The sequence below is a fragment of the Lycorma delicatula genome, chromosome 1, assembly GCF_047948215.1.
Source record: "Lycorma delicatula isolate Av1 chromosome 1, ASM4794821v1, whole genome shotgun sequence".
NCBI classification, from domain to species: Eukaryota; Metazoa; Arthropoda; class Insecta; order Hemiptera; family Fulgoridae; genus Lycorma; species Lycorma delicatula.
In genome coordinates, this window is record NC_134455.1 from 254,012,343 (window position 1) to 254,300,700 (window position 288,358).

Below are 288,358 nucleotides of genomic sequence, written 5' to 3' on the forward strand. Positions count from 1 at the left end.
AATAGGAAAATATCTTTGGGGAGATACCTACCCGATACAAGTTTTTACAGAATAATATTAATTAAATAATAAAACTAATGAAGAAAACAATACTTTAGCTTTTTGTGGGTATTTTTATGATGGTTTAATTTTAGTGTGATACTTCACTTAAGTTAAGAGGGGAATTGAAGATTCTATATTTCATGCCATTTTCACCCTCCATTTTGAATCAAATAGTAGTATTAATATTTAGTTATCCAGAGTTCACAGTCATCTCCTTTGAAATGGTTTTAATGACTTCCAAGGAGACCTCAGAAGAACAAAGCCCCTTTTCTAAGAAAAATAATTGTTCAAGTGTTTTAATATTTTAAGGTCAGATATCCATTTGTGTTATTAACAAACTTAAAAAAAGGAGGAGGTTATAAATTTAACTGTTATTATTTTTATTTTTTTTTTTATGTTATGTAATATCTTCAATGTTAGTAAACTGATTTTGATAATCTTTTTTAATGAAAAGAGTATACTTTCGGAATGGTGTCATACAAATTTTAACCAAATCCAATGATAATTTTAGGAAAAATACAAAAAACCGAACAGTTCTACACCCTTAGCCGCTGACTGCTCACACCAGTACCGTGTTGCTCTATTCTCTGTATGACTAGGACATTAATAGCAGTCTATATTATCATTGTTTAGTCTCCGTGGTAATATTCATGGCATTTCTTTCTCTATTTTTCTTCCTTAAGCAATCATTCCTTTTTTTTCTTGGCTACTTTTCCCTGAACACCATGTAAATATTAAACCTGCATTCAATATTTATTTAAAATTGTGAAAAAGTCTATTATCCCTAATTGCAAAATTATAATATAAATATTTTTATTTATATTAAACAATAATAAATTCTAATTTTGCAATATTAAATAAATAATCATACAAGCTCCCAACCGACATCACTCTGTATGAAGCGAGTTATATATTATAATTTTTTAATAAACATTATTCTATACTTATTATAAATATTATTTTTAACCAGGTACTAGCTAATCTTATCCAAATGTCTACTCACAATACTGAAACCTCTAAATTGGATTGTTTACATAACCTCGTCATTTCCTGTTCATAAAAAGTTTGAGGATGTGTCGTCAATCAATTGTGCATGTGCTCCTCAACGTTTTCATTGTTTTTGAATCGTTCCCCTCCAAGCGATTCTTTCAAGGGCACAAACAAAATATAGTCACAGGAGGACAAATCTGGTCGAGGGTTACCCCGTGCATTTTTTCAATTTATCCATTGTCAAAATCGCAGTGTGCAGCCTGGCATTGCCATGGAGAAGGATGATATTTTTGATGGGCATAACCCATCTTTTGTTTTGGTAGGTGAGTTTGGTGACTGTAGCAGCTGGCAATAGTAAGCCACCATCAATGAGTAAAACTCCCCTTAAGTCAAAAATAAAATCATTGTAAGAACTTTTCCAGCTGACAGACAGGTTTTGGCCTTTGCTGGGCAGCTCTCATCCTTTCATCATTTTTGACTCTAGAATGTAATGATGGACCCATGTCTCATCACATTTGACAGTGCATTCACATATGAAAAATCATCCCATTCTTGCCAAAACTGGTTCAGAAGTCATTCACAGATCTCTAACCTGACCTGTTTTTGATTTTTGGTCAACAACCTTGAACTCATCAAGCACTAAATTTTCTAAAGCAAGATTATCAGTGATATTGGATTGAGCATTCCCATAGCTGATACCCACTTCTGACGCGATTTCTTCAACAGTGAACCGCCAATCACTTTTGATAAGCTCTCAAACGACACAGATGTTATCAGTTTTGAAACTTGACCTTGGGCGTCGATCATGACTTTTGTTTTCTAAACTTTCTCACCCGCCCTTAAATTGTCTGACCCGTGTATACACTCGGTTCTGGGACAGTGTAGCATCCCCAAACTGTACCTGTAAACGAGTTAAAATATCTGCAAGTTTAACACCTTCATTAGTCAAAAAACTTTATGATTATACTTTGTGCAACAGATAATGGAACCTCTTGTTCATTCATGGCTGTACTGATGACAGAACAGACTGAAGGAGCTAACCAAGCTGGTTTTCTCTTCCTAACACACCAAACATTAACCCTCCACTCCGCCATCTAGCTCGGAACTGCTTGCTGCGTAGGATAGCAAAATTACCATTTAAACTTGACTCGCCCTCGTATATTATCACCAAGTATATTTCTCCCTCTTATATGTTCTTGAGATTCCATTTTACATTTCGAAATCCTGTTTAGCTGCCTAGCAATCGGCGAGGGTACTAACTTCATGTAACTTTATACTCAGTTTGTGTTGGCTGACACAGACTTCAAAATAGTTATTTGTTGTAAATACTTTTACTTTAGTTAATAAGTAAAAATACAATTATTTGTAACTTTTTAGCATTATAATTTTTTCATGTGTATTTTTATTTTTTATAAATATTTTATTTTTTGTCTGCTGTTAATTTCTAGTCTGGAAACTATAAAAAGTAAATATTGTTTCTGTTTGACATAACATCTGTTTTATTATAATAAACATTGTAAAGCTTTAGTTTACTACAGAAAAAAATGAATTCTAACAATATTTTTGAATTTAGATGAATTTTAATAAATTATGAAATACTACATGAAATTTCATTTCTGAAGTATTGTACGCATTGTTCCTTTACAGGAAAGAGAACATAAATTTGTTGCTTTGTCCCTGTGTACTATGTTAAAGATTAGTTAATACAATAACTGAAGACAAACACTTTTTTTTTACAGAACCACTTTTGCTTTAATAACAACAAATGATGTGAAATTTTAGGGCTGAAGATAAAAGTACTACTTTACCGGTATAAACTGACTAATGTTTTGTGACGTAGAGCTTAAAAATGCACATACCTAAAATGAGCATAAAAAACATATTTATTTGAATTTAAGTAAGTTTTTCTTGCTTTTTAAGGTACTTCTTGATTGAATAATATAGAAAAGATGAGAATTGATTTGATTTATTCTCTCTTCTTTTCCATCATCACTAAAATAAATATTCTGTAGTAACAAAATAGTTACAAAATAGTAACAAATAGTAAATAGTAACAAATTAGTGTAGTAACAAAATGGATAAGGTAAGAAATGGATATATTAGAAATATATACAAAATAATACTTATTTATGAAATGCATAAAGATCAATTGGATAAGATAGATCCATATAGGTTGGGCTTTTCAACAGCCCAACCAAGTGATGTCTATATGACTAAGCAGGTAGTGAAAACAGAGGAAGAAGAAGAGCACCAGTTAAAGCAAAAAAGACAGTGGAAAGTGATAAATGTTTGTTTTATATTTTAGGACTATCAGAAATAGAAAAACTAATTCTTAAAGACTACAAGGATTATCCCCTAAACAAATAAGTAACCTAAAATAAGGGAAAAAATTTCTTTGCAGTATTTTCCAAACGTTGAAGTATTTTGTAACAATTTTTTCAAACATAATACTGTTAGGAAATTGTATAATATTCATTAGTTTAATTAGAATTTGTTTTGCAAATTATTTTACGTGATATCACATTTAAATTAATGTTTCAATGGTACTTAATGAAAATCAATGCTGTCATAATAAAGTTACGGGTCCTTAAATACACTTAATTCTCTCTTTCTACAGTAGAGTGAAGAAATAATTTTATTAAAGAAGTGTGCCACTTATTTCTGTGAAGTAATTTGAAAGAGCTCTTTTCTGAATAATTGATAACCTGTATTCTTTACATCGTGATGGTTATACAACAGAATATTTCAAAGAATAGTGTACTGAAATAATCAAGGGATATAAAGCAAGTACAAAATGCCAATAGCTAGAGCCATTTTAATTATATACCCTCCGTTCATTCCCAAAATGTTAAACAATTTTGTTCGAATTTTACTTTATTCTTTCAACAGTTTATTAGTGGTTAAAGATCATAGCAGTTTATATTACTAAAAAAAACATTCATCCACATTTTCTTCTATTTGTTTCTCCATTTTCAACCGAGATCAAAAGAGGTTACTTATTTTACCCATTTATTTTTTATTTTTTTCTGTTAATCCACTTGCTATAAATTTTTTCGTAATTGACACAGCAACTTTTCACGGTGGTACCATGATGTTGAAAAAAAATGTTTAGAACAAAAACGCAGTCTGAAAATTGACAAAAGAAAATTTTTGCTTTCTGGCGGGTAGGTAAGAGACAGTAGGATCCTAATATTTTATATGTATGTGTTATGTTAGATGATGTTATATGGTCTTCTGCATGGCAGGTAATTTGAGTTTCTGCACAAGATATGGTGGTTTGCTTAATATTTTTCCCGCCACCACCCCATTCGGTCGCCCTAAAGCATAAGACCAAATGTCTGTGCTACAAACATCTACTAAGCCACGAAACAGTTTAGCGACCAGTGTCCTAACCAGCTCCTAGAGCTAACCTAAAAGTGTGAGTGGAATAAGCGTGGTACCATACAGCAATTGCTTGCGTGTCCCACCGCTCACGTGTATATCACTAAAATCGGTAGATGCACCCCATCAACTACTAAAACATATATGGATGATCAATAATTAATTTATCTCGTCAAGGGCAGCAATGTGCTGCCACGCCTAGGTCGCTGAATGCCAGCAAGTACCTGTCCACTATTAAAGCGCTTGAAGTCTTAATTTGGCTGGTAGACAGCCATATCTCTCAGTTAGCTTCCTACAGCAGTGCGGTAGGAGTCTTTTCCCTTAGGTAAACTACTGATGTTGGTAAAACAAAGCAACCACATCAAGGAAGTCCCACACAGTCTGACAATGCGGCTTTTGCCGCTTGTGAGTTGCCAATTCTCCTCTTGACCTCTTAGTTCCAGGGTGGCCTTAGTTCTAAACCCCCCCCCCCCCAAGAGCTGGGCAGTCGAACACCATGTGTTCGTTCGACTGGACCTCCCCGCAGATGCACAGCACATCAGCTGCCAGGTGGAACTGAAACAAATATTGGTTTTTAAATTTAAATGGTTGGAGAGCACTCCAGCTCCTGTTGCCCTGAAAAACTAAGGAGAGACCATACCATACCCCCAGATCCTGTATAAATGTATTCAAGGACCTTCCCTTAGTCGTGGCATGCCATTCTTGCTGCCATGCTTCCATCGCGAGGCTGTAAAGCCTCCTCCGCAGGTGGGAGATGGGCAACTGTTAAAAATTTAGAACTGGTGCATTGAGATCACCATTCCGCTCCGGTACAGGACCGGCTCGAAACTGCATCCCAAATACCTCGGCCTCCCTGCCTTTTCGCAATTTCCATATGGCCACCCGAACTTTCACCACTAAATCAATTGAGAGAGCCTTTCCCTATACAGTGGTAGCCTCTGAGGTTGTTTTAAAAACATCAGTGTGTACAATTAAGGCTCTATGCTGAGCACTCCTTAAATTTTGAATAAGTGCTTGATATCTTTCAACCTATGCGCCCAAATGGACGCCGTGTAAGAGGTCATACTTTCGAAGATACCTTGGTACACCATGTACAAATGACAGTCCGTAATCCTTTGGAGCAATCCTCCTAAGCTTGTGTATCATACAGACGGCGTCGCCGCTACTTGCCCAATGTGGTTGCTAAACAACTTCAGATAAAACAAAACACCTAGGTACTTATGAACTCGAACTCGGCTGATTATACAGCCTTTATACTTAATATAGGGGTTACGACTGTATTATAATTTGTCTGCACCCTTGAGAAGCATAAACTTCGTCTTGGGCACAGAAATCCTTAAATTTTGAATGTCCATCCAGCCCTCTGCGGTTAACAAAGCCGCCTGCGCTTGGTTTTCTAGCTGCGGTCGTGAATTGCCATGAAGTAACTGGAGACAGTCATTGGCGAAAGCCTGAGCCGTAACCACTTCCAGGAATATCAGTCCCATAAATCCGTCGAATACGTTTCCAGAGCAAGGGATCGAGAATGGAGCCCTGTGGGCTTCCCCTGGCGTATAAGATAGATATGTAGCACCATTAATAAATTATAAAAAATCGAGATATCTCATCTTAAACCATGACATCCGCCCTTTTTTCCAGCATGTATAAAATACTGAGAAATTGGCAGTAGATAATAGTATAGTGAAATATAATGAAAATGATACCTTAGATAGAATCGAAATTAGAAAATGCTCAAAATCCGTTTATAAATACATGTAACCAAATTCAGAAACTGGATGGCCAATTGGAAAATTAAACAGTAACCACCAGAATATAAGAAAGGGTAAAAACATGTTATAAACAAAAAATGAAACTTAGCTAAAAAATACGCTGTAATTTTTTTTCTTTTCTGTTTTACCACCACGCATAGTCGCATTCTGCAGAATTCGAATAATCCGTCTGCACAGAATGCTATAGTCCATGTGCACAGGTATGCTTTGAACCACCCGCGACCGGTAAGGAACTGGGTCAGTTAGTATCTCAATTTCCCGAGCTTGCGGTCCAGTCATATCTGGAATCAACCTATGGGCCTATGTGCACTTCGTCGATTGATCCCAAGGTATTGCTACTTTTCCTTATGCATGGTTAAATAAGCTAAAGGTTTATCTCAAAAGATATACAGTGTGCCTTACCGCCAATAATACATGATACATCCAGTATTTTTTCCACCTAATAATAATTGTGGTTGTAATTCTGAGGTTCGCGGCGGAGGCGGAAGACATGACCGAGATTTGGTTTTGCCGACGCTAGGCGGAGTACGGACGGGGAGTGCTCATTCCTCTTTCTGGTTGTGGAGCTGGATTAAGGGTCGGTTGCTGTGAGCGTAGCTCTGCTGAAGTTTTACACTGTTCAGTATGAATCATTCACTTCGGCCGTCGGCAGGGATTGTTCCATGGGTGAGGTATCGGAGCTTTTACTGCTATATGTGAGCCCTGGGATGTCTGTATAGTGGATTAGACAGTACCTTATTTCCCGTCCAGGTTAAATCTGACTGGGGGAACCCAGGCAGGGTCAACGATAGAGATATGCTCAACTGTCTCTCCTCCCGCACGTTGTGAGATATCAACTGACAAAACTGTAGGCTATGGATACTTCAACATCCACAATTTCCGTGGCAGAGGATCGACGTAAAAACCCTCATCATCGAAAACCTTTGTCTTCGGAAGCGAAGACAAGAAAGGTCGTCAAATGTAGTGAGAGGAATAGTCAAACTACTTTTCGACTTTAGAATGTTGGATTAATTCCAAAGTACCTTTTGATAAAGAAAGAAGGGGGTTTTTCTAAAATCAGTCCTTTCGTGATTGCTCGTAAGATCACGGAAACTGCATGAGGACCTGTAAAAGAGACTAGGAAGACTGCTATAAGTTTTTTCTGTCAGACCGTGAATGATCTACAGTCATCACCGGCTACTGAAAACTAAAAAGATAAACTCATCGACATTGAGGTTGTATCACATGGTATGCTAAATACCTTCAAGCGAGTTGTTGTATGCAAGGACTTGCTGGACTGTATAGTAGAAGATATTGTCGAAAAGCTCAAGAAAGAGGAGTTGTTGGATATCGACGCTGTACATCCGATGAAACGGAGAAGTTGTACCCTCCGTATCCCATGTTTTAACAATTAACAAACCCAAGTTTCTTGAGAAAATTAAGGCTGGTTTTTATAGACTGGATGTTCGTCCTTTCATCTGGACTCAACTGCCGTGTTTTGGATGTCAGAGGTTTGGCATACAGCATCGCGATGCACGAGGAAACAAGCCTGTGCTTGCTGAGACATATTACACCCGGATGACCTGTGTAGGGATCTACCAATTTGTACCAAATGTAATGGACATCGCTCGTCAAGATCAAGAAATTGCCCGCAATACAAGGAAGAAGTGGCAACACAGGAACTAAACACGATTCAAAAAGTCAGCTACTTCTAGGTCAGAAAAATCCTGCTCAGCAGTTCTCCAAAGGTCACGTCCTACGTGACTTTTGGAGCAGTTGCCTCTGTGACCTCCCTTAAGCTAAAGGACGTGATAACTGAACTGGCGAATTTAGTGGAACAGATCATCATTAATCAGAAGATCAAGAGTCGACCAATTAGGAATAGCTGCCCAAAGTAAAAAAACAGACATAATTGAATAAAAGAGTTCATTTCCATGGAGGAATGAATCTTAAACCTGTTCCAAGGTGAAGGGCAGTGAACGCAAAATAGGCAAGACCTGAAGCCATAGTAGAAATTGCAAAAATCCCCATGCTGGGAACTAGGAAAATAGAGATAAAAATAAGATTTAGGAAAAAACAAAAAATGGAACCCACAAAAGCACGGAGGCCTTTTAGTGAAAGGTCGAGGATTTCAGTCGCCTCACAAGCATTAGCAGGGAGTGCATCGAGTCTCGACTCTGATGCACTGCTGACCACAGCATCCGAACCGATAGCAAAGCATACCGGAGGACGGAGTATAGCGGACGATCGAATGATTCCATCTCCGAGGCCTCGGATACCTTAGAATTCGACGTCGAGGCCTTTAGGAAGATTGAAAACAGAAACAAAAAAGAATGGCCTAAGGGTAAACTTAGGCGATAGGATTTAAGAAGTGATTGTTTTTATGTTTTTTGAAGAATTTTAATAAAAGGTGGTGTATCTTTTAATTTTTGTATGACATGAAGTGTTTTTGATCGTTCCGAACACTTTTTATTAAAAGTGATTTGTGTGTCTTTAAGTGGCAAGGACCATTTACACCTTTGTCATCTTGTATTAAAGGAGTTTTTTTAATGTGTCTTAAAATTTTTATATCACAGTGAAGTGTTTTTTTGATAGTTTTCGACGATATTTTGTAGGAAATGATTTTAATATTTTTAAATGGCAAGGGTTCTTTATATCCTTGTAATGTTCTGTTTTCGGGGTTTCAGTATCCTTTAAAGAATCTATTTTTTAGATACTCTATTTTGACAAGATTAGTCTCTGCCTACGACGCTAGCGATTTTATCGGAAGAAAAATAATTTTTTTTTACGTGGAAAGGAGCTAATGATGACTTAGTAGTCGATGCTCCTAACATTTAAAAAAAAAATTAATAATAATAATATATATTTAACAACCTAGTAATTTTAATTATGTTATATCGTTGGTATATTCATTTCGTTCTCGAACATTAAACAAAATATAAGGGTGGAATTAGCATTTAATGTTCTCAGAATGGAAAATTTTCACTACAGGTTTAAAATTTTATCAGATTATTACGTAAGTGTCGTGACATCTATTAATGCACTGATGACCAGTGATTATTCAAAAATTTGGTTTCTTCATAATTGTTAATAAATTAAATCTCCCACCAATCAAATTATTTTAGTAGATGTTTTAAAGTTCTAGTTTCTGGTAAACTAATTTTATGATCAATTTTCAAGCAATACTAGTCACGACCGATTTCTTTGGTCCTTTGTATATACCAAATGCTTCTTTATTGTAGTTCCATTCATACTTCTGGTTTTCCTACTAATCCTACATCGTAATTATTTGCCTTAAAATCAGTTTGTTACTCTTTCGATGGGATTTAATCCTTCATTTTAAATCTTCTTTGAAGATTTAGATGTTTAGAGTTTCCGAGGTCAGAGACTAATTGTTCTAACATTCTGTTTAATGTAAGTTAGCCAGTATTTTTTTACGGGGATATTCACATAACTAAGGTTTTCTCCAGTTACACACACACACACATGCTAGCGTGCGTACAAATACGCAAAATTAAATATAAAAACAACATAATAAAACATAATCTCTTCACGAATAATTATTATTTAATGTAATCTACGTATTACCTGTATTGTGAGCGTCCTCTGATTGTAATCCAAATTTTTCCATTATATAACTGATCTTAAATGGTGTAAGGTGCACAGAAGAAATGTTTTTTTTATTTACGATACATATTTTCGAGGATAACATTGTCGCCAGTAACGCAGTTACCATTATTCTCTGATCAGTCTCAGTGGCAACAACAAGCGTGCATTGAATTACTGTACAAATAAGTACTTTGAATGAATGGAAAGAGAGTTAAAATGAGGAAGAACATATAATTAACTATTTTTACAAATTTTTTCCAAGAGTAACAAATTGTAGGCTGTCTTAATTGCCGTTATCAGAGCGTTCAAAAAGTGACGCAACCTTGTTGGGAAAATGAATAAGTTACAGTAGTAGTTGAAAGTGACCTGCATTATGCGATTTACATAATTGAATACGACGTTGTGTGCTTTTAAACACATGTTGTAACGTTTCTTGAGGAATTGCAGGACATCATTCAATTTCGCTCCGCAATTCGGGAATGGCGTGAGAATGTTTTGTAAGCAGCATCCTTAACGTATTTCCACAAGAAAAAGTCAGGAGGGAATAAATCAGGAGACTGAGAGAGCCACAACACTTTCGAAATCACTTATCCATGACAAAACATAGTGTTGCTGGCTGTATGAGTTGGAGTATCATCCTGCTGAAACCACGTGTACTCTAGCCGGTCTGCAGTATAGTTTTTACAAATTATTGGACCCTCTGTATGTAGCGCTCACTGTTCACTATGCAATGAAAGAATGTCATGAAGATTCGCAGAAGTTAAATTGCACACCAAACATCCACTTTTTGCCCGTGCAGAGGAGACTTGTGCAGCTGATGTGGATTTTCCGTACACCAAAAGCGTGAATTTTATGCACTCGCGTATCCATCAAGGGAGAACCATACCTCGTCAGACCAAAACCAATCATCGTGTTCTTCCCCATCTGGCATTACATATGTCATGAACCAATAACGAAAAGCTACATCTTTTCCAGTGTCTGCAGGTAACAACTCGTGAACAACACGAATTCTGCACGGATGCATCTTTAAATACTTTATCGTGTGAGCACTATCAACGGAGAGGCCAGACTGGCTAAATAGGCGTCGCACAGAGCTATTGGGACTAACAGAAAAGGTAGCTTGCATGTTGATCAACTTTTCTGGTGTTGGCACTTTCGGTCGGCCGATTTTGGCTGCATCTACCACATTCCCTGTCTCTTGAAATTTGTCGTACAGCCGCTTGATGGAAGATTTATTTGGTGCATCCACACCGTACGTTTCTGTGAATGCATTCTGGTACTGGGCATAATTGGGAAATCTAGTTTATGGAAGACAGTGAATCTGCTGCATTGTGTAACCCATTTTTCTCAATTAAACCTGCACAAAAGAAGTCTTCCATACGGTTGCGTCACTTTTTGAACACTCAGTATTACTGAGCATTACTCGACAAAGTTCAAAAAGAATAAACACACAGATGCGCAATAGTTCAACCTGGTGGTGTCCGAAGTGATTGTTGGCGCTATCATTAGTAAATGAAGGGGATAGTGTACCGCGACATGACATCATAGATAGAAAAAGACGGTGATTTTATGGTCTGGGAGATGTGAAATGCGAAGATAAGTCGAATCATGCACGGTACCCATTGCAATAAGTAGCTTCCTTATGAAATCTACCTAAAAAAATTAACATATTTTTAGGAGAGATTAAAGATGTTTGGATCAGATCATATCAACGTGAAATAGTTTTTTTTTTTTTTTAATTCGAAATATTACACTTACTTTTAAAATAATTTTATAAATCTGTTTAACCCTTCTGATTTATTCAGTACTTTTTTCTTAACAACTATAGCCTTCAGTCGATGGCAATTAGGCTGCCAGTTTAACGAATGCACAATGGTAATCGAAACAGTGCCGCAATAACAAAGGTTTTATGAATACCAGTTAATTTAATATTTATTATACATTTTTCGTTCACTGCTTACAAACCACCCTCATTTCTAATTAATTGTATATTCCAAATAACCGTATAATTTATGAATTCTGTTATCAACAATCAGTAAACTGCCATTAATAATAGAGTAATATAACACTATACCAAACTTTCTAGATGAATTAAACTATGTACCCTGAAGAAGTAACCGCCGGTTTAACAAGTGACCTACAGAATCTCGAAAATTTTGAATGATTCCGTATTATTCAACAAGTCTTTGGTTGCACACGTTCTCCCTTGGGCATATTCAAACGCAAACTTCTCCTTCACCATACGCATGGAGATAAATGCAATAACCGTGAAAATTATAGCCAATCTGTAATGAAACACAAGATGCTCCTGAAATGGCATAGCCAATATAAGAAAAAAGTATACCACGTCAGGCTTACTAACTAAATTGAGGGTTGTAAATTTATCCTTGCCTTTTTCTCCCCGAACAAACCGTTTTTTTTCTCCTGAAACCAAACCATTTTCCCAGAACCAAACTACTATTTCATATCACATCCGAAGTTTTCTCAATATGCAGGTGATGTTTATCTTTACAAGCCATAATCACTTTACCATAGATATTGGCTGCGAGTGTGAACTTCGTTACACTGAGAGAAAGAAAGTCTTAATTAGCACCACTTGCATATCAAGAATCTTACGTACGTTACAGCCTTGAGAAATACTGAGGCAAATAAATTAATTAATGTAAAAACTTTGAAAGGTCCAAAAAAAATTTTCTGGAGCAGCATCCCCACTAATTTTAGCTACGAGCCGCCACTGCTGAGAAGCGCATGCAATGATTTTTTTTTTTCATATTTAAAGTTAGATGGTTACAATCCATCCAGTGAATAAATGTTTTGGGCCGCTTTCGTAGAATTTTTGGGACTGAAAATTGCTTTTAAATAACTATCTTCACAAGTATACAGCTGAAAGGGTTTACAATGAATGTGAACGGTTCAAGATTTTGAGGTAGATCATTAATAAACGATAAAAAAGCAAAGAACCAAGGACACATCTGAGATAGTATACCTATCTTAGAGCGTTCTACATCTTTATATCGTGAAAGGTTGTAGACAACCTGTCACTCCGAACTGTTCTATGTCCAGACGATTATATATATTTTTTCTTTATTCTTCTAGTGTACATTTAGTGTCTTGATATTAGCGACATTTTTTACGGTCTGTTCCAGAATTGGTTGTGTAGATTACGTTATTCGACTACATAAAAATAGGGTTTCCTAAATTTTTTAAGAGGTACACCATTAACAATACCACCATTAAAGTGCAACATAATGGGCACCAAAAAGGTGGCGTTCTGGATGCACAAATATATCGTTATTTGGAAAGTGAGTAGTTAAATTTTTAATGTACCTTAAAAAATGCATTGGAAAATTCTTATAAAGAAACAGAGATCATAGTTTGAATTAAGAATCTTTTATTTAGTAATTCAATTATATCTACACTTAAAAATTGTTAAAAAATAACACCCTAATTGTAACTGCATGTCTAGTCACTAGGAGCAGCAGTGCTCATTGTTCGTCTGCAACGTATCTCAAATCTAACGGCATTGTGTGGAATAACATAACCTATGTAGTAATAAACAGGAGAGACGTAGAAATGGCTGATTCATCCGAAGAATTAGGTAAATAATTTTTAAGTCGCTGTGGGATTGATATTAATTATAATATACATTATTTCATAGATGCTTTCAATAAATATCATTGTTGTTATAGGAAGTATCTACATTTTATTTTCCACCAGTGATCATAAACACAATTCATTGTCTTCTGTATTATGCAAATGAATTTTAAAGAAATAATTTTGACTAACGTCAATCAATATCTAGTAACACGTGAAATATACCCAAATTCTAATTTAGGAGTTATTTTAAATTCTTATTTCATTATATTTGCAAGAACAAGTTTGGAACAATATAATTTTATTACTAAGTCTTATGAAGGTTTCAGCAAATTAATTGGCCTGTATGTGTTGACAATATTATTATCTTGTTGAACTACATAAAACTTATGTATATGCTTCAAAGCTACTTAATATCATTTAATTTAGTAGTAAAGAATGAATTATTTGTCCCTGTGTACAGTGGAGTTTTCAAAAGGATTTTCTGCAAGAAAGGAAGTGTAGTATGGTTGGATTTAACTGTTAGAGATTGCAAGTTTCTGGTTCATTGATATTCCGAGAAAATGCATACATTGTGATTTGTTAAAAACTGTAGGGTGGTGAATAGTTTATAGCTGTTGAGAACAACTTTTTTATTTTTTCCTGAAGTCTAGCATTTAGGTCTGCATGCTGTTTGCCAGTAGTATGTTTAGAAAATCACTTATTATTTCTTTGTGTAATTTTCCTTTTTCTGGTTGTTACTTATAATAACAGAAGTTTGATATATTCACTTTTATACAAAACTGCTAATTGTGTACTTAAGTACCCAATAAATACCCCAAAAAAGCAAAACCTCCCATAAAAAATCTGTTTGATTAATTTATGATTACTTCCATAAATTATATATTTTATTTAATTGCTTTCTGAGATTTATGACTTCACTCCAACTGGTAATCAAGAGCTATTTAAAATGGAAATTGTAAATCTTCAAACTAATCTCTTCTTACAATTTATTTTCATGTCAAGGCTGCAGATTGTAACACAATTCCATTTTTTTACCAAACGACAGCTCCCTTTTGTACTCATTTTTGCATTTACATGTGAAATATTAATTCTACATTTCTGTAGAAATAGAATGGCTGCTGCTTTAATAGAAAATTAATTTACTACAATGGAAATTAGGTTGTAGCAAATAAATTATGCAAGCAAACTGATTAAATGAAGTTTTGTTTTGTATTTTTTTAACTTGTCTCTGGAATAATTTCAGTATAGATGTTATTTAATATAGAATTAGAAACAATAACATAAAACTTGTTAGTGTTAAGATATAACAAACAAAATCTTGCCCCCATTAATATATAAAAGTGAGATTTTTATTGACAGACAGAACAAAATTTACTTGATTCTATATATCAGATTGCTCTTCTGCCATACTATACATACAGAAGACATTTCTTACATGTTCTCAACATTTAGTTCACTCTTGCACCAGCTGTCTGAACTATCTTTAAATTGTATACTGAAATTGATACTTAGAAGATGTAAAATAGTTCTAAATCTTGTGAACTTTTTATTTATCTAAATTTACCTGTTCATTATTTTAAATATGTAAAATTTTAGTTTTAAGAGTAAATGCCATGTGCATCATTATTAGTTTACACTCTGCTGTCTATTCTGGCCTTTCTTATCATTCTAATAGGTATGTGTAGATAACATTATGAAAACTGCATATTATATTTGAGCAGAATTCTATGGAATTTACATTGTCTAAACCTTCATTTGGCCTCTGAAGTAACATTTTTCTTCATGGTAGCCAATAAGAGTAACATATTTGTTTCAGTATTTTCTTTTAATTTAAAATGAAATGATTTGACTAATTGGAAAAATAAAGAAAAAGATCAGATGTTAAAAAAAAAATAAAAATGTAGTTATAAATAAAAAAAAAACAACAAAAAGGCTCTGTATAGCAAATTTTTTATTTTATTAATTTATATGATGATGTGAAGTCTCCAGATAATTGCTTATAGGCCATGATCTGTTGTTAATTAGAACCCAGTAAAATGTGATTGCTGGAAACATTATTAAAGAGCTGTTTGTGTTAAAAGGTAAAATAGTTCCATTCATGTCTTTCTCTCTACCTCCTGTGCAGAAAGGTGAGCCCTAACTGTATTCACCACATTATTTCAACATGATATAAATGTAAAATGGTTCAGTGTATTTTGACAGTACCATATGCCTCAGAGAATATGAACACATATTAACAAGATAATTTACTGTGAAGTATTTTTATTTCATTATATACTTTTTATTTTGTATTGTGCTTAGTTGCCCCTTGCTTTGTATGCAAATCACTGTAAAGAGAATATTTTGGAATTTGTTTTTACAAAAACCAAAACAGTAGATTGGCCAGTTTGTTTAACCCACCAGAATTAAACATTAATAATCTTTTGTTCCCAGTCTCATTATCCAATATCAGTTATGACTATTTTTTTATTTGTTTCCAATCTTTGTATAATATTAAGTAGTTTCAATTGTCATGTCTCTTGAAAGTAAGCAGCTTGTTTTAAGCAGGGACGTATTAATGAGATAGTAAGGGAACATTTCATGTAAAGATTTCTATTGGATTTTATTTAAAATTGATGTATTTTAGTAAAAATTACTTTCATAATCAACTTTAAGGCATTTTTTATTAATACCACGCCTTTACTTATGAATGAGCTATTAATTACTATAAATTTTGTTGTTGGGACTATTAATTTTGTTTTTTTTTTACATCCCTTCAAAAGGATGTAGGCTACTTCACCTATGAATCCTAAAGTTAAAACATTAAGTTTTTCCAAAAATACTACTATAGTCTCCAAGGATGCCACCTCTCAATTCCTTTAAACTGTCTTGGAAGGAAATGAAAATAGTGTATTGTTTTTGACAAATGAACAACTTAGATTGGATGAGTGAGGTAGATATTCTCAAGTACAATATCTTAGAGAACTGACTCGTGATCATGAATCTTCCAAATAAAAGATCTCAAAAGTATTGACTTGTGATCATGATCCACTGATTCTGTGTTTGCAAGAAACTTGTCTGAGAAGATGAGATAAATTTTTTATAAAACATGAGGGAGTTTGGTATGACTCCTTTAAATATGGGTCAGGTCCATGAAGGTGTGGCTATTTTTATGTTGGCTGTTGTTGCTAGTCAACTTAAAATTCGTACCACATTCCCTCTATTTTATATATGTTTCTCTTCCTTTTTCTTGTTCATTTGCAGTTTTTTTAAATTAACCCACCGGGTTGGTCTAGTGGTTAACGCGTCTTCCCAAATCAGCTGATTTGGAAGTCGAGAGTTACAGCGTTCAAGTCCTAGTAAAGCCAGTTATTTTTACACGGATTTGAATACTAGATCGTGGATACCGGTGTTCTTTGGTGGTTGGGTTTCAATTAACACACATCTCAGGAATGGTTGAACTGAGAATGTACAAGACTACACTTCATTTACACTCATACATATCATCCTCATTCATCCTCTGAAGAATTATCTAAACGGTAGTTACCGGAGGCTAAACAGGAAAAAGAAAGTTTCTTTAAATTACCAGAATTAACTGTTATTAATCTTTCGTACCCAGTCTCATTATCCAATATCAGTTATGATTATGATTCTTATTTCTTCCCAATTTGTATTTAATGTTAAGTATTTTCAACTGTCATGTTGCTTGGATATCAGCAGCTTGTTTTATACAGGGACATAATAATGAGATAGTAAGGGAACATCTAAATGTTCCCCTTTATTTGTGGCTTTTTAATGACAATTCACTAACATTTTTATTGTTTACCAGCACTTTACAGATATTGACATTTGGGTGACTTTTCTATGAATTAGTTACCAATAAGCACTAATTTGTAATTTTTTGGTTTTGTTATTTTGTTTTACACTGGAAGAGGGAAATCTCAATCTGACACCATCCAGTTCTATAGCCCGAGCAGACTCTTGGAGACATCCTTCTCTGGACCTGCTCAAGGGGTCACTCTGTTACAATGTATGTACAGGACTCTTAACCAGGCAGGCCCCCCCAAAATTTGTAATTTAGTGATCTCAACCTTATCTTGATTGCATAAATGCATAGAATTACAAAAACAGTAAGTAGTTGAGTAGTTAAATTGGTTTTACTAACTATTTATAAGCTTCTATATCTAAGATAATTACAAAACAATAGAATGGAGAATACCAAAAAATCTGACAAATGACTTACATGTATAATTTTTGATTGTCATATAAGCTTAGAAATCATATTTCTGTTTATAAATTGCGGGATGGACATGGGCAATCTTAATTGAGACAGTTCATTTATGTATAGATTAAGTCACTACTTTACCCTTCCTCTTTTATTTTCTTCCTTGTTTAATACAAGAATAGCTCTTTTCCCACTTCCATTTGTTTTCATCTTTGAATTGTTGGTAGAGTAATAACTGCTGCTTTATTGAAGCTAGTAGGATTTGACTCAACCCAGTCTGTAGTATTACCTACAGATTTTGTTTCCTGTTTGAAGTTGTAAAAAAGCCTGATGGTTAAAGTTGATGGTTGATGGTTAAAGTGCCTGTTGGATAAAGTGGGACATTGTACTCCTAAAATTATATAACCTAATTTAGCCTAAATGAAAGAGTGAGAGTAAAAAAGTTAACGTTTATAATAAATTTAGCCAAGAGATGTTTTAGAAATAAGAAATTTAAGTAATAATTTTTTATGTTAAGTTTTGTGTTATTTTTTCCCTCCCCTTTAATATTTTTTTTTTTATTAGTATGATTATTTACTATGAGGCATGTCTCCCTATTTTTATGTGTGCTTACAGTCCCTTAAAAGCCTGCTAAATTTTTTTCAGTTTTTATTGGTGGAATGTACCATGAAAAAATGTTTAATGTTACCAGCAATGATTTTTATTCTTTTGTATTATTATTTGAAACTGTTTTATATTAATTTATTTATAGATTTGTTTAATTAAAAAAAGATACATATTTCTTAGTTTTACAGTTTTTAATATGTTTCAAATTATTGATTTTGTTGTATATAGTTCTGCTGGAACGTGTGTTTCTTCGCATTGGTTCGGGAGAAACTGATGAACAGCTGGAAAATTCTGTTTCAAAATTTCTTCCACCAGTTTTATTAAAAATGGCTAGTCCACATGAGGATGTGAGAAATAAGGTAAGTAATGTTATATTGAAGTTATTATCATATGCCATGTAGTATATTCATGTGTGTTAAATTTGAAGTAATTTGTTGTGATTGGTGCTGCGTGTGTTAGCTTTTAGGTCAGTTGATTATGGGTTTGACTTCTAGTCTAAAGGCCTGGTATTTTTTGCTTTATAATTTTATCCTTAGTTCTGATTCGTAACAACATCTTATTTATGCACTTTTATGCCCAAATAAACTAGTTCCTGGTAAAGTATGAGTTATAGTTAGTTGGTAAAAGGAAAAGTATTTAGAAAGATGTTAAGTGAAAGATAAGGAAAGATTTCAAGTAAAAAAAAATTAATTTAACTCTTACCCAGAAATTTAAAGTAACATTTAATTTGATTGAAGAATATTGTTTTTTCATCAATTTTTTTTTAACCAAAACAGCCCATTGCATTGCATTAAAGTAGCCTTGGAAAAGTATGATAACAATTTTGTGTCTTATAAGGTAGTTTATTTTTCATCATAACTAAAATAAAATTCTAACTATACCTAATTATGTTAGCTTAGAGTGTTCAAATAAACAGACTACACATTTGAATGTTCAAGCGGTTGATTCACAAGCATCTCCTGTAAATCCTGATGCATATAAAAGACACTACACGATCTTAATATTCAGTAACCATGTGCTATTATATTTACAAAAATTATACACATATTTTAAATTTAAATATATTAAGACATGTTAAATGATCAATAAATATTTGTTACCTTGCTTGGCACATCTGCTAACCTATGAGTATTGTGTTCATTAAAACTGTTTATTGTTACATAGTTTCCTTCAGTTTTTAAGTGTTATGAAATTGTCAGTTGTCCACTAACAGTAAAAGTTTACTAACATTTCAAATTAAATTTCTATGATAATAAACAAGTAATATTCAGTTTAGTTTTTGTCATCTAATTGTGAAGAATATCCATAGTGCTGTGATATTAAGAGATACAGTGAGAGGCTCAAGTTTGTTTTTTATTATATTATCCAGTTCTTAATAATATGGTTTAACAGTATCCATTAAATGTTTTATACAGTTTTTCTATTCCTACTGGTCCATTTTATCGATGGGTTTTAAGCATAAATTTTTAACATTAGGTATTTTAAAAGTAGTATTTTCTGATGCTGTGTAACTTTTGATTTATCCCCAAATTAATTCAGTTGAGTTGAGTTCACAATGATTGGGAGGTAATTGAAGCACGGTTTTGCCACTGGATCTTGCTGACTCATCAATTTTATACATATTAAAATTACTTTCAATACTTGAAAACCTTTGCAATAATTGGACCTTAAATGCATCCTTTTCAAAAATCACTCCTTTTGAACTAAGCCACATTTTGATATCATTCTTTTTCCAAGACAGGGCTGGAATTTTTTCCTTTTTACATAAATGATAAGGGGCGTTGTCTAAGACAATAACCGAATTACCTTCTGAATTATTTTTGTATTATCTTTTCAAATTATTTTGTTATGTAGTCTCCTTTAGATTTCGATTCAAAGATCCAGAGGTCATCATTGACAAACCCAGTTTGACTGCAGATATGCATAATTATGAGATATGCCTACAATTACCCAATGGAGCCTAATTACTGGTTGATGAGACACACAAAAAGGCTTCTTTTTATGAATTCACAGCTTTATCTTTCCAAATAAAACTTTTCTTGTGGCCTTTGTTGACACAAGTTTCATTCATATAATATATTCTATGGCCTTGTTGCCCTCATTTTCTTTATATCAGTGAGGTAATGTCTTCACCATATAATGATATCATCCCTGTCAATTAAAGCAGTTTTCTGGCCCTGTGTTTCATATTTAAAATTAATACTTTTTAACAATTTATAAAAAGTTGTTCCTTGGAAATCTGGTAGATAGTTATCTTCAGTTACAACTTATAACAGTTTATCTATTGTAGGCTGTTAGTCTCAAAATTGAAATGTGTTCTTTATTATGAATTGCGTTTTTATCAACCTTTTTTGAATCGTCAATGTCTTCAATTGACCTGTGGGGTTTTGTTTTCTTAGGAGACCGTAATTCATTAGATTTATACTCGTGATTTACATTGTACACTGAAGCAGCACAACTTCCACTTAGGTTAGTAGTTTTATTAACAACATCTGAAATCAATGACATTAGATTACTCTGTAATTAGCTTTTGTTTGCATTTAAAATTATGTTTTCTCCGCGACTTAAGGGCCTTTTTCAAAGGGGATATCAAAATTCATGCACTTATCAGCTCATTACCAGTATGTGGTATCAGACAAGGTGTCAATATAATGGTAGAACTCAGGTTGTACAGACACAAATTTAGGAATACACTACACTCACATTCCAATAAACTTAAAGTGCTGCATTATATTAACTTTAAATAACAGAGTAAATAAATAAATAACAGAAACAAAAAAATTGAACACAAGAACAAAAGAGTGATCGTATTAAAAGATCAAGGGTTTTAATAGAACTGAGAAGACATAACATTATGTAAATATTTGATCACATGACTGCTACTATATGACTAAATTATCTGGTGACTATATATGTTTAATGATTACAGTGTTGTTTATAGATATAGCCTCTTTGTGAATCGGCACTGATACATGGAACAAGACTCAGCAAAATCATGACAGACTCACACAAATGCAATGCTTGTTGATTTTTCATTCTGTAAGCTAACTGAATACAGTATAGACTGATCAGAACTATAATTGAAATATAAAAGTGTATCCTTGTTGATGTCATCTTTCCAATGAAAATATCATCCTTTGATTTTTTATTTTAGTTTATTACCAAAATTTACATTATTTTGTTTTAAGAGTAATGTCTTAAAAAATGGAAGTTGTCACTTTGTAGTAAAAATTTTTTTTAGTTGTGATATGAGAACAATAATATGCCTAAGTTAACACTCAACACGCTTTTGTTTAGAGTTTGGCAGAAAGGAATAACAGTTAATCCATCTGCTTTATTTTGGAACAGGCTCATGTTATATGTCTTGAATATGATATTTAACTTTTGTATTTTTATTAATAATTGCCTAGAAAGTTCTGTGATGTGTCATTTCTTATCCTTACCTATTAGAAAGTAAAATATTACATTAAGGTAAGTGAAATACAGTTTTACTTAACCATATTCTTAGGAGTAATAGATTCTTAGGAGATAGTGGGTTTGTTTTGTTTTTTATAGAAACACATTGCCAATTATTTATTGTATTTCAGTAAACAAATAGATAAACAGCACCAAAAAAAATTGTTTTTTCTTGATTTTTTAATACCCACACTGACCAATGTGCCAAATTTGAAAGCTGCATTTAGAAAGCTCAAATGATGATACTTCTTTACCTTTTAGGGGTGTGAGTGTTGAAACTTTCTCATTTTGTCCTTTATATTTTTTAACATTTTGGTAAGCAAAATGTCAAATTAACTTCTATAGAGAAATGCGCAGAGCAATTTTTCACATTGTAAAGGATTAATACCCAAAATTGGACAAGACAGTCTTGTGCAAATTAATATGAACAAGAGTATATTTTCAAAAATAATCACATTTATTACATATAATGTACAATTTTTATATATCACAGTACAATAAACTGCAATATATTTCTTATTATTTAATATGTCATCCTCGCTCTTTAATAACCATTTTCAATTCTATTAGGCGTTGAATCTATGCCTGCGTCATCCCCAAGTTGTTCATGTCAAAGTTTTCTTTCTTTCTTCGCTTGGCCAAAGTGCATTTTTGTCCTCGGGTATCACAAGTTTTGCAGTGATCCCAGCTGGAGTGTTGGAATTTATCCTCTTCTCCAGCCTGTGCCAAACATCGATTGAATTCATCATTTCTACAGCCAAAGCAGCAGCAGTGTCTGTTACTACTTTGTACAGATCTTCTGTGGCAGGCATTCCATGACTCAATGGTGTTGGAATTTGAGTATTGATGACTTTCATCTGTTTTGACTTCTAGTATTTTGATTTTATTTTTAAGATCAACCTTCTCCTGCTTAAGATTTTCAGTCAGCACTGTAAAACATTTTATCTGCTGAGCTTATTTGTCCAAGTTTCTTTTGATCATTTACCACACCTTGCTAGTATTCAAAGAACGTGTTTTCTCAATTTGTCATCTGTCTTCTTTAGCTTCTTCTAGCATGAAGATAACCTGAGAGAGATTGGCTCTCCCTTCCTTGGAATCACTAATAGCTTGCATACTCTTTTGTCTTGATGTAGTGCAAGGCAAACAGTGCCAATTTTGATTTTCAGTAGAAATATATTCCAACTCTTCCTTCGTCTTGTTGAGTGAGGTGGCAACACTGTTTATAATCAAAACCAATTTATTACATACTTGGCAATTCTTTGACATCTTAGTCAATTTACAGAAACAAATTGCACAAAAAGCAATGTAAAATAAACTTGCATTATTACACAGTGTTTCCCACAAAAAGATCCCACAAGACACTGCACTAATATCTCTTTTATTGTGAAGTACAAGATAAGACTGGTTGCTAATAGTGGAGCATCAGGCACTCACGTCTGCTTGCAACGGCATCTGACTCCTAACTTCATAATTAATTCATTCTCAGAAGTCTTGCCTTCACAATTAAAACTGTTTTCAATCTCTGGATGAACGGTCTCCTGTAAAGTTATATCTGCTATACAAAACAGTGTTTTAAGAGGATCTTTGAAATATGTACATTGGTTAATCCATGTAAAAAAACGTTTTTCTAAGAGTACTACAACACATTTAAAAAAAAAGGTTTTGAATCGCACTATTTATTTTAGTAATTTAGCAAGGATCTATTTTTATTGTTTTTGACCTGGAAAGAATAAACATTTCAGGAGCAAGAAGGCATGAACCTATATATATATATATATATATATATATATATATATATATATATATATATTTTTTTTTAAACAGTATCACAAATTTCAGTTTGTGTTGTATGAGTTACTAATGCCCAAGAAACTTTTGTGCATAATTGTTTTAATTTTTTTACAGGGTAGGAGGCATGAGCTCTTTTGAGAAAATTAAAAATTTTTCTATTTATTTGTTATTAATTTATTACCATAAAGGAGTATCAAAGGGGGATAAAATTGGGAGGGAATACATAAAGGGTTGAATAATTACTATTTTGCCCATGACTCTCAGGAAGGAGTAAATTTGACTGTAGTGCAGGAATTCTTCGTGTCAGTTTTGTAGTTCTTGAGTTCTTGATGTTACCTCGAACAAACACAGGCAAATTGTCATATTAGTGTGTAGATAGATTTATTTTATAAATACTTTTTTTGTATTTAACTTTATTATGAAATTCATGTCTTATAGGTTGTGGAATTGTGTATTCATGTATCAAAAAGATTAAAATCAAGGCCTCTACTGCAGTTACCAGTTGATGCATTGTTGTCTCAGTATATGGATTCTTCTCTTCCATTGATTGTGAAGGTGAACATTCATAAATAAATATAATTCTATAACAATAAGATGTTTATTATTAGATGTATGATTTATTAATAGTCTTCTGGTAATCATAACATTCAATCTTCTTGTTTTAAATATAATTTTATATTAGGAATGTAGTATAAGTATTATTATGTTTATCATTACATATTTTATCACAGAATTGGTGACTACTGTGTTAAGGCACCTGAGTTATTTAAAATCCTTCATGGGCAGAATGAAAACGAATGATACTACCTATGTCTTTTTCAAATTATCTTTCCATTAGAGCATTTCATTTTTTTTAAGTTAGAAGATACTGTATACTGTACTGTAAGCGAGATAAGTAGAAAATTAAGCTAATCAAGACAGCAACAAATGGCTCTAGTTTATGCTACCTCTGAAATATTTTATGTACTAGCAGTAACAAAATGTATTTTTTATTTACAAATAATATCTTTTGTTGCTTGTTCTTATAGGCTGTATGCAATTATTAATTTTTCACCATATTTTAGGTACAAATTAAATCAAAACATTGATGGAAATGAAACTGACAAAATATTTTTTTTTTTTTAAATCTGTAAATTGTAATAAATATGTTACTCTTCAGGTGGCTTACCTCATTCTAGTTAAAATCTTCAGCTAGGTCAGATTTAAAAGAAGGTGAATCTTTGTTTAACTTTAAAATCATTAGCTGAATGTGTTCAGTTATACCATCCAATTTTCACATATTCATTTCTTTTGATTGATGACATGCTTTATGTAGTTCTATGTTTCAGAAATAATCTGGGACATCTCTTTGAAAAATAATTTTTTTTACATCATTAATTTGAAGTCATATTATTTGAGGCTCTGAAATCCTTAATATTTACCCATACTAATTCAGTTGGGTTTAACTCACAATGATCAATGGGTTCTAAATTAATTTTTTTTGTGATTTCATAATTGCTGTTGTTTTGCTTGTACAAAGAGACCAACTTTATCAATTCCACTTTCAACATGGTCTTATCTGAAGAAATTCCCTTATTGGTTAACCATTTAATAATGTTTGACTTTGTCAAAGAATTTTAAATTAATTTTCTGTGAATTTCTATAAAATTTTCATCTTTAATCATTAAACATGTTAGGGAGTTAAAGGGACATTTTTATTCACACACAAACATTAAAAAGGGTCTTTAAATAATGAAATTATTTTGTCATTAAATTAATTTTGTTTTTAGGTTTATACTTCTATATAGCTAGTTTTCTTTAGTCTTAACATTGTACTTTGGTGGAGCTAACTTTTGTCTCTTAGTAACATTGTAATAATAAAAATCACCAATGTTTGGAGGTTCACTCTCTTCACATGGACAATGGCTTTTAAAATACACGGATTTTAAATTGTCAATATGTCATCTAGCTTAGTAAAGTGCTACCTCAAAATTTACAGCCTTTTTAAATTTGTCATAATAATAATAATAATAGCATGTTTCTGACACTATAAAATCTTATTTTAATTTTCGTTTTAAGAACCTTTAAATAGACAAATGCCATAACTGGTATGGATGTGCATATGAGAAAATGCACATTTACATAGCAGCAAATTACATCAATTTGAGTGTCTCTAAGAACAAATTTTAGATATTTGACTAAGAGCAAAGAGGCTAAATGATACCCTGCTGAGTATCTTGTCAACATGACTGACCCAACTCAAATTCTCATTAATGATAAACCCTAGAAATTTGATTTTAGATGCTTTTTGTAACCTATGTATTAAGTGGGTGAAAAGATGTAATTTTCTTGTTCAGGAAAAATTAAAATTGTTTTCGTAAAGGTTGACTACCAAATTCAGGTTTTAAAAAAAAACTTATTTTAAAAAGAAAAATCAGTTAATGAGGACCCTTATGCTTTATCACTGTCTTTTCCAGAGATCATAGCACTAATATCATCAGCATACATACAGACTTTAGCATCCTCTCTTTATCATTTTTGGCATATCCCAAAGGTAACAAAAATAAAATAACCCAAATATTGACTATGGAACACTACAATGAAAAAAATTGCATGTAAAGATAATATATTAAATGGATCAATTCCACACATATTTTTCTGTCAATTCAATTAAATTTAAATCTTTCTGATTTAAACCATTCTATGGAAGTATCTTGGATTCATAGTTTTTCCAGTTTTTCAAATAAGTCATAGTACACCTTATCAAAAGACTTATTGAAATTGATAAATATGCATATAAAATTTTTACTTCTATTAATGAATAAACCTTCATCAGTTGCTGAGTAAATGATAGCGTGTTAGCGCTATAAGTCAACTGCAGCAATGATTTCTGGATGTGCCTTTTCTAAATCCATGTTGAGTTTCATAAAACAAAAAATTTATTTGTAAATAACTTTGTGTCTAATATATATGGCTCTCAAACAATTCAGATAATGTTGGAAGTAAGAGGGTAGAGGTCTGCAGTTAGCTGGATTGGCTTCATCATCTCCTTTGTAAGCTTACTTTATTTTTATGTTTTTAACGTATCAGAAAATATGCTTGTCATAAAAATGAATAATAAGATCAACTAAAGGTTTAATAAGACAACTTTTAGCTTGCTTAATGATTGTAATTTGAATTTCATGGTCATATATATTGAATTTTTATTATTAAATGGGATGGTTTTATTCAGTTCTTAACTGGTGATGGGTGTAAATTGAAAACTAAATTTTTATCTCCTGGTGAATCATTATTTGCCTTTTGACTGATTTTTCAGTGGACCCGTTTGTGTAACAAATTTATTAGTATTCAGCAATGCTGAAGAATCAACAAGAAGTTAAACAGAATTGTGCAATGCATTTCATCTTTATCAACTTTTTGGTTCTAGTTTCTAGTTTCAGAATTTTTAAAACTCCCATGTAAATGTGCATGTATTCATTGATTTTTTAATTTTTTGGTTCTGTTTAACTATGTTAATATGTTGCGGCTTTGATCAGGTGATACCCTTTTTTACATGCAGATACATTTTGGCATCATTATTTTGTCTTAGTAACTTGCTTAAGTCAACAATTTGTTGTCTGCAATCTCCTTTTCCTGTTATACTTGTTTGTCATGTTGATCTTGTTCATGTCACCACAGTGTTTCTGGTAGATGTGAAAGAATGATTCTCAATTAGTCTTTTATTGGTTATATGTTCTGTGGAAAATTTGGATAGCAGACCTTTTAATGTCATTGAACTATTGTTACAGTTATTAGACTATGATGATTTTAAAATAATTATACAGGTCAACAAAAAAAATAAAATAAAATAATTGAAACAGATAAAAGTAGGTGAATTAGAATGTATTTTTTATGCTGAACTGTAAAATGAAATCAGTTTTCCTTCATCACCCCTCAGATTTTTAGTTATGACCCTTCAAAATATTGAGAAACTTCTAAAATTATAAAATACAAAAATAATTACAATTAAAATTCTTACCTTTACTTTGCGGACATTTACGTTTATCTTAATTTTCTTCTGTGTTCAGTGAAGTCTCTTTTTATCATCGAGCAGTAGTTACTGATCATAGATTCATCCCATCCGCCTTGATAATGTTGTTCCAGCTGCAGTATATCTTGATGGAACCTTTCTCCTTGTTCATTTCTGATGTCACCCAAGTTTAAAGGGAAAAAGTCCAAATGAGAATCTAAAAAAATGAATTTTCAATGACATTCTGGCAGCCTAAATTTTTGTAGTTCACTCAGAGTTCCTGGTTTTCAGCTTTTTTGTTTTCAAGAAAACCAGTAACGACATCTTTGATTGACTTTCATGCTGTTAGTTCTTTAGGATTCAGTTCGCTGTCAAATATATTGCACAAATTTGTGGCGCAATGAATATTCCCTCTTTTAATTTGGCTTCATGAAAAAACCTTAGCTAAATATTTAATGCCATCTTTATCTTTTTCTAATGCTGTTACAAAATTCTTCATCAGGCCTAGTTTTATGTGAAGAGCTGGTAAAATAATACAATCTGCTTTGACAAGGGGAAAATAAACAACATTTTCCTTTTCTGGTAAACTTGATTTTTTTTTGGCCAGTCTCTAACTGCATAGTGTTTATCTGTAGCTTGACTATCCTACAAACACACGAAACATGTATTTTGTAAAGCCACTCTGGAGACTGAGAAGAAGTCTATCATTTTCAGGTCAGCAATGATTTGGCGTAAGTGTTGTTCATCATAATTAATAGCTATTAAAATTTTTGACATACTTTTTCATATGCTTCTTTCATTCCTATAGCATGTAGTACCAGTATAGAAGAAAACTTATTTGAATTATGCAACAACACTCCCTTTAAGCTTCTGTTTGATGAGTATAAATAAATGCCAGTCATGAATAACATTCTATGTCCAGTTCAGACATTAGCCCCTTAACATCATGGCAGGAACAAATTAAATCATCTCTTCTAAAGTATTTCAGTAAATTCGTGTTTTGATTTCTATATACTAAATTTTAGTATCCTTGTTTAATAAATTTCATTCTTTAAGACGTGAACCTAGGAGTTCTGCATGTTGTTTTGACAAATACAAGTCACAAATTAGGTCATTCAGATCTGCTTGTGTGATGAGCTGAGGTTCAGTATTTGATTCTTCTGATATGTGATTAATATCTATTGAAGTTGAGGATTCATCAGTCGAGCCTTCTGGGGAATCAGAAATTTCTTTCCTAGAAGTTGGAGTAATTGGAATCGGTAAATCAACACCATATAGTACTGGTCTCGTAGCTGAACGAACATTTGGGTATGCAGTATTGCTTTTGTTGTTTGAATTAAAACCAGTAACATTTGTTAAGCCAAACTAGCAGTCATCATATCAGTTTGTAGGCTCTCGCCAAAAAGCAAATGCTCTTTTTTCCTTTTAACCACTGGGTTGGTTTAATGTAGTACTTGATGCACACTACATGTGGAGCCCAGGATTTATCTTGGTCTCCCTAAGGACAGTCAAAATAATGTTTGTAAGCAGTTTTTAGCAGATTCAGTACTGGTTTTCGTTGACTTTTTGTGGTGCATTCTCCACAAACATAACAAAAAATATTTGAAGAATTTTTACAAGCCCGATTTTTATTCATTGTAAAATTCAAAACGTTTTAATGGATGAAAGTAAACTAAAATATTACAGAAATACATAATTATAAAAATAATTAACTTTTAATTTATAAATACTTAATTATTTAAAATAATTCATAAAATTGTTTCATTGTGGAGTGTAATAAAACACAGCGTGAAACATACGCTCACGCACGCGCACAGCTTAAAAAATCTTGATACCAAAATCCTAATACCAAAAGTTGTTCTGTCACAAAAATTTTTTACTAAATTTATGGTATCATTTATGAAACAGTTTTTATAATATGTGTATGGTAAAACCACCACCACAACTAAAGAATACAGCAAGTCATACCAAGAACTGAATTCATACCGAAGAAATTTCATCATGTTGAATCATGCATTTCTTGACTCTCTGACATGCCTATACTTGTATGGCTTGACATGAAATGACATTATTCAACTGTTATGTATCAAATTATGTATACAGCGTGCATCACAGTATAAATCAGATGTGAATAAACAAACATACAGACTTACTAATTTATTTGTTTTGCTTATTCTTTGAATGATGGAACAAATAAATTTAAGTGGTTGTAACCTAAGAATGTTACATGGTGGTTTGTTTTAGAATACATGTTGATATACAGCATATAAAATACTATATAGAACACCTACTTCCTTTTCAGTTCCAAATTTTATTTTGACAGTGCCATTAATGATGATAGGCTTAGAGAAATAAAGTAGTATTTTTACTGTCTTTTAAGTCATATTGTGGTTTTTTATTGCTTGCAGAATTTAACAATTGTTTATATTAAAATGGGATATTCAAGAATGGCACCAAATAAACAAGTTGAACTTATACCTTTAGTAATAAGCACTATGAAGGATAAACCTCAAGAACACGTTGACAGGTTTGTGTAATCCATTTATTTAAGTATGAGTTTTGCAATATACTCACTTCTGTAATGTAGGTTATGTGTATTTCTTCTTTTCATCTTTTAGTCAGTGTAAAAATGATTACAGCTTACCAGTTGTAAGAGAATTTTTTTATTCAAGTTATAATTGAAATTATTCTCTTTGTAATAAATACATAAAAATTAAGACAGCCATTTTTTCCTCCTCATGTTTTAGTTAGGATGTTGTCCATTCATATTCGCATGGAAAAAATATATATAATTATATTTAATAATTCAGAGATTTTGTTCAATAGAAAACATCTGTCATAAGGTTGCTTTATTTATGTGAACAAAAACAGAAGTGTAATGAAAATCTTGTATTCTGTTGTCTTCAAAACAGGAATTAGTTATTTAATTTAATTATCTCTCAAGTTTATTTTGAAGAGTAAATTATCTTTTGGCAATTTTACTTGGAACTTTTTTTTAATTTATCATATAAAAGTCAATTGGTTTATTACGGGATTATATACTGTTAATATCTCTGAGTAAAAATTTGGCTAATATCTTGCAGAAATTCCAAACTGGTAAAGTTTTGTCTTGGGGTGGTATTTTCTGTGTAGATCGATATAAGAAATATTCCATTGCTAAAGTAGGAGCAGTTTTCAAAAAGGTAACTTATTCAGGGCTAACATTGTTATACCTGAAAAAGATCATAAGATATATAAAAAAAAAATTTCTGAACAGAAGAAAAGAGTGGATGATCAAGTAGACCGTGGGAAAATAATTTTTTATTGAATTTTTCAGTAAATATTAAATTCAAAAATTTCCATAAATATGAAAAGATAGTATGAAGGTAGTATTTGCAATTCTTTGCCTGCTGGAAAATTTTCTTTGAATAAAAACAAGAATTTTGCGTCAAACAAAAATGTAAAATTTATATTACGTTTAATAACAATTTGTGTTTTGAAATATCATACAACAGTTTTATTAAATTTAATAGCTTTCATTGCATTTTTATGATGCAAATGTTTATTCACTTTGGTGCTAAGTTACTTCAACACTTCAATGGAATTTGGAGTTTTGTAAATTAGGTTCATCAGTCATAGGTTCAAGTTAAAAATGCTATATTAAAAAAGAAAAAATCAAGATTTGTATTTAAATTAATTCAAGTAACCATTTGATGGTTTCCTATGAATAAATTACACAAATAAAATTTATAGCCTATTATAAATGTGTTTGGATCAATAGCAAACTACTTGAAAAATGTAGAACTGCTAGAAGGTATGAATTATATTTGTAGTTTTAATGCAGTTCTTTCTGAGTTTCTTAGACTTAACACAAAATGTCAAATAAAAGATCTGGAAAAAAATCTCTGTTTAATACTACTCCTGAAACAGTTTAGGTTTGTTGTTATTGATTTTTAAAATCTTAATAAGCATAAACAAATATTAAAATATTCTCTAAAAAAAAAAACCCATTTATTATGTGAATTTTAAGACTACTTTTGTACTAAAGTATGAACATTCTTTAAAATAATTTTGTTTTAGTTTAGTAAAGGCAGATAAGGAAATTATAATTTTGTTTTAGACCAGCAAAGGCAAATGAGGAAATCATTGACAGGTCTACACAAATATGATACTAGCCTTAGTAATACAAGGCATTGTCATACTGTAAGGGTCAGCTTATATTTAAATATTAGTGGGTCTGAACACAGTTTCTGACAAGCAGGGCCATCTATCGGTTATTTATAAAACCATTGCAGTTGTTGTTTTGATTCAGTTATAGTTTGCCTGCTGGTGAATGCAAATCGCAATGGCCGCGACAATCATTTCTTCCGCCAGTTGTGGAGGACACACTGTAATTCAATTTTTGTGTGTAAAAGGATCTTCAGCTGCTTAAATTCATTGGGAGTTTTGCCTAGTCCATGAGTAAAGTGTATGAGTAAAGGAAAGGTTAGACAATGGTGTCGAGACTTTAAAAATGGCCGCACAAATGTGCATGACAAAGAGCGGAGTGGCAGGCCCAGTATTCAGACCAACGAAATCGTTGAACAAGTGAACCGAAAACTGCAATGTGATCGGTGATTGACGATTAGTGGTCTGGCTGATGAATGCAGTGACACCATTCAAGTTTCCCAAAACTGAAAAATTTTAAGCAGTTTCCATACTTGAGTCAAAAAATGTTGGCTACTGTTTTTTTGGGATGAAAAGGACATCATTTTGGTTGATTTCATGGAACGTGGATCAAGAATTACAGCTGATGTGTACTGCGAAACGCTTAGCAAACTGAGATGGGCAATCCAAAATAGAAGACAGGAAACTGTCATCTGGCATAATCCTGTTTCATGACAGCGTGCATCCTCACAGATTTTCATTGGGAACTTTTTGACCAGCGTTCATATATTCCCGACCTTGTACCTAGTGACTACTTCCTCTTCATACATTTGAAAAAGTGGCTTAGTGGGCAACGGTTTGAAAACGACGAGGAATTCACCAAGAAACTGGTGCAGCATTACAAAAAGTGCTTAGAACTGAATAGTGATTAAGTGGAAAAGTGAAGTAGATATGTAGTAAACTAAAACTGTAACCCATGGGGTTGGTCTAGTGGTGAATGCGTCTTTGCAAATCAGCTGATTTCCAAGTCAAGAGTTCCAGTTTCAAGTCCTAGTAAAGGCAGTTACTTTTATATGGATTTTAATACTAGATCTTGGATACTGGTGTTGTTTGGTGGTTGGGTTTCAATTAACCACACATATCAGAAATGGTCAACCTGAGACTATACAAGACTACACTTCACTTACATTCATACATATCATCCTCTGAAGTAATACCTGACAGTGATTCCCAGAGGCTAAACAGGTAAAAACTGTAAGTAAAAACTATTTCTCACAAGTTAATTTTTTTTTATGACCACATGGCCCTTACTTTATGAACATGCCTTGTATATGTCTGAGCTACGTGTGAGGAATGGCAGAGATATATTTGTTCAAACAAATTATCACAAAAATTATTAAAGTTATTATTAGCATTATTTATATAATAATTCATTTCAATTCAAAAATTATTAAAGTTATTATTAGCATTATTTATACAATAATTCATTTCAGTTCAAAAATTATTAAAGTTATTATTAGCATTATTTATACAATAATTCATTTCAGTCAGCTACCTAGTTAACTTAAGTAGCCTAAATACTAACAACTAGCTCTACAAAGGAGTGATAATGATTTAGCTAGCTTATTGAATAGTAATTATAGTAACATTATTTGTAATGTTTACTAATATAAAAGTAACCTTGCCCTATAGTAATTGTTTGTTATATTTCTTTTAACTAAGATCAGAGTTGTCCAGTACTCTTGAATAGAATGAAAGTTATTGTAATTCTCTTTGAAAATTTTTGTATACATTCAATACAAAGATATTTATTAAATACTAGAGCATCTAGATAGAAAGATAGAATTCTTTTAGAATGAAATTGAAAAATGAGATTTTACATTCTGCAGCTTGCATTAGATCTGGGCTAATTAATTTGGTAATTGAGTTTACTATTTCATCAAGAAATTCCCACAGGTGACAGTGTGGTCTGTACCTAAAAGTCTTTTAACCTGTGAGACTTCACAGGGTGATATGATCTGTAGCTTCTCCAAGTACAGAGCAGATTTTGGTCCGATTTATCCATCCCTTGTATACCACACGATTTCTAAACCAGATTTCTTTTTATATGGGGTGCAGTTACGATGGTTAAATAGAGTCTATGTTGCTGTTATTACTTTAAATGTATTCCATTCTCCACTGGTATGAATTTATTTGTAGATCTTTTGTGCGAAGTGTTCCATGCTTTCGCTTGGTTCTGTGCTTCCAGAAGAACCCATTCCCCTTCACTATTTCCTCATAGCAGCCTGGATCATTATTATTAAATTTGTTGAGAAAGCTCTCTCCCAGCAGGTTGGTAACCTGAAAGGAGCGGTATTGGTTACATGTTGCATACAATAACAGATTGCTGCTTTTTTAATTTTGAGTTAGATCTCTATCTAAATTCAACCTGTTACCCCCTAATCATAGCTATCTACACCATCCTAAGGATGTGTACAATCTTTATACACTATCCTGAGGTTACTTGAAGACAAATCTTATTCACAACAGGCTATCCTATTGTTGTAATTAATGGATTATCCTGACAACACCTGCTACTACCTGGCTGAAATGATTACAAGAAAATAATTTATTGTTGAGAATAATGTGTAGGTTCTTATGGCCTTTGATTTTGCAAGTTGTTGCCCTTTGTTATTTAATGGATCAGGATTCTCTTATCTTTTAATTTTTCTGTGTTCTTTGAAGAATATACTTTATATTGTATGTTGATAAATTTAAATTCTGTTGACCCTTCCAGCCCTACATGATGTTCAAAAATCATCTGCGCTTTTTTTTTCTCCTAAGCAGTTGTATGAAAGCTTGGAGCAGAAACTATGTTTATGGCATGAACTCCCATGTTCCAGTAAAAAAAGTCCTGAAATGAATTCTGTGGACTTCCTCTTTTGATAAACTTTGGCCAATTAGGTATGCTGTTTTAAATATAGTCATTCAAGTAATCAGTTCCTGATAATTTGGCTTCAAGACCTATGGTTATCATTTAGGGGGGGGGGGAATTAGATACAGTAAATAAAGAAATTAAAATTCTAAATTATATAATAATAATAATTAATTATAAGTTAATTATATCATAAGAAAATTCTAAAATTATTTATTTCTATATACGGACTTGGGATGTTTATTTTATCATTGTACAATAATAATTATTTTGTAAAATACAATTATAATTATGTCTTTTTTAATAGACATGCCATGCTTTTTTAATATACAAGATTATAGTTGTTTTTGTACGTGTTTAAATTGGCTTAAAAATTATGGTAAATGAAAATAATAAGTTTTTTTTTTACAGCTTGGTAATGCTGGTTGTTGGTGCACTTTATCATATTAAGTGGCCTAGAGATCCATCAAAACATGCTGCTCTTATCACATCTGAAGAAAAACCAAAAATTTTGTCTGAAGTTTTATTGGATGTGTTGCTTATGCCATATGGGTAATTGGTTTTCTTATTTAAAATTTTATTGCAAATTGAAAATAGAATATCGGTTTAGTGGTGATGCATGTGTTTTTGATTTTTATTAATTTTTTCTGGTTTATAACCATTTTTTAATATGTACAAATAGAAAAAAAAGCCGTATTACATACTTAGATATTATTATATTTTGTATAATACTCTTTGATTTTAATGAGATAAGGAACTGTAAAAATAATGTAAAAGTCATATTTAGTCATGTTGCTGTAATTGTAGCGCTTCAATAGAATACTTATTAATATGGTGAAAGATGATAATAAAAGTTCTTTAATTGAGTTAAATCCCTTTTTTTTTTATTGTGAGATTATTGCTTGAGGCTGAATAAGATCAAGCATGATATATAATTTCAGATTGGTTATGTTTCCTTTGAAGTGAGTCAAATGTAGAGGAACTACATTACAAGAAAGTTCATGTTTTGGCATCATTATAGTTGTTTACTGTGGACTATACCTCAATCATTGATACTGGTATCTAGTATTTTATTAATTTTCTGTCATATAAAGTGCTTTTGTGCTGTGAAATTTAATAGGTTAGATGTCTTGTAATAACTACTGGATTACCATCATCTTTCTGAAAAAAAGAAATAGTTGTGCAATTCTAACAGGAGCCTGTTTTATTTGTTTCAAAGCCTTCATCATTATGAACCTTGTTTTAGGTGAAATGTCATCAGATCCCTTGAGTAAAACAAATCTGGTATGAGTGTATCATTTCTTATCTTGTGATTGACAGCATTGTGTTGGTTTACCAACAAAACAACAAATGTTCTTTTTACTTTGTGAAAGAATGGTATCCGTTGAGGCTTTTTATGTAGTCATTGAGCTGGAAGTAGGTCTGTGGAATGGTATGCAGTTACTAGTGTCTTCATATAAGCTATTAAAATAGTAAAGGTTAAAAATTGGGTCCGTTTGTAAGGTAATGGGAGCTACAGGTTCCACTTCCTTAGCACTGTTGCATTGGGGATATGACCAGAATTTACTATATCCTGGTGTTAAGGAAAAGGAATGAAATGTGAGAAAGGGGTAATCTACTAGAAGGACCATGAAATAATGTATATAAGCCCATTCACAGGGATATACACACTAGTCTTTAAGTAATGCTTGTGCTTGTTCATTTTGTCTACAGTTCCTTGGCAAATTGGGGGAATTTTACTTAGGATAGAAAATATTTATGATAAAAATTTTATGTTTATGAGGTCAATTATATGCTGTAAAAAATTTATTTTTCTCCAAGTAGTAAACAGCTACCTAAGAAGAGATTTGGATTTCATTAAGGTAAACCATATCTATAAAATTATCAATCGTACTTGTTTGTGTATAGATCTATAACTTCAAGATCTCAGAAAATGTGAAGAAACTGGAAGTTGGTTCCTCATATCAAAATAAGAAAAAAAAGGTTCCTGTAAAACTACATGTTCTGGAAATGCTTAGTTTTCAAATTGTCTCTCATTTTTTGTTCTTGAAATTTAAATTCATATCTCAAGAACAATTTGAGTTGTTTTAAAAAATTTCTTATGTATGTTAAAACTGACATTCTCAATGAAAAAATAAATGTGAAAGTTTATTGTTAACAAATTTCAAAATGGTGGGCATATTAATTTTCAAAGTAATAATATTTCAGATATATTAATTATTTTTATTAAAAAAAATCAAATACCCACTGATGTTGGATGTGGAGCATTAGTTATGTTACAAACTCAGGATTTTTAGTTCACTGGAGAACCAATGGCAAAACTGAATTTGTACTGGGAAGTCAATAAGTGTAAGATCTTGTACATGCTGAAAATGGAAAAGGTAGATAATTGTTCATGGAATACAATCCAAATTGCCACATGACCAACTTCTAACATTGATAGTACTTATACACACACTAGGATCTTGATTGCATATCTAAAATATTCCCTTCTTCGTAAGCTGTTCAAACCATTCTTTGGTTTCCTTGATTGTTTGTACTGATGGTTTCCTGATTGTTTCCTTGGTTGTTTGTACTAATAAATGGCTTGTGAGCTGTACAGCTTTATAACTATTACAGTTAGCTCGCCTGTACACAAACCAAAATGCTTGCTGATTGGATAATTCATGGTAGGCTATGTTGAAACTAAACATTTGTAAACAATATCACCACTATTAAGAAATAAAATTTAAATCTTATGGTTTTGATTACAATTAATAAATGGTTATTAGCAATCTAATTTATTTTTAATTTTATTATTTTACAGTAAATCACTAATTTTTTTACTTAGTATTCACTGCAAGGTTGTTGTTAAATAATATATAGTTTTTTCTTCTATAACATTTGATATTTGCAACTTTTTTAAATTTATTTCTGAGGAGGAAATACAGGGTTATCATAAAAGAATGGTGTGGTTTTGAACATGGTTTAAATTAAAACAGAATTACTTACAGTTTATGTTTTTTATTTTTCAAATTTGTTGTCTCAAACTTTTATTTACATAATTAATAAATTTCAATTTGTGCGCCCTTAGTCGCTCGACAAATGTCCAAAGGATACTCAACTTCTCTCCAAACATTAGTTAACATTTCTTCATTAGTGGTTGCCATTGCTTCATTAATCCTGTTTTTTAAGTGGTTTAGGTTGCAAATTTTTTGTGTATAAACAATGCTTTTGATGTACCCCCACAAGAAAAAATCGCATGGTGTCAGGTCTGGACTCCTTGGAGGCCAAAGTATGGGTCCTTGCCGGCCTCTCCATTGATCTCCAAATTTTTCATTCAAAGTGTCCGTGACCAATGCATTGAAGTGCGGGGGAGCACCATCTTTGGTTAACATGTCATGATACACAACTCCATTAATTGTTTTTTCAGCAAAGAAGAAAGGCCCTATTACATGATTTTTCATCACACCACACCAAACATTAACTTTAGGCGAATTGCGTTGTTTCTCAATAATTGCGTGTGGGTTTTCAGAGCCCCATATTCGTGAATTGTGTCTGTTAACACATCCATTCACATGGAATGTAGCTTCGTCTGTAAAACTTATATCATCTAAAAATGATTCGTTTTCACTTATTCTGTCCAACATTTCAACAGCGAAATTGTAACATTTTACACCATCATCGGGTTTCAATTCCTGCAGTATCTGGATTTTATAAGGGTGTAATTTCAGTTTTTTATGTAAAACTTTGTGAACTGCTGATTTTGGAATACCTAATTTGACGCTTCGACGGGGGATGAACTTCCCAGGACTTCTAATTGCTGATTGTCTAATTAGTTCAACAGTTTCATCTGGTACACTTGGTCTGCCGGTTGATTTCTGTTTCTTAACTGATCCAGTTTCTTCGAATTGTTTGAACCCACATGTTATGTTATTTTTGTGTGGTGGATCTCTTCTGAATTCACGTCGAAACGCACGCTGAACTAAAATTACAGATTTTAATTCAGCCATCAATAAAACACACTTTGCTTTGTCTTTATCTGAGAACATAGTAACCCATTAAACTCACCGCAACAACAATACTAGAACTGACGTTGTGGTTACAACTGCTGATAAACAAACTTTTGGGTTGGAGGCTTTCAGGGATACCAATATAACATCTAGAAATTTCCCTACAGTATTCCTATTAATTACTGAAACTGCACCATTCTTTTATGATAACCCCTGTATAAAATGATTCATAATTCAAAATAGCTCACTCCAACAACTGCAACCATACTTTGGTGATCTGTCTTGTCAAATGAGTTACGTTCATACTGAAATATTGAAGATTTTTTTCTTTTTTATTAAAACAAAATTCGAAAAAGATGTACACAGATATTTATTAATTATTTAAAAATTAATATTGCTTCCATTTTTAAATTTATATTTATTAATACCTCAGTTATTTTAGATGTTTCTAACATCCTTAACTACATGCTTAAAATTCAACAGAGTGACTCACAAAGAATACACAAACTTTCAGGACATGTTATACTAGTGAAAATAAAGAAGAAAGTTCATATAAATACAGGTCCAGGATGAGTGTCGGCTGTTGAAAGATTTTGCAAAAAATTAACAACTCAATAATTATTCAAGAAAGAGTAAACATAATAAGCTTATTATCTAAAACTTGGACAAAAAATTATATAAGAGTTCAGTGTATCAAATTATTTAGTGACAGATATAATAAAATTCCTTTAAAATGATTTTTCTGCATCATCACCTGCAGTGATACCTGACTTCCAAATTTGATAATTATTCTGAATTTCTAACTGTCATCAATTTATTATGCAGAATTTCATTTTCTTTCTTGACTAATGAGTATTGACTGGTTAACCATAATGATGGAAGCACCCTTTCATAAATCCATCCTGTAAATTTTATTACTTAGGTTTTTTTGGAGCAGTTATCAGTGCATACAAACTCCGATGTGAAGGTTGTGTTTGATTGCAATTAGATGGTAAATTGTCAAGGGAAGCAGAATTTCTCTTGTTCTTTAGTTCACACTAATTATACCTGATGACACATTATTTTTAATACCATGACAAGCTTTCTTGTAGAAATTCTGCCATTGTAAATCTTAATCATTGTAAATGTTATTACAAGAAGCGTAGATATTAAGCAGTGTCATAATATTAAGCAATGTCATGTCTTTGAACTAAAACTCTTTGCTACCACCCAAAGTGGTGGAAATAAAAATTGACAAAGGGGAAACTTCAATGGAATGTTGAAGTTGGATGAAAACATGATGATATATAAAGACTAAACACCATTTTGGAGTGTATACATTTTGGAATGTATTTATTGTATATAAGGTGTAGTATAATTTGTATTACTACTACAAGTATAATTGCTGACATTAGGTTTCCTCTCAAAACATTTCATGTTAAAAGTTATGTGGCATAGTGTGCCTCTGTATAAAATTCAAATTCTTTAGAGGTGTTTTAACATTCTTACTAACTAATACTGGATTTAAAATTTTTATTTTGTAATAGACTGAAAGACCTGAAAATTTTGGGATATATTAAAGATAATCTTTTATAAAACTTAAGACATGGTGACCTATGTTTCCATTGTATTGAATGATACTAGTGATGTATCTTATTTTCACCCATTTTCGCCTTATATTGTTTTTATTAAAAGGTATGGAATTTATATAATTAATGAAGTCACAGTGTATACTTATTTTTATCTGTTTTATCATATTTAATAAATAAGCTGTAAGAATATCAGTTATTTATGTTTGTTCGTTATGAGTTAAAAATTTAACATTGAGTTTGAAAAAATACGATTGTAACCCCTAAGTTTTAACATAAAATACCAGGATATGTAACATCTTTTTTTATAGGTTTTAAGTTTCTTAATTACAAGGTTTTTTGTGAGTAAACTGATATCTCAATCGTTGTAAATGTTATTACAAGAAGCGTAGGTACTTACAACAATAATTTTTACAGGTTAGTGGTGGGTATTTTGTTTTTTCTTGAGTATGCTTGGTCATAAAAATTAATTAAGTACATCTTTGAATTCAATAGACTAAAAAAAAAATTATGATGAGTATTGGAAACTGTTCCAAGTTGGTGTTGCATTCATTTTAATTTCAAATTGTGTGATAAATTATGGAAGTAATGTTATAAAAATATTAATATTTTACTCAAACAAATATCTTCACCAATTTTTTTATGGCTGTAAGGCTTTAAAGCACAGAAATATAAGTTAGGCACCAGGTAGGATTTTTTCTCTGACAGAAATAGTAAAAACTTATTTTAATGCTTTACATTATATAGCAAAAATAACTGTTGTGAACACAGTAACTCTGTCACTGTGTCCATCAAGGGCTGATTATCATTGTTTTGGTGAACTTGATTTGTTGATGTGCAACAATATATTGAACTCTCTAAAGAAGGCAACAGAAAACCTCCTAACTCCTTATTCTACCTCTGAAGCCTGGTTAGGTGTCAGTTCTTGAGAATGGGTACAAATAAACAAACAATGTTACTTTATATCTATTCCATAAAAATCAGCTTCAAAAAATAATTTATAAAACTGTATTATTATTTTTAAACATTTAAGATGTCCTCATCAGGAAGTTATATATATAGTGTTCATTACCTTGTAGGTTATTAATATGGTTAATATCTTGTGTGTGTGTGCACGTGCGCACATGTGTGAGTACAATATAAGGGGTGTGCCCATTTCTACAAATGTTTTGCTAAAATTGATTCTGATATATTTATACTTATATCACAAATTCAAACAGATAAGTTATCACTACAAAAAATACCAAATAATACAAAGTCAAATTCGTAATTTACATCAAAAGATTTTAAATTATAATGAAAGTATTCATAAATTTTAAAATACACAATAACTGTAATAAAAATAAAAATTTTATTTGAAGATGGAAATAATAATTGAAAAAAAAACATTAATTTAAATCAAAGAAGTTACAAATCTCAAATAATCATAACTGAAAATAATGTTTCTAAAAATATCCAATATATCTGAAAAATAAGGTTATTATGAAGATTACAATGCTAATTATACATGCTAAGAAACACTACACGTACGGATTGTAAATTAAGTAATAGGGATTGTGTAGTATTTCATATACATGTTCCACATTCAAACGTAGATGGAAACAACTTGTATTACAATGCTAATTATACATGCTAAGAAACACTACACGTACGGATTATAAATTAAGTAATAGGGATTGTGTAGTATTTCATATACATGTTCCACATTCAAACGTAGATGGAAACAACTTGTACATTCATATGAATCAACTTTTGCAAATGACCTGAGAATTGTGGCAGATATAAAGAAATAATCACAACATTCATATTTACTGGTATTAAGTTGATTTAAATGAAATAGATTGATTGAAAACAACATACTAAATGAAAACATACAGCAAAAATCAAATATTTTATTTAATCACATGTGAAATTGGTTTCCTTACAATATTTGATGACCATGTTAATCCCTTTGAGAAAGATACTGGATTACTGTTTCAAAAAATCTTTGGAAGAAAATTTCCAGTTAATCTAGAAATTTGTGAATTTTATTATTTTATAAACTTGTAAACAGTTTGTCATGCCATTTCATGAATTTTGTGTATTCTATAGCTTTGTTTTTTTTTTGTGATAGTTGGACATTAACATCTCCAGTGCCTTCAGGTCTTAGTAGTTATGCTGCAAAAAGAATAGTAAAGAACTTGGATTTTGAGAAAATTACACTTGAGAAGGTAATTCTTAAAAAAATAAAAATGTTTGAAACTGTTTCTAGAGGTAGGTAGAGTTCATTTCATTCTCTTTCCCCCCCCTTTTTTTTTACTGTTCACCAGTGTCATCTGGAGGATGTTGTTTGTACATTGATATGTTGTTGTACATTGTATGATTATTTTTGTAGGTTAACTAATTAAATTATTAATTATAATTTCATTAAAAAAATATGAAATAAATTGTTATGAATTTGAATTTCTACTCCATTTAGTGCTTATGACATTTAAAAATCATTTTGATTCTTCCACACTTTCTGTTGCAATATATGTTGCTGAGCTTGGTAGAAATATGCATTGATGTGAAAATTGGATTGCATGCATACAAAAAATTATATATAGTTGCCAAATGGCTTCGATGGCACATGATACTTTAGATTCTTATGGTAACCCTAAAAAAGGCCATTTGGAGTTTTTAGAATGGTAACTCTGAAAAGATTCGTGGCAAGGTAGCCTCTAGAAGGGCTGTGGAATCCAATTGCTGGACTCCACAGATGTTGGCCCAGCTATAGTCAGGGGGAGTTACGGCTCCTCCATTGGAATCAGATCGAGCTTCACCTCAGCATCAGTGCCCTGCCAGTATGGTTGAGGTGGTTTTCTTTGAGCAATCCCATGTTGGGCCAGCTGCTACTGGTAGGTTCATCCACTGGGGCAGGAAGGTGGCATCAACACCCAGCGGCTGTCTTGGTGAGTCAGCCAGCCCTGGTTTTCCAGTGGGGATGTGGGCATCTGCTTGGAGGTCCCACATTTGGCTACCTCCTCCTCCTTCTTCTTTTTGGTGTGCTCCTGGTGGTTCATGAGAGAATGGTTCTTGTGGTTCTTGTAGTACTGGTGTCCTGCTTATAAAGATGGCTTGAGGATGGTGAGGGTTGTGCTGCTGAGGTGGGATGATGGCGATTAGCTGTTTCGGTGGGAGAGGTGCTTGTGCAGGCTTGTAGTGTACTGTAACCTCCTCTGACATCTGAATGACTAATGTCATGCTTGCCGAATTTGAAGCACAGCATGTTGCAACATATATATATATATATATATATATATATATATATATATATATATATATGTATGTATGTATGTATGTATGTAGTCTTTCCTGAGCTGTAAATGCATAAAAATAAAAGCAATTGACACCTCAAAATATTGAGTTATTTTGATATGATATATATCTTATTAAGAAGGATTATTACTTTTATATTATTAAGAAGGATGTCTGAAATATGATGCACAGTTGTTCACAAATCACAAATGTAAAGAGAAATCAAATGAAACAAATATGGTATAGAAATTCATTTTATTTGTTATGAAAACTTACATTTATTTTTCCACATAGTCATAGTTTACAGGTACACATTTCTCCTAGCAGGAAGAACCAGTTTTTTTAGGAAGAATAATAGTTGTTTTTCCTTGAGCTACAATTTCAGTGCATTCTTCAGTTCATCATTTTTGGTGAAATGAATGTCTTTAATATCCTTATTAATTGCGAGCACCAAATCTAGTGAGTTTAGAGGATGAGAAATAGGTTGAAATTTCATCTTCAAAAGAGCCTTGGCACTTGCAATACAAGTATGTGTGGCTGAATATTATTGTGTTGCTAAATTATCGGCTCTGTGGATAGTCATCAAGGAACACATACCTTCTAAGCTGTTTTAAAATCTCTATGTATCATACAAAATTTACAGTTGATGCAGCTTCTATGTAAATAGTAACATACATGTGTTTGAAATCCCGGAACATTGTCAAGAGAATTTTTTTACAGAAGTTTTGGAAATTTTTTTTGTTTTGGAAAAACATAGTCTCGATATTCCATGCTTTGCCATTTTTCTTCTGCATCATAATGATGCATATGATGTTTTGTCTCCTATCATAATATTTGAGAAGGTAGTCATCTGCTTGTCACGATAATATCTCAGAAGCTGTTCACAACATTCCTTATTTTATAATAGATCAGTTATGCAATAAGGTGTACTCATTCTTTAAATATGTCTGTCTGGGTGGTGTTGCTTTATTGTGTGATGCAATGGTCATTTAAATCAATTTATCATCACTCACCTTCTTTTGGCACTTACCGGTTACAAAAGTTGACCGACCACTTCAAGGTTCATCCTCAGTAGTCAATTTACCAGCTTCTGATGGCAAATTTTACTGCTCTCCTGCTCACAAATCTAACCAATAGTTTCATCACCATAAATGGCTTTTAAAGAGAAGAATCTCATTGTTGTTCACTTTTTCCACTGTTAAAAATTCAATTACTGATTGTTGTTTAGACACATTGACATAGCGGGCACATTTGACTTATAACAATGGCGACTGAATGAAAATGAGAGGGTGTTGATGTTAGTAATAAGGAATGAAACTGCAAGTTGGCAGCTCCTATTACTTTGAATGACAATTTATTATGGTGTTATGTTATGTTGTGCATTACATTTCAGCTCATCTTGTACATTGTAATAATGTAAAAATAAATGGAATCATTTTTTGGAATAGGATAATATAAATTATTGTTCCTTTCATGTCTATTACGGCAGAAAAAACAAGCAGCTTTTACTTTTTGCTTTTATTTAGACTTTTACTTTTTAAATTAGAAAAAACAAGCAAAGAAATATTTTATTGATCTTTTTTCAATTATTTTTTTCAGGTTATTATTTTGTTTTGTAGTATTAATATGGGAGCTTTGTTTTGCATTTGGAATTGGTTGACTACTTGTAAATACATTAAAACTTCTTTTAATATTACTGAAATGTTTTGATTTACATAGACAACACCATTCAATTTAATATTACTGAAATATTTTAGTTTATATATACAACACCAGTCAGTGTACTGTGAAATCATAAAGTTAGAAATTAGTCATTTAAAGTTTTTTAAATGTAAAAAGTGCAAAAACAACTTAGAATACAATTAGATATATTTATCAATCTCTGGTTTGGAGCTCTCTTTGTGATAACTTCAACGAAAGATGCTGGATGTAAACCTTAAAGATAAATTTCACAATTAAGTTAAATAATTTTTAATAAGGGAATTATTTGATATTTTGTAAGGATTTTCATCACATTTACTAGATAACATTTTTTTTTAAACTTAAGATTTCTAGATATATCACCAGTTGAGAATTATTTATATTATTTTGTAAAATGTAAGCTATGATGAAAATGGTGATCACAGATTGGTGTGGTTTCCTGAAAATAGCTGTTTTATTTCATAAAAGGAGGGCAAATTCCCATCAGACAGATCTGTAGATCACCTAGTTGCACCATTAATAAGCTTTTGTAATAGGCCAACACCTTGTTATTGTATTATTTAATTTGGAGTTGTATGATTTGGCTTGTTAAAAGGGCATATTGAATCCCTTGAAAGAATGGGTAATATGGCTTCAGTAAAAAGATTTCTCAACAATTAGAATTTCCTTGTTTCAGTAGGGGCAGTGATATTTAAACCATTTAGGCTATATGTATCCTGTTTACTGAATGGATGATTTTATTATTTATGTACGCATCATGTATACAGTCATTGTCTTGCACTATCAAACAAGTTTGCTTCCAGACAATTTTTTACACCAGTTTATTCTCATCTTCAGTTATCCGTACTATAAGAAATCCAATATTTATCATTTGGTGTTACAATAGGAGTTATACAAAATTTTTTACCAGGTAAACCTAGATACATATTTTTTATGGAACTAAGTAGGATGGTGGGATTGAGCATTCTTTAATGATTGATAACAGACTTTATTTGATTTCGTCTGTGTTACTAATGAGATTTATTGACCCTTTAATTGTATGTCATAAACATGACTCTTCATTGTCTTACAGATGGCCTCTGCCAAATTTTGTTGTTCAGTTGTTTAATAACTTTTTCCTTTGTAATTTACACTTGAGGGCATGTATTAAATAAATAACACAGGATTCCTTGTATCTCACATCTCCTCTCCAGAAAATAGAAATTGCATTAGTTTTTTTCAAAAACAGAAGACAGCATTATTTTTTAAACTGGCTGTAATTCTTTAAGGTTTAGGTTAGAAAAACATTGTCAAGAAACTTATATTTTCTACTTTGAAATTCTATAAAACTTTCACAGAAACAAAATTTGACAAAGATTGGAAACAGTCCTTGTTCTTAAATGGAAAGTTAATTATTACACACAAACCAACTTTGTTGTTAAAAAATTTAATACAGTCTCATTCTAATAAATATACTTTTTGTAAAAGTGGGAAAAAACAAAGTAATATTTTTACAAGAACCCAAAGGAAACAAAAAATTTTGCTAAAAAGGTAATACAATATAAATTGTGCTACTTGTTTAATAAATCTTTCTTCAATTCAAACATAGTGAAATATCAAATTGGTTGTAGAATTGTGGAATATTATCTTAATATATATGCATATTTAGATATTTGATTAAATGTGATTTTAAACATCTTAAAAGATGTTCTGAATAGATGTCTGTTCTGTTTTGATTCGTTGAGTACTTTTCAAGCACTAACAGATATTACTATACACCCAGTAACTTCAGACTTTGTGTATCATTCTGTATTTTGAGTTATTACAGTACATATGTCAGTTTCTGCTGAGGTTTCTAGCTACGTAGGAATCCTAGATAGTAAAGCTGATCAGAACTAAGAAAGAACTAAGGAAGCTTGAGTTCAACTAATATTTTGGAATGCTATTATTAATTTTGATTATATATGCTGTGAAATGATGGCTGAAAGTGAATTTGTAAAATTAGTAATTGACATTTGTTAACAACAAGCTGCATCATATTAAATGTAGTACATTGCCTTAGAAATCATAATTTTGAGACAAATGTTGTAAAGTTGTCCTTTGTTTTTTATGTTTGGAGCATACTAGGTTGGCATTGGGATACCTCACATTATCTGGTAATGATCCAATATGTCCCTTGGATAATTACTACGTAACTGTGCATCACCATTTATTTGATTGTGTATGTTATGTCCACTAAAGCCCCTCAGGGTTTAGAACGGAGGGTGTGGTGGCGACAGGTAATTGTCACAAGGTGGGGTGCTTCCCCCTATGGGGTTGGGATGTTTATGTTATGTGATATTGTGTGAACATTTTAAACTAACACACGGAGTTGGCATTGCATTTAGTGAAGTTATGACTGAAATTGATATTTCAATCTTTTCAGGTTAGTTAAAATTTAGCTAAGTTTTAATTTATTTTATATTATTTAAAATTTTGCAGAAGCCCATTACAATCTTTCATTATATATTGTTGATTTCTGTATAACAAAGAATGTCTCTAATATTTTGTTTTTGATTTATATTGTACCATTTAGGAAGTATTAGCATTATTGCCTGAGAAGATTACACAATTCATATTATTTTGGTAGAAAATAATAACAGTTTGACAGTGCAGACTGATCTTCCACATTAATGTAAAACCTTCCACGTTAATGTGCTCCACTTTAAGTATGAAAGAAGTTTAGAAGTTTGTTTAAAAAAATTCTTAATTTTGATTAGTCAAGTTGAATAGAGTTACTAAAATCATATAATGATTAATAACTATGGATTTTTTGATGTTATTATCAGAGTATTATTTTTCAGTTACATACAGTTGATGATGTATAAATAAGATCAGTCCAAGAAAATGAAAGTCTATTTGATACTGAATTCAAAGTTTGTAAGTGTAGAAGGGTTCCATAGACATTTTTCATATTATAATTTTGTAAAAAACTTAATAAAAGTTGGTAAAGATTTTTAAAAAATGTAATTTTTTAAGTAAATGTAATTTTAAAAAAATGTAATTAAAGTAAGTTTGATTAAATGTGATTATAGCCCTTTATAAGCTATTTAAATATGATTATAGCTTTTTGTAGTTAATTTTAAATGTATATATCTAGTCTGTACAAATTAAATATTATTAAAAAGGGAAACATTTCCTTTTTATTCCTTTTATGTTGCTGAATATTACTTATTCAGCAACAATCACATTACATATATATATAATATTATATGTGCTTATTTTTTGTATTTTAATGGCAACTAAAAATACATTATTTGTTGCCTTTAGGTGAAACAGAGTGTCCTAACATGTATTAATAATATTTACAAGCCAGAAGAGATATTGTGCCATTTAGTAGCTGGATCTGGTGATCAGTGGTCTAGTGTTTCTAATGTTGCTGATAATGAACTTGAGATATTGTTGAGGTATGGATAAACTGTTAATAGTTGGACTATTAATTTAAAAATCTTCACTTTATGAAATTTTTAAAATAAAAAAGTAAAATTTGGTGTATATTAAATTTAACATTTTTCTATGAATAACATGATAATTCTCAAAAATGTTAAAAAGCACCACAGGATGTATGATTGATAATTTTATTCCTTCTCTGATTTTTTAAAAAGACTCATTTTGCATATTGTATTAGGACAATGAAATTTTGGTCTGTTGTTTGTAAGAGGTAAAATTTTTTATGATAGTGGTAATACCTTCTGAAAGAGTTTAGATTAGAGGAGAGAATGTCCTCCCATAAACATTTCATGTTAAAAGGTAGACTATGTTTTAGTTATGGTAATTATTAATGGAGTTTAGTGAAAATTTGATTAAATTTTATTACTGCTACATAATCAGAAAAAAAATTGATAGAAGTATTATAAAACTAGATTATTCTGGACACATTATGGGGGACAAGTAGACTTAAATGAACCTTTCTTTCTTCAATATATTAAATGTTTTTCTGAAGGTATAGCAGCTTTTAAAAAATAACATTTTGAAAATTACATTTTTATTATTTTAGACAGTTAGAAGTTAGAGGCCTGCTGGGAACAAGCCCAATCCAGAAAATTTTGGACATTATGTATATATAAATTAGCTGGTCTAGCCAGGGAGCTCCATCCCCTGGACCTCCAATGCATTTTTTATTCTCTTGCTTGTGATGATATTACATATTTTACTGATACTCATTAAAGAAAAAAATTAGTCGTTTTACTTCATTATGTTACCATAGAAACAGAAATCAAAGGATTAATAATTTTTCTTTATTGAATATCTTTAATTTTGTCATGTATTCATGGTTTGACAAGAATATTGAGAGACTGACAAGCTAAGATTTTTTATAAATACTATTTATTACTCTAAAAACATAGAAAGTAAAATAAATAATTACAACAACAATAATAATAGTAATGAATATATGACATACAAAATAGTATTTCAAATGACAAAGATTTGTTTAAAGACAGTTAAATTATAAAAACTAAAATACTGTCCAATTTACTAAAATTGTTATAATGTCCGCTGTTATATAACTTAATATTGCATTAACAAGAAGATAACACTAGAAAAGTCTAAATTCCTATAATTCAGTTTGTGCAACAAATTAATTACTTTTACTGTCTACAGTAGAACGACCCTACACTTACCATATGCTTACTGCTATCACCGTCACCACAACTGTGTTGAACTCTGGTTGCGAAACTACCTTTTGTATCATGATACCCTTGAGTATCATGCGCTATATTTTCTTTTTATATTCATTCTATTTTTTTTTTGTAATTATTTTATTTATTTATTTATTATTTACTCTTTTATTATTTATTTGTTCCCCTTGGCCATTGTTAGTTAATGTTTGGCATTGTTGTGCGGTATTCCTCAATATGATGTCTCAGTTAACAAAATTTAAATGTCTGCCTTTACATTGTAGTTCAACTTATCTTTGTGCATGAATAATGTATTTCACCTTGATTTTATTATTCTGATACAGATATGCATCCCAGTGAAATTTCCAAACTTATATAAACTCAAGGTGCGCACAAGGCATCTATAACTCGTTCCCGGAATTTCCCTGAGAAATAAAATCTTACCACACATACCAAGCATGATATTAATGTTCGATTAGGAGCCTTATAAGACTCCTGGAAAAAATATTGTGATTTTCAGTTGCTATTAGAAATTAACGACACAGAATCAAACCATGCGTCTGACATTGAACTAACCGAAGAGCAATTTTTCTCTACCATGGTGGCCATGGAAAAATTCCTCAATGAACGGAGAATGAAAGATGTGTCAACCACTCCTGTGGAAAATAAGGCTAATTCACCAATAACACTCCTGGCGATCACTTTACCCACATTTAGTGGTGATTTCAGCCAGTAGGTTCACTTTAAGGATGTGTTTAAGAGCTTAGTCATAGATAACCATGCATTGTCTGATACCTGCATTATTTAAACTCTTCCTTAACAAATGAGGCCAATGAAATCATTGCTAATCTACCTGTAACTGCTGATAATTTTCCGGTTGCCTGGGATTTGGTTTATAAGCGATATAACTACTCCAAATTAATTATTCAAATCACATAAACAATTTACTGAATGTTCCACCTGCCTCTAAGAAGTCATATAATAATCTTCGGAAACTTATCAACAGTGTTTGAAGTAATGTAAGTGCCATTAAAGCAATGAATACTAAGATACCGTTGCATGAATTGTTGTTATAAACATCATAATAAAAATCTCATAATAAACATCTTTTTAATTGCTAGATCAAGGGCGTGGGAATATAAACATTCAGGGGCTGAGCTTCTCACTCTAGCAGACTTATTGTTGTTTTTAGAAGATAGGTGTCAAGACCTGAACTCAAGCAAGCCAAAAAATCGTATTGGCTGTTCAAGGGTTGTGTATACTTTGCAATCATATTTAAGTGTTCATATTTAAGCAATCATATTTAAGATTTATTTAAGTGTTCTGAATTTCTGAAATTAAATATTACTCAAAGAGAAGCATTTATTTGTAAAAAACCAGCTATGTTTCAATTGCCTACATAGCAAACACGTAGCACCAAAATGTAATTCAAAACAATCTTGCCGTAAGTGTGGCTTACGACATCATATCTTACTTCATAGATTTAAGGATAAAACGACTTAAGAAAATAAGGTGTAGAATTGGATAAACAACAATGTCAAATTTATACCAATAATGAGTAAAAATGTAGTTAGTGTTCTTTTAAAGGTGCTAATTCACCTGTATTATTATCTACTGCCATTGTCCATGTCAGAGACCTTGTTGGCCAAACTCATAAATGCAGGGCATTACTTGATAGCGCTTATCAGTTTAACTTTATTACCAAAGCCCTTGCTAATAGGCTAGGATTAGGAAAACATAGAAACAATTTTCTATTCCATGTAATCAATGACGTTGAGGCTACTGTCATTATGTCACAATAAATATTAACTCTACAGTCACTTCGTAGAATTGTATGATTAGTTGTTCTGTGGTACCAAGAATTTCTGGTAATACGCCACATTCCCTCATTGACACTCATGAGTGAACATACCTTCTGTTATCGAATTAGCGGATCCAACATTTAATACTCCAGACAAAATAGACCTCCTTATAGGAGCTGAGATATATTTTAATTTACTAATTCCCTGTGAACAATTAACCAAGCCTGGCCATCCAAAAATTATAAATACTTATCTAGTGTAGATTCTATTGGGCATGATGCCAAGCTCTAGTGTCAAAACTATTCCAAGAATTCAAAAGAACTTCTGTGTTTGTAGTAATGAAATTTGAGAACAGATAGAACAATTTTGGTAAATTGTTGAAGAAATTAATGAGCCGGTACTCAATGAGGAAAGGCGCTACTGTGAAGCACACCACTAGAGACGATACCTGTAGATATATTGTTTGCCTTCCTTTGAAGAAAAATGTACTTAATCTTGGCAATTCATTTGAGGGAATGATGAAACGATTTCTTTGATTAGAAAAACAACAGAGACACACAATTGAGATTTGACTACAATAATTTTCTCGAAGAATATGAGGCTATGGGACACATACAAGAAGTTTCAGTCTCAGTTATCAATTCAGTCTTAACCAATTACCTACTGCTCATCCTGTATTTAAGGAAAATAGTTCTACAACCAAGATAAGAATTGTTTTCAATGCTTCCTTCAAGACCTCCTCACTATCGCTCAATGATGTCCTACATGTTGGGTCAAATTTACAGCAACATTTGTGTTCAGTTATACTCATCAATTCGCCTTTACGGCCGACATAGCCAAAATGTACCATGAAATCAGAGTCGATGAAGAAGGTTGTAACTTGCAATGCATTCTTTGGCGTTGATCTTCAAATGTTCGTATCAAGAAATTTAATTTAAAAACTGTCACCTACAGGACATCCGCAGCATCTTTTCTGGCTACATGGTGCATTCAGCGGCTGGCTAAGAATGAAGGTAAGGCTTATCCAAAGGAAGCACAAATATTATTGCAGGATATACATGTGGATGACTGCATATCAGGCGCAGCAACTATTGAGGAGGCGGTTCAGTTTCAAACTCAAGTCATAGCCTTAATTGAAAGGGGCGGCTTTCATTTTAGAAAGTGATGTTCAAATCATTCTGATCTATTAATAAAAATTCTGGAAGAAGATCGAGAATCACAACTTCCTCTCGAATTCAATGGCGAAGAAACTATTAGAGCACTAGGTATAGCATGGTTATTCTTTTACCTAATGTTATACTTTTTTATCATGAAAATATTACTGCAGTAAAAAAATCTTATACTCATGTTATTTGGGAGAAACTTTTTATGAGGCCACAAAGAGAAATTCCACCACAAAATAAAATAATCCAAAAATGACACATCTGATTATATGCATTTGAAAATATAAAAAAGTTTACATTTGAACACGTAAAAAAAAATACAGGTTGAATTAAGAATCTCCCTTTTTTCAAAAGTCAATTAGAAGTCTCTGATGGTTAAGGAATATCTTGAAGCAGATAACGGAGTACAAATGATATACTTTACGGCTATTTTTATGTAGTTCTTTGAGTAAAATGAAAACAGGTAGAAAAATCAGGATCCTAAAGCAGCAAGTAAATAAATAAGAGACAAAAGAGGAAGTGATCCATTACAATAGATCCAGGTATAAAACCGAGTCCATGAACATTCAGGACTTTAAAGGATGATGCAAATCTCACTTGATAGAACGAAGAACACATACAATATTATTGATTGATACAATCACTGAAGTATGTATTATAATTTGAATAATGTAGCCCTGAGTTCTAATTTAGCCACAATATTGAAAAATGTTATGTATTAGAACATAACATTTTTATGCTATATATTGTTACAACAGAATGGACTTGTTCTACTTTAAATAGAATATGTAAAACAGAATATGTATTACAGCTGATGTAAAACCAGAACTAGTAAAAGTTGCTTTCTCTCAAAAGTAATGATGTTTAGCATTAAACAACTCTGCCTTTTATTAAGGATCGCTTATTAAGGGGGTGTGATGTTCTTCTACTTGGACTTTCCTTCCCTGTGTTTATGTTTGGTTTTATTGTTATTTTGTTTTATGGTTTGCTAAACTGTTGCTGTTTTCGTTTCTATTTGGCTATACATTTGTTTGTTCTTCAATAGTTATGTTACTGTTACATTATTTTTGTTATGTATTAGTATTTTTGTGTTACGTTTTATGACCCGTTGTGTGTCAAACTCATTTTTACCTTTCAGGTAGGTAGATCTAGATTCCTTCATTCTTAGAAAGTAATTAAGTCTTGTTTGTGACTTGGCTAGATATGCTTTGTTTGGAATTTATGTTAGTAGTACACTGATGGGAATGTTGCTTGTAGCATTTGCATCGGTGACATCCTGGCTGAGGGTTAACTGAAAGATGTCATTGCCGATGTACTGAAGATGACCTCATCTTCAAAATAATTTCAGAAATAAATAGTCTTCAAAAACTTCTAAGTAATAAAAAACAATTTATATAATAAAAAATGTCTACAATAAAAAAACAATTTATTATGTTTATATCTTATAGCTACATCTTTAGTTACTTTTATACATAATTGCATAATATAAATTAAGGCACTTGTCACATCTGTAAACAAGCTTTTGAATGACCTCATCATAAATCTCTGCTGCCTGTTAATTTAGACAGGTTGTAATACCCTTTTCAACTCTTTGTCATTTTCAAAATTTGTGGAAGCCTAACCTATCGGTTACGATTTCAGACAGCATTGTTTGCAATTTCTAAGGAAAAGATTTGGATAATTCTTTTATTGTAATTAAAGATTTTTTTGATTTTTCACATTGGCACTTGACTAGTTCATCTGTGATAATTGAGGGTCGACCAGTTCTTTCATTGTCATGAATATTTGTTTGACTTTGCCAAAACATTGAATCATTGTCTTACCGCGCTGTCACTCATGATATTCCCTCCGTATATTGCACAAAGTTCATGATTAATTTAGCAGCTGACAAGTTTTTTGTATGAAGGAAACAGATGACAGCAAGCAATTCGCAGTCTGTGGGATTTTCTATGACAGCAGCCATTTTGAACAAAAGTTTTACAGGAACAGAAAAGCGAGTGATATTTTCAATAACACTTCTAGAATTGCACTGAACCAGGCTATTCAATTGTGCAAATTACTATCCCCCACTTTTTTGCACGATTCAGAGGACCGAAAGTTAATTTTTGAATAGCTCTTATATACTACATTAAATAGATCTGCTCTTTATTATAATTGACTGAATTTTGTAGATGAAAGTAAAACTTTTCAATTGGAGATGTAGTACTAGACAAACTGTTGCAGGAGACAAATTGTAAGAAATGGAATAATTAAATGAAGAGCAAAATTTAAAAAGCACTGTGTATGTGTGGTTTACCCTCCACACTTACATGGTTTATTCTTAGTTGTCTATAAGCGATAAATATATATATATATATCGTAAATTGATTTTGAGTTAAACCAAAAAAAAGTATATTGCAAGCAATATATGTATGAAATTGAATTGTCGTAGACTCACTTACGTGTGTGTGTGCATGTGTGGTTTAATAACTTTAATTTTTTAAAAAAATTATAAAATGTTTTGTAGTAGCAACTCATACTGTTTAATTTAGTGTGTAACAAATATAGGCATGAATGGGCAGTATTTTGTGTAAGTGCTTGTGTGATTGTTAAAGCATATGAAATAATACCATCTCTATGGCCTATATTTAAGTTTTGCTGTGTTTTTGTTATTAATTATTATTCTCCCTTTTTTAATGTGTACTATTGCTTTGGGCTTGTCCTATTGCTTTCTTTCTTTTTCCTGTTTAGCCTCCGGTAACTACCGTTTAGATAATTCTTCAGAGGATGAATGAGGATGATATGTATGAGTGTAAATGAAGTGTAAGTCTTGTACATTCTCAGTTCGACCATTCCTGATATGTGTGGTTAATTGAAACCCAACCACCAAAGAACACCGGTATCCACGATCTAGTATTCAAATCCGTGTAAAAATAACTGGCTTTACTAGGACTTGAACGCTGGAACTCTCGGCTTCCAAATCAGTTGATTTGGGAAGATGCGTTCACCACTAGACCAACCCGGTGGGTTGTCCTATATTGCTGCATTTTGATAACTTGTCATATATAAAATACCAAAATGTGTGACAAATTTTAATTGTTACGTTTTGTTTTTATAGGAGTGGCATTAACTGGAATAATCCTCTCATGTTAGCTCCCTTATATTCACTTTATATTGGTTCAAACAATGAAGATTTTGAAAAAAAACGAGAACCTGCAAGCTTGAGACTGAAATTAAAAATTTTACCTCAGTTAGCAAAAGCAAAAGGAAAAGCTATAATTTGGCCTCTTTGTATTAAGGTAAGTACATTCCATGTGTTTTATGATATTTTGCATGATGAATGCATTTGTTTCTTCTCTGAATCTGAAAACTATTTTGTGATTTGCTGAAGTTAGGAATGTTATGTTTAGTTTTTTGATGCTAATGGTAGCATCTTGGCCTTTCATTCGGAGGTCCTGGGTTCGAATCTCAGTCAGGCATGGCATTTTCACATGCTACTTGTCAATCATCTAATCCTCTAAAGCAATACCTAACGGTGGTCCTGGAGGTTGAAAAAAAAATTTTTGATGCTGTTGGTAAATTCTCATTTAATTAGTTTAATTATTCTGATAAAAATAATTTTTGTTTCCTAGCATGTGATACAGGATTTTAATCTGTTTTTGATGTTTAAAACAAATATGAACTCAGAATATTTCTATCATCCACCATTTTTGAAAAATTTTTAAATTTTAATTAAAGGATTTTTTTCATTTTTCAACGTTTAGTTAGCATTTTAAGCTCCTATATTTGTTAGCTCATTTTTTATTGTCTAAATTTGTAAGCTGTAAATAAGCAATACTACACAAAGAATCAAATCATATCATAGTCACATATTATAACATCATATCTAATACTGAAGAGTGAGCCTTCATGGACAAAATTAATCATGTCTGTGCAGGTCAAAACATATAGCTGAAAACACAGCTGTGTTGTTTGTATTAAGCACTGGATTTAGGAATGAATTAATTTTGTTCAATCTTATTGCTGTCTTCAGTTTGTTAACAGTCAGTGTCATAATGCCTTGAAATTGTGTAAATGATGTGGATGCCTTTTTTTATGTATGTAAAGAGTACTGTAAAATCAAATAGAAAAAACATTACACCTTAATTAAAAAAGCATATCATTGTACTTTCAGTGTAAAATTGGTGATGAGGATAAAACATGGGTTCCTCATATAGTATGCACTAATTGTTATGTATATTTAGGAGGATGGCCGAAAGGTACACAGAAGGTGGTGCCATTTGGTTTGGCATGAACAAAGAGATCATGTAACTGATTATTAGTGTTGTTTAACAAGTGCATCTAGAATTTCTATAAAATTTTTAAATATACTGCAAAATATCCTTCATTTGCAATCCGCGATCAGGTCTGTACCTCACAGTGAAATTATTCCAGTTCCTGAGCCACCAGTGAATGTGTTTGAAAAGCAGCAATGAAGTATCAGGCAGTACTGAAGAAAGTAACAATGATTTTGATTTTGAATTATCTTCAAATAAGCCACATCATATATTACAAGGTGAATTAAATGACTTGGTTAGGGATTACAATTTATCAAAAATTCAAGCTGAATTGTTAGGATCAAGACTACTTATTTTTTACAACTGTAACAAATATCCTTTGATACCAATTGCTTATGGTATTAATTTGAAAGAGACGTACAATGTGATGAAAGATGTTCTTGACAAAATAAATTATAAAAAAACATAGCTGGAACATATGTGATGATTTGAAAGTTATAGCTATTTTGTTAGGCATGCATTTAGGCTCTACTACGACGCTTTTTTTTCAAGGTCCGATCGGTCGTGAAATAAAAACCCGCGCAAAAATCGGATGAACCTTTGCGCATATGTGTTGCACAGCGTCTCTAGTATGGCCTTCAATCATGCCGGGTCACTTCGTTTAGTTTTGAACATGCAGCTAGCACGTAAACATGTCTACTACAATAGCATCTCCCGCCAAGTGTGAAGTGCGTGCGGTAATTTGATTTCTTCAGTCTGAGGAGTGTAATGCAGCTAAAATTCATTGATGAGGCGGTCAGGGAAGGAAGCAAGTGTCAACCGATGATCTTGTTGAGCGAGTGGATGAGGCAATTCGAGAAAATCGTCGGTTCACAATATCTGTATCGAGTGATTCATTTCCTGAAATTTCAAGATCAGCTCTCTTCACCATTGTGAGTGAGAGACTTCAGTACTGCAAACTGTGTATGAGATGGGTTCCCAAGATGCTGTCCAACCATCAATAAACAATAAGAATAGACGCCTTCCTAACGTTTCTCCAGCGCTACTACAATGAAGGAGAAGATTTTTTTGAACAAAATTGTCACAGTGGATGAGACATGGGTCCATTTCCAAACTGAAGAAACAAAAGAACAATCCAAACAGTGGATGCATTCTCATTCTCCCAGTAACCCAAAGAAGTCCAAGCAACAGAAAGTGTATGGCTACTGTACTCTGGGACCGGAATGGAGTTGTCTTGGTGGAATTCATGGAACGTGGCACGACCATCACTGCAGCCTCATACTGTGTGCCTCATCAACTTCTACGAAGGGCAATTAAGAATAAGCGGAGAGGAATGTTGTCATCAGGCATTGTCTTTCTCCATGACAATGCTCGGCCGCACACTGCAGCTGTAACAAAGATGCTCCTGCAGTGTTTTCGTTGGGAAGTGTTTGATCACCCACCATACAGCCCGAACTTGGCTCCATCCGATTTTCACCTCCTTGCTCACATGAAACTCTGGCTAGGAGGACAACGTTTTGGCACAGATATCGAGCTGCAGACCAGCGTAGAAACATGGCTGAAAACACAGGCGGCTCCGTTCTATGACGAGGGTATTGGAAAGTTGGTACCACGCTGTGACAAATGTCTAAATCGGAGTGGCAACTATGTAGAGAAATAGCGTAACTATGTAAGTACGTGTTACAAATAAAAAAAATTTTATTTTCACTGTGGTTTTAATTTCGTGACTGATCGGACCTTGAAAAAAAATAACCCTGGTAAATACTTGTGTTTTCTTTGCAAATGGGACAGCCGAGCTAGGCATAAACATTATGTTACCAAAGAGTGGAAGAAACGAGACAACTTAACTCCAAATGGGAAAAATATTATTCATGAGGCCTTAGTTGAATCTAAAAAAATATTTTTACGTCCTCTTCATATCAAGCTAGGACTAAAGGTAAGTTTTGTATACGGCAATGAAGAAGGATAGTCCTGGATATTTTTACATCAGGCAGACATTTTTGAATATAAGTAAAGGAAAAATTAAAGAAGGAAATGGTCCTGAAATTTGAGAGTTGGTCAAAGATGATGTATTTGAATCAATGTTAAATAATGTAGAAAGTGCAGCTTGGGCTTCATTTAAAGATGTTTGCAATACTTTTCTTGGCAAACAAAAATCCGACAATTACCACAATTTTGTTTATAAACTTCTTACTTCATACAGAGCTATGGGATGTAATATGTCTTTGAAAATACATTTCCTCCACTCACATCTGGATTTTTTCCTGGACAACCTCGGAGATGTAAGTGACAAACACAGTGATCATTTCCACCAAGACATTTCGATGATGGAATGCCGCTATAAAGGGAAATGGAATACTAACATGCTAGCTGATTACTGTTGGGCATTAATTTTGGATGTGCCTGAGGCTATTTATAAAAGAAAAGCATCAGCGAAATCACTAACACAGGTATGGCCATGCAAAATTATAAATTTTGCAGATTTTAAATATATTTTCCCTTAATTTTTTTTGAAGCGTAATTTTTTTAAAACTACACTATTTTTCATAAGTTTAAGGACACCTTAGAAAAACTGTTTATATCAGTTTGCCTTTAAACTTATGAACTACATACAAATATTATATGTCTGTGAGAAATAGCTTTAAAAAATACATTTTTTGGTGAAAACCGCAAACTTCTAAGTTAGGATGCTTCAAATTATATGGTCATTTACATATTTTAAATGAGCTAAAATTAGCTCGTTTTTTATAAAGAAATTACTTTCTCGTAAAATTTGTAACCTAGGCTAATGAACGTGGTATCATTTTAAAGCTGTGTTTTAGAGTTTTTAAATAGACTAATATGAAAAATTCTAAAAAATTTATTTTTTGAGTTGAAAGGGCTGAGTGATTTTAAAATTTTCATGAAATTTATGTTTTTAAGAGAGTAATGTTCAAAAATGTACAAATCACTTTAAAGTGTCAGGTACACCAACTTAGAGTGTCAGGCATACCAACAGTAAATAAAAATGTCAAGTTAGCACTATTATCAGCTGTTTTCCACCAATATGGTGATGAATTAGTATTTGTTTCTTTGAGGTTAGGTTGGTGGAAAGTTTTTTTATTAACAATGGGTAAGAAAAGTGCTTCAGTAGAAGTAAAATGGCAAGTAATTGGTCTCTGGAAAGCAACTAAAACATACAGAGACATTGCTGAACAATTAAAAATATCAAAAACATGTGTACAGCAAGTTGTTAAAAAAATATCGTGATCAAGAATGTCATTGATCTTCCACGATCTGGTCAACCACGAAAAACATCAATGAGGCAAGACAGAGCAATTATAAAGGTATTAAAACTTAATCGGTTTGCTAGTTTGCCTGATTTAGTGACGGAAGTAGCACAAAATCATGGAATTCTGGTTAGTACTGCCACTCTTTCTAGATGTTTAAAAGAATCTGGAAGGGGATCACATTTTGCATTAGCAAAGCCTCTTTTAAGCGCTGTCCACAAGTCAAAACGTCGTCAGTTTTGGAAGCAAACGAAGAACCGGTTGAAAGAAGCTTGGCAAAGGGTTGTCTTTTCTGATGAAAGCAGATTCCAGTTATATTCAAACAGAGAAATTAGGGTCAGGCAAACAAAAACTGAAAAATTTCTACCAGCCTGCATCATTCTTGCTGTGCAAGGTGGAGACGCTGTCTTGGTGTAGGGTTGCATAACTTCGGAGGGCGCTGGACACCTTAGAATAATGGATGGGACAATGAAGAGCATACAGTGCATAAAAACAATGGAAGAATTCATGCTTCCTAGTGTCTATAACCTATTGGGTTAGGAAAAATGTCTGGAATTGATTGAATCAAAGCCTGATAGAGTAGCAGCATGCCTAAAATCTTATGGAGGTCATACAAAATACTAAACATTTAAAAAATGATGTAGCATTATCTCTGTTATTTTATTTTTAATTTTTACTTGTATAAAATAAAGATTTTGTCATAAAATACTGATTTTTCGGTTATTTTTCACTTGTCCTTAAACTTATGAAAGATACTGTAAGTGTGATAGAAAAATTGTATTTACAGATCTGTAATGTGCACAAAAAAATCTGCATTACGATCCTTTGCTTTAACAAAATTTTTGAATAAACCTAGTGTAGTTAATGTATAGTGACAGAAGATAAACTTTTTCTGGTTTTACTAATGCCTGACCAACAACAGTCAGTACCATAATCTTTGGCCACAGCTGTTTTATGTAATGGTTTTTCCTATCTCTGCTGTCCCACTCGCACAAAAAGCAACAGAACTTAGTGTAGTAAGGTTGCATTCCAAGTAAATGCACTATTACTTTCAGATGTCAACAAATATACCATAAATATTTCTCATACTGAATCCTGCTTCATACAAGTTTTATATTTTCATTAGACTCCTTCATGTGAACAGCGTATGCTAATGTTATTGATGGATATTTATTTCCAATGTGAATTAGAACAGCTTTCAAACTAATCATTGATGAATCAATAAAAAGTTGTCATTCATCTGGATGATGTATATGTCCCAAAGCTTCTAATAAAGAGTCCACATCATTACAGTCTACTAAGTTTTCTTACTGAGAGAAGAAATGTTCAAATTCTGACTGTCTGTCATGGAAAGCACTTATTTTGGTGTTTAGTTGTAATAGATGCCATCCTTTCAGTCTTTATGTCAGTATTTCTTCTTGATTCTTTGATAAATTTAGATCACAAACTAGGTTGTTTAATTCTGACTGATTAATTAATTGGGATACATTTTATCTATCTTCTAAAAAGTTAGTACCTCTTTCTTCATCGCCTGATAAGTCAGCACAAGATTTAACATTTTCATCTTCATCTAAGTTCCATGTTTCTGGTGGTGTTGGAATTGGAAGCTCTTGACTATGTGGCACTAGCCGCATGGCAGAGGGAATATCAGGATATTTAACAGTATGTCTAATTTTAGCTGTTATCCCAGATATCTTGGTTACACAAACATAACAACCTGTGGTGTGATCCTTCGGTTCTCTCCAAATCATTGGAATTGCAAATGGCATGTGACGAGTTCCATTTATCCAACTGGTCAACAATGTTACACAAGAAACACAGCAAATATGAGGAGCCCAAGAATTTTTCCTGATAGCTAATTTACATTCAAAATGCAGTTCATATGACCTTTTTTATCAGTGCAGTTATATTTCTTTTCTGAGGCTTCAACATTACCTCATCACAGATATAGTAGAAATTGTTTGAATAATTAATGCGACTGCGAGGCTTTGGTAATATGTTACAATAACTAATATTGTTTAAAAAGAACACTTTTTAAACACACTAATTTAATAGACATGCACTCACTTTACTGAACAACATATACTCACAATTATGAAAGTCAGCTACATATATTAATGTTACAGACACAAGAATTAGCACTTTAATTGGAATTTAAAGTATTTCTCTAGTCTGCATGACATTTTATAAGTAAATATAATAACAACAGAAATAACTAATGAGTGGATGACATATTATAGTAAGATGAAAATAGGAAGAATGAGTCACATTCTTGTTCATTTTAATTAGTTTGTAAATCATAAACATGATGACTAATGTCTAACAAATCAATGTGACAACAATTAAGGGACTGTAATACATAAACAAAAGCTATTTAGTTGATAAAAATATAAGAAAATACCTTCAAAAAATGCTATACTCTGGAGTTCATGATGTTACCTGAAAATTAAGAATGGTAGTTACAAATCCTAAGCCTGATAGAAAAATTCTGATTTCATATTTGAAATCAGCGTGAAAAATACTATAAGAATCAGTTATTCACTCTCATTTAACAAAATCATTGTTGATCAGTGTTATTTAAAAATTAAAAGTTAATTATTGCTTTGTTTGATTGTTATAGAATAATCACTTATGGCTTAGTGCCATTCTGATAGTCAAAAAATTTTTCCAGGAAATCTCAATAAAACTCATAGGATACTTGAAGTAACAGATACATTTCTAAATTTTAAACAAGTGCCTTAGCTCATGACTACAATATATTTTCTGAATAAAAATAGCCTGAATGTTACTGTTATTATTTATTCTTTTATTATATTTGTTTGTAATGTAATTACTGCTAATTTTATCCCAAATTTTTTATGTTTTTCAGATAATATTTGATGCCTTGCATGGTGAATCAGCAGCTTCTGGAAATGTCACACCCAAGTTGATTTCTCTTGGCCTTAACTATTGTTCTGTTGTTATTGAACAGTAAGTACGATTAGTGATATAAATAAGGTCTTAGTTATATCATTAATTTGTCAAGAAATCATTTATCACTGATGAATAATAAATATATATTTACAGAATAATTTTGCAATGATGCTTCATCCCTTTTTGTGTGTAAACAAACACACCTAGTTAATTAAAGGATGATAAGGATATTCAGTTTTTTTAATGTTTCTTTATAGAAGAAGACTTGGAAGTCTTGCATGTGTTAAGTGTTTGTGGCTTCATGATCAATTTGTCTGTCAGCATTGTACGGGGCTTTTTTTTAGTAAGGGGCATTTTGATATAAAAATTGAAATAAGTGAAATAGAAAAAACATTGTTATAACAAAATAAACTTACTTATATATACTACTTTTTTACATATTTGACATTCACTGCAATACGTTTTTGATATTGGCTTACAGCTTTTTTACATATTTGACATTCACTGCAATACGTTTTTGATATTGGCTTACAGCTTCATTATTTCATTACTGAAAAATTCTCCCACCTATGATTTAAACCAATTAATTACAGTGTTTCGCAATTCCTCATTATCAAACTTCTGCGATGCAAGCCATTGTTTTAAATGAAGGAAAAGGGTAATAATCATTTGTTGCAAGACTCGAACTGTAAGGCGAATGTTTGAAGATTTCCCAGTAAAATCGTCACAATTGTTCAGAGGTTTTGTTTGCTGTGTGAGGTCATGTGTTATTGTGGAGAAACAAAATTCCATCTGTTAGCTTCCCATGCCTTTTGCTTTGAATTGAACGTCTCAGCTTTGTAATCATTTCATAGTACATATTGGCAGTAACAGTTCTTCCACATTTAAAAATTTCAATCAACAATATCCCTTTGACTTTCCTATAACTGTAAAGCTTTTTCATTGAACTTTCTTGCTTAAACTTTTTGAGCTTCGGGAATGATGAATGCTGCCATTTACCATGTGTCAACTTCTATGTGTCACGTGCACTTCTGTGTCATGTGCACTTCTATGTGTCAACATTTGAATAAGATACTTGTATCCATGTTTCATCACCAGTCACAAGATGTTTCTATAAATTAGCATCTTTATTTTTGTAACATCTCAAAAATGTTGGAGCTACAGCAACACATTTTTCTTTGTGTGTTTCTTCAACACTTTTGGTGGTATCCATTTGTTACACAACTTTCTGTAACCCAGTTTTTCATTTCTTTTTGTCTTCAGTCATTTGACTGGATTGATGCAGCTCTCCAAGATTCGCTATCTAGTGCTAGTCGTTTCATTTCGGTATACCCCCTTACTTCCTACATCCCTAACTATTTGCTTTACATATTCCAAACGTGGCCTCCCTACACAATTTTTTTCTTCTACCTGTCCTTCAATATTAAAGCGACTAATCCAGGATGCCTTAATATGTGGCCTATAAGTCTGTCTCTTCGTTTAGCTATATTTTTCCAAATACTTCTTTCTACATCTATTTGCCACAACACCTCTTCATTTGTCACCTTATCCACCCATCTGATTTTTAACATTCTCCTATAGCACCACATTTCAAAAGCTTCTATCTAATCTTTTCTTCTCAGATACTCCGATTGTCCAAGTTTCACTTCCATATAAAGTGACACTCCAAACATATACTTTCAAAAATCTTTTCCTGACATTTAAATTAATTTTTGATGTAAAGAAATTATATTTCTGACTGAAGGCTCGTTTCGCCTGTGCTATTCAGCATTTTATATCGCTCCTACTTCGTCCATCTTTAGTAATTGTACCCCCCAAATAACCCCTCCCAAATAATAAAATTCTTCTACCTCCATAATCTTTTCTCCTCCTATTTTTACATTCAGTGGTCCATCTTTGTTATTTCTACTACATTTCATTACTTTTATTTTGTTCTTGTTTATTTTCATGTGATAGTTCTTGCATAGGACTTCATCCATGCCATTCATTGTTTCTTCTAAATCCTTTTTACTCTCAGCTAGAATTACTATATCATCAGTAAATCGTAGCATCTTTATCTTTTCACCTTGTACTGTTACTTTGAATCTAAATTATTCTTTAACATCATTAACTGCTAGTTCCATGTAAAGATTAAAAAGTAACGGGGATAGGGAATATCCTTGTCGGACTCCTTTTTTTATTACAGCTTCTTTCTTATGTTCTTCAATTATTACTGTTGCTGTTTGGTTCCTGTAAATGTTAGCAATTGTCCTTCTATCTCTGTATTTGAACCCTAATTTTTTTAAAATGCTGAACATTTTATTCCAGTCTACGTTATCGAATGCCTTTTCAAGGTCTATAAATGCCAAGTATGTTGGTTTGTTTTTCTTTAATCTTCCTTCAACTATTAATCTGAGACCTAAAATTGCTTCCCTTGTCCGTATACTTTTCCTGAAACCAAATTGGTCTCCTTCTAACACTTCTTCCACTCTCCTCTCAATTCTTCTGTATAGAATTCTAGTTAAGATTTTTGATACATGACTAGTTAAACTAATTGTTCTGTATTCTTCACATTTATCTACCCCTGCTTTCTATGGTATCATGACTATAACACTTTTTTTGAAGTCTGATGGAATTTCCCCTTTTTCATAAATATTACACACCAGTTTGTATAATCTATCTATCGCTTCCTCACCTGCACTGCGCAAATTCTACAGGTATTCCGTCTATTCCAGGAGCCTTTCTGCCATTCAAATCTTTTAATGCTCTCTTAAATTCAGATCTCAGTATTGTTTCTCCCATTTTATCCTCTTCAACTTCCTCTTCTTCCTCTCTAACACCATTTTCTAATTCATTTCCTCCAAATTACTTCAATATATTCCATCCACCTATCCACTTTACCTTTCGTGTTATAAATCAGTGCACCATCTTTGTTTAACACATTATTAGATTTTAATTTATTTACCACAAAATTTTCCCTAACTTTCCTGTATGCTCCGTCTATTTTACCAATGTTCATTTATCTTTCCACTTCTGAACACTTTTCTTTAATCCACTTTTCCTTTGCTAGTTTGCATTTCTGTTTATAGTATTTCTTGATTGTCGATAGTTCCTTTTACTTTCTTCATCACTAGCATTCTTATATTTTCTACGTTCATCCATCAGCTGCAATATATTGTCTGAAACCCAAGGTTTCCTACCAGTAAATTTTTCATTTAAAATTTCATAAATTACTGATCTCAAAACAAAAAGAAATTCAATTGACAATTGACAAACAGTAAGCCTTCTGTTTTCACGGATTTTTGCATTCACATTTTCAGTCAATTCATCTGTGATGACAGTCGGGCAACCACTACATTCTTCATCATGAACATTCGTTCTTCCTCCACAACACCCCATGAACTTTACCTTCGCACATAACAATTGGTCTGTAAACATCGACAATTTCTCTATGAAAACCAGCAGCCGGTTTGTTTTTCATCAATAGGTAATGAGTTATTGATTACACTTCATAACTCGCAGGATTATTTATTGCAGTACTCATTTCAGCCAAGTTATACACAGCAACAAATGAGAATAATGTTATCCTATTGTTGCAAACAGATGATCGTTGATATAAATTAACATGCTACATTAGTGCCACATCTAATTCTGATACCTCTGTTGATATATTTTGCTATAAATATTACTGTCAAGAGGAAACTGTAAAATACCTTTTGATCAATAATAATATCAGCATATTAAGGATTGTTAAGAGTCAAATCAGGTAGAGCAGCTTTGAGTTTATCTCATCTAATGTGAAAATTTTACTGCTCATTCAAATACTATTTTCTAACAATTATTGTGCCTAATGTCAGTGGTGTCTGAAGCAAAGAAATAACTATCTCACTGTAATCTTTTACAGTATTGATTATATTCCCCTTGTTTGCATATTGCCCTGGAAGTCTCCATGCAATTTTATTCTGTATATTCTTATTACAGGCTGTACTTTAGCTGTTAATAACTGTTCAATATACTTAAGTCCTTAAAGCTGTGTTGGCACTGATCAAGGCAATATGCAAACAAGGGGAATATTATTTGTTATTGTGAAGTTTTGTGAATTCTTTTTACGTTGTTGATATACATCAAAATTCGTATTTTTTAAAAATTAATGTTCTTCCCCAATTGTTACACTCGAAATAGGGCAAGTTTCTTCCTCTTCGAACTGAACCGTAAGTTCCAAAACTGAGAATTATTATTTTTTTTATTTGGTCAATTTAAATGATACATTCCTACTACTTTCAATTTTTTGAGAATGTCATTTGCATTCGAAATATAATTTGACAACTGAGAGTGCTTCTCTGTCCTCAACGTGGCATGGTTATATTTTTAATTGACAAAACACATTGATATGTGCAGGCTTACACTGCCGGAAAAAACAGATCAGCAATATAAATAAAATATTATATGTCACTGCTGATTAACTATAACTTTATGAAGATTACCTTTCACACATGGTGAGCTGATTGAAATATATTGATACACACAAAACTGTACTCGTGGAGAGAATAAGCAACAAATGCAGAGCATGACTTCTGCACCTTCTGCCGGACAAGTCTCAGCATACTTTTGTGCGTGTTATGATACACAATCTCTCTGGTTACACAAACTTAGTTGAGACCAATATGTGAAATGCTTTTCTCTTTTCTGTTAACTCTAAACCTTTCAGAATTACTTCATTCATATTTTATTCATTCTTCATTAAATTCCCTTCATCCATTTTTTATTTATTTTTCAAGATAAGAAAAATATTAATCTTCAGCAAATCAAAACCAGACCCCTTATTTTTTTTCATTTTATATAAGTACTTATGAAATTTTAAATCTGTTGCTTTCATCTTATGTATTTTGTTAATTTTTAAAATATATTTTCATATATAAGTCAAAAGAGAATTAATTTTTTGAGGTTTTTATTTGTTATAAGAATGTAGCCAATTTAAAATCTACTGCTCAATTGAATGAAAACAAATATATCAGAGAAAGACCCTATACTAGCGGCCAATCAGCCGAATACTACTAATTTGTCATACTTTTTGTAAACTGATGTATTGTTTAACTTTGGCTTGACCGATCGCTTCTCTCTCACTTGGATATGTGCGAATACATTTGAAAATTTTTTTAAGATTGGTTGGGTGGTTTCATAGGAATAGGCTGCGAAAAATTTGCAAATTTGTGGATTGAGGGGCTTTACCCCAAAAACTAATCGTTAATAAGGAAATGATGAGAATGATGTCAGGTGAAGGAAATGATGTTAATCAACACTCACATGTTGTACATAAAAATGAAGATGAACGAGAAGAAAAGTTTAAAATACAAAAGATTTTAGGTACACATGAAGATAAGTTAAATAATTTTAAATATGATTTTACTATAAGAATACTTTATGTAGATATTTGAAGTGTTAGGTAAAGTTCTGAAAATCTTGAAATAGTTGTTGTCGAAACGCTATAAATTATAAACCAACATTATTGTTTGAAAAGAATCACAATTAAAAAATGAACATGAAATAAATTTGTATAAAATAGATGGATACATAACTTACTCAAATAATAATAATATAAATAGGACAGATTTAGTTGTAGTTTCTGTTAAAATGTCTTTCATGAAAAAAACTTAAAAAAGTAGGAATGACAAATATCATTACTATCAAACACTAGATGATAAAAGGGAAAATGATATTTATTTCAGTAGTATAAAGATCACATGAATTTAACAAAAAATTATTCATTAATGATATTTATTCTTACCTTAACAAGTGTAAAAAAATGAATACTTGTGATGTTAAAATTATATAGATTTGATCATTTTTAATTATTGATCTGGGTTGCATTAATTCTATTCGAATGATCATGTAATTATTTGAGATTTTAATATTGGTATTGGAAAAAATTAAAGCAACTGTTTTAATAAATAGGTTTTTTTCAGTTGGAAAATATTTCACATTTTAATCAAATAAAACTAACTAGAAAAGGAACAGGGTCAAAAGTCGTGCATTTATAATGCGTTTGTTAAATCTACATTTAATATACAGCCAATTAGACTAGAATATACTAAGTATGGTTTAAAAGTAAGAGCCAATCAGTAACAAATGAGAACAGTTGAAAAAATGAAAAATTTATTGATGGTTTTAAATACTTATATATTTTCTTTATCTTTTTACCCAATCCCCATTTTGTTCCATTAGTATCGTGAAACAAGCTTCTTTAAACCCACTACGTAAAATTCTGCTGTCTAGGATTGTAGCCACTTTTTCACCAAAATTTTCAACTCTTCACTTTCCTTGAAACATTGAGATGCAAGCCAGTTTTTGAGCTGTAGGAAGAGATGGTAGTCACTGGACATGAGATCAGAACTATTAGGGGATGATCAAAAAGTTCCCATCTGAATTTTTTAAATTGTTTCTAATATGTATGCAGCTATGTATAGATAGATGTGCGTGGTTGTGAAGGAAGAACAATTCCTGATCTCAGCATTTCCTATCGTCAGTTTTGAATGGAACTACATACTTTAGAAAATGTTTCAGAATAGAATTGTGATGTAATGGATGTTCCAGGTTTCATATGTACATATGTATGGTATTTATGGTTTTAAATCAAAAGCCCACCCTTTTGGTCCCAGAGTACAGTTGGCATGATTTTTCTTAAAGACTGGGATTGTTTGAATATTTTCGGTTTAAGGTAATCTGGAATGATGCCACTGCATGGATTGTTGTTTTATCTTAGCATTGTCTTATGAAATACACATTTTTTCACCAGTGATGATATGGGAAAAAAATTGTCTCCCTCATGGTTAAAGTTTTTTAGAAAAGTATGTGCAGATGTCATTCTGTGATCTTTGTGAGCACTTGTCAATATTTTTGGCACCCATCATGCACATAGTTCATGATAGCCTAGAGTGTGTTGGTCACGATCTTCAACAATGTTGCTTTTGTAACTTCTGGAAATTCTAAGGAAAGTTTGCTAATTGTAAAGCGATGATTCTCTCTCACTTTTGCATTCACATGTTCAGTGTGATTGTCAGTCCGGTCATTAGGCCTACCACTTCTCTGTTCGTTATGAACATTAGGACAGCCTACCATAAACTCACAACAATGTCTCACTTCATTCATTGAGGTAGGCCCATATGTTTCACACAAATGATAGTTAATTTCAGCAGCATCATGTCCTATTGTGTTGAGAATTCTAATCGCCGATTGAATTTCACAACTGGCAGGATTTGTTATTACGCACCCAGTTTAACACATTTTCTTGCAAAGGCAAATAACAATGAACTGTTCGCAAATTTGCAGTTTCATACTCAATATCTGCAAACTAATCGGTGTTGCCAATGTTTATTTATAACTCATTGGCCCTTACTCTTGAAGTGCTCCTCATAATATAACTGATCATTTCCCACTTTTTACTGATATTGTTAAGAAACCTCAAACACAAACACAGAAAAATACATTACAAAAAATCAATTATAAAAAATTAGCTTGTATTTCTTAACCAATGTTAATGAAGCAACAAACTTATTGATAAGTAATATTCAAACTGTAATTCAACAATTTAGTTATCAAGTAAAGTTAAAAAAAATAATAAATGTAAAAATTTGATTACTCGGGTAATAATTCAATCAATAAATAAAAAGAAAAACTTTCGAGTAGAAAAAAGATCCAAGCAGTAAAAAATAAATAAAAAATATATATAACGACTTTAATCGAATACATAAAAAAAATTGCAAAAAAAGTATGAAAAACATAAAATACAGAATTACAATAATATAAAAAAAAATCTGATGTGAACACCATATGATTCCTTGTACGCTTATTAAATTACATATATTCATTTTTAAAAGTACATAAAACTTTATTTCACTAATAACTACTGATTTTTTTCATGTTTTTTTTTTTTATTGTTATTATTGAATTATTATTTATTGTAAAAAAGATTTACAATCATAGGTTAATAAATCAATATATTTAAATAAAAAAAAAAAGGAAATGAAGTTGAATTCGACCAATGTGCATTCCCTTTGTAAGATCAAAATATTTCATTAATTAAAATTTTATTTTGCTATAACTCTGGAACCAATGAAAATGAGTACCACTTATGATATATCATTGAAAAGCTGTCAATGAGGGCTTATTACTGCAGTTAAGAAAAAGTCCAAAATCCAATTTTTTGAATTTTGGGCTTATTTGGACATATTTGGTGAAGTTGATTGCAATTATAAGGGGGAGGTGCACATTAGGTGTTACAACATTTTTAAATCCAAAATTTCAACATCCTACAGCCAGTTGTTTTTGAGTTATGCGAGATACATATGTACACACACGTATGTATTTACAGAAGTCAAAACTAGTCAAATTAGATGGTCAAAATGTATTCTGTTGAAATCTGAAAACTGAAATTTTTCGCGATTACAATACTTCGTACGAGGAAGTAAAAATATGTACCAACGTCAACAAAAATTAGTAATAAACAAAAAAGCTAGTAAAAATTTCATTGAATGCATAAAGGATGAAAAAATAATAAGATATCTGTTAATAAACAAATAAAAAATTATCTCTTACAAATTTAGGAAAATTGGCTAAAAAAATAAGCATAAACAGGAATGTGTAATATGAATAAAAACAAAAATAAACCTGTCAATACTATGTTTCTAAGACCTACTAATAATAATTAAAAAATAAATCAACAAAATTTGTAGGGTAGATGGCATGCACAATACAATTCTTAGATTTTTGTCTGATCAAGTTACTGAATCGTAGGTATAATATGCAATTTATGTTTTGAAATGAGTAAATGCCCAGAACACTTAAAAATTGCTGAGGTCACCCTCATTTTTAAAGCTGGAGAAAAATATTTAGTAAACAATTACAGATTGTTATCATTAATTTCTAATACTGCTAAAATATTTGAAAAATTATTGCACTTAAGAATATCAGGATTTTTAAAAACTGTAGTATAACATCAGATTTTCAGTATGGATTCCAAAAAGGTAAAAGTACAAATGATGCGATTGTAAAATTTGTAGAATTTATGTATGATAAAGTAGATCATAGCAAAAAGTAGCTGCAATTTTTCTTGACCTTGCCAAGGTTTTTGATACTACGAATCATGAATTGTTAACAGAAAAATTAAAAAAATTATGGTGTAAGAGAGCCTACACTTAAATTTTTTGAAATTTAAAAAATAAAAAGCAGATTGTAAAACAGTAATAGAAGGTTGTGTATTGAACTTAATACTCAAGAACTGCAAGGATCTGTCCTTGGCCTGTTATTGTTTATAATTTATATAAATGAAATATTCAGTTTCATATAAATGATATAGTCAGGATGAAAATAGTATTATAGTATTGTATGCTGATGATACTGTACTGTTGTAATGATTTAATGTCTGATCTTTGTTAGAATAAATTAAATGATGTAGTAAATAAAGTCAAAGACTGATTAGAGTTTAATATATTACCTATAAATTTAGACAAGACATTTAGCATTACATCTAGAAATCATATTGATAGCTTGCTGAAATAATTCAGTATTTTTATTAGAAATTAAAATATTTCAAATTTTAATGAAATTAAATATTTAGGTATAATAATAGATAAACTACTCAAATGGGATGTTTGCAGAGTCTGGTAAACAGAACTAAATATTTAATTTATGTATTGTATCTCCCTCTATGAATTGTGAGACTTGCCGATGGTGAGGGGGTTTGAGTGCTCAGTGATACAAAGTAGCTGGACCAAAGGTGCAACTATATTGGAGAGGTATCTGTTGAGAGCCAGATAAGGAATGCTGTTCTGAAAGAGGACAGCAGCTCTTTCAGGAGTTGTTAAGGGCATTGGTCAGAAGGACTTAAGTGGCCTTATCAACATCACTCAATCTTCTGAGTACTGCACAACTGAAAGTAATGGAAAACTACAGCTGCTTTTTCTTTTCAAAAAAATGTAACTTTCTGCATTTTCATATAACAAAGATGGAGGCGCCTTCCTTGGTAAAATATTCTGGAGTTATAGTAGTACCCTATTTGGATCTCTGGGTGGGAACTACCAAGGAAGGGATCATCAGAAAATTAAAAAATAACATTTTACGAGTTGGAGCGTGGAATGTTAGAAGGCTAGAAAAAGGTTAGTAGGCTAGAATATTTAATGAGGGAAATAGATAGATTAAATGTAGATGATGTAGGAATTTATGAGGTTCGGTGGGAAGAGGAAAACGACTTTTGGTTAGGTGATTTTATAGTAATTAACTCTACATCATATAAAGGACAGGCAGGAATAGGTTTTGTAATGTACAAGAAGATAGGAAAGAAAGTAGAGTATTTCAAAAAGCTTAGCGATAGAATCATTGTAATCGGGATAAAATCAAAGCCAACAACGATTGTTAACGTCTGCCTACAAGTGCTCATATTGATGATGATGAGGTAGAGTGTGTATACGAAGAAATTGAAGAAGCAATTAAATACATAAAAGTGGATGAAACTTTAACAATAGTTTGAAATTGGAATCGAGCAGTGAAAAATGCAAGGAAGAAAATATTATGGGTAAACACGAGCTGGGCAAAAGGAATGAAAGAAGGGACTGACATATTGAGTTTTACACAAACTATAATTTAGTAATTGTCAACACCCAGTTTAAAAATCACAATAGAAAAATATACACATGGAAAAAGCCTGGTGATACTGCAAGGTATCAGACAGATATTATGGTTAAACAAAGATTTCGGAATCAACTCCTTGACTGCAAAGCATATTCTGGAGCAGACATTGATAGCGATCATAATTTAGTGATAATGAAATATAGATTGGGATTTAAAACCAGAAGAAAAAGTATCAGATTAATCGGTGGAATTTAGAGAAGCTTGAGGAAGTGGAGGTAAAGAAAATTTTTGAATACATCGCAAGAGGTCTGAGTAAAAAAGTTAAGTAAAAACTATAGAAAAAGAATGGGAGAATATTAAAAAGGAAATTGTTAAATCAGCAGAAGTGGACTTAGGTGGAACAAAGAGAACTGGTGGGAAACCTTGGATATCAGAGGATATGTTGCAGCTAATGGATGAACATAGAAAGTATAAGAATGCTAGTGATGAAGAAGGTAAAAGGAACTATCGACAATTAAGAAATATTATAATATTAAAATACTAAATAAAGTAAATACTAAGTACTAAACACGAAGTGCCAATTAGTGAGTGAAAGAAGAGTGGATTAAAGAAACGTGTTCAGAACTGGAAAGAGAAATGATCGATCATTGGTAAAATAGATGGAACATACAGGAATGTTAAGGAGAATTTTGTGGTACATAAATTAAAATCTATTATTGTATTAAATTAAGATGGTTCACAGATTTATAATACAGAAGAAAAGGTCGATAGGTGGGTGGATTATATTGAAGAGTTATATGGAGGAAATGAATTAGAAACTGGTGTTTTAGAGGAAGAAGAGGAAGTCGAAGAGGATGAAAAGGGAGATAACGATACTGAGATCTGAATTTAATACAGTATTAAAAATTTTGAATGGCAAGAAAAGCTCCTGGAATAGACAGAATACTTGCAGAATTACTGTGCAGTGCAGATGAGAAAGTGATAGATAAATTATACAAATTGGTGTGTAATATTTACGAAAAAGGGGAAGTTTTGTCAGACTTCAAAAATGGTGTTATTGTCATGATACCAAAGAAAGCAGGAGCAGATAAATGTGAAGAATATAGAATAATTAGCTTAACTACTCGCACATCAAAAATCTTAACTAGAATTCTGTATAGAAGACTTGAGAGAAGAGTGGAAGAATTGTTAGAAGATTAATTTTGTTTCAGGAAAAGTATAAGGACAAGGGAAGCAATGTTAGTGCTCAGATTAATAGTAGAAAGAAGATTAAACAAAAACAAACCAACATACGTAGCATTTTTAGACTTAGAAAAGACATTTGATAACGTAGACTGCAACCAATCTGCAACAATAATACTCGAAGAACATAAGAAAGTAGCCGTAATAAAACAGGGAGTCCGACAGGGATGTTCCCTATCCCTGATACTTTTTAATCTTTATGTAGAACTTGCAGTTACTGGTTAAAGAACAATTTAGATCTAAAGTAACAGTGCAAGGTGAAAAGATAAAGAATCAGCTACGATTTGCTGATGATATAGTAATTCTAGGTCTAAAAAAGATTTAGAAGAAATGGTGAATGACATGGATGAAATCCTGTGCAAAAACTATCTCATGAAAATAAACAAGAGCAAAACAAAAGTAATGAAAGGTAGTAAAAATATTTTAGATTGACCACTGATTATAAAAATGGAAGAGAGAAGATTATGAAGGTAGAAGAATTCTGTTATTTGGGAAGTAGAATTACTAGAGATGGATGAAGCAGCAGCGATATAAAATGCTGAATAGCACAAGTGAAATGAGGTTTCAGTCAGAATTACAATTCGTTTACATCAAAAATTAATTTAAACATCAGGAAAACATTTCTGAAAGTATATGTTTGGAGCGTAGTTTTATATAGAAGTGAAACTTAGACATTCGAAGTACCTGAGAAGAAAAGATTAGAAGCTTTTGAAATGTGGTGCTGTAGGAGAATGTTAAAAATCAGGTTGGTGGATAAAGTGACAAATGAAGAGGTATTGTGGCAAATTGTTGAAGAAAAGCATTTGGAAAAATATAGTTAAAAGAAGTGACAGACTTATAGGCCACATATTAAGGCATCCTAAAATAGTCGCTTAAATATTGGAGAGACAGGTAGATGGGAAAAATTGTGCATGCAGGCAATGTTTGGAATATGTAAAACAAATTATTAGGAATGTAGGATTTAGGGGATATCGAAATAGAACAACTGGCACTAGATAAAGGAATCTTGGAGAGCTGCATCAAACCAGTTAAATGACTGAAGACTGAAAAAAAAATTATATAAATTAAGCAAATTATATTATTACTACAAATTTGTATTCAATAATGAATGGTTTGTATTATGACATAGTAACATGTGGTGTTGTTGTGGCGTGAGACTCTTGTAATAAAAGTGTAATGAATATACTGATTAATGTATGTAGTAAAGTAATAAAAATTTAAAATAATGCAGGTGATGAAATGCTACCCTTAAATTTACAGGAAAAGTATGCATGAGAAGCACATGCTCTCTATTACAAATTTCTTTCGAATAGATTTGGGATGAGTACATCTGTTTCTGGAAATAAAAACTTAACAGTACTTAAAATCATATTGAATAAAGGCAAAATGAATCATCAGTTCTCTGCAGTGTGTTATAAATTACTAAATAAATGCAAAATATTTGAAAATAAGAATCTCAAAAAAACAAGCAGAAAAATAGTATAAGAAATTATTGTGTAGAATGTTGAATTTTCTTGTGGAACTTTATACTTAACAACTAACAAACTTGATTGTAATTAAATTTTAATAGATTAAAATCTTTGTTAGTTACTTCCAGCAAATCAGAATAGCTTTAATCATATATATATATATATCATTTGTTTCTACTATCTGGGCTGTGTACACATGTGACCCATCTCTGTAGCAACAATAATTATATTGTAAAACATTATAATTTTTGTAACTGATTTATTATCTATAAATAAATAAACCTGTATCATGATTTTAATTGGATTGTGTAAAAATATTTTTTAGGTCTGATGTTGGAATTTTGAGGACAGTTTCCCGTATCCTTCTGGATTCAGGTCTTCAACAACTTGTTCCCATGCTTAAAGGATCACCATTACAGGAAAAGGTTTACTCTGTTATTGGACAGCTTGTTCTAAAAATTCCAGATTTAGTGAAAGATGATTTAACTCTTCTTAGTCGTTTGTTTAATATAATTTCTCAGGTAAATAGATAGAAATGAATACAATAGTGCTGCATGATAAAAAGTCAAAATAAAATTTTAAGAATATTTTATAAAAAAAAAAAAACAAATTAAAAAATGATTTGAAAAGTAGGTGACAGATTACAACACTTTAAAAAAAAAATTCGCTTTAAAATTAAGAGATCTACTTCTTGGTAGAGTAATTAAGATGAAACAAAAGTCAGTTATTTAATACGTATTGATATTAAAAAAATATTAAATTTCAGATAAATGAATGTTAATATTGAATAGTAATCAGTTATAGGTTGACAGAGTGTAAAAGGAATTTGGACATTGATAACTGTAACTCAAGAAATAAGTTACAACAAAGTGCCCCACAAAACAGTTAGTCTTGTGGGAAGTTTATAGATTACATTTGATAATAAAACATCTTGTGCAGTACCAAAGTTCATGGAGGAATAATAAACACTTAACTTCTGTACTTATAAAACAAGTTTTTTAAAAAGAGTATAGTGGGTATTTAGTTAAACACTATTTTTGCTCGATTGAACAATCTTTTTTCTTCTCTGTAGCATTTAGTTTGGATAGTTAAGGTTTAGATTTAATTGACTCATTCTCTGTTCAGTTGAGAATAATTGAGCAGTAAAATTTTAAAATAATGCAGTATAATGTTAATGTTAATATTCTTAATGTTGGTGTTATAATGTTAATGTTAGTATTATAATTTTAATATTCTAAATATAGATTAGCACTATATATGTACATATAAATTTGTAAAGGGAACTACTACAGAAACTACTTTTTATTTTTAAAATACTATCTTGAGTACTATAATACTAAATAAATACTATAATACTGTAATTGTATAAATACTATAATTTCTTGAGTACCAATCTGAAACAAACATATTGAATTATGTGCAAAATTCTCCAAAGTGAAGTATCTAGTTTGAAGAAAGCCAATATTATTGTTACCAGAAATACAAAAAAATAGTTCATTAAATTCTTCTGCTATAAGAGCAGAAGTGATTATAGAAGTAGAGCCCATTTGAATTTTTAGGAAGGTTGTTATTGGGGATTCTCCTTAAACTTTTATTACTATATCGCATGGCTTTGTTTTAATATTTTGAACTACGTATGATTATGATGCAGTATTTTTTCTATGAGGATAACATTTAATAATACGTTTCTTTATAGTTTAACAAAATTAAACCTTAACATTTTGTGGCAATACCTTGAAGTAGAGCTAGATTTTATAATTCCTTTAGTAAACTTGCATTTTCTTTATTTTCTTAAAACGTTCACTGAATGTCTATGTTTTTAAAATTTTCAATTTATACAGTTGCTATAAACAGAAATTAGTAATTTTCTATGGATATATAGATTGCATTGCTATTGAAGAGACACACCAGCATCGTCCTCATTGATACTTTTGTGCGTAATCATACTTTTTACAGGGGGAGAATTATCCCATCCCAGACTTGTGAAGTAAGTCAAATACTTATCCATTATAATACCTTTAAGAAAAACTTGTAGCTTTGAATCATAAACATTCAATGTTTATGTAGTTATTTAATTATGTGATTGCATTGTTATAAGCTGATTTCATTATTGCTTTTATTTATAGAATGTATTTAACAAATAAGTTGGTATGCTTGACTGAAAACAATAGAATTGTGTCATTACCTGAAAACAACTTGAATTTTAAAAATTAAATAAAAAAAAAAAATAATTCTATTGTAATTCTTTTCATTGAAAAAATTTACTTGTAAAAATTGTTATAAATAAAATTTCATTTTATTAGATTTATTAATCTTGCAATAATTCTTTTTCACTAGTTCAAGAGGCATACTTAGTGTAGCAGAAAAAAAGGTATCAAGCTAAAATTATAGTAAAACTTACTAATAAATATTTAGCATAACAAACTACAAATACTTTAATAATGTCTAATTACACAATGCAACATCCTTCACTGACATCGCCGAGGTTCACAGGGAAAAAGTCAATGTGTTAATGAAGGAAATGAAGTTTCACATTCATGTAACATTTTAATTTCATGAAACGCTGCAACATTGTTTTAACCATAGTTTTGTACTTTGGATGTTTTTTGTTTCCCAAAAAGTTGTTCACAACATGTTTAAATGAAACCCAAGCCCTTTTTTCCACTGGATTCATTATATTTTCAAAAAATTGTCTTTCATTAAATGTCTGATGTGTGGTCACAAAGCTTCCCTCTTTAAGTTTCTCATAAAATTCTTTTTATGAGAAATATATACTTGGAAACAAAATTTCCAAGTACTGGAAGCAGTCACCATCTTTTGGAAGGGCTTTAGTGAACTATTTCATTGATCCGAGGCAGATGTGCAGAGGAGGTAATAGTATCCTGCTTGGTCGAACAAGTGGTACGTTTGTTATGTTCTGTGAACTGGGTTGGAGGGTTTTTGTTTTGGGCCAGTCTGAAAAAAAGTGACAGTTGGATTCTTACAGCCTGGGAAATTAAAAAATTCCGTCTACTTTTTGATCAAACCTTGTATATAGTAGTAAAAAATTGTATCATGTGATTAAGATTTTATTAAGGTTTTACTACTTATTATCATTGTAATGCTACGAGAATGTGAAAAAATGTTTCATTTCATCAAAATGTTGTAGAAGAGAGAATTTAATTACAGTGGTTAATTTTATTGTGTAGTTTATTAAATATTTGTTTTGTGTTAGAAGAAATATTTTTGGTGCCTTGACCTTTTCTGATAGTGATATGTCTGTGTATGTTAATTTAGGAAGAGGATAAGCAGGTACAGATTGTGGTAAGGGAAACTCTTATGAATATGGTGAGTGCTTATAGCCCTAGTGATTTGTTACTTGCATTTCTGGCCACTCAGATCAGGGCTCCCTCATTTTTCACCCGTCTGGTTGCTTTGCGATATCTGTCAGATGTTTTTCCAGCAAATCATATTGAAGCTCGATTTTGGTTGTTAACGACAACAGGTGACAGGTAAGTAAATTTGCATCTTCTTCTTTATTGTTAATTTTAATTAAATTATTAATATAATTAAAATTTTCTAAAATTGTTTTGTTGTTAAGTTTTGCCTCTCATAAAGATGGCAAAGACTTGATCTATTTATTATTTCCATTTACTGTGTATCATGGTGGGAGGAGGAGAGCAGTTGAATGACTTGTTTGTTACTAACAAAATTGTGACTGATATTCCCATCTTCCACTTAATCAGTTGTTTATTCACATTATCAGATTATATGCAGTTGTTAGCTTACCTTAACAAAAATGCAGATTAATTTACAAAAAAATAATAAAAAAAATTAAACAGTATTTGTACATATAAATCTTTACTTCTAAAGCAGTTTGAAATAGATTTTATCTCTGATTAATTTAATAGTCCTTAAAAACTCAATTAAGATTCTGATTAATTTCATAGTCCTTAAAAACACAAATAACCCTTTAAATAAGGAAATAATAATAAAAAATTACTAGAAATGAAAAGAAATTATATCTATTTATTGAAATAATTAATGTACTCTTTCATAAATAAATAATTTACAGTTTCATAAAAAAATTCCTATCAAAAGTACTGAAAAAATACATTATGCACCATATCTATGTTCTCTATCTTGTATTTTTCAAATAGATACTTAGGTACTTCCTTATGTAGAATTGAAAACAGAGCAGCAATTACATACTACTTACACTGTTTACTTTCAGCCATTTCATAATCTTATAATATGATGTCACATCAGTAGAAATGAATGAAAGGAACACATGAATATTGTGCTCTTTGAACAACTGATAGTACATTCCCTATATCTATGTGTACTCCTACAGCATAATCAATAAATGGAAAAAAAAATATTACTAATTTTATTTTGGTTTAATCATTTAAATTTCAGAAAAATCTTCTTAACTCATTTAGATCTGATGTTTTTTTACACACCTACATAACTTGTTATTCCCAAGAAAAGTATACATCTGTTTCAAAGCCAGAATTTTTTGTTTTGTTATTTTCTATCGAATGAGTACCTTTTAAGGTAGGCTAAATCTTGTAACTCATCTTATTTAATAATGTAATGTATCCTAGTAGTATGTAATTACATTTGCCAGTATATTAAGCTATTCATGAAAAAGAAGGTCCTTGTTAAAGAATATTACTGTCTCATTCAGTTCTTGAACTCATATAAATTTGCAGATAGTCTGTATACATATAATCTGCATTTTCTTGGCTTTGTTTTAATCCTATTTATATTGATGGATGTTGGAAATAGTAAAGCAGAAAATTGTCTAGTCCTTGGATATCTCCTTTCCTACATTCAGTCATGATTGATTATCTTTTACCTGAAGAGCTTTTGACACATTGCTTTCTATCAACCAAGAGGAAGTAAACCATTTTAGAATATTCTCAAAAAATTGACATCCCAATATTTTAATGTAAAACTTATAAAAGTTTAAAATATGATTTTATCTTTTAGAATTTGATCGATTCATTGAAGAAAATTTTTTTCATTTTTGTAGCATGCCAGAAGTTGCCACACAGGGTTTAAAAGCATTATATGGACAAGGCTTTCGACCAGGTACTAAATGGAAACCAGTTGTGTCATCTTCTCTTAGTTTACCTGACTTTTCAAAGATGACTAAAGTGGTTAGTTATAAAGTTAATGACAGGAAGTCAAATCCCAGCTTAAGAACTATTGTTAATAACAAGATATTACCATTTGATGTTACCACTTACACTCATGTAAGTATATTAATTTTCAATTTTGTTATAAAAATATGTGAGAGTTTGTGGTTGTTATAAACTCTTTGTTCAACAAATCTAGAAATTTATTATTGGTTTTAGGATTATGACAGCATAGCTACTTGTGAAATTTTTGTAATGAGTTCTATTTGTGACAATTTGCTGTTACACAATTATTTTAGATTTTATTAGGTTTTTAGTATTTTATACTTTTATTTTTCTGTTAATGACCAGATGAGATGTGCCATTACGGCTCCTAGTGACTTCTCAGTTCAATTAAATTAACTGCATGTGTTTCAATCAGAGATGATTATTTTTAAGTAATGTGTCGTGTATATGGTCTTACCATATTACATATTCTGGAATAACAAATAAGAATTGTGCTGTAGCAAAAGCTAATAACTTTATTTAAATTTCTAATTAAATATCAAACAATAATATGAATATAAAATAAAAATCATAAACAGTAAGATTTTAAAGTATGCCTTATTCTAAAGAAATAAAACAAAACTGTAGGATTCTTGGAAGAAAATGTTATCTAACAATATTTTCATGTTGAAATATGATGCAGTTAAAATTTTGAAAGAAGTTTGAAATGATTCTTAATATTTATAATATATTGTCTATGTAGTGGATGTCATTACATGTTTATTTTGAAAGTGTTGTTAGTTTTGAGGATAGTGAGTTTTAGGAAGTGTTGAATGGTTAGTTGTGTTTCTGTTTTGTAGTGAACCACAAGCTTTGATGTAATTTTTTGGTAAATATGATTATATTTATGATATTGCTTTGCGACATATTTTTATTATTATTATTATGTTTGATTTTCTTTGGAGCTTTGTTCCTACAAAATAAAATATTTTAATGTATTATCTATAATGTTGGCTTCTAAGATTATAAATACAGTAATGTCTTCCTTCTATAATGTGTTCTGCAATTCTGTCATCTTAAAGCAGGACTTTCCACCTGCCTTCACTGTAATACTTAAGAATATCAAATCCTATGCTATTCGATTTAATTTAGCCCCCTTCCAAACAACCAAATGGACTATTTTTACATCCAGATTTATTACCATCAAGATCTGCCATCATGAGCTAATTAAGTAAGTCATTTAGCATTTAGCACCCAGGGTACACCATGAGGAAGCAGTTCTAATTAATGGTGAGAATATAATTCCTGACTATCCTTGAAGGGAATCTGTGACAGTCTTCTGGATGACTACAGATTATGATTGCCTTGCAGAATATCTTTTCAAGATGAAAATCTACGATTCTCCTGTCTGTGAAGGTTTGGTTATGAATTGAAGATATTTAAGAGTATGTAAAGAACTGATTAAGAGAAACATATCTGAAGGAACATTGTATGGAAGACCAAAAATCTAATGACATTGTATGAATAAATTGGGCATTGAATAAATAAATTACGTTTAAATATTCTAACAAGAAAAATGTAATAGATGAATTGTTGGGTAAAACAAGAGCATCATGTCGCTAATGTGTTAGTGCTAGTATAATATTTTATTTTCGTATTTTCTGTTGTTTAATATATGCGTAATTTAAAACTTGGAAAAATTTCAGCCATACGGCTAGAAATGGTTGGTTGCGCCAGACTTGGTTGCATTGGTTGTCCTGGTTGAGTGTAGCGTTTGTTATTCTTATATGTAGAATAGTTTTCTTTTCATTGGATAATATTAAGGTTATAACATGTGTCTATCTTATTTTTGTCATGGCTTATTTGTTGTAATATATTACTGTGTTTAATGTATCTTGCACACCAAATGTTAGTTAAACGTTGATTTTGTCATGGGATTTGGGTGAAATAATATGCAGTCTTTGTAAATAAATCCTTGTTTTTGTTACTGAATTTTTTTGTCTTTGTTTTAGTACTGTTTCCAGAATTTTTGACCTGATGATTCTATGTAGTTAGTATGTTGGACCTAATTTGTAATTAAAGTTGTTTTGAACTGTGCCAATCTATTCTGCAAATTTTGAACTCTTAATGTCAATTGCTGAGAGATATATGTGTTTGAGGTGTTGTCTACATGATTTTTTATGTCTTGTGCTATTTATTTCAGACTAATTTAGGAACATTTTGATTGATTTTATTAGACTATTCTAAAATATTGTTTTATGTCATATAGAGAAATATAAGAAAATCTTTTTTTTATCTGCCTTGACGTTCATGAGGTTTTGTGTAACTGCTCTCTGTTTCAGAGAATTTGGTTATAGAGATAATTTTGACTTATTTTTATTTAATTTTTTGATGTGGAATTTGTATGTTATCTCAGAATTATTATTAAGGGTTGGATTTTTTGTGTAATCATCACTCATAAAAAATGAAAATTGTTAAAATTATTTATTTTCTCGATTAGAACTTGTAAAGATTTGTTGTGGAGGAGAATATTAAAAATCAGATGGGTGGATAAAGTGACAAATGAAGAGGTGTTGCGGCAAATAGATGAAGAAAGAAGGATTTGGAAAAATGTATCTAAAAGAAGAAACAGACTTTATAGGCCACATATTAAGGCATTCTAGAATAATCGCTTTAATATTGGAAGGACTGGTAGAAGGAAAAGATTGTGTAGGCAGGCCACGTTTGGAATATGTAAAACAGATTGTTAGGGATGTAGGATGTAGAGGCTATACTGAAATGAAACGACTAGCACTAGATAGGGAATCTTGGAGAGCTGCATCAAACCAGTCAAATGACTGAACACAAAAAAAAAATAGTGATTTAGAAAATAATGATGAAGAAGAGGATTCGGATTTCCAAGGTGAGAGCACTGGAGCTCACAAAATTACTCAAGCAGAAGGTTGAACATGAATCTGGTTCATGATCTTAAGTTATCTAGAATGGAATCAGAGTTACTAGCTTAAGGTTGAAAGGCTGGAACCTTTTCAAAAACGACATTAATGTTAGTTTTTCCATGTTAGGCAACAGGAACTTCAAATCCTGTTCTCTTTAGATAATAAACAGTATTTCTGAAAAGTTCCTGAACTAAATAAAATAAAATACAGATTTAAAGATAAACGAATTTACTCACATCAGCCCTCTACATAGAACCCTACTATAGTTATACACTTGTTGCAGCACTAGTAGAGCTTGTTAAACGTTCTGGAGAAATAACTTTGTGGGGTCGTCTTCAACTGCTTGGTGCAAGCCCTTTGGATGGCTGGAATGTCATTGAAAAAGTGGCCTTTCATCTTCAACTTGAATTTTGGGAAGAAAATCTGCTGGAACCAAGTCGGGTGAATAAGGCGGTTGGGATAAGACGGGGATTTGATTTACGGTATAATAATGTGTTAAAACTGTTGCCATATGTGCTGGGGCATTGTCGTGCAAGAGAGCCCAACTTCCTAGATCTTGGTACTCTGGCCAGATTTGACGAATGCAACGAATGAGGCGTTTCATTACTTCCAAATAAAAATTACAATTCACAGATTGGGATCAGTTGGGACAAATTCATGATGAATCAGAGGCCCTTTGAGTCTGAGAATGCAATCAACATTATTTTTACTCTTGATTTTTGCTACCTGACTTTCTCTGGTCTTTGTGCTCCTGGACTCAACCAAGCAGCAGATTGAAACTTTCTTTGTAGATCATACATGAAGCAACAGCTATCATCCCAGTTATAATTGTTTGCATAAAATCCAGGTCCTTATCGGCAGTTTCAAAGAAGTCTTGAGTATAAGAAAGATGCACCTGTTTTAGTTCTTTGGTCAAGTAGCTTGGAATGAAACAGGAGGACACCTTTTGGTGGTTCATTTTTTCTGTTATTTGTCATCCTACGTGAATTATAAGTATCTCATCTTTACTGATGTTTAGCTCTTCTGCTATAGTCCAAAGGGTAAGATGAGGTTGTTCGAGCAGGAGCGCATGCACTTTCGCAACATTTTTGTCATGAACAGCTGTTGACGAACCAGCCTCCTGCTTCATTCATTGTCATCCAATGACTCTCTATAAACAGCTTCCATCGTGTGTAGCTTGTATTACAAGATGTGGCTTCATCACTGAATGGTTGCTGTATCATAGAATAAGTTTCAACGAAAGATTTTTGAAGTAGAACACAAAATTTTATCGTGCTTCTCTGTTTCATGTCATGAACTCACACAAGGTCACATGAACACAACGTACATGGCTGAATATAACTCGAGACTGGAATGATAAAACATTATAAAATTTTGTACACACACTCGACAGACATTGTACTACATAGTTCCTTGGTTGTCTGAGAGATGGTGCTACTTGTATCGACTACAGAAATTTAGTGTGGGAACTTTTCAGATCTACTGTGTATAGTGTTGAGCAATGATATAAATTCTTTATTGGATTTACTAGGACAGCATTACAATCCTACTGAATGGAGATAGTTTGTAGATTTCTCTAAAACATGTTTGAGAGCTATCCTCATTCTTTATGAGAATGTGAAACCATCAATTTTTTTGCTTATGCAAGACAAGTGAAGAAGATGACTGTATGAAATTTTTACTGATGATAAAATGTGAAAGGTAATCTTGGCACATATGTGAATACCTAACGGTAATAGAATTGGCAAGTGAACTTCTTAAAAGCTATAAAAAAAATTGGGATACAACATATTTTTTTTAAAATGCTCATGTTGGATTCATATTTGAACTTTTTTCCACCTAATCTTGGTGATGTAAGTGACTGTGATTGTTTTCATTAGTATATATCAGTGATGGAAACATGCTCTATGATGAAATATGATTGTACTGATGATGCAGTGATGATGCTATTTTGATGGAAAATTGAGCTCAGTTTGCTTTCCAATTACTGCTGGAGAAACGGAAATTCTAGAGGCTAAATACAGAAGAAAATTAAAGAGAAGCAGATATTAGGTGAAATAAAATAGTACTATAGGCTATATAATTTCTTTAACACAATCACTGCTTAATTTTGATTGTGGTGTGTTAACCCACTGTGCTGAATTATTTTTTTTTTATTTTAATTCTTAAGTATAATGGTTATCAACGTTTATTTATTGGCTTTGAATCTAAAATATTTGAAAAAAACCGACCATGCACTAGAGAGAAGAAAAAGCACTACTACATTTATACCATCCGTGCTGAACACACTCTTATGCGTGGTTGAGCATATTCATAAATTTCTTATTTCTTCACGCCGACAATTTATGTTATCTAATTTTCTAGTCTTTTAATTAGTTAAAACTATTCCTTCGTTTTATGAAAAAAAACTTAATTTTGTGGTTTTTACGTATAAAATGTTTGTGTTAAATTTACGTGCAATAAATCCTCAATTTATTCTTTATATCAGTAATTGATTTAGAATTTTTTCTTTTACTTTTGTAATTGTAATATTAATTTACAGTTTATTTTCATCTGTTTTCTCTGTCATCTGACTTGTTGACAACCTGAAAACTAGTAATGTAACTATACTATTTATGTTTTAAACACATATTGAAGTAGTACATTGTATATTTTAACATTTTTATTTAAAAGAATAATAATAAAATTAAAAATATTTATATAATGTACATTTTATTAAAAGAATATAAATAATCCCAAAAAAAGTAGTAATGTAAAATGAAAATAGTAGTATCAATATATAACTATAAAATAAAAGTAAAACATAATTTTCTAATCAATTCTAATTGAAATATTATTTAACTAACAATATAATTTATAAATATATTTATTATAAATCTATCCTCCTTGAAAAGTGATGAAAGTTCTTTCAAAATTAAAATTACACCAAAAAAATCTGATTGAATGTAATTATGAACGAACTGCACAGTAACAAAATATAAATGGTTTTGTTATGCTAACATATAATTGTGAGTCAGCAGTAACATCTGACAGTAAAAAAGCCGCTGTACTAACATGTGCATGTGCATGGTCAGTCAGAAGGTTGCATGTATGCATAGACCATGCATCTGCAAGTGCTTAGCACTGAATATGTTAAAGAATCTTTAAAACACCCTGCCCTCCAACCAATTGTAGTTCTTAAAATTTGAAATCAGCGCAAAAAAATACTGTAAGACCACCTACCTACCTTATTGAATTCACACCTTATAGAAAAAAACATTTTTTTTTATAGATTAGTTATATTTATGAAGTAGTAGTGTGTATTTGTGAGATAAGGATAGATTTTGTACTTTGTTATCTATTATGATTGCTGTTGATACTGGTTTTATATATGACTTAAGTTTGATTTGTTTTATGGAGTCCTTGAGCTATGAATCTACATTTTTTTATGGTGGATTGAGGTGGGATATAGGTGGTGAAATTGTAGGAAGAATGATATTCAGCTGTTAAATGGCATTCACTGTTATGGTCATTAGTCCTCAATTGATGTCAACAGCATGCTGTTAAACTGCAATTAAACAATAAAAAAAATTATAAAAAAATAAAAATTTTGTATTTTAACAATTATAATACAAAATTATTTGTGGAGCAGACAATTATTATTAGTATTTATTATTATTATTATTATTAATACAGTCGATCAGCGGTTCTCTGACATTTTTTGATACATTATATTGCAGAAGTATGCTATCATACATTTCCCTTTTTGCTTAATTTGAGAAAATTATTTATGTAGAGCAACAATAAGAATATAGTTATTTTGCTAGGAAGAACAAACACGCAATGCTTACCGGTTCTTACTGAGACAGCAAACATTCAGTGATTTGTCTGTCCCTTGCATGCACCACATTTCATGTGTATTAACCAGTTTCCTAATGCCCACTATAAAAGGGTTGCTGTACTTTCCTCCAGTAGTTAATCGATTTGATCGTGATTATTCTACATACTTTGTAATAGTCTGATTTGAAAATATTGTTGTCTTACTTTTTCATTTGATGAAATTGAAAAGGTAGTGTCAGGACACATCTCAAAAGACGTTTTTCTTATTTATATACTTATTTATTTACTTTACTTGAATTAATTTGGTTTATTTTAATTAGTTTAGTTAACATAAAATAAATGTTATGCACACCTTATGATTTGCATGTGATATCTATTATTTTAAAATTCAATTAAAGAGGATTATTTATTTTGTAATGAGCTATCAACAACAGACAAAACATTGCCAGTTAAAAACCCTGTACCATTGAGCTCTACTTTAGAATCATATTTTGCGGTAAATCCATATCTTTCTCTTACTAAAATATGAAAAGTTGTAAGAAAATATGATCCTGAGTGCATTAATGTTGGATTTACTGTAATGGATTAAACAGTGAACCATGACCTTAATATATAATGTGTTTTCAAATTCTTTCCAACCCTTATTAAAATGGCACCTTAATTCTAAATGTACAACGTTAGAAAGGAAATATTAGGATTATTTTGTTTGAAAATTGTCAGAGATAGAATGCAGAAAGGAAATTATGTCACTTTTACCAGTAGTACTCAAAAAGCAGTTGAGACACCTTTGTTAATAAGCTTAAGAATAGCAAGGTGTGACAAAACTCTACAGTTGATGAAGAGCTGTTTTTACATGCTGTGAAAATATAGTGACTTGTTTGTTGGGTGAATTGTCAACTAAACAGTTATACCACTATCAATTGATACTGTTCACCACAGAATTGAAAGCATGGCATTAAGTGTTAAAATAACTTATTAGTTCAAGTCAAAAATAGTGATTTTTTTTTTTTTTTACCATACTATTCAATCAGAGTAAGATATAAGAAATTATGCATGCACACCTTATGATTTGCATGTCGTATCTATTAATTTAAAGTTCAATTAAAGAGGATTATTTATTTTGTGATGAGCTATCAACACTATCAACTGTTGATGAAATATTCAAAATGTTGGATGACTTTTTGCTGAAAATGGACTGGACAGAAAGCAGTTCTGTTCTGAGATTACTTGAGATGCGACAGGAAAATATGAAGGTTTGCTACCAAAGTAAAATCAGTAATAGAAAAATTGTACCCTCATCCACAGACAGGCTTAAGTAGTAAAATGGATGCCTGAACAATTTAAACGTGTTCTCCAGGTGATCGTCAAGGCTAACTGTGTTCTGAAATGGGTAGTGATCACATTCAGTTACTGCTACACAGAGAGATGCGATTGGATTCTAAAACCAATCTGCTTTTGACCTACATTCAGATGTGCAGGTGTAATGGATGCCAATTTTGAACTTCATGACAAATTGATTTTTAGTAGGTGACAAAATAAAGGTATTTATCAAAAAATTTCAGATGAGGAAGAATAATAATGTTTCAAATGAAAACCTTCAGTCATTTTCAAGTGTGGAATATTTTATGATAGTATACAAAATTGTAACAAAAGATATTTTCATCGATAATATAAAGAGGTATTGCATAATGCTCATTAAAATCTTTGAAGAATATTTTAAAGAAGACTATTTTGAATTCCTATGGATACAAAACCCTTTCATTCTGTCTTTCTAATAATCTTGTGGTGGAGGTATGAAAATGGAATTAAATAAATTGGTTATGGGAATTTTGAAAAAGATTAAAAATGATTATTCATTGCTGTCCAGAAAAGCATTTTATTTTTAATTACATTTTTTACCATATATATGTGTGAAACTGGATTTTCTGCTGTGGTAATAGTAAAAAATAAATTTTGTAATAAACTGAACCTTGACCCAAATATGTGGCTAAAATTAAGTAAAACAGAACCAGATATCTCTTCACTATTTTCAAGCATGCAGCACCATCCTTCTCACTTAATTTCTGATCTTCACGAAATTGTAATCAGTAATGTAAGCAAATATATAATGGAAAATTTCTTTGTAAAATAAATAAATAAACTTTTTGTAAAAAATGATTATAAATATAAACATTTTAAGATGATTTTTTTAAAAAATAAGTAGAAACTTTCAACAAATATTGTAATTTTTTTTGTTTTACCATTCTCAGATACAATTCCATCGCAATCCTAATGAAATGTTACATATTTAATTGTACAGTGGTACGCTACTGATATTTAATTTACATGAATAGTAAGTAAAAAAAAAAGAAAAGAAATACAGTTTGAGAACCACTGGTTTTTAGGCATAGAATTCAAATATTTTGAAATCTTATTTTTATGGTAATATCTGTTAAATTTCTGACTAACTATATTAAAATTTATAATTAAAAACTGGAAATTTTTATTAAAAAATAACTATTATTTGATTGATTTCAGATTGTTACTTATTTAAGATTGTGTTTGATTAATACTGCTGGAGTCAATATTGCCAAAGATCAAGACAGTAATCCAGTTGATATTGCAGTTTTAATAGGTCATTACCTCAGAGATAAAGCAGATGGAGATAAAATTTTAGATACGTACTTGGATTTGAACTATGAACTTTTACAGGCTGAACCAGGTGAATAAGTAATTAAAAATTATAAATGTAGCTATAATTAAATTTATTCTCTGACCAAAGCCTGTACCCTATGGAGAGATCTGAGAATGAGGATAGAGGCGACTCATAAAATTTAGTTTAATCAATTTTTTTTCAAATAAAGGATGGCAATACATTATGTAATTACTAGATATACCTGCAACTTTGGATTTGTACATCCCCTTTTAAAAAGAAGCATTGGAGATTTTGGTGGAAAGGTGCAATCTTACTTCATAAAATATGCATGTGTCTGGTACATTAATGACATGAAGATGTTAAATAGAAAACATGATTAGAAGATTCATATGATGGCAAAGAAATATTATTATTAATAATAATAAACCATCATAATTTTTTTTTTTGTAAAATACTCATAATAAATTTAATAATATTTATTATTCTAACTAGTTGAAAAGTGATTCAAAACCCTTTTTTAATTATAAAGTATTAACTTCCACAGTAGATCAAACCCCATTAAATTTATTTTATACACGTTTAATTTTCATTTTGTTGCCCAGTTTATTCTTTTTTATTACATTTTTTTTTCTTAAGTGAGGTTCTAATTTTTTATAAAATTATTATTACTGTAGGATATCTACTGGTATGTGTTTTAATTTTTCTTGTATTTCTCATTTTTTTGAAAATTTCTGTAGACCTTATTAAAAAACTATTTTTTTCTAATTAACAGCTGTAGTGTTTCAGTTTTGCTAGCAGTTTTATATTTATTTGCTATGTAAACATATTATTAGTAAAAGGTTGGAGACTTTATTTTTATACTTTAGAACTGTAGACTTTTGTATGACTTATTTCAGATTGGCCATTTTTTTAAACTGCGTGAGGTTTAGTTTTTATCATTTTTCCTCTTAGAAGATGGTTGAATACAAACAGGAAAATGGCATAAAAAATTTTTTCATTGTGAGAGATTTTATAAAGCTAAAGAATAAAAAAAGTTTTAGAAGAAACTTGTTGCCAATTGTATGGATTTTAATTTGTTAATGGAGAAAACTATAGGAAACCCTTTTTTATCAGATTGGAGCAGAATACTGGTTGAAGAACCCAGTAAATGTTTCTTTCAAAAGTTGTATGAGTTTTTTTTTGATAAAATTTGATAAAAGTATGTAAGAAAATAACATAAAACCTTACATTATGGACTAAGAGGATGGTGCATGTTCACCTTTGTTGTAGACGAGTCGAAGTGATGTAGCCTGTCATTCTTTCCTGGTAATCAATCTTTCTGAATGTAAAAGTTTCTTCAATATTGGGTTAGTGTTACTTATGTTAAGAGACTAACAAACAGACAGAGTTAAAAAAAAATGCTTAGAAATACGAGGGTTGTTTTTTTCAAGGTCTGATCGGTCATGAAATTAAAACCACAGTGAAAATAAAAATTTTTTATTTGTAACAAGTACTTATATAGTTACGCTATTTCTCTACATAGTCGCCACTCTGATTTAGACATTTGTCGTAGCGTGGTACCAACTTTCCAATAACCTCGTCATAGAACGGAGCCGCCTGTGTTTTCAGCCATGTTTCTACGCTGGTCTGCAGCTCTTGGTGGAATTCATGGAACGTGGCACGACCATCACTGCAGCCTCATACTGCGTGATCCTTCGTAATGTCTACGAAGGGCAATTCAGAATAAGCGGAGAGGAATGTTGTCATCAAGCATTGTCTTTCTCCATGACAATGCTCGGCCGCACACTGCAACTGTAACAAAGAAGCTCCTGCAGTGTTTTCATTGGGAAGTGTTTGATCACCCACCATACAGCCTGGACTTGACTCCATCCAATTTTCACCTCTTTGCTCACATGAAACGCTGGCTAGGAAGACAACATTTTGGCACAGACATCAAGCTGCAGACCAGTGTAGAAACATGGCTGAAAACACAGGCAGCTCTCCATTCTATGACGAGGGTATTGGAAAGTTGGTACCACGCTACGACAAATGTCTAAATCGGAGTGGCGACTATGTAGAGAAATAGCATAACTATGCAAGTACTTATAACAAATAAAAAATTTTTTATTTTCACTGTGGTTTTAATTTTGTGAGTCATCGGACCTTGAAAAAAATAACCCTCGTATATCTGTATGTGATAAAATTGTTAAAAAATATTTAAAACTGTCAAAAAATTTTGTTGTTCAAACAGCTTCAATTTTATTGATGTACATAAATTAATTTGTCTTTGAAGTGGAGAGACCATCTGTTGATCTAATCAACTCTTTGTATCTGTCTGGCTGAGTTGTGTATAGCACTTTATGTTTAATGAAAACACTTTCAAAATTAATAGGCTTTTATCATATTTATTAGGGGTTTCGATCTTCAGTTTTCACATATGAAGAAGAAACTCTTTTATATAATTCATAGAATTATGCATTACGGTTGTGGTTAAATGATTTCCCATTCAGATCTCTGAGAGAAGGCAACATCAAAGTTTTAACATTTAGCTGCTAGAAATTCAAAAGATAGAAAGTTGATTCAAATAGATACGTGGAATGTAGAACAATTCCTGAGAGATGAAAATAAACAGAACTAATATAATTGGATCAGATGATGTGATATGGACATGAAAAGTTAAGATTAAAAATAATGTTACGATATATGTAAAACATGAAGAATGGCGTAGAAACCATTAAAAAAAGGAAACAGTATCGTGAGTTCAGTAGTGAACAAGTTTACTAATAAGATAATTGTTGTCAGAGTATGATGGTAAGAATAATTCTTACCATCATACTGTAATTGTTAAGCTGTACCTAAGAAATTTGTTTTTCATAGAAGTTTACATGTCAGCTAGTTGGTATTGAAGTAATGCATGAAAAGATTAAGAAGATTTTGGAAGAGGAAAGTAAAGATTGCTGTAAGATAATAATGGGTATTGGAATGCTGTGGTAGGAGAAGAAAGGGAGGAAAAATTATAGACTGGACATGTGGAATAAAAGAGAAAAGCTTTCTAAGGAAAATAAATTATTCATAACAAAAATGTTTAAAAAACATAAAAGAAAGGCTATGCATAGATGTAATTAGAGGATTGAAAACAATTATTAAAATTAAACCCATAGTAATTTGAAAGGTCCAGAAGTGCTATAAAAATGGATTGCCAGAAGCCAATGTAAATAGTGATTGTATGCTTCTGGTACAGAATTAAAAGTAGTAATGAACTTAGTTAAAAGAGTGAAAAGAAAAATAACTAAATGGTGTCTGGAAAAAACTATTACTCGGAAAAGTAATTACTATTAGAAAAGAGAATATAAGACAGTAATGAGGATAATTATACTTAAATATAAGAGAGAATAATAGAATGATAGGAGAGAAGTTTGCTCAAGTATTGAAGGGAAGAAATTCTAAAGGCAATATTGTGAATGATTTTAGGTGAATATGAGAATTCCTTAAGAACACCAGCTGAACATATAATTACCGTCTATAAAGGAAAGAAGAATAAAATGTCATGGGTTACCAGAGAGATGATTGGAAAAACAGAAGATTAGAAAATATAAAAGAATGTGGAAGTCTAGAAGGATGAAGAAGGTAAGGCTGTGTAGAAAATTAACTAATGAATTAAGGAAAGTATTGTAAAATTCAAAAGAGAATAGGCTTGCAGAAAGGTGTAGAAAAAAGGCAGTCAGTATGAATGAATGTATAAAAAAGTAAAACAATAACATGAGGTGTACGGAGGTCGAGTACAGGTACTAAAGAAATTGATGGTAAAGATGGAAAATTGTTATATAAAGAAGAGGTAAAAGATGGCAGGAATATAAATATGGATGCACTAGACCACTAGAAAGTCAAGTGGTCTTTCTATAGATGATAAAATTGAAATAGAATAATTTTGAACAGTAAGAGAAATAATTCTAAAATGAAAGGTTTTTTTACATCATATGATACACAGAATCAAAAAGCTGGAAGGATATATAAGCTGCCAATAAAAGTGTTTGTGTCTTAAAGAAGAAGAATTATAGGTGTTGGTGAGATCAGATTATAATGTGATATAAAGTAGTAAGTTGGTGATGTTGAGAGAAAATTTCCTTAAAAGTCATTTTTCTAACCAAGAAAAAGGATAATGCAATAATGTGTCAAAATAACAGAATAATTGGCTATAATTCGGCATTCAGCAAAGCATCTTCTTAAAATTCTGAAAGAAAATAAAAAAAAATAAAGTGTATGTTTACAAAAACAATGTTGATTTAGAAAGAGATGGGGCACAGCGGTTGGGATTAGGCTAAAGTATTTATTCTATAAAAATGGGAAAGGCATTCAGTTATGACAAATAGGATAAACTAATAGAAATATTCAAAAACCAAAGAACATTAAAAAGGTAGAAGATTAATTGAAGAATTACTCTTGAATCTTAAATGTGTTGTAATGGTAGGAGACTTGGGCCTAGATTCACTGATTTGACGTAGAAAGAGAAATGATTGTGAGGCTGCTGCTATCCCCAATCTTGTTTAGTGTGTTTGTTGAAGATATGATCAAAAATCTGTATAAGAGGAAGATGATCTGTATCAGTGTAGAAGGAAGAAGGATAAATTAATTGTTTAAGATATATATAGATGCTACTGTGCTTTTAGGAAATGAAGCACAGGATATTCAGTAGATTTCAAAATTAGAAGAATATAGAATATAAAATGATATTGAATGTTAAGAAACGAGAAGTAAAGTGGATAAGAGACAGTAAGCTGATAAATTTCTACACAGAAAGGAAGAGTTAGATGGAATGTAGCTAGAAATAACAGTACAGATACTTAGTACTATTAACCAAAAATTGCAACAATGAAAAAATTAAATAAAGACCAGATGACTCATATCTGAAGAAGTATTTAATAGAAACATTGATCATGTGATAAGATGGAATTACATTTGAGGAAGTGTCTTTATATTGTACATTGGTTTTGGAAGCGTTTTTGTATCAGATCTATTAAAAGTGAGAGAGCTTTCAAACCCCTATCTTAGGAGGTTAAAAATACAAACTGTGACAGCAAGAATTGACTGTAGAATCGGAAAAAGTACCAGGTGATGTTTGCCTGTAAGAAGTAGTGTTCCAAGATGTGGAAGTGCTTTGATTTTTAAATTCATACTGGTTTGCACAAAGTAATTGCTTTATTTAAAAAATGTGGAAATTATTACTGAAATTTAAATAAAATTAGAATGTATCCATTTTTTTAATGTTTTTTGTATTAGTAATTATTTTTTGACTTCATAGTAACTTTGAAAGATTTTCATAACTGCTGGAAGGTGATTCTCATTTTATGAGTTAATCTCTCTTTATTTTCATGTTCCCATTGTTCAAATTTAAGGAAAGTCTGGAATAGCATGTGTGGGTTATTATATTTTAAGAACACTTACAGGATTTTCTGTCACCATTTACACGATATATTGTTAATTTATTATTTTAAATTAAATAGTTTGTTTTGTAAGGTATTAATTTCTTTGGAAAAAAGGTAAATATAGCTGAGAATGTAATTACATTGATTCACACTATTATTTTTCTATACAATATACAAAAATATCAGTCATGAGACTGATTTCTCAATGTGAAGCTTAAGAATAAACTAAGGTATGCAAAGTCTAACATGGACTATGACAGTAGAATGGTTCACTTTGAATTGAGACTGTATCAGTCTTTTACTATATAAAATGTACCAAAAATATTTTTTTCTACTACTTTATAATAAGTGCAATAAAAATATAATGTAATGAAATAAGTTTATGCAGAAACTCTTCAACAAAACCTTATGTTCAGTAATGTTTAGGCATTTCTTACATAATGGATTTAAAACTGATACAGACAATTTACTAATATCACAAAAACTTTTTGTGCTTTTATTGTTGATGAAATATTTAATTGTAAATGAATATAAATGTGTTTCAGGTGTAGTTCCACTTACATGTATTCTGGAGGTTTGTGGATCAGTACCAAATATATTTGCTACAAATTTTATTCCAAAATATGAGTTTATTAAGGTAATTAAGTTTGTATCTTAAAAATAATTTTGTGAAAACTTTTTAAGTATTTATATTCTGGATTTTGTTCTGTTCCCCTTTGTAAATTGTTATTACTTAAAATCTATAAAGCACGTTTGACAATAGGGTAGGGACGAACTGCTGGATTAACACGTAGGAATGGGGAATATCAATGTAAAACATGTTATGTACACACATAAGTGTGTTGTATGGCAAACATGTCTTATTTTCTTTTATTATTAATGTTAATGATACTTTTTTTGTTTATTAATTTTTATAACCCAATTTTTTAATATTTTTATTTGCTTAACTATTCTGCATTTTATTTGTTATTTTTAAGTCTTAATAATTTTATTTTTCTTGTTTTAACATAAAGGAAAAGTAAGAAGGTTTTTTTTAAAATTAAGCAGCTCTATCCCATCCGTCATTTTTGTCTGTGACCTCTGTATTTTTGCTTTAATGACTAAGATTCATTGGTGCTGTTATCAGTGTTTTTGCTATCATTTTTAGCTACAGTAAACTTTTCGGTTTGCAATTTCAGCAGCTCTGTCTATCTTATATTAACTCTGTTCTATTTTTAAGATATGCATACAGGACTGATTCCAATATTCAGCTGACTGTTCAGAAAATTTTTTCTGTCCCTATTCTTATTATATTTTACTGACATGACTTAGTTTCTTCTGCAATCTGAATTTTTATTATTATGCCACCTTATTATTTTTACTTGAGTCAAATCAGCTCATTCACGGTGCTTAATTTGTTATAACAATAATCCTTCAATATTTTGTTGAAGTAGTACCCTTCATTGTCAAGTTTATTTAATTGCCTTAATTTTTCCAGTTCAATTTTTAACATAGCTCCTAAACATGGAAATACTTTGTAACTAGTCTAACAATTCTTGTACAATTTGAATTCAGTTCCTTGTGTAATTTTACGTAATGATAGTCAGTGTTGTTAAGATCAAGTTACAACGTTTGTTATTAACTTTGTTTCCAGTCATTTTTTTGTAGTTTTTAGCATTCATTCTCTTCTGGTATTCTTGGTTCTAGTCTGATTTAAAAATCAAATGTGCAATTAAAATTTTTTCTACAGCACTACCAGTGTGTACCAATATCGGCTTTGATCTCTAGAATGGAGGTTTTTGTACTCATTAACAGTCGTCATTCAGTCATAGCTTTTACATTGTTTAGTATTCATAATTTTGTAGTGCATGCATGACAAAGTAATTGGTCTTTGTTTATCATTAAACATTTTATTTTTCTAAATAATTCAGTCATTTAAAATGTATATTATACTTTTATAACAAAATTTTCCTTATTTTCAGTCTTCTTCCATCTAAAACCCATACTTTTCAGAATTTTCTGCTAAGTTTTGTTTGCGTAATTTATCTATACATCTGGGTGTTCTGTTTAAAGCTGGTAATAACCTCTTTTATATCGGCAATGTTTTATGACCTATATGAAAATTGTATACAGTATTTCATAATTCACATCTTTGAAAATAGCGAGTAATGACCGCTATTGGGCAGCCTGACTGTCGGCCGGCAGATTTGAGCGGATGACATTAAAGGGCTACTAGACCAATTTCCCATCCAGTATTAGTAGGCAGACTTATTTTAATTTTACTTTTATATGTTTCTTCTACTATCTTGTTGAATTACAACTCTAAGCAAATTATTTTAAAAATTACCTTTTTACAACTTCAGGAAAACACCAGACTAATTTTCCAGTAAAAATTCACATGCAGGATGTAATGAAATTTCTTTTATACAAAAATAATGTGTTTAAAAATTTCAGCACTAAGTTAATGTTTTCAACATCACAGATTTCATAAGCTCAAAAGCGCCACAATGCCCATTCCAGTGCAACATGCTAGCCAAACTTTGCATTTTCATTAATAACAGTATTAAAACTAGAGAAATTACTTGGTTCCAAGAGTAAGCAAATCACTGACACTTTTTTTTGCTACATCCTGGACAATATTAATATACACTGATGAAATTTCAACTCCATTGGCAGATTTTTAAGTTTTCTAGTGTTGTCTAATGACTTAAGTTGTCTAGTAATTTTAATAACACACATTAATTTAACGTAATAATGATTATTTTACAGAAAGAGTGGCATTGTTAGAAATTTTTAATGTAAGTTGAATTTAATTTTGGATACTTAACTCATAAATATAACAAAAATAAGTGGAATGTTGAGTAATTGATGGACCTGGCCGTGGATCATCTTCAATGCTCTTTCTGCCATCACAAAATTTTTCAGACCACTTGAAAATGTTCTTATGGCTCATTGTCTGATTACCATAAACAGTCTAAATCACTTCAAAAAGTTTCTGTAGGACTTTTACCTAACTTATAACAAATTTTAATGTTAGCACGTTGTTCCGTTGTTGTTTTTCTGACCGATACTCAAAATATAATTTCACATTTTTTGTTATGTACAACTAAACAAAAGATGCTAGCGCCTTGACATTTTTTACGGTAAAAAGCTCAGATATCTCATAATATAATGAACGTATTCATTTAGAGATGGCACCTTTACTATTGGACAGACTATGTATTATCAATTTTATCTAAAAGTGTGGCTTATTACAAATGCAATATAAATCTGTCATAGCTACCGCTATGAATATATTTTTTTTAATTTCATATATAAAACCATTGCAACGAGTAAAGTTTGCAAAAATCTTTTTTCCCCGTGTGATAAAATTAACCAGTAAGATTCCACTTTAATAAAAACTTAATAACATGAAGTATAAAGGTTTACATTTCTTTCCTTCTTGCTATTTTTTACTTCCTTGTAAAAAATAAAGAAAGTATTGTAAATGCAAAAAATTTCAGATTTCAACAGAAATATCCATTTTGACTACTTTCGGTGTGATATCTGTACGTACATATGTATGTTTGTATCTTGCATAATTTAAAAACGATTAGCCATAGAATGTTTAAATTTTGTATTTAGGACTATTGTAACAACTACTTGTTCAACTCCCTTTTTGATTGCATTTGACTGGGCCAAAAAAGCCCAAATTCTAAAAAAATTGGATTTTGGACTTTTTCTTAACTGCAATAATAAGCCCTCGTTGAGAGCTTTTCAACGATGTATTTTATAAGTGGTACTTATTTTCATTAGTTCCAGAGTTATAGCCAAATAAAATAATTATTAACTTCTGATTGTAAAAAAAATTAACAATAAATAGTAATTCAATAATAACAATACAAAAAAAAGTTATTTATTGAAATAAAATTTTATGTACTTTTCATTTAAATCAACAATTTTTACAATCGGAGATTAATAATTATTAATAAATTAATATATTTAAATAAAAATAAAAAAAGTAAAAAAAATATACGGTTATGAAGTCAGATTTGAACCAATGTGTGCATGGTTACGAATCTGAAATTTTCTTACTTACATCACATATCTACTTGAGCGATGAAAAACAGAATTAATATATAAACTATAATATAAAATGCTAAGGAAATTTTAGGGCCATTTTTCTTGAGTATAATTGAATATTGCATTAATATTTTGTGATTAAGACATGTAGTGTACTATTCACATACGCAGTATGGTTCAAATCAGTGTCCCAAAGCCTGTGTCTTTACCTTTTACACATTCTCAAAAACAGTTATCTGTAGAATATTGAAATTTTGTACTTGGGCTGTTGTAACATCTACTTGTGCACCTCCCTCTTTGATTTCAATTTACTGGGTAGTCGACATTTAAAGTAATTATATCTGATTATTTAATATAATTGAAAATTATAATTTAGAATCGCATTATTTTTGGATTTTCTTGGCAAAATCTTCTAAAAATATTATATTTATGAAAAAATAATAATTTTATTTAATTATTTGACAGAACAATAAAATACAATGTTATATTGGTACTAACTGTATATTTTTGAATTGTATTCAATTTAAAGTGATTTTGGAAATTATTTTAATAATTACCATTGACATTTGAATTCAAATAATGTATATTTTCATTTATAATAAAAATGATTTATAAATTATTAATTTCAAAGTTCTTACTCTATCCTTCAAATTTCTATTTCTATTTAATAAAAATGTAAGTATCCTTCAAATGACATCTTTTTCTTCTTGTTATGGGGAAGTGATTCTGGTCATGGAAAAAGTTGTGACACATATTATGCACTCATGAAAATATGTAACATTTTAACTTGTGCTTGATATGCTTCTTACAACTCTTGTAATATACTATTCTAGATCAGTATTATTCATATCTTAATGAGTTACTGATTAACAAAAGTTTCAGATTTCTGGTGTCTCATACGAGGTCTGTAAATAAAGTAATGAGACTTGTTTTTTTGGCAGCCAAAGTGGCAACACTGTAAAGTTACTAGTAAACATAAGGTTATATGAACAGCTGATATATATTAGATATTAATATTTTTAGTCTATTGATGCCACATGAGTTGCTCATTATTACATTTCATTTGTATTACAGAAATGCTGTTACTGAAAACCTTATCATTGCAAATGTGGCATTTGTTTGCTATACTTTCTGTATTTATGTTGTAATGTTTTTTTATATTATTTTCATTGTGCAATTGTATATTGATCGTAATTTTGCCGATTTTGTTTCATTAATTTACAGAGTTTTCTTAAGAGCAGACAAAGTGAAATGCGTGAATTAGCCTCTATGTTATGTGCAATAGTCCTTACATTTGGGAGTGAGAAACAAGTTTTAGAAACAGAACTAAATTCATTAGAGCAAGTGCTCCAAGCTGGGGGAAAGGATCTGGAGCATCTGCATGGCTGCTTGTTAACCATGGGATACACAGTTGAGAGGTCTTTTGTGAGTGGTAGAGTTTCATCTGATTGGCCATGTTTGAAAAAAAGCTTGATGAATGCTAGTTAGTTTTTTGAAGTATATTTTCTGTTAATTGTTATTAGATTTTAAATTATATTTGTAATTTTAATATTGTATTAAATATTAGGGATTCTGTATTTTGTAATTTTAATAGAAATTTAATTAAAATTTCTGGATAAGACTAAAAAAATGGTAAGAATATTCATGAATTAAATTAGGCATTGCACAGTTTTAGTTCCCACACGTTTAACTTCTAGTAGTAAAATTGTCTTAAAAAACAAAGATTAAATTAAAATGAAAACTTTTAAAACAATTTCAGTACTGTAAGACATTAATTTACAGCCATTACTTGTTAGGTACATTATTACTTAGCATTTAATGATAATTTACACATGCTGAACTTAGACATTTGTGTGGTTATCAACAAATGTGCCTTTTATGATTGATTGATGAATGTTCTTTTTACTGCTATTTAGATATTTTTATAAAATCTCTGTTTAAATTACTTTAAACATTTAGCGTAGTTATATTTTCAACCAGCAGGTTTGTATGTTTGTATGTGTTTGAACACTTTTTGTCTCATATTGTGGTTTTGATTTGGGTTAAACATCATTAGAGGATTATAGAAATATATAAATGGTCGCAGTTGGCTGTCGGGTTTACCTCAAAATGGCCACCAAAATTAGAATTTTGTAATAATCAACACATGGTGTGTGAGTTATCAAGTTTGTTAAAACCAATAATGTAAAGTTTATTAAAATGCATAAGATATAAAAATATCTGTTTTGCAAATCAAATGTAAGACCTCAAAATTGTGGAAAAGCAAATTTTCAATAATTGAAAAAAAAGAATATATATATATATATATATGCCATAAAACTGCTGAAACAAGAGATAAAATAATTATATTTACTTAGCGTATGTAGCATAAGTAGAAGTTAGAGATAATAACTTTGTTAGAAATCAGTTTATAATTGAGTGAACATTAATAATAATAAGAATGCTCATTCAGGAAAGTCTTACTGGACATTTCATTGATAACTGGTGTATTTTGCTTTTTTTGAATTCACAATGATGATAATAATTATACTTATACTGTAATAACATATATTATATTAGTATAATATACTAATAAGTATATTATACTTATTTGTAATTAAATTTTAACCTTTTTTTAAATAACCTATTTCATAATTTTATTATTATTATAATAATAAAATTATTGTTTTTTAATAATTTAAAAAATAGGTTATTTTTTAAATAACCTAATTTACTGAACTGGTAGAGGTGCTATTTTTTATGTCGATTTATGCTTAATCTGAGTAATGTTTATTATGATAACTAATATGATGTGCCACAGGATTAAATGATTTCACCTTAGAACATACTCTAAGTGACAACATTCTATACATAAGTCATGATCTCTGTCAGTACGTATAGTGCAGAAGTAGTTGAATAACATGAAGGGAAAGGCATCTTAATGTGTCATTTCATTCTCTGTGTATAGATTTACATATTTAATTTATTTGTTTCTACTTCTTCCTGTTTCAGTAGAAGTATACTTATTTTACACTTAGACATCTAAAACATCAAGGATTTATACTGTAAAATAGTATTGCTGAAAGTTATGATAAAAGTCTGTTTTGTATTTGTAAAATATATAAATATGTTATTCAGATCATTTTGTATGTGTGGGATTGCGCAGATAATGAAAAGGATCTCCTCCAGCATTTTCTTGGAAGAATCAAGAGATCTGTAGAAAAACTATGATCAGAACAGCATTACAAAGTATAAAATTAGTAAATATAAAATATTAATTTGTAAAAATCAGAATTAAATGAAATAATTATTGACAGCATGGTGTAATATGATAGAATTTTAAAATTATAAACTACTTGCCTTCAAAACAATAGAAACTTGTTTTTATAAGGTCTTTTAAGCTAATCGTCAGGCCTTCATCAGTGAGTTTTTGTAACAGTGTTGTTAATGTTATGAAATGGTACAATCAACAACAGTACCATTGGAAGTTTCAATGAGGAAGGTGCTTATAATTAGTTTGAAAAGGCTTTGAAAGAAAAAACTTTCATTCATTTGAAAGTGTATTGTTTTTAATTATTAATAATCTGTATAAAACATTTAAAATATTGTTATTCTTTTGTGTAATAATATATTCAGTATATACAAATTATATAATAGTAATATTCAGTATGAAGTTAATTAATGAATAAGAATAAAACAGAATAGAATAACAATTTTGAATGCTTTAATTGATAAATATGTAAAATACAAAATGGATGTTATTTAATTTATTTTTTTCTGTATTCAGTACCATACTTGGAACATTCACATCCAATGTTGAAAATTTCTGCATGTATTTCTATTGGAGAAATGAGTAGAGTTGCTGGTTTGCCATTAGATGATGGAACTGCTGGCCAATCACTGAATACTTCTGTTGACAAAATGAGTGTCCTTAAAACGCTGCAGAAAATTGTTGATACACCTTCATCATCATTTCAGGTATAGCTAATATTAAGGGTTTGTAAAGTATGCTTTACAGTATGATTATCATGTTAGTATTCTGTTATCAGTTTTTACTTAAACTTCATAGTTGTATTAATGATGTAGGCCTGTTTTGCTCTACTGTACAAACACATCTTTATAACATTTCGATCATTTCAGTTTTCATAAAAAAATAGATTTTATATATACAAAAAAATAATAGTTTTGCTTCATTTGTAATTTGATGATTTTCCATTCCTTTCTGGTTGGTATAGGTGCCGCAATGAGTGTTGAAGCTTGGACTACAACAGCTAGTATGGTGCCTGTTATCCAACTGAAAACATTCAGTTTAGTTTTCACACACAGAAGCAAATTGCTTTTTTATAATAACAACTTTTTATTCTATGTTACTGGATTGTATTATGGATTATGTTTAAATATTTCCTAGTTCTGCTGTTTATAAATGATTAAGTATTTTACCATAAAAAAAATGTTATGGTATATAAAAATATAATAATTATAATATTTGTTGAAAATATGCCTACATTTTTATAACATTTAAAAATGTTTAAATAACATAAATTAAATAACATTTGAAAAGCAGGCCTATTCTCAACAAGTATTATAATTACATCTGCAGACAAACATTAAATGATAAATTAACTAACATTATAATTGTTTGACATAAATAAACATAGTTTATAATCTGTTGTGATTTCATTTATTGTAAAAATAAACACTAACAAGCCAACTGTTGACTCAGGAAATGAGTCACCTTTCTTAGAATCATATCAAGAAACAATATAGCTATATCATTTGCTACTTGCTCATAGTTTTCAAATACAGCCAGGCCAGTTTAGAAATAAATAATTCCTCATAAGCTTATATTACTGAATGCTTGAATATAATCCAATTAACTAGCTGTCCTATGTTTGTTGATCCAGTAAGAGCATTTGTGCAAATTCAGTTTATTTTTTATTCGATTTTTGATTGAGTAAAGTAATCACATTTTGTAATAGGTTGTGTATTTTTAGTGTTTTATAATAATGAATGAATGAATGAACTTGTATCTACCATAAAAAACTAAAATGCCAGGCCCAGAAAATAATAAAGAGTAAGTATGAGTTAAACAAGAAGGTGATAGATTTCCATAGTTGGAAAAGAAGGATAAACACCTGATTCACATGAAAAAATGTGAAGAAAGAACAGCTCTGCGTGTAGGGTGTTGAGGTGTTGGGATTCCAATTCCAAAGAGTGAGAAAAGAGGAAAAGGGTTGCTAGAAAAATTAGCTGAAAATTTGGTGGAGGCTTCTTTCTCCAAACCCCTAAATTCAAACCCCTTGAAATGCCTGTAGTGGGACTAGATGACTTTGAAAGTCATCTAGTCCATCTCATCATAGGTGTGTGATGAGATGGACTGTAAATGAATTTTCATGAAATTCATAAACAATTGCCGCTAACAGTGAAAAAGATAATATTAGTGCCTAAAGATGGCCATTGGTTATTTAGGAAAATAGAAGTGTTTGGAATTGGGCTTTAGGTAGAGAAAAATAAAAAAATAACAGGAAGGTTCTCACTGCATGACATGACATAAAGTGTATCTGACTGTCATAAAAAATTGAAAATTGAAAATAATAGTGGCTGATAGTGTACCTTGATAAGTCATATATATTCTTCTCACACTACAAATAAATCATGGTGTAGTGATTCAGGTGACAGGCTGAAAGTTCCTATTTCAAAATGCAGCAGACATAGTGCACTCTGTAAGAGAAATGAGTTTTGTACCAAATGCCTTGCCAACTTAACTAGCAAATTTAAAAAGTGGTGATTGCAGAGGTCAAGCGGAAATTTACTTAAAATAGACAAAAGAGATGTTAATTGCAAAACCTCCTGATATTTGTGCGCTAATTTCTGACAACGAACTCTATCAAAATGCTGTTTTAGAAATTTACCAATTTCCAATTCAAGAAAAGAAGATATGATAAACTAGTTGCAGAAGCAACGTCATTCTTTCTTGGTGCTAAAACCACAGTTGTAAGAATAGATAAAAGCAAACTGGGAAAAGTTTACTGTTTGTGTGTTTGACAAATTTTATAAAAAAAAAAGCATGACATTCTCCGAGTACCTTCATACCACCCAGATTTAAATCTTATCAAGATTGTTCGGCAGAAGTTAGAGGATGCGTAGCAAGTCATAACATAACTTTTGATGTCAATGATGTTCAAAGGCTGTGTGAAAATAAAGTGGCTGACTTGAATGAAAAAAAAATTGGAAGTTGTATTTTGATAAAGCTAAGGAAACAGAAGCTTAATATTAGCAACAAGAACACATTATTGACAATACTATGGAATCATTTATTATTTCTTTATACGAAGATTTCTGTATAAGAAAGTAAAGTGATGATTACGATGATTATTCTGATGACAGTAACCTCGGAAAGTCTAATATTTCTTGTTAAGTGGATGGTGATCACTCTCTTTAATTAAAATAGCTTTATTTTGTTCTAATATCTAAAAATAATTAGTTTCTGGTGTAATCTCCGATTCTATTATTTAGTGTTTTTAATCGTTATCTTGCATTAACTTTTGAATATCTGTTTAAAAATAAAATGGAACACCAGCACTCAATAAAGGTAATACATTTTGATTTGCATTTACCATTTTTTATGTAGGTGTACAATTCCTAGCTTCACATAATCGTTTCTAACTTGTCATGTTAAAAATTTTGAAAAATGCATAACATATTTTTTTTGCAGAAAATGATATTAATTAAAATGTTTTAATGAGCCAATTAAATAAATCAATTTAAATTTTAAAATGTAATATTGTTCAAAATATTAGCAGTACTTAAAATGATTAACATTTTAAATAATTGTGTTCTGTGATCCAATACTAACATCACAATACATCTTACTAAGGCCTATTCACTGTTAGGTAATGAAGCAGATGTTATGCTAAAAGGGTATTAGAATGAATTGAATTGTGGCTGTCACTGCATGCATCAAGATTGGTTGTGCCGCCTGTACTTATTTCTTAATGTAAACACATTACCTGCATCTTACATTCTACTGATTTTGTATATTTCAGCCTTTTTCTTCCTTAAGAGCTTTTATCATGCACATGTTATCACATCAGCCAAACCTGAATTTTTGAGTAGATTGGCCGACCAACGTAGTTTGTTTCTTTACAAGATGCTACCACAAAACTTCTCTCCTATTAATTTTAAGGCTAATTCATTTCAAATTTTAACTATTCCCTTCTATAAAACCACATTTCAAAGGCCTTCATTATTTTTCTTTCTGTTTTTCTGATGTGTGTTTTACTACTATAAAGCGCTACATTCATCAAAAATATTTTCAAACATTTTTTTCTAATTCTTAGATGGATATTTACTATTACTAAACTTCAATGACAGCTTCTTGCTTGTGCCGTTACGCTTTTGATGTCTGCATTACTTTGTCCAACGTCTGCAATTTTATTATTTAAGTAAAGAATTGTAGTACTTCTAGTATGTTACTCATACATTTACTACCAATAAATCCGTGCCAGTCAGATTTCCTATTTAATTTTTGATTTCAAAAAAAATAATGCCATCAGCAAATCTTAATATTTTTATTTTTATTCTTTGTGTAGTTATTCAATTCCTTTTTTTTACTTTTACCATTGTTTTCAACTGAATCTTGTAGCATTTTCAAGGCCTTAATTTGTAATATTTATGATATAATTGTATATCTTTTTAGCCTCTTTCTGACCGATTGCTTTGTTCTCAATTTTTTTTTTTTTAATTCTTTAACTTCAACATAATTCATTAGAAAATTATAGTCAGAATAGATTTTTACTGCCAGTATTTTTTTGCAGTCCTTGATTTTGAATTTCCCATTATAACATGTAATATATTATTGTGTCTCTTTGAGGACTCACCCATGTTACTTCTTGTTTGATTTTTAAGTAAGGTATTTGGAATTGTAAGTTTCTAAGTGGAAATTCTAAAAACCTATTTCTTTCATTTCTTTACCTAGTTCATAATCTTCAACCACTTTCCTTCTTATCCTTCTCTCTTAATGGCTTTCCATTAATTTAAATTATAATCTCCTTCTACATAATTAATTAGATCACCTATTTCTTCATATATTTTTTTCTATCTCTTCATCTTTTATTGAAGATGTTAGTATATAAATTTACTCTGTTGTAGTATGGTTGGACTTTGATCTGACTGCAGTAATTCTTTCACTATGTTGCTTTTATCAAGAATTTTTGCTCTGTTTTCTTATTCATTATTACTCATACTCCTGATTTTCCATTTTTTATTTTTGTTAATTATCTTGTAACTAGCTGACCAAAAATTTTGTTCATCTTTGTATATCACCTTACTAATGTTTCTAATTTTAACTTATCCATTTCTTCTTTTAAATTATTCAGCCTACCAGTTTTATTTAGACTTATAATCTCCTCTGGAGTTCATCAGCAAAAAAATATTTCCTTGAATTATACAGCTATAATTTTCCATTGCTTAATAAAAGATAATTTTCTATTGGTTAATTGCTGTTGTCAACAGTTATTGAATGGACTGGTGATTCCTGCAGTAGTTATTTCTGTCTGACTTGTTTGCATGTACCCACCTGTTTTGGTTGCATCTGCAGTATAGCTTTTGCAATTGTTGTGCTAAACCTAGTTGTTGTATGCTTATTAAATATATGAGTGATATGTTGGCTTACTTACAAGCAGCTGAGAACTTTTAAATCTCTTTGAATTATACAAAATATTCTAACAAAAAAAAACCAAATAAACAAATACTAACAAAAAAATAACCATATATGTTGGCTTACTTACAAGCAGCTGATGCTCACCTGTGGAACAGTATATTTAATGACTCTGTGGTTGATTAAGCACCAACATTCTTTAAGATTATTGAAAAAGTTGTACTTCCTTACCACATTGACAACAGTAACATTAAGTTATTGTTTTCAATTTTTGTTAACAGGAGTAGGTCAGCTGGAACTCCTGTTAACAAGGAGTATGCCAACTGCAACATTCATTATACACCACAGTGAGTAGATAACAGACAAAGTAGAAAACTGCTGTACTGTCTTCAGTATATTTATTGATTTTCGTAAGGTGTTTGATTTCCTGGATCATGCTTTATTGATAAAGAAACAAACTGGAGAACTGTTATAGTAATCTGTTCAGATTTGTTTCAGAGCTTCCTGAATAGCAGAGAACCACTAGTGGAAATTAGATACTACCTCAGTGGGACAGTACTCTTTAATTAATCCCACTATTGATCAATAGAAGGATGCTCTAGAGGTCATTGATTGCAGTTGTGGTATTCCTTCTCTTCACTATCAACTTACCAAGACACATTCATGGTTCTGCCAAACTGTTATTTACATCAATGAGCCATTTTCAATCTGGGTATCAAGTGTACTGAGTGACATTGACAACTTCATAACTCTTGATATTGCTAAGCAGTCTTGTAGTTCACATGATAATACTCAATGGTGAAAAAACCATGAGGTTATATGCAGTTCAAAAAATAAAAACAAAAAGTCTGTCTATTTAAAAAAAAAAAAAACAACTATTTCAGCATTGTAGATGATGTGAATTTAACCTGGAAGTCACACATTAAACAGTTTTGTCTAAAACTTGCTTCTGGAACCTATGTCAAGTCGATAATCAGGGAGAAATTTGGAGTGGACCAGAAAACACCAACTTAGAAAGTCAGGTCCAGTCAAATGAAAGCAGTCAGCTGCCCTAGCAGGTCTTGGCTACCAGGACAGTTGTCAAAATATTTTTCAGGAACTCAAGATAGTTACAATGGTTATACTATGCATAAGTGAAGTATTCTCATTAGTGTCTATAAATAAATTTAACCTTGGAGATACTTCATCAGTATATCACTAGAAATTCCTTAAATTTCCCACTACCCATTCTCCACTTGAGTCTCTTTGTCATGAAATAATTCTGCAAAGGAGGCATTGCAGTAACCTATCTAACCAGTTGAAAAGAGAATTGTTAAAATGTTTAAGAAACCACTGACTATCTGGCTATCTGACTATCTGGAAAACCACGTGTAACATAAAAAAAATTTCTGGAATCAACTAACTGATGTCCACAATGTAACAATACAATCCACAAAAATGATAAGATCATATTAATATGTTATAATATGATCACCTGTTATAGTATATAGTATATTTCAGTAATATTAATATGTCATATTAATTATGTTATAATTATAGTATATAGATGCAATTAAAATTATCTTATTTAATCTTGTTTGTGTCTCCACAATTACATACAACAAGATTGTTATGTAATAATTCCATTCTTTTTTGTATTTTCAAAGAATAATGGCAGTTGCAGTAATACTTTTATTTATAAACAAAATAGATGTAAATATTTTTTTTTCTTTATAAGAAAACTTGGATTTTCTTTATATATTATTGAGATGTAATTACAGTTTTGTAAGGTATAATCTAAAATGAAGGATTAAATATAAAATTTAATTAATAAGATTACCTGAAAAACAGGGAAAATTAATATAGAAATCATCATGATCTTGTACTAAATAAAGTAGAGTACTGCTAGATTGTTTGTTTAGAGCATTACAAACTGAAGTGGTATTGTCAGTCACTAGTCATAGTCATAGTGTGATGATTAATGCAGAATTGGAGGCACTCTTGCCTGGCAACTTTGTCAGTTTTTAATCATAATTATCATACTTAAAGTTTAACAACAAACAAGTTTTGCTGATCAGAGTAAAAGATTACAAATTTAAAAAACCCATAAAATTTTAAAGTACATCAGGATTTAATATTTTAATTATTCTGTTTTGAATTCATTGAATGTTGTATATATTTTTATAAATTAATTTTATTTATTTATTTTTTTTACAGTTAGTGGAGGAAGCTTATAAGGCAATTGGATCATTTTGCTTGCATCAGGAATTTCCTCATCGTCAGTTTATCATTGATTGGATTTTAGAAAATATTAAATCTGTAATTATTTTTTGTTATTATTTTTAAGGATTTTGTTAATTTTTTGAGTTAGTCTATCTTTAATGATAATGTAAAATTATGTTAGATCTTCAACCTGTCAAAATTAAGATACTATTTCATTATTTTTTTTATGAATTTTGCATTTAGTAGAACTGTAACCACATAGAATGTAATTATGAGACATTGCTGGCGTGCCAATAAATTATTTTTTCTGCCTATAGATTATTTAAATCTATACTATTTTTTACTTTGAAACCAAACCTATTCTTGTGAAAGGTATCTGAAAGCCAAAGAGGTTAGTTCACGGTTTGTTTACAGAAAACTATAATTGCTTCAGAGTTATCTTAGGAAACAATGTAATGTATCATTTTGATAAGCATTAAATGAAATGAGAAGTACTCTTATTTTTTATAATCGCCTATTTTTTTTTATTCTATGCTGTTAAGATATTGAAGTTGATGAAGCAATTTCTTTTTACGGGTTTTTGTACATCAAAAAATAAGCGTGAGTTTAGTAATGGGAAGGACTTTAGGGAAGAGTACTGAAGAGTATATTTACTGTTTATTATGTTAGTATTATTTACTATGAAAACTTTATACCATCAGCTATTGTGTGATATTCTATTGTGATAGTTTTTCTTTGTTGGGTGGGTTGGGTGCTAACCAGTAAAAAAAGTCAACCAAAATCTATTATATGGTCATCTTACAGAGTGTTTAATGAAATTTAAAAATTATTAAAAAGTAAAATTCAGTTTATTTCTAGATTTTTTATACCTCCAAATTAGAAGTTAAATTGTTATTTCTTTAGAAATATAAGCAATATTTAGTTAGTTTGTTAAATTTTGTATAGTTTGTTATATATTAAATTCTACATAATATAAACCACCTAGTACAGATTGTTGAGATAAGATATATTTTCCCTTAATTTTATCATGAAAGTACTTTCGTAAGATTACACATCCTCAGTTAGGATTAAATTATAATAATTAAATTGCATATTAAAAGTTAAAAATACTAAAATAAACTATATACATGGTGAAATTTTTGTTACATTACTGTAATATTAAAATGAAAACTGCTTATTAATTTATTTGCAGTATTTAATTGTGTATTTTATTCTGTTGCAGTTTTTATAAGACTATCTCCCTCAAACACTGTCTTATGGAATGAAATTTTATTTGTATTTATGCATGTAATATTTTTCTAATAAATTAAATTTTTTGTCATCTTTATTAATTTCGAATATTTCTAAATTTGTGTTAGTATCAGAAATAGAATGTTTATTGTTTATTAGATGGTCTCTTATATTAGATAAACCTAATTTAATATTTTTATAATTTCTGTAATATTCAAGAAATCTGGTTTTAAAATATCTATTTGATTACATTAATTAAATAATTCAATCATGACTGAGGATGTAGGATCATGCAAAAGTACTTTCATGAAAAAATTAAGGTAAGATACATCTTATCGTAATATTCTGTTATGGGTAGTTTATATTAAAGAACTTAAAATTTCATTTTTCTGTAAGAGGAGTAATATGAATCGTAAAAGATTAATTTCAGTAATATATATATATATATATATATTTAAAAAACATACATATATATATATATATATATATATATATGTATGTATGTTTATATATGTTTATATATATGTATATATATATGTATGTTTAATTTAATCAGTTATAAAATCTAAAACCACCAAAGCACCAAATTCAATATAATAAAAGTATGACACTTAACCAACTGCAGTGCTTTCAAAGTGATTACTTCATCATCAGCAGTTGAAATTAAAAATGACACATAAAATATTCGCTTATAGTACTTTGTCATTTAATTTTAAAATTTCGTTCCCATACCATGGCATGACAGTGAGTGATAATTCCTACTGAAATATTAGATTATGATGACAGTTGTACTAATTTAAATAACGAACCATCATATTTTGTATACTTATTTATTAGTTTGTAATTATTTTTAAATTTACTGATATAATGTATTTCAAGAATATCAATTTTCCTTTGATTTTTATTTATTCTACTATTTTCAAATTTGTGTGTATATCAGTAACTGTATGCTTATTCTTTATCAGATGATCTGTTACATTTGAAAATGTATTATTACCTGTCATAATTACACTCTTAATGAATGATAATGATTTTTCCTATATATATATATATGATCACATTTTTTATATACTCTGTATTACACATAATTCAAATTTATTATTAACTTCTTTATTTTTAAATTAATATATTTTATAGGGTTACCTATTTTTTAACTAACCTATTTCAAAACCATGATGTATATTTATTATATATATATATTTATATATAGGAAAAACCATTATCATTCATTAAGAGTGTAATTATGACATTTATTTAATGAGATTTATATAATAAATTGTTTTTTATCAGCTTGTGTTTTTTTAATAACAAATCGGATGTTAATTTCTGACTAGCCCTCTTATATAATGAAAATATAAAAAAAATGTATATTTTATTAAAAATAAACTAAATTTAAATTACAAAAATTTTTTATTTACACATGAACCAGATTTCAGCTCTTAAAATAAAGAGAAGCCCTACTGTAATTTTTGAGATCCAAATTAAGGAAGTTGGTGGTTTGTTATGTAATTTGAGCTAGGAAATAGGATAAAACAGGTTCAAGAACTTTAACTCTAGTAATTTTTAAGATATCTGAAGTTAACACAAAATTTGGTGTCAAAAAACAAGTTTTTTTTTTTTTTTAGTAACAGAACTTTTAGAGAATTTAATTCTGAGAAATTAATATAAACATGATCAATAAAAAGTAAATAAAAACTTTAAAAAATTGGTTTTTCATTGAAGCAAACAGAGGAAAAATAGACAGAAAATCATATTATTATTTCTCTACCTCAAAAACAATATACTTAATATAAGAAATCCAAAAAAATAAATTACATGAAATGATAAATGGTAGCAGAATAACAAAACTCAATTATAGTAATTGTTTGAAATTCCCTTCTTCACAACGTATCCAGCACTCTGCTCGATGTAAAATATTTCCAGTGGCAATCTATATCATCTCGGGATCATTTTGTATAAATTCAATAGGAATTGGTAATGAGTAACTCTTCTCTAGTATTAACTTTTTGTTGGTATACTATCGTTTTCATATGACCTCATATGAAGTAATCTAGTGGTGTTAAGTCAGGTGATCGTGGTGGCGGCCAATTGATTGGTCCACCATGTCTAATCCAGTTTAAGAAATTAGCATTCAAGTGATTTCTAGCTACTAAAGAAAATGTGGTATGCACCATTGTGCTGAAAAATCATTTGCAATCTGGTTTGTAAAGGTACATCCTCCAAAAGAGTTGGCAGATTATTTTTTAAGAAATGAATGTATGCATCTCCTGTAAGGTTTTCATTGAAAACAAATGGTCCCAAAATTTTGTCATAAATAATGCCATACCAAACATTAATGTGAAATTATTTTGGAAACTAGTTTCCATAGTACCGTGTGGATTGTCTTCACTCCATAATGACTCTTTTTAGAATTGAAAACTGTGTGGTAAGTGGCTTTTCATCAGTGAATAAAATTGAATTTACCTTATCAGCATTAACAAGAAACCAATGACAGAAGTTTTAACTACTGGGCATAATCTGTAGCCTGCAAATTTTGAACCTTCTACAGGCAGAAAGGATATAGATTTTCTTTCCATAGGATGTCACATTTGATTTTTTGACAAACCAGTGTGACATGAAATTCACCTTGTACTAGTGCCTGGGCTATGCTGAATATGCCGAATCGCATGATGTTAATCATGAACATAATGATTTTCTTGGCATTTAACAGAAGATGTTGGAAATGACCATTTTGTTTGTAAATGCTGATACAGTGAATACTGTTTAAAAAAAATGTTTACTAGGTACAGAAAGAATAATGTATGACATTCTCTTATTTTTCATGTTTATCTTCAGTAAAAAACCAGTTCTTAAAAGTTTTTATTTACTTTTTATTGGCTATTTTTACATTAATTTTCTCAGAATTAAATTCTCTATAAGTTTCGTTACTAAATATTCTGCATTCATTAGTCTTAACAAAGCTGCTGCTCTACAAACCTCCAAAAAATTGTTTTTCAACACCGAATTTTGTGTTTAATGTTAGATATCGTAAAAACTACTGGAATTACAGTTCTGGGATCTATTTTATCCTATTTCCTAGTTCATATATGAAGTATCTACAGAATGTGATCGATCATATATATACTTGTAGGAAAAACCATGATCATTCATTAAGAGTGTAATTATAAAATAAGTAATAATACATTTTCAAATTTAACAATCACGTGATAAATAATAAGCATACAATTACCGATATACATACTAATTTGGAAGTAGTAGAAATAAAGAAAAATAACAGAGAATGTGAATAGGAATAATAAGCATGACTCATTGTCATGCTATGGTATGGGAAACAAAGCTTTATATACAGATGAATTTTATGTGTCATTTTTAATTTTAATTGTTGATGCAATCACTTTTCGCTACAGTTGTAAATATGTCTTATTTTTAATGTACTGTATTTTGTAGTTTTGATTTTATAATTTTATAACTGATTAAATTATATTATTCAATCAGTGAAGAAAAAATGTGTGAAAAAAAATTATATATATACACACAAACTTATTTTTAAAAAACTCATTAGCCAGTGTGGCTAATGAGTTTTTTAAAAAGGGACAAAGTGATTTTTTTATGTAGTTCACCATTACAGTCATTTATTGTAATCGACCATTTGTTATATTCTGCATCTGACAAATCATTCTGAACTGTTCTCTTGATACTCTCAAAGTGCTTGGATGGTAGAAACAACTGTAATTAGGCAGTCAGCTTGTATTTTTTTAAATAAATGAATTATGATTCCTCCTCACAAGCTGTAATGATAAATAATTTATTATTTATTTCAGCTTGTGTAGTCATTTCAGATTATGTAATTACATTTAGTATCTTAATTACAACAATTACCAGTGTCGTATACTAACTTTTAGGATAGGTGAGACTAAATATTTCCATCACAATATTTAATAACCAGAGTTCCTTATGCTGTAATTAAATTATGATCATTGCTTCTCATTTTTCAGGAGTCAGCTATGCTGTCAGATATTAAGATAATCTTTGTTTTTCTTATATTTAAAAAAATAATTTTACTCTTGGTCACTAATGTTTTTTTTTGCACAGTAGCAATTTTTTTATAGTATAATAAGTTTATAAATGTGTACTAATGCTAATAATCCTTTTGAATTTGTCTAAAATTGAATTTCAGACAAAAGCTGTTGATGTACATATATGTCTAAGTAAGGTTATTGTGAACTGTGTTCTTGGACCTTATTCTTTATCAGCTAGAGATGCATGGAGGGTAACAGTAGAAGAATTTCAACCTCCAACTGAACTGGAGTATTCACCTGATGAAATATTATCAGATGTATTGCAAAGGCTTTTGGGAACTGTCCTGCCTGTTCCACATCCTAACTCCAGGCAGGTATGTTTTGTTTAAATTAACTATTATTTCACTTTCTTGTTACTTTCACACATAGTAAAATGAATTTTTGTAATTTCTTGAAGATGTAATGTGAAACTTAAATCTATAAAATATTTATTACTCAATCTAATATAATATTTTAATTTTTGTAGTAATATAATATTTTAATTTTTGTAGTGATATCAGCTGTTATGGTGGTTGATCACTATCTGTAACATGCCAATCCCATCCAAAGAAAAACTTCAGCCAATATTGTACAACTTTAGTCTGAGGGAAGCAGTTTATTAGATTTTATTGTTGGTGATCATGTTTACTTCATATCTTACTTGTTTATAATTGATTCATTTGACACTGACATTTTTCCAATGTAATGCAACTTTGTTGATTCAGAGCCTGCAGGTTGTTGCATCCTATTTTCATTTAGTGAGTGTAACAAGTATGTTACATCTCTTGGTCACTAAGTCAAGGTACTGTTAAGTAAAATGGTGGTAGAAAACAATATCAACCCACCTGGTTGGTCTAGTGGTGAATGTGTCTTCCCAAATCAGCTGACTTGAAAGTCGAGAGTTCCAGCGTTCAAGTCCTAGTAAAGTCAGTTATTTTTACACGGATTTGAAATACTATATCGTGGATACTGGTGTTCTTTGGTGGATGGGTTCAATTAACCTCACATCTGAAAATGAAATGGTCGAACTGAGACTACAAGACTACACTTCATTTACACTCATACATATCATACTCATTCATCCTCTGAAGTATTATCTGAATGGTAATTACTAGAGGTTAAACAAGGAAAAGAAAGAAAGAAAACAATGTCAAGATGCTAGCAGTATTAACATAATTGATCTGGTAATGCCCTGCACTGCCAACTTTTGATAATCAAACACTGCAGTGTGTTTGTATATATTTTTATGCCTTTATTCATAAAAACATAACAGCACACTAATTTTATATATGTTGAAAATACATTTTTTTATATTATTTTTTTCTAATACTCTTGATTTTGGCTTATAACAACTTACAAGTAATTTGTCGATTTTGTTTTATTACCTGTAGATGGTAAGTAAAATAAAAATCCTAATTATTCATAAAACATGCAGGAAATAGTGCAAAATGAACCTTTATTTAGAATATTTTTTAAAAATAATTCAAACATACTATCTGTTTTATTTTATTAAGTTTATTAATGAACTGCCTAATAAAGTAATAAACCTAAACTAATTACAGATTTAATTTAATCCTCAAATCATTTTAAATTGATTTTTATTCATAGCTTACATACTTTCACTAAGTGATAAGAAAAGTCATATATATTCTCTATTGGGACTCAAGATTATTTTAGTGCAGTAACAAGTGTATCTGTTCCCCCTGCATCTACCTTTATATACAAAATTATTACTATGGCAAACATGATATATAGATGCCACAGAGAGCTTATAAGATTGTTCAAAATACAGCTTGGCATATTAAAAGCTTTGCCTTAGTAATTTAATCTATCAAGAGCTTTACCGTTGAAGATCAGGTAATACTGTAGTGAAATGTATATTAAAGATTTTTTTTTGAAACTTACATAGTTTTCTTATAGTATTAACAATGAATAATATGTTCTCATTATAAAAGTTAAACTTGTAACTAATGACAATAATTTAAGAGCACCTCCAGGACATAACTGTTTTGCCTTGTATGTATTAAGCATCTCATTGCTGCTATTACTATTTGAAAATTTCTAACATTTGATACTTATTTATGATTATTAATCTATAAATAATCGATAATTATCAGAACCAGTATTATTTAATACGTAACCTAATTACAGAAAATATTAGCAAAGACAACTGGGAACATTTTGAAATAAGATATTAAAACCATTTTATTATAAAATTTGAATTTTTAGATTAAGTTAATTTAATTTTAGTTTACTTTTTAAATTTACTAAGGTTAATTAGAGTTTGTCTTGTCATGTATATTTTTTGTACTGGTTTTTGTATGTTAAGTGACTGCTATAAAATATTTGTATTTTATCTTCATGAAAGTCATGTTTGATAAAGTATGATTCAGATCCAGAGGTGAAGGTATGTAATTAGAAATTTGGATGATAAAATTGGTATCAGATCAATAGGGATACAGGATTTTTTTCCTGCTAGCATGTTATGAGAGGTTGAAAATCTTATCTTTGCTAGTTGAGATTTTATTATTGTAAAATATTTGTTTAAACATATAAGAAAACATGAAAAAGTTATTTACCATTTTTTTGTTTTTTCATACTTTCCATTTTTGCTTTATTTATGTAGGAATGAAGTTAGCAATCACTTACTTTTAAAATATCATTCCAATTGTAGAAACTAACATTAAGTTAGGTATAAATCTAAGTTAACAGAAATTATTCTGATACAGAATAGGTCTGCAAGTCCAAAAAATTTAATTATGATTATTATGAAAACGTAGAAATATGAACTTAAATATTAATTTTTCAGCCTGCCATTTTCTTCTTTTTTTTTCTTTAACAGCAGAGAAATTATCTATTAGCTGGATTAGTTTTTTTACAAGTTTGTGGTATAATAAACAATTTTTAAAAAAATTTTTGAAGATTATTGCTCAATTTTCACAGTTATTTAGGTCTTAAAAATTCAGTGGTTCTGTAATCATGTGCATACTCATCATGAAAAAGGCATAAAGTGATTTTTTTAATGAAACTCATGAAAAAATTAGAACAATTTTCATGAACTTCATGAAAAATCAAAGTCTGTAGAAATTGATTATGAATGAAACTCAGGTTTGTGAATCTGAAAATGTTCTGTTTTGTTTGTTTGTGAGACAAATGATGTGCAGATTTTAAATTTTTACTCAATATATGCACGTTAATTATGATATTTAACTGTAGATATTTATAAGTTTTAAAAGTAAAAAAAGATTTTTAAATTGTGCACTTATTCATTTTTTTATATCACTTTTTACAGGCCTGTTGTATATGCTTGTTAGCATTGTTAAAGCAGTGTGGTGATAATCAGGTTCTGAGAAATCGTCTAATTGATATTCAGTCAGCTTTCTTTGATCTACTTTCAGAAAATAATGGTTTGCATTGCATAATTGTTTTAAGTATTTTATCAAAAGTATATTTTTAATGACCTTATTTATTACACACTATTTATTTTTGTTTTTATTTCAGTCTTTGTAATTGTTTTTAAGTTATTGGTATAAGTTTTCTTGTACAGATGGATGTGGAATTTAGCAGTATTTTTTTCAAATGATTCTCTACTTTATCATTTTTTTCTACACGGTAGAGTAGTTTTTCTTGTTTGCCTTCTTTCATGTTATGAGCTTGTGTCACCAATGTTTTCTTCCGTTTTTTTTTTTTTTTTGTTAACTTTTATTGTTCTATTATTCATTCTTTTGATCTTAGTGTTTATGCCCTTTCTTTCTGCAATTTTCTAGGCCATTTTCCAAAGTAATTTTGTAAATGTTTCTCCTTGTTGTAAGTCCCAGTAACATAATTTACTGCTATTATCTGTTAGGGTTTAATCCTACATCCTTGTACTAGGAGTATCACCATATACCACATTTATTGTGATATTACATTGTAAATCTCAGTATTTATCAACTAGTTATACTGACTAAGCATGAAATTGGAAGAGGAATCTGAGTGTTTGGAAGATCAGTGTTAGATACCTCCAGGTATTGATTTTATTCTTGCACTCAGTGTATGAGATAATGGTGACTAAACAATATAAGGCTGTTTGTGTTTTTAGTGTGAGTTGATAGTGATAAGTATCATTAAATTTTATAATGTGAATTGATCCTGTAGGTGCTTGGAGCATTCATCGGTACTATAGTAATTCAACAAAACAGGATGTTTGAAAAAAGACAAAAGCATAGGATGACTATGCTTATACTTACAACCGTGTGTGATGGGTCAAAAAACTATTCAAAGTATTTTCAAAATATTCAAAGTATTTTCCCATCACCATATTTCAACATAATTTCAGCAACTTGCCATACATGCAATCAAGAACTAGGAGTTACACAGCTAACTGTTTGATGTTTCTTACGGTAATGCTTGTTTGTGAAAGCTGTACAGATTTTATTGTTGCTGACTGTAAAACCAGTGGGTGAATTAAATTAATTGAAATTTTACCTCTCAAATAGGAAGCTGTTGAGAAGACGTGTTTGTTCTGTGTTTGGTATTCATTGATGAAGCCAAATTTTCATTTCCTTCAAAAGGTGAATAATCTTAATTTTGACTTTTTATGAGTACGAAAACCTAATTTCAAGAATTGAACACAAGTGCAATTTACCTTAATTGGTGATCTTCCATGCCAATCTCAAATTAAATGCTTTTTTTCATAAAAACAATAATGAGTGGTTTCTCTGTGAACATGCTGGAAAACTAACTACTCTCACCAGTGAACAAAGATTCTGGTAACTGAATTTCCCAAGGTGGTGTACCAGCTCATTGATACAAGAAATGTTTACCTTCACCTTAACAAAATATTCTTGTGCTGCTAGCTTAATCAGAATATTGTCTGACTGATCTATTAGACTAATGGGTTCTTGTCATCTTCTTCTAGGAGAATATTAAGAATATTTATGTATATTCCCACAACTCTAGTAAAGTAAGAAATCATACTGTTATTGCCTTGGATTCAGTGAGACTTGGTGGATTTAATGCAGTGGGAGTAATTTGACTATCATCGTGATATTTGTATAATGAAAGGAAGTCACTTAAAAACATAAGTGAGATTTGTATGTCTTAATAATGATTCATTTAATTTATTTGTCCTGACCTTTTATTTTTAAACTTCATATGTATTTTTATTTTAAATTGTTTTTAATTACCTTAATTTTGGATATTATGTAGCTAATTATATATTGTTATTTGAGTTGATAATACTAGTACTTACTTATTATCTGCTAGTAATTCAACCCATTTCATCTTAATTGTTTCCAGTTTGTTTAATTTTATTGTACTTATTGTTTGAAAGCAATTGTTAACCGATTGCAAGCAGTGATGACTTGAATTATGCCTTCTCAGGAGTCAAATTTTCATTTTTTCTTTTATAAAACTGGGTGAAAAGTTGACATATTTAATATTTGTCTTGGTGCTGTAAAGCATAATGCTTTTTCTGTGAAATTATTTAAATTGTTTACCAGAATAATTGATACGACTACTTTATTATATGTAACTATTTTTTTCAGTTTTAATTTATACTCTGCTTCATTGATCTGTTTTTAGATATTGTCCAAGATGCTGCTTCTAAAGGACTGGCTTTAGTTTATGAGAATGGAAATGAGGAAATGCGATCAGAACTTATAAAGATGCTTGTTGATCAGTTGACACTAGGTCGCAGAACTGTAGCACAGGTCACTCAGGATACTGAATTATTTGAAAAAGGTGCACTGGGAACTACTCCTTCAGGGTAATATTCAATTTATAATTCAGAAAGTTAACTGTTAACTCTTATTGATTAAAATTGTATCATGTTTTTTCTTTTGATGTTTGACAATTTTATTGTTTTATGTTCGATTTTGAATATTATTTTTTATTGTGGTTTTATTTCCCACTTAGTAAAACTTAGTAAAACACATAAGCATTTTACATCATTTTAATCATTAAAGTAAATTTTAATTGTTAATTTTTAACAATTAACTTGTAACAGTTAAATTTTTATATTATTTATTTCATTCTCTTTAACTTCTACCAGCAGCACATTATTACATAAATCAATAAAATTATGTTTTATCATATTAAAAGATTCTGTTCCAGATTTTCTTCTGTGGCCTAAACGATTAGGTTGCTTTGGCTTCTAAAAGTTTTGTATAACCCGTTGTTGATTATTTACTTTACTCCTTAAATCCTCATTACTTCTTTCATATTTTTTAATCTTAATTTTGCTATTTGATAATTTCATTAAATTTAATTTACATAACTCATTTTTAACTATATTTTCCATATCTCATTTCATATCATTTTAAAATTTTTCAAATAACTGCAATAATTTACTCATTCTTATCAATAGCTATAATGACTAATACATTTAAGGTTCCCCAACCCCTTAGGGGAAGACACCCGCTTAGTGATGTTCCGGTCGCCCCCCCCCCCCCAAATTCCTAGCCCAGTTAGGCTTTAACGTGAATCGTCTTTCGCCTGCTAACTTTTTAGATCTCATAGTAATAAGCCAGGCCTCATTGAGATGCCACCAATCTAAATGCCTTTGTAGACAACGGTGATTTTTTAAACTCAGCTTTTGCCTTTACTGTAGGCCGGACATCTTGAATGTCCTACATCATTGCCCTCTGAACCAGATAACTTAGTTCACGGAAGCATGAACCCCATGCCTTGTTCTACTTTTACTGAGCCAATTTCTAGTAAATGTCTCGTAAATTTGAGGCACATTAAACAGCAACATACCACCAAAATGTTTGCAGCAATGAAATTTAGTCCTAGTTCCCTTAGTGAACTCAACTTTCAGTTTATACCCCAGACTTTGGTTAATTTACGGACTCCGGTCTGGTCTCTGGTCTACAAGGGAGAGGTGGACAGGCCTCCTTCTCAGACTCGGCTCCATCGCAGAGTCCCACGTGACATTTACTTTTCATCCATCGTCAAGATGCCGCTACACCTCACAGCTGCACGAAATCCATGCCCATGACAGTGCAGTCACCATCCTGCCAACAATGACGTTTCCTCATTCAAAAACTGCTCTCATCAAAATAGTGCTACACCTCATGACTGCATGGTAACCCATACCCTTGGCAGTGCAGTCGTCGTTTCGCCAACAGCTATACAATCAAATTAATCTCCGCAGTACTACCTAACCATGGCTTGATGCCAATACATCTACCTTCGGTCAATCAACTGCCCAGGCGGTCCCTAGCCACCCAGGGTGCTACTCTACTAAATCCCTTCAGCCGTCCTGCTCAGGGCGAGGAAGCAAAGGAAGCCAGCTGCAATTGTCCAGTCTCTCTGATTCTTCCAGTTGACTCGCAGATCAAAGAAGGAATCCACTCTCTTAAGTTCCCCAACAACTCTGGTACGTTCAGCTTCGTACTGGGAATAAACATACAGGACATCAGGACATGGTCCACAGTATCATCGACCCTGCAGTCTCTGGACACAAGCCGGAGTCAACCAAACCAAACTGTTCCTAACGGCACCATCTCCCCAAAGGAATTGGGTTATATGCCAGTTTGGGGAAACCCAACTAATTGCTCACAACTCCCTAACATTTGGAAAAATACCATGCGTATATTGACCAGTAGAAGAATTGTTCCACCTAGCTTGCTGGTAGATTTTAGAGTATGGTTGGACTATATTTTCATAGGTGATGAATGAAGACAACGCCTTGTTGCTTGTTGAATAATGGTTTAATGAATTGTTGTCTTGACAGTTAATGAAATGAATTGTATAACTTGACATAAAAATACAAAATATAAAATTAAATAAAACATTAAAGTTAATGTTCATCTGAACAAAGAATGGAGTCCATCCGTACTAAGAGTATGACGTGACTGCCTTGGATCAGATTCAAGTGCCTAATGCTAGTACTATGAGTAACACTGATTGTCCATTCGGACGAATTGAAAAATGCGACCGCACTGTACGGGTTTCTAACGTAGAATGCTAGTACGAGCTTAATTTTCGGTGAGCGCTAGCACCCACTAGATCACAGCACCGGACGGCTAGACGTGGAACGGAACACTTGCCAAGAGCCAAAACCTTGGTCTTCAATTTCTCGTATACGCCCTGAAGTAAGAAGGCCTCCCTTCTTGGAAATGTAATATTTGCTACGATCTGTAGCTAAAATGTCAGTTTGTTTCATTCCTGCGATCACAGTGACTGCCTCCCTCAAGACAATTCTGTAGCCACCGACAACAGCTAGCAATAGAAAATACTGGGCTCGCAAAAGAATATTCCTATTACATTGGAATTCTAAACGATCAGCACAGATAAGTGCAGCGTACTACATTATGGTATCACAGACACCGTAGTAAAGAATTTGCAGGATATGATAATTCAACCCCCAATCAGAATGGATGACTCTTTGGACGCCGAAGAAGGCATTGATAGCCTTCTTCACGACAAACTGGAGGTGCTTCTTGAATTGAAACCTCTTATCAAGGCTAACACCCAGATACTTCTGAACGGTAACATACCTAATTGGAAGACTGTCCATCACAAATCGCAGATGACGAGTTGCATTTAGACGCCCCTTCAGAAACATCATAGTGGTTTCCTCCGCACTAAAAACCATCTTATGCTGAAGACTGCACAACCTTAATACCTTACATGTCTTTGTCGCTCTGAGTTCTATCTCGGCATGTGGATTGCCCTCAACCAGCAGCATCCCATCGTCCACATAAGCCACAATGCAGCAGCTACTGGGCATCCGCAATCGCATGAGAGAATTGAATTGAATGACCCAGACAAGTATACTTAGAACACTGCCCTGTGGCCAACCTTTAGACAGGATCTTTCCTACCTCTGAGCTGCTGTCATGAAGGATGAAAGTTCTGTTGCTGAAATAGCTTGAGAGAATTCAAATCTTGTTTAGCAAGCACCCAAGCTGCTGGAGTTGAAACAAGGCAGAGGGCTACCACAAATTATTGAAGGCCCGGTATATGTCCAGAAATACGCCTAGTATATATTTACACTTGCTGGACAATGTCAGATTCATTACCCTGACAAGTGCGCTTGCCGGGGCAGAAACCATACTGGTCGTTCATCAGCATGTGGTTAGAAGTTAACCTACTGTTAATGTGGACCTACAAGACCTCAAAAATCTTACCTACTGCAGGCAAGAGTATCAGAAAACGATAAGAAGAACTTACAGTGGGATCCTTGTCGCCAGCTTTGAAGAGCACCTTCAACACACCATGTTTCCAACACGCTGGTAAACACCCAGCAAAGAGCAACCTATTAAAAATCGTAGTCAAAGGACCAAGAATCACCGGTGGTAATGTGTGAACAAGGAGCTCCACTGTGATACCATCATATCCAGGGGCTTTATTCCTATTTATTTTATATTATAGCTCACTGTGAAATACTAGTTTTTCATAATTTAACTGATTTTTGGGAAGCTTTACTAGGTATTTATTTTTCTAGTAAATACTTGAAATTAAATTATAACTATATTATTTTATATCCATGTATTTGATTAAGAACTGTTATACTTTATTTTATAACTTTTTCCAATATTCATTTTTAGTGGAAATCTGTCAACATATCGAGAGTTATGTTCATTAGCATCAGAACTGAATCAGCCAGATCTCATTTATAAATTTATGCATCTTGCTAATCATAATGCTGCATGGACTTCAAAAATGGTAAATATTGTTTTAAATTTATTAGAATGTTATTGATGTGTATAGCCTTATTCAAAACATACTGCACTGATCCTTTTTTAATTTGTAGTGGAAGTCTTTAGTAATACTGTAATAACTCTTTTCAAGATAACTTAAGTGGAAGACTATTTAAACAATAAAATTATTTGATAATAATAACAAGTGATTTGAAGGTATATTTTATTTATAATCATCATTAATTAACTTTGAATTGTTATCGTGTAATAATATATAGCCTGTACTTATTCTTAAACTGAAGGTTCCTTCTAATGAAAGTTTAACAAAATCACAAACTTCAGGCAAAAAACCAATGCACATTCATGTCTTCCAGACAGCCTTATCTCACATTTGCTACAAGTATGTTGATGACATTCATCAACATCCATTAAAGGAGTTTACATTTTTCAGAGTAATCATTGTTAATGTTGTTCATTATTATCCTTCCATATTACTCTAAAACCCAAATCCATAAAATTCCAAATTTATTTTTTCAAATTTGTAAATTTGCCAACCTCCGTTGTGGAGTGGTAGCATCTTGGTCTTTCATCTAGTGGTGAATGGGGTCCGGGATTTGAATCCCAATCAGGTTTGGCATTTTTCATATGCTACAAAATTCTGTTTCCATATTCCCATGTACAAGCTTCGAAGCTTCCATGGTGAATTACTTCATCAAGAAAAACAAATCGGCATGATAGATGATCAGAGGTAATAATAAATAATAATTTCTTCTGATACTAGGTTTTATGATTACCTACAACAAAACTAGGACAGAAATGATTTCATACATTTTATGCCGAGTGACAGACTTGGTGTGTAGCAGTTGAAAAGACAAACTACTTAATTGATTTATATGGTTATCCTCTTTCAAGAAAATTGTCATTGATGCATTATTTGTAAACCTCTAAGGACCTAGGTTATATTTCAATAATCATTTGCTTCATAGAGATTTCAAAGGGAAGGGCATTGAGGGGTGAATATTTCTGGAATGAGAATTTGCAATTTTTAGAAGTTGTTAATAATGACATTACTTACTTGGAAATCCTGTTTGGCCAGCTGGATCTCTTCATCTGTTGAATATAACTCTGGGCACTTTGGGATGTTCTCAAGGATAATAATGAGTCTCAGATTATTACTTAATATGATAACGAGTATTCTTCAGGTATCCTTATGAAGCAGTTACACAGATGGTTTTCATGACATGAAGAAATATGATCCTTTTTGTATTTATGTAATTTCTTATCTAATTATTGTGAACTGTTTGGAAGGTTAATGGAAGAAACTCAAAGTCATGTATTTTCTATTCTAATAGTTATATTCAATTTATTTATTTTACATTATTATTTACTCACTGCTTCTAAAGATTTTTTTATAGTTGTGATGCCATCAAATATATACTATTCTACTCTTATCAGGAACAGATTGTTCCTGGAAAGATTTTTCCAGCAAATGAAAAAGCAGTTTTTTGATGTTAAAAAATATAAAATTAATTTCTATTATAATTATTGACTAAAAGTGTATAGATGTGTTTAAATTCTACTTAATTACAAAACTGTAATTAAGTTTTACGTTTATGTTTCTAAATTATAGGCTGTTTAATAATTGTCATGTTACTTGTTATAGGGTGCTGCATTTGGATTTTCTTCAATAGCTGCTGCTGCTGGTGAACAGCTAATTACTCATAAATCAAAAATTATACCAAAACTGTACAGATATCAATTTGATCCTACTCCTAAAGTTCAGAATTCAATGGCATCAATTTGGCATGCTCTAGTTCCAGAAACAAATAAAACTGTAAGTGTAAAATATGTCAAGATGCTCATTTCTGACATTAGAAAGTTTCTTAATTCTTTTATTGAACACTTCCTTTTCTATTTGGAAGTTAGCAGTTGATATAAAAACATAATCATACCTAAAGGTATTTCTTATTAAAAGTATACACTTACATTGTACTGTTGTTGTGTCCTTCATGGTTCTATATTAGAATGTTCCCTTTGTAAAAAGATCTGTTCAAAAAGTAAATAATTTTATGAAGAAAGTTAAAAAAAATTGTTTATATCCTTAATTAGGGAGTATAATTTTTTTTAAATTTATTAAAAAAATTATTATGTTAATTTTAAGGAATATGAAGTTCATTCTCTGAGATTCCTGGGAGAAGTGTAATTGCTACAACTATTATTTATTTTTTTTAATTTCAATTTATTTTATGTTTAATTAGTTAAAAAAATAATAATGAATTTCAATAAATATATGTAATTATAATTTAAAAAAAGACTCTTAAAAACGGCTTTGAACAAATTTTATTTGAATAAAATATATAAAATAAAAATAACTTACCTTTTGTTTGAGTCCAATCCTTTACACCTAAAAAAAATATAATTTAAAAATATGCTCTTAAAAATTTTTGTAAATGTATATATATATATATATATATATATATATATATTTTTATATATATAAAATCTATCATGTCATGCCAAATTTGTACATCAGACCAGAGAAGTTCAGTTGGCTAAAGTTATTATCAAGCTGGCTACATATATATTCATAAACACATATTAGAGTACATGTATAAGTAACATCGCTTGCTTACCCATGGCTTTATGTTAATTTACTACAAAAAGTATATATTAATTGAAATAAAAATATACATTATGCAATTATAACAGTTTTGTTTATCATACTGTGAGGGTAAATCAAATATAAACGGGATTTTATTTATTTTTTTAATTTATTTATTGAAAAATAAAAGGCAAATATAATTTACTTTTCTACATAGTTTCCTGCTTTAGAAATACATTTTTCCCAGCAAGAAGGAATGTTTTTTATTTCAGCATCGTAGAATGAAGCTGGTTGCGCCAGGAGCCAATTGTGCTCGAATCCCTCCACACCCTTGTCATCTTAAAAAATCAGTGCCTTCTTAGAGCTTCTTTAAGCAGCTAAACAAATGAAAATCACAGGGCGATAGGTCCAAGCTGTAGGGAGGATGATCAAGTTGAGTCCAGTGTACTTCGTCTACACTGAGATCGTTAGAGCTGCAGTGTGGGGCCTGGCATTGTTGTGGAGGAGGATGGCCTCTCGAATCGGTAGGTCTCGTCTTTTGCAGCGATATGCAACCCTCTCCTTGTTCAACAGCTCGCAGTAATAAGCAGTATTGATTGCGTGTCACTCATGCAAAACTCAATGAGCAAAATGCCTCGCCAGTTGAAAGAAATGGTTGAAAGAACCGTTGCCAGCTGACAGTCGAGTCTTGGCTTTTACTGGAGCTGTCTCCCCTCTTTCCACTGCCACTTCATACTGGCTTGTTTTGACTGGGGAGTGTAGTGGTGGACCCACGTTTTGTCGCAGGTGACAGTCAGACTCAAAAATGATCACCTTTTTTTCGCAAACCTTGCTGTAAGCCTTTGACAGACCTCCAAATGTCTCAACTACTATAGGAACTGTAGAATCTGTAGTTCTGCTAGAACTGTAGGTCGTTTGTGTTGACCTACAATTTTTGATACTCTCACCCTTCGATCATCTTCAAGAATGTCTCGAACCGTGTGAATGTTTTCGTCTGAAATGCTGATCTGAGGACAGCGATTGTGTTCCTGATTTTCCAATCATTCTCACCCTTCCTTGCACTCTTTATGCCTGGCCAGGCAGACACATGAGCCCTTGACAATATTTGGTCCCCAAACTGTGTAGTCAATCTCCAGAAAATTGGAGATTCATGAAGGAGTCACGAACTCCTTCATGAGCAAGAAGTTCGTGACTCCTTCATGAGCAAGAGATTTTATAATTATGCGTTGCGCAGTGGAGGGGTGTACCTGTTACTCCGACATCATGAGCGTTATTGACAAATTGGTTGGGAATGTAGAATGGCCAGCTCTCCCCACTTCTAATGACCCCACCCAAACATACTAGAAGCGCAGGCCCAGTTCTACCAACCATAGAGGCTCAGGAACAAAAATCCCATTTATATTTGATTTATCCTCCTTATACATTCCAGCCCCATGGGTTGAATGGTTTCTCCCAAGTACTTGAAATGGGGGCTTGTGAGATTTTGCCATGTTGTGTTTGCAGCGGAAATTTTCCAGTTGATTTGGTGTTCATACACTGCGTTTTTTCTTAAGAAATTGGTGTGCAGTTTTATGGAATATTTCTTACAGTTTCTCCAATGCGAAAATGGCTTCATATTCATTGTTTGTTAATGTAGCCAGGTCATCTGTAAAAGCATTTTCAGGTAATTCTGTTTCCTTTTTCTTTTCCAATTTGGATGCCTTTAACTTGCTTCTGCAGTTCTCTGATTCACCTTTTCTAAGACAATGGTGAACAAATGTGATGATGAGCCATCCCCTTGTTGGTCTCTTGTGCAAACTTTGAACAGGTTTGAGATTCCTCACATGAATTTGACTTTCGAGGTGGTTCCTGATAATGTTTCCTGGATAATGACTGGTCTTTCTGTTGACTCAAAATTCTTGTAGGGTATTAAACAAGGTTGGTTTGTCTGACAGAGCCTTTTTTTAAAAATGACACTTTTTAAAAATCGACAAATGTGACTGTGGTGTTTTGAGGTATTCTGATATGTAATATGGTCTTGAGGTTCCAGATTTGTTCTGTGCAGGACCTTCCATTTCTGAATTCTGCCTGATACTCACCAATCTGTGGGTTCGCTTGAGGTTCGAGTCGATTTATTAAGAGTAGAGAAGATCTTATAGGTGGCTGGGAGAAGTGAGATCCCTCTGTAATTGTTCAGATTCGTCTTGTCTCCTTTCTTATGGAGTATCAAGGTATAATGGTGTATCAAGGCACTCTTCAATTTTTTGGGATTTTTCTCTGCTCCCCAGACTTGCTTTATTATTTTGTGAATTTTAGGCATTATGATTTTTTGGTCCAATTTCCAGAATTCCATCTTCGCCAAGAGCCTTGTTGTTTTTCAATGATTTAATTATGTTCACAACTTCTTCATGTGTGGTTGGAAGTGAGTCAGGATTTGGTGTAGGTTTTATAAACCTGAGTTGTTCTGAGCGCATTTTGCAGTTGAGTATATTGAAATATTTTGCTAGAATTTCACAGATATTTTTCGTGTTAGTTTCCAGGGACCCATCGGGTCGTAGCACAGGCCAGGTAGGAGCAAGCTGGTAGCTGGCAAAACTTTCCATGAACGTATTGTAGAAACTCCGGTTATTGTTGGTAAAGTCCTGTTCTACTTCTTTCAGCTGATTATTGTCATAATTGCATTTTTCTTGTCAAATAATTTTGGAGAACTTTCTCATTTCTACAAATTTTTGCCACTTTCCTGTTATTTTACGATTGTTGAAATTATTCCATGCTCTAGTTTTATCCTCGACAGCTTGATCACACGTGATGTTCCACCATCTGTGTTCTCTTTCTCAAAAGTTGGCAGAATTTTATGGTTTTTTCTGTTTCTCAGCGATTTCAGACCAATTTGTGATATCCACCCTATGGAGTTCATCAGTGATCTTCTTGTTGAGGTCAGTATAGAAACTCTGGGTTATTCTTGTCCATCTTCTATTGGGCTGAAGTTTTTTATCTTGATTTTGGAATAGGTCATGGTCAGACTTAAAGAATCCTTTCCTTGTTTTTAAATTGAGCACTTTTTAGATGTTTTTCCTGGAGATGGCAGTTTGGTCAATTGGGAATTCTCCAAGCACTTTATTGGGGAATTTCCACGTCTTTAGTTTTTATGTGGGTTTCAGGAATTGTGTTGACATAACTTGAGGTTGAAGTTATTACAGAAGTTTGAATTGTTCATTTTTATTGGTCCTGTTATGGGCAGTGTATGGGCTGTGATTTTTTTGTATTTCTTTTCTTTTCTTAATTGCCCGTTAAAGTCACCTAGTAGAAACTTGGTGTGATTGGGAATTTTGTTTGTGGTTTCTTCCAGAAGTTCCAAAAAGTCTTGTATCCTGCAGGTTTTTAAATTCAAGAGTGTACTCAAGTAAAATTTTAATTTTTGAAGTTCTGTTCTTACTTTACTGAGGTACTTATCCTACTGGGGCACCAGAAGTCGTATCCCTATGTCATACAGTGATGCTGCCTGCAATGCAAACAACATGTTGACGACTTGTTCAACCTTATTGTTGTTGTTTTCACTATCAGTCAGTGAGGAAGATTTGCCCCTTGGTGCAAGGTCTGGACTGTATGGAGAATGATTGAACTGTTCCTAGCCGAAAGTCATGAAAGAGACTTTATGTTGTGAATTAACTCTATGCTCCAGGTAAGCAGGTCATGTTGCTTGCTCTGGCTTGCATGAGATTTTTTTCAGCTTTTTACAGTAGATATCATTATTGATTGTGCAGCTCAAGGCAAGAACTAACAAGCAAAGCACCCTTTTTTTGTCCCAGAATAATGTGCACATTATCTCCCAAGTGAAAAAAATTAGCTTTTATTTTGTCCTTTTGGTCAACGAAATACTTTTACCATTTCATACATTGTCGTTTTGTTTTAAATACAGGGTGAGGCAGCATAATTTGCTGATTTGAAGGGTTAGTAAAAACAAATATGTTATAGATATCATTGTATTTGTTCACCATATGCCACTACATTTGAAATCTACTTTTACATTATTTTGAAAATTGTGTCCAACATGTGGCGCCTCCCATTGGTGATACACTGATTTATTTGGAAGCATCTGTCAACACTTTCCGTATAACAAGGGGTACGTTGGCCATTGCTTGGCAAATATTCTTTTTCAATTCAGCAAGGGTCCTTGGACAATCAATGTACATGAGGGATTTCAGATACTCCCATAATAAATAGTCACAAGGGGCTAAATTGGGTGAGCACGTGGGCCATTGAAGATCGCCCCTCAAAGAGATCAGGCGGCCAGGGAAGTTTTCCCACGAAAGTTGCATTGCAGTTGGCACTGTGTGTGCCGTGGCTCCATCCTGCTGAAACTGCACATTCCTAACATCCATTTCGTCAAGCCTTGGCAAAACAAAACTTATTTGACACCACTTGACTTCCTTGTACACCTATTAAATTACATATACACATTTTTTTTAAATGAAAAGTACATAAAATTTTATTTTATTAATAACGTCTGATATTTGTTCATATTTTTTTTTTTTTTATTGTTATTATTGAATTATTATTTATTGTAAATCTTTTTTTACAATCACAGTTGATAATTATTAGTAAATCAATATATTTAAATTAAAAAAAAAAAGTAGATGAAGTCTGATTTGAACTGATGTGCCATCCCTTTGTAAGATCCAAATACTTCATTAAGATTTTATTTGGGTATAACTCTGGAACCAATGAAAATAAGTATCATATATTGTTGAAAAGCTCTCACTGAGGACTTATTACTGCAGTTAAGAAGAAAAAGTCCAAAATCCAAATGTTTTGGATTTTGGACTTTTTTTTTATATTTTGGTCCAGTCGATCGCAAATAAAAGGGCAGGTGCACAACTAGATGTTACAACAGTCCTAAATCCAAAATTTCAACATCCTATGGCTAATTGTTTTTGAGTTATGCGAGATTTATACATACAGATGTCACGCAGAAACTAGTTAAAATGGATTCAGGGATGGTCAAAATGGATATTTTCATTGAAATCTGAAAACTGAAATTTTTCATGATCACAACACTCTTTCTTTACTTCATATAAAAAAAAAAAGAAAGAAAAAAGGGCAGCTGTATGCTTGTGTGCCGAGTTCCAAGTAGGTCGCAAAAAAGACTGCCTTACTGCCACGATGTTTTGGGGTTATGTCACAGACCATTCCCCTGATCTTTTCTTTTGAACACTGCCAGTTCTCCTAAATGTATTTGCCAACATAACAATCGATTGCCGACCAGAAACATGAGCTCAGGTGTCAATCTTGAAGCGTGTGCGGAATGTTCGCTGTGTGGTGACAATCGAGCGACCATTAGAAAAGTAAGCCTCTACAGCAAACGTTCCTTCATCCACCGCATTTTTGGTACTGAAGTTGAAGGGAAAAAATTTCCTCCCATTCAAATGAGACCATCCACATCCTCTAACAACCAAACCTTGCTTCCTGGCGCCTAATTGAAATCAGCAAATTATGCTGCAGTACCCTGTATTATGTGCAACATCCATGTTTTTCCCCAGTGAGTCGATTGCTCAAGATGTGATCCGCCTTGTTCTTTATTGAGAAAGATTCCAATGCTGTATTAATAATAATAATTCAGTTTCTTAGTGAATATGAAATTCTGTAAAATGCACGCACCGAATCACCTGTAATCAAAGATAGTTTCTCTCTCTGTTCATTGTTATTTGTGTTATTGCATCCTTCATTAAACAATTACACTCATCTCCCTGTCACTGTATTACTCACTGCATTTTTCCCTAAATGTTACAAGTCTGGCAGTGAATGTCAATTCTAATGTTCCTTTCATTCAAAAAATGGATAAAAGATTGAATATCACGCATAATACAGTGGCTGTCTCAACTTTCTTGAACATTATAAACACACACTAAGAAGTGTACAGATTTGACAACTGAATTAGAATGATATCAATCCCTAACATATCAGACCACTCAGCACACATTCATAGAATTATCCCAACTGTAGCACTGCAGTGGCAATGATGAAAAGTTTTATTTATATATAATAACATTTAATAAAAAAACTTATCAATAAAAAAAATTTTGAAAATTTAAGTTTTATATATTATATATAAGTATATATTGATTAATTTTTATATTAAATTTTGCTCTCAAGTGAAATAAAATAAGTTTAATAAAAGCTGTATTTTGTATTACCTACTTAAATTCAAGAAAGAATTAATCCTTTTGGAATTAACAGTCTAAAAGTGTGATAGCTGTATTGATTAAAATTTTAAAATGTTTCCTTTCTTAAAAAAGAAAATTTTTTTGCAGGTAGATCAGTATCATAGAGAAATATTTGAGGATTTAATCACAAATCTCACCTCTGGCCAATGGAGGATTAGAATTTCATGTTGTTCAGCTTTGTCTGATTTCTTGGTTACCGGTGGCAAAGGAGTTTTTGATGTAATTATAAAAAATATTGCAATATTTAGTTTCTTTTTTACTTTTAATTAAATAAATTGCTACATCCTGCTCAGTGTGAAATTGTGAACCTTACTTATACTATAATCTGTGCAGCTCTGGTAAGTATTACCCAAATTAAAAAAAAATTATATTGGGTCAAATGAAATAACAGGATTGATTTTTATTAACTTTTTTAGTCACATTGATCTCTACTAACATTTATAGTTAATATTACAAAAGTATTTCTTAACTAAAACAGTGAACATAATTTTTTTTTTTAAATGTTGAAATTATTTTAATTCTTTTTATTTTTATGAAATTCCTATTAAGATTCAAGAAAATAAAATTTCATTAATGTTGGAGGGCATTTTTTGAGAGATGAATTTGCAAAATGTCACAAATCAAATCTATAAACCTCAATGCAGATATTGTTCCACATTATATTTTTCTTGATATTGTTCCACAGCTATCGTCTCTCTGAAAATACAGATGCTGTTTTCAATGTACCTCATGGTTTTAAATATCTTTGTTTTTGCTATAATCCACTAATCCATAAAATGTATAGTACTTAACATTAATTGCATGTTCTTATTTAGTTTCTTTTAATCTGCTTACTTGTATAAATATATTTATTTTCAATTTATAGGATTGCATTGATCTTATACCCAACTTATGGAATCAGTTGTTTAGAGTCATGGATGATGTACATGAACAAACTAGACAAGCTGCCATCAATACAGCCAGAAGTCTTTCTAAGGTAAAACACAAGTACATTTGAGTTATGTACAAAAAATATGTATTATTTGGTAGTCTGTTTTAAACATGTTTAGTTCATAGTTTATGTAATATAATCTAAGCAGTGTGACATGAAAATAGCATAATGTTGTATTTCTCTTAGATTTTTTTGTTTTGTTTCTGCAGATTTTGTTTGTTTGTAAAATTCTTTGTAAAACTGAATGAGAATGTTTGCATAAAATTTACTTTGTTTATTAAATTGTAAGCTTGTTTATGTAGTAAGCTTACTTCTTAACTAAATGAATAAACTTCAGTGAAATCTGGTCTTATAAATGTCATATGTAGGTTATATAAGAATGTAATAAATTTGGGAATTCAATAATACTTCATGACTGATAATAGTAATGAGATGAAATTATATAGCTTTCTGATGTGTTTTGTAATCAAAATAAAAACATTGCTAAAATCTGCAATTATTTCTAAAATATGTGGGTAACTTTTATTTTACATCCTTACTTATGTGAAAAAGGAAAAGAGATTTTTATCTTTTTTAAATATCTTTATTGTAAATATTTGGGAAACAAATACTGTTTGAGTTTTACATTTCAAATTTGCTATAACATCCTTTATGATCTTGCTAATTTTAAGTCAAATGAGTGATTTTTATGTAGTTTAGCCTGTTTTTATCATAATTGTTTTTGTTATGAATGTTACAATAAAGTATAATTTTATAATTAAATACAATAAATTTTTGCATTCTATAAATAAATAACTGCCACAAAGATGCGTCAGCTGCTATAGTAATCATATACAGGAAAGTTTTTATTATTGTGAATTTGTAAGTAGCAAACACAAAAGTATAAAAATTAAAAAATGCCTGAAGTGGACACCACATGTACACCTGTTAAATTGAAGATAACATATTTTTTGCTGCACTTCATTTAAACTTATTTCATTTGAAAGTGATACACGATTCTCCAATCCTTTAATAAAGTGGACAGTTACCAATTGCTTGTGGTGGACACCACATTGCATCACTTTTTGTATGGTGTCTGCATCAGCATTTTGTATTAGTTTATATATCAATTTTGTTTCATGTCTCCCAAGTAGTTATGTGGTGTAAGTGAGAATGTGTCAGATTCGTAACCATGGACACAACGGTTAGAATCTGACTTCATATATGTATATTTTCTTTTTTAGTTTAAATACATTGATTTATTAATAATTATTAACCTCTATAAAAATTTTTTAATTAAAATGAAAGTATATAAAATTTATTTCACTAGTAACTTATGATTGTTTTCCTTTTTTTTTCTTTTTTTTGTTATTATTGAATTATTATTTATTGTAATTTTTTTTGTAATCAGAGGTTAATAAATTGATATATTTAAAATAAAATAAAAAGTTAAAAAAAAATATATTTATATGAAGTCTGATTCGAACAGATGTGCCTTCCCATTATACGATCCAAATATTTCATTAATTAAAATTTAATTTGGCTGGCTATAATTCTTCTTTTTTTTATTTATTTAAGCTCTGGGATCACCATTAGGTATTGCTTCAGAGCATGAGATTTATGATTGTAGCGTGTGTGAAAATGCCATGCCTGACCGGGATTCAAACCTGGGATCTCCGGATGAAAGGCTGAGATGCTACCACTTGTGCCACGGAGGCAGGCATGTGGCTATAACTCTGGAACCAATGAAAATAAATACCACGTATAATATATCATTGAAAAGCTCTCAATGAGGGCTTATTACTGCAGTTAAGAAAAAGCCCAAAATACAAATGTTTTGGATTTTGGGTTTGTTTTGGATACTTTTGGTCTAGTTGATTGCAATCAAAAGAAGAGGTGCGTAACTAGATATTACAATAGTCCTAAATCCAAAATTTCAACATTCTATAACTAATCGTTTTTGAGTTATGCCAAGATACATACGTATACATATGTACATACAGACGTCACGCCAAAACTAGTCAAAATGGATTCAGGGATGGTCAAAAGGGACATTTCTGTTGAAATCTGAAAACCAAATTTTTTCACGATCACAATACTTCCTTTAGTTCATACAAGGAAGTAATAAATATACATTTTAACTGTTAAAACAGAAATCATTAGTTGTACATTTGTATTATCTAAATTTTGTTTAGATGTTTCGATAATTGCTTAAAGGTCATGCTGTTTTCTTGATATAAATTCTTATCCTATCTAACTCTCTATAAAGATTGGATATTTTGGCAACTAGTCTAAGAGAGGAAATAAAGTGGTTTAGACCATTTTTAAGCTGATGACATTTTGCAATTACTTAACTGCTTTCCAGGGTACTGGATAACAACTTAGTCTCAGTTAATTTTATTTTGATTTTATAAACACAACCAGAAATACACCTTTTGTCAGTGTATGTAAAGATTGATTGTTTTAGGTTTATTATTATTATTTTTATGACAGCATAGGATCACTTTAATCAGTTCATTATCAAAGTCTCTTCGATGGGACTGTTTGGGCCTTGTGGTCCTTCCAGTAGTTTTTCATGCGTTCTGATTGTGCCCTTTCTAGGATTGAAAGTGTTTGTACTGTGAGTTTTTTCTTGTCAGTGCGAAGCAAGTGTTTTTCTTCTTGATTTTCTTGTTTAGTTTTGTCTTATCTGTGGTGTCTTTTGGTATAAGACCAATATCCTTCAAATCCTCTCTTATTTCTTCGATCCATCTTCTTCCTATCTTTGTGTTTTTTTTGAATCAAGATTGTACTGTACTAGTTGTTATAATCTTGCATCCTCATGATATGTCCAAATAATCCCAGTTTCCTCTTAGGCATACTATCAGTGATGGGTTCTAATTCTTTGTACACAACATTGTTGGGCGTAATCCACCACTGCCTGTCTTGCTGCTACTTTTTATTGATGCAGGTTCTTCCAGTTCTTCTTTCGATTTTCTGGAGTCTGTCTGTCTTTGATTGTTCATACAGGTGGAAGAGTGTTTCTGTTTTTTTTTATTTATTGCTTTCAGCAAATTTTTATACATACTGTTTATTTTACCCAGGGATCTGCTCCTTGAACACTACAGCCCAAAAGACCTATTGTGCAGATTTTTATATTTTGTTTAAAGTTTTTTTTAATATGTATTTACACATATAAATACAATTCTACTGTTGATTTTCAGATTACAAACATGAAAGCTCTGAATTTATCCATATTTCCCTAGTAGATCTCTTCTCATGGCTTGATAAATTTGTCCCTATGGTTTGTTCATTTTTCTATTACACTTCTGAAATGCAATTTTTGAAATCGCATGTAGTTTAGTTTGTGAATTTCCTTCATCCTTTCGACAGCAGTAAATCTTCACTTTTTTATAAGAATTATAACTTTGAAAATATAAAATGGGGGCTTTTGATTTTACTAACTAATAGTTATGAATACTACATATATAATTCTACAAAACAGTTCTATGGTAGCAAAATTAGTAGAATGTGTTTTACGTGAATAAAGACAGCATTGCTAAAATTCAACTTAGATTCATTAAATGTTATCCTTTAAATGGTTTATGTATAGCATATTTTTTAACTGGCTTTTAACAAAACATCACAGTCTTAACACAATCAGTTTATAAGGTACAAGACAAAATTGTTTTTTTACTTTCATATTATTTTTAATCTTAGTCTTGTAAACATTCTTTTCAAATCTTAATAGCAATTGGGGTGTTTAATAAAAAATTTTTTTCACAAAAAAGGAATTTTTAGATTGACAATTTAGAAAATAAAGATATTTTATGGTACAGTTAATGTTATTTTTTTATGATATTAAAAGTTAATTATGTTAGTAAAAACTGGAATAACTAATGACTGTGTCTTTTACCCAACTAGTCTTACACAAAAAAAACATAAAAACTAATTAACTGATTGCAGTAGTAACTGGCCTTATAGCCTGTTATAAGGCATTCTAGAAAAAAAAATTGGGAAAGAAAAATGCTGCTTGAATTTTGGTTAGAAAATGCATTAAAATATTTTTTGTGTCTATTTATTGATGTTTTCAGTATAAAAATCGTAGGCAGGTTTGAACAGTTATGGTTCATTTTGACAAAGACTGTTTGTTAGAAAAAAGGGAATATCGCAACCTATTTCATTCAGGACTTAAACATCTTGGTTTATAATAAATATTCAATATATTTTACAAGCTGTTTTTCATTGTTTTAAAGCTGTGTGTGCGATGCTGTGAAAGTGAAGAAAAAAAATCTGCTGAAGCAATGATGAAAGCAATACTTCCTCTTTTCCTTGGTTATGGAATTGGACACCAGGTCCGAAGTGTAAGAGCTATCAGGTGAGTGAAATAAATATTTTAACAAAGGTAAATGAAGCAGGACATTTTTATCAAGTTTATTTTACTACTGTGTTTTATTTTATTTTATTGTTTTCTCTTTTATGACCGCATATGATCACTTATCCAAGTCAGTTCATTATCCAAGTCTCTTCAAAGGGACTGTTCGGGCTTTGTGGTCGGTCCTCTGTGTACTTTTTCATACATTTCATTTTGGCCTTTCTGGTGTTTGTGTTGTGATTTTCTTTCTTCTGAAGTGAGTGTTTTTGTCCTTGATTTTCTCATTTAATTTTATCTTGTTTGTGGTTTAAAACCAATTTCCTTCAGATTCTTTCTTATTTACCTGATCCGTCTGCATCCTGTCTTGATGTTTTTCAAGTCGAGATTAAACTGTACCAGCTGTTTTAGAAGTCTTGAAACTTGCATCATCATAATTTGTCCAAAGAATTCTCTAGTCTCTTCTTATGTATGGTATCAGTGATTGGTTCTAATTCTTTGTACACGACTATGTTGGGCATGATCTTCCACTGCTCATCTTTCTGATACTTTTTTTTGATGCAGGTTCTTCCAATTATTCTTTCGATTTTGTGGAGTCTGTTTGTCTTTGATTGTTTGTTCATATGGGCGAGTGAGTGTTTCTGCTGCATATGTGGCTTCTGGTTTATAGTTGTGTTGTAGTGTCCTTATATTTTCTTTCATGGATATACTGTTTTTACAGTATTTCTCCAAGGTATTGGGTTATTATTTTGACTATTACGGTATGTTTACTTCTTTTAATTGTGTTGGTTTTTGGGGCATAATTTCTGTCTTTTTGAATGATATTTTTAGGTCAATTTTATTTGCAATCTTTTGAAGTTATAATATCTTTGTTTTAGCTTAATCAATATCATTTGCTAGCTGTGCCAAGTTGTCGGCAAAACCAAGACAGTTTCTTTTGAATTTTTGGCCTATTTTTATTTTTGCTGCATTTTCTGAGCCATTCCTTCATAACCATTTTCATAGCACAGTTGAATAGTAGTGGTGAGAGTTGATAGCCTTGGCGCAGTTCTTTTTGATCTCAAATGTTTCTGAGAGTTCATCTCTGAATTTAACTTTTGTCATGTTTATTAATTTACGATTTAGACAGAATTTTTAGTAGGGAGTCTTTGTGGATGCAATTGTATGGTTTCTTGAACTCTACAAACATTGACACAATATCTCTGCTTCTTTTTCTATTGTAATCCATTATTAGCTTGTGACTCATGATCTGGTTTTGGAGAACTCCCTCAGGGTCTGAAACCTCCCTGGTATTCTCGTAGTTCTTTCTTGAGTTGTAAACCGATCCTGTTGAGGATAATTGTTAAGAGAATTTTGTATGTTGTGTGTAGGAGTGAGATTCTCCTGTAGTTGTAAGGGTCTGTTTTGGCCATTTTTTTTTATAGAGGGTGGATGAGGGCTGTTGTCCAGTGTTCTGGCAGTTCTTCTTTGATCCAGATGTTGACAAGCTGTTGATGAAGGGTGATTTTTCCTGCATGTTTCCAGATCTTTACAAAGGTCTGATCTTCTCCCTCCACTTTGAAATTCTTCATCTCACCCAGTGTTTGGTAGACTTCTTTTATTGTAAGAGGGTTGATGTTTTCCAGTGTTGGTGTTATTGGGGTGCTGGTGATAACATAATTGGTCCTTTATTTATCGATGGGAATTTGTCAGGTGAAAAGTATTTGCAGTTGCAGTGGATAATTTGCATTTCACCCACTAATAGACCATGCGCCTTAGAAAATTAGATGAAAATGGAAAAATGGTATTTGATAAAGACATCCTTCACTTTCAGCAATACAATATTCACTTCCAGTTTGACAATGTTTGGACCTGATGTTTCGTGGGCATTAGACAGGTAAAAGAGGAATACTTAAGTGGCCAGCAAGATCTATTGATCTTACACCACTGGACTTTTTTTGTGAGGTCATTTAAAGTCAATAATTTATAATGAAATTCCTAACATACTGGAATTTAAAAATAAAATTGTAAGAGCATATAGGGATGTAACTAAAGAAATTGTAGTAAAAGTAAGGTGTGAATTTCAACAAAGATTTTATTATTGTTAACAGGAAAATTGGAATCATTTTGAACAAATGATTTAAAATTGATAATTTTATTCTACTGAGGTAAAAAAACTGTTTCATTTATTATTTCTTAAGGACTGAAATTGTTAAAACATCTTCATAACAAAATCAACTAATGACTGATTTAAGCTTTAATTATCTTTTGATTAAGAATTATTCATTTATGAATTAGTTTTTATTTAAGTTTATCTGGTAACTAATTTTTCAACATGTTGAAAGAAGTAGGTATCTTATTATTGGTTTCTCATATGTTTAACTGATTTATTATGCTGTGTTTATTGGTATGTTTTTTCAAAGCTGGAGAAACCTAAAACCCAACTTTTTTTAGGAAGAACAAATGATTTCAGACCTAATACTTTGGTTCAGTAACAATGTATCCCAACATAATCTAAACAAAACTACAATTTTAATCGCAACTTCAATACCAGTGAACCAGTTTTTATTTTATTTGTACCAAATTACTTGTCATTCAAAGGGCTTCCCAATGTAGTGTCACAAGTTATATCTTCTCATTTAAGAAAAATACATTATCAACCCTTGAAAATTTAGAAAACATTTAAGGGCAGAATTTGTTGGTGGTAATTTTAAAAATAATTTTCACAGTTTTAATCCACAGATTATGATTATTTCAAATAGTTTAAGAAGTTATTTCACGTAATTTTTGTAGTTATTTTTGTTTGACTGAAATTTAAAAAAAGTACTACTTCCCCAAATGGTTTTTCGCACTTACCGAGCGAATGGTGGATAGATTTCAATTTTCTTTTCTCCAAAATTCTTTATTTTATTCACGCTGTCAAATAATATAGTTTGATGTTGCCATTGCCATTTAAGATTTTTAAATTCGGGTAGGTGTAGTGGAGAGGGTGGGTTCCACTCCTTTGAAATTAATTTTAAAAAAATTCTCCCCGGGAATGGTATACATGCCTGCAAACAGAAATTCAATTGAACTGATAGCTGTTGAATAATAAATATAGTAATTTATCAAATGATCCCAAGTATTTTTTTTTTTTTAAAACACACTGAAATGCTTTTACTTCATTGCTTTGTAAGTATGCACCTTGGCATTACCTTCATGCACCTTGGTATGCACCTTCATTGCATACCTTGGCCTTCTTCATATGTAATTATTGATTTATAAATTGCTTCAAAAACAGCTTTTTTAGTAGAGATTGTAATGTTATATTTAATCATACAGTTTTTCCATGTACTATTCATTGCGTATTTAGCCACAGATGTTCTCTTCTTAAAATGTAGTCCTGAAATAATTCTAATGAAACAATTAATCATACTTTGCAGAATTTTGGGCTCTAAGGGCAGTAACACCATATATTCAGTATAAAGAAGTAACACATTGAAATTCCCTATCCTCAACCCCTTCCACTGTATTGTAGATATCATTCATAAATAAGGCAAATAATAAAGGGGGTAGAAGACATCAGTTGTTAAAAACTCACATGTTAGACCATCATTATACCACACAAATGATGTGCTATCATATAATTCTTTTAGGAAATTCAAAAATTTATTACTTAAAGGTAGATTATGTAGTTTATAAAAAAAAATTGCATTTCTAAATATTGTCAAGGCAGTATGCAAATCTACAAAGACAAAATAAACTTTTTTGTCTGGCAGATTTAACCATAATAGTTTTGTACAAGTTAAATTCATTACCCACCATCAAATATCCTCTTCAAAAATTTTACCTGATATTCAGTTAAAAGTTTGTTTCTCATTACCTAATCTCCTAGCCTTCTCAACAAAGTACAAGTAAAAAGGTTTGAAATAGCATCTTGAAAAGAAATTCCCCTATAGTTATCAAGTACATCTAATACTAACTTTTTATGCAGAGGAAATATAATAGTATTTAAAGGAATCAGGAACAGTAGCTTTTTCTAAAGTATCATTAAATAAGAACATTATCATTAACATCAAATTAAGAAATTTATTAGGTGCTTGCTTGTAAAATTCAACTGGAATTCTGTCAGGACCTGGTACTTTGTTGTTTTTAGCCTTTTTTAGCACAGACTGCAACTTGTGTATGGTCAGAATGCTGTCTAAAAATTGGTCCTATACCTCTGCATAATAGGTACTTTATTACTAGCTAAATTCAGCTGCCCAGAAAAATTATTAACTCATTCTTGTGGTTCTATAACAGCAGCACTCTTAAAAACTATAAACTTAAATTTGTTTTCTTCTCCTCAAACAACTTTTCAAATCTACTGCATAACAAAAGTTATGCAGAAGGTTTAAATATCTACTTATAGTACCAATTATTTTCTAAATAATCTTTCATAAATAATGTTGTAATGTGTTTCCTATATACATTAAGTAAAGTAAATCCTATCCTTAGCTTTCCTAAATCTGCAGTCAAATCAGGGCTACCTTCCTTCTCTTCCCCTCCAAGATGTTTCCTCTACTGCCTTGTAACTAGATGCTTGATAATCATTTTACACAAATGACTAATAAATTCATTAATATTTAAATCCAATGGCACTCTCTGCATACAAATCCCACGTAAGTTATCCTTGAAGTGTCATTACTATTTCTCTATTACAAGTTTTGCTAATAATGGAAGAACATCCATCGTTTCAACTTACACTCTCCCCATAAATCTAACATAATTGGTATATGGTCAGAAAATCCTTAAATATGATAAATGTCTCTGTAGATATGCAACCCAAATCACTGATGAACCCTGTCCTCCAGGGTAAGTGAACTTACCATTTTCATCCCTCTGAGTCCTCCATTGAGTAAATACCGAAAATAAATACAGTAAATACAGAAAAGTTCCCTTTGGTATTACTTAATGATCAACAAGCCTTCCATTAAAATATCCTAGGAAAATGTAATTACCGTCAAGTGCTGCTTCCTCTGCCACATCCTATAAATTTAAAAAATCATACTCCCATTCTGTTTCATCACCACCACCACCACTGCTACTAAGGTATACAGTAAACAAGTAATACAATTCATCCCTAATATTATTTTTTATGAGATCCATCCCCCTAGACTAAAAGTTTTCACACACCTTCCCAAACACTTTTTGAACTCAAGAATCAATCCTCCCCTTGCCCTAGCCCAGCATGAATGCCTTATTGCAGGTTGTCATACTACATTATGGTCAGTAAAGAAACCATCCCAGCTGTCTATAGAATCACTTTAGACTTGTGTTTTAAAAAGGAGGAAAACATCAAATTCATTAAGAAAATTTAAAAAGTCAGTTTTGTTGCTTTAATTATTTATTTGACAAATATACCCTAAAACCATAATCGGTTCCTGCCTAGTATCAGTACCTTTTTTATTCCCAGAACCCCAGGCAGAGTTTGCTTATAAGTTTGGTATTTTTCTGTATTCCATCACTCTTCATAACTTCTACAGCATTCCTCTCTAACAACTGTGTTAATCTGTAAATAAATACCTTTCTTTTTATTAGATTCTGACCCAAACTTATCAAATGGAAAATATGAAATCCATTAACTGGAGCTGGAACTGTATTGTATTTATATCTGAATTAGACCTGTTTATTTCCTTGCAAAGAGCTAACAATGTACCATGTCGATTCTAATTTCCATTGAATCTTCGTATATAGTATATTGAGACACTTTCAGCTTGTTTGCATTTTTCAGAATGCTCTTTATGTCCTCATTCTCAGTATTTGTGCTATTTTAGGTTTATTATCCCACCTAGGATCTAGTACATGGACTATATTAACATATATTTTTTTCTTTTCAAATTTCTGTAAACATAGGATCTGACTTATTAGATGTAGGAACCAAGTTTTCTTGCATTAGTGTTCTTTTAACAAATGGCTGAAGTGTTTCAAAGCTTTTTCTCTCTTCTTTATACATATATATGGTGTAAAGTATTTCCTGACAGGCTTAGATGTATATATACCTCAAACAGCCAACTATAAGGGCACAACAAAATGTATTGTTTATACGTTAAAGAATAATAGTAGTAATAATAAATACAATAAATTCCTCACAGTAATTTTCAAGTATTATAAATAAAATAAACGGAGAAAAATAGAAGAAGAAAAAATGTAAATAAAATTGAGAAAAACAAAAATAAAAGGTAGTCAGAAAGCAAAATTAAATAAATTCATAAACACAAATTTAAAGACAAAGGGCAAAAAATAATTTTAATATTTCAAAGTCAATATCAAGTATAATCTGAAAGAGACAGAGAGAGAAAAAGAGAGGGAAACATTCCAATTAATAATGAATTCAAAATAATGAGTATCACTATCTGTTATTTCCTTGTTAATCACTTTCTTATTAAACAAATATTTTAATTAACTGAAGAAGTGCTTGCAATCTATAACAGTTCAAGACCACAACCATCCACTGATTTATTACATAAACTTATTTAAATCAGTTTTAATTTAAGGTATCAATTTGGTTTTAAAGAAAGGTGGAAAAGTACTTAAGATTTTTTAATCCCATAACAATAAAATATTTTTTTTTAAATACAATACTAGAATGTATACTAATACTTCCTCTTTTAAATGGTATATAATTCAGCATTTTCACCACTTCTGTCATGCAAATTTTACATAAATCACAGAGAGAAGAGACACACATCTTCATTTAAATTAAATCAGTACTGTTAATCAATTGCTCTTTATCTAATGTACCTTCCACTGCTCAGTCTATTTGCTTGTAAGTTATTCTGGTGAGTGTTTTCATTGCAGAAGTTAGACTGATAGTTTTTATAGTTTTACATTTATCTGCTTCTATGGGTAAGTGTGATTCTGATTGCATATCTCCATTTCCGTTCTACTACTTACTGCTGTTTGATGTTTAAGAACTCTATCAAATTCTGACTTCAGTAGAGACTTTTCTAATATAAATTTCTTTTTCCTACTCTTAACACCCTATATGATAATTCTGCGCACTGTATAGTCCCATTATCTAGTCCTGTCCCTTGGTAGCTCTTTTTTTCTGCTACACAGTGGTGTATCTACACTTTTTGTATTGAAATGTTTAGTTTCATTTCCTCAAAATTTTCTGTTGATTTTTTTAACTCCTGAATTTGCCTTCCTAGCAATTATATTTTTCACTATTTTACTAAATATCGCTTAGATTTCATTTGCTATTTTGTAGCTTCTATTAGTTTCATAAAAGCAATTATGATTTGTTGTTTTTATCATATTTAGACTCTTTGTACTTTCTACACTCACCTATTGATTATAATATACCTTGTTATCCATGTTTTTATTTCTGCATAAAAATTAATTTTTTAGTTAATATAGTTAGTCTTTTATACTTATCCATTAACTTTAAACTGAATCAGCTTTGTATGCATTTCTAATCTTGTGCCTATTATTTATTCACATTTTAACTACACATTATTCTTTTTTAGTCTGTCTGTAACTGTGTCTCATCTCTTTGTTCACACTTTTTTCTTTAGTTTTTTTAAAATGTTCAACCTGTTTCATTACTACTAAATGAAATTAGAACTAAATTTACATTGTAAATATAATTACTGATGTAATGAGATTACAAATATATTTCTTATAAGTACATTCAATCTCTGTTCCTGAGTATATTTTACAATCCATAATTTATTTTCAAAATCTAAACTTTATTTAATCTGTGTGATATCTTCATTTATCTCATGTCTTAGCCATGCATCTGCTTATTTTATTTTTAAAAAATATATTTGCAATCACTAGTTTCTATTTAGTCAAAATTTCAGAAAGCATAAGCATTTGGTATGTTCGTACGTGGTTTCTATCAATTATTAATTACAGCACCCTAGACAATCTGTTCAATAAAATTACACTTTCACAATTATACATTAAGCTGCTTAGCATCTCATTCAACATAATTTAGTAAAGAAGAATAAATACAATTTTATGTGCTTTAAAATTAAGTATTGTAAAGTGGAAAGTAATATTAATGTTATGATAGGTAATAATAGTACAGAACAGTCATTACTCATAAAGTTCTTAGGTATAATGATTAATCATAACCTCTTTTGAAATGACTATAAATTGTGTTTTTGAAAAATTTGGCACAAATATTTTTACTGCAAGATTAATCTAGGTTTGGTGCTGTTAAATTAATGAGAGCAATTTGTCTTGGGTGATAATCTTTTATGTATATTATTCAGTAGTATTTTGTAGATTATCATTCAAACAAAATTTAGAAAAAAAATTTTAAGCTGTAAAAGAAAGCTGTTAGATATATATTGTATGATAAAGTAGTCTTCTCAAGATATAAAATTAATAAAATTTCCATCATTATTTATTTATGAAGCGATAAGAAATTTTTAAAAGAAATTTACACCCATAATAACTCAAAAAATGAAAAAAGAAGTTATATTGAGAAACACACTTTTCCAACACAATCGTAGATTAGATAGTTGTTTGTTTCAAATTAGATTTAAGTTTTAATTCATGTATGTTTTTTTTTCTTTTGTTTTTTCCTAGTCTTAATTTCTGTTCTTAGTCACTAGGGAATGTGGTGGTGGTAGTGGGTGTCGGTGTGGGTATGTGTGTGTGTGTGTGTGTTAACTTGTTCAAGTTGGCAGTCCTGGCAAACGTTACATAGAATATTCCATCATTCACTTCATTGCTGCCCATAGTTTACTAAGAATTCTTTTCTAATTTGGCATAGTAGTATAGTTCCTGAAAATTGATTAACTAAATGTATTTGCTTTTTAATATATTTCTAATGAAGAAGACTGATTATGATTACACAGTAATCTTAATATCATAATTTTTTTTTTTTAAATAGATGAATTTTTACTTTTGTTTCATTTACTTATTGTTGATGAAACCACTAAAGTTTTGTAACCGAGACAATCTAAGCAGCTATAATTTCAAGATAGGTAATGAATTTCAAAATAGGTAAATTGCAAAATAGATAGGTAATGGAGGTGACAGAAATCTTTCTACTAAAACTTTTTGTAGGCGTGACTTTCATTTATTGATGAATACTACACCTGAAGCAATGTAGGTCAGTAAGTCATTTGTCAGTGGTTTAATGATAAATACAAGGTAGGTTTCTATTATCCTACTGAGTTATGTACTGATAAAACTTATGCTTGCTTGGTTGTCTTATTATTATTATGTTGCATAATTATATTGTAAATTTCAAACATGCTAAAAAAGTAAAAGTAAGGTGTAAAATTTGAGAGTAATTTTATAATTTTTATTTAAAATTTGTAAAAATACTATTTCTGTTTTTGATTTTATAAATAGTAATAAATTAATGTCATGATTTTTTTTTAGTATAAAGACTGTTTCTCAACTAGTGAAGTCAGCTGGAGTTCAGTTAAGACCTCATTTGGCAAAACTAGTTCCGACATTGCTAGAAGCAACTGGAGAGCTGCATGAGTCATTGTTTACACAGCATGGTAATGACCCTCAGCTGGAAGGTGTTATGGACAATGTGGGATCACTTGTTATCAAATCTCATCATAGTGTGGAGACTATCACAAAGGTATTAACTGTTAAAATTATCGTTATATCAGTTCAAACTTTTATAATCCTTATAATGATCTGTATAATTTTCATCATTGTTTAGTATAGTCATTTAGTTTGAATGGAAAAATAATACTAATTTTAGAATCCTTATTATATTTATCTTGGTTTATTTTTATTTATGTTCTGTAACTGTCTGCATTTCTTGACTTATATATATATATATATATATATATATATATAAACGAATGTTTGTTTGTTTATATGCATTTCTATACCATTCATCCGATTGCGATGAAACTTTTACTAGTTGTGTGCACGCCTGTGAAGGTTTCTGAATTAGTTTGGACCCGTGAGGCGGTGTGAAAGATATTTCAAAAAATTGATTTATGGTTTGATTTTGGCTCAATTCAGAATATATAATAGTTACATGAAAAGAAATATTTTTACAAAAAAAAAATGGATCTGCTAGGTGGCACTAGGGTCGAGATATTTCGGAAAATTGTATTTGTGGTGTAATTTAGCTCATATTCAGAATATTTATTAGTTACATGAAAAGAAATATTTTTGCAAAAAATGGACCTGCTAGGTAGTGCTGGGGTCAATATATTCAAAAAAATGTATTTATGGTCCGATTTGACTCATATTTAGAATATCTGTTACATGGAAAGAAGTACTTCTACAAAAAATTAACTTGCCAGATGGCACTGGGGTCGAGACATTTGGAAAAATTGCATTTATAGTCTGATTTGGCTCATATTCGTAATATTTGTTAGTTAGGTGAAAAGAACTATTTCACCTAACTTTTTCCCTTCTTCCCGAAAACGGGAAGAAGGGAAAAAGGGAAGAGGGAAGGAGTAAAGATTGAAAGAAGGAAAGAGAAAAAAAGGAAAGGTTAAATTTTTTAATGTTCCGTAATGTTCAGTTTTTAATGTTTTATCAAACTTTCATTTGTGTTTGTTTAATCTATATATTTACTCAAATCTAGCAACAGTGAAGCATTGCCAGGTCAACTAGTATTGTTATAATATGTTTTATTGAATTTGAGTTGACTGACAAGTTGCAGTTTACAATGTAATTCTGCAGATTGAGAAAATATAAAGAAGGGCAAACTGATTATTTAATTTTTTTATTTATTTATCATTGTTGTCAGCTCCCACACATACCAGTTCTATAATTTACAGTGTTTATATGTTATTTTATTACCTCAGTACGTTTTGTATACTTTTTTGCACTATATTATTTATTTCATAAATAAACTCCTTGTTAAGGCATAATTTGGTGCATAACTTGAAATTATGGTAATCATCTGATGCAGTTGTATCTCTTGAACCAAACATTCTGACATAAATGCATTTTTACAATGGAAATAACACTCGCTGTCTACATTTCATTATTGTCAAGTGGTGGCAACTGTTTAATGTTTACATTGCTTTATTCAAATTGAATTAATTACAAATGAGTTTATTTTTAAAAAAATTATTCCATTAAATGAGATTAGTAAAATACATTGTTATAGCATTGTTGTGTAGAAAACACTTTATATTATGTATATCTCTATTATGTTTATGCTTCTTGTATTAACTTAATTTCTTATTGTTATACATTAATGGTAATGAAATTAAAATGTAATTTTTGACTGAATTTTTTAGATCTTTTTCCACTTTTATATGAATAGGACTGTTTTTCTGTTGGATTTAGTGTGTACATTATATAAATGGAGAGGTCTTGGGTGAAATGCTGCCACGTTTGGTAGAATTGCTGAAAAGTTCATCAAGTTTAGCACCACGTGTTGCTACTGCTAATTTTCTGATTCTTTTATCTCACCATCTTTCTGTAGACCAGTTTCAGCCTCATGTGGGTATGTAAGGATTCTTTGTTTAATGAAAACATAGTTTGCAATAAATTTACTTAAAATTCTAAGATGAGATTTTTTAAAAATAAACTAAAATTGTATTTTTTTAAAGAGATACTCTCCCAAATTTTGGTATTACAAAATTTTTTAATTGTATAAGTTTGATAATAAGAAAGTTGAATTCAATTTTTGTAAATGAAATGTTTAAATCTAGAGCAGTTGTAATTAATTTCATTTACTGTAAAATCAAAGCATAAGAAACATTTTAATAAGATGCTAAGCTGATAATCATTACTTCTTATTTAATCCAACATATATTCCTGTCTGAAATATATTGTATATTGGGCTCTTTCTGAAAGTCAGAATAAGTTTTTGGAATATAAAAATTGGCTCACTATCATTTGGCCATCACTGGTCGCTTAAAAATGTCAATCATGTCGACTGATATTTAGGAATTAAAAATTTTAACTTTTCATCTATTTAGATCTACAAGAGTGCTATCATTGCTAAAATTTAAAAAAGAAAATGTATAAATATAATTTTTATCCTGTCTTGATTTTCTTGGCCACTTTGGCCATGTGATGTCTAGCAGCCTGATACACTTGCTCTTTGCTGTGGTTCTAACATCCTATAATTCAAGACAGGTCAATAGATATAGGGCTACCATAGCCCTGTGTCGACAAGGGTCGACACAGTGGGCATGTTGCTGATTTGACAACTCCAATGCGGTAGAGATGGCTCTGGAGATAGTTGTGTCCTGTCTTCATTCAAAACTGTGCAACTGCCTCACCCCTTAGAAGATCTACTGGCTTTGTCCCTTTTTGTCAAGTAATGATGTCCATTGCCCCTCCTTTAACTCTAGCCATCATTTCTGCTCCAACTCTCCTATGACTGATGATTTGATTAATTTTTTTGCCGTCACAAAAGGTATTGGCTTATCGGGCTGTTCCTTTCTGGCACCTTCTTTAGCTAATTGATCAGCTTTTTCATTACCCAATAACCCACAGTGCACCAGTATCCACTGTAATATGAATTGTATGCCTTCTAAGATCAACTCCTCAATCAGTTCCTGACAGATATTAATTTGATTTGTGGGAGAGCAAGAAGCATCACAAATGGGAATTATAGCTGCTGCGAATCAGTCAGGATAGCAACTTTCTGTGGTTTGATCTTTTTTATGGATTCCAAGGTGAGAAAAACTGCTCTGACCTCGCCCTTAAAATTACTGGGTAGTTTCCCCACAGGCTCTAGAAAGCTTCTGCATAAACTCCAGCTCCTCCATCCTTTCTTGCACTATTTGCAAACCATGTAACCATAGGGGTGTGGGGTACTGCTCTCTTATAGTTTTGAATGCAAAATTCTTTAGCTCTGTCCTTGAGCAGCTTTATTGGCTGCAGGAGCTGTAAGTTGGCTTCTGTTGATTTTGTAGGGATCCTTGGTGAAATCATAACAAAATTTTCTCTAGTACCAGTGGCCTTTATCATCTCTAATTGAGTCTATTTTATTCATGAATATGATCTGGGTTTTAAGTCTTGTGGTGTCATGTTTACATTTGTTCCAGTAAGCAATATCCAAACACTGCAGTTTCTTGCTCATTGTAAGTGCTGCAATCTCATTTCTTATTTTGATGGGTTCTGTAAACGTTTGCAACTGCATTAGCGTAATTATAGTTGATTTTTTATTACTTCTGTAATAACTCTGAGGACCTTATTTTGTACTTTTTCAATTTTTTGGATAGTGGACACTAGTGCTGTAGTGAGTAGTTCACTCCATACTCGAGAACGGGTCGCACATAACTTTTATATGCCATAGACAATACATCTTTGTTTGCTCCCCACTTTATATCAGTGATTCTGTTAATCAGGCCAAGATGCTTTTCACCTTTTTCTACATGGTTTGTATGCTTTGCCCAACTCAATCTGTTATCAAGGACTACCCCAGGGTACATCACTGAATTTGTGTGTTTTAGTTTATCTTGAGCTTAGGTCAGAGTTATATGATGTTCCTTGGTTAAGAGTGAGAAGAGCTGAAATTTGATTTTCAAGGCATTGTCACACATCTCATTCCCTCACCGCATTGCTACAGCTTCTCTAGTGCTTTATTCAGGCAAGCTTCTAATGCCCTTATATCACTGTTAGTATCTCAGATCATAAGGTTGACATCATACAGAAGCACTTTAATTTCTGTTATGGACTCAAGAATCTGTATAAGATCATATATCATTATACAGAATAGAGTAGGGCTGTGGACCAAACCTTGCAGAAGGCCTTGTTTTATCTGCCTGAAATTGGATTTTTCTTGTCTATAGCTGACACAAGCAAGTCTTTGGCCTAAGTAAGATGAAATATATTGATACAATTTGCCTTGCACTCCTTTTTTTAACAGCTTTTCAAGAAGTCTCTTCCTCCAACCCTATCAAAGACAGTGTTGAAGGCCACAAAAAAGAGCAAGTGAAATTTGTTTGCGATGATATTCACTTTTAATGTCTTGTATAAGCTGTATTACTTGTCCTATGGTACTTCAATGTTGTCTAAATCCTGCTTGATTGTATGAGGTAAGCGGATGCTTTTCCAGACAAGTTTGTAATATTCTCAGTTCCAACCATTCACGCAACTTGCAAAAGATGCTGGTAAGTGTTGTAGGTTGGAAGTTTTCCACGCAATCAGCAGGTTTCCCTTTCTTCAGAATAGGAATGACCTCGGCTTTCCTCCATTCACGTGGCACATAAGATGGTATAAATAAATATACGCATTATAAACCACCAAATACAGTAATTACATAAGTTAAACTTACTATACCGGACAGAAAAATTTGCATATGCATTCATAATACTTCAAAATTTAAAAACAAAATTAATGCCAGTAGTCAACTTTTGCAGGATCCACATCATCAGTTGGTTCATAATTCTACAATTACATCAACAAATAACAAAAAAGAAAAAAATTTAGAAAACATAAACTCTTAACAACTACAAAATGTGTATGTAACACAACTTCATTGCTATATATGGCAATGAAGTTTCTAATTTGTAAAAAAAATTGTGGCTGTTAGGTATTACGTTTATAAATTTTTATTTCTTTTTTGTTTTTGTTATTCGTTGATGTAATTGTAGAATTATATATCGACTGATGATGCGGATCCCACAAAAGTCAGCTATTAGTATTAGTTCTTTTTAGGTTTTTCTCTTACTGTTTTTGGTGGTTAAGTTGTTTTTTGAGTTGAATTGGCAACCCACTGGGTTGGTCTTGTGGTGAATAAATGCGTCTTCCCAAATCAGCTGATTTGGAAGTCGAGAGTTCCATCGTTCAAGTCCTAGTAATATCAGTTATTTTTACATGGATTTGAATACTAGATCGTCAATACCAGTGTTCTTTGGTGGTTGGGTTTCAATTAACCACACATCTCAGGAGTGTCAAACTGAGACTGTACAAGACTACACTTCATTTGCACTCGTACATATCATCATCATTCATCCTCTGAAGTATTATCTGAACGGTAATTACCGGAAGCTAAACAAGAAAAAGAAAGAGGGCACAGTGCTCAATATGTTGATGAATTATTTGAATTTTAAAAAGGTGATGTGTGTGTGTGTGTGTGTGTGTGTGTGTGTGTGTGTGTGTGTGTAGTGTTTTGAAAGTTTCTGTTCTCCTTTATAGTTATATTCCTCTCATAAAAATAATAAAAAAAGTTTGTGTAACTAACTGTATTAGTTATACTTAATTTTTTTATTTTCTTTAATTGGAAACAAGCAAGTCCCATATAATTGTTATAAAATCATAAACATTGAAGTAACAAATTTTGCATATTTAAGTTTTTTGTAAATGTACTTTGTTAAATTACCAGTAACCAAATTAAAACTTCAAAACTAAGTTTGCAGAGAATTTAATTATGAGGAAGTTGGTGCAATTAAAGAAAACGTTTTTAGGAAGTTCCTTCTGATCAGTGCAGACTAAAACACAATGCTATTTTTGTTCAGTTTACTGCAGCTAGAAACAAAATTTTCTAGCATGTTAAGCTAAGCTCTTGCAACAGAATTTGCCCACAAACACCATACGATAGGCCTACATTCTCTCAGATTTCATGGAGTTTTCTCCTTTAGTCTTGGAGGAAAGCTTCATATACTTTTGCTACTTTTTTAGTTATATTTGTGATGACCACAGCACAAAATCATCATAAACTGACTATTGTCTGTTTTTAAAATACATTTATCATTCTAAAACATATATTTATGTTTGGCTTAAAGCATGCTCATCTAGTATTTGTCTAAGCATTTAGTTAAAAATCTCCTTATTTGAGTTTCCATAACCATCTTGTTGAGTTTGTTCAGAATTTGGTGCAAATTCATTACTCTTTAATATAATTCATTGTAGAGTTCTTTTCTTTTTTCATTTTACATAAATGCACTGTTATAAAAATGCAGATTCACGTGGCACTATGCCATGTGGCTGATTGAATAACAGTAACTTAGCTTTCATTGTCTAATGTTAGGTAGTTGTAATACTACCAGTTCATATACTACTATCAAATTTTAGGAACTTTTTGTTACCAGCACACACAATCAAATGTGTGTTCATGTGCATTAATAATTTTTCCTCCATGTGTAATCTGAACAAATAATATGCATTCAAATAATGTTTATTTTGTTTTGTTTATTTATTATCTTCAGTTAATATCTGGTCTTAAAATTGATTTTTTTTTTAATTTAGGTAGCAAATAAATGTTGGAAGATTAAGGCTGAAGTTAGAAATGAAAGTGTAAGTGACTTAAGGTGTGAGACAATTACTATGGGTTTTCAGGATACCAAATGAGTGTAAGAAAGCACTGTGTAAAATGACTTATTTCTCATCTTGAAACATGGAGCTGAAATCGGATGATTACAGATAGGTCAGTAAGATCCAGGCAGTGGAAATGAAATTCTTCAGGAGTAAAATTACATTAGGGACAATGACATTAAGGATAAGGACATTATTGTATTAGAAATAAAGTACAGGAGAGTGAAAAGATAAGAAACATCAAGATTGATATTTTTTGGTCATATTAGAAAAAATAAAGGAGAATAGAGTAGCTAGAAAGATGTTTGAGCTTGTAACTGGAAAGAGGTCAAGGTTGCACCAAGAAGATAGTGATGGAATATATTTGTAACTGATCAGGCGAGATCAAACATTAATCTGTACATGATGAAGAAAATTGGTTGATACAAGAATGAACTCGTTGCCCAACCCATGAATTTGGTTAAAGGACTAGAAAAGAAGCTTTCCTATTATTTCATATTTTTATTAATTTTATTTATTAGTACAGATTTTATTCCTTCCCTTTTTTGTCCTTTTTATTTTATAATACTATTTTGATCAAGTTTTCCATGGTCCTTCTGAGGAAATGCTAGGCAATTCCATATGGAATGAATGTGATGATTTATAATGTTAACTTTACACATATCTGAATAAAGTATTTATTTAATGAATTACTTTTTTCCTCTTCTTTCTATTATAATAAAAAAATAGAATAATAATAAGCAGGTTTCATTCTTAATATTCTTTTGCCTTCAATACTTAAATTATCTGTTTTGCGGTTTAATTATTTCCTTTTTTATTTTTAGTGATTAATTAATGTGGCATTTTTTCTATATTAACCCGTTCTATGGCTACTTATTGAACAGAAAGTGCCAGCAGTAAATGTCATGTTTCAAAAATAATTCAGTGTATTTAGATTTGAAAATTTTGTGTAAAGGATTTGAAAAAATTATAATGCGCGTATAAATTTATAAAATTATAATATTATTCTGGCAATAAAATAGAATTCTATGAAAAACTCTTATTTGTCTTTAAAAACTCTAGGTTGACTTCCAGCAAGATGACATTCCAGCTTAGGAAGCAAGTATTTTGAAAATTCTGTCATAAGGATAGTTATTATTCAGTTTGTTTCATAAGATTATTAAACAGTTTCAAATAAATTCATCAGGATTGGGCGAATACTTCGTTTCGACTTAACAATTAAATACTTTCAATTATAAAATAATTAGCAATTTAAAATTAGTACTAATAGTGATATATTTTTCTTTATGTAATTTAGGGAAGCTGTTGAGTGTGTTAGTTGGTGGATTATCTGACAGAAATAGAACAATCCGACGTACATATGCCTCATGCATTGGTCAACTTGTACGTTCAGCAAAGGATTCAAGTGTTGAAAAACTAATTGAAAAGTTAAAAACTATTTACCTAGAAAAAGAAGGTTTGTAAAACAGTTTTTTTTTGGTGTTACTGAAAATGATATTTTATATTTTCATTCTATTTTATTTATAAATAGTTAATTTATAAATTATTATTCTATCTAACTTATTCTCTCTCCCTCTACCTCGTCCCCTCTCCTTCTCACCCCCCCTCTCACTCTCACCCTCTACCGCTCCCCCCTCTCCTTCTCTCCCAACCCTCACTCTCTCTCTCTCTGTGTGTGTGTGTGTGTGTGTGTGTGTGTGTATGTGTGTGTGACATGTTCACACACACACACATCTATCTGAGTTTTCCTTCACTTGCTAAAGTACTACTCTTTTGTTTTTACAGATGAGAATATCAGATCAGCTGTAGGAGTAGCATTTCATTCTATGGCTCAGAACCATCAGGAAAAAACTAAGGCTTATGCTGAAACAATTGTTCCACTGGTGTTTTTTGCTATGCATACAACTAATATCAAAACTGGTTGGCTATATATCTTTTACTTAAACTAGTGTGGCTTGTAAACTGCCCTGATTTTTTTTTCAAGTTGTATATTTGCTAGTCTGTTAAGTTATTACAATACTGTGTTGTTTGTACTAAAAAAATGTCCACTGTCATCAGTTCTAAATAGTTTTACTGAAGTAATAACTTATTATTATTATTATTATTATTATTATTATTATTATTATGCTACTTTCTCTAAATTGATGCAGTAAATTCCTTTAAAAAGATGATTTTTTGTTGCAGTTTCATTCATTCTTTTGATAATGGAAACTAAGGAATCTTTTAATGATTATAATTGAAAGTCACATTATGTCATTATTTCTATTTTAAAACATGAATATGATATAACACACTAAAATTCTTTCTAAACATCTTGTTCGCACATTATGCATCATCTGGTTCTGTTGTTGATTGTTAGTAAGGGTTTTTATAAGTAATTTATTGGTATGTTGAGTGGACATGTTAAAGGCTGGTAGTTCCCTTACTTTGTTTTGTTATCATTAATATAATAGTATTAGTATTGTTCAGTTTCTCCATATTGTTTTTGTTTCTAGATGAATATTAAATAAAATTTAAAGGTAATAAATGATTTTTAACATCAATTTAATAAAGAATTTAAACTGTTATTGGAATGAATTGAAAAATAAGAAATGGCTCAGAAAACAATTAATTTTTATTTTAATTTAAAACTAGATGATGGTTATATTTTAATTGTTGAAAATTATCACCAATAGATGCTGAGAAAAAGCATACTAAAAATGAATTAATTAGATAAATTTAAAATTAATAAATATTAATTAACAGATAATTTGTATTTACAAAATGCTATAAAAATTAATACTTAGTGCTCTAAAATTTAATAAGAGTAAAAATACAAAATTGTAGTTCTAGGCAACATCAGTCAATAGCATAAATTTATCTTAAAAACTTCTAAACCTCTGAAAACTTAAAATCAAATTGTGTATCACAACCTAATCCATGGGATGTTCCACAAAGAAACTTTCAGGACATGTTCTAATGATGAAAATAATGCAAAAAGATTTAAACATGGGTCTGAAAACGCTTTGTTTTCAAGTTACGGCTAGCGAAATATTTCGCCCGATTTCAGTTCTTCTAATAAAAAGAAGTCCTACTGTAATTTTTAGGGCCCAAATTGAGGAGTAAAGTTGCATTTTCTTATGTAATTTGAGCTGGGAAATACGATAAAACAGGTTCTAGAACTGTAATTCCCATAGTTTTTAGTTATCTGATGCAAAATACAAAATTTGGTGTCGAAAAACAAGTTATTTTAGGTTTGTAGTGCAATAGTTTTGTTAAATTACTAATAAATGCAGAAGATTTATTAATAAAACTTGAAGAAAATTTAATTACAAGAAAATTAATGTAAATACAGCCCATATTAGGTAAATAAAAAAATAGAAGTAGCATGAAAGTTAAACTTTACATTGAGGTTCTGACAAATTTATTGAAAACTTAATGGAAAAAAAAAAATGAAAATATTATTTTCAATATATTAGTAATAAGTATAGTACAATTGATAATAATGGTAAGGTATATCAAATATACACTTTTTCACGTTTTACAAATCTCCCCACAAAATAATTGTTCAAAATCCTACTATGAGAAAAATTTAAGGAAGGGTATAACTGTGGTGTTATCTTATGATATACAATTTTTGCAAATAGATTTTTAATAAAAGACCACTACGTGTTAGTCCCATAATGTTGTTCAACAATAAAGTTATCATTCATCATTATTGATAAATTAAGTTTAGACTGTGATAGATAATTAAAAAAATTATTGTCAAAGATGAAATTTATGGATAAATTTATATAAATTGAAAAAAATATATTTTAGCGAAGTTAAGTAAATGTGAAAAATAAAAGTATTAAATTTTATTAAATTATATTATTAAATTTTTTAAATTTAAAAGTAAAAATGTCTCAGAATACATTTTACACTATTAACACTTAATCATCATTATAGGGAATGAGCTGTGGTGGCAAAAATTACAATGTTGATGTTGGGGATAAAATTGTAGTATAAAATGATGTTCTGTTATCAGCAAACTGGGAAATTTGTATGATTGCATTTTGTTCATTTATTTCTTTAGTATTTTCTGAAAGGTATATTATATTATCATTTTGATGGTGATTTTGCAAAAACAGTTGATTGGGTTATACAGTTGGAAATGTTATAGTAAAATAAGGAAAGTTGTAAGACTGAGTTAGATAGCTAGATCACGTATATTGCAGACTGATTTGGAATTTGCGTAGGCATTATATATTATTGATAAATATAATAGTTATTTTATAAACAGTTTCAGAATTTTTAATGGGCAGCATTATTTATTTTTAGTCAGGATTGTAAGATATTATGTAAGGATGCAGTTACAAATTACTTAAACAGGAGAAGCTGATTTAAAAACTTGGATAGTATAAGAGTAGTATTACAGTTTAGGAAAAGAGATCTTTTTGAGTTTGTCTATAAAGTTTGTTTAATTAATTTTATGTTTTTAGCTAAGATTTTATTAACAGGATTGGGATAGCTTGTCTCTTTATAAGAAGAGTGAAATTTAAAAGATTATTTAGAATTTTATACATCTTTCTTTGTTTATTAAAATAAAGAACCAAGCAAAATTTTGGAGAATTGTAGTGCTGTAAGTATTAAGTCAATCAGATTAAGAGGATATTTTCAGTAAAGTTAAGTTATATGCAGGTTGAACTTTAGAATGACAAATACACCCAGCTGAAAATCTAAAATGAAGTTGAAAATATCACTACAGATGGATCTGATCAATCTAGAACTTCTCTATAAAAAAAAACCAGAATTTGTCAGGGAACTTGATTAATATTTTTTTTGTCCTTATAATCAGAAATCATAACATACAGTTAGTAAAAATTTCAAAATTATTGGGATATTATAGTGCACTGGATTAGTCTGTTGGAATCTAAGTGATTTTAACTCTATGTGTAAGTTTACTTCAGACAAAATTGACCTTCTTACATATCTTAATATTCTAGGTTTTAATGAAACATGGCTAAATTATTAATTTACTAAACAAAGCAGTGTAGGACCTTAAAAATAATTAATGTTTATCAAGTTGATTTGATAGACATCTTTTTTTTTGTCTTCAGTCATTTGACTGGTTTGATGCAGCTCTCCAAGATTCCCTATCTAGTGCTAGTCATTTCATTTCAGTATAGCCTCTACATCCTACATCCCTAACAATCTGTTTTACATATTCCAAACGTGGCCTGCCTACACAATCTTTTCCTTCTACCTGTCCTTCCAATATTAAAGCGACTATTCCAAGATGCCTTAGTATGTGGCCTATAAGTCTGTCTCTTCTTTTAACTATATTTTTCCAAATGCTTCTTTCTTCATCTATTTGCCGCAATACCTCTTCATTTGTCACTTTATCCACCCATCTGATTTTTAACATTCTCCTATAGCACCACATTTCAAAAGCTTCTAATCTTTTCAGATACTCTGATCTTTTCACATACTCTAATCTTCTCAGATACTCCGATTGTCCAAGCTTCACTTCCATATAAAGCGACACTCCAAACATATACTTTCAAAAATTTTTTCCTGACATTTAAATTAATTTTTGATGTAAACAAATTATATTTCTGACTGAAGGCTCGTTTCGCTTGTGCTATTTGGCATTTTATATCGCTCCTGCTTCGTCCATCTTTAGTAATTCTACTTCCCAAATAACAAAATTCTTCTACCTCCATAATCTTTTCTCCTCCTACTTTTACATTCAGTGGTCCATCTTTGTTATTTCTACTACATTTCATTACTTTTGTTTTGTTCTTGTTTATTTTCATGCGATAGTTCTTGCGTCGGACTTTATCTATGCCGTTCATTGTTTCTTCTAAATCCTTTTTACTCTCTGCTAGAATTACTATATAATCAGCAAATCATGGCATCTTTATCTTTTCACTTTGTACTGTTACTCCGAATCTAAATTGTTCTTTAACATCATTAACTGCTAGTTCCATGTAAAGATTAAAAAGTAACGGAGATAGGGAACATCCTTGTCGGACTCCCTTTCTTATTACGGCTTCTTTCTTATGTTCTTCAATTATTACTGTTGCTGTATGGTTCCTGTAAATGTTAGCAATTGTTCTTCTATCTCTGTATTTGAAACCTAATTTTTTTTAAATGCTGAACATTTTATTCCAGTCTACGTTATCGAATACCTTTTCTAGGTCTATAAACGCCAAGTATGTTGGTTTGTTTTTCTTTAATCTTCCTTCTACTATTAATCTGAGGCCTAAAATTGCTTCCCTTGTCCCTATACTTTTTCTGAAACCAAATTGGTCTTCTCCTAACACTTCTTCCACTCTCCTCTCAATTCTTCTGTATAGAATTCTAGTTAAGATTTTTGATGCATGACTAGTTAAACTAATTGTTCTGTATTCTTCACATTTATCTGCCCCTGCTTTCTTTGGTATCATGACTTTAACACTTTTTGAAGTCTGACGGATCTTCCCCTGATAGAAATCAGAGCAATAGATATTCTATAAATTAAAGATAACAATTTTATTAAATAGACAATTAAATAATTAAATATTATAATTTAGTATTATTGAATTAAATATAGACAAGCTATAAATCTTGATAGACAAGCCCAAAAAACTTGAAAAGTACCTGTAAATAAACAATAATATTTTTTTCTGCTCTTATTAATAATTAGGGCCATTAATTTTAATGTAAATAAAGAGATTAACATACAATAAATAGTAAAGAATTTATTTGTCATTTGGTTTGGACATTATGATTAAATGGATTTTTTAATTTCTATATTAAAAGCTTTAATAAGTTTTAAGTTTAATAAGATAAAAGCTTTATTAATCAGTTATTTAAGCTTTTTTATAACTATTTTATCTTCCTTTTAAACTTTCTTAAAGCTAGCAAATTTATACAATCCTAGAAAAGAATAAATGAAATAAGTTATCACAAAAATTTTTTAAATTAGTTTACATTTATTATTTAAGTTTCCTGATTATAGATGGTTTGAATGATAGCATTGTATGGGAAGATGTATGGAATGAGGTTACTACTGGTGGTTCTGAAGTCACTCTAAAGAAGTACATTGGTGATGTCAGCGAATTCCTTCAGGGTGCTTTGGCATCAGCTTCTTGGCCTGTTCGAGCACAGGTATGTATATTTCTACTCTATATATATATATATATATATATACCTGTAGGTATGTATACCTGTATATATATATAGCTATGTATACAGGTATGTATATTTAACATTAACTTCAAATGAGATTTGAAGTTAATGTGCTGTCAATATTTTGCTTATCTTTCTGCGTGTCAGATTTTACTTAATATAACTTGACTGATCTAATTATTGCAAAAAATATTAATGATTAAAAAGTTAAGATTATTGCCACTGTGAAATTTTTAAATTCTAACAATGTTACATTTAAATTCAGTTATTTTACAGCTCATGTTTATTGCAACATTTTCTCTCCAAATACAACCTTTATGTTATTTTATTTTAATAATATAATTGAATCTGTTTTTGACATACAAATTTCTGCATATAAAACACAAAAAGTTAGTCTAATTGAAATGAAGTGTTTTCTGGGCTAACATTTAAAGGAATGTTTTTGGTTATTGTGTAAAATATTATATAATTGTATTCAAAAGACCCGACATTAAAATGAACATCAGTTACAATAAAACAATTTCATTTAATTATAAAAACGAATTTATGTCATAAATATTTATTTCATAAAAGTAGTCAGTGTTAAGACACAGCTCCTGACGATTCACTTGGCTCCATACAATGCACACAACTCCTAGCAGTTCACTCAGCTCCATTCACATTATATAAGCAGGCTCCACACTAGAATCAGGCCGTCTCTGTACATTGCTTGAAGATTCACGTTATCTTGCTATAACTCATCATTCATCATTGATATATTTGTGAATTACATAAACAAAAGGCTTTTTATTTAAATAATTGAACCAGCAAATAATCAACTGCATGAATAATTCAACCTAACCGAGATACTTCACCAAGGTGTAGCAGTTTCATTATATTTCTTTGGTCCTCTGACCACAGATGTTATATGCAATTTTCAAGAATCATCATGTTTGGTCTTCCAGAATCATGGATGTAATCTGCAACTTTCAAGAATCTTTAAATACAGCAAACTTCATATGACCGAGGATCGCAACAATTATATCTACAACATTATTTATCGTAATATCTTTTAATTTATTTTACATATAGTTTACATTGTTTCATCATTATTGTAATACTATTGATTCATTTCACATTTAATTTACTTTGTTAATATTAAAGTTGTTTTTAATTTAAATTATTTAAAACTATTTTGGAAATGAAGCATTTAATTAAAGAGGATCAGTAAAGGCCTGTATAACTAGGATTGAGATACATTTACTCACAATTATGATCCTTCACAACCATGATATTCCCACTTACAAATTAAAATAAGGAATCTTCTTGAATTACAAAGCAAATATGACACCATTCAATCACAAATTGAAATGGAATTTGATGATGATGTTTTATTATTAGATCATATACAAGTTGAGGAAGACTTGTGTACAATAGAGTCCAAATTGTAACATTTAATAAATAGTAGTCAAAAGTCATCTAATCAAGAAGTTAGTTCAATTGTAACAATTAAATAAATACAATTACAACCATTTAATATACCTCTGTTTAGAGATAATGTGTTAAGAGAGGCAGCACTATTTTAATACATTTATAGATTTAGTTCATAAAAGAGAGGACCTAACTTATATACAAAAATTACACTATCTACATTATTATTTGATAGATGAAGCCTTAGCTATCATTAAAACTCTATGAATAACTAATGAAAACTATATTATAATGAAAACTATATACTCTAGAATTGTTAGAATCACAATTTGACAACAAATTTTTAATTGCATCTCTTAGTGCTAATTGCAATCGTAAGGTTAGATTTCATAAAAAGACAATCTGAAAATACTTTGTCTAATTTTATTAACGAAATATCCTTGCATGTAAATTCATTTCAAGCTATGCAACTTTCCAATATGTATGAATTTATACAAGAGTTTAACTCTAAGGTAAGACCGTTTCATTGTAAAAAAATTTATTCTGAAAACTTTATAAATTTTTTTTTCTCTCAAACTACATCCCTTATACTGCTTCTCTATATAATCGCCACATAAATTAAAAACATTTATTGTAACAATACACCAGCTTCAATATACCCTCGTTGTATTCTTCTGCCGCCAGTCCATTTAGCCATTGATTAACCAGTCCATTTAGCCATTGATTAACAGTGTTTTTAAGTTCATAGTACCTGCGAATTGCTTACCAATCAAAAATTCCTTCAAGTTCCCAAACAAATGGTAATCAGAAGGAGCTAGGTCCGAACTATATGGTGGATGATCATAAATTTCCCATTCAAATGTTCTCAGTAAATCACATGTTGGACTTGCAACATGTGAACGTGCATTATTGTGCAGTAGGACGACACAGTTTATCAGCCGCCCACCTCACCGATTTTGAATGGCGCGCTGTAACTTATGTAGAGTTTGGCAGTAGGTTTCTGCACTTATAGTCATTCCATGTGGCATGAAATCAATCAGGAATATACCAAACCGATCCCAAAAGACTGTGGCCATCAGTTTTCATCCAAATAGCTGTTGCTTGATCTTTGTTGGTCTGGTTGGTGGTTGGTGATGACGCCATTCATTTGACTATCGTTTTTCTTTCTGGTGTGTAGTATGACATTCATGTTTCATTGCCGGTAACAATTGAATTAAGAAACTTATCACCTTTTTTGTGTAGCACATCAAAAATTCCAAAGTGGATCCCATTCGGATGTTTTTGTGACGTTTCATTAAGACGTGTGGCACCCAACGTGCACAAACCTTTCTGAAGCCTAAATGGTCATGAACAATGTGACCAATAACAGCTCTTGAAACATCAAGAAAAAGAAGGGCCAGGTCAGAAATTTTTGAGCAACTTATTTTCTAATTTCATCATTGGCAAGTTTCAGTAAGTCCTCATGCACATTAATTTTGTTATGTCTAAACCTTTTCCACCATTTTCAGACATTTATTTCATTATCACCATACACAGCATCCACCTGCCTATGAATTTCATCCGACTTAACATTTTGATAGTTAACCCTTCAGGCAGGGAGCACATGAATGTCACGCACATGTTAAGTTGTATGTATCGGCGCCTGGACGTGACAGTCTCGCAGCGCACAGTGCTTGCTTCAAAACTTCATAACACTGCCATTTGAAAATATTTATTTGAATAACTGGCTTTGTGTTATCACGAGGCTTCGTTCTTCCCCTCTGTGTTTTTATAACTGCGTAAGATTGCAAATCAGTGATGAAATACAATTTTGTTCTACGAAGTTGAATGCTCTTCTTTCAGTCAGTTGCATCAGCTGTGAGTAAATGAAAATGGCCGGGTCAAGCACGTCGCGTAATCTTACATTGGAACAAATTATTGATGTTTAGATGAGACGTGTGCAAGTAACATTAGAATATATAGTGCTAGTGAATTTGATAATGATGAAAGTGATGAAGATTTTGTGCCAGAAAATTGTTATGAAAATAAAGAAGATTCTGAACAGTGTAGTGGCGATAGTGATGACGATATTGATATACAAGTGAAGAGTACAAGAAAAGACATAGATTGGAGATGGGAAAAAGTGGATGATTCTTCTGCTGAAAATTTGGTTTAAATTGGTGTAATAGTTTTGAAGCTATAATTTTTTACATTTAGTACTGTAATACAGCTGCTGGTTGGGCATTTAAATTACTGGCACTAGGGTAGAGCTTTAAAAATTTAAATACCGGCTTGAAGGGTTAAAAAAGTATGACTCCATGCATTTCACAGTCAGTGGCAACATCAATTTTCATATTCATTTTATAACATAATAACTCGCATGAAATCAAAGATACTGGAACACTATAACTTACAAACATTCCAGTGTGTACATTACTAGCTTGGCCATGAACGACATAGGTTTGCCAACCTTAGTTAGAGAAACTTTCCAGCAATCTTTACTTCAGAGATATCCCTCTTAGTAGTCCAATTTCGAACATCTAAGTTGAATTGTAACACTTTAAGACTATGGAATGAGAAATTATCAAATTAAAGGCTTTCCACCTTTAAGGGACTTTATAGAATTTCTTAATTCCAGACGATAGCTTTTAAAAAATATTAATTTATTCACTTCAAACAAGCAAATAAATACAGAAAACGAAACCAAAGAACAATGTTATAAAAATACAACCAAACTTTTAACAAAACGCTTTAATTTAAATCCTAATGAACAATATAAGGGACATACTGTTATTATACAGAATCTAATTTTGATCCAAGTTCATTCTGTAATTCAAATCATTACTTATAACAATGTAAGGAATTTTTAAATATGTCCATTGATGATCGTAAGACCTTTTTAGGAAATAATAATTGTTGTCCTAATTTTCTGCAGAAAGGCCATTCCATTAATCAATGTTATTCAAAAAATTGATGTAAGATTTCTGCTAAGAAACACTATACACTCATCATACGGACAAAATTAATGATTCTAAATTAGAAAGTAATAAGTCTGAAATTAATATGTATTGTTTATCTAAGAATTAGTTGCAGAAAAAAATTGGTAGAATTTAATAATACATGTCATGTGTTGGCAATGTAATAAAGAAAAAAATAATCAAAGGAAAGTTAAACAAAGATGATTCATACTATTCCAGTTATCAACAAATCCAGATGAGACAACAAAGGTCGAACATCGAAAAGAATTTTGTTACTGAGAAACTTTTAGCTCAACATTAATTTTTTTTTTTTTTTATTAACACATCAAGTAGATTACCTCCTGTAAAGCATAAATTTAAGCTTCTTATTAATGTTAGACTCAACAAAAAATAAATATTGTAGTACTGCCTTCATTCATTACTCTAATTTTAGTTGTTATGGCCTCTGCTGAAGAACTTGTACTGTGCTTCTTAAATTGTATATATTCAAATCTTTCAGCAAAACATCAACTCATACTCATTAAATATACTAATTGAATGATAAGAAAAATAAAATGTTTCAGGCTGCAAGATCAATCAAAACACTAGCTGAGAAAATTGGTGATTCTTTAGAAAACGACAGAAGAGATGCACTAGTAGATTTACTTGTTAATGCACTACAAGGTCGTGTTTGGGATGGAAAGGAGCATCTTTTGTTTGCACTGTCTACTCTCTGCAAAAAAACTCTGTAAGTTTTTGTTTAATTTTTTTTTAGCATGTAATAATAATAATAATTTACTTTTACTTACTGTCTGGTGTTCATTGTATCTTAATCCAGTTCATATTTCAAATGTTTCAAAATTAATTTTGTCCAGTCATTTTATTCTATAATTATTTTATATAAGTTGAGATTGATGCAGTTTTCAGAAAAAAATTCTTTTACATCATACTTTAGATCTAATAATTGTGCTTAGAAAAATGTAGAAATACTAAATAATTGTAAATGATTTTATTACTAAAGTTTCAGTAATAAACTACATTTTTATTTTGTTGGCATTTACTGATGTTGTGTTATTGAAAAGTACTGATATTTTGAAAATTTTGTTTATTATATAACTTACTAAAGTTTCAGTTTGTTGAAATTAATTTCTTAATTCACTGTCACAAATTTTTATGTTCCATTCATAGCAATAGATGTAAAATTGATGATTGAGGTAGTAGCTCTCATACATCTCTCTCTTTTTCCTGTTTAACCTCTGGTAACTACCGTTTAGATAATTCTTCAGAGGATGAATGAGGATGATGTATGAGTGTAAATGAAGTGTAGTCTTGTACATTCTCAGTTCGACCGTTCCTGAGATGTGTGGTTTATTGAAAACCCAACCACCAAAGAACACCGGTATCCACGATCTAGTATTCAAATCCGTGTAAAAATAACTGGCTTTACTAGGACTTGAACGCTGTAACTCTCGACTTTCCAAATCAGCTGATTTGGGAAGACGCGTTAACCACTAGACCAACTCGATGGGTTAGCTCTCATACATCTGAGAATTCCCAACCTTTTGTTTCCTTATTGTTATCTTTGGTTTGTTAATTCAGGTTAATATTTTGTAACATATATTTTACTCCATTGTGAAATATTTTTAATGTTTCAGTTCAGTTTTGAAGACTTATTTATCACGATTTATACAATTTATTGCATCATATTAGTAGTTGATCCTTTAAAATATCCATTATTGTTTGTGTTAAGAATTATATTTCAAGTAGGCTATCAGTATAGTTTTTTCAGTATTGTTTATGTATTCTTTCATTATCCAAAGTTATATTTTGTCATTTTCATTTCTTTGTTAGATGCACTTTATATTATAAAACCTCTTCTTTTAAATGCAAAACAACAAACAACGTGGTGAATAAGATAAAAAAATGAAAATTGTTTTCTGAGATATGTTTTAAAAAACAGAATATATTTCTGTTTTTATATTTAACAGCCTTAAACTATCATTTTAGACATTGTAGAGAAGGCTGAATTGTTGCTACATTACATACTCTTTTGATGTTGTAGCATAGAGATTTATTTTATTGTGATTATATTGCTTATTACAATACATATTAATTTTTTCTATTTCACTAATAAATATTCCATTTTCTTGTTTAGATCATACGCTGTAAAGAAATATTTCTCATGAATTTGTAGCTGACTAGTTAAAATAACTAATGAATGAAAAGAAATGGATGAAAAAAAATCAGTTTCTGGGATAATTTGTAATTTTCACAATTTTCAGTTTATAAATTAGTAAAATTCAAATACTTTACTCAATTGTCACATAAGTCACAAAAATTAACTAGAGAAATAAAATCATATATATTTAACTGTGTGGAATGTCCATACAAATAATTCACAACGAAGAATATCTTCATATTTTTTTATCTATATGCTTGCAGTTAGTTTCTGAATATTTTTTATGTTCATGAATAACATAAGTTAATGATGATTATAGTCATTTTTTTTTCAATTTTTGGTCCATATTCTTTGGACTTTGTTGGCTTATTGTTTTTACCAATATGTCTTCATATTTGCAAATTTTCTTCTTTGCTCATCTGTATCCCTCACATTTCTGAACACTTTGTCCATGTTAAAATATTTGGTATTAAAACTTTGTCTAATTTTTGGTTTATCTGTTGTGTCTTCGATTTTCAGTCCAGTCTCTTCTAGTTCATTTTTAATTTCCATATAATATATCTTCCACCAGGTTTCACACTAAGCGCTCTGGTTACAAGTCATTTTCCTTATTGATTTTCTGGCATTCTCATAATGTGGAAGATGTGGTTTTATGTTTTTTAATCAAACTGATAATCGATTCTGTAATATTCTTATAAACCATTTCATTAATAGCGACATAGTTTATCATTTTTATAATTTTTGTTTATGTAGGTTCTGATAATCCTACATTCTGTTTTAATTATTTGGTCACTTTTATCTTCATTTTTAGTTATAATTAATGTTTCACAAACAACATTTTACCAGAAGTGCTTCTGGTAAAATGACAGTTCTACAATGTCTCATTTTCCTGATTGTGGAAAGACATTTTTATTGTACTTTATTTGGTTAGAACTTGGGCGTTTCTCATTTTTAGGTTCGTGTTATTACAAGAGGAATTTTCTCTTAATTTATTATCTATTATTTCACCGGTATTTAAATCTTTGAACTAGTTTAATTTCTTTATCATTAATTTTTATTTTATTTATGCATAATGGATCTAAAGCTGTTATTTCTGTTTTGTCATACTTTTTTTTTCAAATTTAATGTTGTCAATCTCTTCTTGGGTTCTTCTTTTAAATTCTTCATTATTAATTAAATTTTGGGTCAAAATCTCTTGTTTTTTCTAGTTGGTCTTTTTTTTTGAAGGGTGTTAATTTAATTTTAATTTTTACAACTTAATGATTTGAACCATAGTCCGTTCCTCTGAAGATTTCTACGTTATGGATTTCCTTATGGAAATTCTTATCCATAAAAACGTGGTCTAATTGAAATTCACCTTTCTTATAATTTGGATGTTTCCATGTTTTTAATTTATGTGGAAGATGTTTAAAATAACTGGACTGGGATATAAAATTATTATTCCTATCCAATTTAATGGTTCTTATGACATTTTTTTGTTGTACTTTGTTACGGGCCTTTTTTGGTCCAATTGTGGACTGAAGTTTTAATATGGTTTAAATTTTAACATGATTGGAATGTTAACAATTGTTTTATCTAAAATTTTCCAGAATTCTTGTACCTCTTTTTCTATATCTTTTTTCTCATTGGTTGGTGCATGTGCGTTGATTTGTGTATAATTTTATTGGCTGATTTAAAGGTTAATGTGAAATTCTATGTGATTGAGATTTAAATTCTGTAACAGAATCGATATTTGAAATTAACCAAAAATCCAGTACCAAATTTTGGGCACTCATGGCTCGTTTACCCAGAATTCCTTTGTATAGTTGATACCCTTGACTGAACATTGGGTTCTGATCCATGTTTCTCAATTTCTGTAAAGCCATGATCAAGTCTTTCTTTGCATCAAGTATCAGTATTAATTTTTAGTTTACCGGATCGCATTATGGAGTTTACATTATGTGTGGCATTATATTTAATTTTGTAAGATACGTATGTTTATGTGGAGATACCAGATGCTCCGATCCATCAAGTACTTTGTTTTGTGAGTGTTGTCCTACCTAATCCGACTGGCAACTTTTCTGATCTTTTTGTGTTGTTTGGATCAGACAGTAGAATTTTCTCTAGAAAACTTTTCATATTTGACTGCCAGAATTGTCAACTCAATTTTTGGGAATTTTCCCGAATTACAATTTCTGTTGCTCAGGAAAGGTTTTAATTTCAATTTAGTTCATCACAAAAATCCCTAAATTTTCCTAACTATCCATCGGTACCAGCATGGATGGGTGAATTTGGAAATTTCCTTAAAGTGGTTTGGCAAAAAAGGCATTTGCAAATTCCGAAATCATGAAGTAATAATATTATACTGAAAATATTATTTCAGTAATGTATTTTATATAAGTGACTATTTTACTTTTTACTTAAACATATTGTAAAAAAAAGTTATCTTCATTGTAAAGGGGATTGGCATATTAGTGGGCAGCAATGTATTTATTTGGCTTGGTAAAGAAGGCAAAAGGCAACAAGGTACTTTATTTCTCTCTTTCCTGATATGCCTGGCATGAAATGAGGGTTGAATTTATCTGAAAATGGTATTACCATGCTAAATATCATGGATATATTCTTCTTTCAATAACTTGTTTATTATATGTAATATTACTTTTAATTGTTTAAACTGACAGTGAAAAAAAATTTGTTCCCAGCTTAAAAAATTCAGCTGATATTAATAAAATGAGAAATAATTTTTTTTTCTCATTTTATGACAGTTTGGGTAGGAATATGGTTTAAAGGCCCATCTTCTATCACTTAGCTACTCCTGGTCAAATGGATCATTTTAATCTAATTCAGTCTCTTCCTTGTTCTTTGTCTTTTGCATCTTCTATCACTTAGCTACTCCTGGTCAAATGGATCATTTTAATCTAATTCAGTCTCTTCCTTGTTCTTTGTCTTTTAATTCAATCCAACATTTTTTATGATCTATTTATTCTTGCAATCTTTACGTATGACCCCCACCACCTTTATCTTTCTTTCTTTTTCCTGTTTAGCCTCCGGTAACTACCATTTAGATAATTCTTCAGAGGATGAATGAGGATGATATGTATGAGTGTAAATGAAGTGTAGTCTTGTACATTCTCAGTTTGACCATTCCTGAGATGTGTGGTTAATTGAAACCCAACCACCAAAGAACACCAGTATCCACGATCTAGTATTCAAATCCATGTAAAAATAACTGGCTTTACTAGGACTTGAACGCTGTAACTCTCGACTTCCAAATCAGCTGATTTGGGAAGACGCGTTAACCACCTTTATCTAGAAATTTCTAAGCTTACATTGACACTTTCAATCCATGTTTCTTCTCCTTTATTTGATCTAATAAATTTGATTTTTCCTGCTATTTATCATCATCCAGTTTTCTATGATTTTATTTCTCACATTTAGTTTATCTATTCCTATTTTCACTTTTCTGTTGTAATGTCAATTACGAACATTTTTTACTTCAGTTTAATAAAATGTACTGAACCAAAATGTAAATAAGTAAAGTTGACTATTATTAACTTTTAATGCAATTTTTGCTTTTATTTTATTCCATTTACTCATTAAATTTAATTTGTTATGTAAAGATATTTAATACTCAGTTAAATGCACAGAAATTGTTTGGCATTTAAGCTAGATTCACAATTTTTGATATGAATGTTAGTTCATACAGGAACGAAAGTACCAGTGCATTATATAGTGTTAGTGTTAGTTAGTAGTGGATGTAGAATTGTATTTAACATTAAAATATTATTGATATTTTTATGTTTTTTGTTGAACAGATCATTGAAATCCAGTGAAAAAGTAGATGTAATTGTTGAAGCTTTTTTCAAAGAATGTAAGAAATCAAATCTTTCTTATAAAAAAGTTGCTTTAATTTCTACTGGTGACATTTTAGAAACACTCAGTGTTGATAAATTTTCAGACATTTATTCTCTTGTGGAGGAAATCTTAGCTAAGGTGAATAATATATGCTTACAAATTGTAAGTATTGTCTTGTGTAATAAAGTTATCATATTAATAATAGAAACGTATTATTTAGTAACTCAAAATAATTAAATTTTAATACATTTACAGTAGACTTCACACTCTTAAAATATACTGTGCATTCAAAAGGTCCTTTGAATTAATAAATTGAATCCTGAATACATAGAAGTAATGTATTATTAATTTTTTAAAATTTGTAGTTTTTTTACCTATGTTGAAAGCATTGTGTTACTCAAGAGATAATTCTCCCCTCTTACACTTCCTGTAGAACACATTTTTTTAATGTAGGAATCAAGTAATAAAAGTAATATTGACATCTTTGATAATATTCACATCTTTGATTAATATTTAATCATATTTAATCATTCCTTATATAGAGTTCCCTTTGCTACTTCTCAGAAAAAGATTTCTGGCTAGAGGCAATTTTGGAAGTAAAAAATCATGTATTTCTTACATGTACATCTTACGTAATGCAACCGTAACCCAAGCTGGTAACTATTGTGCTGATGGGTGAATGGCTCTACATAGTGAATTTCAAATGATGTCCTCTAGATACCTGGGCAAACCCAGTTGTTTAGAACTAGCTGCAGTAATCATGCGCTTTGCTGTAGTGGTCCGTTATATTGTCGGTACTCATGAGACCAAAATTTCAAGTCTCAGATAAATTGTATGATCTTTGGTGGTTCATTTTAAAAAAAACACCAAAAGCCTTGTCAGCCTAGTGAAAAGGCCTTGGTCAGCTTTGTCTTCTGCGTAGTCATGCAGTAGAGCCTTTTGATCAAGCCCTATCATAAGCATACTTGTTTGACTGCAGTGAGCCATCACTTTGGGATAGATGGGACCAACTTTTAACATCTTACATTGCCCATCTTAAAGCATATCCTTATCACCCAAATTTTAGTACAGACAAGTAAAACAAAAAACAAGTTATTAAGAAATTATTTACATAGCTATTCCTTATTTACATAGCTAATCCTTATTTACGTAGGTATGAGGATGATCCACATTATGCAGCACCTATAGCTAATCGGACCAGTGTTTACTACATGTTATAAAATTTGACACACCTTCCATTTTTCCAACGTATCCTTGTTCATAGCCTCCTTGAAGAATCAACCTTATAAATCTTATTTGTGACCTTACTGCATACAATAAACAATCAACACCACCTATGGTCTTTCAGCAAATGATTCACCATATTCTCTCTAAGATAAACCCAGTTGAAGTAGTATACACAGATGGATTGAAACAGAATGATACCATTGGATGCCCATTTGTTGTTAAAGAATGAACTTATACATTTGGCCTACCTAGTATTACTACAAGTGTCTTTTCTGCTAAACTATATGCTATTAATAAGGCTTTGAATATTATCAACCCAAAGTACAGTCATATCCTCATTTGTGACAATTTATGTAGTCCACTCCAAGCTTTAGAAGATATGTATTCTAGACATTCTTTCCTCCTCGATATCTGTAACGCAATCGCTGAATTAAACAATTGCAACACACAAGTGAGCTTCTGCTAGATCCCTAGCCGTGTGGGAATTACAAGAAATGTAAATGCAGATTCCACAGTTGGAAGATGCAGTTAGTCACTTGTCCTTCACCACTAATTTTACTACATATGATTTTATTAATTGTGTAAAACTAACTCTTCGGACAAAGTGGCAAGGTGACTGTACTACTACAATGGATAATAAACTCCAGCACAATAAAGATACTGTGTTGTCAAGGAACTCCTTCTGGGAAAATTTGTTGAGAGGAAGTAATCCTCTGCTGATTGCAGTTAGGACATACTTGAGTCATTCATGGGTATCTGATGTCGCAGAAATCATAACATTATGTGCAAGATGCAACTGCCGCTTAACTGTGCGCCATATTCTTGTGGATAGCATATGTTATACAACCTTGCATTGTAAATTTAAATTGCCCAAAAACATCTGTCAAATCCTGGGCAATGGTAATGAAGTTCTAGGCTGGATGTTTTTATTTTTACATCATATTAGATAAAAATATACATAAAAATTTTAATATTGTATATACATTTTCTACTTGAAAGAGTTTTTAATGAAGTTGTTTTTCTTTCAATCTTTATAATTTGTATGTTAGTTTTTTATTCTGTTATAATCCGAGAAGAGGCCCTTCACAACCCTCTCAGACTTTGTTAAATTTTATTTTTATATTTCTTTAAAATAAATTTATCGTATTGTTAAGATTCTGACAGTGATATTAGTTGTAAGTTTTATTTTTTAATATCTTGGTTTTTAACTTAGTTTTTAAGTTTTATGTGGGTTGTTTATTTTTTGTTTTTTTTTTTAACTCTGATATTAGTTGTAAGTTTTTGTTTGTTTAATTTTTTAGTTTTTAACCTAGTTCTAGTTTTTTTTGTTGAAATATTTTATTTCGGACAATAACACAAAAGCATTTTTTACCCTAAAAAAAAGCATTGTAGTATTTTTCAGTATTTCAAACTCAGATAATGGAAATGAATTTAAAAAAAATAACAAAAGCATTAGCTGGATAACACAAGAAAAAGACCATGTTTTTTTTAAGTCACAAAATTTCACATTTTGTTTAAATTATGAACACATTATTTCTGTACTGCTTATGGTCACGATGATTGCTGGCAACATTTTGTTTGCAAAATGCATATAGAAAATTGCATGGTCCATGCTGGTGCCCTATTCTGCACTATTTTTCCAGAATCAGAAATAGCTAAATTATAAATAGCTTATAAATTATTAATTATTAGTTTATAAATTCATAACTTCATTATCTCTTTCTTCAAATTTCTGATGGTCCCTGCTAAAGATTAACATCTTCATTTGTTCAGTTTCGTGGTTAAGATATTTTACTATTCAACGCTTAATAACATCTTTTTTATATGTTTTATGTATCAATAATATCTCTTAGATCTATTAGCTGAATCTAGTCATATTTCATTTTGCTGTTATCCTCTTTTATTAAACAATAAAAATAAAAGTAGTTAATGTACTTAAGTTCACCCAACTTTTTTTTTACAGATCATGTTGGTCGTTAAGGACTAAATTTAAATGGAGTTGTTAGGTAATTTTCTTATCTTTTTTATCTGTTTATTTCTCATAGGATTCTGCATCGGATAATTCTGAAGATGGAGATGATAACTCAAAGAAGCAGGAAGAAATTATTGGTCTCAGGGAAGCAGCATTTGAAACACTGGGTAAAGCATGGCCTACAAATGAAAACACCCAAGGTAAAATGTGATTTGTTTTCTTCATTGGTGTTATTTTTTTTTAACAATAGTAAATTATTTTTTATGGATAATTCTTTGACAGAATAATCTTTAAATTTTTAATTCACTAGGAGTCATGGACTCACCATAATTGTTGAGTACGAGGCTGTGAAAATTCACATGAATTTATGGAATACATTGCAAATTGTCTGAATATGAATCTGATATTGTGCTTAATCAAATTTTTAGGGCACTTTTTTTGAATAAGCAGACAGAGTGTACATGACATGTTAGAGAGCTTTGAGTTTCCACAGATTGAAATATACAGGACACAATTTTCCAGCAGGATAGAGCCCCTCCACATCATGCAGAAGGTGTGCAAACTGCACTCAACAACAGTAACTCTGGTCTTCTTAAGTGCGTTCAGAGTTCCTGTGTTTTGGTCTATTCTCAGTAATTTTTTGGCTGCTGGTCATGTGTGTACTTTCCAACAGTATCAAGGCTTCACTGATTATCAGACTGTGGACACACTTAGTACTTGTTTATTTTAGGCTTGTCATTTCTTATTCTACAGAGGTAAAAGGGTTGCATTTATACAACACGTACCCGCCTCATCGCGGCTGAGAGGTGGCAACGACTCCTGGTCTTAAGACCCTGTGACAAGCAAGGGATTCCCCCAGTCCTTCTTGCGCTTTTTTTTTAGACCAGGGGCCGTAATCTGTGGTTGTGTGCCGCACGTTTACGTATTGCACCCAATCGATCCAATAGCAGCCAAGAGGTACAAAAAGTGACAGGGGAATACAGAAGGTCCCCAGCTGCCCATGCTTGTTGCGGGCAATCATAACATTTATGGGCTTGACCAGTGTTTCAGTTAGAAGAAAGACAGTGAAAGTTTCATTAGGTCATGTCAGGTTAGGGAATCTTCGGCCATGACTGAGTTCCAAGAGGTTAGGAAGTCTAGGAGGACCTCGACTACTTGTATGAGTTCTTGGCACTTTCCTGCGACATCAGCGTGGGAACAAGGAAGACAGTTCTTCCCTGTCTCAGCAACTTCAAGGAGGCGTTTTCGGCGATGGTAGAAGGCTTTGAGGCTTTGGCCTCTAAGCCCCACAAGGTCCAACTTAAGGTGGTCCAGGAGTCAGCGCAGCCCAGGCGCTACACTGACGTGCTGAAGACCAAGCATGAGGCTAGCAAGGTTGCTAAAAAGCCGGAGGTCCTATTTGTAAACCGTGCAGAGGGCTCAAAGACCACAAGCCAAGAACTGAAGCATGATTTTCAGGCTGCCCTTTGTGGCAACCGGAATCAGCTGAAGATTAGAGACATCAAGGAGATCAGCAAAGAGCTGGTAGTTGTTGCGGAAAATAGGAAGACAGTCCGTGTCATTAAGGAGTCTGCTGCACTCAAGAAGCTTAAGGTGAAGGTAGACCCCAAGCATCTCAGAAGGCTGCATGTCATTGTGTATGACATCAAACAGAGCCTCTCCGATGATGAGGTTCTGTCTCTCATCTGAGAGCAGAACATAGACTTGGATGAGGCTTCTTTCAAGGAACAGTGTAGGCTTGTCTTCAAGACTGAGACTGGTAAGCGTGATGCTCCATGGTATCATGGAGTGTTTGAGTTAGGGGTTGGTCTCCACCAGAAGTTTGTATTAGAGGGACGAATCTTTGTAGATTTCGCATCCTGTCACGTCAAGGAGTACCTTGACATGCAGCGATGCTTCAAATGTTGTAGATTAAGGTCATAGGGCCAAGTTCTGTAAGTATGCATTGATATGCACGCATTGTGGTGGCCATAAGCATGATGACTGTCCGCAAAAGAAAGAGGCTCTGACTTGTGTTAACCGTAAAAGGTTGCGCAAAAGTCATAGGCACTCTAGGAGCCTAGGTGTTACTTGAGAGCAGTTGGGATGTACTTCAACTTGCTTGATGGTTAGGTTCGGTCAACTTAATGCCCAGGGAGCCTATGCAGTTCAAGTTGAGTTTGGTGAGGTTGTTGAGAAATGGAGCCTCGATGTTCTTCTTCTGCAGCACCTGTATGTGGTCAAGGGTGATCTGGCAGGTTTTTCAGGTTGGAATAGTTTTTTGTAGGTAACAGTAAATCCACCATGCTGTGCAGGAAGTGTATAGACATTGCCTTCATATGGCAGCCCTCTGACACACATCATGTCATTGTTAAGCTTGTGGTGAATGGTTTGGACCTGGTTGTAGTTAGTTCGTACTTTCAATACAGGGATCCCACTGAACAGCACTCAGAAAGATGGGATAGAATTGTTAGGTTGGTAGAGAGTCGTCCTATTCTTATAGGAGTTGATGCCAATGCCCAATCACTTCTTTCGCACAGTGGGATCACGGATGCGCGGATGCGGATGCGCAGCATCAGTTTGATGTTTTCAATGTAGCTGGCGAATTGACTACCTTCGCCAGTGCAGTTGTTTTGCGGAGGGTCTTCCATGGTACTAACATTGATATTACCATTGGTAAGAATATCCTCGGTAGGATTCTGAATTGGTCTGTAGTCGATTATTGCGAAAGCGATCACCGGCTAATAGTTTTTTATTGGGTAGGCCGGCTGCATGATGCCTTTACAGGTGATATTCCTGTTCAGCAGGGACGCTTCCTGCACAGGCAGGCAGATTGGCCCAAGTTTTTGAACATTCTTGCAGCCAGGCTAAAAGTTTTTACTCGAAGTCTGGACAAGGTCCCATTAGACAACCTGGCAGGGAATTTCTCTTCTGCGGTAGTTGAAGCCACTGAACACTCTATTCCCAGAAGTACAGGTTGAGACAGAGTAGCAGTTGAGACAGGTGGACTCGGGAATTGACTGTGATGAAACGGACTGTGGGCCAACTTAGGAGAGTCACACGTGCAGATGATTCTGTTCGATATCTAGTCTTGATTGCAGATTATCGTCAGAAGAGAACCGAGTATTTTCATAAGGTTAGGCCTTCTAAATGTGATTCCTGGTACTCTTTTGTGCAAGAGCAGGGAAATAAATACCCATGAGGTGTTGTTTATAGAGTTCTTGGTCATAAGCAGAAAAAAGACAATCTTCTGTCGGCACTCTCGACCCAGGATGGAGTTGTTATAGATAAAGATCACGTTCTCACTCATCTGATGGACGATCTGCTTCCAGATGATACCAAGGTTGGTGAGACCATGTATCATCAACGTGTCCAAAGGGAAGTTGTAGGTTTTCACTCTTGAGATTTTGTCTTCAGAAATTACTGAGGTGGAAGTCCATCAAGTAATTTGTAGCCTGGCTAGGAAATAAAGCTCCCGGATATGATGGTATCACAGTGCAGCTTCTTGTTTGCACATTGCCTGTGATTGTTGGTCCTCTGACTAGGGTTTTCAATAGGTTGTTTTTTGCTGGGCACTTCCCAGCCTGTTGGAAACTTGGTGTGCTGAAATTGCTCTTGAAAGATGGCGACAAGAATCTCACTGTAAATTCCTCTTATCGTCCTTTAACGCCCTTGCCTGTAGTAGGTAAGGTTTTCGAGAAGGTCTTGTACCTCTGCATTGATAGAAAGTTAACTTCTAACCATATGCTAATGGACAACCAGTATGGTTTCCGCCCTGGCAAGGGCACAGAGGACATGCTTCTTAGGGTCATGAATTTGGCTTCAGTCAGCGAATGCAAGTATGTACTCAGTGTCTTTTTGAATATATTCGGGTGTTTAACAACTTGTGGTGGCCCTCTGCCTTGTTTCAACTGCAGCAGTGTTGTTGCATGGTAAATGAGATCAGAACTCTCTTGAGTTACTTCACCAACAGAACTGTTGTCTATCGTGACGGCAGTTTGGAGGTAGGAAAGACCCTTTCTAAAGGACAATTTGATTGGCTGAAGATAGATGCTTTAGCAGTGAGCCACGGTTAGTTAGACAAGAGTTATTATAATTGCAAAAGCTGTCGGCAGAATGGTGACTGCACTGCCGATGGACATGGGGATACCATGCAGCTGTGAGGTGTAGCGGCGTCTTGATGATGGTTTATGGGTGAATGTCACGCAGGACTCTGCAATGGAGCCAAATGGTTGTAGGAGGTCTGTCTGCCTCTCTGTGGACCAGACTGGAGTCCATAATTTAATTTAACTTAAGTCTGGGGTTTGAACTGAAGGTGAGTTCAGTAAGGGAACTAGGACTAAATTTCGTTGTTGCGATTAACATCTTTGGTGGTATGTTGTGTTTAATTTGCCTCGATTTATGGGACATTCATGAAATTGGTTCACAATAAGTAGAACTAGGTGCAGGGTTCGTGCTTCCACGAACTTGGTTAGCTTGTTCAGAGGGGTACGATGTAGGACATTCAAGATGTCCAGACGAGGCCTACGGCGAAGGCAAAAGCTGAGTTAATAAATCACTAATGCAAATGTCTACCGAGGCATTTACATCAGTGGGATCCCAACAAAGCAGACGTATTACTATGAGATACATAAAGTCAGAGGGCAGTAGATGACTCCTGTTAAAGCCCAACAGGACTATGAACGGGAGTGGGTGACTAGAACGTCACTAGGCAGGTGTTTTCCCCTGCGAGGTTGGGTTGCACTCAACAACAGGTTCCCAGAAGGCTGGATAGACAGAGAACCTTCCATTGGTTATCCACAAGAAAGTCCCAATTTGACACTGATGGATTTCTTCTTTAGGATTACGTAAAAAAATTCAAGTAAAAATACTTTCTTTTGACCATGTATGCCAAAGAATAATAGCATAATTGGAAGTGATTCCTGCAGAGCATGCTCCCCAGACTGTGCAATGAGACCAATTATCAATTTGATATATACAGTGTAAGCTCATATTAAGTTATAATAAGAGGTAAAAAAAGAACTTTAGACTGTATTATGTAATAAAACACATACATTTACAATTCTCACTCTAATAAAATTAATTTAATTTAAAGTCACAGAGTTCTTTTTCAAAGACCTAGTATAAGTGTGCAGTAGGAATGTAAGAAAAACATTGCATCATGATTTTAAGGCTAAATGTCAATAAAAAAAACATTACTTTGAATTTCAGAAATATTTTGTCATAAGAAATTAAATGTCCTGCATTTTCAGTTATTCTTTTATATTTTAAACACTTCTATAAATGTTTTATGCTAATTCTTGAAGCCTTGTCTGTAAGTTAAAACAGTAAATTCAATTTAAACTGATTTTTATTTTAAATGTTACAGTGTTATTTAGAGAAAAAGTCATCCTGCAATGTGTTGCCTGCCTAAAATGTAATACAAGACCTGTACAAGTATCAATAATGTCATCTGTAGTACAATATTTAGAAAAGTTAACTCTACTTTGTAAGCAGCCATCAGGTGATAATGAATGTGAAGAATTAAACAATATTTTATTTCATATCATGGAAGCTCTTTCATATTCTCTGAGTAAGTAAGACATCATTAACTTTTGTTTTATTTTTATACTGCCATGAAATATTTTTTTTTTTAAATTGGCTTGTTTGTAATAGTTGACGTAGTAGTTTGACATAGTAATAGTTATTATTTTTTAATAATAACATTCTTGCAAAACTGCTAAAAAACTTCTGTTAAAAGTTTTAATTCTTGACACACCCCTTTTTTCTCTTGTTGAATGACAGAATAATGCCGCTAAAATCACCCAAAATGTTTTTATGATCAAGTATAATTTGTTTTTTTTAATTATTGAAGGAAATGTTTCTTAATAAAATTAAATGTATAAACTGAAGCAAGTTCCAAGTGACAATTTCTGTCTGTGCACTTACAATTCCTGTGTTTAAGTATTATCACTTTTAAACCAGAATCCTTCCACTTATAATTTAATTTACATGAGCTCTTCCAAAGTATAATTCAATAGCATATGATTGGACTTGTAAATAGTATTAAAAAATTTTATTTTATATTGCTCTCATTAAATGGCAGAAAGGCTCCTGGAATAGACGGAATACCTGTAGAATTACTGCGCAGTGCAGGTGAGGAAGTGATTGATAGATTATACAAACTGGTGTGTAATATTTATGAAAAAGGGGAATTACCGTCAGACTTCAAAAAAAGTGTTATAGTAGTCATGATACCAAAGAAAGCAGGGGCAGATAAATGTGAAGAATACAGAACAATTAGTTTAACTAGTCATGCATCAAAAATCTTAACTAGAATTTTATACAGAAGAATTGAGAGGAGAGTGGAAGAAGTGTTAGGAGAAGACAAATTTGGTTTCAGGAAAAGTATAGGGACAAGGGAAGCAATTTTAGGCCTCAGATTAATAGTAGAAGGAAGATTAAAGAAAAACAAACCAACATACTTGGCGTTTATAGACCTAGAAAAGGCATTCGATAACGTAGACTGGAATAAAATGTTCAGCATTTTAAAAAAATTAGGGTTCAAATACAGAGATAGAAGAACAATTGCTAACATGTACAGGAACCAAACAGCAACAGTAACAATTGAAGAACATAAGAAAGAAGCCGTAATAAGAAAGGGAGTCCGACAAGGATGTTCCCTATCTCCGTTACTTTTTAATCTTTACATGGAACTAGCAGTTAATGATGTTAAAGAACAATTTAGATTCGGAGTAACAGTACAAGGTGAAAAGATAAAGATGCAACGATTTGCTGATGATATAGTAATTCTAGCCGAGAGTAAAAAGGATTTAGAAGAAACAATGAACGGCATAGATGAAGTCCTACGCAAGAACTATCGCATGAAAATAAACAAGAACAAAACAAAAGTAATGAAATGTAGTAGAAATAACAAAGATGGACCACTGAATGTGAAAATAGGAGGAGAAAAGATTATGGAGGTAGACGAATTTTGTTATTTGGGAAGTAAAATTACTAAAGATGGACGAAGCAGGAGCGATATAAAATGCCGAATAGCACAAGCTAAACGAGCCTTCAGTAAGAAATATAATTTGTTTACATCAAAAATGAATTTAAACGTCAGGAAAAGATTTTTGAAAGTGTATGTTTGGAGTGGCGCTTTATATGGAAGTGAAACTTGGACAATCGGAGTATCTGAGAAGAAAAGATTAGAAGCTTTTGAAATGTGGTGCTATAGGAGAATATTAAAAATCAGATGGGTGGATAAAGTGACAAATGAAGAGGTATTGCGGCAAATAGATGAAGAAAGAAGCATTTGGAAAAATATAGTTAAAAGAAGAGACAGACTTATAGGCCACATACTAAGGCATCCTGGAATAGTCGCTTTAATATTGGAAGGACAGGTAGAAGGGAAAAATTGTGTAGGCAGGCCACGTTTGGAGTATGTAAAACAAATTGTTGGTGATGTAGGATGTAGAGGGTATACTGAAATGAAACGACTAGCACTAGATAGGGAATCTTGGAGAGCTGCATCAAACCAGTCAAATGACTGAAGACAAAAAAAAAAAAAATTGCTCTCATACTCTTAACTATTTTTAAGTATACAGAAGTACTTTGTACAGTTTTTCAGTACTTGGGAGATTTTTGTGTAATTATAAAAAATTATCCTCCAAGTGATCATAATTTTATGCACCTAACAATAATAGTTTTTTATGATATTCTGTCAGCTTTAAGCTGCAGCTCACTGTTAAGGTAAATATTAGATATTTAATTTAAATGTGATGGATTTATCATAATACAATCTTCAGAATATTTTAGTGAATTAAACTGATATAACTTTTATTCTGTTTCTGTTAGGGTATTTTACTATGATTATTATTTTTTTAAACAAGTTTGCAATTATAATTGCAGCTTTACTAGTGAATCCTTTTATTTGCTATTCTCACAAACTTGCAGTATTTGGTATTTTTCATTCCTTTGAATGTAGAGGACTAGAACAAGCTGAGAAATTTTTGCAAATGTCTTTAAATAAAGTCCAAGCTGCACTTCTACATTATTTAACACTGAGTTAAATACATAATCTTTGACCAACTCTCTTATTTGAGGACCAACAAATATTCCTTCTTTAATTTTTCCTTCACTTACTATCGGAACTTTCTGCCTCATGTACAAAAATCCAGGACTATACTTCTTCATTGCTTTTACAAAATTTTTCTTTAGCCCTAGCTTGATATGGAGAGGGGGTAAAAATATTTTTTTAGACTCAACTAAGGCCTCATGAATAATATTTTTCCCACTTGTAGTTAAGTTGTCTCGTTTCTTCCACTCTTTGGTAACATAATGTTTATCCCTAGCTCGGCTGTCCCATTCGCAAAGAAGGCGCATGTACTTAGTATAGCTTAACTGCATGCCTAACAAAATAGCTATAACTTTCAAATCACAACATATGTTCCAGCTATGTTTTTATAATTTATTTTTTCAAGAACGTCGTTCATCACATCATATGTCTCTTTCAAATTAATACCATAAGCAATTGTTATCAAAGGATATTTGTTACCATTGCGTAGTAGAACCACTCTTAAACTATACTTGCACAAATTATGAAAAGGCTCCAGTCCTCAGGTTTATGAACTTGTCCTATGTACAAAATAAGCTCATCAATATTTGTGCAATAAACCAAATTATTTTCATCCATGAAATAGAGAAAGTTTTTTTTAACGGCTTCAAAAGCCTGAAATTTTTGTAGTTTTTTTAAGTAAATTTCAACCTTGCAGTCTTTATCCTAACAGTTCAGCTTGTTTTTGATAAACTTAAATCTCTAACCAAGTCATTTAATTCACCTTGTGATATAAGCTGTGGCTTATTGGAAGATAATTCAAAATCAAAACCATTGTTGTCTTCTTCAGTAGTGCCTGATTCTTCATCACTGCTTTCGAAACATACATACACAGGTGGCTCAGGAATTGGAATAATTTCACTGTAAGGTACAGGCCTGATTGCAGATTGCAATGAAGGATATTTTACAGTATGTTTACATTTTTTGAAATTCCAGACACACTTAATAATAAAAGTAACAGTCGGTTACGCGATCCTTTCGTTCACGCCAAACCATAGATACATCAAATGGCAAAGCCTTCCGTGTATCTTTCAGCCATCCTCTTAAATATACAGAACAGTTATTGCGTACTATATGAGGAGCCCACGTCTTATCCTGACCAATTTTACACTGAAAGTACAAATTATATACTTTTTTAATTAAAGGTGTAATGTTTTTTCTATTTGATTTTACGGTAAACTCACCACATACATAACAAAAGGCATCCACATCATTTGCACAATTTTGAGGCATTATGACACTGCACTGTTAACAAACATAAGGCTGATAAGACAATAAGACTGAACAAAATTAATTCATTCCTAAATCCAATGCTTAATACAAACAACACAATTGTGTTTTCAGCTACATTTTTTGACCTGCACAGACATGATTAATCGTGTCCTTGAAGGCTCACTCTTTAATATTATACATGATGTCATAATATGTGATTGTGATATGATTTAATTCTTTGTCTATTATTGTTTATTTATAGCTTACAAATTATATTAACAAATTTAAACAATAAAAAATAGGCTAACAAAATACAGTATAAGAGCCTAAAATGCTAACTATACGTTGAAAAATGAAAAAAATTCTTTAATTAAAAATTAAAACTTTTTTTTAAAAATGGTGGGTTATAGAAAGATTCTGAGTTCATACTCATTTTCAGCATCAAAAAACAGATTAAAATCATCTATCACATGTTAAGAAACAAAAATTATGTTTATCAGTGATTATTTATTATGGCGACCAGATACGCACTGCAACGTTTTCTTCGGAGTGCATAAATTACCACCGGCCACGGTAAGGAGTTGAAAGATCCCCTGACATCCAAAAGCACAATTAGGGGAATCTTCCTCATTCCACTGGCACGATCCCTGGTCCACTCTAGGACATCCCTTACAGCATCTGTAGTCGATTTCCTCCTCTCAAACCCAAATTGGTTGGGGCGAGAAATTACCAGCCGCGCTGGCCTCAGCCCTTACTCGTTCCGCCACTGATCTTTAACAGTTTCCCTATGGCATCCAGGAAACTTATTGCTCTGTATTTGGGAACATCACCAGTAGCTGGTTTGGGAATCAGGGCAAGCCGGCTTTTTTCCAAGTGTTCGGGAAGGAGCACCTCCGGAGTATGTCGTTCATCAAGTCACGGACCGTCCAAGGATGCTCCCTCATGAAAGATTTTATATAACGGCTGCTGGGATGGCAACTGGCCCAGGTCTTTGCCGGCAGCCCACTCATGCTCTCCAATAGTGAAGTGGTTTTCATGTTCACAGTTTATCATCTCCTACCATTTTTCACGGCATGGAAAGAGCTCTACAGCCACCCTAAGTACATGGCTTCTTGATAATCATGGGAGGGTTCAGCCCACTGGTTTTGAAACTATTTGATAAACCCTTCCCCACGGGTTATCATCAAGCTCCTTAATAAACTCCAACCATGCGTCCTCTTTCGCTTTTTTAATAGCCGAAGATCCAGCAGAATGGGGAAAACAATCGGGCAGGAGATTGCCTTGTAAATCTCCTCAACAAGAACCACCCACCCAGCAATATGTTGTGTTCCACCCCTCTCCCTTCTCCAGGACAGTTGTGACGTCAGTCATTGAGCCAATGTGCCCCGGCCCATGAATGTGGACACTCCAGGCATATTTACAACCACTGTTCCAACTGCCCCCAGCATGGAGGCCAAAGCATTATCACGTCCACCCGACCTCATGCCACCAAGTTCTATACACTCGGCATTCAAGTCCCCAGCTAATATTATGGGCTTTCTTGAGTTTAGCAGGAGGATTTCTATATTTTGCCACTATTTGGAGAAACATAAGCTGAAATGAGTAAGCAAGATGCAAGCTCCACTATGACATAGTCGTCGCCACAGGTTATGTATGGGAAGCATGCAGGCCTGTGATATCTCATATAGCAGCATCCCAGTCCGCAAGCCAACAGTCAGTTGAAACAATCCTTGGATTGGGTTCCGAGATGAGGATGAATTCAACACCGCAGTCTATGGCCAACTTCCACACAAGGTCATGAGTGGCCACACTCTCATTAATGTTGACCTGCAAGACTGTTATTTCTTACAACCCCTGCAGTCTCAGGTCCCCATCTGATGCCAATTTTTTCCACAGATTATGCATCTCTGCTGCTTCCTACATTCTCTCCTCATGTGTCCTTTGGCTCCACATTAAAGCAACAAATGCTTTGGTCAGGCCCTTTGCATTGGAAGTACCAAGTGACCATCTGCCCAGCACTCGAAACATATTTTGTTTCTGGCTTCCTTTGCTCCACCCAACATGACTGCCATCCAACTAAGATTAACTTGGCAGTCGTCAGTTGGTTTGCCTTACTGGGAGACAGCATGCAGTGGCATTCTGCGTGTTGCCACAAGCCAGACTCATAGACGTCACTTTGGCTGAATTCACTTCACTCAAGGTCTTCCTGACTGTGGCCAGGACCTTTTTCCCGGTGATGTCTGCATCAAGATCTTTTACGTGGACCGCCATTAGCCTTAGGGCACTCATGTTTGCAACCATAGCCATCAGTGCAACTGTCATAATTTTCTCTTTGAGAGCCTGGGGGGCTTTTAGGCCTTTCTTAAACCTGACCTCCAAATCATCACACCTGCCCCTCCTAACCGACAGGATTTTCCTACTGCCATTTTAACTTTAAATGCCTACTGACATTTTAACTTTTCTTAAAAGGTTTGCATAGTAGGCACCCTGCTTCTTCACTATCACTGTTGCTGTTTTCATTTTCTCCTGAATACCAGGTTTGACCCTCGCCTTCATCAGGAATAGTGTTACAAAAGTGGCTTGTCTCCTGCCCCAGAATTCTAATGACTTTTTCACAAGCTGCCCCAATTTACCTGTGGTGATAGGAACTGTCAACTTATGATTATGGGTCTCAATAATCTTGTTCAGGTCACTAATAATGGAGCCACCGGGTTGGTCTAGTGGTGAGCACGTCTTCCAAAATCAGCTGATTTGGAAGTCGAGAATTCCAGCGTTCAAGTCCTAATAAAGCCAGCTATTTTTACATGGATTTGAATACTAGATCGTGGATACCGGTGTTCTTTGGTGGCTGGGTTTCAATTAACCACACATCTCAGGTATGGTCGAACTGAGAATGTACAAGATTACACTTCATTCACACTCATACACATCATTCATCCTCTGAAGTATTATCTAAAACAGTACTTACCAGAGGCTAAACAGGAAAAAGAAAGAAAGAAGGTCACTAATAATGACTCTGGCCATGTCCCGGCCCTCTCCGTCAACAACAATGACAAAATTATTCCCTTTGGATACCAGATCTTCATCACTGCCCAGGATAATGACCACAGAAATTTTCTGTAAGACTGTATCCAAGGAGAGCTTGCCCTCATTAAGTTTATGTCTTGCCCCCAGAGACACTGAGCATGTCTATCTATTTTGTGCGCCACAAATAGGCCTTTCATGTCACTCAAGGAGTTTAGAACAAAGACCTTCACCCTATTATCTTCCTTCTGTGAGAAACCGGATTCCTCTGTCATGCGCTCAAACGCCTGGTTGGGCCACCTCCTTTCAACCATATCTAATAGTTCCGCCTCTGTGCCATTTTTCAGCAATCTGAGCACAAGTGTGCTTACTCTTGTCATTTGTGTAGTTTAGCTTCAAAGCTAGTCTTTTTACTTGCCTCTTCAAGGACATCAGCCATATCCTTGACCTGAAACAGGATCCTTTGGGCTGCCTCTTTAATTGCCCTGTAATGGGAAGGGACTTACACAGCTTATTTGAGGTTTATGTTCAATTAGATCTAATTAGATCTCTCTCTCTCATATATATATATATATATATATATATATATATATATATATATATATATATATATATATATAGAGAGAGAGAGAGAGAGAGAGATGCATATACTTTAACATTTGCAAGAGAAACCATAATCAGTTTTTGTCTCTTATGGCCTGATGGGAATTTTTTTCATTACACATGATTTTTCATTACGCAGTGATTTTCCTTACACATTGCGGCAGTCAATGTATTAAACATATTGGGGGTCTAATTTAAATTTTGTAATTTTTTATGATATTAAAATTATACTAATATTAATATTGCAGAAATGCTAATTAGTATATATTTTTATAATAATATTGTAACAAAACGTTAATTTAATACAGTTTTAAAAAAATTAAAATAAGTAAAACACTCTCTCACATTAATTAAACGGAAAACATAGAATTATTATAAATAAAAAGAATAAGATTTACTAAAAATGTAATTTTCAATTTCAATAAGCCAAAATTGTGTTAAGATACTAAAACTCTCATATTTTGCATATTTTTCTATTGAGTCAATAAGGTTTTGTGAAGTTTTGGTAAATGTAATTATGAAAATACTTGCATAGCTTTATTCTAGATATATTTGTATTATCATATGTATGACACAATTGCTGAGTAATGTAATTATTTTTTTTTTTTTTTGGAAAATGCCTTTACTGTTCTGAAAATATTCAGTAAAGCTAGCTCTTTGAAATAATATAAAAACTCTTTGTATCTATTTTTACTTGTTAAACTTATCTTGTATGTACTTAGATGCTTTATGCCTTTGTACTTCTGTCTTGTAAACATCAAACTTAATTATACTATACATCCTCCACCCAACTTGTCAGACCATATTGAATGTTGATTCAGTGAGAGCTTGTTAAAACATTTTTAATTCCACTTGTAACAGAATGATTTTAAATAAGAAGATTTATTTATTATTACTCCTTTTTTTTTTTAAATTATTTTTTCCATGAAATGGAATTTTTTTTACAAAATCTAATTATTTTATTTCTAATGTAGGTATTCCAAAACATACTCGTCTTAGAAAAGAAGCATTGAATGTCTTTCTACTTCTGGTTAAAAAATTACAAGGTAAGAATATATATAAAAACGTTTTAATTTCTTACACAGTGAAATAATAATTGTTCATGCAGACAGTAATAGGATTCATGTTCACCTGTTTTAACAGTATGGATAGCAAATTCAGTTTTGATGATTATCATTCATAAATAAATTACAAGTGCTTTCTAGGTACAAAAAAACAACATAATAGTATTGAACACAGTGTATTGTATGAGAAGCAAAGAGACACCAATTTCCACTTTAAGCAAAACAATAATAGACCCTATTGAATATCAAATATGTTGAATATCAAAAAAAAATTGATATTCAACAAAAATATGATTAGATGAGCTTATGATATGTTTATGATACTGATTTTTTTTTAAAAAGTATTATAAAACATTCAAGTGAAAGAAACAACTGTTTGGAATAAATAAATTATTAGAAAGGCATGGGCCTTTATGTTCATAAACTATTAAATTTATATAATATTTCAATTTATAATTTATATTGTACAAACTGAAGCTTATTCCATCATTCAAGTACCATAGACAGTTTGTACATATTATTATACTGTAGAGTGGACTATTTTATATACTGTTTATATGGTTATGTAAAGACATATACCAGTTCTGTTTTGAGACATCTTTCAAAATGTGATGTTAAACTCCACATTGAGAATGTGTGATTATTTTTTTTAACTTACACTAATTGCAGAGTTGATTTCAGTAAATCATTTAATCCAGCTATTTACATCTGTCTGATTGTCTTTAATCACTACAGAATAAATTTTTTTAATAATCATTTTATTTACACTTAGTACTGCCTGTAGATAATAATGATGAATAATATTTTTCATCAAAGCTAAGGTAGACAGACCTGAATGTTTCCATCTATGTACTCATTGAAGAAGTCATATAAACATGACATTATTTTACTGTAATTTTTCATCTGTTAATAGTAGTATTGTTTTGTATGAATATATGAGATGTGTTAAAAAATGACAGAACTTTTGTAGTAGTGAACCAACCAGTGTACAGAGCATATTCCAACAAGTGGTGTTAGCTAGTGGAAACTTTCAGAAACACAACACCATGACACATTATGTTGCCATTGTTGGTTTGCAAGCTACATTGGTTGGAATAAACACATCTACTAACTAACCTCTTGTTTATTTTTTAACAAAGTCAAAATTAAAGATCTTGAAGAATGCACATGCAGTGATTAATTTTGCTTTTCTGGAAAACCTTCACAAAAACATTTAAAGTGCTTTATAAGCAATTAGGGAAGAATGTATGAATGGATCACATTGATACAGATGATTCAGTTATTTTAAAAGGGACAGCACATCAACCAATAAAGATTTCAGACCTGGATGACCTTACATGTCAACAAGTGATGATGTCCTTAATGTAGTTTGTATTAAGGTTCATGAGGATTGCTGCTTAAGGTGCCTGAGAGATTGTAAAAAAAAGTAGGCATCAGCGTAGAATCATGTCGCATAACTTTAATGAAAAAACAGTATGCATTTCATGTCTACAAAATTTGTGTCACATTTGCTGACTGATGATCAGAAAGAGAACTGTATCAACATCAGTATCTTTTTGACCAGACCAGTGCCAATGAAAACTTTTTGAAAAACATTATAACAGGAGATGAGACCATGATTTATGGTTATGATAGATTGTCCCACTGTAGCAAAGTCAGAGTTGGATGTTGCACCATGATTAAACACCTGCTTATGCATCACTTCTTATTTGTTAAAACACAAGGCCTGTTGTATCTGACTCACCCTATTCTCCAGACTTTTTCTTGTTTCCCAAATTGTAGGTAAGCTTGAAAGGATGTAACTTTTCATATAAATGTGATTAATCAAAATACAACAGCTACATACCATCCCCAAAAACAGGTTCCATGAAGCATTCTAAAAAATGGAAGAAGGATTAAGAGCAGCGTATTGTCAACAAAAGGGACTACTTTAAAGGGATGTAACCTACATAAAATTGAAAATACATTTTTTTTTGTCTGCAGTCATTTGACTGTTTTGATGTAGCTCTCTAAGATTCCCTATCTAGTGCTAGTCGTTTCATTTCAGTTTACATCCTACATCCCTAACAATTTGTTTTACATACTCCAAACATTGCCTTCCTGCACAATTTTTTCCTTCTACCTGTCCCTCCAATATGAAAGCGATGTCATACATTAATAAGTTTTGATGAAAATACATTAATAAGTTTTTATTATATAGTTAGTCTTTTTTAGCACATCTCGTGCAAGTATTCTTGTGCTCACATTAGCTATTATAATCAGAGTTCTAATTATTACAGTAGAAAAAGTATGGTAGTTAGAGGACTGAGCATGGAAATGCTTGTAATTAATATCTAACAAAGGATTTTTATTTAATTGTTTATATAAACAGTTAAAGAAATTAAAATTCAGTAGTGTTGATAATATTATCCAAAAAGCAATTTTTTTTTTTTTTGGAAAAACTAATGATTTAAATGTTAAGTTTATATAATTATTTCGTTACATTATTCCTAAAATATGGTTCCCATGTTTTACAAAAACCTTTTTGCTTTTGTAAAATCGTAAATGCAGAGCACAGAAAAACAAATACTAAATTTATAAAAATACTATGAAGTTATATATTTTAATGTTCTCTCAAATGTATATCTCTAAATATAACTAGTGAAGATCATTATGTGCATTTTTTTCTTTATAAATTGCCTTTGGTTAAAAATTCAATCAATACATAAATTGGTTGTAAATTTTACATCATCCATAAAGAATTGTTGACATACTGTAATAATAATAATAAAAAAAAAAAAATTACAATGTATGTGACTGATCCAATGAATCTAAGAAAAATGTGTGAGGTATTCATTCCAGTTTGATAATTTGATGAGGTTTGTGTATTCTGCCTTTTATTTAAGATAAGGAACAAAAAACCTTCATTAAAGAAAGCAGACTACATTCCTTACATTGCTGGTCAGAATCCTACCTTACATCTGTGCAGTTACATTTTTGCACATGTCCAGGACAGGCAGTGACGTAGTACTTAAATATCGGTCAACTGGACAAAGGTACTGCTCAGGAGCACTCCTTGTGGAGTATGGGATTGGTGGACCTCAGCTGTCCGAGCTGGTCACGGTTGCGCTTCACAATTACACTGTCTGTAGTGAGGGCAAGAGGCATGACCATGGTGTGTTTTGCTGATGTTGGGCGGAGTGCGGATAGGAAGTGCTTATCCCTCCTCCTAGTTGCGGGAACCAGATTGGGGAAGATCTGATGTGAGCTTGCTCTGCTGAAGCCTTGTATCACTCATTGTATGTCAGTCACTTCAGCTTTTAGCGGGGATTGTCTCATGAGTAAGGTTATTGGAGCTCTTATTGCTAAGTGCAGGCCCTGAAATGTTGGTATAGCTGGTCAGGCAGTACCTGACCAGCCGGGTTAAATCTCTGGGAGAAGCTGGCTCGCGAACGCAGGAAGGATCAGTGATCCAGGACATGCCCAACCGCTTCTCCACCTGTACTTTGTGACATTTCGGCTGGACTCGCTCCCACATACTCTGTGGCAGAGGGTCTACATAAAACCTTTGTCCTGGTGAGCCTCTGACTTTGCAAGTGAACCAAAGGAAGAGTGTTGAGTTTACTGATAAAGTAAAGACAGATCAAACTAAGTTTGGACTGAAGAGCAGCAGATTGATTCCAAAATATTTTGGGAAAAGAAGGGGGTTTCTTAAAGTCTAGCCTTTTCATGATAGTTTGAGGTGTCATGGAAGGTGGACCTGTAAAGAAAACAAAAAAACTAATATTGGATTATATATAGAAACAGTTAACATTACACATCATTACAGCTACAGAAAGCCAAGAAAATGGGAGTTGTAGACATTGAGGTTTCACCGCATGGAACACTAAACATCTCAAAAGAAGTAGTTGTGTACAAGGAGTTCATGAAGTCAGTGACTGAACACACGACAGGACGGAGAAGTTACATCCTCCACTTTGCTTGTCTTTACCTTCTAGAGAATGTAAAGGCTGGATTCTATAGATTGGATGTTTGTTTGCTTATCCCAATTCCATTGCAGTGCTTTGGATATTGGAAATTCAGTCACACGTACATGATGTACAAAGAAACAAATCTGTGTTTGTGGCGAGCCATTACATCTGGATGATCCATGCAGGGATCCACCTGCCTTTGTCAATTGTCATGGGCACCATTTTTCCCTATGTATAAGCAAGAAGTAGCTGTTTAAAAGGCTATAGAAAAAGTTTTTGAGGCTAGGAATATTGTGCTTGGCAGAATGCCAAGGATAGATATTATGCAGTTTTTTGAACTCGCAACAGCCCTAGGTAGTATTGTCAAACATATCAATGAAAAAATTAAAGACCATTTAGAGAAATTAGCCCAGAAACAATGGTTCTGTACAACCTAGGAATGAGCCTTCAACCATATTGAAGGCTCAATACAGTAGAAGAATGAAAATGAAGTTAAAACGTAGAAACAGCTTGAACCTGATTCACTGCAGGCTAAAGTTCAACTAGAGAAAACCCCCACTTAGGGAGTCAGAAAAGAAGGCAAGCATCTCAAGAAAAAAATACCAAAAGAAAGAAAAGCAAATGTGTATTGTATGTCCCAAATTCATGCATATGAACAATCTGTTGTACTATTTCTATTCTGTAATTGACATACTAACATTATTCACTCTCTTTTTTTTTTGTTTGAAGTCATGTATTTTTTCTTTTATGTTTAGATAACTTATGGAAGGATCAGCTACACAAATTAAATTCTCTATTTTCTGCAAACTTTGAAGAGTTGAACCAAGATAATTCCCCTGAAGTTAAAACAAGAGTACTTGATATCAAAGAATTTTTTAAAGAACTTGAATAAAAACTTGTATTTTGGGATTTTTTGTAAGTTTTTTATTGTCATGATTATCAGCTTTATAGAATTTGCGTTACTTCTCTTGTTTGTTGTCATATCTCGTTCAAAACTCCAGAATTATTTTTAAAATAAACTTAGCCTACTGATCTGATAATATTTTCGGAATTTCTAGGAAGGTCAAAGTTAAATATTCACTGATTCATTTTAACTACCATTATCTTTTAGTAATGAAAACTGTTAATGTGTTAAATTTATATCTGCTGAACTCCCTAACTAAGGATTTAAGTGTTAACTTCTGTATTAATGCTTGGTAATCATTACTGGGAGTTCTTCTAAGAAAACTAATCTTTTTCTTTATTAGTATTGTTTTTTTAAATTCTAAAGACTAATACTTTTTATATAAAGTAAAATAAGCAGTATTTTTTTATTTATTAAAAATAGTATTTTTAGTTTTCTAACATATCAGTGTGTCAGCAGAATTTCAAAAGTTATTTATAATGTGGCTAAAATGTTCACCCATTCTACTAATTGTTAATTTATAAACCAGTTGGCTGTGAATAAATTTTTGTTTAATTTCTGTATTTCTTATCTTTTTACCTGAAACTTCTCTTTGTAGTAACTATCTTCTGAATTGAAAATCTATTCAGAAACCATTATTTGATTACCCAGTTTCAATAGTTCACTGTGGGAGAATAAACTATGCTTTTTATATAAATCTTTTTGCCTGTCTTTACATTTTTATTGTTAAATCACTTGACCATTAATTTTTACAATATTTTATAATTATTTTTTTTATCATAAACAGATGTCAGCTCACATCCTACATAATCCTTTAAAATGTTTTCTCTAATTGAGAAAAGCAAGTATTCCAGTTTATATTACAGCTGCATTCATAATATTATTTAAAAAAGTGAATGTATAGTTATGAGCAAATACTAAAACATGATGCGAGCATCAAATATGTTTGTCTGAGAAGCTTTTCTGCTATTGTTAGGTAGACCAAGATTATTACAATCCTAACTCTCATTTATGTAAAAGAAAGACTGTTAAAGTTATGAATAGAAGAGTTAGCCCAAAATATTATTAGTAACTCAGAATTGTCCCACCATTTTGACAGTAAGTCAAAAAAGTCTCACCTTAGAACTATCAGTAATGCATGAAAGAAATCTCTTATGCATTTATTGTCTGACATATTTAGTTTTTAACTAACATTGCTAGCATTTACCCTTTGTAAGTTTGTATTTTTAGACAGATTAGAAGAACCTATATCAAAACACTTTTATAATTATTAAATATTTAAAAATACAGACTAATTTATTAAAAAGAAACTTGTTTCAACTAGCAGGATCACTAAATAACAAAACTAAATAAATAAATGCACTTGCTTTAAGAAATAAAAGAAACTGAAAATTATAAATATGACTGTCGAAAATATTAATTTGTATTATTATTACTGTTTTTTAGCTTATGTCAATAAGCAGGATTTGAGGGGAAATAATATTCTTTATTAGGTATCAGATTTTCAATTTACAATTTGCTTGTAGTGAAATATGCAATTTATAGTGAATGTACACCATATTTCTGAAGTCAGAGCAAACTTATTACTTTATAGCCATTCCATTAAAAAAAAAAGCCTAATCCCTAACCATTTGACAACAAATTAAGATATAAATAACTTAAATCATATTCACCTTGGGCACAGATAATGGAAATAAACAATTTAAGTTCACGTATGGAAATCTTTCAAATATATATATTTTTCAAATAACATATACAAGGGTGAATCAAATTTAAATGGTAATTTTGCTATTCTATGAAACAAGCAGTTCTGAGCTGGATGGCGGAGTGAGGGGATTAATGTTTGGTGTGTTAGAGAGAGGTAATCAGCTTGGTTAGCTCCTCTGCTCTGTTCTGTTGTCAGTACAGCCACGTGTGAGCAAGAGGTTCCATCATCTGTTGCAAATGTATAATTGTAAAATTTTTAATTAATGAAGACATTAAACCCATAGAAATTTTTACTTGTTTAAAGATACAGTTTGGGGATGCTATACTGTCCCAGAACTGAGTGTATACATGGGCCAGACAATTTAAGGGTGGATGAGAAAGTGTAGAAAACAAAAGTCATGATCAACGCCCAAGGTCAAGTCTCACAGCTGACAACATCCATGAAATTCCAGAACTTATCGAAGGTGATCGCCGGTTCACTGTTAAAGAAATCGCATCAGAAGTGAGTACCTGCTTTGGAAGTGCTCAACCCATTATCATTTATCATCTTGGCTTTAGAAAAATTAGTGCTCGATGGGTTTCAAGGTTGTTGACCGAAAATCAAAAACAGGTCAGGTTGGAGATCTGTGAGAGATTTCCGAATCAATTTTGGCAATAAGGGGACAATTTTTTGAGGCGCATTGTAATGTGATTAGGCACCCATCATTACACAAGCATCCATCATTATGTGATTAGGGGGGGGGTCCATCAGTACACTCTGAGTCAAAAATGGTGACTAAGGAGTGGTTAAGGAATGATGAAGACTGGCCATAGTGAAGGCCAAAACCTCTCTGTCAGCTGGAAAAATTCTTGTAATAATTCTTTTTGACTCAAGGGGAGGTTTACTTATTGATTTTCTCCACATTTAACGAAAAATGAATGCGGCTTACTATTGCCTACCGGTACAGTCAACAAAAGACATAGTATGCTCATGAGAGATGTCATCCTTCTCCCCTTCTCACCAGGCCGCACACTGCTATTCTGATATGAGATAAATTGGAAAAAATGCACTGGGAAACCCTTTACCATCCTCCGTACAGTCCAAATTTGTCCTATGAGTATTTTTTGCTTGCACCTTTGAAAGAATCGCTTAGAGGGGAACAATTGAAGAACAATGAAGACATCAAAGTAGCGCGTGCACAATTGGTTGACAACTTGTCCTTAAACTTTTTATGAACAAGGAATATTCAAGCTTCCAAATCATCGGAAAAAGTGTGTAGATATTGCAGGAGACTGTATAGAGAAATGATGAAGGTATGACTTGTGTATATTATTAATCAAATTTATTAAAAAAAATTATTTATATTTGATTCATCCCCAAACTAATTCCCTCTTTTACAATCAGGCTTTTACTGAAAGATGTAGGACCAGCTGTCTCTTGAATTATTATTTGAATAGCATGTTTACAAGAAGAAGCTCTATCTTTATTAGTTGTCTTCTGCACTGTTATATGTACAAGATGGTTTCTCACATAACTCAATCAGGTTTTCTGAAATCCTAATTTTTTCTTCTGGGAAAGAACAGTCACTATTATCATTGGTTTCATTTGAATATATAGCTTTATTCAATAACATGATTGTCTTAGTGCCACCTTTTTGATGGTGTTTTTCTCATAGTTAGACTAAAGCACAGAAAACTGCCAGCATTACTAAGGTATTGCAAACGTGCTGTTTAATTAAATAAGAAACAAACATGGAGAAACAGGAAGAAAATAAATGAAAATTGAAAAGAATCAATTTTCTCTCCATTGAATAGAAGATACTCATTTGGTGGGCTAGGTAAATGGTATAAATGTAAATGTCTGGAAATAGACAGATTCAAATTACAGATTCAAATTCAGATTACAAAATATATATATATATATATATATATAAATGTTTTTAAACAGAGTACCTCATGTGAGTAATTTACAATAGATGAGAAGTAAAAAATTGTCACAAATGGCTTTTGATATCTTTTATAACCCACTTACACTTCATTAAATCCATGTATAAAATATGAGTAAATATAATGATATAATAATTTTAAAAAAAGCAATAAATATTGTAATAAAATAGGAAAGATAAATATTGCTGTATCTTATAAGAGACTGATAAATTAAAAAATTCTTTAAAAAAAAATTATTTATGTTTTATTTAATATAACAAAATTATTATACTTATATTCTTTATATGAAACAAAAATATTGATAGATAACATACAGCATACGGAAGTATCTTCATACCATCAGTATGATTGCCCGTTGTGTTATTACACGTAATGGCCTTAAAATTTTTTTCTTGTGAATACAAGAAAAATTATTCTTGTCAATACATAGTCCAAATATCATTAAAAGAGTATTTTCTGGTTTCAATCCCAAAAAAATCTCATCATTTCACCCTCTTAATTTATTTTTATTTTGAATATTATTTATAACAGATTACACAAAATTTGTATCTAATGTGTATCACTACTTTTCTCAGGTGAATTAATTTGGGTGCTGATTTCAAATATGCGATTGAAATTGTTTTACTGTATAAAGGTTTTAACGTAATTTGTTAATTTTTTTTATAATAAACTCATTTTGATCAACTTCTGGTTACAATTAAGAATAGTTTCTGTATTTTTACTTTTAAACAATATGCATACATGCTTAATAAAGAAAAAAGTAAATACATATATATGTTGTATCATGAGACATAGACACGTACAAGCATGTCTATATGATGACATCATACAGAAATCTGTTGTTGCCTACTACAGAGATAAAAATCTTATTCAGTCTAGCTTCACTTGTTTATACTGTGTGTTGAGTTCCACAGAGTAATTAGTGTTTTGCCATATTTTCATAAAATATAATGTTTTGCCATCATTTTTACAAAAGTGATTTTTTTCATTTTTATTTGCATATCGTTTTTATTTGCTTCTGCTGAAGTTTGTGTATGTTCAAATCATTCAGACAATTTTTGTTGTGCTGGTAAATTTCCATCTAAATCTCAAAGAAAGACTATCTCTGAATTGATAAAAACAGCTTATAAATTTTATTTTGATTGTGCACTCGGGGATCAAAAAAAAATTGGGCACCTGTTGTTATTTGCATATTGTAATTCTAACTGAAAGGTTGAAGGGGAAACAACAAGCCATGTCATTTTCTGCACTGATGGTTTAGCTTGAACCTAAGGACCACTTCACCGACTGCTACTTTTGTATGAGAAATCTATTTGGATTTTCATTCAAAAACAGATGAAATATGCAGATGTATTCTGAGCTCTAAAGGTGGTACTATATGAAGAGAAGTTACCTGTACATGTACCACCATCTAATTCGACATTGCTAGAAGATGAATCTGAAAATGAAGCAGATGATGTAGAGGATATTGCAGAATTTCTTCCTGTATCTGGTGAGAAATCTCTTCATTTAATTCAACAACATGAACTTAACGATTTAGTTTGCGATTTAAAGTTATCAAAGCAGCAAGCTGAACTTCTGGGGTCTAGATTATAACAGTGGAATGTTTTAGTAGAAAAAACAAAACTTACTACGTTTAGAACACAAACTAAAACTCTTTCTACTTATTTTGCTATGAAAATCTCATTGTGTCTTTGATATTGATGTTGGCCTGATGACAGAGCGTGTAATTCAGCATATTCCTGAAGAAAGGCATCTTTTTATTGCCTCTTCTAAAGTTTGCATGAAATCAGTTTTATTGCATAATGGTAAAAAACAGCCATCATTTTCATTAGCTCATGCAGTCAACGTGAAAAATCCTTATGAAACTGTGGCATTAATATTAAAAGCAATAAAATACGATCCCTTTTTTCTATTTCCAAAAGCCAAAATGGCGGTTAAGGGACACCATTTTGAAACAACACAAGATATCCAAAAAGCTGTGACAAGGGTCTTGGAGGATATTACAGAAGATGAGTTCCAGAAATGTTACCATCAATGGCAGAAGCGCTGGAATAAGTGTGTGCAATCAGAGGAGAACTACTTTGAAGGAGACAACACTAAAACGGTAAGCAACATTTTTTTTCACATCAGTCTCATTACTTTATTGTCGCACCTCGTATGACACTAGACTGATGGCATGTGCTTCATTCTGATAGTTTGAAAAATACAAGATGGCAGTCTGTCAAAGTTCTTTGGCAGGTAACCAGTTGTCACTACCACACTCCTCATGTTGTCATTTCACTCTCTCTGATGTATGTTGCTATACTTTACAAGTGGTACCAGAGTTGTGGCTGGAGTTTATCAATTGCAACATCATGTGCCAGCCACTCTTCATTATTTCAGCTATAAATAACGTTATTTTTTTAGTAGATTGAGCAAAGAATTCATTAATAGAATTTTATAAAGAAATTTATATTTTAACAAAATATCATAAAGCAATTTTAGAATAGATACCTATTTATGAAAGGTAAGTTATGTATTTTGTGTCACAGGAATTGTATAATAAATTAGTGTAATTTATTGTGCGAGTAGTTGGAAGAGCTCTCAACCAGCACTGTAATTTAATTGTTGCTTGGAAATCAAATAATATGGGGTGAATTTGAATTAATTTGTTTTTATTGAAAAAAACTTATGATTTAAAAGTTTCTGTATTTTATTATAAATTTAAAGCAGAACTATGTTTTAATATATAATTTTTCGTTTCATTAATAACTTGAGTTACCGGTAATTCTTTCATAACAGTTAAATTAGTAATAATTTAACATGGCTTTGTAGTATGTTACTGAGTGATACTTTTATAAAGTATTAAGTAAAATTTTGTAAACTGTTCTTGTTGTAAAATATTAGCTACACAATGATATGATGTATTCATACATATCAATAATAATTTGCATATGCATTAATATTTTAATGAACTACATCCTTATTGTTACTTCAAAAAATATTTCATAATTCAGTACATTTAATTTTCTATTGGAACAGTGATAGAATTTTAAGATCTTAAAAGCAAGATCCTTCACAAAAATTAGAAATGACATGATTGATACATCATTTGTTCATCAACCCTGAATGATGGGTGGGCAATTGGTAATAGTCATAATCAAAATTATATTTGCTCATCAGCAAACATATTTCTATAATGTTCAGTTTATTGTATGAATTTACTTAAGTCTTAAAGCCACAAATACTGCACTGCATTAATTTCATATTATATTAAAACTTTGAAAAAGCTTAAGTCAAAACTACTACACTAAATACAGTAAAACAAAAATTACAATATAGCTGCTATGTTAATTGCACAGAAAACCAAATAGCAATCTAATTAAATGAAACATGTGATCTATATCTAATTCAGTTACCTTGTAGAGTTCAACTAAACAGACTGCACCATATGAGTGATCAAGCGGCCGATTCACAATGATCTCATGCAAATCCTGATGCATATAAAAGAAACTATGCGACGTTAGTATTAGTAACCATGCTATTGAAAATTATACATGTATTTTAAATTTAAATAAATTGAGTCATGTTAAATGATCAATAAATATTTCTTACCTTGTTCGGCACATCTGATAGTCTGTGAGTATTTTATTTATTAAAATTGTTTATTGTTTCATAGTTTCCTTGAATTTTTTAAGAGGTATAAAAATGTTAATTGTTCACTAACAGTAAAAGTTCCCTAATATTTTTAATTAAATTCCTATGATAATAAACAAAAAATAAATTCAGTTCAGTTTTTATCATTGATTGCGAGAATTGCATAGTGCTGTCAGTATTAAGGGATACAATGAGAGGCTCAATTTTGTTTTCTGTTATATTATCTAGTTCCCAATAATTTGGTTCAATAGTTATATGTTTTATACAGTTTTTCTGTTCCTGCTGGTGACCATGTAAAAAGATCAAGGGTTTTAATAAAACTGAGAAGACATAACATTTATAATGTTTGATTACATGAATACTATATGACTAATTATACAGTGAGTAATGATTGTAGTGTTATATATACATTTGGCCATGTTGTAAATTAGCACTGATACATTGTACATGACTCATTAGAATCATGATGAACTCAACTTGCACAAACACAATGTTTGTTCATGCTTCACTCAAGCTAACTGAATATGGTATAATTTGGAGCTTAATATCTTGAAAAGGGAATTTTGTAAAGTATACATTCAAATTTAGCCTGTATATTTTGGTGTTTTTGTGTTTACAAATTTTTTTACCCACTTTGTTTGAGAGGGATTTTTGGTGATCAGAGAAAAGGTTATTTTTTAAGCTCTGGTCTTGAAAGCTTTATATTATCTTTACCTATAATTCATAAGCACATTTAACATTTTTAAGCATTATTTATGTTTTAAATATATCTGAAATCTTAAATTATTAAACTTACTTTTCTTTCTAATTTATGAAAAGATTGATCACATATCTAGTCTTCATTAGAATTTCAAAGATATTATTTAAATAATGAACTGAAATAAAATAATATTGGACCATTTTTTTATTACAATTTTTAAAATATACTTCAAGGTGCACTTGGTGGAGATGGGGCTGAGCAGTATTATTTTTCTTTCCAAGAAAACAGTTAACTATTCAACAAGAATCTAAGAGTATCTTCTTCCCTGCTATCTTCAGTATGAAATAGTAAATAGAAAAAAATTAAAATCTAAAAAAAGCTAGGAAAGCTTGTCTACGTAAAAACCATAAAAAAGGAAGAATATAAAATTTGGTGATTTGAGATTTGTTAGATCCAATCAAAATGTTATAGTGAATATTACTTTAGAATCTGAAACAGTTTGTTGATGCATTAAGACCTTCAGGATCATACCTCTAAAAGCAGGCAATTTCTTCAGATTTACCTAAAAAACACCCTCATGAATAAATTATTAGAAAAATGTTGAAAGACAATCAACAAACATAAAACATAACAGGGTAAAGTTATATACTTCATGAAAATCTGAAAGTTCATTACAAAGATATTTTATTTTTAAATCTGACTCCATATAAAATTCTATACTGCTGAAGATCTGATTATGATTAATGCAGTAGAAATCTTCCCTTTTTTTAAGAGAGATTTACGATAGCTTTATACTTCACAAATGGGTCAAGTCAAATCATTAATATTATGCAATCTTTAATTAATACAGCATATTTTTTCTGTTTAGATTATACTAGCTGTAAAACATTTTTCATGTGTGTTTATGCATCAGTTGCACATGGTGGATATTGACAGCATCGTTTTCAATTACACCTATAAGAAAGTAGAAAACAAGAATAGTACATATAAGCAAGAACTATAATTCGCACATGCAAACACATTAACTTGTGGTAGTAATGTTGTACTCACCTTTTAACTGCATTTTACTCTTGTGTTTCCATGTGCAAATTTATTTAATGTAAACATATGCAATTTTCTTTTCCATCATTTGAACATAAAAACCTGAATCCTTGTCCCTGGGAATATAATACATTCTTAGCGCTTGCAAAATTACTAACCTAATGAGAATTTCTTTATACCTATTTATTTGATTAACATTACAAAGAATAGCAATATTAATCAAATTTTAGCGTACTTTGTAACAAAAATAAACTTTTTGGTGAAATGGCGAATCCTTAAATGCAAAAAGCAAATTTAAGTTCTTTTCCTTAAGCAGATTTCATCATTTCTGCAGTTTTTTATTTTTTTATTTTTAGGTCGACTATCCCCAGACAGTGCTATTAATTCTATGAACCTCAAAGACCACAGTATGCCAGCTGTAATGGAATTCAATTCAGTTAATATTTTTTTATTGGGTTTGAACTGTGGTGCTGCGACTTCACAAAATAGTATATTGATACTTTTAAGTTCTTTAGAAATTGTATTTCATTACAAATTTACTATCATTAATAAAGTCATTACATTATTATTATTATGTATGTATGCTCTTTATTTAAAATTAATAATTTTAGATTATTAAAATTTAAAACTCAATTTTTCTATTCATGATAGCAAAATTTTATATTTTCAGTAGATAAAATTAATATGGTATTTACCAGTTTTTGTCTACTTATTATTATTTGTTTGATATAATGTCGGACTACTGACTGTTATAGTTTGGGGATTGGTATTATCCATTTCCAGGATTACACCTATGATTAGTTTCATTAATTAAAATCCAACCACCAAAGTCCATTTGTGGTGATAAGGTATCCAAATTAAGTTGAAGTACACCTTTACACGAATTTGAACCCGGATCTTAAAAAGTTGTACAGTAGCTGGCAGAATAGTTAGGTTGACACTAACCAACCTGTGAGTTTGTTTTTATTTTTTTAAATTGTTGTATAAATTTTTTATCAGATATATTAATTCTTTCTGCATTGTTGATGCAAGACGTTATTGAAATGTTTTTAAGACAGAGGCCTGTTCGTATCCTCTGTGGATAATCAACCTTATAAATTTTGTTTGACCTCACAATATACAATAATCAACACCATCTATTTTCTTTCAGCAAATTTTTCACTGTCCAAGACAAACCCAGACGCCGTAGTATGCACAGTTGAATCGAACCGCACGATACCGTTGGATACGCATTTATTGTTAATGACCGAACCTACATGTTTGATCTACCGGGTATTACGAGTGTCTTGTTGCTGAACTGAACCTGTAATTAAGGCTTTGATATCATTAACCCTAAGTACCGTCATATCCTCATTTGTAGCGACTTCTGTAGTGCTCTCCAAGCTTTTAAAAAATTTTTATTCCAGACGTCAACATCCTTCACTACTCGCGTTATTACATGTGACTTTATTAACTACGTCAAATCCACACTTCGCGCGAGGTGGCAAGATGACTGGGTTGCCACGGTAGATAAAAAACTTCCACATGTCAAAAATACTGTGTTACCATGGAATTCCTCCCACAGGAAAATTCGTGGAGTATTTTTTGCATACTTTTTAATAGGGTTCTTAAATTTTTTACGGTAGCTGTATGTTTTTGTGTTTAACATTTTAGAATTTTTTTATTTTGTCTTTGTTTTTAATATTTTAGTTTAAGTTTTAATTTTGTTTTTAAATTTTTACTTTTAAGTTTTTGTTTTGTTTTAATTTTTGTTGTTGTTTTATTAGATTTTATTTTTATATTTCATATTTGTTTTTCGGGCGATGATAACATAAAAATGTTTTTCGTCCAAAAAAAACAGGGCTTGTAATTTCAAAATGGTAATACTGCAGGCTATCGCGATGGATCTTTTTCAAAGTAGCTCCCTTCTGATAGAGCACACCAACTCAAGTGGTGTTTACACTTTTGGAAGCATTCCTGAAAATTTTATTTCTCAAGGGTGTTAGAACCCTCTCCGTATTTGCCTGGATGTCTTGAGTTGAGATAAATCAGTTCCCTTTCCGCAAAAATTTCAATTTAGAAAAGGTAGAAGTTGGTAGGGGTTAAATTAGGGATAGGGGGTTGTGGAAGCACAGAAATTTGGAATTTTGCAAAAAAAAATTCACGATCGAAAATGCACGATAAGCCGGTGCGTTGTGGTTGAGGATCCTAATCTTGCCTCGTCAATTGCTGGCCTTTTCTTCAACACATTTTCGCGTAAACAGTAAAGGGCACTTTTATAGTAGTTCTGGTTGACTGCCTGCCTCTAGGAGCAAATTCGAGATTAACGATACCCTTAGAAACAAAGAAAACCACCGACATTATCTTCACATTCAACCGACTGTCGCGCTTTTTTTGGTCGTTGTAAAATTAGACCCTTTCACTGCGATGATTGTGCCTTTGATTCTCTGTAAGTTTCGGCCCGAATAATCAGTTCTTGGTACTTGTGACACTTCAATTCGGCGTGATTTCTGCTGGTCTGACCACAGTTTCGGAATGAATTTCGCAAACATTCGACGCGTGTTCAAATCTTTAATTAAAATTCATTGAACCGCGTAAAAATTTTAATTCAGTTCATTAGTCATCTCCCTAATTGTAAGTCTACGGTCAGAGCGCACTAAATCGCGAATTTTTACAATGTTTTCACCGGTTTTTGAAGTGAAAGGCTGGCCGGACCGGGGTTCACCTTCCTGATTCACGGCCACCTTTGAATCTATTAAACCACATAAAACATTTGACCGGCTGAGTCATTTATCCCCGAGAAATGTTTTACTTAAGAGTTCATAAGTCTCCGAATTTTATTTCCCAGTTTTTAAATAAGATTTGACACAAACTCCTTGTCCCGTTTTTTTCATTCATTTTCGAAATCAATCAATCGAGAACCGAAAAAACATGTTTTCACTCGTCAAGATACCACTCTCTACTGAACCGCGATATCGCGGTGATTTTTTTCAGGATTATTCAAAAACAAACAAGCTCTCCCTTCCGTTCCCGCGGACAAATCTATTCCTTCTTATTGAAAGCAATGGGCGACACCAGTCTTAAAACTTTACAATCACCTCGAATTGATTTTTTTAGCAGTTCTTAAGTATGTAAGAATCATCATTATTAGCCACCGATATGAGAAATTACTGCCGATTAGATCCTGAGAAAGTTTTATGCGGTATTTACATAAATATCTTTGAAAACTAGTATAATATGAGCAATAGTAATAGCAAATAATATGAACTTAGTAATATTTTTATAAAACAACAGATTTTTATTATTTTTCATAAAGATAAGAGACAGATTAGACCTTCTCGATTAAACTGTAACAAATTCATAAAACTGAGGATGATATTGTCACATCCTAGTGTGTTTTGCAGATCTGTAGTCTGGAAAACGGTACTACGTCACAAAACATTTTTTTACAGGAGAGAAAATTGAAAATTTGTTTCGTTATTTTGTCTGACTATTTCTATCCAGCTCTTACATTTTTATTTATCCTTATTTCCCCCCCCCCCCCCCGATTTTATGTTAGTGGACATAGTGCTCTTTTCCTCCAATATGAAATTAATAAATAATGTAAATTTCATGATTCACAAAAAGCTGAGTGTCCTGTGTAATGTAAAGGAATAGTACATTAAAACTGATGTAACAATGTAGAACATTGTAGTTTATTCTGAATGTGTAATATAATGGTGGATTTAACAATTACGTGACAAAAGATAATAATTATTACAGTCAAAAAATTATCTGTTACTAATATACAAAAAAAAAAGAAAATACTTTGATACAAAATGAATTAAAATGTTACATAAAATATAATAATTCTTGTACATTATTTTCACGCATTCAAATCAATACTATTAGCAAGTTGTTTACGCCATTGGCGTAAAGTCGTTTTATTCCAATGAATTCAAGGTTACGGTCAAGTCTTGTAGTTTAAAGGCTTGGTAATTAATTTTTTTTTTGTAAGGCTTATCTACGTGTATTTTTAAATAGGTTATTTGGATTTATTTTCGATATCAATTTCTCTCAGGCTCCAGCTTGTCTAACTATTGCATCATCGTATTGGTGTTAGCTTATTTATATCACGCATTATTTCATTGCTGTTTAGTCTTAATGTATATATTAGGCTTAGTGTTTTTTTATTCTCAACCAATTTCAATATTGTCATAGTTCCTAGAAGTCTATTTCTCTTTGTCTGCCCTGATGTCATTTCTTCAACTTGCGTATTCTGAAATTATTTTTATCAGTCTTACGTAAATCTTTAGTGGACTGCTCGCTTAAATTATTTTTGTTATGTCTTCGTTCCCGAATTCCACACCGTTTCTCTAATCGTTCTCATACTAACACTAAGACACTACTCTTGTTGTCAACACACACACACTCTTCTGTCCATTGCTTTGTTCGCTGTCGACGCCGAATTTTCTCCAGCTTCTAATTACAATTTCAGCGAAGCAGAATTTCTTCAAACTCGTTGCTACACATTTCAGACGCCCAGTCTTGCTCAACCTCGAAGCCACATTCTCACCACTGTATTCCTGATACACCACGGCGGACTACGCCCAGGAATTTATTGTATGTATTCGTTTTACCTTCATTCATGAGTTCCTCTCTTACAAATATTTGTGTGCTACAGGCAAGTTCAGTTTTTCATTACTTATTACGTTAAACAGTTATGTTAGCATTAAAATTTGTGGAACATTCAGTTCATCATACCTATGCTTTCAAGTTTCAATTTCACTTAAATACAGTCACGACAGGTTACTTACATAAGGTTGTCATTGTTCAGCTGCAACCTATTTTACGTGCTCAATTAATTTCAATGCGATTATATTGTAATTAACTCTTTATTTTTATGTTTACTTATCACAATTTGATTATTGTTATTAACTCTTTTTGTACTAGAATATCATTGTGGCCTTTTTTCTACACTAAACTAGAATTACATGTATTAATTATTTAACGTTAAGTTTGTTGATGTTCTTAATTCAGAAAAGGCCAGTGCCAATTACGATTTATTGTAATTCATTTATCTAAGTTAATGACATCCGTTCATTGCTATTTGTCACATTATAGTATATGTCAGTAGTACAACTGTTTGCCAGTTACATTTTTCTATTGATATTATGTTTTTCTAAATTTAAAATTAAAATTAAGGTGTTTCATGTTCTCTTGTTTTTCAGGCTTTGTCAAAAATGTATATTGTCAAAATCTGTATTTAAAAGTGTATATTCATGTATTTTCTCATTTAATATCATTGTTCATATGATGATTTCAGTTGATATTCTTACGTATCATTAAATTATGTTATTTTCATAATTTCTTTTTAGTATTTAAGGTTATGATTTAACATAAGTTCAGTTGTTTTCTTTCTCATTAAAGTCCAATTTCTTTTGGCAAATACGAGCTGTGTTTTTTGTTAACTTTACCCAACACAAGTTGACGATCAATTTAAAAAAAACAAAAACAAACATGAAAGATAATTAGAAATTAAAAATTAAAAAATAATCTAAAAAATAACAAAATATAGACATAAAAAATTTAAATCCTAACTTAAAAATACCATTTTATCTAAATTTAAAACAAATGAATATACCAGAATGTAGTAATTGTAGACTATAAAAAGACATAATATTACTAAAAACAACCTACTACTATAATGATATTTCTAAAACAAGAAACAAAAAACTTAAAATTACCCAAAAATAAAACTGCACAAAAATTAGTTCTAAACACTAAAAAAAATTATTTAAAAATCGAAAGTAAACGTAAACTCAATGTAATGGTTATAGAAAGTAGGTTAAAAAAAATAAATATTTCAATAATATACTTATGAAAATTATTGTCAGATTTAAAACAAAAATGTCACGTCTGCAAGAATGCGTTTTATAACAGCTTAAAAATAATATCGTGCCTTTAAAAAAAAACAAAAAAAAACAATTTTAACATACAGTAATATAAAATAATATTAAGGAAAAAAATTGTTAGTATAATAAGTTTATCAATTTCAGCTTCATCATCATCGTCTACTGGAAACTCTCGAGCACTAGGTGGAGTAGCGTAAATTCTTATAAAAATCATAACATTCACTTGGCAAAAACTGCAACAGTGACAAGGTCATTCATTATATTCTTGGGATGAAATTTCTTTCGTTGTGTCACAGATTCCAAGGAAATCCAACGAAATTTCTTTCGTTATGTCCAGTAATTCCGGGAATTCAATAACTCCTGTAGATTTTCTTATCAGATTAACTTCTCTAAACTTATTATCCTCAAATTTCTCTTTAACGTAAAGGAGGATACCGATATTTTTCCTTTCGGATTGTAGACGGTACATCGTGAGAGTAATATTGGATGTTTATTTACATCTTTCTTTCTGTAAAAAAAAGGAGTTTTCGTGTTCACGTTTTCTGTTAGTTTACCGGATTTCTCGTTGTTTTGTCCTTTTTTTGAAGTCATGAATTTCCATGTTGTAAACGATATATTTATTGGAACTCTGCCGTTCCAACCGTTGCCAATCCCGAGGAGTTGAAATAGTAAGTTGCTTTGTATTTTTCCTTTTCTCTTTGATTGATTTTTATTTGTTCAAAATTCAGAAAGAGCAAATAATAAGACCGATGTTTTTATTTTTCCCTTAGCAATTATCGCTCCACTAAGTTATTTCATTAACTTCAGTATTAGAAATTATTTCATCAACTGATTTTATTATTGCCGATGTAATTTCAATCTCCCTCGTCTTGCTTTCGATTCATCCCACATTATGCACGTAGCTGAACCGTTACCAGAATCATAAAGAACGTAGTTACATGTCTACAACTTTCGTTCATAAAAGCTGAGAGTGCTCGTGCAGAGGGGTGTAGAGAGACAATTTTGAAGTCTCCATTCAGGACTTTAAGGTTTTTGTTACTCTTCGAAGAAGCAGTCAATTTTTTTTAGAGCATATTTCCCGTTGTTGTTAATATATTCTTTTCCAGACGCTCGTTTAGAATTCCGCTTGTTAATCGACCATTCCTGTGGGTTCCTATCACGTTTCCTTTCTACTTGTACAATTTTTGACTTGTTAACAACCTTCCTCTGGGTATTATTTCTGAAATTTTCATAATCTGAATTTGAAATTCTCCTTGAGGTGCAAACGTTTCGTCTTTATCTATGTCGTTTGCTTCACTACTGCTCAATAACAAGTCGTTTAGTAACTCTACCCTAGAAATTTGCTACCCAGGATATGGTTGTTCAATGTTTTTTTGAACAGGATGCTTGATTATAGTTATAACTAGTAGTACCTGTACTTTCTGCTTTAGGCGTAACCGACTTATCTTTGTCAGGAATTGACGTTCCTGGTTTATGAAGATCATCATTTTTTATCCTCTCTTCAGCAATTAAAAAAAACACAGAATGCTGAAACCGCATTACGTAATACTTGATAAACTAGAATTTTTCTTGGAAATAAAAGTCAGGATTTCATGAGATTATGATTGTTAATGAATTTAACCGGAGAATACTGAATTAAATTAAATAAACATAATAAAGTTGATAAAAAATTTAATTTAAGCAAATCTGAAAACGTCATTAATGTATAATTATTTGGCTTTCCTTTCAATTTCAAATACATTATGAATGATGTGTTTACGGGTAACTTAAATTTCCCTGTAAACTTATCTATAGATTACTTTAAAAAATTCTAGTTTCTCGCGTTATAATTTAAAAATAAATTTAAACAATAAGCCTAATAACTTTTTTGAAAATCCTTTCCTTGGTGTTACAAGATACCGCCTTGTACCATTACCAGTTATCATTTATCACAACTGGGAGAGTTTTGTATCTGTAGCATAGTCCCAGTTCCAATTTTAAAATAAAAAGAAATTTTTGTTGTTGCTGATTTAGAGATTTGCACTTACCTTGTTTATCATTTTTGTTCTCTTTCATTGCAAGATGTAACAAACTTTTTCCACGAGATGATTTATCAGTAGCTTCATCAAAATTAATTTTCGATAATATTCAACTATTCGTTGTTTTATACTTGGAAAATAAAAGAATACGCACTAAAATCTGACAGCTCTTAAATTATCATAAAAAAATAATTTAAATAATGAATTTATTATTAATCACATTAATGCGATACTTGTAAAACTGTAAATACTAAATACTGTAAAACTATAAACGCAATTATCAAATGAACAAACCGTATCCCACTGGCATATCGCATGAACAAAGAAACTCCGCTGAATCCCAGTGTGTAATGAGGTATAAACAACAAACACAAAGAGGCTTTTGATGAACATGGTAAAACAAGTCTGTCGTTGTGATGAGTAGTAGATTCAATAACATAAAAGAAAAAAGCATTATATGGACTTGGTGGTTATAAAATTGTTGACATTTAGAGCAATAAAGCATTATCTGGACATAGTGCTCGTAACAAAATTAGAAGTGTTCAAGAAAATGGTTATATATCCATTTACTGCCTTTTTTTTCGGTTTCATTTGTATAAGACTGTATTATAGTGCTATTTAACGCCTGCTAAATCGCGTATTATCTAACGTAGGACATAATGCTGTATATCACTGAAAAGAGTGTAAAAGGTTATGGGACGTGACGCAAAAATATCACCTTCGAAATATTTGCACATAGTGCCCTTTTCCTCCGGACTACAGAGATATAAATTAATTTTAAGAAAAGTCGGAAAATATGAAAAATGAGCTCTAACAATACCAATCATTTATGGTCTTAGAGAAATGATTTTCATGTAGTCTATTACCTCTTCTTCAAAAAAAAAAAATTAGGTGTATTTACAAATTTGCCTATCCGCTATCGATCAATTAGAATACAGCAATTACATACTAATATTGTCAGTGATCTTAGACCCTTAAGAACTTGGCTACCGTTGATTGGAATTTCTGTAAATTTCAAAAAACGAATTTTGCAGAATTTATTTTAAGATCTAGGGATAATGTAAGTAATAATTTAAAATATCATACGCGTAATATAAATTATTTGGGTGGAAACTTTTGTATCTATCATTTAGGCTGATAGTGTTAAATATCTTGGTACGATCTCGATAACCAATTGACATGGAAAAGTCGTGTTCATTATATTATAAATCTTATTGGTTTTTAGTAAAAGGAAGTTTTATCACGTAAAAAATATGTGTCCAATTTATATAATGAAAATGTTGTACTTTTCTCATGTGCAGTCTAGAATCAATTACGCAATAACGAGTTGAAGAGGTACCTGAAATCGGTCATTGAGCTACCAGTTAATGATCCAAAAACATATCGTGAAGTTAATTGCTAGTGAGCCTATTCATCGTTACCTATTTTTAGGAAATTAATATTACCTATAAGATAGTTGTATATCCTTAAATTAATGGATAACTTCTATTTAAGAAGAGGATGCGTTGAAGGAGATAATAATATCGTTCAGTCTGGCAGAAATAAGAAAAAAAAAATAGTTTTCTGTTTCCGTAGAGTGAATATTTCAAAGGATCGTTTTATTGGATGGCTCCTAAGATTTATAACTTATTATCTAATGATGTTAGGTAAGCTGGAACTTATTATGCGAGAAAAAGATTACTTTTGAATAAAATATTTGAGTTAGATGATCCAAAGCGTTTCTTCCTGTCGAATTGACCAATTGCCACGCTTATGGGGTTGTTGGTTGGTGTCTTATTACAGAATTACTGAATATATTATGTTAATCGCTCCGGCCTTCCATGTTGAATATAAGTGATATACAACTGATATGATGATATCGTGATATGATATTTGGATACCTAATTGTTCGAATTTGATTACAGTAATAAGTATCAATATGTCAATTGAGTGGAATTCTATGTTTCTTTAATGGGAAATACGTTATGCGAGATCTGTTCAGAAAATAACCAAACTTTAATTTTTTAATCTTTATTATTATTAATATTACAGATTATTTGTCCTTTTCCACTTCAAAGTACTTCCTTTTCTTATTCACACACTTTTCCCAGCGGTGTTTCCTCTTTGCGAAGCAGTCCTGGATAGCTTCATTTGAAATGGCCTTTAAGGTCCATGACAGATTTGCTTTAATGTCATCAATAGTCCCTAAACGGCGTCCTTTTATCACAGATTTTAATTTCGGAAATAAGAAAAATCGCAAGGAACCGGGTTTGACGAGTAGTGAGGCTGAGGAAGGACTGTCATTTGACTTTGGTACAAAACTGACGAATGACAAAGCTGAGTGTGCATGCGCATTGTCGTGGTGAAGGAACTATGAATTATTTCGCCACAACTCTAGTCTCTTTTTTGCGGATTTTTTCACGTAGCCGTTTTAAAACGCCTTGATAGTACGCACGGTTTACTGTTTCACCTTGAGGCAAGAATTAAAATTTCATTAAAATCGAAAAAACAGAGAGCATCACTTTTACATTGGATAGAGATTGACGTGATTTCTTGGGGCGTGGAGATCCTTTGCCGATCCACTGTAATGATTGAACTTTTTTCGAGGGAGACGAAAGCCGTAAACCCAGTCTTCCGTTATGATCGTTTGCATGAATGTTTCATCGTTATCGACTTGTTCAAGAAGTTGCCGGCAAACGTCCCACTCGATGTTCTCTCTGCTGTTTCGTCAAGAACAAACTTTGCTGCAACTCAATGCATATTTAATTTTTCAGTCAAAATTTCGTGGCATGACCAATTGAGATGCAAGTTTTCAATCAATTGGCGATTTGCACGCACCAGATCGTTGATTTTCTGAACATGGGTGTCATCAGTTGTAGTCGAATCCCTTCCTGGTCGAGAGTCATCTTCAATTGACTGACAACCGCTTTCAAATCGTAATATTGTGTTAAACCCAGAGCACCATCTTCGTAAGCTTATTTCAAAAGTTGAGACGTTTCTGAGAAAGTTTTTGCAAGTTTAACGCAAAATGTTACGTTGTATCGTTGCTACCGAAAATCGCTACTAACACTTAAACACATCGACAATAATAATATCACTCAAATAACAAAAAATAAACGAGTAATCCACAAGCCAAGGAAATGTGGAACACAAAGCTATCAATTACACGTCACTAAATATCTCCGTTGGCACGTAATTAAAAATGTTCGGTTATTTTCTGAAAAGACCTCGTACGATAAATTTATGGTGAATACCGCTTGTCGCCTCTTTTAAATTGATGTTTTATTTCTTCTCTTAATATTATATTTATTAATTATGTTGCTGGTAATCTCTGGAACTGGCTTGCCTCTAGAGGTACCTAATTTCCAGTAATTTGGAGCGTTCGCTAAATTGTATTATTAAGCAATCTAAATTTATTTTGATTATAAAATAGAATAATAATTAGAGTTTGTAATATTTAATTGGAAATATAGTTATTTTTTACTTATCAAACTTTGAAAAGAAATAAATCTAGCAGAAAATAATTGATACTAACCGTTAAGTTAATAAACTTACAGGATTAACTTAAAAGTATTCATCCGGAAATTATCCCTGTAACGTTTTGGTTGTAGGATTCCGGAAATCATTTTACATCACGGATAAAAAACGGAACATTTTTAAATTGTGAAAACTTTAATTATTTGATGAAATAAAAAAAGCATGGTAGTAGGAGTAATTAACATTAATATTTTAATCGTAACGTATAGTAGCAGATGCTTACTCTTTGAAAAGAAAAATGACATTTTAAAACATCTTATCTGATACAAATATAAGTTTTGTTTTAATTCTAAAAGTCTTTTACGTCTTAGCATAAAAAAAAATCTGTTTGTATTATGAGATCGGCCCATCCGTAGTTTGTACAGATGAAAATGAGAGCATGCAAAGGTCACTTTTATTTTGCAGTTTCATTCACATTTCGATACAAGTTTCGCACTTCTATGATCGTATTGATCAGAAATGAAAATAATATTATTTTCATAACACCTATCTAAGAAAGGTAATTAATCTTGTTTGATGCCAAATATTGACAACTTTCTTCGTTTCCGGTGTAAAATTTTATTTAAAATCAGTTTGCAACAATAGTGGATTTTGGTTGCAAAAGCAGGTTTTGAAAGTTTGCGTGTAAGATTATAAGTTCTTTGTTGTAAATCTATGGAAGTGATTTCTTAATCGAAAGGGTATGAGTGGTGAAATTTTTGTTTTGTTTTTTAGAAGAATTATTAATTTTTTTATGGTTGTTTGAATTTGACGAGTAATAAAATTTGTTCTCAGATGAATGCGTTTATTTCAACTGTATTGTGTAAATAGAAAAAAAATTGCAAGTTAGGTAAGAGTGTAGTCTAATTACAGTATTATTTTTTAATTATATCACACATTGATAGATTTTTGTAAGAAGTGGCCAGTGATGTAAAAGATTATCAGATAGGTTATGTTGATTCCTATACTTTTATTTTATAATTATTGTTGGAGTACCAAGTGTGTCTGTGTAAATCACGGCGTAAATGAATCAGTTTCTATTATTACCAGTATTTATTGCGTATAATAAATTATTTTCTATAGGTTTATCAAACTGAAACAGAACATACTGAAAAAATTCGTTTTCCGTCGTATGAATGATTATTAAAGTGGGAGATAAAAACGTTTATTAGTCAGTCTTTATTTAAAAATAAATATTTTTTACTATACCGCATATTTATTTCACAATTCACTCCAGCAGACCTAATAAGTTTTGATTTAGTTTGTAGATCTATGTTGGCTACACTAATTGCCAAACAATTCAGATGTCAGTGTTCAAGAATTTTTCCGTGTTATACTAGGCGTATTATGACAGTACTTTGTCATGAATTTTTTAGGGCATTTAAAATTCTCTTTAGAATAAAATCGATATAATTGGTTTATTTTAATGTGTTATTTAATTATCAAAACCATGGGCTTTATTCACAAGGAGGATGCAGTGAATGAAATGATAAAATGAAAAATACCTGACCGTTCCCTTCCTGGGCGTGGGTCTAGGTATGGGAATAGGGTTTGATTCCCTTCCCAGAAATCAAACTCTAGTAAGCAGATTGCCATGTTCTACATCATCTGGCTAGACAGTATGTATATTGTCGCTACTTAGTATGGAAAATATTAATAAACGATTGTAAAGAAATTCAGAATATTTTCCTGCTAAGTTAAAGCAAGACAAATTTATTGATTACACTCCATACTCCAGTCTTTTTGATTGCTTTGACACATTATTGCATTTCAGTTACAATAGGCACCAGTCACTGTTGCTTTCTTGAGAATAATAATCATTATTGTATGGCGAGTCTTTTTGGTGAGGAGAGAAAGTATGTAATTTGTAAAACTGAATAACTTTTCATTTCACTGGGCATATGATATGCTGCAATATATATGACCCAAACAAGAAGGCAGCAAGAATCCAGTCCTCATTTTTTCTAGTAGGCCACTATGGATTCTTGTTATTTCTTAAAATTGTAATTTTTGTAAATTTTTTGAAATTCAGGTTGTAGCAACTTATTCAGTTTTCGAATTAAACTTACTGTATGAACATCTATAATATAATATATATACAATGTTAGAGCATATGAGCATCTATTAAACAATAAAATTTGTTTATTTAATCATCAAAATAAGATTAATTACTAACTATAACTGTTTCATTTATTCTTATGTTACTTTTATAAATTATTTTTTCTGTTAGTCTAATGGGAAAATTAAGATTGACATCTAGACATATTGCAATTTTATTAACCGTTCCCATTTTATTTTTATTTTATACCGTTACACCTTACCTTTACTGGCAACCTTATGCTTATTGAATTATTGTTAAACCTTATCCTACGTACATTCAAGCATTTTATATATGACTGAGAAGTCTTTTCCTCTTAGTAGTTAAAAAATTAAAATAAATGAAAGTATATACTACTGAATCGAACAATTAAAAAAAAATTATCTTATGGATAGGGTATGATTAAAATAGGTTTATCAACATTTGTTGGTGATAATCCTGTTTTATGCTTACAACAGTGCGATATTTCTTACTTAGGCTAATTTAGTATTTTTGTTAGTATATATATTGAAATCTCCTAAAACGATTATTCTGCTTTTATTTTTTCAGGGTCTACAAAATAAGAGATGAAATTTAGTTTTTTCCTTCAAATATGTGAACTGTACTTGTTAGTTATATGCATTAGCAAACACTTGCTTAATGTTGATAATTTTTTGAATGAAGGTTCTTGCTTTTTACAAGCTTGTCAGTAGTTTCACTAAAATTCACCTGAGCCAGGGCAATAATTCACAAGAGTTCAGTTTAATATCGGATGCACTTTACAGAAAGGACTTGTCAAAAAGACCATTTTTTATCAAACTATCAGAATTTTAGGAGAGATAATGATTTATAATCATTAAAATTTACTCCTGGTTTAGTAGTAACATTTACTACACATTATACACAGTAGTAACATTATACACAAAAATGCAGTGTCTGTTTATTTTATAATCTTTGTAATATAGTTTTTGAGTTGACTAATCACCTTATTTATAAATATCAATTTTTAATGGCAAATGACAAAGAGGAATAGAGTTAGTCATATTTGAGTGCCTTTTGGTCCAATGAACACACCTAGTTTTTGGTTTAAGCAAAAGAAATTATCAAATAAGAAATTTATACATTCTCCTTAGAAAATGTTGTTACAATAATGTTAATCTTAATTTTGTTAATGTTAATGTTAATTTCATGAATTTAATTTGATCTACAAAGTGGACAATTTAAAATGGATCATGTGATATTGTGACCTGGGTCTTCATTTTTTTTATAAAGTATTACATATCAGGAAACTGAATTATCTGTAAGCTGGAAGTGTTGTCCAACTGCAGTAGTAAATGACAGATGACTTGGCCTTAAATTCACAGAATCTCTGAATCAAAGAGATAATGTAAAATTCAACCATTGCAAAAATTATTAAAAAGATCTTGACTACTTTAATAATTAATTCTAATTATTAAAAATATTAAATCTGCTGTTATTGAAAACTACAATAGAAGCCAAGAAATATAACATTTTAGTATTGATAATAATATTGATATAATTTATATAACTCCATTATACATACAGACTGCAAAATGCAGGATGTAGTTTGTAAATAGAATAGTAAGACAAAAAGTTAATAGATTATACATGAAAAAAGAGGCTCCTTAGAGGAAATAGAGGAAATTATAAAATATCATTGACTACTACAAAATAAATTAATAATCTACTAAATAGAATATGACATTAATGAATTCTGAGTAATGGCAAAATATGTTGCAATACAAAAATTATTTCTTTAAAATAAAATTGTCTAAAAGACAATTGAAATCTTTGAATTTTGTTTACTTTTCTAAATTGTTAATTTTCAACAGGAAATTTCTTATATAAAAACTAATTTCATTTATAAAAAAATAATGAAACAGATTTCTCATCTAAGCTTACCTGCAGACTTTTATTTCCAAGACAGACTTCTTTTTTTTTCTTATTTTTTTTTTAGTAAAACATTAGTGAGAGCATTGACTACTATGATCATTAGCCTTTGTCACAAACTTTCCCACTTTCATGAAAATAAGCAACTTGGTCAAAAGGCCAGTCTTGTCAAACAGATCATCTGGAAAAACAGACTTTCTCATAAAACAATAAAAACCCAAGAAAAAAGCACTAGGTGGGCGTACCCTATATGCCTTGAAGTAGCTGACTTTTTGTATGATCTTTACCTCTTGGATGGTTACCTCATCATTGTACATTGGGCAATTACACGATCTTGTTAGTTGATGCCCATAACAATTTACACAGACGGCTGGATCCCTGCATCTGGATGCAACAATTACTCCTTTGGAGGTTTTTAAAGTACCATGCGGTGAAACTTCTACAACCATAACGTCAATCTTCTTAGCTTTAAGTAGCCCTGAAACTCTCTCTGTTTTCTATTTAGCCTCTGGAATCACTGTAAGGTATTACTTAGAGGATGCGTGACGATAATATGTATGATGTAAATGAACTGTAGTCTTGTATGGTCTCAGGTCAACCATTCCTGAAATGTGTGGTTAAAACCCAACCACTAAAGAACATCGGTATCTATGATCTAGTATTCAAATTCATTTAAAAGTAACTGCCTTTAATAGGATTTGAACCTTAGAACTCTCGACTGAAATCAGCTGATTTGTGATGACGAGTTTATCCATTAGAGCAACCCAGTGGGTAACTGCGAAGAATATAAATCATTAACAGTTTCGAGAACAAATCAACAGCCCTCTTTCTAACTTCCTGTGGTTTCCCTGATTCCATGTGATATCCCGAAAGGACTGATCTTCATAATATATCCATCACTTCTTCTAATAACCAAATATTTTGGAATCACTATGTGACTTCTTGATCGAAACTTAGTTCTATCCGACTTTTCTTTGTCGCTAGACTCTATGCTTCCTTCACTTTGAGTTTGAAGTAAAAGGTTCTCTATGACGAAGGTTTTGTATAGGCCCTCTGCCACAGAATGAGTGGAAATTAATTTTTCCATAAAGAAAGAATGGTCGTTACTCAATATTCCGCAAGGTGCAGGTGAAGAGACAGTTGGGCGTGCCCCGGATCATTGAACCTGCCTGGGTTCCCCCAATCAGCCACCTCTCACAAATTTAATTTGGGCCAGGAAGTCAGGTACTGTCTGACACTATGCCGACGTCCCAGGGTTCGCACGTAGCAGTAATCTATCAGATACCCTTACCCATGGGACAAACCTTGCCTAGGACCGAAATAACTGACACAGTGAATGGCAAAAGGCTTTGGCAGAACTAAGCTCACATCAGCCGACCCTGAACCCGGCTCCATAACCGAGAGGAGGGATGAGCACTCCCGTCCACATTCAGTGTCAAAAAACAGGTCGCAGTCATCCTCCCCAATGCCACTGCAAATGGCGAAACCGAGAAGCACAACCGCAACCAGTTCAGGATCACCAATTCTTTAATCTACAGGGAGCTCCTGAACAGAGCCATTATTCTGTTGGCTGACATAAGTGATACTGAGACAAGTACTATGTCATTGCCCACCCCAGATGTGTGCGAAGATAGTTTTGCACAGATGTGGGGTTGGTTATTAACTGGGACATTTTTATTATTATTATTCTATTATAACTACAAATAGTAATATTTGCTATTAATTTAATATATATAAAATCTGGGATTTTTATTTTTTTAAGTGGATTTTGAGTGTTTTCTTGTTTCAGTTATTTTTCAATAACTGTGTAGTATAACACAATTTTTTATACTTTATTGGTTCTATTTTTGTTCCTTTTCAAAATAGATGATACAAGTTAGGAATTCTAAAAATTTGATTCCTAACAGATGATACAAGTTAGGAATTCTAAAAATTTTTCAAATATGGATGAAAACCCAAACAAGAATAATATTAAATAATATTTATATAGTAAAGCACGTCATTCTGCAGTTACACTTAATTGACAAAATCACACATATAGTAGTAAACCCCATTAATGATAGTAGTATTACTCCTGCAACTGTATAAATTCTTATGGTGTTTTGTTGGATAATACATTTTTTTGGGATCAAGGTAATTTTATTTGCAGCAAGATTAAGCCATAGTATTTTACATTGAAGCTCCTTAATCAGTAAGCTTAGCATAAATTTTAAATCTTTATTGTGCCTTTGTACACTTTCATCTAAAATATAATGTTATATCCTGGGATTATTTAAAAAAGACAAAATAATTTTTGGGATATAAAAATTGGCTGTCAAACTTTTCTTTAGTGCTGGTAAATATGATCCAACTTGTGGATGAATTTTTTTTGATAAATTACAAATTCTTGTATTTCCTTCATTTATATTTATAGATGTGCAGTGATTACTAAAAGAAAATTTAGTTAAAATTCCTAAAAAAAAATCACAGTATTCATTTGTATCAAACCAGTCAACCCAATTGTTTTCATGTTGTGTAGAGTAATTCACCAGTATGATGGGAACTTATTAATGCTTCATTTCTATTTAAAAACGAATTACATAATGATGGGGAAAAAACCGTACAGGAGGTTTATTTAAATTAAATTAAAAAAAAATATTACTGTATTAATGAGTTATACTCATTAATACGTATCTAATATACTAATTAGATAAAAAAATATTTATTCAAAAAAAAAAAAACATTTTTACATTAATTTATGTGTCACTACCAGTGGCGGCTCGTAGCTAAAATTAGTGGGGTGCTGCTCCAGAAAAACTTTATGGTTAAAGTTTTCTGTAAAATAAAAGAACCCCCCAAAAAAATGAATCAAATAGAATAGCTAATTATCTAATAATATAATTCTAATCGCATTAAAGAATACAGTACATGTTATAAGCACAATGTACTTAAAAACCGTATTCGGTATAACCAAATAAAATGTCAATACAGATAAAATTTTTTTTGTATTATTAGATAATAACTTAATAAAATGGCCACTTAAAAACACTATGGTCCAATGGTGCTTAATTTAAATTTCTATGTATACAGAAACATATACATAATTAATTTTTACTAATTACCTTCTCTTTCGCCTTTCCAGTGTGTGTTAAAAAACTAACTACTTTCCACCAGCGTATCAGGGTCGGCACTCCGGGGGTGACAGTGCTCTCTCTCCCCTGAAGCCTCACGTGCAGCTTCCTATGTGCGCATGTGCACAATAGCTAAACATCATGTCGCTGGAACTGTGAAGCGTACAGTGTCATACAAAGATTTTTGTATCTTTTTCATAAACTGTAGAATGGCTATTTACATTAAGCTTAAGGATTATATATTGTACAAGCATAAAGAAAGAATGAAAGAAAAAAAGCAACTAATTATATTAAATGTTATCGATAATATGAAGTGAAAATATAGTGGTGGGTGGATGGAGTAGATGCAGTTCTACAGTGACTATAAGCGAACCACCACTGCTCACTAGTGCTTCACAAAATAATATTTTTTGTGCATAAATATGAATTATATTCTTCTCTTCTATTTATTAACAATTTAATCCTTTTTACAGAAGAGTGTTTCTCAAATGAAGAGTTTTTCTATCAAAATTTGGGCCTGTTTTCCTTGATGATAAGTTCTGGAACAGCTCTTCCTTTTTGTTATTTGAGGAATAGCAAACCTACTATTCTGGACATGATCTACATAATATTATCATTATTACATGAACTAAGTAAAGTATTTATTTGTATATTCATTCAATCTTTGTTTTGCCAAAAATGTATGTAGATACTGTTAAAATGTACACAATATTAAATCCAGTATCAAGTTGTTTCTGATTAAATGAACTTGCAGAATGTATTAATTGAGAAAAATATTGGTGTTTCTATAAGGATAACCAAACTAACAGATACAGATGTCTAGGTTAAGCAGTGCCTTTTCTATTTTTAATTTTAGTGTATTTAATATTACTTAATATACTGATAATGGTGTATTATAGGTAATCTGTTGTGATACCATTTTTCAGTATAATAATTCTGTTAGTACTAAAGCCTTAAAAAATCTAATGTTGACATCACATGCACTTCCTTGTATGCCTATTAAATTACATATATATATTTTTTAAAAGTACATAAAATGTTATTTCACTAATAATTTTTTATTTAAAAAAATTTTTTTTATTGTTATTATTGAATTATTTATTGTAAAAAGATTTTTACAATCAGAGGTTAATAATTATTAATATATTTAAATTAAAAAAAGTTACAAAAAATGGAAAATGGGAAAATGAAAAAAGGAAGAAAATGTTGCAAACCAAAAAAAAAAATAATAAAAAGATTAAGAGAAGATGATAAATATAAAGAGGAAGAAAATGTTAAGATCAAGGAAGAAATAAAAAGATTGAGAGGATGATAAATATAAAGAGAGAGAAAATTTGAAAACTAAGAACGTGTACACAAATTATGATCAGTAGAATTTTTCAGACCAAAGAGCGATTAAATGATTGGCAACAAAAAACAAATAACTGAAATGATGATCAACTTTGACTTAGGGAGAATATTGTCCGTCAATATCAGAGGAGTAATGAACTAAAAGATAAGAATTTTTTGCAAGTTATCAAATATCGGTCATGTATCCCTTAGTGTATATGTTGTTCTTGTGAGGCTCTGTTTTCCAGTCACTGTGTAGTTAACCTTAATTTAGATAAGATTAAACAGAAATTCCAGAATAATTAAATAAAATTAAACAGAAATTAAACTAGAAAATCAAAAAAAAATATGATTCTAAATTATAATTTTCAATTAATATTAAATAATCAGATTTTTCATCAAATCTAGTACATATATCATATGTAATAATGCCTATTAAAATACATATACACACAATTGTAAAAGTACATAAATTTTATTTCATTATTAACTTCTGATTTTTTTTTTCATATATATATTTTTTTTATTGTTGTTATTGAATAAACAGTTATTGTAATTTTTTTTTACAATCATTAATAATTATTAATAAATCAATAAATTTAAATAAAAAAAAAAAATGTTGAAAAAAAGAAAACAAGATGAAGTCAGATTTGAACCGATCTGCCTTCCCTTAGAGATCCAAATATTTCATTAATTAAAATTTTATTTGGCTATAACTCCTGGAACCAATGAAAATAAGTACCACTAATGATATATCATTGCAAAGCTCTCAATGAGGCCTTATTACTGCAGTTAAGAAGTCCAAAATCCAAACTTTTTTGGATTTTGAACTTTTTGGACACTTCAGTCGATTGCAATCAAAAGAGGAAGTGCACAACTAGATGTTACAAGAGTCCTATATCCAAAATTTCAGCTTACTATGGCTAATTGTTTTTGAGTTTGTGAGATATGTATGTATTTCGCATAACACGTGCGTATGTACATACGTTACGCCGAAACTAGTAAAAATGGATTCAAGGATGGTCAAAATGGGTATTTCTGTTGAAATCTGGAAACTGAAATTATTCATGATCACAATACTTCCTTTACTTGATACAAGGAAGTAAAAATGGAACAGTAAATAAAAAATTATGATTCATGTAAGCCCCAAAGATTCCTTAGAGCTTTCTTTTTTTAGCAAAAACAGTATATTCTTATGTGTAAGCAAGTAATAAATTGCTGGTTCCCTCACATAACATCAGTAATTGATTAAAATATATGATTGTAATATGCATACAATTAAGAGAAATTGCAGTCATATTTTGTCACTCTTTAACAACAAATGAGATTAAATCAAAATAAGTATCCCAAATTATGAAGACTTAGCAGCTTTGCTTGGTTATCTTTAAGATTTAAGATTACTATTCCAGCGGAAGCTGAACTTCTTAAATAATGTAAATAATCTAACTTTAATAAGTAAATGCTATGTTTTATTTTTTTCAGGAGAACAACAATGATTTGTGTACTTTGTATTAAAAAATCTTTACTGGTTATTTTACTTAACTTCGTGGTACGTATAAGTGTGCACATAATAAATATTTGTGTTATTTTGCCATTAGTTTTGTGTTTCAGTCGTTCACTTAGGTTAGCAATAACCATGTTTTATGAAGTAGTGCAGCGTAAAACAAAATAACCATGAATTTCCTTTTTGGTTTTAATTCTTTTTTTTTTTTTTTAGAATTTTTTATTACTCTTTAAGTAGCTTTACTTGATGACTACGTTTTAATATATATTAAAAAAAAAAACAAATTTCTAATATATCCTTACACAGCTATTTCTGTTATTTTCCCTTCTTATTCTATTAACTACAGAAAGATTGAGGACAGAGAAGTTTTGTTATTTGAAGATATTATATTGGATATTTGAAGTTTATTTAAATTTTTATTTTTGGATTATTTAGAACTCTGCTTGGAAAATTTCCACTGTATCTACTATAATCCAGAATTTCAGTTTTAAAAATAACTTGCAAATAAATATCTTGCAAATTGCTTCTAGCAATAGAACGTAATTATTTATAAAAGTAATTTTTGCAGTTTGTTACTGATATTTTTTATATGTTTAGCACTTAGCACTTTTGGATCTACCTCTGCTTTGCTAGAATAAATTTATATGGAATGTCATTAAAATTATACATATATAATGTAGAAAATGTGGAGGGATAATCTTTATTATCTCAATCACTGAAATAAAATGAGCTAAAAGATTAGATTTTTATATCAGTGAGTGAGATACCTCTTTGCATTTAACTTTTTTTTTTTAACTAGTTTTTATGAATATTCTTTTATATGTTTTGATGAAGTAGAGATCTCTACAAGATCTCCGAGATGAGATGAAGTGGGTGAACATAGAGAAAAATAAAGAGTAATAAGCAGAAAATAACTGAAACTTATTTATTTATGAATTACTAAAGTAAGTCTTTTAAACACTATGGGAAAATTTATGGTGGGTTTTCAAAGATTTTTCAAATTAAACATTTTTTTTTAAATATTAAAAAGAAATTATTAAATAACATAATAAATAGAGGAGTAAATAATTATTTTAATGTTATAAAACTGTAATGAAAAATTGATAATAAGGAAGAAAAATTTTCTCTTTAAACAATATGCATTATCAGTTGAAATTTTGATACATCCATACTGAAAAACTACTCAAGAGTTACCAGATAACCATTACTCATCTAACTTGTTAGTGTGAAAAAACTGCCCTTTTCATCTGTTTCTGGAGTACGTTTGGTTAATACATGGATACCTCTTATTATCGAGTAATACTCTAAAATGCTGTTTAGATAACTGCCGCATAACTGTTTATTATATTTGACTTGGTTGTGTATGTTATCTGTATTGTTGGTTTAAACTAGCATAAATGCTTTGCACATTGTTTTGGGTAATGAAATTACCAAAATTGAAAACTTTTCTTTGAGTTATATCTATTTTCTATTTCTAAATAAAAAAGGGAGGTGAGTTTTATTATACTCCCTTATACATTAACATTTAATATATGCAATTTTAATTATATTTCCATTTTTTTTTCTTCTGATGGATGGATTCCCTTGTCTGTTGAACTTTGAAAATTTTCTTCTTAGTGTACAACTCTTTACAACTCGTGTTTTTTAGTTGTAGGGTAGTACTTACATTACGTTATATGAAAGTACTTTAATTTATCTGACTTATTATGGAGTTTTACGTACTACATTTTGAGAGTTTGTTTTTTATACTTTTCCTCAGAATAAATTGCTGGCTTTTTAACTGAATTTTTCTTCTACTAGCTACAAATTATATTACCAACAAATATCTGTTTACAAAGGTTGTCTTTATTCAGCTAAAAGAAATTTTTTGAAATTACATTCACATATTGATCTTATTGTTAAGATTTGGGATGAGTCATGATGTAGTAACATGCCATAAGATTTTGTTTTATTGTGAAACCTTGGTTGTAGTACTTCTGGAAGGTTGTCTCTTCCATATTTTCATTGACTGCAAATTAAGTTCTTCATAACTCATGATAATTGGATACTGCAATTTCACATTTTTTATTGATAAGAGCTCCAGGGGCTCATTACCAGTGGCAAATTGCCTGCCATTGTCATAAAGGTGCTGATTAGACAACTGAATTGTTATCATCTGGTAAGAAATTTTTCACATCCGTTTTATTCAAATTTGACTTTCAAAATAAAAAATGTGATTACAATTTAACCCTCAGTGTATGAACATCAGTGCGTATATGTAATTAAAAGAGGTTTGAAAGCTACTGAGATACTGTGATTGTTACTCAATATGTAAAGTTTTTCTGATGAATTTAATAAAATAATAAATAAAATTCAATTATGCCAAGTATTATTATTATTATTATTAAGTACAGTTGTATTTCTTGTAGTATTTATGAATTTATGTACTTCATGATGTAACATTTGTAAAAACACAATTTTTTCATTAAATTTTGTATTACAAATATTTACATTTTCTTTGTATGTTGAGAAGTGTGTATGTATCTGAATAATTGATATTTTATGTGGCATTTAATATTTTATGTGATATTTAATTTTAAAAGTAAAGATTGAATTCACTTTTTACAGTAACTTATCTTTTCAGATTAAAATAGGCATTGGCAGCAAATACAAGACTTCAGATGAAATTCTTGATAAAGGTACTAATAAATACTACTTTCTACTCAAATGCTTTTTTGTCTTAATATTCTGCTTTCGTGAAAGGACACAATTTGAATTTTCTTTTTTTCAGGAGAGAAGTTCAAAGATTTCTCATATACATAAGTTAATTGAAACAGTTGATTTAATGTTTGATTATCCATAATTTTGTATGACTAGTCTTTGAGAATCTTGAGTAGCAGGTGAGGCAGCTAGAAAGTGAAATAGATCATATGGGTTGGAAGAGAAAACTGAAATATATGTATTATTTTTCAGTGATTGTTGGTTTGCAGTCATTGTAATGAATAACAAATTTAATTGATTAATAATATATCAATTGTATTAATAATAAAATATTGTCAGTATAACTGGGATTAATGTCAGTTTTAGTTTAGATCATATTCACTAAATAGCAGCTAAGAGAAACAGAACAGTCTACTTTTAGTAATTTGAAAGCAAATCTGTAGGTGTAATATTCTTTTTCAGAGGACCTGCGGTATTTGGTTGTTCCCAGATGTAACAGTTGGACAATTGCTAGATTAGGTACAAGCTGATTTAAAACTTCTAATTTTTACTTTTTCTTTTTTATAAAGCTGTAAAAATGAGTTTTGTACTTACTCATTGAATTCATTTTTAAAATTATTTCTTATATTTAATTTAAACACTCATCAAAATTGAATTTAAATAAATATAAAATATTTACAAGGGAAAGTCAATAATTATCTGCAATTTAGTTATATTTTTGTTTATGTTGGTAGTACTGTCATGTTTCGTTGATGACGCATGTGTGGTTTAATTGTTGTTATGTCTGTGTAGTTTTGATGCTGCTAGGTTAGTTCCATTATTGCTGCCCTGCCGTTAACCATAGCTGCTCCGCTTTCTGTTTGCACCAAAGAAGAGCAATGTTCAGTGATCCGTTTTTTGTGGTCGGAAGGTTTATCAGGGGCCGAAATTCATTGAAGACTTCCAGTACAGTATGGGAACACTGTTACCACAATGGAGTGTCTATGAATGGATTGAAAAATTCAAATATGGTCGTACAAGTGTTATGCATGATGAAGGAGCCGGACGACTGTATACCATCACAAATGAGGAAAACATTAGCGTGGACGTGACATGGTTTTCTTAGACAGACAAGTAACCATTGATGAAGTGGCACATAGTCTGCAAATTAGTCACGGTTCTGCCTACAAAATCATCAACAACAGACTTGGGTTTCATAAAATCTGTGCAAGATGGGTCCCAAAATTCTCACAGTTGCATAAACAAATGCACTTGGATATCTGCCAAAAACATTTGGATTGCTATGGTAATGAATAGGATGTCTTCTTAGACAGAATCATTACTGGTGACAAAACATGGATCCATTATTACGAGCTGGAGAGTAAACGGCAGAGTATGGAATGGAAACATCCAAATTCGCCCCGCAAAAAAAAGTTCAAGACCCAACCATCCGCAGGAAAACTGATGCTTACGGTTTTTGGGACTCACAAGGCCCAGTACTGGAACATTATGAGGAAAGGGGCATGACAATAAATAGGGAGTGTTACAGTGGGATGCTTAATGCAAAGCTGAAGCCTGCAATTCGAAGCAAACGCCGAGGATGCTGTCGAAAGGTGTTGTGTTGTTGCATGACAATGCCCGTCTACATACTGCTGCCCACACTGCTGAAACACTCCAGAAACTCAACTTTGAAGTACTGCCTCATACTCTGTACAGTCCTGATCTTGCCCCTTTTGACTACTACTTGTTTGGTCCACTTAAAGAGGCATTAAGGGGCCATCGATTTACCTTGGACAAAACAATGACAGAAGTGGTGCATTCCTGGCTTGCAGCTCAACGGAAAACCTCCTTTTATGAGGGCAACAGGAAACTTATGCAATGATGGACCAAGTGCGTTGAAATGCAAGGGGACTATATTGAAAAATGATATAACTACATTGCGGATAATAATTGGTTTACCCTTGTAATTCACAGAGAATTATATTTTAAATAAAACTGAAATATTCTTGTATACATTTAGCTTTTCTTTCTTTTTCCTGTTTAGCCTCCGGTAAATACCGTTTAGATAATTCTTCAGAGGATGAATGAGGATGATATGTATGAGTGTAAATGAAGTGTAGTCTTGTACATTCTCAGTTCAACCATTCCTGAGATGTGTGGTTAATTGAAACCCAACCACCAAAGAACACCGGTATCCACAATCTAGTATTCAAATCCGTGTAAAAATAACTGGCTTTACTAGGTCTATTATTAAAAAATAATAGGTCTTATATTAAAATGTGTGTGATCTCATAGATATGGTTATATTAGTAATAGTAATAACCAACCAAAATATACATCTGAATATTTATAATCTATAGATGTCATATATATTTTTAGTAGTTGATGGGGTGTACCTACCCATTTTAGTAAATATATGACAAGTGAGCGGTTGGGACATGAAAGCTGGTGGTGTATGGCACCGCACTTAGTCCACTCACGCTGTTAGGTAAACTCTAGGAGCTATTTAGAACACTGGTCGCTAAACTGTTTCGAGGCTCAGTAGCTGTTTGTGGCACAGACATTTGGTCTTATGCTTTAAGACAACCGAATAGGATGGTGGCGGGAGAAATGCCAAGCAAACCAAACCTGAATACTTCTGGTTTGTTATTAGATATTTTCAAAAGAAAACTTATTCATTGGGATGAATAAATGATTAGTATTTTTCTTGGGGGAAAAAATAATATAGATTGCTTAGTGACTATTGTTAGGTAATTTACTAGGTTGTCACATTATGCTATTACAAGAGTAAAAATCTAAAAAATGGCTCTTGAGATATTTTATGTTTTATAATGGATCATGACATCATGTAGGTCAATGTTTTATATAATATGTACTGTTGCTGAATAGCTTTGATGGCACGTGGAACCTTAGAACCATATGGTAGCTGGCTTTTGTAATGATGGCCCTGGAAAGGGTCGTTTGTGTGTTTTATAAGGTAGCCTTGAGAATGGCTACTGGATCTGGAAGCTGGTCTCTGGTGATGTTGGCTTCGCTGTAGTCTGGAAGTTGCGGTTTGGGAGTTGGGAAATCAGACCAAGCTTTCTCTCAGTGGTAGTTGGGTCTCCACTACAGTATGTCAGTGGTGGACCCCAGAGTCCCGTGGAGTCAGGTCAGCATCGGCCATCTTTTACCTGTTTGGCCAAAATGGTTCTCCCTGAGTGATCCCATGCTGGGCCCGCCGGCCAGGACACTTGAAGTCCTGAAACCTGGGGTGGGAAGGTAGAGTCTGCACCCAGCGGCTCCCTCAATGGGTTGGCCAGGCTGCTGCTCCTGCAAGAGTTGGCAGCCACCAGGAGGTCCCACATTGGGCCGGTCAGGAAACTTCAACCTACTTCTTCATCTAGTGTTGTTCGTCGACGAAATAAGCTCCTGCTGTGTCATGGTGGTTGCAATACTCACCTGCGAGTGGTGGGCCACAGTTCCTCTGTGGCGGGAGAGTAGCGCGGTCAACTGGCTTGGTGGGGAGGCGTGTAGGTATATTGTATTCCCACTGACATCTGGAATGGTTAGCGTTGTGTATGCCAATGTGAAGCACAACATGTTTGTGGCAACAGTACATATTTGTATGTAAAGGTAACATGGAACAGTACTCAGTAGCAATACTTCCATCCTTTGTCATCTGTATATTGAAAATTATATTAATTCAGGAATTCAATAATTGTAAGAAACAGTAATCATGGAGAAAGAAGACAATGAATAGTTTAAATGAAATGAGCGCTTCAGTACTCATTAAATCCATGGTAAATTATTTGAAAATAAGACCAACATTTTGATATGTCTGCTTATAGTACATAGTTTTACATTTGGAAAGTAAAGGTATTTCTATTACATGTATTATAATTATAGATTAGAAAGCTAGAACCATTGTAGAAGTACTAAGTTTTATGTTATTTCTTCTTAAAAATAACTAACTAGTATACCAATTACTGTATAGTTCAAAATGGGGCCAAATTTTTTATCCAGATACTGAAAGCTTTGAAGACTCAGGAACAGTCAATATTGGTCATAGCCTAGCAGTCTTCTTTTGGAATGTGAATACTTTTCTACAGTTTTCTAATTACTTTATGTCACTTAGTAATATTCATCTTATTATACATGTAACCAATAATACTCAAAAAAAAAAAAAAAAAAAAAAAAAAATAGTGCAATTCAACTACACCACTAAGAATATTAAGGAAAACAATATTTTAATTTGCAGCAAAGATGCAAAAACGTTCCTTCCAGTTTAGTGAACTGTCAATTCTTCTTATTTTTATTTCTCTACTTTGTAACAATGTTTCCAGCAATTGTCTTAGTGAAACTGAACAAAATAGCATGTATTGCTTGAACAAAGTTCTACAGCATTTTATGTGAGAAAGACATAATTTCTAATTATATTGTGCGCTGGTCAATATTTTTCTAAAGAAAAAAGAATAACATGAAAAAATAAACAAATTCAATTAACATATGCAAATGATATATAAGTGATAAGCACAATTGATGTGCTTAAATGCGTAAATGTGCAAAATGATGCGTGCGTAAATGATGTGCAAAATTTCTTTTGGAACCATATCAGTGTAAACAAATATTTTTTACTACACAAATTTACCATTCTTATCATGTTTAAAACTGAACGTATAATAAAGTCAGAACATTGTATCATTTTAATGTCAGAACATTGCTACAGAATTATCTAACTATGTCTGATATACAAATTGTGTACATAGTTATATTAACATAAAAGTTAAAAAAAACTTTACCACATCTGAGTCTAAGCTATCCATCTACCTAATTTTGCACACATTAAGTTTTTTGTGATTTTTATCTTAAATTAAACTGTACTGCAATCAATTAAAAAACTATTGTATATAATTATTTTGTAACTTAACCAATTTACATATAAGCTTTTCATATATATTCATGGATTTACCATTGGTTACAGAATACTATATCAGATAATCCTTATCATAATTATATGTAAGAAGTGATGATACTATCATGACCAACTGATTTAAATATCACTTATAACTAAATTATTAATAAAACAGGTGTTAATTTAAATAATTCAATATCCTAAAAATGTCCATCTTCTGAAAATACTTGTTTAAGGAATAAATTTAATTCCATTAAGTATACTAATATATATTTGTTTACAGTCTTTGCAATTAATTCTATAAATGTAATTTTTGTTAAATTTATTTTGTGCTGTAATTTTATTATGATTAACTATTTATTTGTAGTGTTTATACTGTTTGTATTTTTAATTTTTTTAAAAGATATGTTAAATTTTCAATATTTTGGATCATAAATTTTTTGTTTTTATTTATTTACTTTTTTTTTAATATAAGAAGTATTTTTCTAATTAATGTTTCTTGTGTTTTCAAAAGGAATTACTGAAGTGTTTTCTTTTATATTCTTTTTAATATTTTTTATAAAAATGCTACCATACCCATTGTTGGTAAACTATAAAGTAAATTAATTTTAATTCTTTGTCTAATCCATCCATCTATCTATCTATCTATCTAACTTGTTATTATGTTTGTATTTGAATGTTTTGGTAAGTCACAGTTAGTAATTTATTTCTAGAGCTTTTTTTTATTTCATGTCTTGTCTCATCTTTCTTCTATTTTATATTAGTGTCTTGTAACAGCACGCACCATTCGCCAAATCTATTTTTTTATTTTTTTTGTTTAATTTCTTAAGTTTAAGAAATGAATTGAAAAATCAGTTATTTCACTACAACTAGATCATAATCTGTACATATGATTCTAGATATGGTTTATATTATATTTTATTTCAGTAACATTGCCTAAACATCATAATAATCTATCATGATGCAGTACTACAACTACTGGACTTGCCCACGTACATGAGTATACCTTCATTTGGTGTTCACTATTTTGTGTCTGCATTTTCAGGTTGTTTCATTACTGCTTGTTTATATCTTGTGAAGGGTTCTGAAAACAAATATCCTGTATTGTTTCTCTGATAACCACATACTTCCCAACTAATTTTTCTTTGTTTTTTCTTCCAGCATGGTACTCCAGTTTAGTCTCCCATTGTTAATGAATTCTTGCCCTTCATGCATACTTTTGATTTTTATGTCTTTTCTAATTCTATCTTCATCTTCTGCTTAAAAGGTAGATACATTAATCAATCAAAAGTATTGTTTTATTTTTTGATAGTATTTATCTTGGGTATTGTGACTAAAAATATTCTGTCTCAGTTTTTCTTGGAATAGTATACTTGGAACAGTATACGATTCTCCACGTAAATACCTGGTCCTGTTAATCTTACAAAAAATTTCAGTTTTACTTGTTAATTTTGCATTGTTTCGTTTTTTTAGTGTATATTTCTTTTTGAATTTTTTGTTAAAGTTTGTATTTATTTCAGTGTGATTGCACTCTGTTTAAATGAAGCTTGAGTAAAGGTAAAAATAAAAGCTGTTCATTCCTTAGAAAAACCATTTTTACGGAGTACAAGAAGAAAAGCTAGAAAAAACATTGGTCCAACTAATCTATATGATTTTTATATAATTCCCTGTTCCTAAAGTTATCAGTTACCATTGTAAAGTAATAAAATTGTAGCATATCAATGGTAAGAGTAGAAGATAATTTGTAATGAAAATATTTTACTGTATCCAAGATTTATGTATCTTCTTCAAACATGTAAAGGATTATTTACAATGGAAATAGTCTTGCACTTGACATTTCAAATGTAATTCAATTATTTACTCCAGTCTAGTAAGTCATGTCCTCTATAACATTAGATGAAACAAAACAATCAGAGATAGAAAAGTTCTGGTAAAAAGGAGCAGAAAGAATTAGCAAACAAAAAATCAATCATTGTTATCAAAAGGTAACAAACTCATAAGAACTTAGGAAAATTAATCTTGAAAAAAGATTTGGATGTCATCTTAGTTCAAGTAAGGAGATAATCAAAAAAAAATATTACACATGAATGAACCCTTAGAGATTTATTTATAGTTTACATTCTCATGAGTTTTATCGCATCATTTTAATATTTTGTATATAATCTGCCTATGAGGAAATAAAAAAAATTAAATTCATAATAACGAAAACATTCTTTTGACTAGAATTCACTAATACCCTTATTTATTATAGCTTATGTACTACTAAATGTCATACTTTACCTCTGTATAGGTGCCTTTATCTGGAGTTTACCATATGATTGATGGTAACTGGTTCATTAAAACTGGCATCAACAGTTGACGCTTGTCCTTTATCTCAGAGCCCTTGACTACTACTCCTTGAAACATTGTAGATGTTAAGAACCATCATTCTGTGATAGTAGAGTATTTTTCTTACATTAGACCCAAATTCTATTTTATGTAACTTTAATCAAGATTTTTCATTCATTTAAATATCAATGCTAGTCAGGTTATATGTGAAACAGTTGATGTCAGTATTCTAAGTTTTGTACCTTTGAAATATCATTGATGTTAGTGATTTTTAACTTATATTAGTCTTAATTTCATGATATATTTATTTTTATTTTAACATCATAACATATTCTAAGTTTTGTGTTCCTAATATACTTTTCTGTTTTTCATTCTGTTTTCAAGTAATTTCTAATTGTTTTTAAATGTTGTTACTTTATATTTTTTATATTTTAATTTTTATACAGTACTTTTTAATCAAAATAAAATTTATGGTTATTATTTAACAATACATATAATGTGATGCTAATCTAGCCAGTTTTTGGAATATATTAGATAAAATTGCACTGAGCTTGAATGTTCAATCACACTAGGGTCTACTGAAAAAATTCATTAACTTCTTTATGTAGCTACATTTTTCTTTTGAATTTTTAATTTCACTTAATTTTTTTGTTTCATTACTTTGATGTAAATTTGGATGTATGATTGGTGAACCCTCTTTTTGTTCAAATCCACCAAATGTTCTGTAAATTCACTCTCACCATAGAAGTATTTTATTCATTGGAATGTAATCATGTACAGGAGTAAATTGATTTCCTGTAAAAACCTAAACTTTTTTTATTAAAAAAAAAATTGTGTGTAATCATATTAGAGTAATTATATTCATAAGGTTTCCAAATGACTATAAAAAATATTTTGTATATTTAATTTGTTTTAACATCAGTAAAGTATGTTAGCATGGAAATGCTAACATAGATAAAATGCTTTAAAATCTACATAGTATGGATTATTATTTCTATCCTCGGTGTGCCTGCTTTGAAAGTCTTGTTCAAGACATGTTTGTACCAAATTAATAAAACGTGTAATCTTGTTGTAGTAATGCTGTTGGAAGCTCTATGAAATAAACATAAATTTAAAATCAAATGGTAATTTAAATATGAAAAATTGCTTGGGAAATTTACAGAGTTCTTAAACAACTAAGATCATCTCAGGTCAGATAAGCTATATATGGATTTGAACACTAGATCATGGATACTGGTGTTCTTTGATGGTTGGGTTTCAATTAACCACATATCTCAGGAATGGTTGGTCTGAGACTATACAAGACTACCATTTCATTTACTTTCATACATATCATCCTCTAAAGTAATAACTTAAGGTGATTCTGGAGGCTAAAACAGAAAAAGAGAGAGGCTAGATAAACTAAATGCTACATATGAATGGGTAAGACTAGTCTTTTAAGCATCTTAAGCGTCTTTTAAACATTAAAAAACAAATAATTATTTCCTGTTTCTCTTCATGTAATTTTTTTTTTCAGAAATTTATGGGAGAAAGAGCAGTAACTCCTTTATGAGTACATTTAGTTCTATATAGAATACTGCTGTATTTAAGATATTACTTTTAAATATCATTGATATTAGTAAATCTTAACTTGTATGTAGCCTATATTTTGATTTCTACATAGTAATAAATTATGTATTTTTGATAAAATCTAGTAATCCAAACATGAAATCTAGTTTTACCTTTTTCCTGTTAATAATAACTGCTAAGTGGTCATAAAAGTTAAATATTTTAGAGATAATTCCATAAAAAAGAATTCTTACCTGTTGGACTGTTGTGGAATGAATTTTATATATCATAAGTTTATGATAAAATTATAAACAAGTAAGTTATTAAATCAGATTATAATATTTATCCCTTCCAGTAAAAGAAAGCAAATCATAATTCAAGCTAATGATATTTTTAATATGAAATGTAAATAAACATTCTTTCATAATTTAACATGGATGTATGCATTAATGTAAAGAAGGATATATGGGAGGTATTATACAAACCAATAAAAAAAAATCCCCTTTAAATACATGGAATGTTGTATCCAGAAGATTTTTGAACTTATTATACAACTTCTTCATCAATAATGTCAAGTGATTTAATTTCTTATAGGTCCATTTCTTCACCTACTTTGATTTTTTTTATACGAGGGTTATTTTTTCAATGTCAGATCTGTCGCGAAATAAAAACCCGTGCAAAAATCGGATGAACCTTTGCGCATATGTGTTGCGCAGCATCTCTAGTATGGCCTTCAATCACGCCACGTCACTTCATTTAGTTCTGAACACGCAGCTAGCACGTAAACATGTCCACAACAATAGCATCTCCTGCCAAGTGTGAAGTGTGTGTGTGTAATTCGATTTCTTCAGGCTGAGGGGTGTAATGCAGCTGAAATTCATCGACGAATAAGTAATGTGTACGATGAAACTTCAGTGAGTGACAGCAAAGTGCGACAATGGTGCAGGAACTTTAAAGCAGGACGTACAGATGTTCATGATGCAGGCGGTCAGGGAAGGAAGCGAGTGTCAACCGATGATCTCGTTGAGCGAGTGGATGAGGTAATTCGAGAAAATCGTCAGTTCACAATTTCTGTATTGAGTGATTTGTTTCCTGAAATTTCAAGGTCAGCTCTCTACACCATTGTGAGTGAGGGAGTGAGAGAGCTGCAGACCAGCGTAGAAACATGGCTGAAAACACAGGCAGCTCCGTTCTATAACGAGGGTATTGGAAGTTTGTATCACGCTGTGACAAATCTCTAAATCGGAGTGGCGACTATGTAGAGAAATAGCGTAACTATGTAAGTACTTGTTACAAATAAGGAAACTTTTTATTTTCACTGTGGTTTTAATTTCGTGACTGATTGAACCTTGATAAAAATAACCCTCGTATCCAATTATTTATTATCTCACTTATGTTGTAAAATAATAAATTTTTTTAATAATTAAATTTATGACAGAACTATTGTTTCAGAATATAATAATTGGGATGAGCCAAGTAAAAGTTTTTTTGATGATTTTATGGTATATCCAAAAAATGTGAAAAAAGATGTTTGTGGTAATTTTTATGATAATGAAGATCTTAAATCACATCTAAATGTGTGTAAGTATGCAAATAAACCTTACTTTTCTCTTGCACGAGAACAGAAGCACCCGATAAAAAACAATCATAAAAAGTTATATAACAAGAAAATATTTGATGTTAGGTCTAGGCTAAATCCTGAAAGCAAATTTGAATCTTACTACCATAAGAAAACTGATGAAAACAATTTTTTTAAACTTGCTGAACTTGCTAAAAGGAAAACTGGAATAAAAAGAATTGATGCCAGAAACTGTATCAAACATGATGTAATTAATCAGTTTGAAGATAATATGAATGAAAATAAAAGTACGAAATCAGATGATAAAAGAAGCAAGAAAAAGTTGTATTCTGTTGATGATGATGATGATGATGCTTATGAATATGAAGATGAAATAACTGAAGATACTGAGAATCATGAGTGCAATGATTTAACCAAGAAAAATGAAAACATACCAGGTAAAAAAAATAATAAAATGAAAATTATAACATCTTCAGCACAAACATTAGACGCAAAAGTGTTTAAACCAAAAAATATACTAAATTCTCCACCTTGTGGTAATGACAATCCTCAAAATAAATTAAATTCAGATAAATGCAAAAACAAACTCAATAAGAAATGTAATAATTGTGATAAAAAGGATCTTGTAATCCTTCAACCGCTTAGACAATTTGATGAGCGTGGTATTGAAGACGTTTTTATTAGAAGTGACAATTATAATGATTTAAGAAGATTTCCAAAATACTCTATATGTAAAACAAACCAGGAAAGGAAATCTCAGTTGAAATTGAGTGAAAGTGAATTAGGTAATAAGTTCAAAGATGATGTGATACTTGAACCGATTTATAGATATGAAATTCACAGTTCAGACAACACTGAAGAAAAAAGTAAGATAGCAGCGAAACCTAATAAAAAAAATAAACGTAATCTTGGTTTACAATATAGTTCTATGTATTCAAATGGTGTGAAAGAACAAATTATGGATACTGGAAATGGATATTTTAGACATCTTGTAAATTCCGAATTGATAAAAGAAGGTCCTTTGAATTTACAGGACCAGAACTTAGTTTTAAATCAAGATTCAGTTAATGAACCTTCTGTTAGGTTAAAACATTCTGAAGATAAGCACAGAAAAAAACATTTTATTGAAGTTAACTCTTCCAAAATAGTATATAAACCAAAAACTAGATTTTCATTAGAAAAGTATTCTGATATTAATAGAAAACATAAATTAATAATACCTTCAGTAATTCATAAATCAATGCTGTATCCGGGTTTTAAAAGTGACAATTATATATTGCAATCAAATATTGAACCCTTTAAATATAAACTTTACAATTCTGAGAATGACAAGAATGATCTCAGAGAACTAGATAATGTAACGTTTGTTAGACCTCATTATGATTCTAATCAAAACAACTATATTGACATGACTGGTCACAGTTGTTGCCATGAAAGAAATGTAAATGTAAATTCTCAGTATAGAACAGAGATTAAAAAAAGTAAGGGAGAAAAATATTTCAAGAATAACTCTAAAACTGGAGATACAGATTTAAATAATGGACTGAACAATGATATTTATGAATATATTGTGTCCAAAGATCCACTTCAGAAAGAGGTAGCCCCAAGAAAAAGAAGTCTTTTAAGTAATCAACATGAATTAGAATTCAAAGCAGATGATAGTGATTATTTAGAAAAGGTACCTAAACAATCGACTAGAAGTTTAGAATCTGTAAATGATATTTTTGATTATGACTTAGGGGATATTGATGAAAGTATGAAAGAAGGTGATTTACTTAATAATGATAAAAGTAAAAAAATATTTGATAAGAAATTTCCCTCAAAAAAATTTCACAAAGAATTTTGCAATAAATCAAATGGACAATTAGATAATTCTGTCAGTGATGATAAAACTGACTATAAAGCCAGTGACAACTCTTATCAAGATGTCATGTCAAATTCAGGTGAAAAGTTATTGATTTCAAATGGAGAAAAATATATATATACCCATAGTAGAGATTCAGCTAAGTCAACCAAGGAGAGTAAACCTGAGATGAAGAGGACAACAAATTCAGGACTTTATCATTCTACCCAAAAGAAATTACCAGAAAATGAAGAAAGAAAATACAAAAACCATAAATTAAAAATTGCTGATAAGCAATGTCATCCTCCTTCAGGTCCACCAAAATTTAGGTGGTGTTCTGAAGAAACGGATCTAGTAAGCGATCAAGAATATGAAGATGCCCTTCGAGGGAAAATTGCACTTCGTATTGTGGAAGTTATACGTGCAAAAGTTCACAAATCTTTAAAAATGACAAGTGATTTTGGTTTTTGTAAAGCATCTAAAAAACTTTCAATTAATGAAATAAATGAATGTGAAAATGAGAACAGTATTCTTAAATCGCAAGATTTGAAAAAGATTATGGCAGCAATGGATACTCTGTCATATAGTGGCTGCAATCAACTTCCATACAAACTGAAGGAATTTTTGGAATGGCTGGTTAGAGTGAAACCTATTAGGTCAGTGTACCTAAAAGATACAGCTTATCAGAGACGCTCGCATTCAAACTGCTCAATAGGAGATAGTGCTTTTCTCTTTCACAAGTATAATTTACCTCTTTTGAGTGAATATCAAGATACTGAAACCACACAAAGTAGTATTAACAATGAACCATATGAGGATGATTTTGAAAGAGATAAAAAAACTGATTCAAACATCGTAAATGGTAAAAATGATTTCAGGTCTGACTCTGACATTACATTTTGTGAAAATACAGAAAAAGAACAAAATGTTTTATTATCGAACGAACCGAATTTGTCTTATGAAAAAAGTAAACGATATGAAGAAAAAAAAGAAATTAAATATCCTGACTCTGAAAGAATTGATTTTGATGATAATGCAAAATTAGAAGATTTTCAATCTAATCTTTATTCTGCAGATGATGTGGTTTCTCATGCTTTTGCAGATAAAGAAGAAATAAATAAAAATGTATTTAAAAGCTCACAAATGTACAAATATTCAATTAACCCAGATAAATTCATATTACCAGCAGAAAATCTTAGAAAATACTTAGATGATCAGAAATCCTCTATTGATAATGAAAATGATGTGAGTAAGCTTCATTCTAAAAGCTATAATAAAAAAAAACTTTCTGAATCAGGACTACAAAATAAATTTCTCATGAGTGACAATAACGAATTTCAGATGGATACGATGCAAAATACTTACAATGTTTTACCAAAGATTAGACAAAAAAGAAATGAGAAAAGGTTGCAGTTACAAAAATTAATCTTTAAAAGATGTCCAGATTTAAACTGCGGCCTCCATATAAATGAAGTTGATAATTCAAATGATGTGAAAAGAATAGCTGAAGATAACGCAGATGCTGAAAAAGAAAAACTATCTATTTCAAATAATAATGATCAACAACTAGGGTTTTATACACCAGTTGTAATTCATATACCAGAAGAATATGATACATGAATTCTGGTCTTAAATTTTGTGAAATGAATATGTTTGGAAAAGTGTCAATATATTTTTTCAGTTTAATAAATTCCAAATATATGTTACTAAACATGTGGCAGATGGCATTTTTAAGAAATAAATATCAATTTAATCTGGTTTTAATATCTTTGGTCATTTAAGGAGATTATTGAAATTATTTATATGTTAGTAAAAAATATATTACAAAAAAAAAAATAGTTTGTGTTTACTATACATTTATCTTTATTTATTTTTTTTATCGATTAACAGATTAATGTTCACAAAAAGTATAACAATTTTGATGCTAATAATAGTTGAGCATGATAAAAATAATTAATTTTTTTATAACTAATGACTTTTTTTACCTTTGAACTGATATCTTGAGTAATGAATATTTTTGTATTATATGTAATTAATTATTTATTGTTAAATTTTCATTTCTAAACATTCTTACTTGGAAACACTTGTTAAGAATTATAATCTTATTTTGACAAAGGGTAACCAGCTTATATTTACGCAAAAAATGTCTTATAGAATTATTCTATTTTTAATTTATTTTCTGTTTGCACAAATCTTATAGACATATGAATAACCTGTGTAACTAAAATACATGTTTTCAAAATAAACTTAACATTTTTTTTTTATATTCTTAGAAATGAAGACTTTATGTAGTAGTAAAATAATTTATTAGGAAATGGAAGAAGAAAGAATGTAAACTTTTTTATTTGTTTATTACATGATTGAATAGTTGACTATTAACTAATGGCTTTCAGGTTTTTTCATCATACTTTAAAAATAAGTAACTGGTTTACTTAATATACAGTATTTTTTAAATGTATTAAAGCCATAGTTTTTATCAAATGTATTTTTACAGTTAATAGTATCTTTTAGTATTTTTTTTTTTTTTTTACATGGCCTGCTTAGATGATATTATTTTTATCTTTCTTAGTTTTGTATTGTTAGAATTTAGAAGTGTTTATCCTAATTTTACTCTGATAATATATTTCAATGCTTGGAGCTTTAAACGATTCAAAAAAATTTGATATTGACTTTTCTATGAAAAACAAACTTAAAAATAATAAGTTACATTTTTTGGGATTTGAAAACAAAATGTATTATTACAGAATTAAAGTTTTTTAAATAAAGGGGCTAGGGATATGTTGCTGGTAAACAGGACTTAAACTTTGATATTATATGTTTTAACTGGTACATACTAGAAGTACAAAACTTTGAAAAAGGATGATTTGAGTATTCCAATATTTAATTTTTTAAGGCAGGATCACAAACCTTTTACCGTTAATGGGTTGAGTTGTAACCATTATAAATTCTGACCTAAATTTAAAATTAAAGTAAATTCATTTGCATTTTATTTTATATTAAACTATTTTGTATATGGATTTTTTATACGTCGATGGATGATATATTTGTTAAAACGTAAAAGTTAAATTAATAGCAGCATGATTTATTTATTATTAAATTCTTTCTTAAAATAAAATTTTAGTAAACATGACATGCAGGAAAAATGTACTAATGTTTTCTATACAAAGAGGGTTACGTTTGTGTGAATTCACGTACTCGCACAGACTTGGACAATTTGGAGAAATAGTGGTGGGTTTAGACCTGACATCATCAGAAAGCGTCAGTTATATGCGTAATTTCGTCTTGGCAAGTTGTCTATAGTGAGTATATATAAAAAAAAAAAACTGATCATGAAATTTTACAAACCATGAATTATAATAAATGCAGGTATAAGAATTTTAAATAAGGCCACTCCATAAGAAACATTCTTTGATCTATTAGAAGATTTCTTATTCGTCGATTATTTTTTTAAAGAAAATAACTTTTAAAATATTGTTACATGTTAAAATGGCAAAACTATGTGTAAAATAATAATTAAAACTAATCATTGCAATTATTAGAAAGATCATTATTATTTAGAAAGTATTAGTTATTAGTTATTTAGATAGTACACGCATTTGCTGAGTAGTGCTTCACTTCTTATAAAAATGTAAAAAAAATGGCTCTATGACTGGTTTGCCTCAAAAGAGCAACAATTTTTCACGTGACATTCATAAATTGTCAGAGAGATGGGAAAAATATATAGCTAGCGATGGACAATATTTCAAATAAAATATTTTTTATCATTTTCATACAATAAAAGTGATTTATATAATTTTTATACAAAAATTCTGGTTTCATATTTACACACATGGTAAATGAACATTAAAATAAAAAAAAAGGTGTAAAAAAGTAATATTTGATGGTAATGGGATACAGAATTATTTATAGTAGGAAAAGGGAAAGAATTTGGAGAGTGTGAGCTTCAACAAAGTAAGTAAAAAGGCTTTCAGTTTTTTGATACTAAGTTGGAACCTAGTAACTGTAAATCATAAAAGAAAAAGATTTATAAGGGTGAGGTCAGAGTATTAGAACATATCAGGTAGATAATGGTGTCAGACATTTCTAAACAAATTACCTTTTTTTAAAACCTGTCAGAAAACAAATACTGATTATTAATTGTAATGGAATATAGGATGAGGTTTAATGGACTTAAGAAGAAACTTGTTTATTAAACTTATTTTTTGTATTACTTTTATTTCTACGTACAAAGACTTATAAATAGACAAATTTGAAAAGGAATAATGTAAAGTTACAGTGCGAAGAAATCACAAGAAAAAACTAAGGAATGACAGTTCTAAAAGTGGCAGTGATTAAGATAGAAGAGGACACATTATATAAAAGTATAAAATTTGTAAAAAAAGTATGTTGTAGAATATTAGAACTAATGTATAAACAAATGCATGAAAATTACAAAGATGAAGGCACAAAATTTTATTTGTTTTATCTGGAAATTTTATTTCCAGATAAAACAACTTTTTTACTGTGCAAAGCAGTAAAAAAGGCTGGTTGAAGGAAAGTTTTAATGAGGTAGAGAATATGAGAGCATTATTTGTCCTGTATTGTAGGAGTAATGAGACCTGGCATAGGATTTCTTGTGACTGGAGAAGACCATTAACATTTGAGAACAGGATGCTGAAACACATTCTTGCCTGAAGATTGATATATCTGAGAATTCAAGTATAAGATGAACTCCATTCACTTGCCATAATATGGCAGCTGTTAATTATTACTAAAACAAAGAATTATTGTTAGTTGGCATGGTTAGGTCAAATTGTTAGAACTGAGAAAAATCATGGTATCATTGTGATTTTCTGTTCATATCCAGTTTGAAAGCGACTTCCAAAAATTGACAATGGCTACTGGTTAACATCAAGAGGAATTTAAAAAAGCACCATTGGATGAAGTTGGAATAGGCAGAAGTCAAAGGAGAGAGATAACGTGGAAGATTGAGCATGGATTATATGGTCATCAAAAGTAAAAATAATATGTATTACATTTACTATTATATACTGTATTTTGAATGTGAATTGAAAGGTAGGTATAAAAAAATGTAAAGTATTTTTATACGTATCTTACATTTTATTTTTATTTTACTATTTATTTTTTATTATTTCTATTTTTTATTTATTATTTACTGTGAAAATTTTAAATGTTAGGCTGTTTCTAATTATGAATCTGACAATAAGTACTAAGAATATAAATTTATAATCTATACAGCAACAGTTGGCTTAAGCTACACAGCTTAAGTGTAGTTTCACAACATTTTAAAATATAAATAAATGACTGTGAATTTAAACTTATCAAAAGTTGAATTTCATTATTTTAATTTATAACTATAAAATAAACAGCTGTGTATCAAAGCTTATTTTTATGGCATAATCTACATAGGTGTGCAAAACATATCTGTAATTACTTTTACAGTCTTTTTCTTCTGTTGGTAACTGCATCAAGTTCTGGATGAATTATAGAACAAAAACTTTACTAGATTCTTCCTTCAATTACTTTGTGTTTGTATAAAAATAGAGTACAAGAATATAAAAATTATAGTTACAAAAAAAGTGTAAACCAATATTTATGATGATATACTGTTCAGTGTGCAACTTAAAAATGTAAACTGAAATATATTTGCAGAAAAGTTGAATTTGGTGACAAATGATAAGTTAATTTTCGCATTAGCAGAGATGTTTATTTTAAATTGCGTGTTAATAATACTAATGCAAATAAGTATCAGATGATGCAAATAATAACAAATGAAATAAGTACAGTAAATAACAGTGTTACAAAACAAACAGTTTAACACTTCTGTTATTACTATTATATTAAAAAAAATCTTTCCCCCTTAAGTCATGCTTAATTTTTAATGATGTTGATTTCTAGTGTTTTTTTTTAATGTTATTTGACTACATAGAAATTAATATTTCTGGAGTAACGATATAGTCTTAAACCAGACATTGGTAAGAGTATTGGAAGGGAACGTAGACAACGCACAGGCTCCAGGAAAGGGAAAGGAATTTTCAGATGCCAGTGGGTTACTAAGGATGATTGCAAATAGATATTTATGGAAAGAAAAGGAATAAGTCTGTGTTTCATAAATTAGAGAAGACATTTGATAGAGCCAAATGGAAGAAAATGGTGGAAATTCTTAATGAGAAAAAAGTAGAATGTAATAACAAAAGATTAATTCAAGAATTGTATATGAAACACATAGCAACAACAAAAGTAAATAAGATAATGACTGTCTGAGTGAGTCTAGTTTGAGGTTAAAATGTTGGGCAAGAATGCTGCCTCTCACCAACATTTACTTCATTTACATTGAAGATTTGATAAGGAATATATTAAAAGAGAGAGAAGGAATAAATGCTGGAGGATGAAAAATAAGATTCATTAGGTTTGCTGATGAGAGGGTAATTCAACCAGATTCACATACACACTTTAAAGATTGTTTACAGTCCTAGAGAAAGGAATGAAATCAAAATAAATATAGTAAAATCTAAGTAAATAACGAAGAGGATATCATGGTATGGATAAGCGAAGGAAGAATAAAGAAAGTAAAAAAAAAATTAGATATTTGGGTCTACAGCAACAGAGTACTGGAAGAGCACAGTGGAAATAAAAGGAAGGATAGTGATGACCAAAGAAGCCTTCAGTAAGTAATGGGAATCAATATGTAATAAAAGTCTAGACTTAGAGTTAAGGAAGAGTTAGTTAAATGCTATGTATGGAATATCTTGTATGAAAGTGGAGCATGGACAGTAAGGAAGAGGGAAAGGGAACTGGATTGAGACTTTTGAGATGTGGATATGGAGAATATAAGGTGAACAGAAAAAATGAAGAATGAGTAAGTAATGAACAGAATTTAAAAAAATAGAGAGCATTTATGCAGAAATACGTAAAAGTAAATGAAACTAGTTAGGGCATGTTGTTAGAGGAAGTGGGATGTTGACAACTGTATTGGAAGAGTTAGTAAAAATAAGGAATAGCAGATGATGATGAATGATAAATAATAACGTTTTTTCATGGATTATCTTACCTTGTTCTAGTAGACCAAATGATAGTAAACACAATCTGAAATCATTATTCTCTTTGTAGTTCTTGACCATTCGTTTTATGTTATTTTTGTGTCATTGAGAATTACAATGTCAGTGATCCTATGGAAAGTTCTGAACAAGGAAATGGAAGCTAAAGCATTTTTACAAGAATGAGGAATGTTGTTAGAGAATTAGGAATGTAGCAACGGCCATGCAATGAAATTACACTTTTCTCATTGGAAAAGTACCTGCCAAAAACTTTTCAATTTAAAAAAATAAGGGATCTAATTTGTCAACTACATCCTGTGAGATAAAATGTGTTCATGTCAACTTGAAAAAAATGTAATAAACTAAAAATGTTTGCATTTATCAATTAACTTGCCCCTGCCTGTCTCAGTTGATCACACTATTGGACGAATTACAGCATATGGATGTAGCGTCGGCAGTTGTCGCTATAAAAATTCATTCACCATATTTTTTGATCACACCTCGTACATTTAACACTTCATAATTAGATATGATCCTTTAATATTTGAATGAATAATACAAGATTATCTATAAGTGGTATATAAATGTCTTTTAATGATTTCATAAATGATACATTGATAAGAATATATGTAATGTTATAGTTTGTAAGTTTGAACCATTGAGTCCATGAAGGCTAATGGAAGAAAGCTGGAAGAAGACTGCCTGAATGTAGTGCGGAGCTGGCTGATATAGTGCATATGGAGCCACTGAATCGTCAGGAGCCGACTGCATCCAAAAGGAGCTGTGTGAACTGTATGGAGCCGAGTGCAGCTGACATGAACTGAGTGTGAACTAATAGAAAGACCTTTAAATTTTAAAGTCCTTCTTAAATAAATTTTTAATAACATATACTGAGCCTGAACACCCTAGCAGTAAATAAAATTTCAGCTCGATACTATTAATCATCCTTAAGAAATAAATTTTTATGTTAAAAATACAAAATGGCAGATAACCAGTAAACTAAGCATTTCCAGACATATGTTTGTATAGAGTTTTTCTTTATTTGGATATGGGGTCCATCCATGGAATTCTTCAAACAGTTTTTATAAACATTTTTTATAAGTGACTATATATATATATATATATATATATATATATATATAAATGTTCGTTTGTGTACGGCTTCAAAAACTCAAAATGTTCTGCACCGATTGAGCTCAAATTTTAGCACGATATATAACCCGCATCAAAGATTGTTTTCATATATTTTTAATAATTCTATCTATCTATTTTTAATTTGTACAGTTTTTTATTAATTAAGAGGCTAATAAATCAGATGGAAATGTAAACAAAGGAAAACCAATCAGATCAATGCAAGATAGCCGCTGTCAAACACAACGACCAATCACAAAGAGCCCGTATGGCCGTTGCCAATGTAAACAAAATCACAACTGATTAAGTAACAAATTTCTTTGAATTATATTTAACAGCTAAAACAACTGTATTTTATTAAAAAAAAAAAAAAAAAACACCAAAACAAAAAGAAAATCCACCAAGAAGGATGACTTACAGTAAATAAATTAAAACGCCCAACTTTCTTATAGCCCAGATAGACTTAAGACTATGCAAACAAAAAAAGTCGAAATAACCAAATACACAGAAAATAATATACCTACATAATGACAAAAAAATCCTTTGTTAGGATAGTTTATTACACATATATGACCAAACAATCGTTTTTTGGTCATTAAGCGTTCTTTGCTATGTAAAAGCAAAGAACAAAATTCACAAATAGTAACACTGACACCACACAACTAAGTATTCGTTTTTTTTTTTTTTGGTTTTTCTAACCTCCGAAACCACCGTTATGCATTGCTTCAGATGATATGAATAATTTATAGCGTATGAAAATGCCATGCCTGACCGGGATTCCAACTCGGAACCACTGGATTAAAGTCCGAGACGTTACCACTCGCGCCACGGAGACCGGCAAACACATTCGTTAGGAGCCGAACAAAAACACGATTTATCAATATGGCGTTGTGTGTCAAACCAATTTTATACGGACTAAAATTACTTTTAATACGCGAAACCCTTTGCAATGATTGAACATTAACTTAAACCTCTTCAAAAATTATTCCTTTTGAACTAAGCCACGTTTTGATATCATTGTTTTTCTATAACACGGCTGGAATTCAAGTGCATAATAATTCAAACTAATCTTGGATTGGCCAGTTCTTAGTATCATATGTATTAGTAAGATATTTTGTTAGTTTTTGATTTGTACAAGTAGTTGTGCAATTGCGGTTCTATGAACGAACCTAAGTAGACAAGTTATGGGACTTTTGATTCAAATGTGTTTATTATCATTTCCTTTATTTTTATAAATAAAATATGTATCATTCATCACTGTTAGTAATATTTTTACATTTAATTAGTTTTTGTAATTTTTTTTTAATAAAATTTGTAAGAACATATGCAGCATAGTCCAAATATATTATTTCGCAAATCCCAACTATAGTAAATACATTTTTTGTTTTTTAAAAATTTAATTTTTATAAAATTTAAAGTAAATTTTTTTTTGTTATTAAATTTGATGTTTTTTTATAAGGTTTACAATTTGGTAAATGATTCCGGAACAGAAGCTTACAGATTATTCTATTGTTCTTAAAGGTGGAACTTATTTAGAAAGTATTAGTTAGAATATCAAACTGAATTGTTAATTAAGGAGGTTAGGTAGCTAAAGTACTAGAGAATATGCAGTATTAAAACTCTGACACTATATTTTCATTTTTGACTTTGATTTTTTTTCTCTGGGCGGACAACAAACTGTAGTTATCAGCGCTCAGAGAAAATATTGCTGTCGTAAGCAATTTATAATTAGCTTAAAAATTAGACTGATGTGAAACGCCAATTTCATATACGAAAAGTAAAATAAAATTACAATATTGAAAATCTGATATTTATTAAAAATATTTCTGATATTAGGTCCAATTTTAAATTTCCGATGCAATGCTGCCTAATAGACACAATCCACAAGAATATGGTGCACCATTAGTTGGCAGTCACAGTGAATAGAAACAGGTGCATTGGTCCAGGTCATGAGATGTCCATGAGTGAGTGTGAAAGGAGGCAAACAAACCTCTTTTGCCATACAATCAGCACGTTCATTGTCTGAAGTTCCAGTGTGGTTGGGGATCCAGCAGAAGCTCGTAGTTGTATTACGCTTAATCATTTCAGAGATGATATATAACTGTATGACTGTATATAACTGACAACAAGATGTCTGGAGTACATATCATAATGGCTTGCAAAGTACTCGTGGAATCTGATCAGACAAGTATGTTTCGGAATGTTGGGTTAAGTATATTTAAGGACCTTTTAATTGCAAACAGTTCCGAGACAAAAACATTAACGATACTGGGAAGGCCAACATGCACGTCCTATTAACAAAAAGCACAATCAACAAAATTATCATGTCTAGAGTCATCTGAATAAATTATAGATCTGGATTCACACTATCTACAATATTAAAAAATTGTTTGGTATGATAACCGGATTAGTGTTTTATATTGACCAAGTGGAAAAAATGTTGGCCACCCGCATCATCAGAGAAGTGGAGGAAGGTGTAGGTATTAGCAACAATCAGTTCGGTTTCTGGAAGAGGTGATCCACAATACATGCCATACAAAAAGTAATGGATTGGGCACTAGAGACAAGGTGAGGAACTTGGAGGACGAAGCTTATTACCTTGTTCATCACATTAGATATTAAAAATGCATTTGGGACCATTAGATGGTCATCAATTATTGAAGCTATGGCTCAGAAGAATCTACAAAGACAAATTAGGGAGTACCTCTCAGACAGAAGGTGTCAGGTGGAAGCACAGGAAGAGATATTAAGATTTGATTTGTATGCCGGGGTGCCACAGGGCTCAATATTGGGTCCTTTATTATGGATCCTGGCCTTTGATGGGATATTACAAATGAGGTATCCATGTGGAGTGCAGGTATTGGCTTACGCCGATGATTTGGCAATTACTGTAGAGGGTAAAACTATCAATGAGGTTCAGGAGAAAGCGAATATAACATTAGGGATAATCAGCAGTTGGGTAGCAGAACGTGGTTTAGAGATAGCTATGGATAAAAGCAGATTCTTAATGCTTACAGGGAAAAGACAATTAGAATCTCCGATCATTACTTTAAATGGACAGGCAATAGCAGAAGCCCATTCAGTTAAATATTTGGGCATTACCCTGTTGTTTTACGCAACATATAAATGTATGTAATAAAGCAGAGATAATGACAAAGAGCCTTAATGTCATTATGTCTAATAAGAGAGCTCCTAGGCCATCAACGAGGAGAGTTATCGCATCTACAGTGGTATCATCAATATTGTACGCGGTGCCAGTTTGGTGGCCTAAATCCTACTTAATGTAGGATTTTTATGATAAATTTCTTAAATTGTTATATTTCTACTTTCTTAATATGTATTATATGATGATGATATTATGTATGACAGGTAAGTGAAGTGTAATCTTGTATAGACTCAGGCTGACCATTCCTTAGATATGTGGTTAATTGAACCCCAACCACTAAATTATACAGTATCCGCTATCTAGCTTTCAAATCTGTATAAAAGTAATTATCTTTTGCTAGGAATTGAATCTCAGAGCCTTCAACTTTAAAAATCAGCTGTTAAACTGATTTGCAATGAGTTAACTAGATTGTTTTTTTATAGGGCACAATGTGTACCTGTAAAAAATTTAAACCTGTTCATAATTAAAATTTATTGTGAAGCTGAAACCTATTTGTTCTCCTGTTATGAATCTTATCATAAAATTAAATAACATTTTTTTTTTTAAATAGTGTATTAAAAAAAAGTAAGAAAAATAATTATCTTCATTTAAGATTAAACCAATGGTAATAATAATGAGAAAAATCTCAATTAAGCATCATGTGCACCACCCTATTGAAGTAAAAAGCATGAATCTTTAGAGGCATCGTCAGAACAATGCGTCTTTACCCAAAGCAGATAAATTACAAGACTACTTTCTCTCAAGAAAATGCTCCATGAAACAATTTTAAAGGCAGATAATACTTAGATATTACTTCCTCTGCTTTGTTTTGGCAGTAGTCAGCTACCAGAAGACAACTAATTTGATTTGTGAATAGTCTGGAAATGTTTTGCCAGGTTGGCAATCTCATTATATTAGGCAGCTGCAAATTGAAATTGTTGCATCTAACAGCTAACTACCCTACACAGATCTGTTAGCTGGCTGAAGGATTTAAGATCACTATTTAGGTTCAGGTAAGAGCAACATAAAATGATTTTGAAATACATTCTGTGAGAGAAGAATTAAATGCTATATGCATAAAACTATAAAGCATTGGAATTCATTCAATGTATCTGGCTGTTAAATATTAGTGCTGTAAGACTACATTGCATGCTATGATGAAATAGCAGAGATAATAAATCAGAAACTGGCAGGTTTGCATATTCTGTCCAATGAATATATCACATATTACAAGCACAATGAGAGTAGCCGGTGACTATCATGTGATAGGACCATAGTTATAAACAGGACAACTCCCAGAAATCACCTGGGTATTACCTTGGTTGGCAAGGATACAGATTAACATCTGTACAGACAGAAACTGATTTTAGAGACCATCTCTGTTTGAGATATACAAAAATGAATAGTTATGCTAATGAAAAAACTAGGAAATCCAGCTAACTCTAAATTAATTTAAATAAATAAAGGTCTTTGAGGACAAGGACATCTGACATTTTTGTAAAGCATTGTGTATTTTAATCTTGCTTATAGTAGAACATATTTTGAAAAAACAATGTTATATTCCAAGTTCATTTAACTAAGGGATGCTAAAGGCAACATTCCCCCTCTTCTCTTGTATATGATTCTATTTATTTTTTTTTTTTTGGTAAATTTAAAGTAAACATAATTTTAACATTTATGAATTCAATTATAAATGATAAAAAATTATTTTTTAGCGTGATTGTTTCAATCTGCAGTACTTCTTGCCAGGCAAAGCCTTTATTTGATTCAAATTGAGATTAATTAATTATTTTTGTCTTCAGATTATGAAAGAAAAATATGTTTTGATATTATAGCCATTACCTTTCAAAACTTCTGTTGTTAGAGCAAGTAAACTGTGTCCATTTGGGCTCTCCTTACCCCTTACCATTCAATTATGAAAACTTGCTAGGCCTCACAATTAGCATAAAACTAATATTTGAGAAAAGTATGAATGTTGAAATCTACATTTATAAAATTAAACGTTTGTGTACATGTTGGCATCAATACTGGATGTTTCATGTTTAATTTTCAGAAAAATCTGATTAAGACAAATGTATTATACAATTTTGTACAATATCTGTTAGTTAATTTTTTTTTATTACCTAACACAATATCATATTTAATAAAATTTGCAGAGGAAGTTAGTCACAATTCAAACTACATTTTAACATGAAATACTTATGTGAGAGCACTCCAGCATCAAACAGTTTTCAAATGATCCCTTCTATGCCTAAAGTTATAAAAATTATTTAGTGTACATTCAGTTGAATAAAATTTTTGGGAACAATATTTTATCTTTCTATGAATGATAATTGTGCATAATCTGGCTGAAATCAGGTATTCCTGCCAATATACAAATAAAAGCAGATCAGAATATTGCATGTAATCATGTTTATTATTTTTTCTAAAAATTAACATAAATATTAAATAATCTGAACATATAAACATTTAATAGAAGATTAATGACAATGGAGCAATAAATAATTTTTTAATGAAATAAATTCTTCATAATAATGATAACAATAGATTATTATTAACATTGTTATTAAATTAATATTATAAATATTATAGAGTATTATATTATCAGTGTATAACTGTTGCAGCATTTATAATATTATGAGTAATTACAATAAGGTATTCTATAATCATAATCCATTGAAGTTAAGCCAGTAATGCATCCAAATATTAATAAATTTATTATTAATAATATAATTGCTCTTAATAACATTATGTAATAATAATTGTTTAAATTATATAATTTAATTTATTATCCATGCCAATAATTGAAATTATTGATAGATTTTCATTACTGAATAATACCAAGAATTCTAATTTTTTTAATTAGTATTCATTGTTACATAGTTTACAGATAATTTTTTCCTATTAAAAATAAAATTGCTTACTAACAATAGTTTAATGGTAAATTGTCATTAGATATAAATAATTCTACTATAAAATTTCTTAATATTTTCAATGATTATTATTGTCAAACTACAACATCTGACTTTCCTACTATGATTGTGGAATATTTAATGGAAATACAAAATTGAAAATTGCAGAATATTAAAAATTAATAAAGAAGTGTCTACAAATTAATGCTTTTATAGAAGCAGTCTTGCAAAATTATATTTATAGAATATAATACTAATCGAGCAGTAATAATATTGCAAGATAAAATTTGTAATGGAAATTAGTCAAAACCATGAAATACTTATGTGAGGGCATTCCTGCATCAAAAAATTTTCAAATGATCCCTATCCCTCCTGTGCATAAAGGAAGTTATAAGTTAAGAAAGTTATTTGCAGGATGTGTATATGTGTGTGAAATTTAATGATATCGCATGAGTCACCTGTTATGTAACTTTACGTATATGTAATTCATATCATGTGTTTATATTTCTATATTTATGGGCAGCTTGAGATCAAGTGAGTACTGAACTGTAACTGTGTTTAAATCTGGAAATAGTTTGATGTAAAGAAAAATGTTGTGAGATTGTTAAATATATTTTTCCTTAATGAAAAGAAATTGGTTAATAACTTGAAACAGAACATTTCAGTAGACAGATTGAATGTCAATATTTTTATTTATAATTTTTTTTTCTTAAGTATATATATATAAAAGAATAAAAAGTCTGAACCAAATGTGACACAGGTTGAAGTTCAACTAGAGAAAATCCCCTATCAAGGAAGTAAGAAAGATAATGATGATAGTGATAATGAAAAGATGATGATAATAACTGTAAATAAAGAGACTTCTGTTTTTATTTTATTTTTCTCTTTAGTCTCAGGTCAACCATTTCTGTGATGTGTGGTTAATTGAAACTCAACCACCAAAGAACATTGGTACCCATGATCTAGTATTCAAATCCGTATAAAAGTAACTGCCTTTACCAGGATTTGAACCTTAGAATTCTCAATTTTTAGAATCCGCTGATTTGCAATGATGAGGTTAACCACTAGACCAACCAGGCGGTTACATAAAGAAACTATTAAAGAATTTCATAGCCTTCAGAAATACAGAGGACTCCAAAAGAGAGGGCAAGCATTTTAGGTTTCCAAAAATATCAGCAGGGAATGCAATACTGCTCGCTATTTAATTATTAAATTTTATTTAATAATTGTTTCATTTTACCTGTGAAAAAAATTCAGATCATAACAACCCACTGAGCTGTTATGAACATTTTATAAAGCAAGTACTTAAAGAATAGAGTTTAAAACAAAAGTTATGTAGGATATTAGTCTTATCTTTTGATTTTAAATGACTTAATGATTTTGTGAAATATTAATTTTAAATTATAATTTAAAACTTTCTAATTTTAATTAGTCTGTCCAATTTTTTTTGTGCTTGTCTAACCTAACTACTCTTTTTTTTACAGTACAATAACTAACATTGAATTAATTCTTCCTGGACTGTAATTTATGAATTACATTCAGTAGGAGGAAAAAAGATAAAGAAATAAAAAGAAGAAAGTAGAAGATATTAAAACTCTTAATTTATGAATATCTAAGTGTATACCAGGTGTGTAAATATGAAATCGGAATTTTCCCATAGATGGCCCTAGCTGTCAATGTAGTTACCGTCAAACCGCATAATTGGTGCCATTTTCTTTCTTTGACAGCTTACAAAGATTTTCAACTGACAACAATACAAGTTTCATGTAACAGCATAGTTTTAATTAGTGTTGAACATGTTGAGTTTTGTACCTACAAACTACAATTTGCAGACAGCATTAATTTTCTATTACCATTTAATGAAAACTGCTGCAGAGTTGCATTGAATGCTTATCGAGCTCTCTGTGAGCATGCTCTTGGTAAATCACAGTGCTCTGAGTGGTTTAAAAAAAAATTCATAAGTGGCGATTTTGACATGAAAAATGAAGAACGTGGAAGACCACCGAAAAAGTATGAAGACAGCGAATTGCAAGCATTGTTGGATGAGGAGACACTCAAATGCAACAACAACTCATGGATCAATTAAATGTAACACGAGAAGCCATTTCCAAATGTTGCTTGCCAGGTACAAAAGAAAGTCATTTCTTCATTGAATTGTGACAGTTGATGAAAAGTGGATATATATGGAGAATCCTAGCGTAAAAGATCATGAGTAACTCCAGCTGAACCATCAGCATCGATTTCAAGGCCAGATCGCTGTGGAAAGAAGACAATGCTCTGGGCTTGGTGGGATCAGAAGGGTGTGATCTATTATGAGCTGTTAACACCTGGCGAAACTGTTAATACTGAATGCTACTGTCAACAAATGATTGATTTGAATCAATTATTGCGTGAAAAACAAGCAAAACATCAAAAAAGGTAACACAAAATGATTTTGTTTCATGATAATGCACCATCATATACAGCAAAACCGGTCAAGGAAACGATTGAAGTGTTCAGTTGGGAAATACTTTCGCATGGGGCTTACTCAACAAACTTGGTTTTGTTCAGCTACTATTTATTTGCATCGATAGTACACGCATTTGCTGAGTAGTGCTTCACTTCTTATAAAAATGTAAAAAAATGTCTCTATGACTGGTTTGCCTCAAAAGAGCAACAATTTTTCACGTGACATTCATAAATTGTCAGAGAGATGGGAAAAATATATAGCTAGCGATGGACAATATTTCAAATAAAATATTTTTTATCATTTTCATACAATAAAAGTGATTTATATAATTTTTATACAAAAATTCTGGTTTCATATTTACACACATGGTAAATGAACATTAAAATAAAAAAAAAGGTGTAAAAAATTTATAAGGGTGAGGTCAGAGTATTAGAACATATCAGGTAGATAATGGTGTCAGACATTTCTAAACAAATTACCTTTTTTTAAAACCTGTCAGAAAACAAATACTGATTATTAATTGTAATGGAATATAGGATGAGGTTTAATGGACTTAAGAAGAAACTTGTTTATTAAACTTATTTTTTGTATTACTTTTATTTCTACGTACAAAGACTTATAAATAGACAAATTTGAAAAGGAATAATGTAAAGTTACAGTGCGAAGAAATCACAAGAAAAAACTAAGGAATGACAGTTCTAAAAGTGGCAGTGATTAAGATAGAAGAGGACACATTATATAAAAGTATAAAATTTGTAAAAAAAGTATGTTGTAGAATATTAGAACTAATGTATAAACAAATGCATGAAAATTACAAAGATGAAGGCACAAAAAAAAAAAAGATGAAGGCCTTTTTTACTGTGCAAAGCAGTAAAAAAGGCTGGTTGAAGGAAAGTTTTAATGAGGTAGAGAATATGAGAGCATTATTTGTCCTGTATTGTAGGAGTAATGAGACCTGGCATAGGATTTCTTGTGACTGGAGAAGACCATTAACATTTGAGAACAGGATGCTGAAACACATTCTTGCCTGAAGATTGATATATCTGAGAATTCAAGTATAAGATGAACTCCATTCACTTGCCATAATATGGCAGCTGTTAATTATTACTAAAACAAAGAATTATTGTTAGTTGGCATGGATAGGTCAAATTGTTAGAACTGAGAAAAATCATGGTATCATTGTGATTTTCTGTTCATATCCAGTTTGAAAGCGACTTCCAAAAATTGACAATGGCTACTGGTTAACATCAAGAGGAATTTAAAAAAGCACCATTGGATGAAGTTGGAATAGGCAGAAGTCAAAGGAGAGAGATAACGTGGAAGATTGAGCATGGATTATATGGTCATAAAAAGTAAAAATAATATGTATTACATTTACTATTATATACTGTATTTTGAATGTGAATTGAAAGGTAGGTATAAAAAAATGTAATGTATTTTTATACGTATCTTACATTTTATTTTTATTTTACTATTTATTTTTTATTATTTCTATTTTTTATTTATTATTTACTGTGAAAATTTTAAATGTTAGGCTGTTTCTAATTATGAATCTGACAATAAGTACTAAGAATGTAAATTTATAATCTATACAGCAACAGTTGGCTTAAGCTACACAGCTTAAGTGTAGTTTCACAACATTTTAAAATATAAATAAATGACTGTGAATTTAAACTTATCAAAAGTTGAATTTCATTATTTTAATTTATAACTATAAAATAAACAGCTGTGTATCAAAGCTTATTTTTATGGCATAATCTACATAGGTGTGCAAAACATATCTGTAATTACTTTTACAGTCTTTTTCTTCTGTTGGTAACTGCATCAAGTTCTGGATGAATTATAGAACAAAAACTTTACTAGATTCTTCCTTCAATTACTTTGTGTTTGTATAAAAATAGAGTACAAGAATATAAAAATTATAGTTACAAAAAAAGTGTAAACCAATATTTATGATGATATACTGCTCAGTGTGCAACTTAAAAATGTAAACTGAAATATATTTGCAGAAAAGTTGAATTTGGTGACAAATGATAAGTTAATTTTCGCATTAGCAGAGATGTTTATTTTAAATTGCGTGTTAATAATACTAATGCAAATAAGTATCAGATGATGCAAATAATAACAAATGAAATAAGTACAGTAAATAACAGTGTTACAAAACAAACAGTTTAACACTTCTGTTATTACTATTATATTAAAAAAAATCTTTCCCCCTTAAGTCATGCTTAATTTTTAATGATGTTGATTTCTAGTGTTTTTTTTTAATGTTATTTGACTACATAGAAATTAATATTTCTGGAGTAACGATATAGTCTTAAACCAGACATTGGTAAGAGTATTGGAAGGGAACGTAGACAACGCACAGGCTCCAGGAAAGGGAAAGGAATTTTCAGATGCCAGTGGGTTACTAAGGATGATTGCAAATAGATATTTATGGAAAGAAAAGGAATAAGTCTGTGTTTCATAAATTAGAGAAGACATTTGATAGAGCCAAATGGAAGAAAATGGTGGAAATTCTTAATGAGAAAAAAGTAGAATGTAATAACAAAAGATTAATTCAAGAATTGTATATGAAACACATAGCAACAACAAAAGTAAATAAGATAATGACTGTCTGAGTGAGTCTAGTTTGAGGTTAAAATGTTGGGCAAGAATGCTGCCTCTCACCAACATTTACTTCATTTACATTGAAGATTTGATAAGGAATATATTAAAAGAAAGAGAAGGAATAAATGCTGGAGGATGAAAAATAAGATTCATTAGGTTTGCTGATGAGAGGGTAATTCAACCAGATTCACATACACACTTTAAAGATTGTTTACAGTCCTAGAGAAAGGAATGAAATCAAAATAAATATAGTAAAATCTAAGTAAATAACGAAGAGGATATCATGGTATGGATAAGCGAAGGAAGAATAAAGAAAGTAAAAAAAAAATTAGATATTTGGGTCTACAGCAACAGAGTACTGGAAGAGCACAGTGGAAATAAAAGGAAGGATAGTGATGACCAAAGAAGCCTTCAGTAAGTAATGGGAATCAATATGTAATAAAAGTCTAGACTTAGAGTTAAGGAAGAGTTAGTTAAATGCTATGTATGGAATATCTTGTATGAAAGTGGAGCATGGACAGTAAGGAAGAGGGAAAGGGAACTGGATTGAGACTTTTGAGATGTGGATATGGAGAATATAAGGTGAACAGAAAAAATGAAGAATGAGTAAGTAATGAACAGAATTTAAAAAAATAGAGAGCATTTATGCAGAAATACGTAAAAGTAAATGAAACTAGTTAGGGCATGTTGTTAGAGGAAGTGGGATGTTGACAACTGTATTGGAAGAGTTAGTAAAAATAAGGAATAGCAGATGATGATGAATGATAAATAATAACGTTTTTTCATGGATTATCTTACCTTGTTCTAGTAGACCAAATGATAGTAAACACAATCTGAAATCATTATTCTCTTTGTAGTTCTTGACCATTCGTTTTATGTTATTTTTGTGTCATTGAGAATTACAATGTCAGTGATCCTATGGAAAGTTCTGAACAAGGAAATGGAAGCTAAAGCATTTTTACAAGAATGAGGAATGTTGTTAGAGAATTAGGAATGTAGCAACGGCCATGCAATGAAATTACACTTTTCTCATTGGAAAAGTACCTGCCAAAAACTTTTCAATTTAAAAAAATAAGGGATCTAATTTGTCAACTACATCCTGTGAGATAAAATGTGTTCATGTCAACTTGAAAAAAATGTAATAAACTAAAAATGTTTGCATTTATCAATTAACTTGCCCCTGCCTGTCTCAGTTGATCACACTATTGGACGAATTACAGCATATGGATGTAGCGTCGGCAGTTGTCGCTATAAAAATTCATTCACCATATTTTTTGATCACACCTCGTACATTTAACACTTCATAATTAGATATGATCCTTTAATATTTGAATGAATAATACAAGATTATCTATAAGTGGTATATAAATGTCTTTTAATGATTTCATAAATGATACATTGATAAGAATATATGTAATGTTATAGTTTGTAAGTTTGAACCATTGAGTCCATGAAGGCTAATGGAAGAAAGCTGGAAGAAGACTGCCTGAATGTAGTGCGGAGCTGGCTGATATAGTGCATATGGAGCCACTGAATCGTCAGGAGCCGACTGCATCCAAAAGGAGCTGTGTGAACTGTATGGAGTCGAGTGCAGCTGACAGGAACTGAGTGTGAACTAATAGAAAGACCTTTAAATTTTAAAGTCCTTCTTAAATAAATTTTTAATAACATATACTGAGCCTGAACACCCTAGCAGTAAATAAAATTTCAGCTCGATACTATTAATCATCCTTAAGAAATAAATTTTTATGTTAAAAATACAAAATGGCAGATAGCCAGTAAACTAAGCATTTCCAGACATATGTTTGTATAGAGTTTTTCTTTATTTGGATATGGGGTCCATCCATGGAATTCTTCAAACAGTTTTTATAAACATTTTTTATAAGTGACTGTATATATATATATATATATATATATATCTATATATATATATATAAATGTTCGTTTGTGTACGGCTTCAAAAACTCAAAATGTTCTGCACCGATTTATACGGACTAAAATTACTTTTAATACGCGAAACCCTTTGCAATGATTGAACATTAACTTAAACCTCTTCAAAAATTATTCCTTTTGAACTAAGCCACGTTTTGATATCATTTTTTTTCTATAACACGGCTGGAATTCTTTTCGTTTAATGATAAGAAGCGTTGTCGAAGACAATACCCGAATTCTTTTCCAAAGGACATAATACACCGCTAAACTATTTCTAAATAATTCAAATTCATGTAATTTTTTTACGAATCGCGTTCTTATCAAAATCTCACCTTTTTCTCAATTGACCTGCGGGGTTTTGTTTTCTTTGGAGACCGTAATTCATTAGTAGATTCATACTCGAAAATCACGTTGTACACTAAAGCAGCACAACTTCTACTTACGTTAGCAGTTTATTACCACCTGAAATCAACGCCGTTTTATTATTCTGTAATTTGTAAGCATTTAAAATGATGTGTTTTTTCGCACGACTTAAGGGCTTTTTTTCGCAGCCCACAAATCCATATAAAATATTAAGTTCGTTTGTGTTCGCTTCAAAAACTCAAAATGTTCTGCACCGATTGAGCTCAAATTTTTGCAAGATATATAACCCGCATCAAAGATTGTTTTTATCTATTTTTCGCATCAGTCACATACCCGCGACCGCGAGAAAACAGTTTTTTAGCGGTCAGTTGTGTACCAGTGACCGCGCCATCTGCCGGAACACTCGCCATACTAGCTAACGACAACCGCAGTCACATGTGAAACAATACCTGTTCCCAATTACATTGTTTATTAACAAAAAAAAAAAAAAAAAACAACGTATCCACTTGCATCTGATTCAGATTATTATACAATCTGAATTAAATATTCACTTTAATCGAGGTACTTTTGTGTGATCGTGTCGTGACTGAGCTGCGCCTTTCACCAAGCTCTGAATTTATTAGAAAAAAGACCAACAGTGGGATATATGTATTAATGACGCGTGCAACACTGCACATCCAAACTAAATTCCCTCATTATTCGCAATTATATTGACCGCTTGCTTCCCTTCATCTCCCACAGAGTTATGGGAAAGATATGGATCGCATATGGCTGAGGATATTTTGCATAGAGTACGCCTAGAAAATACCAATATGACCATGGAATTTACAGAAGGCATTTACAACGAAGCATTGATAAATGTTGAAGACAAGTGCTTAGCTATTGCAAATAAGTTCTTAGTCAATTGGGAATGCCAGCACCCACCCGAGCTGCGATTGCTTCATTTGATGTGGATTTACGCCGAGAACAGAGTTACAACATTGGTGTCAGTCATATGTCCAATCAAACATTCCCAAATTAACGCGTGAACAAGAAGGCATTTATGATCGCATAATGCAAATGATAAATGTCCTCATTCCTCGAATACCCATAATCCCGACCGATACACCATTTTAATTTAAAAGATTGCAATTCCCAATTCGATTGGCATTTGCAATCACAATCAATAAAGCTCAAGGTCAATCTTTAGAATTGTGTGGTTTAGATTTAGATGCGGATTGCTTCTAACATGAGCAACTGTATGTTGCGTGTTCCCGAGTCGGCAAACCAGATACCCTTTATATCTACGCAGACAGTGGAAAAACAAAAAAAAAATATTGTATATCCACAAGTATTGGAAAATTAAACTTCTATGTAACGTATGCTTTGTTTTATTTCTCATCCATGCCACCACAATGTGCCACAGCGAAGTGTGGCGGGTAGAGCTAGTATATATATATGTTATGCTGTCATGTAAAAATGAACATGGTGGAGTTCTAGTGTTTTGGCTTTCATCCAGAGGTCCCAGGTTCAAATCCCATTCAGGCATGGCATTCTTCATATGCTACGAAATTCCATTTTCATATCCCATGCACAAGCTTCAAGCTTATGTGGCGATATCAAGCAAAAAAAAACCTGCTCACTGAATGATAGGAATATTTTGTCAATAGTATCACAATTGAGTATACTGTTACCTATCTTCCACAACTTCTGATGGATATATATATGATTAAATTTGTTTTTGATTATTTTTATAGACAATTTTCAATGATTTGAATCATGAGCTATGTAATTAATATAGTCAGCTCTTTTAGCTGTAATTGATTTACTAGTAACCTTTTTTAATGACTTTTCTGATATCTGTTCAGTTACTTTTTAATCTATTTAAAGAAATATTCATCCATTTCATGATTATAAAAAAGTTCCCTTTCATTTCTTTCAGTTGAAGTAATATTGAAAGTACTATCATTTTGTGTAGTATTATGCTATAAACAGATTTTGAAGAAAGATTTTCTGCACTTGTTTAATACTACTATTACACAGCTTCTTTAAAAATTGGAGAAGCTGACCAAATCACAGCAGATTGTTTATTAACTAGTTACAGTTAGTTGGAGATATATAATCAGTTTATGAAATGAATGATGCTGATGATTGTTCAGCTGGCATGTCAGACTGTCAGGAATCAGCTTAGACTACAGTGATGCAGTTTCTGTAAATAAATATTACTCTGCATTTTAAGTGACAAGCATTTATCTTCTGTTTTGAATATATTTCTTGGAAGAACTAGTTACAGTTAGTTGGAGATATATAATCAGTTAATGAAATGAATGATGCTGATGATTGTTCAGCTGGCATGTCAGACTGTCAGGAACCAGCTTAGACTTCAGTGATGCAGTTTCTGTAAATCAATATTACTCTGCATTTTAAGTGACATGCATTTATCTTCTGTTTTGAATATATTTCTTGGAAGAAATGATGGATGACAATGTTCAGATTTTATTTTAGGATTTATAGTAGATGGTTTGTTTTCAAATATTTATGTCTTACCTGGTGGCTGGAAGATCTTAAAGAGAATTTATCAGTAACTCTCAATTAACTCAATCAGTTGGTTATATGAGTTTGTCATTTTGCCAAATAATTGCTATCAAGCTGTTTGTTGATTGTATAGGAGTAAGTAAAACATTACTACCTCCAATTAAAAAATAATACTGATGTAATTCTATAGTTAACCGTTAGGCTGGTACTGGGCTAAAATCTTATTTTAAGAAAGTACAGTTTCAAAATAGAAAAAATGAACATGACAGTTTTGGGTAGCGGAGCTAAATTTTTCATATTTGATGTAATTTCTTTTTGGATGCTAAAATTTTTATTGGAATAAAAGTTGTGGATGCTAAAATTTTTATTGGAATAAAAGTTATCAGAAATAATTCTTTCAAACAGTGTAAGGTGCAATGAGTTAATCATTTTTTTTGCCACATTTTATACTAAGTTTTTTATTTGCTGTCGATAAACATGGTTGATTGAAATATATGAAAGAGAACATGTAAAATCTTCATTTAGATGTTAAATATATATTTTTGTATGAATAGATCTTAATAGGTAACACTTGTACAGGGAATTCTTATTCTTCTATGAGCTACACTGTTTATTTTGTATTACTTCTTGAGAGACAAAAGATTTCTGTAACTTGTGAGTTATTCGTCTACCAACAAGGAAAACAATAATTATTTGATCAATCATTAGAAACAGTTGCTTCAAGCATAGTTTATTTCTGTGCTCTAGATGTTGTAGTCTCAGCTGAGATCCCTGTTTAAATATTTAATGTAAAATAAAATCTTTTTTTTTAATAAATTTAAATTTCCCTGTAAAAAAACCAAGGTATTTGTATATTAATAAAAACAATTTCTATACCATCAACTAGTTTTTCTGAAGAAAAAATATAGTATAAATATTCTATCCTATAGATCTATTAAGTAGTTAATAAATTTTTTGTCATTTACTTGTTGTTGTTGTTTAGGCTTGCTAATTCATAAATTTAATCATTTATTATTATTACTTTTTAGCTACCTAGTAAGTTATTATAAATAACTTTAAATAACTTATTTATATAATAATCTATTTTTATTATAAATAACTTAACAATAAGAGGTAGAAGGTAAAACCAAGAACAAGATTAATGACCTCTGCTTAAATGTTGAAGTGCTCCATATGGTTTAGCACATGTTTGATATGGCATGAATACAGTTAATTTTCTATCATTTGTCTGTATTCAGCACAAAAATATTGTTTAAAAAGTGGTGTCTTTGGATAGTGTTTTATCATCTAGACCAAACTTGTGTCAATAGAAAAGTTCCGGAGAACTTTCACTAATAACATAATGAGGTTTTTTTGGTTTCTGTGCTTTATAATTTAATTGTTTTTTGTGTTTTAGAGAAGGATATTTTTCAAAGTCAGTACTTTTGTAATAGTCTATTGCCTGTCACTTTAGAATTTTCTCGCTTTGTTTACAAAGTGACGAGCTCCATAATTACTAGAAAATATATCTCCAGAGTCCAATTGATTGTGGGGTAACTGCAATTTCTGCTTTGGCCCAAGTGGAGTTATTTTACCATTGAATTTTTCATATAGTGACTTTATATTATGAATTCTGTGCTTTTTCAGAAAAGACCTTTTTCTTTTCATGCAAGTAGAGGTTGTCATTGCTTGTGTCTTAGTCAGTGGTGGTGGTTGCATAACACTAATATCTGAGAAGACTGGTATGTCCAATGCAGTGATGCTTGATGGCCAGGAATTAATTTTTTCTTGTGAATTATAATCCTGTTGGATATCTACCGGAAATATATCTGCTTTGTAATAACCTTCAGGATAACGTTACACTGTTGGAATATAGGTCACTGGACCATTTTTTGTTAGGATGATTTGTTCAGAAAGTTGTTGACCGATTGCAGCTATTGGTAAAAATCCCATTAGCAGTAATATCCATTGCATATCTTGTGACCTGAAAATTTAATTAAATTAGCTGTACTTTGAAAATAATTATATCTTACTACTATTGCACATTAGTTAGGCAAGCACTTTATCATATAATGAAAAAAATAATCAAATCTGATTAAATAAAAAGAATCATTTATGATGTACAGTGAATGTTTATGCATGAATTTGTGAAATAAATATACATTTGTATTATATATGCACATTTTTCTCATGAGTTCCCAGAATAAAATCACAGCGTAAGAAAATCTAATCTGTCACCTTACAAAACTTGTGTAAGAATAAAGAAAAAAAAAACTTAACTGCTTTCTTTTCCGTTAATAGGCACAATAAAATGATCTGTTATCTTGTGTTATAAATGGGACTGATATGACTAAGTGTGTGAATAATTTCAGAATAAATAAAAACTGCATCAAACATATGAATATATGACATCCTCCCATCCTGTAAGATCAAGATAAACAATGTGCGTTGCACATAACATGTATTAAGTTTTATGTGTATGTTAAGCTCACACAGTTGTTACAAGGAAAAATAGGGGAGCATTTGGGTTTTGTTATTTCTGTCATTTAAAATGAACCCATTAAACAACTCAACAAATCACAACTGCTACTTCTATTTAACAAAAGGCAAAAGTAAAAATAAAAGCAATGTTGTGAACCCAAATGTTCCATTGGCTATGAGACTAATTCCTCATGGAGATAATTTACTTTTTCTGACAGCCCAGCTTCCTGGCAGGAGATTTCAGATTCTGAAGAGGTTTGTTATGAAGATTCTGTGATGACACAAGCTTCAAGAAATGATGGTTTCTTACCAGAAAAATCTAACAGTGAATCACACCTCATTTCACAAGTGTAACTTAAGAATTTGATCTGCAAGTTGAATTTATTAAAACAGCAAGCAGATTTTTTAGGTTCATTCTTAAAGGAATGAAATTTATTGAATAAAAATACCAAAATTTCAGTTTTAGAAACAGAAATAAAGATTGATGAAATATTTTACTATGAAAGATCTGCTGTGTTCCTTTTGTGATATAGAAAGTTTGATCTCTGATACGGGTATTGCTTATAATGCTGATAATTGCTGGTTATTTATTGATTCATCAAAACACACTTAAAAGCAGAGCTACACATAATTCAAACAATAATCCTTCTATACCAGCAGTGCATGCTTTTGGAATGAAAGAGACATATGAAAGTATGACATTAATTTTGAAAGCAGTAAATTAGAATGCTCACTTATGACTTATCTGTGGTGATCAGAAAGTTACTTGTTTTCCTTTTAGTCTGTAAAATGATTTTGCAAAATACAGTTGTTTCTTATGTTTGTGGAACAGTTGTGCAACAAGTGAATATTATATATGTGGATAAAGAGTGGCCAAAAAGAGACAATTTCACTCATAGAGCAAAATATGTTAAGTACGTTTCTTTAGTCAGTCTTTACCATGTTATTTTGCCACCTTTAAATGTAAAAATGGGGTTGATGAACAATTTTGTTAAACCACTAAATAAAGAAGGAGAAGGATTTAAATATTTGAGGTATATTTTATTTATGAAATCTGTAAATAAAGTAATGAGAATAGTAGTTTTTGACAGCCAAAGTGGCAACACTTTAAAGTTACTAATAAATTATGTTTATATGAACAACTGATTTATATTAGGTATTAATATTTTTAATTATTGTTGCCAATTGAGACATAAACAAACTTTTGGTGAAATGAGTTTTTGTTGTATGTTACAAAAATGAATGATACTAATTATGAGCAATGTTGTGCAATCAAGTTTTATGTTAAACTCGGTGAAAATGCTACTGAAACTTTTTAAATTGAAAAGGGCATATGGAGATGACACTCTTTTACAAGCCCAAGTTTTTAGGTGGTTTAAAGCATTTTCAGATTGTCGGGAAACAGTTGTGGGTGATCGACGCTCTCGAAGACCATCAATGTCAAAACGTGATGACAATGTTGAGCAAATCAATTTTTTGAAGTTTTTGTCTACAGGACAGATTTTGTAAATCAATATGTTTACCGAGAAATTCTTGAAAGACTGCAGAAAAGAGTTGTTACCATGAGACCAGCCATCATAGACAACTGGATGCTGCATCATGATAATGCACCTTGACACATTGCACTCTCAGTTAATGAGTTTTTGGCAAAGAAAAACATTCCTGCAGTTCCTCAACCAACTTATTCACCTGACTTGAGGCCCTGTGACTTTTTCCTGTTCCTGACTTTAAAACCACCTCAAAGGACACCATTTTGGAACAGTAGAAAACATAAAAAAAATGTAATTGACCATCTGAAGGATATTTCGGTTTCTGAGTTCCAACAATGCTATGAATAGTGGGAAAAGCATTTGAAGCACGTGTGGCTTCCCAAGGGAGCTATTTCAAAGGTGATGTACATCACCTTTGTGATGTATATGTATAATTGGATTGTAAATCAAAAGTTTTTCTGAACCAGTCTCATTACTTTATTTACAGACCTCGTAAAGATGAATAATGTAGAGCTAGCAGCATGGAAGTCATTTAAGGATGTGGTCCATGATTTTCTTGGAAATAACAACGCAGAGAATAGTGAACTTTTAGCACAAAATCTTTTATTGAACTAAAAATTATATATTGAAAATGGAGCAGTGTTATGGTAGATGGGACAAATCCAATCTACCATGTTAAGTGACTACTGCTGGTTTCTACAAAGAAAGGACCCTACTGTACACAAAAGGAAGGTGTAATTAATTTATTAGTTCACCAAATTAATTATAAAAATTTTTATATTTTATCTGTTATAGTTATATTCCTTAAGGATTTTTTATTTAATAAGCAAAATAGAATATGGATATTAAAAAATAAAAAAAAAAACATTTAAAAATTTATTATACGTATAAACTTGATCACTTCAAAATGTAATATTATTTAGTAATTTTTGAAGGCTGCATTTTCAGACTTCATTTGAACGGACTTCATTTTCAGATTCAGTGCACAAAACAGAATAAAATTCACATACTAGTGTTTCCATTCTGAAAATTTTTTCCCAATTTATAGAGTAATATAAATAAAATAACAATAATGTTTAAACCATTTTCCAACTAAATCAAAAAAATATATATACCTGATTTTTATTCCCTTTTTTTGATAAGCTGACTGAGACCATACAGCTTATCCATTTTACAATAAAAGATTTTCATATAAAACATTTTATTATTCTCATATATTTTTATAGAATATTGGTAAATTTGTTTCTACTTCAATATGTAGTAATTTATGTTAATAATTGTGTAGTTTTGTGGAAAAAGTAAAAGGGGCTCTGGTTTTTTAAAGTTAGTTAGTAACCTTGAAACTTCACTCTTGAATAATGTTAATTGTTTCAGTATTGTATTGCAGAAGATAAAAATAAAATTAGCATGAGAACTGGGGTCTAATAAAACATTTGTGATAAATAATTATTAAAAAACACAGCTGCTATGGTAATTTGAAAGTAAAGATTGTATCCTTTATTATTTCTCAAGGAACTTGCTGTATGGAGTACACACCCTAAATTATCACTTAACAAATTGGTTACTTCCGTTTAACCTGAATTGCGAGTACCACCATTTGAATAAAATATTTACATAAAATTTATGTTTTGAAGGCTGAAAATTTCATTTTTTTGCAACTTTATGAAACTGTAATTATAATGACAAAAAAAAAGTTATATTGAATGTCTATTTTCCATTATCTGTTACTAATCTTAATTATCATAAAATCAATCCATATCAGGAGCTCCATATCATATACATATGCTCATTAAATAGACACACAGGTGTAAAACTAACACATAAACATTAAATTTGCAACCACTGTAAATTATTGTTAAATATATTTGCTAAACCTTTTGTGATAACATTTGACCAGTTTGAAAATAAATGGAGGCCAGAATGCAATTCCATTACAATGGGATCTATGGTACAATGGCAGCATTTCCGCCTTTCATCTGGAAGGTTCTTAATTTAAAATTTGTAAGGTGTGACATTTTCCACTTGTTTCAAAATTTATTTCTGATAAAAAAATGGAAGTAACAGTAAGCTGGATATTAGACTATAGGTATTGAATGAATGAATAAATAGATAATTGTTTTACAGCAATCCATCTAATAGTCTATGAAGTAAGATTGCATGCTTATAATCAGCACTGTTAAAAATCTATCACTCTTTAACTATCACTCTTTCAATCCAATTTAAGTAAAAGAAATAAACACATTTTTCATGTAATTTTTTCCAACATTATTGAACAACTCTTAGCGGTTCTCAACACTTTGAGATCGTGGCAGGAATTTTTTTGTAGATAGAGGGTTGAAACTTTACTACCAAATGCAACATTCTTTATTGCTATCCAGTTGAAGTATGTGGCAGTTGATTGTCTTTGAGCAATCAGGTTGTGATTTCAAACTTGTTTGCTTACTCCACCAATACCTTTGTATCACTATGGGTTATAAACATACACAAAATTTATCACATTCCTTTTTATACAAATTTCTGTATTCTGTGTAAAGCTCTGTTCAGACTTGTTTGATGGTGGAAATAATAGAATAATTGTTAAATAGCAAGGTTAAGTAATAGTAATCATAACAATAATGTATGATTAGACAGATGATGTACAAGTATGATTAGAGATGCTAAAAAGTGTTTCCATTTACTAATAGCAAAGTTTTCATTGGACTTTTAGAGCTAATTGCAATTAAGAATCTGTCAGTAAGCCATTTCATACATTTTGAACATTTGCTGAAATATTTAGCTTTACTATTTAAATTTGTCGTACTTCTATAAATGGTAAATGTTAACAAGCAAATTAAGAAGTGTTTTAAATGTATAAAATTTTCAGAATATTCCTTAAAAGTTTTATTATCGTGCGTGTAGGTTTGTAACATTTTTAAATACTCATAAAAATTCTTTTTTTAAGATATCCTTACAAATATAACAAAAAGATTTTAATAAATATAATTTATTAAATTTAAACAAAAAGTAAATGCCTAAGTGAATTGTATGCATCTACTATATTTATTAAGAATCTACTCTTACTTTATTTCTTGAAATGCGAAAAGTTATTGAGGAATCATAACTTCAGCCACTGTATTCGGTTATCAATAGTAAAAATTGTACAAGTGAGGCTTGAATTAAAGCTTTTTAATATTTTGTGTAATTCAAGTTAAATTATTTCAGTTCTTTACACTTGTTCAAGTAAGTGCTTGAAGGACTTGAATTTGTTGAAATAAAAGAAAAAAATTATGAGTTTTTAAAAGCGTTAGGGAGATTAATACGATTATTTTACATTTTTATTGCACAGCAATTATAGTACACTGAACAAACTTATGCTATAATTTGATTACATAAATTCAGAACGTAAAAAGAATACACTTAAAAAAAAAAATATCTATTACTATTCCTTTTATCCTGTAATATACTTTTCCTCATGCATAAAGCATACCCACAGATTCTGGATCACACATTTCATACGTGGCACCAAAAACTGAACGATCAACCTTCCTGTCACGACATCCCTCTGTATCAGATGACATTGATTGAGTAGAGTGAATCTATCATACCTTTTCATGCCCTGTCTTTGCATTTATGACTGGAATTTCTAATTCAGTGAATTTTTAACTGCATTCTCAGTATTGTAAGTATGAAATAAATTAACTTTATTAAATCCTGGTTTTTATTTTCTTTATCACAGTTGTATCTTTTATAATTCATATTTGCATAATGTGCATTTCATAGTTAGCTTTCTGAATTTTGACTTTCCGTTAAACATAAAATAAGTATTTTATAATAGATAGATACAATATGATCTATGCTTGGTTTGAATTCCCTTGTTTTGTTTTTTAATTCATACCTGTGAAAAAAGCTGCAATGTTATAAATTCACCACAAGGTAGTATAAAATTATATCTATTGTAATGGTCAGTTAAGAATTGCTTTAAAATTAATATTTTTTAATTGAAATATATAGTATGTATTTTCTTGTGTATGACATATTTGTTAAATGTAAATAGTGAATAATAAAATAACAAGTACTTGGCAAATAATAAAATTCTCCGTAAGCAGTCGAATAGTTCATTCTTTAAAATCATTGAAGATTCTTGGAAAGATATAGCACTAATATAAAATGAATGAAGGCAGACAGTTAAGGAAAAGGTACTATTTTTGAATGCAGGTACGCATGTGTACTCAATAGTTGCTGTAAGTAATATTTTGCCTACTGGCTACAGTGGTACAGCTCATGGATAAAGACAGTTAAATCTCATAAAATATACTAACATTTATGAAGTATATATGTATATATATTTATTAAATTTTATTAATATAAATCACCTAGTACAGAATATTGGGATAAGACATATCTTCCCTTAATTTTGTCATGATACTACTTTCGTGGGATTCTAAGTCATGATTGGAATATTTAATTAAACTGAATATTAAAAATGAAAATACCAAAATTGAAAATTGTTGATTAATTTATTGCTGCTATCTATTACAGTTTTTATAAGACTGTCTCCCTAAAATACTGTCTGTTGGTTTATCAAACTGAAGTTTTGTTTATTTTTGTAAATGTAATATTTATCTAATTTGTTTAATTTTATCTGATCCTAACTTATTTGTAAAAAATACTATTCTACAAATATATATAGAAAACCACACACACCTGCGTGCGTGCATGGATCACACATCTTAATTTATTTTAAACTTCTCTTTACCATGATAATGTGAAAATCCATAAACAAATGATAATTTATATAAATTGTTGAGTTTTTCAGTCAATTTTTAATTACTAAAGCGTGTTTTAAATAATACAAAATTGTTAAGTAATTCTTTTATTTAACTGATTTTGTGGTAGAAAATTTCCCATTTATTAATTAAAATAAAGTTGAAAAGAATATTCTTTTATAATACTCATTAAGGTACATGAATCATCAAAATTGGACAACTTAATAAAAAAAAAAAAGATTTTTTAGCGTGAGGGTTAAAGGTTGCTACAAAACCTTTCAGACAGGAGAACCAATGTTATCCCTGTTTAGAGGTTTGTAAGTCCTTGTTTTGTTAATAGGTTAAGCAATAGTGGAAGATTTTACACACACCCAATCCTTTTGACCTTTGGATCAGGTAACCGTTATTTAAAGCCAATTTAAAGAATGGATCCTTTTTTCAGTTCAGTTTCTTTTCTCTATAATTAATAGCTGAAATTTTTTCTGATTTGCTGAAATCATAAAAAACATTTTACCAGTATCCAGTGCTACCTCATTATCTTCATAGTATTCATTAAATGTATGCAATGTTTTCATCTTAGCAGAAATTTGGCTGAATCAATTTTTTTAAATGCATAAAGAAGATATTTTACCTATCCAGATGTTAAAAAATCTGTGTGCATCTTTAGAAAGTTCATATTCACCTAGAGAGATGATTTTAATTTATTAACTTCAGTAGGTCTTGTAAAGCTGGCAGCACAGAGCTGGAATCAAATTGCTGATTATTCATATTTTACAAAATACATTCCTTATTCTGGTAGGGTTTTTCATCCTTTAGTTGTACATTTACTTTAAAGATGCCTCCATTTTGCTACTGGATTAGCAGATAATTTGGGCTTCAAAATTTGTATGTCTTCTAAGATTGTTTGATGTATTTTTTTGGATTTAAATAGTTTTCTCACTTTTAATTCTCTGCTAACTTATGGTATCAAATCTTATCAGTTTTCTTTGCAAAATTTTGGTACAATGTTAAAGATATAATTTTTTATTCAAATATGACTTTCTTAATGTAAAGGATCATATGACCAGGTAAAATTTCAGAAAGAATTTTCTGTAAAAGTACAGGTGTTCCAACAACTGATATTTACTGAAAAATGTTATTTTTTTAAAAATAACCATCACCCATTTTGTTGTACATAATGACCTAATATGACTGGATTCTGAAATTGTTAAAAATTATAATTAACTCACTTGTAAATTATTGGAACTTCTTCCAAAAACCTTTTAAAACTAATTATCAACTTCTACAGAAGAGTTTCTGGTGATACTTTGTTAATGATGTTACTCTTTAAAAGGTTAGGAAACCAGTATGGTACTGAACAACAAATTAGATCTGTTGTTAATATTCAGATGATATGCTGTTATTGTCAATTTTTTTTGTAAATTCATATTGTTGAAGACAGTTAACATTTTGGTTTTTATGTGCTATTTTTAAAAATCTACATGTAGTCACTGATATTTATCTGTTTTTCTATGAAGGGATCTACAAAAGATGGTTCTGTTGTTATATAGAAGCCTAACTACCCCTTTTACAACCAGGAAAATGTACCCCAATCTTGATTTTACAGCAGAATATGAGGACAAGAAATCACTTATTTTCTTTGACCTCATATCAAAAATAGAAAAACATTTTTAAAATACTCAGCTAATTAAACAGTTATGTCTGTTATAGATAAATAGAAAACCCTCAACTGACAAAACACTATCCACAACATATTTAAATGTTCTACATGCACAAACTTGAAGATTTCATGAATATGTTGAAATGGCTAATTCCTGCAATCGTTTCCTTCCAAACTACACTGAAGTTTCCAGTATAATAAATAATTTTTTTTTTTGTTGATACGTGGAAAATATCATTAAGAAACTGGGAAATTTTACCTTCAGAAATGTTATTTTTCTTCATCTAAAACCATCATTTTTCACTTGCCTTAATCCCAATAGAATCCCTCATAAAGATTAATTGATTAGAAAGATACACTCAAAGCTCTTCAATTAATAAAAATCACATTATCACATTATACATTTTTATTCATGAAGGAAGGCTTGCTTTGCTAAATATTTCTGGTGTCAACATATTTGAGACCAATATGTCTTTCCAATCTATCATATGATTCCTCAAAGCCACTATACAGAAAGAAAATACATTCTGTACCCTAAATTACAGTATTAGATTACAGTCACTCATCAAGGTCAAAGCAAAACAAGCGGCCTGGAACCTATCAAGTAAGAAACTGCTTAATATTATAATTTAAAGGTGCATGATGCACCACATTTCACTATCCACATTTTAATGACAGAGGAGAAATGGCGCATGAATTTTGCCTTCTACATATTGTTCCATTAGTTTTGGTATTGTTGCAATACTGCAATCAGCAAGGCTGTTTGTTAGTAGAATGTAGGCAGTATATACTTCACCTTCTTCAACACCATGGGCAACTGTAAGGCTGTAAATGTGTTCTGCTTGAAGGATCAGTTTCTTTAGAGCAGGCAGCATTCTTCTGCTTTGGTCTGCCAATGTAGGACATCACCCTGAATAATGTGAAAATTGACTTACCAGCTCATCTTTCTGTCATCTGTATTTTAACTTTCTGATGTCTGAAATCATTAGTGCTGCCGTCATTGTTTTCACCGTCATCATTAACTATTGTAAATTCTTTGGTTTGCATGTCTGTAATTTTATCTGTTGTATTAACTAAGTATATTTTTAAGGTGTATTTGCAGCACTTTTCTAAATATTCAGCTGGTATTTCAGAACATTTTTTCTCTACCATTTTATTTTCTTAATTATATTTTCACATTTTCTTCTGCAGCCTGACTTTTTACTTTTGCCCAAAAATGGTCAATCTGATTGAGTTCGAAGTAGTACGATGACACTGTAAATATGTTGTGACAGTAATTCTCCAATTTTTTTTGAAGTTGTACTTTTCATAGTGTAGTATTTAAAAATACTTTTTTGTCTGCTTAAATGCTTTTTGTGTTCAATTATCAATTAGCGATGAAACTTAGCATATAACTTAACAGTATATGGTAGCACGTACATGACTGACAGTGGCTTGAATCATCAACATCCAGTAGCACAGACATAATCATCATTGATTTCACTAACTGCTCATTAATCAGATTAAAGTGATAGAATTTTAACCATTTGGACAATAATCATAAATTTGTTACACCTTTTACATTCTGACAGACCTTGGGTAATAGCAGTATTAGTTTGTTTTCTACAATTTTGAATAACTATCATCTGAATGTACATACAGTGAGTTTAGAAGGTTATATAAAAATATACAGTAAAAAAGCAGATTTTATTTTTCGAGTGGTTAATAGTACAACTGGTAACATAGGGTGTGAAATGATAGCCTATTCATTTGTTGCTGTTAGCTTTTTAGAAATTTTCTTTCTGGACAATCATATTTGATGAGCGAGAAAATAGTTTGTATTTGGTGAAATCTGTTGGACATGAAGCACATTTTGTTTAATTGAAATCAGTCTAGTAAGCGTCACTTGCATGTAATGTTTAACAGTCATTTGTAGTCACCAGTTAAATACATGTTCATGTATCATACCCCTGTGTTAGAAATGTACTGGCAACCATCTTCTAGAATAGCTTTTATAGAATTAATATTTTATAAAATAAAGTATAAATTTGATGATGGATAACGTTATTTGGTGAAGGGGGTCAACACTGCTGGGACTCAAATTATTTTACTAAGAATTTTGATCTTTTTTTAATTATTCTTAACACTATAATCTTTTGAGGTAAAATTGTCATTTGTTCTAGGGATCAAATTGGGCCAAAATCTTTTTAATGAACATTTTGACTTTTTTTAACTGTACTATAAATATTGGATAATTAAGTTATTAATATTAAAATAATATTAATATTAAACGTTATAAGTGTTTTTTAAAATAATTCTCCCCTCGCAAGAGAGCATATTTGTTGACTAAAAGATACAAAATAATGATAATGAATTAACAGAACCTCCTGTTTTAGTGAATTTGATCTAAAGTTAAGAAAGTAGACATTTTTTTAACTGCATTTGCCACAGTTTTAAGTTTAAACAGACTATGTTTCTTAACTAGTTTTAACTCTTTTATTTAAAATTCTTAAAATGATTTGCTATTGCTTTTTTTTTTGGTTGTGAATTATTAAAATGTCGTACCCTTTGATGATCAGTCATTTAAATTGACTTAATAATTTTACATGGTTGTGAATCTGAATTAGAATATTTATTTTAATACACTTATAAAGAAATCGTACATGACGAAACTGATAGTGAGGATCACTATTCTTTTTACATCAGATAAGGTGTGTTACGGATTTTTCGTTATTATACTCAGGACAAGAATATTGATGATACGTTGTAAATGGCAGTATTAGTCATCCAATTTGTGTTTAATGCGGGGTATTATATATAATCTATAATTGAAAGATAATTTTTACATCCAATTCGTAACCATAATAGGAAGTAGGAACTGAGGTGAATTATTAGTCTATAATTAGAGTTGACAACTGCAGACGTAGTCCGATACAGACATAGACTTCAGCTTGTCCTTTTGTGGAAACTAGGACGTAACAGGCTGTTATTACTGCTTTGCCAACGATTTTGTTCACTAGCAATTAATTGTAGATGTGAAAATTTATTCATCGTCATTGTAAAGTTGTTGTCAAGATCCCAATTTCTAATCAGAATTGTTATTTTAATAATCTATTAATTAATCATAGAGCTTTGGCGTCAAAAATGTTTAAATTTATCAAATACGAGAAATATTATCAATATTATTATTCATATCAGTACTGATGTCATTTATAATCGTTGATATGTGCGGTATTTAATAATGTGGATTTAAAAAATGTTATAATGTTTCAAATACAAATAGAGTTGTATCTGGCTACAATTCATACAATTTGACTCTTCAATTTCTACAGTCATCTTTTTAAGGATTATTTTTTAACCCGCTGTTAGTCTTAACTTATTTTTAGTATGTTTAAAAAGTAAACTTCCTTCGATAACTTATATGTAGTCCTTGCTGGCTTTAATATTTTAAGCTGAATAGTTAATAGATCCGAGAAGCGTGTTTTAATTTAACGTGCAAGATACAGGAATATTTATAGGAATAAAAGTGTGGCTGGATAGTGTCAATAGTATTATCGCTGAACCTGAGATAGAAGAATTTTGAATTTTATTCAGATAAAATTCAAAGCTTCCTTATGATTTACGATTTTAGCATCTAAGGAGACGTACATCATTAAAAAGCAAAAGTCGAAAAAATTGGAAGTAGAAAGCAATAGAAATTTAATTTCGCCTTAAAATGAAGCATTTAAGGAGCAAAAAACTTCTACCCTATCAATCGAAGATCTACAATCGACCGTGATTAAAAGGATCAAATGGCAGTATACAATTTTCTATCAGCGAGTTAAAACGATGAGAATACAAAATTTAGGTAAAAATCAAAACAACGCGAACACGTTCGAGTTTTCTTTAAGGACTCTTAAAAACCTGATTGTAAGAAGAAACGACATAAAATTACTTATTCGTCAAGTAGCTGATTTGAGATGTATTCAGAACAAAAGGAAAAAAGTGTACTCTGTTCGATACGAATACGTCTCTTAATAATAAACGCTATACTTAACTTTAACTTTAACGCTGTAATTAACTTCGTACTATCGAAGGTAATGTCAGTTTGAAGGAGATTTCATATAAATACTTTATATGAATATGTAATTTCTCTGTTTACAATAGCAAATGTTAGATTATATAGAAAACTGCCGGGGACGCAATATACTCTTGGTGGCAAAGGTACCGTAGGATCCAGAAGAATCACGTGATAGATTACAATAATTTATTTACAGATAATCGTTTTCTTTTATTTTATGTAGTTTTTACGTTCAAACGAATCGGTAAATCCTCATTTAAATATTGAAAGGATGACATTTATTTTAATTATTTTCAGAAAATCCCAGATTTAATTTTTACCTGAGGCTTATCGGATAACTTTTACTGTCCCCAAAATAACAAAAATATTTATACTTCATGTAAATTGCGTGAATTTTGAAAATCTAAAAAAATGCAAAGTAAAAGAAGTGAGTTTATCTTACTGTTCGGGTGATGTTTATTTTTCTTTTGAATTTTTTATTTTTGTAAAATAGTAAGTTATTTATTATTCACTCTCTACACATCTGAGAAGATGTGTAGCTTCCACTAGTTCTTAAATAACGTTTTTCGCCCTCCAAAAAGAAAAAAAATGTTCTTAAATATACACAAAACCCCATAAATTAATAACATTGTGATTACAGTATCAGTGTTTACACAATTTATATTTTGTTGGTTTATGAACAACCTGGAGAAAATGTTTTAATAATTTTCCGGTATTAATATTACAAATCCCCTTTGTATTTTTTTTTGGTATGTTCATCCATTTTAAGGGGAAAATATAGAATTGTTATTGATAACTTGGCTGAATACTATTTGTCTGTAGTTTTACAAATATATTTCCAGGAAAAATCCCTGTTTCGTAATAAGATGTTATGAAAATATCAGAATCCTTATTATAATTCAGATGGATCGTAAGTAAATTTACTATAAAAAACAGTTGTTTCAAGATGCATAAACTTCATTTTTTTTTTTGTCCAAATTATAAAAAAATTATTTATTAGCGTTCATATATAAATACTATTGTTAGGTACTTTGGAATTCAAGTGTGGATAAATTCATTTGAAATAAAGTATTTCAAACCAGTTTGATGTTTACTTTATTTTGAAGAATAAGAAAAAATCTCAATTTGGTTGTATTTTGAACTAAACAGTTAAAAATTAAGTTTAGTGTTGTATTTTAAATAAGATTAGATTTACTACCGGAAGTCTGCAAAAATATGAAGAGTATAAAATCCTTTTGTTCAATGATTTTGAGCCGAAGCTGCACTTTTTACTCGTTTATTAAAAAAAAAGAAATAATAATAATAAATTTTTCATAGTTAAGAATTCGTAGAAATATAATTGAAAATATAGTAATTTTTAATAAAAAAAATAATAAAATTCTTATTAACGCTAAAAACTGTAGCCAGATTTTTCTTTATGAGTTAGCTTATGAAGTCGATTATACCAGTCAAATTATACTGATCAAAATGAAACTACCATTTATGAATTCTTCTAATCTAATCTTTTAAATATTATGTTAAAAAAAAAATTAATAGTTTATTAAATAATTAAAAAATCTTAAAAAAGACAACAGTTTTCAAACAACCTTAACAAGAATAGGTCAAGGTTAATTTAGAATGGATTATTTGTTTTGACGTTTGTAGGTCTTATATTGTTATTTATATTGGAATATAAATAACAATAGATTTTATTATTTATTACCGTAAAGTATAAAGTAATAATTTTTCATGGCTGAAAAGAACGCTGTTGTCTGTAAAGTGGACTGGTTTAAGTTGAATCGCTTTAAGCGTTCAGAAAAATAAACAGTATTAAATGAAGCGTTAATTTTCGCTTATAAGTCTGGTTCAGGAAAGGAGATGAAATATAAACTGACGGTAATGGGTTAAGAAATGAAGGATAACAGCTGCAAAGAGGGCAATAAAGATTACACCAGAGGCGACTGTTAATGCTTCAGAGTAATCCTCCATACGCCAACTTTAATGCTCATCTCAATCCCCCAGAATTAAGGAGCACTACAATAATTGGTAATACCGAAAAAGAACTTAAGCTCTAGTGTGCATTCCCCTCATTAAACACACTCTCACACGCTCGTACATCCCTATGCGCGCGCGCGCGCAATAAATCTGTCTGACAGGGAAAATCTTTACTTACAACTATTATCAGGAAAAGTGCAGAAAGAGGGGAAAAATTGTTTTGTTAAACCTTCAAAAATTAAATTGAAATTCCGACAATGAATTCATCTGAAATTTATAATATAAAGTAGAATCTTTGACTGCGAAAATCGTAACAGAAGATTTTTTTTCTGGTTTTTACTAAACTACGGTTAAAATGAATATCCTATTTTTCAATCATTCAGATTTTTTGAAAGAGCGCCAAACTGTTTATATTAATGAATCGATGTAAATTAATTATGAACTTAGATTTTACAGATAAATATTAGAATAAAACTTGTTTAAAACTGGTCATGTTAACTGTCGAAGCTGTACTAATAATTTACTTATTGTTTCTTTTTTCATGATGATATAATCCTAACTTTTTTTCATCCATTTCATTTTAGCAGTCTTTTTAGTTTTTATCTGGTAATAATACATATCTTTAGCATCTAATAAGATGCTATAGGTATGTAAAAAAAAAAAAAAAAATGAAATACTGTTAAGTAACATATTATAGAAATGTAAAAAGCTAAATACAGCTCTTAATCACAGATACGAAGAACTGAACTGTTTCAGCGAAAAATCTGTTTAAAATTAATTTTTTTATGTTCAGATTTTTCATTACAAATAAATTATGATTGGAAAAATGCTAACGAAACACTTAATTTTACAAAAGCCGCTGTTTTCCTGCTTTGGCTGGGAAAACAGCATACAAAGCATTTCTTTTCTTAAAAAAAAATTAAGTAACGTTTAAATTTTTAAATTTTTTTATCGATGTTTCAAAAGAGAAGTTTATATTCATCAAATTTTTATGTTAAAACTCAGCCAAAGTGCAACGTAAACTAGGTGCTAAAAGGCAACCTCATTTTGTAGTCCTCATTAACCGATTCCGTTAATCAGATCTTGCGATATACAAACGGGTATATCCTGTATATCCCTTATATGTCAATGTAATCTCTGGGAGAATAACAAATCTAAATTAAGATATTTCTAGAGTTCCGCTGGTAAGAAGGTTATTTAGAGGTGCTCGTACTGAAATGTATGTGTGAATTAAAATGTTAAAACACGATTCTACTACGGCATCCGACTTGTCAACATATAACACTGAAGTCGAAATAAAAGTTTGCATTACCGGAGTGCATCATTAATAATAATTCATAAAGTATAATAATATTAATTCATAAAATACTAAGTATTATTCTACCGTTATTTTTACCCTAAAAATAACATCATAATAAGACCTTATTTCCTGAAAATAATTTTACCAGAGAAAATACGATTCGATTAATTAATTTCATTTTATACCGCTAGCAAAAGGATAGTATGTTTACATTAATTTACTGCAATTAGAAATCTGGTATTCATTTAATGTTTTCAGAAAGCTGCGATTTTAGGTGTGTGATTGACTGAATGAGAAAATACGGGTAGTCTTCAGTTCGTTATCGATCTTTACCGTTACTGGAATAGAGAAATTTAATTCATCTTAATAAGAGCAGCACCTTTGTTATGAATATAAGGAGGCATTGAACAAATATCTTATTGAAACTTTGTGTATTACTCCACAAATTGTGAAATGATGTATTTTTCTTACTACTTTCCATTTTCTGAAATTACGATCAAACTAATAAAACGTTGTCCGGTCAATCGGTATTACTAAAAAATATATATAAAAGAAGTCTTAAAATTTTATCCTAGTCGCTGGTTTTTATAATCAACCGTTGTCTAATTGTGTATTTTCCCCAAAGGTTTAAATTTCTGGTTATTTCATAAGCTATATTTAAGTTCATACACACGTACCAATAATTATAATTCTGTAATAAATTCAATTCATATACATATACGTACATTTAATAAAATCACAGCGGTTCAGTTTTTCTATACCTGAAAAAATATATATCACTACTTATAATTATATATAAGTAAAAGATGAGAATTATTGTTAAGAGCGAAATTCCTAATAATCAACTTGGAGATAGTTATTCATTAGGAGAGTGGGTATTGAAGACATAACGAATAACTCAGGGTTAGCTTGCTATCAAATTTTCTTTCCAATTCTATTAGAGAAGTCGTGAAAACCTATTATTTTAAATGTTTTTTTCGTGTAGATTTAAAATTGTTGTAGGATACAACATTGTTGTGGAAGGCTTTTAATTTGTTGCTGACAAAATCATGATGAAAACTTATACAAAGCCATTACATTCAGCTGGTATAAGACCTTATATAACCTATTTGAAGGTATATCCTAAATTTAATTAAAATAAACACGATAAAACACAGTTAACAGTGTAGATAAGGAGAATTGAGCTGCAAGTTATCAACTATTAGAACAGTAAATTTCAAGGAATATTAATTAATTAAAGTTTAACGAGAAGAGTCATTTGAAAGAAATGACGAATACATTGTTTTCTCTCTGATTTCTCTTTGTTATGTAGTTGATTATCATGCATGCCCTGAAGCTAACTTCATTACTTTATGTAGTTATCTCCTTTGAGATTAAATCGATACTGATAAATATTACTGTTACTATTTAGGATGAAGCATTATATTTTGGGGAAAATCAGCAACAGTCACAGTTTTTATTTCTCAGAAAAAACTATTTTAAATTACTCGTACCATTCGGGTTTGAAAAAATAATATTTGTTAACAGAGATGATTATCTCAGTTTTTGAGCACTGTTCACAAAAGTTAAAGTTAGATTTCAGTCTACATTATTTAGGTATCTGGGAAAAGAGTGCGTATTTTCTGCCTTAAAAATGTGTAATACTTTAAAAATGACCTTTAAACAGTTAAAAGTTGAGAAAACTGAGATTATAAAAACGTTTTTCCCAAAGAGAAAGGTTTCTAAATTTAAAATAAATCTCTTTAAGGTTAATCGTTTACTTTTAAGGTTATAAAACTTTAAAAAAAGCTGTACGTAAATTTTATTCGATAAATAAATAAACAGAATGATAATCACATATATCTATCTGATTCTTTAATGAAATTTTCCATTTTTTAAAAATATTTTTCGAAACTGTTTAATAAAATATGACAAAATTGTTGACCTTACATTATGACGTAATATATATATTATCTTACACAAAAAGATAACTAAGTGCTCTTTCAAATTATAAAAAGGGTGTAAACAGATAGTCAAATCATGTCCGGCCTGCGTGAAGTGACCTACATTAGCTTACGCTACATCTAACAAGGTTAAAATTCCTAAAAATGGTCTGGTATTTTTCATATTAAAATAATTTTTGTATAGAGTATGTAATTAAAGGATAAATAAACAAAATAATAAACCGTTCTTATCTGCTGATTTAATTTTGATGACCTAATTTTCAGTTTGTAATTTTTATTGTCGATAGTATATTTAAGGAAACAAATTAACTGTAACTAGAAACCAAAATTTATATTACTTTAAATTTAAATATTTCTTTGATATTTTCCGATTTCTTTCATTAATCTTATTTTTCGACTAATACTTTGTTGGTAAAACGTTTTTTGATAATTATTCTAAATATCAGCATTATGAACGGAAAATTATTACGTGCTGTGTTTGTGCGCGCGAGTACGATACATATAAATGTAAGAAAGTTGTAGTTATCTAATTAATTTCTCAAACATGGTACCACTGACATGTTAAATAATTAAATTAACAATTAATATAATCCATCTTACCAGCACGTTGATATGTTCTCTAGATCTTTCGGCTTACTTGAAAACCATCATCAGGAGTTAAAAGTTAGCTAGTATACTAGTAAGACCGGGGCAGTCATGATTGTTTTTAAATTTTAACTATGATTTTTTAATTTTTGACTTTAATGTATTCATTTTAACTCCTGATGATGACTTCCAAGTAAGCCGAAAGATCTACAGAACATATCAACGTGGTGGTAAGGTGGATTATATTAATTGTTAATTTATTTATTATTTTAATTGTAAAGAAAAGAGGTTTATGTTCATTTTTTGTTGAAATAATATCTTTGTAATGAACGCAAACAAGTGAAGAACGTAAAGAGAGCCTTTTCACGTTTTGTAAAATTAGATATACTAGTGAATACTATCTTCTTGACACGAAAGGATGAAATTTCAAGTCAAAATATAATGAATACATATAGCTGTGCAAAGGGAACGTGATCCCATGCACGTCGTCTACTTTATTTAAAAGTAGACGACGCGCATGGGAAAATTTCTATAAACAATTACTGTATTTGATTTCAATTCATTTTATTATTTCAAGACGATTTGGTTATTAAGAAATCTATCTTTTTCGTATGAAATCTATGGATAAACGGATTAATGGAGGACAAAAACCATTTTCTTAAATTTATTGATAGTTTTCTTATTAGTAAACAGCATATCAGACCGCTTGTCATGTTTATTTGTTTTATTTCTGACGAAGCTTGTTTTCAGGGAGAATATGAGTCTTAATATTTGATATGCTGTACGTTTTCGACATTTCAAAAGAATTTTGTTATTAACTTATTTTTTAACCTATTTTATACATTTAAAGATATCAACTTACGTCCTTTGCCTTTATTAAAAGGTAGATATTTTAAAGAATTTAACTTTTCCTTTCTTAAAAAAAATCTAGTATCAGAAAATCTTTTTGAATTTGTTTTATTTTGAATGAAAATCTTAAAGTAATAGGCACTTGTAAAGATATTTATTGAATCTTTATATTCTTTTAGACGGTATGTATTTGTAAATTCATATTATGTAGCCTCCGATTTTTTTTAACTGATGAATAATTCTACAAAGAAGCTTGTACTTGGGAATATGAAGATGGAAAGTTAAAGTTTTGATATAATTTATTGAAAATTTGCTAGATATCATTTAGTCAGGACAAGAAAAATAAAATCAAATCTAGTTTTTGCGAAGAATTTGTTTCTTTCAAATTCATAAAAGTTTTACATGCAAGTAGAAGAGTTGACCTTGGCGGGAACCTTTCGAAAAAAACACTCGTTGGAGTGTTTTAACCTCTTTATAATAGACCTTGGTTTAGCAAAATCGATTTTATTTTTGAAGGAGTAGTCTTTCAGTGTCAAAAAATTCTGTAAAACGTTAACGTTAATCTTTTATATAATAGTGGAACCTAGGAATAAAAAAAACGAGAAGGTTCCCGTGTTAATATAAATAATATTCAGTGGTTGCAAAATACGTCAAAGATTTCCTTTCAATGTTCTTTTTACTTACGACATAAACAATAAAAAGAAGATATCCAAAGTAGTCAAAAGTCTAAATAATCGATTCATTTTGCTTATCTTTGTGCAATATACATTTTCATTATTTAACTCGTAACTGGCCCTTACCTATGCCGTATATAATTATTTATAAATTATTAAAGATGACAACAGCAATCAAAACAGCACTTAGTATTCTGTTGTTTTGATATAAGTAACAATGACAGCAGTAAATTGTTCATAATATCGTGTGAATGACATCTAAACCATTTCGCAACAGATCTACACCGTAGCGACCAAAATGGCGAAGATAAAAGCGACTACGACGAGGATCATAACAATAAGACTACAACAGAAGCGAAGGAGACAAAAACTGAATCCTACTATTCTGTCTTTCTACTGTGAATAATTTATTTCGCAAAACCGTTATTAATAATGATTTGTGAATATCTAATTTATTTTTGTTAAAAGTAATTCAGAAATATTTAATATCATTTCTAAAACCAAAATACCGGCTGAAAATAGAGAAGATAAAGGGAAAAATTCAATAAAATTAAAGTAACAGATTTTTTCCTTAAGTAACAACTGATTGGATGTAATTTGTAGAAGTATCTCCATTTTATTCGCCAAGGAGTTTTGAAACAGTAAAAGAGAAATTATAATTTTTATACATACAGTTTTTTAGAAATATTTATAATGCTTGATTTTACTTTTTGTCTTTTTTAAAATATGCAATAAATTGCTCTTGAAAACAGTTGTACACGAAAGATTTAACCGTTAAGTTTTGTGTAGATTGTTAATTAAGTATTCTTTTTCTTAATGATTAGTTCACATCATAAACTTGAAGCTTGCGCATGAGAATATGAAATATCTATATCGTCTTAATATCTCTCTAACTATTAGTCTCAGAATGTAAATGTGGTGTCATTTTATAACTTACACGGTCAGCTCGTCGAAACGACTTTGAGTTTGCGTCACTGTCAAGCGGGTTGGCGGGGAGGAGGCATAGCGCAATCGGCCAAAACTAGCGCTCTCGCTCATTTCCATTCGGTGTAGCTCACGGTGATTCGATAGCACGGTGATTCGTGTGTTTATGTTTAGATTTTCTCAAGATAGATCGATTTAAGTATAACAAGTGCATTTTGGACAATATTTATGCGCAAAAATTAAAGTAAACGTGTAAAAAAGTATAAAAATTCAGTATATCAACCTCAGTCCGCGCAAAAGCCAACCGGAAATATAAATTACTCATTTCGTTGGAAAGGGGAGGTTATGGGCCACGCACAGGTATCCCAATGTCCGGTACCGAGCGAGCGAGACTGTTTCGGAAGCGTCGCAGACTGGCACGGCGCGCTCAGTGAACGACGCCGACAGCGCGAGCACCTCTACCGCTGCTTATTATGCTTTATGTCTCTACTACCCAAATCACAGACTAATGCTGAACAAAATTGTCGTTGAATATAAGTCGAAATAAATATCATGTACCATTTAGCGTCTGTTTTATTATGTTAAAATTAAATTTAGTACGCGGCCAATATCTCGTTTTTATTT

At 30.9% G+C, this 288,358-nt stretch overlaps 2 protein-coding genes and 1 long non-coding RNA gene across 3 annotated transcripts; all 3 read left to right on the forward strand.

Moving 5' to 3' along the window:
• Positions 1 to 13,283: 13,283 nt before the first annotated feature.
• On the forward strand, positions 13,284 to 196,356 carry LOC142330495 (proteasome adapter and scaffold protein ECM29). The gene is made up of 36 exons (XM_075375784.1): positions 13,284 to 13,368; positions 18,406 to 18,536; positions 23,863 to 23,979; positions 29,821 to 29,939; positions 34,863 to 35,003; positions 42,125 to 42,221; positions 48,277 to 48,413; positions 55,688 to 55,868; positions 62,985 to 63,085; positions 76,667 to 76,862; positions 79,618 to 79,832; positions 81,359 to 81,581; positions 90,722 to 90,905; positions 96,787 to 96,878; positions 101,507 to 101,765; positions 104,049 to 104,239; positions 111,117 to 111,218; positions 116,530 to 116,745; positions 119,703 to 119,817; positions 121,976 to 122,159; positions 125,949 to 126,066; positions 127,705 to 127,875; positions 134,934 to 135,065; positions 135,712 to 135,822; positions 139,992 to 140,113; positions 149,453 to 149,663; positions 151,346 to 151,505; positions 157,569 to 157,727; positions 158,057 to 158,191; positions 163,236 to 163,384; positions 168,336 to 168,499; positions 173,725 to 173,902; positions 177,037 to 177,163; positions 182,311 to 182,514; positions 190,854 to 190,925; positions 195,649 to 196,356. Exons 1-36 carry the CDS (start codon positions 13,344 to 13,346, stop codon positions 195,783 to 195,785), a joined length of 5,376 nt encoding a protein of 1,791 aa, XP_075231899.1. The 5' UTR covers positions 13,284 to 13,343; the 3' UTR covers positions 195,786 to 196,356.
• A 27,417-nt stretch (positions 196,357 to 223,773) lies between these two features.
• On the forward strand, positions 223,774 to 228,805 carry LOC142318292 (uncharacterized). The gene is made up of 3 exons (XR_012754867.1): positions 223,774 to 223,926; positions 226,106 to 226,172; positions 228,751 to 228,805. It is a non-coding gene; the product is annotated as an uncharacterized LOC142318292 (long non-coding RNA).
• Positions 228,806 to 239,043: 10,238 nt separating this feature from the next.
• On the forward strand, positions 239,044 to 242,912 carry LOC142330500 (uncharacterized). Its single transcript, XM_075375800.1, has one exon. It carries the CDS (start codon positions 239,076 to 239,078, stop codon positions 242,616 to 242,618), a length of 3,543 nt encoding a protein of 1,180 aa, XP_075231915.1. The 5' UTR covers positions 239,044 to 239,075; the 3' UTR covers positions 242,619 to 242,912.
• Positions 242,913 to 288,358: the final 45,446 nt, after the last annotated feature.

What these genes read in the sequence shown, in the direction of transcription:
- LOC142330500 (XM_075375800.1), top strand. Translation starts at nt 239,076, where the DNA reads ATGGTATATCCAAAAAATGTGAAAAAAGATGTTTGTGGTAATTTTTAT.
- LOC142330495 (XM_075375784.1), top strand. Translation starts at nt 13,344, where the DNA reads ATGGCTGATTCATCCGAAGAATTAG. An exon ending in ATGTTACCACTTACACTCAT is followed by an intron (nt 81,582 to 90,721) that starts GTAAGTATATTA and finishes GATTGATTTCAG; the next exon opens with ATTGTTACTTATTTAAGATT. An exon ending in CACATCCTAACTCCAGGCAG is followed by an intron (nt 116,746 to 119,702) that starts GTATGTTTTGTT and finishes CACTTTTTACAG; the next exon opens with GCCTGTTGTATATGCTTGTT.